Source organism: Triturus cristatus, chromosome 2_1 (genome assembly GCF_964204655.1).
Source record: "Triturus cristatus chromosome 2_1, aTriCri1.1, whole genome shotgun sequence".
NCBI classification, from domain to species: Eukaryota; Metazoa; Chordata; class Amphibia; order Caudata; family Salamandridae; genus Triturus; species Triturus cristatus.
The window spans coordinates 891,540,169-891,756,615 of NC_140581.1; the positions used below are offsets into that span (position 1 = coordinate 891,540,169).

General features: G+C 46.8%; 1 protein-coding gene across 3 annotated transcripts; it reads right to left on the bottom strand.

The window, feature by feature from the left end:
* Positions 1-63,917: 63,917 nt before the first annotated feature.
* Positions 63,918-206,251, bottom strand: CARNMT1 (carnosine N-methyltransferase 1). 3 transcript variants are annotated; one of them, XR_014970369.1, is made up of 9 exons: positions 205,907-206,242; positions 200,849-201,041; positions 196,927-197,090; positions 165,748-165,888; positions 127,101-127,279; positions 108,531-108,644; positions 107,535-107,598; positions 68,508-68,611; positions 63,918-64,927 (listed from the first exon to the last, which is right to left on the bottom strand). XR_014970369.1 is itself a non-coding variant. In XM_085633068.1 (8 exons), the coding sequence occupies exons 1-8, from the start codon at positions 206,113-206,115 to the stop codon at positions 64,826-64,828; spliced, it is 1,206 nt and encodes a 401-aa protein (XP_085489194.1). In that variant the 5' UTR covers positions 206,116-206,251; the 3' UTR covers positions 63,918-64,825. The 3 variants fall into 3 exon arrangements, 1 of the variants encoding a protein (XP_085489194.1); XR_014970370.1 differs by having other exon boundaries at positions 107,535-107,647; XM_085633068.1 differs by lacking the exon at positions 107,535-107,598 and having other exon boundaries at positions 205,907-206,251.
* Between the last annotated feature and the right edge of the window lie 10,196 nt (positions 206,252-216,447).

Consider the following 216,447-nt stretch of genomic DNA (forward strand, 5'->3'; position numbering starts at 1 on the left):
ATACAGAGGAGATTGAGGGGGAGGAAAACATCGAAAGTCCCCCCCAACAATGACAAAAAGTAACCATGTATAATTTACAACCAGAAGGGCAAAACCCTTAAGGAGCACAAGTAAATACGGAAAAACTGATAGAGTCTATGATACTAGAAATGAGGGTGAAATTTGCTACATCTGAAAAAATCAATTGAAAATACAGGGGGCTTGTAAAGCCTTGGACACCAAAATAAATGCCCTAACGGAATGAGTAACAACAGTGGAAGCCCCTATAACGACTAAGAAGTAGAATCAAACCAGAAAGAAATAAAACTCCTGAAGACAAACAAAGGGGATCTCAGAGATAAAATCGAATCCCTAGAAAATCAGGTGAGAAGAACCACTTAAGAGTTCTAAATGTACCTGAAGGTTTGGAAGGGGAGGAAATTAAGAAACTCATGATCAACCTACTGGAAGAAAGCTTACCCTGGCTGAAATTGACTGCCTTAGTGGAGGATTTACAGAGGATACATCAAGATCTCTTTGGAAAGGGAAAGCCGAGGAAAAATGTCAAGACTTATGTGTTAAAGGAAAAAATCCTAAGCAAAGCTTTCAAAACCGGTTCCTATACCAAGGACGAATGGGTACTTAGAATCCGGTCAGATATCTCTAAGGCAGAGAAGCTGAAAATAGAGTCAGAACTATTTTTTATTAGGCAGGGACCACTAAACAAATGGCATAGGATGCATATAAAGCTGTCATTAAGGGAAAACTCCTTAGTTTAGCGGCCTTCAAGCACAAGAGCACTATGAAAAACATTAGCCAACTGGAAAAAGAAATACAAAATTTAAGTATGGCAATAGGAAGGGGTGCGAATCTACAAGGAATCAGCAAATTAGAGAAAGAAATTAAGGGAAAAAAAGAGGCACTCACTGATGTCTTAGACTCCATAGTCAAAAGTAAATGGGAAGCATGTAAACTATCCCATTATGAGTACAGAGAGGGTTGCAGTAAGATGCTTGCCTGGAAAATTAAAACAGAACAATCCCCCGGAGTAGGATCCCAATTATAAAGGCGGAGAATCAAACTGCCCCTAGCATAGAAGAGTCAGAGATCGAGAAGGTCTTCACAAATTTCTTTAAAAATCTCTACACTGAAGACACAGGTTCATCAATAGGTAAATAAATTGCTACTTAGAGAGGGTAGTGCTCCCGACCTTGACGCAAGAGCAAGGGATGATCTCAATGCCGATATCACAATGGAAGAAGTGGCAGATACGATAGGAAAGCTAAAAAAGGGGAAAGCTGCAGGTCCCGATGCGCTACCTAATTAAATATATACTATATTAGATGAAACTTTGGTCCCTCTCCTGACAGTGTTGCTAAATGCCATCTTCTGAGAAGAAGCAACGTAGTTGTGTAATCTACAATTAATTTATCTAAATTCAGAATATAATCGTAGATGGGATTTATTCCAATTATTCGTGTCTAGAGTTTATACACAGTGAATTTATCATATGTATAAGTGTTCAGTCATCATAACTCGAGAGAGTGAAAAAAATGAAGCAATCAATTACCTCAAAATAAACTCAATATCAAAGTAATCAAACGAAGCAAAGGTGTGTAAAAGAGAAATAAATTTTATATCAATGAACGATATTCAGGGTACTTAAAAATAACAGCAGTTGTACTTATAATGGAAGGCAATAGTACATTCAATGGTTCCTTCACTTTAACAATAAATCAAACACTTTTTCAACACAGTATTCAATCGTTGTGGAAAAAAGTGAATCAGTCGACGTTTCGGTCTTTTGTTGTCATTTTACAAGACCATCCTCAGGACTACAAGGTTTTAAAAGATGACCCCTTATCATAACAAGTCAGATAGATGTAGCAAATCGTTTTGAAAGCGAGTTCTGATTCCATCCACCCACAGTCAGGATTTCTCAGTTAATGATTAAGTTGCTTATTTTTGAAAAAATGCCATTTTTCACTACTTGCCCGGACGACGCCAAACAAATGCCAGTATCAGTTTGAAAAAGAGATAACTAGCGTGAGGCTTAACTCCCTTGGCACTTTACTTCTCGAACTTCGAGCTATCTGCCAGTTCGGACTTTATGGTGAACAAAAATAAGCAACTTAATCATTAACTGAGAAATCCTGACTGTGGGTGGATGGAATCAGAACTCGCTTTCAAAACGATTTGCTACATCTATCTGACTTGTTATGATAAGGGGTCATCTTTTAAAACCTTGTAGTCCTGAGGATGGTCTTGTAAAATGACAACAAAAGACCGAAACGTCGACTGATTCACTTTTTTCCACAACGATTGAATACTGTGTTGAAAAAGTGTTTGATTTATTGTTAAAGTGAAGGAACCATTGAATGTACTATTGCCTTCCATTATAAGTACAACTGCTGTTATTTTTAAGTACCCTGAATATCGTTCATTGATATAAAATTTATTTCTCTTTTACACACCTTTGCTTCGTTTGATTACTTTGATATTGAGTTTATTTTGAGGTAATTGATTGCTTCATTTTTTTCACTCTCTCGAGTTATGATGACTGAACACTTATACATATGATAAATTCACTGTGTATAAACTCTAGACACGAATAATTGGAATAAATCCCATCTACGATTATATTCTGAATTTAGATAAATTAATTGTAGATTACACAACTACGTTGCTTCTTAAAAAGAATCCCTTGACGGCACTCTGCTACCAGATTATTTGAATTCACCCAAGCCTTCAAGGGTTTATTGGGTTATCCACTTTATATACTAATCTTCTGAGAAGGGCAGGAGTTTCCAGACTCGTGGAACAAAGCAACTATTAGTATATTATTAAAAACAGGGAAGGATCCAAAAGGATGCGATTCGTACAGACCCATATCGCTCCTAAACAGCTATTATAAAATATACACCCCAATCTTAGCTAAGAGGCTGGGACGAGTAGTTGAGCATTTAATACATCAAGACCAAAAAGTCTTCATAAAAGATAGACAGATACAAGAACTGATGCACAAGATGATTAGTGCTATCGACGTGGCAATACATGAGAAGTTACCCCTTTCACTTATCACCTTTGATGCAGCCAAAGCCTTCGATAGAGTTACCTGGACGTTTCTGCATGAAGTGTTGGGGAAATATGACCTGGGGGAAACCTTCCGGGGAGCCGTAAAGTCCTTATACAAAAATCCAACAGCTAGGGTCCTGGTAAATGGCAACCTCACTGAGAAAATAAACATTAAGAGAGGTATTAGGCAAGCGTGTCCCCTGTCCCCCTTGATTTTTAATCTATATATTGAACCGGTGGCGAGTGACTTTAGAGGCAACCGAAAGATTACTCCTTTCAAATATCAAGGGTGGGAGAAGAAAGCGGCCCTCTATGCTGATGATCTAATGATTTTTACCAACAACTTATTAGAGTCACTCCCGGCAATAGAGGATACACTGGACCAATTTGGGAAGGTGTCAGGTTATTTGGTTAATCAATCAAAAATAGAGATCATGGAATGGAACCATCAGAGCAACAATCCATTAGTAAAAGAAATATTATGATATCTGGGTGTGGAGATAGTGAATGATATAGATAAAATAACCCACATAGATTTTAACAAAATACTGTCAGAAGTTAGGAAGTTACTCAAAGTCTGGGGGGGCCTTCCGCTGTCATTTATGGGGCGCTCTAATATTATAAAAAATGACAATCCTCCCAAAATGTATGTACATTTTTAACTCCATACCACTGGAATTAAAAAAAGAATGGCTAAACAAGTTGCAAGGGGAACTGAGTAGCTTCATATGGGCCTCTAAAGGGATCAGGATAGCATGGTGGAAGCTTCGGAGAAAAAAAAGAACACAGGGGCTAGCTAGTCCAGACCTACTTTAGTACTGCAGAGCATTCCAATTTAAGAATATAAGAGCACTGTTAAAGGAACATCATAATCACCCCATCCATCTACAAGCAATGACCAATGTAGAAGGTAGCCACTTCTTATACAAATTTGGACATCCAAAATTCTTCAAACAAGTAAAATTGAAGGTATTATGGTCAGATTCCAAACTGTGGTATCAAATTAGGAAATCTCTGAAAATACCGTATTATAGTGACTATGCCCCAATATGGGCGTCTACAGGAACCCCAGAATGCTTAAAAGATACGCTCGCTATCCCAATGAGAAAAGAAGGCATAACAAAGTGGGGACAACTCATAGAAGAAAATGCTCTAATTGGATGGAACCAACTCACAACCATGACTAAAGGCTCAGTATCAAAATTCAAATAGTACCTGCTAGTGAGCTGGGTTAAGACCCTTGGGGAAGACGAGACAGGAAGTAGAGATATTGAGAAGAAAATACAAGGAAATGAGACACTAAAGAAGGAGGTATCAAGTTGGTACTGGCCATTTATATTGGCCGGACAGGAGGGGTTTACCCTACCTGGTGTAATCTGGGAGAAGGAGCTGCCGACGCTGGATGTACAAGATACAAGGCAAGTATCTATGTCTAAATGTTGGTACATTGTCAAATCTGCCTCTTTAAGAAAAACATTTGATCACTGTGAGAGGTTGGCCTGATATATGCTGTGCACTAGTTATAGTGGGCACCCTGAATCAGTCCAAACAACCCCTTATGGTGATAGGTTAAAGACAACCTTTATTGAAAGCTATCCTAGTGGTAGCTATGGAGAGCAGCCTTCAGGCTAAGTCTTGAAGGAATGTAAAGCAGCTTGTTTTACCAGTCTATAATCTCTTGAATGACCAAGTGAAAGGACAACCACACCAGGTATATATTTAAAATATATGTACTTAAGATAAAACACACCCCTCTAGTCTCTTTATGAGGCTGGAGTTCGAAGTACTTAAGTTACAAGTCAGTATTCAACAGTAAAAGCACAAATACACGTTTGGGCCCTAGGGGCGTACCAAACCATATACCAATAAAGTGGTATAAGAACCACGACTGAGCTAAACACAAGGCCTAGAGTCTGTAGAAGGGCTTGGACCACAAGGAACCACCCAAGGTAGTGACACTGGGAACCCACGGGGGACGTGTGCAGTGCGAGAACACAGCCGCGAATCGCCGTTAACTTCTATGGGGAATGTCGCGGTTGGAAATTAAGAGTTTAAGGACACTTAGAGGATGACTACAAGCGAACCCTTTTGGACTTAGAGGTGTCTCGGGCCAACACCCACGGGAGCACCAGAGTGCTCGAGTTACCTCACCCAGGGAAGCCGGGTGCATAGGTGTCTTTTGGTATCGGGTCGTGTCGCTGTTTTCAATGGAAGCTGGCAAAGAAGTGCTGCTGCCATGAAGGGGAGAAGTGTCCGAAGAGATCCAAGCCTGGATCGAGGATGGAAGGAACCTGAAAGCAGAGGAGACAGAGTCTGGGTCACTTACCAGTGACCAGGGGCACGATAGTCCAATGCCCACAGATGTCGGTGCTTCATTTGAGTTGACGGGTGTCTTGACTCTTCAGCCACGAGGTCCAGGAGGCGTCAACAATGACCAGGAACTGGATTCGAGCTGTCCCACAAAGTCTGTCGAGTGCTGCGGTGTCGGCGACCAGAATGGACCCAACAAGCCTTGGCAACGGCAAGTCAAGTGGAAATAGAAGAAGGACGTCGGTGCAGACCAGCAAGGTCTGGGGGACTCACCCAGCGAGGGTAAGTCGGGGCACGTCTGGAGCAACCAGGAAAGCCCAATCAGAAGAGGAGTTGCCTTCATGGGGACCCACTAGCCAATGGGCTAGCGATCGCGAAGGAGCCTCGAGCAGTGGCACTTGAAACTGGCCCACGGGTCACTCGTGGAGTGGAGGCCAGAGATCTTCGGTGCAGGAGGTGCTCAAGGCTGGGGCTACTCGGAGCCCAAAGCACAACTTCGAGGAAGACTAGGAAGATGATGGACCGGCAAAAGATCACGGTGTCCAGGGGTCACGGTTCCACGTCACCCACGATAGCCACGGGCCTCAGCTTTGCTGTGGACTCAGGGTAGCCTCGGGGAAGTCTGGAAATCCACCTCTGGTGATGCAAAGACTTTGGCGTCCGGCAGAAGCTTCAGAGTTGCAAACTGGACAGTTGTTTCTTTGGTGCCTGCCAAGCAGGGGAGTCACTTCTTGACCCCAAGGGAGATTTCTTCAGTCTTCTAGTTGAAATAGAACGTTGAAGGTCCAGGATATATGTTGCAGAGTTTCATCCAGGGTAATCTAAAGTCTTAAGGACTGGGTTCCCATACTTATATTAAGTTTGGGGGTTGGACATAATCTAGGGACCCACCTATGGGAGGGTTTGGAAAGAGGGGTGGTTACACCCATTTCCTTTGTCCAGTTTCGCGCCAGAGCAGGGGCAGGTAGTCCATGCAACCGGTTTGTACTGGGCTATGCACAGGGACACCAAGTGTGCCCCAAGTGCAGGACTTCAATGCACCAGAGGGTGCTCCCGCCCAGCCCCAATACACATCTGCCTGTCTGGGGAGGTGGTTACACCTCCCTGGGACTGGAAACCTATTGTCCAGGCCTCACCTGCCGGAGTTTCGGTCAGCAGCAGGAGGCCAGACCCGTGTCTGTGGCATCCATTTTGTGATGCCAGGGCTGTAGAAAGTCTTTACTGGGTAGACCAGTGTGAACATGTCTCTCCCTCTAGAAGGGTGGAAAGCTACCCCCGCCGCCAGAACTGGCGGGGGGGGGGGTGTAGTATTCCAAAGTGTTTGACACCAAACACGACATGTTTCTGTGCAGCCAGTCCAAAGTTAGCATTTACCGCGAGGTTATAATGCACTTAAGAGTATATGGTCAGGCTGCACCACAAACAGCATCAGAGGAGGTACTCCGAACGCTGCAGAGTGGCTCTGCTCATGCAGGTGCACCCTCTCACATAAAAACCAAGCACTCTGCCTTCAGGATTGGTAAAGCAAAAACCAAAGGAAATGATGGACAGAGTGTTGAACATTGCAAGCACTCACCCCCAGTCAACTGATCTGGCTTTAATCCAGCATCAGAGGAGGTACTCCGAACGCTGCAGAGTGGCTCTGCTCATGCAGGGGCACCCTCTCACATAAAAACCAAGCACTCTGCCTTCAGGATTGGTAAAGCAAAAACCAAAGGAAATGATGGACGGAGTCTTGAACATTGCAAGCACTCAACCCCAGTCAACTGATCTGGGTTTAGTCCATCACCGTTCTTTAGCCCACTCTGCCACCCCAGTTCAGACATGGCCATATGCAAATCAGTCTGACCCTGTGCCTCATGGGAACAGTCCAGCCCGAACTGCCAAGCCATGTCTTCCCTGGACCGGAAACAAGCTTCCTAGGACCGGTTTCTGGCATTTCAGCCGTCTTCAGCCAGGCTTGCTTGAATCCAGTGGCAAAGTGAGCAAGGGACTCATGTCTGAGCATATCCTGCCAACTTGTGGCGAACAAAGCAAAAACCAAAGGAAATGATGGACGGAGTGTTGAACATTGCAAGCACTCACCCCCAGTCAACTGATCTGGGTTTAATCCATCACCGTTCTTTAGCCCACCCTGCCACCCCAGTTCAGACATGGGCATATGCAAATCAGTCTGACCCTGTGCCTCATGGGAACAGTCCAGCCCGAACTGCCAAGCCATGTCTTCCCTGGACCCGAAACAAGCTTCCTAGGACCGGTTTCTGGCATTTCAGCCGTCTTCAGCCAGGCTTGCTTGAATCCAGTGGCAAAGTGAGCAAGGGACTCACGTCGGAGCATACCCTGCCAACTTATGGCGAACAAAGCAAAAACCAAAGGAAATGATGGACGGAGTGTTGAACATTGCAAGCACTCACCCCCAGTCAACTGATCTGGGTTTAATCCATCACCGTTCTTTAGCCCACTCTGCCACCCCAGTTCAGACATGGCCATATGCAAATCAGTCTGACCCTGTGCCTCATGGGAACAGTCCAGCCCGAACTGCCAAGCCATGTCTCCCTGGACCAGAAACAAGCTCCCTAGGACCGGTTTCTGGCATTTCAGCCGTCTTCAGCCGGGCTTGCTTGAATCCAGTGGCAAAGTGAGCAAGGGACTCACGTCTGAGCATACCCTGCCAACTTATGGCGAACAAAGCAAAAACCAAAGGAAATGATGGACGGAGTGTTGAACATTGCAAGCACTCACCCCCAGTCAACTGATCTGGGTTTAGTCCATCACCGTTCTTTAGCCCACTCTGCCACCCCAGTTCAGACATGGCCATATGCAAATCAGTCTGACCCTGTGCCTCATGGGAACAGTCCAGCCCGAACTGCCAAGCCATGTCTTCCCTGGACCGGAAACAAGCTTCCTAGGACCGGTTTCTGGCATTTCAGCCGTCTTCAGCCAGGCTTGCTTGAATCCAGTGGCAAAGTGAGCAAGGGACTCATGTCTGAGCATACCCTGCCAACTTATGGCGAACAAAGCAAAAACCAAAGGAAATGATGGACGGAGTGTTGAACATTGCAAGCACTCACCCCCAGTCAACTGATCTGGCTTTATTTCATCACCGTTCTTTAGCCCACTCTGCCCCCCCAGTTCAGACGTGGCCATATGCAAATCAGTCTGACCCTGTGCCTCATGGGAACAGTCCAGCCCGAACTGCCAAGCCATGTCTTCCTTGGACCGGAAACAAGCTTCCTAGGACCGGTTTCTGGCATTTCAGCCGTCTTCAGCCAGGCTTGCTTGAATCCAGTGGCAAAGTGAGCAAGGGACTCACGTCTGAGCATACCCTGCCAACTTATGGCGAACAAAGCAAGAACCAAAGGAAATGATGGACGGAGTGTTGAACATTGCAAGCACTCACCCCCAGTCAACTGATCTGGGTTTAATCCATCACCGTTCTTTAGCCCACCCTGCCACCCCAGTTCAGACATGGGCATATGCAAATCAGTCTGACCCTGTGCCTCATGGGAACAGTCCAGCCCGAACTGCCAAGCCATGTCTTCCCTGGACCCGAAACAAGCTTCCTAGGACCGGTTTCTGGCATTTCAGCCGTCTTCAGCCAGGCTTGCTTGAATCCAGTGGCAAAGTGAGCAAGGGACTCACGTCGGAGCATACCCTGCCAACTTATGGCGAACAAAGCAAAAACCAAAGGAAATGATGGACGGAGTGTTGAACATTGCAAGCACTCACCCCCAGTCAACTGATCTGGGTTTAATCCATCACCGTTCTTTAGCCCACTCTGCCACCCCAGTTCAGACATGGCCATATGCAAATCAGTCTGACCCTGTGCCTCATGGGAACAGTCCATCCCGAACTGCCAAGCCATGTCTTCCCTGGACCGGAAACAAGCTTCCTAGGACCGGTTTCTGGCATTTCAGCCATCTTCAGCCAGGCTTGCTTGAATCCAGTGGCAAAGTGAGCAAGGGACTCACGTCTGAGCATACCCTGCCAACTTATGGCGAACAAAGCAAAAACCAAAGGAAATGATGAACGGAGTGTTGAACATTGCAAGCACTCACCCCCAGTCAACTGATCTGGGTTTAATCCATCACCGTTCTTTAGCCCACTCTGCCACCCCAGTTCAGACATGGCCATATGCAAATCAGTCTGACCCTGTGCCTCATGGGAACAGTCCAGCCCGAACTGCCAAGCCGTGTCTTCCCTGGACCAGAAACAAGCTTCCTAGGACCGGTTTCTGGCATTTCAGCCGTTTTCAGCCAGGCTTGCTTGAATCCAGTGGCAAAGTGAGCAAGGGACTCACGTCTGAGCATACCCTGCCAACTTATGGCGAACAAAGCAAAAACCAAAGGAAATGATGGACGGAGTGTTGAACATTGCAAGCACTCACCCCCAGTCAACTGATCTGGGTTTAGTCCATCACCGTTCTTTAGCCCACTCTGCCACCCCAGTTCAGACATGGCCATATGCAAATCAGTCTGACCCTGTGCCTCATGGGAACAGTCCAGCCCGAACTGCCAAGCCATGTCTTCCCTGGACCGGAAACAAGCTTCCTAGGACTGGTTTCTGGCATTTCAGCCGTCTTCAGCCAGGCTTGCTTGAATCCAGTGGCAAAGTGAGCAAGGGACTCATGTCTGAGCATACCCTGCCAACTTATGGCGAACAAAGCAAAAACCAAAGGAAATGATGGACGGAGTGTTGAACATTGCAAGCACTCACCCCCAATCAACTGATCTGGGTTTAATCCATCACCGTTCTTTAGCCCACTCTGCCACCCCAGTTCAGACATGGCCATATGCAAATCAGTCTGATCCTGTGCCTCAAGGGAACAGTCCAGCCCGAACTGCCAAGCCATGTCTTCCCTGGACCGTAAACATGGGTGTGAGTGTTTGATTGGTTCTGATGCTCCGTCCATCACCACCCCCTTTTGTACCGCTTCAGGATTGTTAAGGCCTGCCATAGGAGTGACTTATAGGTTTTATATGTGTGTGCAATGGTAGTGATATAGGTAGCCTATACCACAGTAAGTGTTGCATGCACCACCTTACCCAGGCTGCAGTGGCAGACCTGTGGTGTCATTTTGGAGTGCTTCCCATGGGGTGCCATAATACATGCTTCAGCCCCTGGTAGGCCTCTGAGGTACCTATGCCCTGGGTACACAGTATACCATATACTAGGGACTCATAAGGCACTTCAGAATCCTATTAGAAATGTACCTAATGTACATGGGAACCATTTTAGAGAGGAAGCAGCTAGGCTGGGGTCCTGATTAGCAGGGCCACAGCCAGACTAAGGTCGAAAAACAGTGAAACACCAGCAAAAAGCAGGGGTACCCACGTGAAGCAGATCCTACTCTCCTGCACAACCCCCCCCCCCCCCCCAAATGCAGGGGCATTAAACTAACCTTGACCAGTTGAGTCTTCATGTTCTAAGTGGAAATACCTAGAGAGTCCATCTGCATTGGCATGGTTACTCCCAGATCTATGTTCCACTGTAAAGTCCATCTCCTGTAGGGAAATGGACCACCTAAGCAGTTTAGGGTTTTTACCCTTCATTTGTTTTAGCCATAAGAGGGGCTTATGGTCTGTCTGAACAAGGAAGTGAGTACCAAACAAGTATGGCCTCAACTTCTTCAGAGCCCAATCCACAGCAAAGGCCTCCCTCTCAATGGCTGACCAACGTTTCTCTCTAGGGGTCAGCCTTCTGCTTATGAAAGCTACTGGCTGATCCCGACCTTCATCATTCAATTGTGACAGTACAGCCCGACCCCCAATTCAGATGCATCTGTTTGGGCAATGAACTTCTTGGAGTAATCAGGACTCTGTAGAATGGGAGCAGTGCACATGGCCTGCTTCAGGTCATCAAATGCCTTTTGACAGCTAGCTGTCCACTGAACCTTTTTGGGCATTTTCTTAGAAGTTAAGTCATTCAGGGGTGTCACTATTGATCCATACCCCTTGACAAATCTCCTATAGTACCCAGTCAGGCCTAAGAAGGCTCTCTCCGGAGTCTGGGTGGTTGGAGCAACCCATTCCATGATGGTCTGGATTTTGCTCTGCAGTGGTTGAACCTGGCCTCCACCTACAAGGTGGCCCAGGTACACAACCTGACTCCACCCTATCTGGCACTTGGTGGCCTTGATAGTGAGGCCTGCCTTTTGCAGGGCCTCCAAAACATTCCTTAGGTGGACCAGGTGATCCTCCCATGTGGAGCTAAAGACCGCAATATCATCTAGATAAGCTGCACTGTAGGCTTTCAGACCTGTGAGAACTGTATTCACCAACCTTTGGAAAGTGGCAGGTGCATTTTTCAAACCAAAGGGCATCACCACAAATTGGTAGTGCCCACTTGGGGTTGAAAATGCGGTTTTTGGCTTTGCATCATCAGCTAGTCTGATCTGCCAGTAGCCAGCTGTCAGGTCAAATGTGCTAAGGTACTTGGCTGAGGCCAAAGCATCTATAAGCTCATCTTCCCTTGGAATTGGATGAGCATCAGTCCTAGCGACTGCATTGAGACCACTGTAGTCCACACACAACCTCACCTCTCTTTCCCACCACTGGTGTGAGAGTTTGGCACAAGGACCACTGGACTAGCCCAAGGGCTATCTGTGGGTTCAATAACTCCCAAATCCAACATTTTCTGGACTTCTGCCTGATACAGTCCCTGACATGGTCAGGTTGCCTATAAATCTTATTTTTAATAGGCAGACTGTCCCCAGTGTCCACTTCATGAGTGCACCAGGTAGTCTGACTTGGAGTCAGAGAAAACCTGTTTCTGAACTGATTGAGCACCTGTCTGCAATCAGTTTGTTGCTGGGCAGTGAGGCTGCCTGCCAAGGCCACACTATCAACTGACCCATCATCAGGGTTCTGTGAGAGGAGGTTAGGGAGTGGGTCACTCTCTTCCTCCTGTCCCTTATCAGTAGCCATGAGCAAGCCCATGTCAGCCCTGTCTACATATGGCTTTAGCCTGTTGACATGGAGAATCCTGTGGGGACTCCTGGGAGTTCCTAGGTCTACTAAGTAAGTAACCTCTCCCCTCTGTTCAACAATAGTGTGGGGTCCACTCCACTTGTCCTGGAGAGCTGCTGGGGCCACAGGTTTCAACACCCACACTTTCTGTCCTGGCTGATAAACAGTCAGTACAGCCTTTTGGTCATGCCAGGCTTTTTGCAGTTCCTGGCTAGCCTCAAGGTTTTTAGTTGCCTTTTTCATGTACTCAGCCATCCTGTAGCGGAGACCAAGTACATAGTCCACTATGTCTTGCTTTGGGGGCTTGAGAGGTAACTCCCATCCTTCCTTCACCAAACACAATGGACCCCTGACAGGGTGACCAAACAAAAGTTCAAAGGGGCTGTAGCCAACCCCCTTTTGTGGCACCTCCCTGTATGCAAACAAAAGGCAGGGCAGGAAAATGTCCCATCTTTGCCTAAGCTTTTCTGGGAGCCCTTTAATCATGCCCTTTAATGTTTTTGTTGAACCTTTCAACCAAACCATTACATTGTGGGTGATAGCGTGTGGTGAACTTGTAAGTCACTCCACACTCCTTCCACATTGCTCTTAAGTAACCAGACATGAAGTTGGTACCGCTGTCTGATACCACCTCCTTAGGAAAACCCACTCTTGAGAAAATTTCCAAGAGGGCCCTTGCCACCACAGGTGCTGTAGTGGTCCTAAGGGGAATAGCTTCTGGGTACCTGGTAGCATGATCCACTACCACCAGGATAAATCTGTGCCCAGATGCTGTTTGGGGATCCATGGGACCAACAATGTCAATCCCCACCCTTTCAAAGGGCACCCCCACCACAGGCAGTGGTATCAGGGGGGCCTTTGTAGTGCCACCTGCTTTGCCACTGGCTTGGCAGGTTACACAGGAGTGACAAAACTCCTTTGTGTCTTCAGACATGTGGGGCCAGTGAAAGTGAGGGACAAGCCTGTCCCCAGTCTTGTTCTGGCCCAGGTGACCTGCTAAAGGGATATCATGGGCTAGGGTCAATAGGAAGCCCCTGAACTTCAGAGGTATAACCAACCTCCTGATGGCACCAGGATTGGGGTCTCTACACTCGGAGTACAGGAGTCCATCATCCCAATACACCTTATGGGGACCACTAGCACTCCCAGCAGCCTCAGCAGCAGCTTGCTGTCTGAGGGGTACAAGAGAGGGTCAGCTCTGCTGCTCCTGGCTCAGATCTGCCCTGGAAGGGCCCCCTGTTCCCAAGAACTCAACCTGATCAGGCTCAAGCTCCTCTGGGACAGTTCCTTCTTCAGGACTGTGATCATCTCCCTCAAGAGACTGATCCTCCTTCTGAGTAAGGGGGGGAAGGCTCTGCCTTAACCCTTCTGCTCCTCCTCTTGGATGGCACTTTTTCCAGAATCCAAGGCCTGTTCAGTTTCAGACATTTTGGCCTGGGACCTGGTCACAGCAAACACATCTGCAGGGATGCCCAGCATTTCTGCATGAGTCCTGAGCTCTACTTCTGCCCAAGCTGAAGTCTCTAGATCATTGCCAAGCAAGCATTCGACTGGTAGGTCTGCACTCACCACAACCTTCTTAAGGCAAGTTACCCCTCCCCAGGAGAAGTTAACAACTGCCAGAGAATGGTCTGTTCTGACATTGCTAGCATTGGTCACTTGGTACATTTCACCAAGTAGAATCTGCCCAGGATCCACAAGATCTTTTGTCACCATAGTGACACTTGCTCCTGTGTCCCTGAATGCCAAAGCCTGTAATCCATTGATTAGGGGCTGTTGCCTGTACTTGCCCATGTTACTGGGACTCACAGAGGGGGTCATATCCATGCCCCCATCACATACAAGAACAGCCTGAGTTGTTTCTCTGACTAGGCCAGAGCCCAACTCAGTACCCAGGGTCAACCCTACTAAACCCTTGGCTTGTCTACTCCCACCACCAATTGTAACTGCACTAGGGGGAGCAGGTGCCTTAGGGGCATTGGTGGGGGCTGGAATATTCTCTTTGGACTTGGTGCAATCATTGGTCCAGTGTGTCTTTTGCTTACAGACTTGGCACCATGGTTTCTTTTGGCCGTTTCCCTTGTTAGACTGTGAATCCCCACCTGAAGAAGATTTTTGGGGCCCTTGTGAAGACTTCTGGTCTTTACCCTTGTCCCCACCCTTGTCAGAGTTCTTAGAATCTTGCTTCTTAGGGTCACCACCTTGGTTCTGTACCTTCTGCCTCACCCTGGTTCTGACCCATTTGTCTGCCTTCTTTCCCAATTCTTGGGGAGAGGTCAGATCAGAGTCTACCAGGTACTGGTGCAACAGCTGATTTTGACAGTTATTAAGAACCTGCTCCCTCATTATCAGATTGTACAATCCTATAAAGTCACACACTTTACTGCCCAATAACCAACCTTCCAGAACCTTAGCAGCACAGTCAACAAAGTCCACCAAGTCTTGATTTTGTGCCTTTTGGGTATCCCTTAACTTTAACCTGTATTGTTCAGTGGTTAGGCCAAACCCATCTATCAGTGCACTTTTCAAGACCTGGTAATCATCAGCATCCTCTTCTCTTACAGTGAGGAGCTTATCTCTACCTTTGTCTGCAAAGGAGAGCCATAAGATTGCTGCCCACTGCCCTTGGGGGACCCTCTGTACTTTACAGGCCCTCTCCAAGGCAGTTAACCATTTGTGGATGTCATCCCCACTCTGGTAGGGAGGGACAATCTTACTTAGGTTTCTATGGTCATAAGACCTCTCCCTATCTCTAGGGAAGTTGCTGCCACCAAGGGACTCTAGTCCCTCCTTATTTCTAGCTCTGTAGAGCTCTAGGGCCATCTGCTGCTTTCTGAGGTGAAGCTGAGCTTGCTCATACTTCAGCAGTCTCTCTCCTCTCCTGGGAGGTTTCCCTCCCTCTGTGAGAAGAAATAGAGGTCCCTACAGATGAAGTAGACAGGACAGACTCCCTTGAGAGAAATCTGTCCCATCTAACCCTACTTTCAACACTTCCTGGAGGGACAAAGAGGGGAGCATTGTGCTCATCCTCATCCAGGGGAGCTGGGTTTTCCAGATCCTGATCATTGTCATCAGTCTGGTCAACAGCAGAGGTTGGGCCAGGGGGAGTTCCACCCCCAGATCCACCCTCAACTGCTGCCCCACCCACTCTGGCTACCCCTTCAGGCCCACTAGGCCCTGCGAGATCATCCAGCCTGAGTATCTGCAAGAGATGCTGGGTGGTTGGGCTTTTGCCTGTCTTCAGCTTCCTAATGGAACATATGGCCCTAAGCTGAGTAAAGGTGAGATCCTCATATTTATAGGGGAGAAGCCCACTGGCTTCTGGCAGGGACCCACTGGTTCCTGGCTGATTAGACATTACTAGTGTGGTGTATTGCACTACCTACACTAGTGTGGCCTACTAAACACTCTTGAATTATAGAAAGGGTGTGTTATCCCTTCACACACAACTCTAAGTTCAGTAGAACTTACTGTATACTAAGCTTGATATTATATGTACCTAAGGTACCTTTAGTGGTTTTCAGTTCATCAATTCAATTGAGATTATCTGGTAAAACAATAGCAAGCTGTAATCCCACACGCTGCAGACCAATGTGAGAAGTTGGCCTGATATATGTTGTCCACTAGTTATAGTGGACACCCTGTATCAGTCCAAACAACCCCTTATGGTGATAGGTTAAAGACAACCTTTATTGAAAGCTATCCTAGTGGTAGCTATGGTGAGCAGCCTTCAGGCTAAGTCTTGAAGGAATGTAAAGCAGCTTGTTTTACCAGTCTATAATCTCTTGAATGACCAAATGAAAGGACTACCACACCAGGTATATATTTAAAATATATGTATTTAAGATAAAACACACCCTCTAGTCTCTTTATGAGGCTGGAGTTCGAAGTACTTAAGTTACAAGTCAGTATTCAACAGTAAAAGCACAAATACACATTCGGGCCCTAGGGGCGTACCAAACCATATACCAATAAAGTGGTATAAGAACCACGACTGAGCTAGACACAAGGCCTAGAGCCTGTAGAAGGGCTTGGACCACAAGGAACCACCCAAGGTAGTGACACAGGGGACCCATGGGGGACGCGTGCAGTGTGAGAACACAGCACAAATCGCAGTTAACTTCTATGGGGAATGTCGCGGTTGGAAATTAAAAGTTTAAGGACACTTAGAGGATGACTACAAGCGAACCCTTTTGGACTTAGAGGTGTCTCGGGCCAACACCCACGGGAGCACCAGAGTACTAGAGTTACCTCACCCAGGGAAGCCGGGTGCATAGGTGTCTTTTGGTGTCGGGTTGCGTTGCTGTTTTCAATGGAAGCTGGAAAAGAAGTGCTGCTGCCGTGAAGAAGAGAAGTGTCCGAAGAGATCCAAGTCTGGCTGGAGGATGGAAGGAACCTGAAAGCAGAGGGGACAGAGTCTGGGTCACTTACCAGTGACCAGGGGCACGATAGTCCAATGCCCACAGATGTCAGTGCTTCAGGTGAGTTGACGGGTGTCTTGACTCTTCAGCCACGAGGTCCAGGAGGCGTCGATGATGACCAGGAGCTGGATTCGAGCTGTCCCACGAAGTCTGTCGAGTGCCGTAGTGTCGGCGGCCAGAATAGACCCAACAAGCCTTGGCAACGGCAAGTCAAGTGGAAATAGAAGAAGGATGTCGGTGCAGACCAGCAAAGTCTGGGGAACTCACCCAGCGAAGGTAAGTCGGGGCACGTCTGGTGCAACCAGGAAAACCCAATCAGAAGAGGAGTTGCCTTTGTGGGGACCCACTAGTCAACGGGCTAGCGATCGCGAAGGAGCCTCGAGCAGTCGCACTTGAAACTGGCCCACGGGTCACTCGTGGAGTGGAGCCCAGAGATCTTTGGTGCAGGAGGTGCTCAAGGCTGGGGCTATTTGGAGCCCAAAGCACAACTTCGAGGAAGACCAGGAAGATGTTGGACCAGCAAAAGATCACGGTGTCCAGGGGGTCACGGGTCCATGTCACCCACAATAGCCACGGGCCTCAGCTTTGCTGTGGACTCAGGGTAGCCTCGGGGAAGTCTGGAAATCCACCTCTGGTGATGCAAAGACTTCGGCGTCCGGCGGGAGCGTCAGAGTTGCAGACCGGACAGTTGCTTCTTTGGTGCCTGCCAAGCAGGGGAGTCACTCCTTGACCCCAAGGGAGATTTCTTCAGTCTTCTAGTTGAAATAGAACGTTGAAGGTCCAGGATATATGTTGCAGAGTTTCGTCCAGGGTAATCTAAAGTCTCAAGGACTGGATTCCCATACTTATACTAAGTTTGGGGGTTGGACATACTCTAGGGACCCACCTATGGGAGGGTTTGGAAAGAGGGGTGGTTACACCCATTTCCTTTGTCCAGTTTCGCACCAGAGCAGGGGCAGGTAGCCCCTGCAACCGGTTTGTACTGGGCTATGCACAGGGACACCAAGTATGCCCCCAGTGCAGGACTTCAAAGCACCATAGAGTGCTCCCGCCCAGCCCCAATACACATCTGCCTGTCTGGGGAGGTGGTTACACCTCCCTGGGACAGGAAACCTATAGTCAGCAGCAGGAGGCCAGACCCGTGTCTGTGGCAGTGGCATCCATTTTGTGATGCCAGGGCTGTAGAAAGTCTTTACCGGGTAGACCAGTGTGAACATGTCTCGCCCTCTAGAAGGGTGGAATGCTACCCCCGCCGCCAGAACTGGCAGGGGGGTAGTATTCCAAAGTGTTTGACATCAAACACGACATGTTTCCGTGCAGCCAGTCCAAAGTTATCATTTACCTCAAGGTTATAATGCACTTAAGAGTATATGGTCAGGCTGCACCACAAACAGCATCAGAGGAGGTACTCCGAACACTGCAGAGGGGCTCTGCTCATGCAGGGGCACCCTCTCACATAAAGACCAAGCACTCTGCCTTCAGGATTGTTAAGGCCTGCCATAGGAGTGACTTATATGTTTTATATGTGTGTGCAATGGTAGTGATATAGGTAGCCTCTACCACAGTAAGGGGTGCATGCACCACCTTACCCAGGCTGCAGTGGCAGACCTGTGGTGTCATTTTGGAGTGCTTCCCAGGGGTGGCATAATACATGCTTCAGCCCCTGGTAGACCTCTGAGGTACCTATGCACTGGGTACATAGTATACCATATGCTAGGGAGTCATAAGACACTCCAGAATCCAATTCGAAATGTACCTAATGTACAAGGAAACCATTTTAGAGAGGCAGCAGCTAGGCTGGGGTCCTGATTAGCAGGGCCACAGCCAGACTAAGGTCGAAAAACAGTGAAACACCAGGAAAAAGTGGGGGTACCCATGTGAAGCAGATCCTACTCTCCTACAATCACTATACATAGAGCCTACTGGTCACCAAAGACGTTGTCCAAACTAAACAAACAGAAGGTGAAAAGTTGGACAAAATGTGGAGAAGAGATGGAGGATAACATGCACATGTTTCAGCAGTGCCACCAGCTCCAGAAATCTTGGAATGAAGTTGGTAACATCCTTACGGAATTTTTGGGCCAACAAATGGAGGTAAGCATAGATCTGGTTATATTTGAGGTTCAAACTCACACTGAAGGTTTCCCCAAGTTAGGTAAAAAACAAGAGAACCTCCTTTTTGTCTTAATCTTACTAGCTAGGCGCAAAATATGTATTAAATGGCTATTTTTTTTTTAAATGATTTTTATTAACGATTTTCACAAAATTATATAATATTTACATAAACCCCCCACCCTCCCCTTGCACCAAGGTGTTACTTCACAACATACCCATCCACAAGAGCGAAGAAAAACAATTCGGTAAATCTGCAAGATAATACAGCATATTTCATCAAAATCTGTCAAATTACAATGAATATTCTCCCAAATAAGACCATATTGAAGACCAAGCATTTTAGGTGTGCTCTAATTGCCAATGCAAGAGTGGACCCCAGATCTGCATCCCTATTCTCTTTTTTCTCCTCCCTTCAGTTTTATATATGGCTACTTCCAAGGTACAAATTGCTAGGAATCTAGTTCTCCATTGTGCAAAAGCCGGTGAAGTAGCATCCAGCCACGCTGAAGCTATACAGAGTCGGAGGACAGCCATGGCTACAAAAATAAGGCCCTGCATATGATTAGGTCTTTGATTATTAGATACTCCTAACACAATTTCCTCCCGAGTGATAAATATATTACCTTGGAGAATTTCTGAAAGAAAGTCAGAAATTTCTTTAATCAAACCTGATAGTTTGTCGCATGAGGCAAACACAATCCACCAACCGAGTGGGAATGGTTAGCATCTGTATAGAACAGTGTTTCCCAAACTGTGGTCTGCGGACCCCCAGGGGTCCCTGACACATTCCTAGGGGGTCCGCAGGCAGCAGTTTTGAAAGCACTGCAAAGTATCTTGTTTAATTAGCAGTTTTCAAAGAACAATAAAAGTGTCAAGATAACACCAGTGATTAATGTCCCTGCTGGAGAGAGATGAGAGTTTTGTCCAGTGGCAGCTTTGACTAATCTAATGCAGCGCAGAGGGTTAAAATACCTACTGCAAAGAACGTGTACCAAGCATTTTAAAAAACAATATTTTATATGCATAGGTCTGTGGGTTACTGCTTTTGTCAGAGAGATTCTTTTGTTACTGTGCAGTTCATATATACTATAAACTGTCATCAAACAGCTGCTTGCAAACTGCAAGGTACAAGTTAGTGACTTATGTCTTTTCCCGGTCTTTCATTATCCTGATGCTGCTAAAAAGGTTTATTTGGGTGGAAATACATTTTTATTGTTAACGTCAATGATAACCACTGTGTTATGTTCTGAATTCTGAGTTTGTGCTTCTCCAGACCAAGCACTCTTTAAAAATGCCTACCAGTATGAATGACGTGAATTCTACACCTTGTAGTCCCCTTTGCCTTATGTAACATTTTCTATACACTGATTTACATGTATGATTCACTGTCTCTATATGTGTGTGATGTAAAGTGCTCTAACATCCTACAATGGTATGAGAGATGCTATAAAAATGAAATACAGTTGACAGAGGGGCTATGGGGAGATGAGAAGCACTGTTGGAGGGTGATAGTGGGGGAATCATTGAAGACCCCCCAGAAAGATTGTCGTATTCTGGTGCATAGTCACGTCTTCATTTACGGTTCTTTAAAAGCTAATACAATTCAATATATAATGATAAACGTTGTAGACTGCACCATTGTTTCCTAAATGTTTTGGGGGGAGAGCCTCCCAAAGCCTCCTTTGTAGTGGTCAGGCTCACTCACTGCACTTGGTGTGCACCGTATGGGGACTGGTCTGAAATCATCTGCCAGGGCTGCTTTGGATTTCCAGTCTGGCCCTGGCAGGAGCAGGAGCCTTGTACTGCGAAATAAAACCAACAATTTAAAAGTTAGTCACGGAGATGCAGCACCAACCTTCCCATTAACCTTTTCGTTGTCTTGCAAATGCTTTCAATATAAATTACAACAGAAGTGGCGGAGAGTGTCGTTAGCCTCCTTGGCTTAACAACACACCCTGCCACTTCAGAAACGCAGGGCTGCACCATATTTACAAGAATATGGTGCAGCCCTGCATTTCCCCTGAGCTGGCGCTACACTTAACAGGGGAAGATTGTTTATGTCCCCCTTCCTGCACATAAAAAATCTTGAAATGTCGTTTTGTCACTTTTATGTGTGCTGCTTAATGCAGCACATATGGAAGTTACAAAATGTCTTTTTTTTAAAAAAAATGAGATTGCTGATGTGCAGGAAGGGTCACCTTCCTGAAAATAAATAATCCAAGGCGTTTTGCAAAAACGAGGAGAGTTGAAGCATTTCTCCTTGTTTCGCCAAGTTAAGACCAGGTTTACCCTGGTCTTAATTTTGGCGCTGCCTCCCATTTACGCTGCCCTTGTAAATAGGGGGCCGCATCAAAATCAATGGGTGTTGCAGGGGAAATGCCCACCGCAGCACCCACTGCCCACCCTTTTCACGCTAAGCATTGGGTGAAAGAGGGTCTTATTTACAAGGCAGCATTAAGCCACGTTAAGTGGCTTAACGCTGCCTTGTAAATAAGGCGAACCCCTATCGCCACAGGAACGTCTCAAAAAGTTATGTTCCCATGATGATAGGGGCTTGTAAATATGCACCTAAAATCCTTAGTAATTCGAGTATTTGTTTTGTGTGCACACGTTTGTTAATTTTTTTCAAATTACTTTTTAATGTTTGAAATTTAAATCCTACAAATTGCTTGGGAGTCCCCGGCTTTCAGTGGTGACTCGATGTGGGTCTTCAGGAGTCAAAAGATTGGGAAATAATAATAATAATACCACTGGTATAGAAGGTTAATAAGTAAGATCGAAGTGGGAGGCAAAGCAAGAGATTTGGATTCTGGGACACCTGGGAGCAGAAACAAATAGCACACAGCGGGCATGTTGAAGGGTCTTTGGATGACCAATGATTATGCAATAGCAATAACTTGCAAACAAGTTGCTTGTATGAGTAGCTAGAAAAGACTATCTCTCTCCACCAATGGAATGGAAAACAGGGGGTCCTGTCGGACGGCAAAAGATCTCCCCTACTGCCCCGTGTTCATAGTAGGCTGATCTAAGACATAATAGTTAGGACCAGGACCCCTGATACCTCGTACTCCAGTTAAAGAAACTACTTTGCAAACTTCAGACTGTCCAGAACGCCGCAGCCAGACTGATCCTAGACATCCCCCGTCATAACCACATCACCAAACGCCTCCGCGATCTCCCCTGGCTCCCCATCGAAAGAAGAATAACCTTCAAGCTCCTCACTTACACATACACGGCCCTCCACAACATCAAACAGCATACCTAAACAACCACCTCTCCTTCCACACACCCAAGAGACACCTCCGATCAGCTCACCTCTCTGGCCACCATGCCACGCATCTATAAGCTCAGAACGGGAGGAAAGTCCTTCTCCTATCTTGCAGCCTAAGCCTGGAACAACCTCCCCCCTACGGCAAGGTCCTACATTTCTCCAGTTCAGGAAGGACCTCAAGACCTGGCTCCTCAGATGACCCCAGCATTCAAAGGAGTCACCCCACCTCCCCCGTAGCGCCTTGAGACCCTCGCGGGTGAGTAGCTGCGCTTTAACAACCCTGACTGATTGATTGACTTGCAACTGGGTTAGTGAGGTTAGAACGAGCAAAAGGCTGGAAATATTTCAGCTTGTGTTTTTTTTCACCCATCTGTATGTTTTTGAAAATCGGGAACTGCGCGTTTGTCATCCACATGCACAGGTTTGAAAAATCCATAACCAGTATATTCTCGTTTCAGGCCAGCACTCGCCCCTGCAGCTCCGCATTCTCCGCCGCATCGCCCATTCCAGAGCACCTCCCCGGAGCAGGGTTCGCGCATGTAGCCCGCTCCCGCTCGGAGGTGAGCAGAGTTGCTCCCTCCCTAGCCCGCTAGCTGATTTCCTCCTGCTGCCCATTGTCTTTCTTCCTCTTGCTGCCCATTTACCTCTTTTTCCTCCTGCTGCCCATAGTTAAATTATTTCCCCTGTTCTTTTTAATTTTCTTCCCCCCCCTCCGGTTCCCGCCACTGCTGCCCCTGCGGCCCCTCCCCCGACACAGCCCCCACTCCCATCTCCCTACCTCCAGTCCCACCCCCCTCCCCTACTTAATGGCAGCCGCTGTGGGGGAGCGCGTGTGAAACCTTGACCTCTGTCCAGGCCAGCACTCACCCCTGCAGCTCCGCATTCTCCGCTGCATCGCCCAGTCCAGAGCGCCTCCCCGGAGCAGGGATTGTGCCTGCAGTTCGCTCCCGCTCGGAGGCGAGCAGAATTGCTCCCTCGCTAGCCCGCTAGCTGCTTTCCTCCTGCTGCCCATAGTTAAATTATTTCCCCTGTTCTTTTTAATTTTCTTCCCCCCGCCGGTTCCCGCCGCTGCTGCCCCTGCGGCCCCTCCCCCCGACACAGCCCCCACCTCCAGTCCTGCCCCCCTCCCCTTTTTAATGGTGGCCGCTGCGGATGCGCGCAACGGGCACGCCGAAGACACGCCTAAGGCAAGCCCGTCTGCGCCTGTCCGCGACCCGGCCAGCACCAGGAAACCCTGGATCTTCTACTGTCCATTGCTACGACACCACCACCGTCCTCGCAATCAACCCCGGAAGACACAGACTGCAAACTGGCCTCACCGAACACGACCCACGGCCAGTTCTGCCTCCGCTGCCACCGGACCTTCACCACCACTCCAACCACCAACACCACTAGCACCAACACCGAGAACACCCTCAGCTGCATCCTCCTCAACGTGCGCTCTGTACACAAGCACGCCATGGAAATCTGGAATCTACTCGACTCTCTTTCGCCCGACGTCGCCTTTTTCACAGAGACCTGGACTAACACCGCATCCGCCCCAACATCAACACCGCCATCCCGGACGGCTACAAGATTCAGAGGAAGGACCGCCCCAACACCCTGCGCCTCACTGTGAGAAGTTGGCCTGGTATATGCTGTCCACTAGTTATAGTGGGCACATTGTACCAGTCCAAACAACCCTTATTGATGATTAGGTTAAAGACAACCTTTATTGAAAGCTATCCTAGTGGTAGCTATGGAGAGCAGCCTCCAGGCTAAGTCTCAAAGGAATGTAAAGCAGCTTGGTTTACCAGATTATAACCTCTTGAATGACCAAATGAAAGGAGAACCACACAAGGTATATATAAAATAGATGTATATATTTCTAAACACTCTCTACTAACCTCTTTATGAGATTGGAGGACAAGGCACACAATATTTATACACTAGAACAACAGTAAATAGCACAAAACACAGTGGGCCCCAGGGGTAGACCAAACCATATATTAAGAAAGTGGTATAAGAACCACAACTTGACTAGACACAGAACCTAGAGCATGTAGAATCGCTGTGACCCCAAGGAATCACCCAAGGTAGTGGCACGGGGGACGCGTGCAGTGTGAGAAACACAGCCGCGAGCTCCGTACAATTCTATGGGAAAGTCACGGTTGGAATTTTAAAGATTAAGGACACTTAGGAGAGGACTTGGAGCAAACCCTTTCAAACTTAGAAGGTTCTAAGGCCAGTACCCATGTGAGCACCAGAGTACTCGTGTTACCTAACCCAGGGAAGCCGGGTGCATACGTGTCAAATGGTGTCGGGAATCTTCGTTGTTTTCTATGGCGAGATGCTGCAAAGTGCTGCTGCCGTGAAGAGGAAAAGTGTCCGGAATGATCCAAGCCTGGATCGGAAATGTGAAGAACCTGAAAGCAGAAGGGACAGAGTCTGGGTCACTACAGACTAGACCAGACCAATGCCCACCAATGTCGGGTGTTTCATGTGCGAAGAGGTGAAGCTTGACTCCACTACAACGGGGACCAGGAGACATCAACAATGACCAAAGTCCACAGGCGAGCTGTCCCACGAAGGATGTCGAGTGCTGGGGGGGGGGGGGGGGGGGGGGGGGGGGGGTCAGTGTCCGGACTGGAGACCAACAAGCCTTGGCAACGGCAACCCACGCGTTTAGAGTAAAGATGCTTCGGTGTGGACCAGCAAGGTCCTGGGGACTCCCCAAGCGATGGAGCATCAGGGCACGTCTGGAGCAACAAGGTAAGCCCACTGAAAGTTAGAGTACCCTTCTCAGGGACCCACAAGTCGACGGACAAGGGATCGCAAAGGGACCTCGAGAGGAATCACTAAATACCAGCCACGGGAGTGTAGGTCAGTAATCTTCGGTGGAATCACTGCTCGGGGTCGGGACTACAAGTAGCCCAAAGCATAGCCTCAGGGATCGCCAAAAAGCGTATGCTGCTGCAAATGTGCACGGTGTCCGGGAGTTCTGGTTGCACGGTCCCCACAAGGGCTTTGGACACCAGGTTTGCTGAGAGCACAGATTAGCCTTGGGGAACCTTGGAAACCCATCTCCTGTGTTGCAAAATCTCCGGAGTCCTTCAGGAGCTGCGTAGTTGCAAACCGGACAGATGCGTCTTTGGTGCCTGCCTTGCAGGGGAGTAACTCCTTTACTCCAAGGGAGATTCTTCGGTCATTCAACGTCGTGTAGTTAGTTGAAGTTCTGGGATTCTGTAGCAGAGTTTTGTCCAGGTAAATCTAAAGTCCTGTAGCCAGGGGTTCCTACTTTATACCCAAGGAAGAGGTGGGACAAACTCTGGGGACCCACTTATGGGAGGGTCAGGACAGAGGGGTGGCTACACCCATGTCCTTTGTCCAGTTTCGCGCCAGAGCAGGGCCTGATAGCCCCTGCAACCGGTTTGAGCTGGACTATGCACTGGGACACTAAATGTGCCCCCAGCGCAGACATCAAAGCACTCTCAGAGTGCACCCACCAAGTCCCAATACACTAAAGCCTGTCTGGGAGGTGGTCACACCTCCCTGTGACAGGAAGCCTATTGTCCAGATGTCCCCTACTGGAGTTTCTTCCAGCACCAGGAGGGCAGACTCGTGTCTGTGGCTGGCAGCATCCATTTTGTGACACTGCCTTACCCCTACTGCTCCTTTTCTTGGAGGGTGCCTGGTCCATTCTTCCAGGATCCAGGGCCTGTTCAGTGTTAGACATTTTTGCCTGTGGCCTGGTCATAGCAAACACATCTACAGGGATTCTCAACATTTCTGCATGAGTCCTGAGCTCCACTTCAGCCCAAGCTGAAGTTTCTAAATCATTGCCAAGCAAGCATTCAACAGGGAGGTCTGCACTTACCACAACCTTCTTAGGGCCAGTTACCCCTCCCCAGGTGACCCCCTGGCCCCGGACACCCTTCGCCACCACCATCACTGACTTAATCGCACCCCACGCCATCGCATCAACGAACTACATACTCATCGGGGACCTCGCCAACCCCAGCGACCCCAACTCCACCATCCTCCGCGACAACCTCGCCAACATCGGACTCAACCAACTAGTCAACACACCGACACACAGGGCAGGGCACACCCTCGAGCCCATCTTCACTGCAGGAAACAGCGTCCACTTCAGCCACACAATGCAACCACCTTGGGTCGACCACCACTGCGTCCACTTCACCGTTGAGAAACCCAAAACACCTAAACCAGCCCTGCACCCACCACGAAGGAACTGGAGCAAGATCACCGACAAGCAACTGAACTCCACCCTCTCCTGAGACAACCACACCTGGGCATCCGACACAAACACCGCAGCCAGAGAACTCCACACGTGGATCTCCAACTGTGCAGACGAGCTCACCCCGCTATATAACTACGGCAAACAAGGCCCCAGAAAAGCCGCCTCTTTCACCAGCAACCTCAAAGAAGCCAGACGCACCTGCATACGCCTGGAAAAGAACTGGAGGAATACCAAGACTACCGACAACTACTCCACCTACAAGAATGCCATGATGCCATTACGAACTACCACAACCAAATCATAACCAGAAGGCACTTCATCCACAATAAAATCCTCACCAACTCCACCAACTCCAAGGAACTCTTCAACGTCATCCAGGAATTCACCAACCCACGCAGCGAAGCCACAGACATCACCCTGTCCCAGGACCTCTGCGACAAGCTCAGAACCTTCTTCCACCTCAAGATCAGAACACTATGACAACGTCACAGACCACCCTCAAGAGACAGCAGCCAGCCCCTCACCCCCAAGACACCAGCCAGCCCACCATTTCCAACTGGACACCAATCACGACCATGGACACAGCCGCGGCCATGAAAGGCATCCACTCGGGGGTGCCCCCACCGACCCCTGTCCCCGCACATCTACCACAGAGCTGCGGACACCATCGCACCCAAACTGCAACACACCATCAACATCACCTTCAAAACAGGTACTTTCCCAGACGACTGGAAGCGCGCTGAAGTCAGGCCCCTGCTCAAGAAACCCACGGCGGACCCCACCCACCTCAAAAACTACAGGCTCATCTCACTTATCCCCTTCGCAGCCAAAGTGGCAGAAAAGCAGTCAACAGGGAATTGACACGATTCTTCGAAGAACACACCGTCCGCGGCCCGTCCCAATCCGGATTCCAAGCCAACCATAGCACCGAGACCGCCCTACGCGCTGCCACAGACAACATCCACACCCTCCTGGACCAGGGCCACTCTGCGGCCTTCATCCTCCTCGACCTGTCTGCAACCTTCGACACCGTCTCTCATCGCACACTAATCACCAGACTACGCGAGGCCGGCATACAAGGAACTGCCCTAGACTGGATTCGCTCGTTCCTCACCGGAAGAAGCCAAAGGATCAGACTACCGCCCTTCCTCTCCGCCCCCACCGACATCACCTGCGGAGTACCACAGGGGTCATTGCTGAGCCCGACCCTCTTCAACATCTACGTGGCCCCCCTCGCAGAGATCGTCCGACAACACGGCCTCAACATTGTATCCTACGCCAACGACACCCAGCTCATCCTTTCCCTCACCAAAGACCCCACCACCGCTAAACTCAACTTCCAGAGAGGAATGCAAGAAGTGGCAGTCTGGATGACCAACAGCTGCCTAAAACTCAACGCCGAGAAAACAGAAGTCCTCGTCCTTGGAACCACCCCTTCAGCATGGGACAACACCTGGTGGCCCACCGCCCTCGGAAGCCCACCTAGCCCCTCAGACCACACCAAGAACCTCAGCATCGTACTCGACTCATCACTCACCATGAACCGACAGGTCAACGCCGTCATCTACAGCTGTTTCAACACCCTTCGCATCCTCTGAAAGACTTTCAAATGGATCCCCCCGAATCGAGGAAAACAGTCACCCATGCACACATCACCAGCAAACTCGACAATGGCAACGCACTCTACGCCGGCATCAACAAGTCCCTACTCCGCAAACAATACAGAACACCGCTGCTAGACTCATCCTAGGCATCCCCCGGTGCGAACACATAAGCCAACACCTGCGGCGACTCCACTGGCTCTCCGTGGAGAAGAGAGTCACCTTCAAAATCCTCACTCATGCCTACAAGTGCCTGCACAACAACGGACCCAAATACCTCAACGACAGAATAAACTTCCACAACAGAAAACTGCGATCATTCAACTTCGTACTGGCTGAAACCTCGTGGATCCACAGAACCAGATCAGGCGGAAGATCATCTCCCACATCGCAGCCAAGACCTGGAACGAGCTACCAGAAGACATCAGACGCGCCCCTTCCCTGAACACCTTCAGGAAGACCCTCAAGACCTGGCTCTTCAGCTGAATGGAGCGGCATACCCCACCACAGCGCCTTGAGACCCTCACGGGTGAGTAGCGCGCTTACAATTCCCTGATTGATTGATAATTGGAATAAAACAGCTTAATCCTGCATTGATTATCGATTATATTCAAAAACACATTGCATGCGAAAGAATAGGACAAAGGAAGATGAAAGCATGTTGAACCATTTGCTCTAGAAGTAAGCAGATAAGAGCAGACAAAACAGTTTTTTACATGACGGTCCTTATATACTCATCTAACATTTGATATTCAACATTATAACCAAAAATACTTTCCGAATTCGCTTTCTAATGAAAATCTCCCTTCTGTCATTTCTCTATTATTTACTAGTGTTTGATTTACTCTGTCGTTAGGTGATGCATCTCCCTCGGGTCTAACAGCAGGCTAACTACCGAAATTACTATAGCAAACACCAAAGCTACAGGAGCAATTTTGCAGGACACTTGTGATTTCAATGCCATGTTAATCTCTTGTCAGCTCAAGGCATAAAAGAAAATAGCTGTCATGTCAACCTTGGGTATCAGTTTGACTTTCTCGTTTTAGTTATTTTGGTCCACACTCTACACTAGAGTCTCCACCCTACATCGAAATTTACAGTCACCGATGTCTTCCTCAACTGAATGTCTACTGGATCTACACTTTTCTAACCATTGGTCTCAGGGCACAACAGTCTCAAAATCGTTTCTCCATTTCAGTGTAGTTCTGCAAGCTTAAAAATGTTGTGTTTATTTTTTCTCTTCAATTACTGTCTCTTATTTTCAGGGAAGCTCATCAGTCTGAAAGTCATCTAGGTCAGCATCACTCTTCACAAAGTAAGTCCAGTCAGAGCCTGAGTACTTCTTGTTCGATTTTCTCAATCTTCTTGGTCTCTTGATTTCTGGCTGCTCAAAGTCGCTGTCAGTAAGCTCTGCTTGTTCTGTGTCTTCTTGTTCTTCCAACTCTCGTGCCTCCCTTATTTTGTCAGCACACTCATTTTCCTATTTTAATTCTTTGGCCATGTATCTTCGAGATGCAATCTTTCACTTGAGGTACCAGTAACTTCTGGCTCACGGACCACATGTTTGCCTTTGGAGTATGGCTTTACCCTTGTTGCATCTTCTCCCGACTGTGCACTGGTTACTTTTTGATAGTCCTCTGTTCGCCAAGACTCACCAGGGACTCATCAGATGTGGATTTTCAGTCCTGGCACCTGCCTTTATCTCTGAACTGGCGACTCTGGTGCTATGCTTGGGCTCTCTTCTGGCTGCTGCTCATGTAGGTAATGCCACGGACCCTCCGGTTGCACCTTTTCTCCTTCTTCCTCTAATGCATCAGAAACATCGAAAATTGTCTCAACAATGAAACTACCAAGAAGTAAATCTCCATCAAACAAGGGTCTTTCCTCTTAACTATATGAAGTAGGTGCTTCTTTATTTGGTGGAGATGTCCTCATATTCCTCGACATCAAGAACTCCTCACCAAAATCCATGGGAAATGCGCTGGGTGCTTGTTTAGCTATGCATCATCCTGGCAAAAAGCAAGAAGACCGTTGCATACTACTAAGGTGGGCAGGGACAAACAGCGAAGCTTTCAAGCAATTTAAAGGGAAAACCATGAACTCTGCTCTTTCCAGGACGGGACAACAAAGAACTAATTTGTCACAGTCACATACAGATTATTCCCCAATAGTTATACGGTGCATTCACCTCCATGAAGGATTTCAGATTGGTTTTCAATATGGAATTGGAGAGAAAATACATTTGCTTTGCCAGACCCAGAAGTTAGGAACATTTGTCCTTTACAGAAGTGGATCTTCCACAGGGGCACCAGCATTGTTTATATTTGTAAGTCTCCCATGTTAAGGTTTAGTTTCTGTGAAATGACCTTAAAGGCCAAAACAGCCTTGCAAAAACGTGAGGGGGGGGGGGAGGGGGAGGGTCATGGTTCCCCTCCCTAGGCTGATTTCAGCTCAGCGGGCCCTGTCCCCTGGGTCCTAGAACCCTCTTGTAATTTGGCAGTACCCACCTGCCCCTTACCTTTAACACTTTTTATCACCCCCCTCTTCTCTGCACCTGCCCCTCTTATAATTCGCAGGCTCTTTGTCGGGGCAAGCTGTACTGCTTGAGCATGACTTGGCCTATGCTTTGAGATAGGAGACCTTGAATTTAAACCCAAACTCCTTCCCTTTCTCACCATTAATTGACCCAACCACCAACTCACACCCATGATCCTGTCTCCTCACCAACACTGGTCTTTTGGATACATTTACTGACGGACAACCTTCTTCCCCTTGGCCTAAGGGCACATCGTTACTCACAGGTGGGGGGACTACATGTCTTACAGAGGGCATACAAGAATTAATTGCTTACTGCGCCCCCTTCATTCTTCGCCGAAGTATGCGGACCAGTGATTATTGATTATGCTACTTACCAGTATGCATCTGTTCTTGGCATGTAGGGCTGCTGACATTCATATCTGTGCATAGATCGCCGCCTAGTGTTGGGTCCGGATGATTGCACATTGTTGTCCTGGAAGAGTCTTCGAAGATAGGTGGCTCCTCCCCTGGACTACAGTGCGCATGGGCATCCTCTCCATCCTTAGATTGTTTTTCACCATTGTGGCAGTGATGGAGTAGATATAGTAAGTGATGACCATGCTATACAGAAAATACTGAGTGCTGCAGCCGCGACAGGCGCCGGGGAGGAGGGTGGGCGATATGAATGTCAGCAGCCCTACATGCCAAGAACAGATGCATACTGGTAAGTAGCATAATCAGTTCGAGGCATGTGGGCTGCTGAATTCAAATCTGTGCATAGAATATATAGCAGTATCTCCCCTAGCGGCGGCTACCTGTGCCAGCTGCAGCAGTCTGGAAAAGAGTTTTGAGAACAGCCTGTCCTACAGCTGCTTGCTGTCTTGAGTGTACATCTACGCAGTAGTGTTTGGTAAATGTATGTATAGTGGACCATGTGGCTGCTCTACAAATTTCGTGTAAAGGGATGTTTCCTAGGAAAGCCATGGATGCCCCTAACTTTCGTGTTGAGTGGGCTCGTGGGGGAACCGTTAATGTGCGTTTAGCTTTGTGATAGCAAATCTGAATGCATTTAACGATCCATCTGGCTATTCCTGCTTTGGAAATGGCGTTGCCTTTGTGTTGTGGAGAGAAGGCAACGAAGAGTTGTTTAGTTTTTCTAAAATCCTTTGTCCTGTCAATATAGTACATGAGAGCCCGCTTTACATCTAGTGTATGGAGCATTCTTTCCGCGACATTTTGCGGATTTTGGAAGAAAACGGGCAGTTCGATAGTTTGATTAATGTGGAACTGTGATATGACTTTGGGCATGAACTTGGGGTTGGTGCGTAGGACAACCCTGTTTGCGTGGACCTGAATGAATGGCTCCTGAATGGTTAGTGCCTGGAGTTCACTAACTCTCCTTAAGGAAGTGATGGCAACCAGGAAAGCCACTTTCCAGGTGAGGAATTGAATCTCACATGAATGGAGAGGTTCAAAGGGCAGACCCATCAGTCTGGTGAGGACCAAGTTGAGGTTCCACACCGGTGCTGGTGGGTGTCTTGGGGGAATTACTCGGTTAAGTCCTTCCAAGAAGGCTTTGATGGCAGGCACTCTGAATAAAGAGAGGTGCTGCCTGTTTTGTAGATAGGCTGCTATTGCTGTTAAATGGATACGTATTGAGGTGTATGCCAGATTGCATCGGTATAGGTGTAAGAGGTAGCAGATTATGTTTTGAATGGATGCGTCTAGCGGGTTAATGTCATTGTTGTTGCAGTAAATGACAAACCTCTTCCATTTAGCTGCATAGCAAGCTCTGGTAGTGGGTCTCCTGGCCTCCTTGATGATCTCCATACAGTCAGGTGGCAGGTTTAGGTAGCCAAACTCTAAGACTTCAGGAGCCAGATTGCCAGGTTCAGCTGTTGCGGATCTGGGTGCTGAATTTCGCCATGGTTCTGCGTTAAAAGTGCGGGTTTGATCCGCAGCCTTTGATGCGGCACCACGGAAAGTTCCAGAAAGGTGGTGTACCATGGCTGGCGCGCCCACGTTGGAGCAACTAGGATGAGTGTCAGTGAGTGCTGTCGCAGTTTGCGTGCCTCCAGTGGTATTAATGGCGCTGGGGGAAAAGCGTACGCAAATCTGCCGGACCAGTTCATCCATATCGCATTGCCCTGCGACTGTGGATGTGGGAACCTGGCGGCAAAGCTTTGGCATTTTGCGTTTTCGTTTGTGGCGAATAGGTCTATCTCTGGATGACCCCACTGCTGGAAGTACGGTTGGAGTACTGATGGGTGTAGCTCCCACTCGTGCATCTGATGGCTGTGTCTGCTGAGCAGATCCGCCATCTGGTTGTCCTTGCCGGGGAGGTGTTCCGCCATGAGGAATATGTTCCTTTGAATGGCCCACTTCCACATGCTCTGAGCCAGATGAGACAACTGTGGAGAGTGTGTTCCTCCCTGCTTCTGTATGTAGTACATGGCAGTCATGTTGTCCGTCCGGATCAACACGACTTTGTTGCACAGGTGTACTTTGAATGCCTTCATGGCTAGGAAGATTGCCATCAGTTCCAGAAGGTTGATGTGCATCTTCTTTTGCTGTGTCGTCCATAGTCCCTGCACTATGTAATTGAGTACATGAGCTCCCCATCCCTGGAGAGAGGCGTCCGCTGTCAGTACTATTTGTGGTTTATCAAGAAATAAGGGGAAAGTAGAGGTTTTGGTTAGGTTCACCCTCCACTAATATACCTATCAAAAAAACTACCTGAACAAGTCAAGTAGACAGGAACCTAACCGGGAGAGACAAAAGGTGTAGGAAACAATTTGATCCTTAAGACACCGTTTTTAGAAAGAAAGGGAAGGATTATCTCTTTCTATAGTCCCCTCACTCACCAGGGTTTTCCCCACGGTGACATGCTTCATCATAGGGGTCCTCCCAGTCCTCTACGGACTGAGGCGTGCTACGACTTGCGGTGTTACGTAGGAGCACTAGAAACTTGTGGACTATGTGTAGTGAAAGTGAAGTAGTGGTGGAGTGGGATAATTAAAATAATCAGCTAGTGGGCTACAAAATAAACTTTATTGGTGCTCTAAGCTGAAAAAATTAAAAACGGGGTAATATGACAAGAGACCCTAACTGTAATGGAAAGGTGTGCCTAGCATATATTCAGGTCAACTAGTTTCGAGCTTCCCCAGCTCTTCGTCAGGACTACACTGGGACCAGCCCAGTGTCGAGAAACTTGCCACTCCTAGTCAACCTTATTAAGGTGCAATAAGTGTGATGCCACAATAGTAAGGCATGCGTTTTAAAAAAAAAAAATACATACGTAATGTACGTCAGCACAATGGTCTGTAAGGTACAAAACAACAGTTAATTAGGAGGAAAAATATATATGTATAATGTAATACGTAATTGTCACTAAAATTTGTGAGCACACTACACCCAAGTGTGTGCACACTTTCATATCTGACGTGCCGCTAAGTGAAAGAGAGAAGAGATGCAATTATTCACTCCATGCCGGCGCGGTGCTGGAAAAAGTGTGCTGAAATTAATAAAATTATTAAGTCTGACTAAATACACACAAAAACATACAACATAGAACATGTAACATACTTAAGAAAAAGCAACACTGTGCCTCATGGTCACTGGAGGGGATGCGGCGATCTCGTACATCTAATGGAGGATAGGAATCGAGATCGTTAGGGAAAGAGGCGTGTTCCGTAATGACGGATCGCCCAGCGTGGTGAGAGGGAGACGGAGAAGGGTCTCCTCGCTCCGTACGGGTATGGAGAATGGTAGCACTTACTTGTACGTTGAACCCCGCATACTTCTGACACCTACTCGAAGCCAAACCTCTCGGACCGCATTCTGGCGTGTCCTCGTTGCTGCACTGTTTTTATGTGCCGGCGAGCGTGTCACAAGAATAGAGACAGAAGAGAGAAAGCTCCGATGCCGGTATGCGAGTGGAGCCGCCATCTTGGAAAGGGATGAGACTGTGGGTTTAGATACTGTTGAGTATTGTAATATATTTTTTAATGAGGTCATTGTACGTCTCATTGCTCCGGAGTGGGTAGGTAATCACTCGCAACTTAGAACAAGTTATGAGGGCGAGAGATGGTGAGATATGGAGCGATGTTGTTGTAAAGTTAATATAGTAAGGAAAAACTCGAACTTTATTGAGAAGGCAGGCTGGAGCTGCTCAGACATAGGTCAATGAGACCGGCTGTGATGGAAAGGGATGAGACTGTGGGTTTAGATACTGTTAAGTATTGTAATATATTTTTAAATGAGGTCATTGTACGTCTCATTGCTCCGGAGTGGGTAGGTAATCACTCGCAACTTAGAACAAGTTATGAGGGCGAGAGATGGTGAGATATGGAGCGATGTTGTTGTAAAGTTAATATAGTAAGGAAAAACTCGAACTTTATTGAGAAGGCAGGCTGGAGCTGCTCAGACATAGGTCAATGAGACCGGCTGTGATGGAAGCCGCCATCTTGGAGTGGGATGGGGAGGTAGTGAATACTGTTGAGAAATGAGATGCTTGTTTCTAGTAGCTATGGGGCTGTGGAGAGATAGTAATCACTCTCAACTTGGGTGACTCAGGATGCAGAAGTGAAATATGAAGGAGGGATATTGACTGATGGAATGATGTAAATATTACAATAATGGATAACACTGAGCGAGGTTATCGCAATGCCCAACCTGATAGATATTAATGGCTTATTCAGCAGGTATACCAGAGATGGTTGGTCAAGTAAACTGGCACCAGGGTATGTCATCGTTAAGACCCCTGTCGTCTGAGCGTAGCTTGAACACCCAACGTTGTTCCTTCTCATGTAGCTGTTTCTCCATGTTGGGGTGATTCTTGATATGTTCCAAGACAACCCAGTTAAAGTCATTGGGTGTGTGGCGTTTTTCCAGGAAATGGGTGGTCATCTTGGTATTATCACGTTTACACCTGAAATTACTACGGTGCTCAATCATTCGGGTGTTTACTTTCCTGGTAGTCATACCTACATAGTGGAAATTACAAACGCAGGTTATCAAGTAAACAACACCTGTTGTGTTGCAGTTTGTGAAAGACCGAAGATTCCAGGTTATCCCATTGTTGCATTTCACTGTCTTAGTCACTTTTGTGAGGTGACATACACTGCAGTTACCGCACGGGAAATGGCCCTCTGGTAGGGGTTGGAGCAGGCGTTGGGGACCTGCAGTTTTTGTCGTAGTGGGACGTGTATGGACAAGATGATCCCTCAGGTTGCGGGCTTTGCGATGGCTGAACATAGGTTTCTGTAGGTCTAAACCCCCACTGTTCAGGATGCGCCAGTGTTTCTTGATTATTTTACTAACCAAGTTAGATTCAATACTGTATGTAGTGATACAAATTTGTCTTCGTGGCTCATCCTGTATGGCTACGGTTTTTGTCTCTAAAAGGGCCTCCCTATTGTTATTGAAGGCTCTTTTTCTGGATCTGGACACAAGATGTTGCGGGTATTTCAGTTGTATCAATTTTTCTGATAGTTCTTTGGCTTGAATGTTGTAGTCTTGTCTCGTCGTGCAATTCCTTCTAAGGCGCAAGAATTGGCCAAATGGGAGGTTGTCTTTGAGGCTGCGAGGATGGAAGCTGTCATATACCAGTAGGCAGTTCCTTGCTGTGGGTTTGAAATGTGTGGTGCTGAAGAGACGTCCGTCTTGTGCTGATATATTAAGATCTAAAAAGACCATAGTGGATCGGCTCATCGAAAAGGTGAATTTCAGGAAGGGGTCTTGTTGGTTCAGCCAGACTAGGAAATTTTCCGCTTCTTGTTCATTACCTTCCCAGATCAACAGCACATCGTCTATGTACCTTTTCCATAGTTTAATGTTTGATGTGAGGATTGTGTTGGTGGAGAATATTCTGCTTCTCCAAATGATGCACATACAAACCCGCCACACTCGGCGCAAATGTGCTTCCCATGCTGGTACCGTGGGTTTGCTTGTACAGGACATCATTAAATTGGAAAAAATTCTCAGTCAAAGCCAGACGGCAACATTCCAGGACCACATGTCTGGGTGTGTGGTAACCCCAATCGTTTAGATAGAGTACCTCTTCCAGGATGTCTAAGGTATCCTTATGAGGGAGACTCGTGTACAGACTCTCTACATCCAAACTGATTAAAATGTTAGTTGTGGGGTTGAATTCAAGATCCTGGATTAAGCAAAGGACTGCTTTGGTGTCTTGTAGATAGGTTTCAGTAGCCTGAACCAAGGGTCTTAAAAAAGCATCAGCAAATTTAGACAAGGGTTCCAAAATTGAACCGATCCCTGATACTATGGGTCTTCCTGGGGGTGTTTCCATAGATTTATGTATTTTGGGAATCGTGTAGAAATAAGGAGTTATTGGTTTTTTGTTTTCTAGGAAATCTGCTTCTTTTTTGCTGATCCAGTCATTAGTCAAAGATTCTTCCACTAGGCTCGCGATCTCTCTCCGCAGGCGTTCAGTGGGATCCTGTTGTATTGTTAGGTAGTTACGTTCGTCACCTAGTAGTCGTAGGCATTCTCGTTGGTAGTCAGTCGTGTTCTGTAAAACAATAGCTCCGCCTTTGTCGGCTGGTTTAATAGTTAGGTCTTTGTTGTTAGATAGTTGGTAGATGGCCTCCAGCTCGATTTTGCTCGTGTTGTGAAAGACTTTAATTGTTCTTGGGTCTATCTCGGTCACCTCTTTTATAACCGCTTTCTCAAAAGCCAGTTATTCAACCGGAAGGTTATGTGGTGGAGGTGTAAAATTAGATTTTTTATGTAGTCCTGTGTCGGTGGTGACATTATCGTTAGGATCTTTGTCTTTGAAGTAGACTTCCAGTTTGATTTTACGAATAAACTCCTTTAATTCGCATATCAGCTTGAATTTGTCCAATGCTGCTGTGGGGACAAAACCTAATCCTTTTTCTAAAACACTTTTTTGTATAGGTGTAATGGTTGTGCTGGATAGGTTAACTGCTAGACTTGGTTGTGGCTTGTTGAGGGCAAGTTCGGTGGTCCCATACTCCGTGTATGGCTCCTCGTCACCTCTAGTGGTTGGGCCCACTGTACTTGTTGCCCTTGTCTGGTTTTTCCTCTTCTTGGGGTCTTGCCTCTTCCTAAAAAAGACTGATTTTGTCCTTGATTTTGTGGACCATCCCAATATGGGTATGGTTGGGGTGGGAAAGATTGATGAAAAGGTGGTGGTCCATAGAAAAACTGTGGGGGTGGGGCAAATGGTGGCATGTTTTGATAGGGGGGCCAACCAAATCCAGGTCCACCTCTGTTTCTCTGACGTCCTCCTCTTGATCGTCTGTTCCGATTATTGGGGTTATAATTTCTGCTAGTGTCGGATAGATCCGAGCCTGTGTCGGAGCCATCGCTGTCAGTATTATAACCTGGATTGCGATTAGTAGGGACGTAATCATCTCTGGTGTATGGGTAAACCTTTTCTAGAGAGAAAATCTGCTGATCTTTGCGCAGTTTTACATATTTTGTGTCCTTCAGACTTATTTCGAACTCGGTCATGGTTTTATTGAGTTCATCCAATCTTTTTTTCAGTTCAGCTGTACTCTGATATGTTTTGAGGCGTATCTCCAGATCATGAATGTTAATTTTCATTTCTTCAGAGAGGCGTGCTGCAGTTTTTATTATTAGCACAAGCCAATCTCTGGTACAGTGCCAGGATATTAGCGACCAATCTTTCTTAAAAAGTTTATCATTTTGGAAAATGAACGGTTCGTTTCTGACTATAAGGCCTCGTGGGGCCATATTTGCTCTAACATATTCAGTCATCATGATTCCATGTATTAAGGTCTTGATTTGCTCGCGTTTTAATTCAGTCAGTTCATCCCAACATTGACTAGCTTCATTGGAGTCCCTGGTACTGGTCCCAGCCAGGGGAAGCATGGATGCTATAATTCTGTCAACCTCATCCTGAGAATAGGTGAGGCCTGTTATCTCAGTCATGGTGGTATTGAAGTATGGATGTTGGTAGTGTGAAGGAAAGTCAGACTGTGATTAAAAATAAAAGGGGAAGGGATTTCCCACAGCTGTGCGCTGTAAATGTATTTATCAAGAAATAAGGGGAAAGTAGAGGTTTTGGTTAGGTTCACCCTCCACTAATATACCTATCAAAAAAACTACCTGAACAAGTCAAGTAGACAGGAACCTAACCGGGAGAGACAAAAGGTGTAGGAAACAATTTGATCCTTAAGACACCGTTTTTAGAAAGAAAGGGAAGGATTATCTCTTTCTATAGTCCCCTCACTCACCAGGGTTTTCCCCACGGTGACATGCTTCATCATAGGGGTCCTCCCAGTCCTCTACGGACTGAGGCGTGCTACGACTTGCGGTGTTACGTAGGAGCACTAGAAACTTGTGGACTATGTGTAGTGAAAGTGAAGTAGTGGTGGAGTGGGATAATTAAAATAATCAGCTAGTGGGCTACAAAATAAACTTTATTGGTGCTCTAAGCTGAAAAAATTAAAAACGGGGTAATATGACAAGGGACCCTAACTGTAATGGAAAGGTGTGCCTAGCATATATTCAGGTCAACTAGTTTCGAGCTTCCCCAGCTCTTCGTCAGGACTACACTGGGACCAGCCCAGTGTCGAGAAACTTGCCACTCCTAGTCAACCTTATTAAGGTGCAATAAGTGTGATGCCACAATAGTAAGGCATGCGTTTTAAAAAAAAAAAAAATACATACGTAATGTACGTCAGCACAATGGTCTGTAAGGTACAAAACAACAGTTAATTAGGAGGAAAAAATATATATGTATAATGTAATACGTAATTGTCACTAAAATTTGTGAGCACACTACACCCAAGTGTGTGCACACTTTCATATCTGACGTGCCGCTAAGTGAAAGAGAGAAGAGATGCAATTATTCACTCCATGCCGGCGCGGTGCTGGTACTATTTGTGGAACAGGCTCTTGGAACGGTCGGCCCTTGCAAAGGTTTTGTGGATTCCACCAATGCAGAGAGTTGTATGCCCGACCGCTCACCAACACTAGGTCTTTTAATTGCCCGTGAGCCTGATTCCATTGACTTGCCAAGCACTCCTGAAGCGGGCGCATCTGTAGTCTCGCGTGTGGGACTATGAAAATGCAGGAGGCCATCATGCCTATCAACTGCATGAATACTCGCGCAGGAAGGGAGTGCTGAGGTTGGAATTTGGAGATCAGCTGTTGCATGCTGTTGATTCTCACTAAAGTTGGCTGAGCTGTGCCAGCCAGAGTGTCGATCGTTGCGCCTAAGTACTGTTGTACGTGCGCAGGTTGGAGACTTGATTTTGGGTAATTTAGTGAGAATCCCAGACCGTGAAGAAGGTGAATGGTGTGGGACATTGTTGTGCTGACTTGGCCTGAACTAGCCAGTCGTCCAGATAAGGGAAGACATGAATGTTTTGTCTTCGCAGATGCGCGGCCACTGTTGCCAGGCACTTGGTAAAGACCCTGGGTGCTGTTGTTACTCCGAAGGGGAGAACTTTGAACTGATAGTGATTCCCTTGAATAGTGAATCTGAGGTATTTCCTGTGTGAAGGGTGTATTGGTATGTGGAAGTATGCATCCTTCAGGTCTAGCGTAGCTAGGAAATCCCCCTGACTGAGTAGTGGGAGAACCTGCTAGAGGGTGAGCATATGGAAATGCTCCGATAGTATATATAGGTTTAGGGGTCGCAGGTCTAGGATAGGTCTGAGCGAGCCGTCCTTTTTTGGGATTAAGAAGTACAGAGAGTACACCCCTGTGCCCTGCTGGTCGATGGGCACTACTTCTATTGCCCCTTTTGCGAGCATAGCAAGCACTTCTTGCCGGAGTAAATCTAAGTGTTCGGCTGACATAGGACGGTCCTTTGGTGGTATGTTGGGTGGAGTGGAAGTTAGTTCTAGACAGTACCCATGTTGGATGATGTCCCTGACCCACCTGTCCGTGGTGATGTTCTTCCATGCGGACAGGAACAGCTGGAGTCGTCCCCCGACAGGTGTTATGTGGTCGGGGGGTAAGGAGAGGGCGTCACTGTTTGTTTTTTGGAGAGGACCTGGTGTTGCCATAGCCACGTCCCCTGCCTTTGGTGCTGGATCCACAATATCCACCCCTGTTGTTTTTGTCATAGGTGCTTTGTGCGCCACTTTTAGTATACTGCTGTTGTGACCCCTGACCCCTTGTTGTGCCTCTATTTCCAGTGCGACGAAAGGAGCCACTACGAAATTGCTGCGTTTGCAGAGCCCCCATTGATTTCGCAGTGTCAGTGTCTTTCTTTATCTTTTCTAGGGTAGTGTCAACGTCTGGGCCGAATAAGAATTCTGTGTTAACTGGTAAGTTCAGAATATTGTTTTGGATCTCGGGTTTGAAGCCGGAGATTCTTAACCAGGCATGACGTCTTAGCATGACGCTTGTGTTTATTGCCCTAGCCGCTGTGTCAGCTGCGTCAAGGGCGCATTTTATGGATGCATTAGTGAGGAGTTGTCCTTCTCTAATGAGTAGCTCCGCGGACTCCTTATACTCATCTGGTAGATGTTGGAGCAGTGACTCCAGCGTGTCGTAATGTGACCTGTCATAACGTGCCAGGAGTGCCTGTGTATTGGCAATGCGCAGGATGTTCGCTGCTTGCGCTGCAATGCGTTTGCCCGATGTTTCTAGTACTTTTGACTCCTTGTCTGGGGGAGGAGCATCACCAGTTGTTTGTGAGTGGGCTCTCTTGCGAGTATTGGCAACCACCATGGAGTCTAACGGCAATTGACCCCTAATGTATTTAGGGTCACCGGGTGCAGGCTTGTATTTTTTTTCAATCCTAGGATTTAACACCCGGGCTCTTGTGGTGTCCTTGAAAATGTCTTTAGCAGGTTTGAGAACCCCTTTTAACATGGGCAGGGTTTTGACAGTTCTTTCTGAAGATGCGAAAGTGTCAAGCAGGAAGTCTTCCTCAATGGCATCAGAATGGAGTTCCACCCCATGATGAGCAGCAGCCCGCTCGATGAGGGCATTAAATGCAGTTGTGTCCTCGGTAGGAGACGTTTTTACGTTATAGAGTTGCGCATCTTGAGTATGTGGCGCGACACTTTGGTCTGTGGGGTCATCCCAAGCCTGATCCGGGTCTTGTAGGTGCTCATCAGGATCTACGTCCCCAGGGTAGATGGAATCTTCCCCGCCATAGTCCTGTATTGCATCCGATTCGGAGGGGGTAGGAGAAAAGGACTGCGGATCTGGATGGAAGTGTTGGAAGTGTTCTTGGAGCACTGGTTCCTGCTCCGCCGGCAGTTTGCGTTTAAGAGGAATTTTGTAGGGCTCCTCTTCCCTAACTGGCGTTATCTTGCGCTTGTGGAGCATTAACCTGCCAGTGTCGGCGTCGATAAATTGTGGCCCCGAAGACTCTAGTTCTGTAAGGCCAGAGGTGGTGGACTGTGTGTGGAGGACACGTGTCCGAATTTGAAATAGTTTCGGTGCCGATGCCGGTGGCAGCCCAAACGTAATGTTGGAGGGCTCCGAGTGCACTTTACAGGGTTTGGGTGTGTCGGGACCCGAGATAGAGTGGAGGGTTGCCCGGTTATGGATGCGTTGTAAAGATGCGGAGACCTGCTGCACAGTGAACGCAGATGGTGGTTTGATGGGCCCCTTAGTAGTAGACGTCGAGGCCAGCCCCGACTTTTTTGTAGGAAGGGTTCACTGGCCTGAAGGGATGTATCGACAGTCGACGTAGTCGAGGACTTAGTCGGCGCCGGTGCACTAGGTGTTGTCGTAGCCGGGGCGGCCATCTTGACTGCGGAGGTTATGGCCTTCGGTGTCGGCGCCGAAGGTCTCGGTGCCTTGCGGTGCCCGAGGGCGTGCTTTTTCTGGGTGTCAACCGTATCCGCTGCGGTGAGCTCGGCGCCGAAGTCTCTTTGTACGCGGTCGGAGCCTACGACTCTTTTCAGCGTCGGAGCAGTGGATGGTTTCGACGCCTTCGATCCGACCACCACCAGTTTCACTTTCGTTTTTGAAGGGACTGGAGCGATGGATGGTTTTGGGTTTAACAACCCGGTCGTCTTCGGTAATAGTGGCTCTTGCAGAGTGTTCGAGGCCGGACCGGAAGGTGGGGCCGAGGAACCATGTGTTTGATCTTGGGTAAGGCCCGAAGGCGATCCCTCGACCGGAGCCTGATGACGACGTACAGTTTCGGCCTCCGTTTCGACGGATTGGCCTAGCTCTTCGGGAGAGCTGTCTTCTTCGGCCCCGTAGGCCTCGTCGAAGTCTCCTACCTCATCGACGGTTTCTTCACGTCAAAAGATCACTTCGTCGTCGTCCGATCAGGAATCGTGTTCTGAAGCGGGGCTAGAGACTACTTCTTCCACGCTCTCGGCGTCCTCGTCCTCGGTGCTGAATATGTTGGTGGGAGCAGGCGCTGCTTGCTGCGCCTCCAGCCTCGCTGCCCGTCGGTTCCGCAGAGTCTTCTTAGTTCGGAACCGTGCACAGGCCATGCATTTCGATTCGTCGTGATCCGGCGAGAGACATTTATTACAGACGGGGTGGACGTCGATATGAGGGTACTTCGCGTGGCATAACGGACACCTCTTGAATGGAGTCCTCGATTCCATCGTCGATCGAACTTCAAAGTTCGGACCAAACTGGTCTGAAGTTGGAAGAAGGTGCGGAGCACTAAAGCTAGTAGTCGACACCGAACGGTAACTATACCGACAAAAACTAAAGGCCTTTTGGCCTAAAACTAAGTATTCCTAAATTGAGCTAAGATAGTCACATCCGAACCCAATGGCGGAAAAAAACAATCTAAGGATGGAGAGGATGCCCATGCGCACTGTAGTCCAGGGGAGGAGCCACCTATCTCGTGATACTTCGAAGACTCTTCCAGGACAACAATGTGCAATCATCCGGACCCAACACTAGGCGGCGATCTATGCACAGATATGAATTCAGCAGCCCACATGCCTCGAACACTGCGCTCAACGTCGGGAGATTAATATTTTCAATTTAATTAAATCGGAACAGCTTCCAGCTATCAGGCGCTACGTGAAACGTTAGGGTTAACACTCCTTGCGGCACACTCCGGGATGCCCATCAGGGGCGCTTACAACAGAGTAATGTCGTACAGCCAGCCCACAGCCGGGCAGGCATGCACACAGCACGTCGTCAAGGAGGAGGAGAAACATAGAAGTTGGGATTTTTATTGTTTGGTGTTTTAATTTTATTACTGTATTGATTTTTATTACTGTATTGATACTCTATAAATACTTTACACATTGCCGAATGTTAAGCCTGACTGCTGCAATAACTACCTGGAAGTTAAGCACAGGTTAATTTAGTGACTTTGAGGCTCACGCTCACAAGTTAGTGGTATTATTCCTTGAGCTATATATTACCACCTACCCCAAATGACAATCTGCTTCCTACATCGCTATTTAGCTGTGGGATCCAGGACTTGTGTTTTGCAGTCCCACGCATTGATTTAGTTTGAAATACATATTCCCTTTCTAAATTAAAAGCAAAAATTCGTGCACTCAGGTTTTTGCACCTGAAGCCTTTGGGGAACATGGTGGTCGATCTGGGTATACTGGCACTTATAGTGAACTCCAAGCAGTAGAGCACGGAAAAAAAGCTTGAGAGTGGGCTAGGTATTACTGTCTGTCACAACTCATAATCAGACGATAGTCACGGAAGGGGAAAGACACGAGTGCCCCTCCTTCACAGATGGGCAGCAACCCCTGCTAAGCGCTTGATGAACACTCTTAACAGGTGCGGTAACCCCATAAGGTAGTACTTTGAATTGGTATTGATATCTATCTATCACAAACCGGAGGCACTGATGATGGAAAGGGTAGAGAGGTATGTGGAAGTAGGCATCCTTGAAGTCAGGCACCATCATATAGTCACTTTGTCGGAGCAGTTGCATGCCACCCTTAAAGGTTGTCATGTGGAAATGTTTCCACAAGATGTATTTATTTAGAGGCCTGGGGAGCCATCCTTTTTGGGAAAGATGAAATATTCTTTATATTGCCCCTTTCTTGAGAAGCACAGGCACCTCTTCCTCATGAAAGGAGAGATGTTCTCTGCTTAGGGCGTGTGTGTGTGTGCTGGGAATATTGTGGTGAACCACCACTAGAACTCACTGATCTGATTCGATTTGCTCCCACTAAGAGATTAAATCCTGTATTCTCCACCTGGCAAGTGACATGTATTTGAGGGGAAAGGGATTCCTTTGAGGAACTACCTCGGCTCTTCCCTGTTTTTGTATGTATGCACCCTTGATGTAACACTGCTGATGGAAGGTGTGTTGCTTTGGGCTGGCGTTGGCTTATCCCCTGGGCTGTTGCTAACAAAAGGCACCTCTTGCAGATGTAGAATGCAGGCTACCCATAGACCTGGTAATCTTGGGTCCTTATCTTCTATAGCATCTCATCAGCTGGGGGAGAGCTGGCAATGAAATGCTTCTTTTGAATGGGAGATTGAGGAGATGATGCTGGAATTTGGGTTTCAACCCATAGTTGCAAAGCCAGACTTGTCCATCTGAGTAGGAGACTATTGTTGATGCCCCTGGGAGCTAGGTCCATGGTGTTGAGTGCACAATGAATGCTGGTGCTCAAGGTGGTCTTTTACTAGGACACTATCTCCTAGTTCTCTTCTAGTACTCGTTTGGCAGGTGCTTGATGAGTTACTGCATTTCATTCCACTGCGACATGTCGTATCTGGAGAATTCTGACAGAATTGGCTATTTGCCAGTGTGGCTGGCCCTACAGTTACCCCATTACCTGCAGCATCAAGCTTCTTACCCTCCTTTTTTTCTTCAGCATATTACTACCCTAGCATTTACCAGCTCCTTGAAGTTTCCAGGGCTTTTGAACACTGGCAAAAACTAGACTGTGCATTTGGATTTTGAAAGAGCCTCCATTAGGAAGTCATCTTTCTCCCGATTGATGCTTATGATCTGCAACAGTTCTCATGGCAGACTGTGGTAACAGCCCTAACAGCTTGGTGGTTCAAATCAGTATCACCCAGGGAGTCAACACTGTAGTCTTCCCAGGGGTTGTCGGTGGGCTTGCTGTCTAAGGCCTGGTCTTACAGGTCGAAGGAGTAATATGGACTACCTGGATTGGAACAGGTGTCTAGGAACCCTTCAGGTGAGACTAGTGGAGGCGAAACATATGATGCAGGGCCTGTGCCCCAGTCTCTGTGTTTCTTCAGTGCCAGCTCCGGAAGGCCCCCTAAGGATTTTATTTATTTAAAAAGTTTTGTATAGCGCGAACAAGACCCCGAAGGGTATCAGAACGCTTCACATTAATGGGAAGGGGAAACAAAGTAGGGGAACGTTGAGGTAAGGGAGGCTAACATGTTAAGCTAGTACGATTGTACATAAATGTGAGCAAAAAAAAATAAATGTAATACAAAATTATAAGGCACAACGTTACATAATAGGTAAGGCAATGAGTCAAAGACATTAATGATTGATGGTAAAAAAAAACCCGGACACTTCGAAAACAGATGAGCCATGGCCAAATTAAGGCAGGAACTTGTTCATTAGGATTGTTTTTCTTCCTTTTTGAACGCCACCGTGTAGGGATCAAGGGAGGTGTAAACATCTAGTACACACCACAACAGACTTTTTCTGATTAGAACATTTTGGCATTTCTATGTGCTAAGAACAGCTTTCGAAACTCTACTTGCAGTAATTCCACTCACCTCACGACTAAAGGATTATTGGGGGCCACTAATGGTTTATTTGCAGTCAAAACGTGGTAATGGCAGGTAATGTTAGTAGCAGAGAATAGAAATGGGGCTGCAGATACAACATACAAGTTGTCTGATAACCTTGACCGCATTGAACAAGCGTGGGGCCTAAGTGTATTCTCATTGATTTCTGTTTTGCTAGCTGGAGAAAGAAGGGCAACGGTAAGAAGTGAATGTAGACACACTATGTAATAGCAAGGATATGGGGAGGGTATATGTTTTATGTTAATTGTATGTATGCCTTTGTGCACCAAGTCATTTTGAGAGAAAAAAAATATTTTAAAAAAATGTATACAGTGCCAAAGGATGTGCCCAAGGTCTATGGCAGGATTTAGGCGGCAGCAAAGGTCAACTACTAAGTAGTTCAAGATATCTATGGAGTCTGAAATTGACCAACTAACAGTCTGGAGAACAACTAATCACAGACTAATCTATTGAAAATGAAAAAAGAGTAGGCAGGAACCAATAGCCAGCTGTCACTTCTTCCCATAGCTACATTTACTAACAAAACTGTAAACCTAGGTTATGGATGGTTCTTTGAAGGAAAGTCTTCTCTTGCAACAGAACGTCTCTGAGAATTTTTGCAGAGGTGGTTTCACTGAAAATGTCCAGGTAATGGAGTGAATAAAGACATGCTTCTGCCTGGCATTGAGTTCCTCTGGGAGCCATTGTAGAATTGATGCCTCCAATTCCTCAGACCCAGCAGTCGACTAAGCTTTCAGCATCAACTTGATCTTTGGAATCAGCTCAGGGTGTAAGCAAAGGTGCTCTGTGCCCATGGATGGAGTTGGGCTTAATGGCCGGCAAAGCTCAGCGCCCTTTGGCAGAGATTTGGTCAAGCTGAAGCCTTCTCTCTGTACAACCACAGCCCAAAGACAGCAGAGGGCCTGGAATTGGCAGCATTTTGTGTCTGTGTGCGATGCCCGACTCCCATGGGAGCAGTGCTCTTCCAAAGCATGGAACCTCTTGTGTGACCCTGGTTTGGGCACCTGGGTCTCAGATGCAGGTGTTGCACTTACAACCATAGTCATTCTTGGTTTAAGGTCCAGATGTTTTCTTAGCTAGCTTTAGTTGCTTTCCATCTTCATGCTCGGAGCCACCGTAGGAAATCCACTCTGGACTAGGTAAGGGTTGCAATGTCGTGATCCTAGATAGATGGAACTCCATACTCAGCTGCTACAGTGCCTGAAGAGGTGTTTGGCAAATTTGTTTGGAGTCTTAGATGATGTTTGGTGTATCTCTCTGCAGTACCTTAGAGACTTCTTGGAATGGAAGGCGAGGCAGAACTCACAGAAGGCTTTGGTGGAGGCACAGGTAGCAGACAACATGATGATCCACTCATGGATATTTCGGATAGCATTGGAGAACATTTTGGAAAGGCATCTCTTCAGTCACTCGCTTGCAGCCTGCATTGTCTAGTGTCAGTGAAAACGCATGGTCCCTGACTGGCACAGGGAGGCACCCAGGTGCAGAGGCATTGTGAAGTAGTCATCAGACCTCCAAAGGGGTCCGGTGAGGTAATGAGATAGGAAGTCGTCGAAACACGGCTTGTTCTTCCAAAACATCGATGTAAAAATGACAATATACGTTCTTGAAACGCAACTCGAAACACAAACTCTGAGCCATCACCGTATACATCCAAATCTGATGGCAGAAACAAACCAATCTAACAAGAGGTCAATGCCCATGCCTGGAAAAGTAACAATACATCTTGTGACTTGAAACAATTCTTCAAAGAAAACAAACCAGAAAAACAATGTGCACAAGTCTGAGCCCAACTCTAGATGGCAGGAGTATGCAGAGCATGTGTATCTTCAGCCACATATTCTTTAAACAGGATCTTTCAGGCAACCCTACTCAAATGTTCTTGACATTCTGGACACCCAAAAATGCATACTCACATCAAAGGAGAAAATCAGCTAGAAAAAATTATGGAGAATCTTGAACTCCCCTACTCTACACACAAAACGCAAAAGGAAATCTACAGGCATACCATTTCCATGGCCAGAGCCAATTTACAGTATTTAACAAATCTGGCCAAACTACTGTTCCAATTCGTACATACCAGCACCCATCTAGCCTCTGATCTTTCAAGTGCAATTAATTTGTAGACTGCTTTTAACAATAAAATCTTCACCACCAGTTCATCTTATGGTGCTAGCAGCAAATTGCGTCAGATAGCACCCTATCTCCCACTTTCTTTACTGGGCAAGACCAAGGAAAAATGGATTTCCATACTAAATCAATAATGCTGGAAATCTTGGGGGGGAAGGGGGGTTTGCTCTAACCGCGCTGCAAGATGGCCGCTTGGTGAGTGCGCTCTGCTGGCAGAGTTTTAATCCTCTACTTATCCGGGACTTAGGAGAGCCATCCTCACTTGAAAACTGTACCAGGGTATTGCCTGCGCGGAGGTGTGGCAGACGAGCCTGCTCTTGCTGCCATATCTGGGCTGGAGCGGCGGGGGGAGCCTGGCGGGCGTCTGCCTGCCTGTCACGCCTCGAGTCTCGCTCCATGAAGGCAACGCGGACAAGATCTGTGGTCGGAGGTCGAGCAGGGGACCCGCTGAGGTGACCCGGCATCTGCGGCACCGAGGGGCAGCTTGGGGTGGTGGTTCTGCACCGCTGAGTACATGCGGATTCCCGCACTGCTCAGTCAGTCCCCCCCGGACTGAGTCAGAGCTTGGTCACCATCTTGGGTAAGGACTATCTGTGTGCGGGGCCCCGCTTGGAGCGAGCGGAGGAGGTATCGCGGCCCATCGTCTTGCGGGACTGTGCAGAGGGTGGCGATCTCCGTCTTGATATGCATCCCTGGTGCACGTTGTCTGCTGCAGGCGCTGCGGCTGCAGGCGAGATCTGCAATCGCCTCGTCCCTGCGGAGGACGCAGCCGCGTGATTGCTGCCTGGCTGCAGGAGATCCTGTGCCTCATCCCTGGCCCACCGCGGTGCATCTGACGCGGACAAGAGGTGAGGAGCAGAGTGGTGATCTGTGTGGACCGGTCGGGGGTCTGGCGACTTGACATGGCCATGACTGGAGTGGTGGATGCTGGACCTCTCGCGGAGCAGCAGTAAAGGCAAAGATTATTGCTGGATGGGCCTGCCTGAGCCTTTGCTGTGATGATTCAGGATTCTTCCTACTAGAAGCTCAGAATATTCCTTTACTCATCAGCTACAACAGAGTGCACATAATTAAAATGTACTTCTGCTGTGACATGCACGCATCTCCAGTGTGTGTGGAAACGGGCAGTAACTCCATGGATCAATCTAGACTATAATATGTAATATTTACCATTTGTGGCCACAAATGACCTCCATAAACCTGCACAGCATGCAGATGTGTTGGTGAGATATCTCTAGGACCTCTGTTGCAGACTACTTAGTACATGGCAGCTGATAAGAACTGCACAGAGAACTGTTCACTTGGAGCAAGCAGTATCAGGGTTAAACCCCTTGCATGCGGAAGGCACCTGAAGAGAGTTTCTTCCTGCAAAACGTATCCTTCTCCACGCCAAGATTCCTTATGCCCTGTTAAACCCGGCTAAGCTGAAGGTGACCCACGATGGCACAGTGCACTACTTCACAGACGCCAAGTCCGCCATGAAGATCGCCAAACATATAGGAGGAAAGAAGAGTAGCGGAAAAACTGCAAATGGACATAACTCGGAGGCTGGGCTAAGCGACAACAATTGACTTCCTGATGAACCAACGACTAGGTGGATTTGATTCTACTGTGATCACCAATACCCTTCGTCTCCGGGGCGTGGGTGCTCCGGGGGAGCAGTCACTGCAGGCACTAACTCAACTGGTTTGCAGATAACATTTGTCATTTTGTTAACACTTGCTAATGGCTCTCCCACAATTGTCTGGGCCACCCCGTCCTCGGGCAGGGTAGTATGCCGGCAACCCCACGCCCCAGGGAGAGCTCCCAGATTACGCTTCTGTTCCATATCAGAAGCATATGTGGAGTTTGTTTTCTAGGGAGGGTAAGTGCACACAACCTGATTGGGTGGTTGGTGTGGGTGGGAGGAGGGTGGGGACGGGGAATGTTGTCGTTTCAGTCAGGGAGACATTGCGGTGCAGTGGTCATATTGGGAGTAATCATGGAACACGAGGGCCGCATACGGGTCCCACAGGGGACTGGAGGCAAAACTACAGATACCATGAAGCGGGTAGCGATTATGGGGGGGTGACACTTTAAACACTAAACACCGGCATCTATTAGGAGGCCACCTCAGCTCCCATGACATCCTTGAATCTAATAACTTTGAACAATCGGGGTCTGAACGACCATAGAAAAACCAGACTGGTTCAAGCATACCTACATAGATGTAGGTTTCTTACAGGAGACGCACTTGAATAGCACATAAGTTGCAACACAGACGCTGGGGACACATTTACTCATCCATCTACTCAAACTATGCACGAGGGGTTGCCATTTTGTTGCGGCAGGGGCTGGATTGGAAGATGTATGAATCTCACACAGACCCAGATGGTTGTAATGTGATTCCGCTTGGAGTGCTTGCTGGGGTGGCGGTAACGCTTGCCACCGTATATGGGCCTAACACAGACAGCCCAGAGTTCTTCCAGACGGTGTGGGCTAAGATTAACTCCACAGGGTGTGACACTATAATATGGGGGGGGGGGGGGATTTTTGGTTAGTATCACGTGGTGGTGTGGACATTAGAAGTTGCTCATCTTCCCAGAACATTTTCAGACCACGCTCCCTGCCTCTTAAACACCTCACAGAATGTTCAGTTGGAGACTTCCCCCCCCCAATGCCTTATTGGCTGAGGCTTTCAAGGAAGAAAAACGTGGGGACATTGAGGAATATTTTTCATTAAACACTGGCTCGGTTACATCTCAGGCTCCCCTGTGGGAAGCCTTTAAGGTGGTTATCAGAGGGAAATGTATAGCACGTCAAGCTGGGGTTCTGAAAGCAATAAGAGGTACACCGGCCTCCCTCAAGGCCCGCATAAGAGACCTCAAATCACAATACTTCGTTACGGATAATCCTGCACTCCTAGCTTCAATAAAAGAGGTACTCAGAGAATACTAGGAGGAAGAGCAACGGGAATTCATGGGCAAACACACACAAGCTAGACAGTATGGCGAGGGAGATAGGCCTGGTAGAACTCTTGAGAATATGCTCAGGATGCCTCGCTTCACCACGTGTTACTGAGGTTCTGGGTGTAGACAACAATCTGATTAGGGGCCCACAGGGTATTACTGATCGCTTCACACAATTTTATGCCAAGCTGTACAAGGCCACACACCAAATGGTACCAGAGGATCTTCAGCCATTTTTGGAGTCCCTAGAGCTTCACTGGCTTGGGAGGGGACACAGGGAGTACCTTGATGTACCGTTCTCACTAGAAGATATAGTCCAAATTATTTCTAGCCTACCGTTGGATAAGGCCCCAGGCCCCGACGGCCTAACCACAGCTTTTTACAAGACTTGCGTGACAGAATTGGCCTCACATTTATTAGCAGTGCATGAAGAGGCTCGGATCTCGGGCATCCTACCGCCCTCTATGCTTGGAGCCATGATAATTACGTTGCTGAATAATTACGTTGCTGAAACCAGGGAAACATAACTATGAAGTAGACTCTTACAGACCACTCTCATTAATAAATGTAGATGCCAAAATCCTTGCCAAGCTGATTGCAAGGAGAATACAGTCATTACTCCCATCGATTGCTCGACCAGATCAGTCTGGATTTATCCCAGGGAGATTAACCTCCCATAATCTCTGCGCCTTTTTTACAGCATTGCATTATCTACATCCCCTTTCGCAGGCGGAAGCTGTACTACTAGACGCCACAAAAGCGTCTGACAAGCGGGAGTGGACATATTGTTTCGCAAAACTGGAGAATGGGGTTCAGCCCTCTATTTCTGGGTCTCATAAGACTGCTATACACGAAGAGATCCGCAAGAATTCGCTTGAATGGCATGATCTCGCAGCATATCCCCATCACTCGGGGAACGAGGCAGGGTAGTCCCCTCGTGCCTCTCCTGTTCGCCATCACAATGGAACCACTGGCAGCAAGGTTGAGACAGCATCATGCCGCTAGAGGGTTGGGATTTAGTACAAGAGGTCTTTTGGTCTCGCTCTATGCGGACGACATTACCCTTCATAATATTAATCCAGCCGTGAATGCGGCCCCCATTCTCCGAGAATTGATTAAATTCAGGGGGCTATCCGGCATATCCATAAATTGGGCCAAATCCACACTATTCCCCACTTACAGACCACACAATCCCATTCCCTTTTGAGTACCCCCTCAAGTGGGCAGATGGCCCGGTTAAATATTTGGGCATTTGGCTGAGTAGGGATGAACAGGAGATTTGGAACATGAACTTTGGATGGGCCATCGCATGGTTGGAGGGAAAGTGAATGCCTGGGCTAAGTTTCCCCTGTCGCTAGCTGGCAGGATAGCGATTGCAAAGATGGTGGTCTTACCCAAATTCCTGTATCTATTTGTAAATATCCCGGTTCTCCTCACACAGGCTTTCTCAAAAAATAATTTGTACTTACTTTATTGATTTCCATGGTGTGGGCGGGGCGACAGGCACGGATATCGTGGGAACTTCTTACACTGCCGTTGACTCCGGGAGGGATGGCAGCCCCTGACATGCCACTATATGCTTACTGCGCTCACGCCCAATTCCTGCATTACTGGGTGCACCCCACCCTGTTCCAGCCACACATGGCGGTCGAGAATGATGTGGTGGCATAGGTCCCTCTACAGGTGGCGGTTTATAAACCCTATAAGCGGCCACGAGAGAGTATAGACAGTCGAAACTCTGCGCTGGACATGGGACAGGCTGTGAGACAGAGCCCAGTTGCAAATACTTGATGCCTCTTCCATCCCTCTAGCGCATAATCCCTTGATGTCTGCAATGGAGGAGGGAGCAAGTCGGTTGGTAGCCAAGACTCTGGGACTACACACATTCGCGGATCTTTACCCTGAGGGCGGATTTAGACCCCCGCCAACAACACCGGAGGGAGGGGCTGGGAGCGTCTCGGAACCCTATCTCCATTAGAAACTTCAGGCAACATGCAGGCAGATACACGCCACTTTTCCTGCCCCCCACCTACCCTAACGGCACTTGAAAATATACTCCAGACTGCCTCCCACGCAGGCTTATAATGCGCCTATATAGTAATATGCAGAACACTGCCCCCTTGATAAAGCTGAAGTCCCTTCAGAGCTGGAACTCGGAGCTGCAAACTCATAACGGATGGCCAATGGGCTTTCTGCTGCAACCAGCTCATTGCACCGTCTCCCATTTACAAATTGAGATTAATTCATTTTAAATACATACACCGCTTTTGCAGAACCTCAGTTCAGCTTCATCGCATGGGAATTAGAGCAGACGATTGCTGCTGGAGATGCGGCTTCACACCAGCTACCTTCCTATGCATGGCGTGGAGCTGCCCCCCTTTGGCCACTTACTGGTCCGACATCTTCAGTTAAATACATGACATAATTGGCGTACCGCCTGAGGCGCTTATTGGCCTACTGGGCTATGTGAAAGACTCGGATACAGCAACTCGCAAGTTGCATGCCATGTTGTTGTTGCTAGCTAAGCGCAGGGTAGCTATGTTCTGGGGGAAGAAGGGAGCACCTACAGCAGCAGCCTGGGTGCAAGACGTCACATTCAGTCCTACACAACTAACAATCTTCTGGGAGCGGATGCCATCTGCTTCCAGATCGAAGGACATTTGGGCTCAGTTTCTTGATTGGGCTCGCTCATTACAAGCTCTGGAAGGTGACTCCCGGGAGCAGTCTGTACCCGCAAGCTCATAATAAAGTGATGGGAGGTTAAAGATCAGCTTCATAGGGAAAGTACAGGGGATGTGCAACTGTTTGGGTGCTAGCTGTTCACTGCAAGATTACTGGTCTGGTCCCCCCCCCCCCCCCACTATATCATCCTAGCCCACCAGCTAGGCTTGGTCCCAGTTACTACATGCCTATAGTACTGTTATCCAAATGTGACATTGAGATGCCTCTCTGACTGTGTTGTAACGGTTTGTCGTTTTTGAAATGCCATCAAATACAACAAAAAAATAAAATAATGCTGGAAATCTTGCAACTGCTCATTAATCTGGGTTCAAAACAGGCAACGGTATAGAAACGGTCCCAACAAGACCTCTGGATGACATCCATTGGATGCTGGATGACAGCGACTCATGCCTCCTAGTTCTGCATTAGACAAAATAGACTACAAAGACTGACATCTTTACTTGAATAGTGCTTCAGGATTAGGGGTACTGTACTAAAATAGTTAATCTCATTTCTATTCTACAGACCCCAAATTGTTAAGATCAAAGGCAATGTCCCTAAGCTAGTTCACTTTATTTGTGGGGTCTCCCAAGGCTCTATCTTAGCAATTACACTGTTCAGTTAACACACTGAACCACTAAATGAAGCCTGTGAAGAAACAGGTCTTTCAATCCATCAACATGCAAATCTACTTCAAAACATCAGCTCTGCTTGATATCCATACGCTCTCTACGTTCAAGTAAACTTTCAGAATTGGGTTACTGAGAACGTCTTTACTGGCAATGCCCAAAATACTTAGTTTATCTTGCTGCCCCGAGAACAAAAAAGAGCTTTAACAGAGCTACTCAAACAACTAAGTCACCCGCCTTGACTTTGCTTGGGTAACACACTAGACATATATATATATATATATATATACCAAAATAGCAAACATTCCCCTCCGACACTTGAAGGTAAACCTTTTTTAGCCCCTTCTCTTTTAAAGATAGTTGCTCTCGCCTTAATTCGGTCATGTCTTGACCTTGGTAATGGGGTCTGATCACGAGTCCCCCAAATCCGCTCTAGTGCCACTCCAAACTGTCCTCAAACTACAGTTGAACTGCTTTTCATCAGGGAAGTTTGATCACATAACTCCAATCTTCATTAAGTTACACTGGCTCCTCACTGAGGGGAGAATACAATTTAAATTGGGATATACAGCCTACAAAGCTGTCCGCAACAACTCTTCACCATGCCTGTCCAAGCGCTTCAAACAATTAGGTGGCTTAAGAGGGCTCGGAAGTAAAAACAAAAAGAATCTCTTACTGAAAATCTCAAAATTCAAAACCATTCATGCACAACTATAATCCTCAGGAACGTCACTCTGCTTGGAACTCCCTCCATACTTCAGAACTAAATCATCTTCAATGTCATTCCACCAATACCGAAAGATGCAACAATTCGGACTATCTGATGCAAAAAAACTAAATATTTCAAATTGATTTGATCCTGCTGCTTCGAAGTCCAACTGTTCCTCGCTCTCTGCCCATTACTGTCCTCTCAGCTCTCACCTAGTCATTAGTTCTCCTATACTCCTTCTGGATTGTACTACTTCTACCACCTCTCTCTTGTCCCTCTCTCCCCTTCCCATCTAACCCTGCTGCTAGCACCTATTCCCTCTTCCTCTCCATTAGTTGCTATTCCTTAGTAGGTACTGCTATCTACCCATTCTCAAACTTCAATATCCTCCTGGTCACTACTCTCATTTTTGCCTACGTCAATCTGCCGAGGTGTCTCTCATTCATACCATAATTAGTCTATTTAACACATTGAATCATTGTTCACGTTATATGCAAAGTGCCCCTATAACCATCAGTGCTTCAGCGCTTATAAATCTCTGCCTTCTCAGCTACCTGCAAAAACTAACTACACACCACCAGGCAAGAAAAGCTAGGGGAAAATCCCAGCCTTCTACTGGGAATTCTAAAAGACAAATATGCTAACATAGGCGCTCCTCTGCTAAACTTCTAGAATACGGAAAAAGACTACCACAGAATCTAAAACTTAACCCTAACCTGTTCGCATTTTAGAAGGACGTTAAACAATCCACCTTTTCTGACAAACTACCGATATAAACACCCTTAAATATATAGTTCTAGTACTAGAAAACTGCCACTGACACTGTATTTTCTTTCCTGTACTAAAATACTGTAACAGATTATTACTGTACTTAATTCCTGTTATTTGTAAAGATCTATGTTTCTCTAGCAGCCAGGTTAGCACTGTATAAGGAAAATGCTACTTACCCAGTATGCATCTGTTCTTGGCATAGAGCTGTCGAGTCACATGCTGTGCATAGATTGCCATCTAGTGTTGGGTCCGGATGTTTGCACTTTGTTTTTGTTCGAAGAAGTCTTTCCAGTCACCAGGTAGGTGGCTCCTCCTTTCGGCGATAGTGCTCATGGGCATCGACTCCATAGTTAGATTGGTTTCCCGCAGAGGGTGATAATGGAGCTAGTAAGAGTAGTAAAGAGAGATGTCCATGAATGCATGTCTAAATAAGATGTCACTGCAACAGGTATAGGTACCCAGGGAGGCGGGTGGGCGCATGACTCTACAGCTCTACTCCAAGAACAGATGCATACTGGGTAAGTAGCATTTTCCATTCGAGGCATGTGAGCTGTAGATCACATGCTGTGCATAGACTACAGAGCAGTTATCTCCCAAAGCGATGGTTAACCTGTAGCTGCTGCAGTAGTTTGAAATAATGTAAGTAAAACCGCTTGGCACACACTGGCTTGTTGTCTTGCTAACACAACTACACAGTAGTGTTTTGTCAATGTGTGAGGTGTATACCATGTTGCAGCTTTACATATGTCACACCCCCAGTTTGCGTGTAGAGTGTGCTCTAGGGGGGGAACTGATAATGTTAGTTTTGCTTAGCATATTTGAATGCACTTGACTATCCACCTTGCAATACCTGATTTTGATATGGGATTGGCCTTTATGTGGTGGAGTTGATTTGTCTTACAGAAAGGTTTTATCCTTTCTATGTAGTAGAGTAATGCTTTTTTCACATCCAATGTGCGTAGGGCACGTTCTGCCACAGAATCTGGTTGAGGGAAGAACACAGGCAGCTCAACAGATTGATTGATATGAAAGGCAGAAATGACTGGGTAGAAATGTAGGGTTGGTCCGAACTACCTCCTTATTTTGATGTTTCTGGAAAAAGGGTTCTTCTCTAGTTAGTGCCTGAAGTTCACCCACTCTCCTCAGTGATGTGATAGCTATGAGGAAAGCTACCTTTCATGCGAGAAATTGGAGTTCACATCTGTGCAATGGCTCCCTCGGGTGGACCCATTAATCTGGTGAGAACAATATTGAGGTTCCACACTGGAGCAGGTGGATGTCTTGGGGGAATGACTCTTAAGTCCCTCCATAAACGCTTTGATAACAGGCACTCCGAAGAGAGATAGATGTGGTCTATTCTGGAGGTATTAACCTATTGCAGCCAGAAGTACACGTATGGAAGCGTACGCTAAATTTGTATGTTGCAGATGTAATAAATAACTATATAATGTCCTAAACAGAAGCATCAAGGGAGTTGATGTGATTGTTAGTACAGTACATTACATACCGATTCCACTTCGCTGCGTAGCAGGCTCTTGTGGTAGTACGTCTAGCTTCTTTGATAGATATTCATAGTCTGGCAGTAGATAAAGGTAGCCAAACTCTAGGACTGCAGGTGCCAGATTGACAGGTTCAGTTGACAGGGGTCTGAATGTCTTGTCTCCATGGCTCTGTGCGAGATTGGGTGCAAGATGTAGCTTTTGATGAGGAACTACTGATAGCTCCAACAGGGTTGTGAACCACGGTTGACGTGCCCATGTGGGAGGAACTAGGATTAGTGTCCGGGATGCCTGTCTAAGCTTAAGAACCACTAATGGAATGAGCGGGAGAGGCGGAAAAGCGTAGGCAAATACCCATGACCAGTTCATCCATAGTGCATTGCCTTTGTACAATGGGCGTGGATGCAAAGCTTGGGCATTTCGCGTTTAGGTGTGTGGCGAACAGATCTGTGTCTGGGAAGCCCCACATTTGAAAGAATGGGAGGAGAACTTGAGGGTGTATTTCCCATTCGTGGATTTGTTGTGTTTGATGACTTAACAAATCTGCTATCAGATTGTTTACTCCTGGAAGGTGTTCTGCTAGGAGATACATTTTGTGATGTGTGGCCCATTTCCAGATGGTCTGTGCTAACTTGAGAGTGTACCCCCCCCCGTTTTTGTATGTAGTACATTGCTGTCATGTTGTCTGTACAAATCAAGACAGTTTTGCCTACTAGATGAACTTGAAACGTTTTCAGCGCTAGAAAAATCGCTAGCAGCTCTAGACGATTTATGTGAAGCTGATTATGCTATAAGTTCCACATGCCCTGAATTGTGTGGGTTTGGAGATGAGCTCTCCAATCTGTCAGTGATGCGTCTGCTGTTAGCACCATCTGTGGAACGGGTCGCTGAAGGGCCGCCCATTTAAAAGGTTTTATGTGTTCCACCACTGCAGAGAGCGATGGGTGCGGCCGTCTACCAACACTAGATTGGATAACAGACCCTGAGCCTGGTTCCACTGACGTGCTAAGCACTACTGAAGTGGACGCATTTGCAGTTTTGTGTAAGGGACTATTAGTATGCAAGACGCCATCATCCCTAATAACTTCATGAATACTCGAGCTGGCAAGGAGTGTTAAGGCTGAAACTGGCAGAGCAGTCTGCATGTTGCGGATTCTGGTTGGATTGGGGTAGGCCAAAGCTTTTTGTGTATCTATTGTGGCTCCCAGATATGCCTGTGTGTTGGATGGCTGTAGATGGGAAATAGACAGGTTTACTGTGAATCCAAGATCATGGAGCAACTGCATTGTTTTCTGTGTGTGGTGTAGACAGCTGTTTTGCGAGCTGGCTTTTATGAGCCAGTGGTCCAAGCAAGGGAAGACACGAATGTGTTGCCTTCGTAGATGGGCTGCGACTCCTGCCAAGCATTTGGTGAAAACTCTGGGTGCTGTTACTCCGAATGGGAGCACCTTGAATTGATAATTCTGGCCTGCTACCACGAACCTGTAGTATTTGCCGTGCGCGGGGTGTATCGGAATATGAAAGTAGGCGTCCTTTAAATCTAGAGTGGAGAGAAAGTCGCCTTGCTGAAGGAGCGGAACCACTTGTTGGAGTGTTACTATATGAAAGTGGTCCAACTGAATGTACAGATTTAGTTCTTTGAAGTCCAATATAGGCCTGAGAGAGCTGTCTTTTTGGGAATTAGCAAGTAGAGAGAGTACACCCCTACCCCTTGGTATTGTAATGGGACTGGTTCTATAGCCTCTTTCTGCAACAGAGCGAACTCCTTGCTTTAGAAGGGTGAGATGTTATTGTGACAGGAGGTGTGATTTTGTAGGAATGTTCGGTGGAGTATTTATAAGCTAAAGGCAGTAACCAGATTGGATAATTTGTAAAACCCATGTCAGATGTAATTGCATTCAAAATGGGTAGAAATTGGGAAATACGCCCGCCCCCCCCCCCCCCCCCCGACAGGAGTGGGATGATCAAGGGGTAGGGAAAAGAAGTTACTGTTTGGTATTTGCAGGGAAAGTGCGTGTTGAGTTACCTCTGCCTCTTCCCCTTCCATTGTTTCCTCTATATCCACCTCTAAAGTAACCTCTTGAACAGGGCGATTGATGAGGAGAAGGGATTTTCTGTTGATGTATTTTTGGAGCCACCCCTGTAAAATGAGCGACAAAAGGATCCCCTAGTAGAAGGTGACTGTAAAGCCCCCATGGACTTTGCAACCTCTGTGCCCTTTTTACATTTTTCCAGCGAGGTGTCAACTGCTGGACCAAAGAGGTGTTTTTTGTCAAATGGTTGGTTGAGAATAGAAGCTTGCACTTCAGGTTTGAATCCCGAAAATTCTCAACCAAGCATGCCTACGGAGCAGTACGCTAGCGTTTACTGCTCGGGCTGCTGTGTCTGCTGCATTTAAGGCAGATCTGCTAGAGGCATTTGTTATGAGTTTACTCTCTTGAATAAGGTCATTCGCTCTAGATTTATGTTCATCAGGAAGAAATTGCATGAGCTTTGAGTTCATAATGAGCTCTATCATTTCTAGCTAATACAGCTTAAGCATTAGCAATGCGCCGATGATTAGCTGCTTGTGACGCTACTGTTTTGCCAGAGGCAGCAATTAATTTGGACTCTATCAGGAGGAGGTGCTTCACCTGTGGTCTGAGAGTTAGCTTTCTTACTAGCATTGGAAACCAGAAGAGAGTCCAAGAGTAACTGACCTCTAACATATACGGGGTCAGTAGGTGCAGGTTTATACTTTTTCTCCACCCTGGGAGTAATGATTCTTGCCCTTACATGATCGTTAAAGATGTCAGCTGTATGCTTAAGCATACCTTTTAGCATGGGCAGTGTTTGGGTAGCCCTCTGAAAGGAACTCGGGGTTTCAAACAAAAAATCCTCCTCTAAAGCCTCCTTATGTAGTTCTACCCCATGATATTGTGCAGCTCTGTTAAGTAGCTCAATATATCCAATATTGTTATCTGGAGGAGAAGGTCTGGACAGATATAAGTCAGGGTCATTATCCGGCTGAGGGTCGGTGTTGTATTGATCCCATAGGTCAGTATCCTGTGGTCGATAGTCATCCTCCTCCCCAACCCCTATATCCTGTGGGTCAGGTGATGGTGGTTGATGTGTGGGTGTGATGAGTAAGTTTGGATCAATAGGTTAAGGAGGCAAAATATAAGGTGGAGAAGGGTTAGTACCCACACTTCTTTAGAGGAGTGTGGTAATCGTCTTGTATGCCCATTTTCATTTTTTCAGGCAATTTGGCATGAATATGCCCAGTTTCTGGATTAAACACCAGTTCCTTGTTTCAGATCCGAAGGAGCAACATCGGACCGAGGCTCTTTGGTTAAACTGGTTTCTTTAGATGCCGGTTTTGTTGTCGAAAGGGTCGGCTCCAAACATTTACTCTTCCATAACAGTGGAACGGTTATCAGCCCATGTTTCGATTCAGACGCCGAAGGTTTCGGGTCAGCACCAACTTGGGGACGATTAGAGTCTGAGCCAGAAAGCTTTTCTTTGTGTCTCAGCCCCGAGGCGCTGGAAACTTTTTCTCAATGCCGACCTAGGCCCGAGGAGGGACCGGAGCCTTTTTGTGTAGGAGATGGTAAGGGAAGGAAGTCTCTGTACTCACTATCCATTGGCCCAGTGTGAGGTCTTCGGCATTGGGAGTCGGCTTCCGACATGGAGATGTGTTCTTCGTCCAATTCAGCTTCCTGCGCGTGGGATTCTTCATGTGCGGAGTTGTCTCAGACGAGATCCGATGCGGAGCCGCTTTGTTGGTGCATTTCGTGACGTCGAGCCCGACGGTTACGGAGCGTCTTCTTCGATCGAAACGACCGACACGCGTCACAGTCTCTCTGTGTGTTCCGGGGCTAGGCAAAGGTTGCACACTTCGTGGAAGTCGGTGCACGTAAACTTAGCGCGACACCCAGGACAGAGCTTGAATGGAGTCTGTTCCATCAACTGCTATAGACCCTGGCACTTGTAGGTCCCACAGCCTTCCACGATCTTCCGATCGCAGGAATTTAAGTGTAGACAATACACGGAGAATGGGAAACGCGATGGAGAAACAATATCGTCGAGGGAAGTGGATTGCGGGTTGAAGGGAGCCCGAAAACAGTGCCGAGCCGAACCGCAACAATTCACATTCGAACCCGATGGCGGAAAAAAAAGAAAAAAAACAATCTAACTATGAAGTCGATGCCCATGCGCACTATCACCGAAAGGAGTCGCCTACCTCGCGACTGGAAAGACTACTTCGAACAAAAACAATTTGCAGACATCCGGACCCAACAATAGATGGCGATCTATGCACAGCATGTGATCTACAGCTCACATGCTTCGAACAAACATTTTATATTTAAATAGGTTGTGCACTGTGGGCTTTGCTCAGAAGACTGTAGATGTCAAGCAGCGTGAGCAAAGGGCTTGACCAATAGCCAAAGTAGTACAAATTCACTTGAAAAAAACATAGGTTTCACACACGTTATAGTTAGGAATTAGCATTTAAAAAACCTTGCAAATTCACTTAAAAAACCATAGGTTTCACACATGTTATAGTTAGGTGGACATTTCACTCGTAAAAAAACCAATGAAATTCCCCCGTTCTAGTTAGGTCAGATAACTATAACTCGCGCAACCGCCACTCTATCACAAGGATGATGTCATCAGTGATGTCATGAGTGATGCCACTGACCATGTCATGAGTGATGTAATGTGACGTCATGAGCACAGAATTGCAGGTGCGCGAGTTATAGTTACCTGACCTAACTATAACGGGGGAATTTCATTGGTTTTTTACGAGTGAAATGTCCACCTAACTATAACGTGTGAAACCTATGGTTTTTTAAGTGAATTTGTACGGTTTTTTAAATGCTAAGTTATGTATTAATATATTTTTTTAAGGTTTTTCACCGTGCGCGCACCCCGCGAATTAAAAAAATTAAAAAAAAATGTTTTTCACCCTTCGGGGTCCTTTAGGGACCCCCTGACAAAGGCTAGGGGGTCAGGAACTCTCTACCATGCCCCCTTTTCACGTTCACCACCTCTCTTTTTCACTGTCGCACCCAAAACAAACAAAATGGCGGACGACACTTCCTGATTTCGACCGATTCGAACGTTGACTGACATGTAACCACCGATCAGAATTACGCTCGCGCACGTTCGGGTGCGCGGCTATAGATATTTATGTACTTTTAACTGCAATTTTCTCAGGAACTACTGAACAGATTGACACCATATATGCAAAAGGCACATGCCTGACCTGAGGACTACCTCTTTGCCAAATTTCAAGTAATTCTGTTCAGCCGTTCGGGCTGTACCTTCGACTAAAGGTCCTATGGGAAAATGCATGGGGAAAAAGCGTTTTGGGACCCCCCTGTTTTCTCAGCCCCCGCTTGACGAATCACCCCGAGACTTTCAGGGTAGGAGCGGAGCACCCCATTAGTTTTGAAAATTTGGCGAGGATTTGTCAACCGGCGCCAAAGTTATTCAAAATAGAATTTTCAGACTTCCTATGGAAACACGGTCCTAACTATAACTATCTACTGGCAACCGCCAGTAGATTATATATATATCTATACACATATCTATACACATATATATATATCTATACACATACACACACACAGACACACACACATATATATCTACATTTGAAATATGGTGGGCCACCCTCGGCAGGACACCCACTAAAACTCCCCGATTTTAACACGGTCTTTCAGAAGATCGGGAGTGCAGAGTTCATCTGGTGATATACCACCACATATCAATCTTTGGTGGACTGAGCTTCCAAGAGCTTGTGCTCATTTATTCAATAACAGATAGAATAGAATACTGAGACACCCAACTTCAATACAGAAAAAAGGCACCAAATCACTGCACGTTAAAGAACGTGGAGATTCCCATGAGAAAAACTCAAATGTGGAATTTGTAGAGTAAAACGTTCTAGAGAATCAGATTTGTTAAGGTATGAGTAACCAATTGCAGAGCATTTACTATCAACATATCCAATTTCCACCGATATGCAGATCGTTCTCTGACAAGCTTAACCATTCCTATGTGGTATTCATTTTCCTCCCACCTAACAAACATCCTTTAAGAGGGCAATGTGCACTCTTTCAGTAAGTCTGCAATGTTGGTTTATAAAAAGACAAACGTAGCTTTTGGCCTTTCGGGCAGCACATTAAACATTTTGATGAATAGCAGTCTAAATATATCAGTCTGGTAGTAACAACATATTTTTCTTCAGAACTACTTTCTTTATGCGTCAAGTGGTCTGGTTTATCCAGTATATTCGTTATGGGAAGATATTTTACAATTAATGCACATAAATGTAACTACACTTATAAGAAAAGTTTGTTGCTCCTCATTGTGGTACAAGTTTATTATACCTGATTTGAGTGATCTGGGATATCTGCGATTAAAACATTAAAATTACTATGCCGTTTTTCCTTTTTTCCATTTAATAAAAACACCTAGCAATGGTCATAACATTTTTACAGTACGAATGCTAGCTCCCTTGTACAATTCTATTTTTCAAGGGCAACCAGTGAGAATGAATCTCTTAAGAGGTACCACATTTCACATTCAGCACAAATGTCAACATTTTGTTAGCATTAGTATCTACCATGTTTTAAAAAGGCAAGAACCTAAGAATAAGGTAACTTTCAAGTCCTAGTCATAGCTATGATTATTTCTTCAAAAAATGTATAAAACATAGGAATGTGCAGAAACAATCCATCAGTGAAGACCAGAACAGAAAATGCTGCCAACTGCAGGAGACCGGACAGATCTAGTAGGGTAGATTAGTCAAACACTACTAGGATGACATAAATGACGTTGAACAGACAGGCTATGATGTCCTTGTAGATAGCCTCAATTTCATTTTGAAGATTTATTCCCTTTTAGATACTGCAAGAACTGAGCTAATCTGGCTCCAGAGCAGATTTGGTGGAGGTCAGCCAAAGGTCCACATGTTGAAGGAGCACTTTAAAATGAAGAAACTGTTTTTCTCCCAGAGTACTTCCGGTGGTGGCGATTTAAAGCAACTACCTTTCCACAAATCCTCCTGACAAAATATCAGCATCACAGGATGTATAGTGGTTAACAACAGGGAATTATTATAATAATAAACAGTGTATTTAAGTCCTGAATATGAAGGCACTGCTGAGCTGAGATTTTTATGAAGTTTGAGCCCACTGTGTCATCTTCAAACAATGTTTCACTAGCGCGATTTTCTCCAAGCAGCACTCTGTATGGGCATCTACTCCGGCTTTCGAGCAACAAAAAATACACTTTCGTAGATATATTTCATCATGGAAAGGTCGTTCGCAGTGTAAGTCGATAACACCGATTCATTCTCCACCTAAAATAGGAAAACAAACTTTAAAAAAAGATAACTTTTGAATAGTCTTTAAAAAATACAAGTCAAGCTAATTTAACCTGTAATCTTTGTACATTCCTTTGTGATAAACCCCACAGGTATACCTAATCAACAAATAAGGATAAGAAGGTGAGTAAACTACTCAGTGAGTTCGCTCCTCAAGCCCCTTTGCAACCTACAACTAATCACCAAGTTGGAATACTTCAAAAAGTAACCTTGATGTTACATCATTGTTAATTACATCTATCTCTCGGAAAGCAGCCTTGGGGAATGTTGAGGTAAGGGAGGCTAACATGTTAAGCTAATACGATTGTACATAAATGTGAGCAAAATAAATAAATAAATTTACATAAAAAAATCAACTATAAAACTATAAGGCATAACATTACATAATAAGTACGGCAATGAGTTAAAGACATTAATAACTGATAAAAAAAAAGCAAAAAAGGACACTTCGAAAACAGACAAGCCATGGACAAATTAAGGCAGGAACTTGTTCATTAGGATTGTTTTTACTTCCGTTTTGAACGCCACCGTGTAGGGATCAAGGGAGGTGTAAACAACTAGTACTCACAACAACAGAATTTTTCCGATTAGAACATTTTGGCATTTCTATGTGCTAAGAACAGCTTTTGAAACTGTACTTTCAGTAATTACACTCACCTCTCGACCGAAGGATTGTTGGGGGACACTAATAGTTTATTTCCAGTCAAAACGTGGTAATGGCAAGTAATGTTAGGAGCAGAGGATAGAAATGGGGCTGCAGATACAATATACAATTTGTCTGATAACCTTGACTGCATTGAACAAGCGTGGAGCCTAAGTGTATTCTCACTGATTTCTGTTTTGCTAGCTGGAAAAAGAAGGGGAACGGTAAGAAGTGAATGTAGACACACTATGTAATAGCAAGGATATGGTGCGGTTATATGTTTTATGTTAACTGTATGTATGCCTTTGTGCATTAAGTCATTTTGAAAAGAAAAGGAAACATTTATATAGTGCCTTAGGATGTGCCCAAGGTCTTTGGCAGGATTTAAGAGGCAGCAAAGGTGAACTGCTAAGTAGTTCAAGATATCTATGGAGTCTGAAATTGACCAACTAACAGTCTGGAGAACAACTAATCACAGACTAATCTATTGAAAATTAAGAAGAGAGTGTAGGCAGGAACCAATAGCCAGCTGTTACTTCTTCCCATAACTACATTTACTAACAAAACTGTAAACCTAGGTTATGGAATTACAGGATGGGTTTTCATCCCTGGTATACATTCAGATCACCCTTTAAAGTTGTAAAACAGCCCTCACCCACATTCTGTGGTATGCTTTATCATCAGGGCCATCTACAATTCAACATTAGGATGGGCTTAACCAAGAAGGATTGGGAGCTCTTGATATTATTAAGGGGATCAAATACTGCATGCTAATTAAAGTGAATAAAAAATTGTCCAGAGGAACATCTCCAATAGTTTGCCTCTTGGTGTTCTCAGACAAACTGTAAAATCAAGAAATAGATGAAACAGGAATAAAGTATCCTACCATGACAGATGCTTCAGCCAACCAAGCTGGCAGAGGTCAAGAGCCTTTCGTCAGGGCTATATAATAAGCCCTTTGAACTCCTAATACTAGGTGAGACACAAATGAGTTTAAACCAGAAACACTTGAAGACAAACATGAGAAAAGTACTTGTTTGTATTGAGATCTCAGGGTAATTGCCCTGAGATTATGAGCGAAAGGCCCTACAAGGGACAAGAGAGGACATCACCATGTAGTCAAACAATCTTCAAAAGTAGGACCTCGCTTCCCAAAAGGTGGCTCTTATTCTCCACACTGGCACCTGTTCGGAAGTGACACCCTACCAATAAAAAATGTTTGATTATAAGGGATGACCTTGAGTGATGAAAGCTAATCCTGTAATTCCATAACACAGCTTTACATGTTTGTAAATCACAGACTATAGCTTTCCTTTGTAGGAGTCAGAACATTTGATACGTGGAACGTCTCAATGAAATACAAAGGGTGTTGCAAATGTTCTGCACCTCATAATTGGAAACCGATGCGGTCATCGTAGTGAGTTTTTGCGGCGCGCCAATGTGCCAATACTTTTAATATGCATGCTGTGGTAGCTGGATACCGTGGGTTGGACTTTTGGTAAAGGAGTCATCCATGGCTGGCAGATGTGGTCTTATAATGGAATGAGAGGAATTAAACAGTCATGGCATGAGGGCCTGCTTGAATATACAGCACCACTTGCAAAAAAAAATCTAAAATCTTCTCTGATGTCTACTCCTTAGAGGGGTTGCGTTTCCTTGTGTGCTAGTGTGTTAACCTAATATCAAATAAATCAACCCAAAGGCTGTTTACTGGTCCCTTTTAGGTTTTCAGCAAGATGGCACAGTTTATGTTGCCAATGTTTCTGCTAATCGGTCATTTGTTTCTGGAAATCACTGCTAACACGTAAGGCCCATGGATGGGGTTCCATCATGAAGATGGTAACGCCGACAAACCTGAGCATTCTGCCCTATGTGCTCTTTCAAGATAGCCATAAACCAACTAAGGGGAGTAAAGAGGTGCTGTAGAGCATGGGCTAGTCCTCCTCCGACACAGAACTTTACACAAACTATAGAATCCAACTCAATTGGTTCAATCTAAGAACCCTCCCCTCGACCCAAGGAGAAAATAATCATTTTGCTTTAAAGAACTCTCACCCACCAGAGGTACCCCCTAGTGGCATGCTTCATCATAGAGTTCATTCCAATTCCATTGCGGAACAGGCGTGCTTAAGCCTGTGAGATGCAAGGGAGCAATATGTTGGAAAAGGAATAGGGCAGTGAGCGTAGGGTTGCTCTTGAAGAAAACCTTCCTGTTAACACTAACATTTTAATCTGGGCGCCAGCCGATATAATTAAAAAAGGGAAAAGTAAGGAAGTCCTGGGGCTCTAGTTACCCCAACTTCCTCTTAAGGTCAACATGTTTGTCACTTATGTTCACAAATGATCTTGGCATTAGTCAGGACCGAATATAAAACCACAATCGAAACCTATCCCTTAATGCGGACGTAACTGGTCAGAGTTGCTGCGTGACGCTCTTGATCAGCCAGTCATCTAGGTATGGGAATATCTGAATGCCGCTCCTTTCGAGATTAGCTGCCACTATCGCCAGACATTTGGTGAATTCCAGTGTTCGGCTTTAGGATCAGGCAGACATCAGGGTGACTTGAGCAGCAAGGTTGCAACTACATCATTCCATTTATATTCACCTTTAAAAAGGCAAGACTACATGTGTATATTCAGATGAAATACTCTTAGAGTTCGAACCATCCTGGTCTACTTTTCTAGTAAAAACACAGATGTATGAAAGAATGTGAGAGTACATGCTAAACAAGGCAAAGTCTCAGGTCATGCCATGTAACAGATTGCACATTTAAGTACATGTACACTCTTATAGTCTGAAACCAAAGGATGACATTCACCACTTAAGAGCTGAGTCTGCTCACACCGAAAAGTATCAAAGCAGGCTAAATTACATTCACAGAAAGTTAAGTATTTTCTGTTATGTACGCTTACCTCCAAGTGAAATCCATACTGCAATATAACATTTTTTATATCTTCATAACTCAGTTCTATTGAAAGTTCATTTGCCAAATTTTCAAAATGGTATAACAGAGGCCCTGTAACAGGGAACACAATGCATATCAGTTATCTGGTCAAATCTGATGTACAAAGAAAAGCACTTAACCTTTGTAATTCAAAATTCGCTAGATCTGCAGATACCTAGAGCCAAGTGCTTACAGCCATCCCCAGATAGTAACAACTGATTCCCTGAAGGATAAGTGTTAATTTGGATTTACAGTTAAGAAACTTTTACAATAAAGTGCAATTAAAAAAAACCAAAAAACCACCAAATTTCCCGACATTACTTCTTTCGGAGATTGTAGTTGCATTCTGACAAACCTTTGGTCAACATATGGCTCGTGTCCAACTTTAGAAAATTACAAATGAATAAATCTATTCAGTGAAAAAAACAAAAGTTACAGGGGTGTTTTGGTTTGCTTCAGATTTTACACACAGAAACCATAGAGATGCAGAAGTTACTGTTACCCGAGGAAACTATAACTTATGCCCCCGCCATGCACAGCTTATGACCTCACATATTACAGGACATGGTCAGTGACATCACTGATTACCTCTCTGATGATATAATCCAGCAAAGTATACATCATAAAATACCACACTTTTTTTTTTTTTAAATAAGACGACACAGGTTAGAAACATACAGCAGAGCTCACTGTAACCTTATCAACTACTACACTCACTTACCACATAAGAGGCAATTCTCAGCGGATAGTCCAGTCTCTTCTGAACCACTACTCTAAACACTAATGGTCAAAGTAAAACATCTAACCGTATAAGCTAGTCTACTGCAAACCATAACACCACCATTCGTGAACCTGGAAAGATGTTTTAGTCCAAATGTCAGATTTACACAAACCACTACAACATACAACCTGTATAGGAGGTCTTGGCAGACAGGCCACTGTGTCACAAACCACTAGTAAAATGATTCTTCAACCTGGAGAAAGGTGTGAGAAGATATGTCAGTCTGTAGCAAATGTCTACTACACTGAACCATCACCATAGAGAAAGGTCTTAGTGAACAGATACATTTATTGGTATCTACTACTACACTCATTCATCACAAAGGACAGAGATCTAAGGAAACTGGCCAGCATGTCATAAAAAAGAACTAGCCTCAGTCATCATTGTGGAGTGAAGTCCTAATGAACAGCTTAGACTGTCTCAGAGCACAACCATACACATACATCAGCAAGGGACATGTGCCAGTGTAGAGGCTAGTTTGCTGCTAAATAATACAACCGCTTTAAGAATGGAATTATAGATCAAATTACGTATGTTACAAATAGTATCACTCAGTAGTACAGAAAGAATAGTAATTTAACTTATGCAGAAGCTTAGTATATATCTGTAAGTCTCAGAAACATTTACGAAACACTTCTACTCAATGGATGAGGTCATGAGTGATAGCATCAGTGTTGTCACTGACCAGGTCGTGAATGATGTATAAAGTAAGGTCATAAGCAGAGCATTGCAGGGGCGCAAGTTATACTTCGCTCAGGTAAATAAAACGGCTGAATTTCTTTGGTTTTGTATTAGTGATATTTATACATACATTAAAATTCAGTAGCTATAATTACATGAGCTAACAATCTCATGCCCCCGTAATACACTGCTAGTGACCTTATATTACATCACTCATGAAATCATCTACAGAACCACTCACACCCTTATAAACCTCTCGTATACCGAAACACCCACACAATTCACATAGCCATTCACAGGCCCATATACATATCACAGACCCATACAAGTACTCAAATAACCACTCACTCCTTCATAGAGCCACTCATAACCCTTCACTCACCCATACAGCTACTCATAACTCACCCATACAGCTACTCATAACTAACCCATACAGCTACTCGGGAGACACAGACAGACAAACAGACAGACAGGACAGACAGACACTCTCAACAGCCACTCACCCAACCATGCAAGCACACACACACACCCCACCCACATACCCATTAATACATCCATACAAGCACTACCACATCCTCTCACTCACCAATACAGTCATTCGTAGACACTCCCTCTCCAATACAGCCACTCAAACACCAACTCACTTAACCAAACTCCCTCTCAGCCACTCACTTAGCCATACATCCACTAACACACCTAGTCACTCACTCATACACCCATTCACACACCCACTAACTCACCCATACAGTCACTCTCACAGCCAGTCACCCACAAAGCTACTCAAACACCCATACAGACACTCACATAACCATACAGACACTCACACATGGATACAGTCACACAACCACTCGGATCACATATGTTAGAAATAGTATCACCCAGTAGTACAGGAAGAATAGCACATTAACGTATGCAGTAACTCAGTATATAGCTTTAAGTCTCAGACCCTTTTACGAAATACTTACACTCACTCGATGTCTTCAGTGATGTAATTTGAGAGGTCAAGAGTGATGTCACTGACCAGGTCATGAGTGATTTAATAAGCGAGGTCATAAGCAGTGCATTGCGGGGCGTAAGTTATAGTTAATTCAGGTATCTAACTGCTGAATTTCAATGGTTTCGTACAAGTGGAATCTGAGCCTAACTATACCGTCCATGTAACATTTTTTATAGTGCATTTTAAAGTTTTTTTAAAAATTCCATTTCCCAAGTAGAAGTACCGGTAACCTTTTTTTTGTGCAGTGAATTTCGTTTTTTTGTTGGTTTTTTTAACGTCAAGTAAAATGCCCATCGCAATGAGGGGGTGGGGGAGTTGTATGCAGGGCCTGCCCTGGCATTGTGCTGCCCCGCCCAAGCTTACTGCTCCTGCCCCCCTCCCCCTTGCCTTCCCATGTCCAAGTCCATGCATTACAGTCATGTGGCTTTATTTCTACCAGTGATCTTCCCGCCTGTCATGAACACTTAGTTGCTGCCTCATCCACCTCCTCCCTACCATCTGCTGTCTATGCACCAACCCCCTCCCGCCTACCCTGCATGGTCCGATGTGCTGCCACAGCCCTCCATTTAGCTTGATGTCCCTGCCCACTCCTCCTGCCCCCTGTTATCCAATTATATGCCCAATCATCCTCCGGCTTAGCCTCTGTGCTTAGCTTTCTGCCCCCCGATGTCTTGCGCTTGCCCATGCTCCCACCTTTTGCTCACCATGTTCCATGGACCTGTCACTGCACCTCCTATCTAATCTGAGTGTTCTGTTGAACTGCCACTGCTCCTTCCACCTGCCTAGCATGGTCAGATGACTGCTGCCTGTTCCTGCCACCTTCACCCTGCCTGCCCGAGTTCCATTCTCCTATCCCCTCCCCGGTTTTAATTAATCATGCACATTAACATACTTATTTACTATCCCCTGCCCCCTGGTTCCTTTTGCTACCACTCCCTTCTGCCCTCTATGCTCTGTTGTGCTGCAACTTCTCATGCCTACTCCGCTTTGTATGTTGTGAAACGCCTTCCCCTGCCCTGCCTGTGTACAGCCCCTACCCATCACTTCTGTCCTCCATTGTCCTTAGTGCATGCCCCTGTCCCCTCACTCTTGCCCACCATGGCTGCTGTGCTGCCACTAACCCTCCCACCTGTCCTGTGCGGTCAACTTGCTGCCCCTGACCACCTCTCACCTTCCCTCCATTGACTGTGTGTATGCCATCATAGTCTCACTGTTGCCCAACATGGTGTGTTCTGCTTCCAGTGCCCATTCTGCCTTCATGGTCAGCTTGCTGCTCCAGCCCTGCCCCCGGACCTCCATTTTCCATGTGCATGCCCCTATCCCCTCCCTCCTTCCTTGTCTGGTTGGTTCTCGTGCCCCTGCCCCCTTCCTCCCTCCTGCCCTTCATGGCAGTTATACTGCAACTGTCCCTCCTGTCTGTCCGGTATGGTCAGCTTGCTGCCCTTGCCTCTTTCACCTCGCTCTCTGTTGTCCATGTGCATGGCAATGTCCCCTTCCTATTCATTTCCATGGTCTGTTGTGCTGCACTGCCGGTCCACTAGTCCAGTGTGGTGTGTTGTGCTGCTGCAACCCCCTACACCAGCCCTGTAAGGTCAGTTTGGTGCCCCTGCCCATCTCCTTCCTACCATCTGTTATCCAAATCCATGTCCCTAACCCATTACTCCTGTTCTCATTGATTTGATGTATCATACTTGCCAACATTTTGAAATTGGTAATAGTGTGATTTTTGAGGGGGGGGGGCGAAACCTGGGGAATTGATTTTCCCCACTGACTTGCATTGAGAAATACGAGATTTTAGGCATGAGACCGATTAAATAAATCTCTTTTGGGCTTCAAAACATCGGGAGTCTCCTGCCTGAATTGGGTCCGTTGTCATGTTTGGTGGTACTACCACTGCCTCTTCCTTCTGTCCTCAATGGTCTTTTATATTGCCACAGCCTCTCTTGGCTGTCCTGCATGGTTGGTTTGTTTGCCTCTGCCCTCCATGGTCTGTTCTGCTGCCACTGCCCCTCCTGCATGCAAGCCCAGCGTGGTCAATTTGTTGCCTCTTCCCTACCCTCAATTATTAGAAGTGTCCCTGACATCTGCCTCCCCACATTCTTCTAATTAACAACTAGATTGCTAACATTCTATATTTATTACAGAAGTGTGGCACGCCTGACATCTTGTGATCAAACCTAATACCTAAAGAATTTTCTATAGAAATTATAACAAGCATTGGAGAGTTAGAGCTATTGGCATTGAAAATGACAATGTCTTTTACCCAAGTTTTTTGGTTTGGAGAGGCTGTATTGTGGGTTGGAGTGGAATTGTGTGGGGGTGGAATTGTGAGGTGTGGAGTGGATTTGTGCAGTGGAATTCCATGGCAAGGTAGATAGATAGGGGTGAGAGCTGCACAGAAGAACAAGTTGCTTACCGTCGGTAACGCTTTTTCTGGTGGATACAGTATCTGCCTGTGGATTCCTCACCTTGTGAATATCCCCTGCGCCAGCATTCCACAGAACTGTTATTTTTCCCCTAGCTCTTTATGCCGACGTGGACGTCATAATACCTCGGCTCCGCTAGCGACTCCGTATGACGTCACCGGAGCCATAAGAGAGCCACGTCGGCATGAGAACGTCAGTTCCACCCATTTTTTCCATGCCTCCGAGGCAAACAGGTGGACCAACGACAGATTCAAAGTATACAACATTCGATCAAATATACATAGTACATATACAAAAGGAAAGCTAAAGAACATAAGCATTTCCCACCAATGTACCAGATAGAAAGAATCTACAAAGTATAACATCTCAAGCAAGACATCCTCTAAGGTATACAAAGGTGGACAACCGGGAGGCGGGTGGGCCAGTGAGGAATCCACAGGCAGATACTGTATCCACCAGAAAAAGCGTTACCGAAGGTAAGTAACTTGTTCTTCTGGTGGATACATCTGCCAGTGGATTCCTCACCTTGTGAATAGATTCCCACTGCAATCCCACTCCGGAGGAGTGTGTCCACATTCTTATACCAAAAAGTCTTGCAAGACAGAGCGCGCAAAGTGTCCCTCCCTCCTCATCCCAGAGTCTAAGCAATAATGTTTTGCGAAAGTATGGAGGGAGGCCCAACAGGAACACCCCTGGCTAAAGCCGAGGTAGAAGACTTAGCTCTAGTTGAATGAGCTCTAATCCCCTCAGGAGGAACCTTACCAGCAAGGGCGTAGCAGATCTTGATGGCTAGGATGATCCATCTGGACAGAGTGCGCTTGTGCACAGCTTTTCCTTAAGAATGTCCAACATAGCCCACGAAGAGCTGATCGTCCAAACAAAAGTCTTTCGTTCTGTCCAAGTAAAAGCTCACAGCTCTTTTTGGGTCCAGTCGATGAAGTCTTTCCTCCTCCTTGGAAGGATGAGGAGGCGGATTAAACACAGGGAGAGTAACAGACTGCCCCAGAAGAAAGGAAGTAACTACCTTAGGAAGGAAAGCAGCCCTGGTCCTAAGAACAATCCTTTCAGCATGCAAGGTTTAAAACGGGGGTTTAGAACTAAGAGCTTGAAGCTCGCTTACCCTCCTTGCCGAGGTTATGGCTACAAGAAAGACCGTCTTAAAAGACAACAGCCTTAAAGGACAACTATGAAGGGGCTCGAAAGGAGACCCCATCAAGAAAGTTAAGACAAGATTAAGGTCCCACTGTGGCATTACAAAAGGAGTAGGTGGAAACCTATTAGTAAGACCTTTGATAAATCTTAATACAATAGGAGATTTAAATAATGACGGCTGATCTGGAAGACACAGAAAAGCCGATAAGGCCGATAGATAGCCCTTGACCGTGGCCACAGCACAGCCCTGCTGAGCCAAGGAAAGAGCAAACTGAAGCACATTAGAAAGATGGGCTTTTAAAGGATCAACGGATCGCTCTCCACACCATTTAACAAACTTAGACCACCGGTATGAGTAAATTGACTTGGTGGAGTGTCGCCTGGCCGATAAAATAACATCCACCACACCAGGCGGGAGAGAGAAGGAACTCAGGTTGCCCCGTTCAATCTCCAGGCATGAAGGTGCAGGCTCTGGAGGTGGGGTGAAGAACCTGCCCCTCCGATTGCGAGAGAAGGTCTGCCCTGAGAGGGGGACGGAGCGGAGGGTGCGATGAGAGGTGAAGTAGATCTGTGTACCACACCCTTCTTGGCCAATCCGGGGCTACCAAAATAACTTGGGCCCGGTCTTGGCGAATTCTCCTCAGAACCCGAGGAATCAAGGGTATGGGAGGAAATGCATAAAGGAGTTGTGAGGCCCAACTGAACTGAAACGCGTCCCCCAACGTCCCCTGCAACGGAAACTGCAGAATGACGGGAAATGAGCGTTCTCGCGGGTGGCGAATAGGTCTATCGGAGGAGTCCCCCACGTCCGAAAAACGTTACAAACCACCTCCGGATGGAGCCTCCACTCGTGGTCGGCCGAGAACTGCCGACAGACTGTCCGCACGTACGTTCAGCACCCCGGCCAGATGATTTGCCATCAAGCAAATATGATGATCCTGAGCCCAGGACCAGCGCCTTAACGCCTCCCTGCAGAGACGACACGACCCTACTCCTCCCTGCTTGTTGACATACCACATCGCGGTAGTGTTGTCCGTTAGGACTTGCACCGACTGACCGCGAAGGGAAAGGAGAAAGGCCTTGAGCGCCAAACGTATAGCCCGTAATTCCAGAAGGTTGATGTGAAGCAACCTTTCCTCTGGAGACCAAAGACCCTTGATCTCCAGATCCCCCAGATGAGCACCCCACCCCAGGGTGGAGGCATCCGTTATCACTGTGGCCACCGATGGAGGAAAATGAAAGGGCTTTCCTTGAGACAGATTGCCCTCCACGCTCCACCAAGACAGATCCCCTGCAGCTTCTCCCGAGATCCTCACAGACTCCCTGAGATCTCCGTTGTGCTGATACCACTGCCTGCGGAGGCACCACTGGAGTGCCCTCATGTGCCAGCGTGCATGACCAACAGAATACAGGAGGCGAACAGACAGAGCAGTCGAAGGACCTCTAGAACTGGAACAACCGCTCCATTTTGGAATAAAGGGATCATCTCCTGAATGTCGAGAATTCTTTGAGGAGGAGGAAATGCTCGACACACAGTAGTGTCCAGTACCTCCCCTATGAACAGGTTGCGTTGAGAGGGCACCAGGTGAGATTTGGGCACATTGATTGAAAAACCCAAGTCGAATAACAGCTGAGATGTTACCTGCAGATGATGTAGCACCATCTCTTGGGACTCTGCTTTCAGAAGCCAGTCGTCCAGGTAGGGAAATACTGGAATCCCCGACCTCCTGAGATGAGCAGCCACCACTGCCATCACCTTCGTGAAGACTCGAGGTGCAGTAGTAAGACCAAACGAGAGGACCGCAAACTGGTAGTGTTGCGACCCAACCGTAAAACGGAGATACTTCCTGTGCGACTTCAGGATTGGGACGTGGAAACACGCATCCTGCAAGTCGATCGACACCATCCAGTCTCCTTGCTGAAACGCTTGAAGAACCTGTGCATGGGTCAGCATCTGAATTTCTCCTGTTTCAGGTAAAAATTCAATCTGCCGTCCTTCTTGGGAATCAGGAAATACCGGGAGTAGCATCCCTGACCCCTTTCCTGCTCCGGAACCACCTCTATCGCACCTTTTTGTAGTAGAGCAAGGACCTCCTTCTGCAGAAGAAGCAGATGGTCTTCCGAGCAGAAACTCGGGTAAGGGGGAGGAAACTCCCGAAAGGGAAGGGCGTACCCATTCTCCACGAGATTTAAAACCCAAAGGTCGGTCGTGACAGATTTCCAACCTCGCAAAAAGTGGGACACCCGACCCCCTACCGGTCTCACATGATCTAGGATGGGGGATCTAGGGCTGCTTCCCTGAAGCCTCATTGGGAGCAGAGGAGGCTGAAGATGAAGATGGGTTGCGGCCAGAACCTCTCCTATCCCTTTGTTTTCCTCTATACGACCTATAGAGGGGATTCTGCTGCTGCTGTTGCTGCTGCTGAGGTTGCCGGAAGGAACGAAATGAGGACCTCCCAAATCCTCCAAATTTCCTGAGTCCAAATCCCTTAGCAGGAGTCTGTAAACCCAAAGACTTCGCAGTAACCCTGCTATCTTTAAACCTTTGCAAGGCGGAATCAGCCTTCTCTCCAAACAGCTTCTCTCCATCAAAAGGCAAGTCGACCAAGGTGGCCTGAACATCCGTTGAAAAGCCGGAAGAACGAAGCCACGCTTGCCTCCTAGTGGCTATCGAAGACCCCATTTTTCTAGCCACAGAATCAGCCGTGTCTAGGCCCGACTGAATAACCTGCCTTGCAGCAGCCCGAGTGTCCGTGACAACCTCCATAAAAGAGGCTCTTCTGGCAGCTTAGTAGCCAATAATTTCATAGAGTCCATCAGAGCATGAACATAACGCCCCAATAAACAAGTGGCATTGGTTGATTTAAGCGCCATGCTTCCTGAAGGAAAGACTTTTTTGGCTGTCTGATCAGTCTTTTTAGAATCCCTATCCGCAGGTGTTTGAGGGAAGGCACCTGAAGAATGCTTCAAGCATGAAGCTTGCACCACAAGGCTTTCTGGAGAAGGGTGGGAAAAAAGAATGCTTGAATCCCCCGGAGCCACCCTATACCTCCTTGCCACGTGTCTGGAGACTGCAGGCGAAGAAAGTGGCTTGCGCCAAACGTCCATCACAGGCTCTAAAATAGCCTCATTAAAGGGCAACAAGGGCTCAACAATCGAAGATAGTGAATGCAGGACTTCAGTTAGGAGGTTAGGCTTATACTCTGCAGTGGGCAACTGTAAGTCCAGCAACTCTGCATCCTTCTTGATGACTGAATAAAAAGGGGCCACTTCTTGTGGTGGTGAAGACCTAGCAGAAGAATGCTCCCACTCCGGAGTAGTATCAAGACCACTAGCATCCTGAATGCCTTCAAAGTCATCAGAGGATCCATCAACCTCACCTTCTTCCACTTCCTCCCTATAATGCTCCTCTTCCAAAATCCTCTGGGCCTCTATTCTAGAACGGATCCGAGGAACCGGCCTCGGCGGCGCCCTACGCGGAGTCGGTGGAACCAAATGTGGAGTCGGCGCCGCCGGGCGTGGAGCCGAAGGAGTCGGCAATGGCGTCGAGAAAGGCTCCGAAGAAGGCCGATCCAGACGAAGCCGGGATGGATCACCAGACGGCGCCGGAAACTGCCACGAAGGAGCCATCGGCAAAAAGGGCATAAAGGGAGCCTGAGCGTAATGCTGCGGCACTCCCAAAGTGTATGCCATAGGACCCACGGGACCAGATGGTGCGCCGGATGGGAAGGCAGCCCTTTGAAAAATCCCATACATCGCATTGAGGAAATGCGTTGAATCTGCACCCGGAGTCGGGAACTGCAGATATGGGATTGGCCCTGGATCCGGTCGAGGAGTACCAGGAACCGGAGCCGAAGTGTCCTCAACTGGCGCCGCAGCCTCAGCTGGTGCTGGAGAAGGCTCTTCTTCCTGATCCGGTTCGGCGTCAGAAGCTAGAGACTCTGGCGCCGGTGACTGCGCCTGGGACCGCGCCGCAGTCCGCTTCGGCGAAGGTGACCTCTCTGGAGACATTCGAGGAGATAGAGATTGAGATATAACTTCCTTGCTTCGACGCCGAGGCAACGGCGACCTCGAAGCCTTACTCCTCGAAGACCGGCACTGAGAGCTATGCTTCCTCTTCTTATGATGTTTCTTCGACTTCGAAGAGTGCAAGTCGACAACTCCAGCCTCGATTTCTCCTTCTTCCTACCTCTTCTTTCCTTCTTCGCCTTGGCCATGAAGAGTTTCGCCTCCCTCTCCTTCAGGGCCCTGGGGTTCATCTTTCTGCAGATGGAGCAGTCATCCACATCATGGTCCGACGAAAGGCACCATAAACAATCCTCATGGGGGTCAGTCATAGACATGTGGCCCCCACATTCCCTACAAGGTTTAAAACCAGACTTCCTTGTCGAAGACATAGCTTATCCAAAAACAGTAACCCACTACAAGACTACGAAGTAGCAGGAGAGTGCTGGAAAACCGTTACGAGTTGACTGCGTGGAAAAAAGGGAACTGACGTCATCACGACGACGTGGCTCTCTTATGGCTCCGGTGACGTCATACAGCGTCGCGAGCGGAGCCGAGGTATTATGACGTCCACGTCAGCGTAGAGAGCTGGGGGGGAAAAAAAGTTCCGTGGAATGCTGGCGCAGGGGATATTCACAAGGTGAGGAATCCACTGGCAGATGTATCCATCAGAATAGACAAACAGGGAGACCGATGGATAAGTAGTTTGTGCACAAATAGGTGAATGAGCTCTAGACAGAGGTGCAGAAAGAATTTGTGAGAAAGAGAGAAAGAAGGGAAGTGTAGACGACAGACGCAAAAAGAGGAGGCACCTGTGTTTGCAGAAGACACCCCAAGAAGAGGTGTAGAGCATGGGATTGAGGGATGGAAGCCTTGAAAAGGCACAGGAAAGGACGAGAAAGGCGTCAAGACATGGCTCGCTAGACCTCCTGCAGCCCTCGGGCCCTAAAGCTCCCTAAAGCTTAGTTTTTTTACTCTAAACTAAACTTGGTGGTGTGAGTACACTCCCAGAGTCGAACGACTCCAATTGGGACACGATGGGTGTCCCTCATACCTACCAAACAGCTGACCAGCGGTCACCTCTGGTGTCATGTGGAGTGACGGCACCATCTTGCCCTGGCTGCTTCGAGGTGGCGTTCGCTGAAGGACAGCCGGAACTGACTTGAGGCCCCAGCGAAGTGGAGATCCATCGCTGCTGCTGGCGCACGCTCTGTGTCCCCTGCTCTTTGAGCAGCTGCGCTGCGGCCATCCCTGGAGCCACGCGGAGTGGCAGCTGTCTTGCCACGGGACACTCTGGCCCGGTGCTCCTCTGGGGGAGGGGCTCGAGGCGGATGGAGGCTGCCGGTGGGGTGGTGCCCCTCCTCTCCCACTCCTGCCTCTTGCTGAACAGACCCGTGCACTGGACCAGATCGGCCCTTGAGAGTGGTAGGACGCGGCTCCTGCTCCTGGCCTTGCCGGATCCCTGATCTTCGTGGGAGGCCTACACGACTGTGGCGGCTGCCCTGTGTGTGGTACGCCGTTGAGAATTGCACCACAACACCAACCACAGAATCTGCCCACCTGCTGGCCCTCTGAAGCTCCCCTGCCTGCAGTAGCGCTGGGGGAGCACTGACTACAGCTGCCTCAGCCGTTGCGGATTCCTGGGGGCAGCGAGTGGCCTTTTGGGCACTTGCTTATCCTGCCGGTGCCCACCCCACTGTGGATGTTCCTGGCCCACCCCCACCCTCCTTCCAGAATAGTTCTGTACTGTGGTTTCCAGTGCCTGGAGGGGCCACAGCACTGACTCCGCAAGCCAGAGCAGTCACTGGAGAGTGTTGGGGTACCTGGAGCTCGAGGGTCGATAAGACTCAGGACTTCTACTGCTGAGAGGGAGGATGCCCCAACTGCCTTCGGACTTGCAGGCCAACTGCACCCTGCCTGCGCACAGGGCCTTCCTTTCTAGTTGGGCTTGGCTCGGGGGTTAGGGCCTCTTTTGAGGGGGCCTCTGTGTGGTCCCTCTCCTGTCCCTTTCCTCTCTCCAGGGGGCGTGGTGAGCCGCTCCTCCATCCCCCCCCTCCCCTCGAGTGTTGCAGTGGGAGCGACTGTCCTCTGGGTGTTTGTGGCCCTCATGTGGCCTTACTGCCTTCCTGAACTCTGATGCTGGGGACACAGACACTGCCTGAAACTGCATGATCATGGGCCTTTGCTGAGACCATTTGCCCCCCACACCACTGACCTTGAGGCGCATGGACTGGAGGCCCTTCCCTTGGACCCATCCGTCCCACGCTGCTGCCACATTTTAGAGCCCCCCCCCCCCCATGAAATCACTGATCTCTGCACTACGTGGGCATTGCTCTCCTTATCCATTAGCTAACTACTCACACTCAACAGCGAACATCGCCTTGTGGTCTTCGGTTCAGCACCCTGGAAGTCAGCTGCAGCGCAGCCTGACCTACTATGCCCAGAGCGTGGTCTCCCTTTGGGCTAAAACAGCTTCCTCTGAAATGAGCAGCAAGAGGGACTCGTCCACGAAGACCCTCCCCATCACGCAGGACTACTAGGAGAAATTCCTAGCAGACATCTGTCAGAGGATTGACATTTTTTGCACATCTCCAAAAGCTGAAAACGAAGCATGCCCACTCCTCGGCTGAGGAAAATTAAAAACAAGCAGAGTATGTCCATGTCTCACCTGAACTGCTTTTAACACTCACTGGCCCACAGAACATCAGCCCACTTGGCAAGGCTGAGATTGCACTCCGAATGCTTGCCAGTTGCATTTTCCATTTTCTCTTTTCCATTACAGGCCTGACTCGCCGCGCAGTTTACTCACTTGAGTTGCTTCTGGGCCTCCCGCCCAGACACTGAGCTTTTCTCCGTAGAGGGCGACACCTCAAGAGGGTCTGGTTCTCTCCTCCTGACCCTTAATGCAGAGGTTTATAAGATTAGGCCTTGTCGGCCCCCGTAGTTACCCCCTGCAGATTCGTAAAACTAAGCCCTACCTGTTCAGTCTCTACACTACTTCCGTGGCCTTTACTGTATTTTGTCAGAGCAAAGGGACTTGCACTCCACAACACTACACATACAGGATGGGTGATTGCCTCTCTAGATGTACGCAGATAACCCCACCCCTTGCATGGGTGCCAAACATGATCTGAAAGTGCTCTTAATGTCTGGGGGCTTAACTCCTCTAGCAAACGGCGCTAGGTTTTGCACTCTCTCATACAACATGACCCAGACGATATTCTCTTCGAAGAGTCACCTGCTTTGAACTGACTGCAACTGCATGGTCACCCTACATACCCACTCCAACACTGGGCATACATGGACCCTTGGTATTGTTATTCTTTGTAAAAGGGGCTGTTATACCAAAGCTGTTAAAATCACTCGGGACCCAGCCAGGCGATTTATCACGCTAACCATGAAAAGGGGCAGAGGCACACTAACATTTCTTAATCTCCATGCTCCAAACCAACCACAAGATCAATTTATACAACACACCGTCTCAGAACAACTACAGCTTGTTAGAGGTGATAATGTGGTGTGGAGTGACTTCAATTTAGTCAGGGACTCTAACCTCGATAGAAACAGCACACATGAAGGGAGCAAGAACCATGTCTGGGATACTAAGTAAGGAGCTTTGGGATGCTAGTTTGGTTGAGGTCTGGCAATACTTACAACCTGCAACAAAGTATTACTCCTTTTATTCACTTGTACACTTATCGTACTCCCGCATCGACTACCTGTTTGTCACTTCTTTCCCCCTAAAAGCCCTCACATCTGCACAGATTTCTGATATCTCCATTTCTGATCACGCGCATGTTGAGCTTACATAGACACCGTGCCTCGGATCTCCTAGCGCTCCCCCGCGATCGCGGCTCTACCCTTAGCTCTTGAGACCCTGTTGATCGGGCAACCATAAAAGATGCTATCACTGAATATTTTATCAAATAACTCCTTGCCCATTCCCTCCCTCCACATCCTTTAGGATGATTTTAAAGCCACTATTCACAGAGTGATGTCCTCCATAGCCAGGGTTCGAGCTCCGCACAAATCTCTTGGCCCAAAGTACTGATATACACAGATGATCTTCTAGCCCAAACACAACAAGACATTTCCCTTCTCGCGGTAGTCCAGGTGTTACAGATCAATGAGCTCTTAGAGCAATAGTTAGTTACTTGAATCCTCTTACCTGTACTGCCACGTTTTTATTTGCTTGTAGGCACTGAGAGAGTTAGTCTCCCGGGGCCGGTTTTCCGGAGTTGCCTGGCTCCATCACTGCCCATGCCTGGTCCTTACTCCCAGGGAGAGCTCCATCTCGGAAGGGCTAATTAGCCCGTTTTAATAATTTTATGTGTTGTTTTCTCACATTTTAATTTGAGACCCTCTTCTTTCCCAGTACCTTTCCCACACAGGGGAGCCTGTGTTAGAGTAAGCAGGGTAGCTGGGCCCCAGGTTTGATCCCAGTTTACTTTGCCCTTTGTTTTTTAGGTCGCACTTAGCGCCGGCGTGTAGACACGCCCCCTAATTTGCAGGGCTATTTCAGGACGGCTACAGGGGAAGCATGCAGCAGGCAGGCTGCTGGTGAGCCAAAGGCAAGCCCGTCTGCGCCACACTCCAGAACCCCTGCCGATTTTAACCCAGATCCCAGACAGAGAATCACTTTCCAATTAAGGAACCTTTAGATCTTAAAGATATCCTCAACTGTAATCATTTGCATATGCCCGCTTTTTGCTTAGCAGGGCAGGAGAGCTGTACAACCTGCGGCTTTCAGCTGGTGGGCCCTGTCACCCGCCCTAGAATCTTCGATTCTCCTCCCAAAGCCAGCAGAAAAGAAAACCCTAATGCGTTCATTTGTACACTTCTAAACGCACGCTCCTTAGTAAAACACGCACTAGAAACCGCAGAGCTCACCTGCTTTCATAAATATGATATTATATTCATAACAGAAACCTGGGCAACCGATACATCCATTCCAGAACTCCTTTTGGCAATCCCTAGAGGATATCGTTTGCACAGACAAGATCGTCTGTTAAAAAAAAGGCAGGGGCTAGCCATCATTTACCGAGAACATCTCAGGGCCAAGTTTATGACCATATTGGTGGACGACTGAAGCCCTGTCGTTCAACACAGAGCTTACAAAAAAATTATACTTTCAGAGGTGCTCTTATATATCACCATCCTGGCCACAAATCTGTTTATTAGGCTCCATCAATTCTCTTCTTGAGGTAGATATTGTAATTCTGACTGTACTGTCCTTGGAGATTTTAATTTAGATCAGAAAGATGACAGGGATACTATCTCCTTAATTGAAATTATGGAGGCTCTTGATCTCCCACAATATACAACTGATCCTACACATAATGCGGGACCATCGACTTGACCTGCTCTTCTCTAATAATAGAAATATTTCTAGCATCAAAACACTCCCTCTCCTTGGTCTGATCACTCAGCTATTTATTTGACGTTTAACTGCCCTGCAGCTGACCCAGTTCCTAATAAGCAGCCCTCCGCAGGTCAGTACCGAGCAGGGACCAATATCGATCAGAGTCAACTGCAGCGACTGCTAACTTCATCCTTGCCTATATTAGTGGAAAAACCGGATTAAGCGGCAGTGAATTACTCTAACTGGCTTCATTCAGCCTTTTCCCAATTGGTGCCCATAAAAAAGGCTCGCCAAGGTAGGATCTGCCCTTCTGCCCCAGATTTTCAGAAGCTCTCAGGCTAGAACGCAAAGGCTGTAGACGCCTAGAGAGAAAATGGAGAGCGCAATATGACTCCTTGGAGAGAAAAAAAATGATAAAAACTCATTAACCAAATATAAATCACTCCTTGTAAAAGAAATGCAACATTTTTCAATGCAAATTGAAACAGCCAAAAATTATGCAAAATAACTATTAAATAATCAGCACTCTCTCCAAACAACCGGAGTACAAGAGGGACTGGGTCAACTAGTCTTTTTGCAATAAGATCGCAGCACACTTTCAGAATAAAATAGACTTAATTTTTGACTCTTAACCATTCAGGCTATCTCCTAACGTTCGACTGATGCCACTAAGTCAGATCCTTCTACCAGTAACCACATGATGGATGCTTTGAATACATTCTGTCCTATACAAACTGTACAAGTCAAAGAAGTCATTATCACTACTAAATCAGGTTCCCCAGATGATCCTTGACCCCCTTCAGTCCTTAAACAGGTCCCTGGCATTATTGCATCAAATTTTACTGATATCTTCAAGAATATGTTCAGAGCGGGCATTTTTCCTTATAGTTGAAAAAAAAGCCTCCATCTTGCCCTCACTCAAGAAATCAAATCTGGACCAAGAGGACCCAGCCACGCATCGACTGATTTAGAGACTCCCATTCCCATGCTAAAATAGCTGAAAAGGTGTTGAACATTCAACTGAATCAATTTATTAAAGACAACTGCTGCCTGGATCCCACTCAATTTGGGTTCAGATCGGAGCATAGTACCAACATTGCTCTGATCAAGGCTACTGATGAACTCAAGATCATTTTGGATGAGGCGGATCAGCGGCATTGATCTTGCTAGATCTATTTGCGGCTTTCGATACAGTGGATCATTCCATCTTGATCCGCCATTTGGAAGAAAAATAAAATATAAATCTGGTCTTAAAATACTCACCTCTTTTCTTTCAAAGAGGGAGAACACTATCAACATTGATGCCTTTTCATCCAATCCCTTTAGTTTCCCCTGTGGAGTTCCCCAGGGATCTTCGCTTAGCCCTACCCTTTTTAGTGTGCATGTTGCAGAACTGGCCCCATTGGTTCAATCTTTTGGCTTTGCTTTGACCTCTTATGCAGATGACACGCAAATAGTGTTCTCCACGCTGACACGCAAATAGTGTTCTCCACGCTGAACACTTCTATTGAAACATGTCACCGCATTAAACAATGTATGAGCCATATCAATACCTGGATGGATAAACACTGTCTCAAGCTTAATGCTGGGAAAACCGAGGTTATTCTGTTTGGGAACAATTCAAACTTCTGGTCAGCTTCTTGCTGGCCTGCCGAAATGGGAACCCTCCCTATTCCCACTAGCAAAGCCAAAAGTTTGTGAGTCCTCTTAGACGACCGCCTAAATTTAGGCAAACAAGTCAATGCGGTGATCTCGTCTTCTTATAATATGCTAAGAATCCTGAAGAAAATACTCATATTTCTCCCTACTGCAGTCAGTCAGTTATATCCACACTCAGATTATCGAGAATAGATTATTGCAATGGCCTTTACAATGGCCTGCAGGCCCAATATTTGGACAAACTAGAAGTACTACAAAACTCTGCAGCAAGATTATTATTGGGACTTCCTAGATACCAATCTCTTTCTCATGCATTGAAAGACATTCACTGGTTGAAGGTGAAACAGAGAATCACGTTTAAGGCACTTTGCCTCACAAAGCTCTTAACTCTGGACCCATGTTTCTGAAAAAAGCCTTAACCTGGTATACGCCTACTAGAAATTGAGGATCGTTAGGTGCTTTCAAAGTCAATTTTATCAGATTTAAAAAAGCTAAATGGGGAGGAAGCAGTTTTGTGGTGGTAGCATCCAAATCCTGGAACCTCCTCCCGCTCGCCCTAAGGGCAACTCCCTCCCTTCTCCAATTTAGAAAGCATTAAACGACATGGCTTTTTAATCAGCAGGTTTCTTCTTTTCACTCAGGCTCACTGTTGTTCGCCGGACTAGTGCCAAGACACCTCCGGGTAAATGCTGAGCTCTAGAAATTGGCTAACATAACCATGAGCAGGTATCTGGGTACAAGATTGACCTGGCCAAGTCGCAAGCACTCAACCTCATTCTCCTGCCCCGGCAACTCCACCACCTACAGGCGCTCACCCCCTTCCAGTGGCCCTCTCGCACTATTCAATATTTAGGCCTTACAATCCAGAACTACCTGGACGCGGGTTATCTGGCCACGCAAGGCGATATTAGAAGACCGTTCCAAATTGTGGGCAGACCGCACCAATTTGGTAAAAATGAATGTCCTGCCCCAGCTCTTATATCTATTTCAGTCATAGCCCAACCCCATCCCCGCTGACTATGTAAGGCAACCACAGGGGAACCTTCTAGAAGGAGACGCCCCCCATGTTTCTGCTGAGCTCCTCATGCTTCATTGCTGAGATCTCACCCAGGACACCTAGTGTGTCTGTGTGGTCTCAACCTCCCAGGGAGTGAGCGCTTCTAAGGAGATTTTCATTGGGATCTGTGGAAAGTTTAAAATTACCTTAAGTCTCCCAGTAAAAATGTATTAGGTTTATGGTTACTTGAGTAAGGTTAAAAACCGGAGGGACGTCAGATGGGGATAAATTACAGGTCCCTTACATCAACTACACAAGCATTTACGCGAGTTTCGGCTATTGGCATTGTAAATGACAACGCCTTTCATTTGTGTTTTAAACAAAAATAAAAGGCATTGTTATTTGCAATGTCAATAGCTCAAACTTGCGTAAATGCGAGACTAATTGCATATCAAATGCTTGTTATTTTTTTGGTAGGCACGGGTAGATTACGTGATTTGCCCCGCATCTCAGGATGTTGAGCTGACGCCAAGCTCTAACCTGGTTCCCCAGCTACAAAGTCGGTAGCTCTGACCGTTAGGCCACAGCCTCTGTCACATTAAGGGGGTTCACTAGACCCATTTCTGCCTTCCAGGTGGTGGGGGAGGTGTGTTTTCTATAGCAGAGCCCTACAGTCAGAAAGCAGCGATTTACACAGAACCAATTCCCAGTAGCCAGCACTGAATAGAAAATGAGCAGCTTATTATCGCCCATCTTTTAGTGGATTTAGTTGAACCTCGGATTACTTATTGAAAAAGAGTTTAGGAGAGAAAGGCAGGGGAGGTCTTTTGAAATGTTCACTCTGGAAGCAATAAATAAACGTAAAAATGGAGTTGAAACACTGTCCTGAGAAATGGCATGTAACCTTTTTAGGAGTTTTAAATATATATGGACACTTTCTTTATTACTTTCTGGAGCATGATGGCAACCAATGATGATAAGTGGGCAGAGCTGATGAGTACCAATCAGTAGGCTCAATTGGTGGTGCGCATGTGAGGTACCATCTCGTCCCTTTCACATTTTTTCACATTTTTTTCATAATTCTTTTACTATTTGTATTTGAAAAAACACCCGGTGTAGTCTGTGTATTCATGCACCTTGAGGTTTGTCAAGGGGATTGCCACAGGTAAAACTCTCATTTTAAAATTGAAGGTGGCTAGCTTAGTGGGTGACTACCCTTTTCCTAAAAAAAACGGGGAGTATCATATACCTAAAGTAATAGGATTTGAACCACAGCTAACAAGAAATTACCTTACCTTCTAAGCCCTAGGCCTTTGTTGATAGATCTTGATTGAGAGGAGGGCGGCCTAGGTTCTTTTTTTCCCTCTGTAGCTCCTTATTGCGTATATATAAAAGATAGGAACCCCTGGCTACAGCATTTTAGATTTACCTCGAAGAAACTGATACAAAATCCTGGAACTGCGACGATCTACAAGGCGCTAAATGACCGAAGAATCTCTCTTGGAGTAAAGGAGTTACTCCCCTGCAAGGCAGGCACCTAAGACGCATCTGACCGGTTTGCATCTCGGAAGCTCCCGCTGGACTCCGAAGAATTTGCAACACAGGAGGTGGGTTCCCAGACTTCCCAGAGGCCGACCCGAGCTCCCAGTAAAGCTGAGACCCGTAACCCTTGTGGGGACTGTGGAACCGGAACACCCGGACACATGCACATTTGCAAGTGCATATGCTTCTCGTCGATCCTTGAGGCTGTGCTTTGGGCTACTTGTAGTCCACAACCTGAGCAGCGTCTCCACCGAAGATTACTGGCCTACACTCACCGAGTGTCCCGTGGGCTGGTATGGTGCGATTCCTCTCGAGGTCCCTCTGCGATCCCTGGTCCGTCGACTGGTGGGTCCCTGTGAAGGCAACTAACTTTAATTGGGCTTACCTGGTGTCTCCAGACGTGCCCTGACTCTCCATTGCTTGGAGAGTCCCCAGGACCTTGCTGGTTCGCACCGAGGCATCTTTTCTCTTCCGACGTGGGTTGCTGTTGCCAAGGCTTGTTGGGTTCAATCCGAGCACCGACACCGCAGCACTCGATATCCTTTGTGGGACAGCTCGAATCTAGCTCCTGGTCGACGTTGACGCCTCCTGGCTGCAGAGTCAAGCTTCACCTCTTCGCACCTGAAACACCCGACATCGGTGGGCATTCGTCTATCGTGCCCCTGGTCACTGGCAAGTGACCCAGACTCTGTCCCCTCTGCTTTCAGGTTCGTCTGATCTTCGATCCAGGCTTGGATCACACAGGATACTTCTCTTCTACCCGGCAGCAGCACTTTGCAGCAGATCGCCATTGAAATCAACGGCGATTCCAGACACCATTTGACACCTATGAACCCAGCTTCCCTGGGTGAGGCAACTAGAGTACTCCGGTGCTCCTGAGGGTGTTGGCCCTAAAACCTCCCCCCCCCCCCCCTCCCCCATAGTCTAAAGGGGCTTGCTCAAAGTCCTCTCCTAAGTGTCCTTAACTTCTAAAATTCCAACCACGACTTTCCCATAGAATAGTACGGGGCTCTCGCCTGTATTCTCAAACTGAACGCGTCCCCCCATGGGTCCCCTGTGTCACTACCTTGGGTGGTTCCTTGGGGTCCCAGTGTTTCTACGTGTTCTAGGCACTGTGTCTAGTCAAGTCATGGTTCTTATACCACTCTTAGTACATGTTTGGTCCCCCACGGAGCCCATTGTATATTGTGCTATTTAATGTCGTTTTAGAACTGTATTATTGTGAATCCTCAAAGAGATTAGTAGGGAGTGTTTAGAAATAAATACATATATTTTATATATACCTAGTGTGGTTCTCCTTTCATTTAGTAATTCAAGAGGTTATATTCTGGTAAACCAAGCTGCTTTACACTCCTTCAAGACTTAGACTAAAGGCTGCTCTCCATAGCTACCACTAGGATAGCTTTCAATAAAGGTGGTCTTTAAACCCATCATCAATAAGGGTTGTTTGGACTGGTGCAAGGTGCCCACTATGACTAGTGGACAGCATATACCAAGTCAACTTCTCACAGTGATCATACAAGAAACAAATGCATCTACTTATGGTTTGTAATCACTTGCTCATTCTTGTATTCACCCACTTACACAACCACAATACAACACATACACAGATTCTACCATGTATACAAGATAAAAGTACAAAACATGTTATTGGCTAAAAATGGCAGATGTATGCTTGCAATAACATAGCAGCAGATGGACATCTTAAAATGGTATTGTAAATAGTGGTGGACATCTTGCAATGGTATTGTACATTGTGTATAGTTACAGCCGACTGTCCCGTTAGAATTCTGTAGACCATCTTGCAATGGTAAAACAATGATGCAGTGTGGATAATATCATTGCATGGAGGCAGCAGTTGGGCAAGTTGCAGTACACTGTAGATGAAGTAAGCAAGTAGTCAATAAGCTCCATCTTTGGAGCTGTAGCATGCTTTAAAAATGAAAATAAAAAGTAGTAAATGAAAGCACTTGTAAGCAGAAAAGGGAAAACTAAAAGACTGGCCTACTAGCTTTGACACCAAGGGCACTCCTTTTCAGATGGATGTGCACATGTGGTCAGACAAATGTCACTTATAGGGTAGGAGAAACAAGAACTGAAGTGGACTGACCGATTTCCCTAAGCTCTATGATGTCAATGACGGAAGGAAAGTGTAAATGATACCCATACAGACCAGTGGGAGAAGATGGCTAACCATAAGCCTCTCTGTATCTATATAGATAAGATCTTGTAATAAAAAAAAAAACCTATTATACAACTAAACCTGTCAGGCCTTCCAAGGAGATCCTAGCAAGAATTATTACAGTGAAAATTTTGCACCCCTAAGGTTTGTTGAAGGGAGTATTCAACACCAAACTCCTTGCCTAAAAACTAATCTGTGGGATTCCATGTAACCAAATACATCTGTCGGCTTTAAGAGGGTCCAGTAGGGATCCATCTATAAATGCCGATAGGCTTTAACAGATGTTTCATAGTGAATAAACCAGGTCTACTGCTTTTGTCTGAACTTTTCATATGAGACAGATCCAAACTATTGCACCAGAATTAACCTTCCCAGTAAACCAATCAGGTGTATAGCTTTTGTCATTGGCTTCTCACTGTAATCAAGTCAGGCCAAATGTATTGAGAATAATCTTTCCTACAAGGCAACCATCATGTATCCTGCGATAAAATGACAATTGTACAAAATGATAGTTCTCTAAAGAACTACCGTATTGCATTTTGCATAAATAAGCATTACCGTTGCATCATTTTCCCCAAATTTTCGGGGGGGCTCCATGAATTCTCTACACCCCTAAATCTTATTCTTTTATTGAATTATGTTTTAGTATGCCATGTTTTTGTATTTCGTTTTTGGGGTGGCTGGGGAATTTGCTGCAGAATGTATGAACCAAAAGTTCCCAATCGAACACATGGTGTCCAATAATGAGTAAAGGAACAGTATTTCTGGACAATTTTTTTTTATTCTTCTCCGAAGAATATGCTGCACCAGATTTCGTGGGGGGGGGGGGGGGGGGGGGGAGAGAGAGAGGTAAAGGCAATGTGGCTAACGGACTACCGAAAGCTTAGGCTCCTTCAGCAGAATGCTTTATTTTCACTCACTGATTGTATTAATGACTCGAAAACTTCTGCACTAACTCAATTCGCTTGCTCGCTGTCAAGCTAATTTTTTTCTGTCTAAATTCAAGAGAAGCTTCAAACTCTTGGTTGTCATTTGTTCGTTCAGTCACTTCATGGTTCACTCACTCAGTTGCTCATTCACTGACTTGTAAACTCACACTAAGTCACTATCATGTGCTCAGTCACTCACTCATTTGCACACTTCTTCACTCACCTCAATCACTTGCATTTATCAGTCACTTACTGACTTGCACACTTGTTCGCTTTCTCACTCACTTACTGCTCACTCTTTCACAGATTTTTCACTTGCTTATTCATTCACTAATTTGCACACTTGCAATCCAAACAATTACTGATTCATTCACATATGCACTCATTCCCACATTAAACTGTTCACTCACTCACTTGTACAATAACTTGGACATTCACTCCACTCACCGACTCACCCACTGTTTCACTTACCTACTCAGTTGTTCATTCTCCTACTTGCTTGGACAGTCACAAACTTATTCAAAAAACCACAATTCCCTTGCCCATTCATTTTTCTTTCTTTCATTCACTGTTTCCTTACATAATCACTAATCCATTCATTAAAATCAAGTTACTGCATAAAGTTATTATTTGAATTATTCTGATTTGCAAAGAAGGAATACAGTTTGCGTCTATCTTTAGCTCTTACTCTACATTTTAGACTTGCCTGAGAAAGTTGTAAGAGGGAGGGGACTCTGCAGCCGCCTGGTGGTACGCACTGTGGTGAGTCTGCTTTCTAGAAGGACTATTTGATCCCACGGTGGCTCATCTGAAAGGCCCCAAAGATGACAAGGTCTCTTGTCTAGAGTAAACTGGGAGAGGGCACACAGGGCTGGCTCGTCTGACATGCCCTTCAGGTTTTCAGGGTGATACTTGGAGCTGTCTGGAGGTGGGTGCGAGTCCTCAGGGACCTTGCTTGTGTGTAAGGGCCTGTGATTGGGACGACCTCCGCGAACCCTTGCTTTTTGTCTCACTAACCTTACGTAGTATGTGCAGTCTTGTTTTTATAACGAGATAAGTACAATCGTGCAATCACTCTGAATGCCCCTGAACGGTTTATGACCTTTCAAAGACTGAGATCCTGGACATGTATTTTCAGTAGTCTAAAAGGCACTCAGTCACCATCACTAGAAGCACCAGCTGCGGGAGAGGGTAATCAGCAACATGAAATTACCTGGATGCCCGAGCATTACAGACACAACAGCTGTGCTTAGCCTTGTCAACTTAGAAACTCAGAAAACTCCTGCCTCACTTTGTGACACAGGAGAATGTGGAAACTCATTTACAAGTAGCTTGTAAGGCTCTTCTGTAATGTCCCAAACTTGGACCTTAAACACCCTACACTCCCAGAAGAAGCATCCAGCAGGCAGGGCCCCAGGGAGGCGTTACATAAAGAATCTGAGGCGAGGATGAAACGGCCTAATTTCACCTCGTTGTTCTGAGGGTGGGCAGAGGGATATGTAGATTGGACTCAACTGCAGGGAATGCTTTAAGGTGCTCTCCTGCTGCTTCAGGGCACCCTGCAGGTATTTATATGCCCATTATTAGCATGCATAAAGACAAACTTTTTTAAAAAAAAAGCATTCAGCAGCGCAGCTTCATAACTATCAGCGCACTTCAAAGGCTCCAGTAAAGAGTTAAATGAATGACGTGGAATCCTTTGTAGTGTGCGCAGATTGTACATCTCTGCGCGGAGGGAAGCCAAGGTGTGCGCGCACACGCAGGCGCGCCGTTTAGAGGGAACTATGCTTACGACTATAATTTAGATAGTAGGAGAAATTAAGTGCCACTTACTTTCCATGCTTCTGGCCTTATTTCCCTAGTTAGTCAAGAAGACAGGTCTCCAGGACAGAAGTGGAAGTAAAGACAGGCCTTGAGTGGTTGCTATATTCTTTGCATGCCAGTAATGTCTCGCTACTGCCCCACTACCCAGTTGGGATCTAACCTACCTACAGGGACATTTGCCGTATTACAATACCACATTCCCTCCCAAGTATCTATAGATAAAGATTTCTTGGCAAAAGGATGACTCACAGAAGTGAGTTGTGCAACGCTTTAGCAAAAGGATGACTCAGAAGTGAGCCGTGCAACGCTTTACTTCTACAAATCCCTCCATTTTTGTTTGCACTATGAGGAAGAGGTCATCCTCACCAGTCCCAGTCCAGGGAGGACCCGATAATCTACCCATGGACCATCCACCTCCCTGGGAGCAACAGGATTGTAGTGTGAATCTCAAGGGTCATACGGGCTGCCTTGGTCCAAGTCAGTGTGTAATGAAAGTAAGAAGGCGTGAGGGCACGGATGTGTTGTTAGTGTGCAATGCCATGGAGGTGGTGGTGATGTGGGAAGGCATGGTGCTGTGGTGGGGAGACTACTAGCCATGTCCTTAATCTTCACTGAACCCTCATCCAAGAATGTCATCTGTGGCTCCTAGGGGAGAAGGTCATCAAAAGAGACCTTTCTTTTTTCCCCCAATTTTAGGAATCTGGGGACTATGTAGTTGTTCCTACAAAGGGGGTCTGGTAAGTATTTGCACTGTGGAGGAATCTATAAAGATTTTCTTCTGCCCCATATTAGGCATCTTGGGGAGCTGCAAGAGGATCAGAAGCCTTGCTCAAATCCGATCCCAGAGTCATGGGCTCTCTTGGCACAGACCTGCGAAAGGGTGTGGATGTCACCTTTGAAGCCAATTTCGGCCCGAGATAGGTTTACTGGGGCTTTCAAGTTGAGGTGGGGTTGGGTGGCACGACTATCTGGCCAGTCGCTCTCTCATGGCTGAAACTTGCTCTGGATTGAGAAATGTTGGTTGCGAGAGGTGGAACCAGAGGTCTGTTTTTTTAGGCTAGGCTCGGGTGCAATGCCAGACTCACTTGGGATGGGTGCTTGGCCTCCACCAGTGAGTGCTTCAGAGCTCAAACCCAGTGAGGATGGCTCTTTTGCACAGGAGGTGGAACAGAAGCCCTGGGTGTGGTCTCTGCCCTGGGGCATATCCTCTGGCATGTTTCCAGCTCCTCTTCCTTGAGCTCCTTCGCCAAGGCTTCACAAGAACGTGCTTCTGGGGTCTGCTCTGCGTATGCCGGCTATAAGCCCAATGGGCATGCCCCACAACATATATGGTGTTTCAGGTGACTAGGGGAATGCATTTTATGGCATGCCCGGTGTAGCCTGTGTCAGGGCCACTTTCCTTGCGCCAGAATGCATTGCACGGCAAGCAGATCTTCCCCAGAGCTGGCACTTGAATATCGGAAACCGATGGTCGGAAAAAACAATCTGAGGTGAAACCTTTGTACTGTTACACTGCAGGCTAAACGTAGAATCATAACAGGTCTTCGGACTAGAAAAAAATGCTACACAGAAAAACAACTTGCAAACCTCGGAGTCTAATACTAGATGGTAGGGGTATGCAGAGCCACCAATGCTACAGACGCATAATTTCAAGAAGGCAGCATTTTTTCTACGGATCCCTTCAAAATTAAGCGTGTGGAGTTTTATAGGTAACATTCAGAAATTTAATTCAGCCTAGTATTTAAGACTGAGTTATTCAGATCAACAGATTTACCAATAATTTAAGAATACCTGAAGCATGCAGTTCAACAGATTTTCTTTGATATCTATGACAGATAGACTGTAGATGTAGTGATGACAGTAAATACCTAAAGACAACTTATGACCATTGAACAGGTAAAGAGATCAGCGCGTTTCGTGCAAATCTTTGTATGGGACTGATTCCATGTTTTTTGTAAGACCCAGAGTGTGCAAAATTGTAAAAAGGGAGCTTCTTTGGGTTAATAAAATATTAAAGGAAGCTTCAATGTCCTTGTATACGCAGTTAAGATGAGCAAGCCTAAATATTTGTGGTCATGAGTTAACAAAAAATTAAATGGCATTTCTTAAAGGGGCAGATGTGACACTCTTGAAGATTTATGGCATACTTTCACAGACAATCATGTTAATTCAACACGGATGTTTTTTAGATAAAAGAATGCAACTTAATCCCTATGCTGATAAAAGCACTATTGCAAGTGGTATAAGCTTGGGGAGGTCCAAGAATCCTCGAAGTGACATTTTATCAACCTCTAGAAGACCCAATGAGACCTGGTCATTGTTTAACCTTTTAATGGTAGAGTACAACGGTTTCGAAAAATCAGATGGGTCATGTGGAGCAACAGCCTAAAGATAAAAAATAAGTCCAACTGGTTAACGTGGTTTCTGCCATAAATACGCCACTGCAGGTCAAGCTCCTATTCATTTGTGCTTGGTTAAAATGATACAAGACAACCCCTCACAAATTACTTTATATTTGCTTTGCCAACTACAGGTCTACCTTCAGATCCATTAAAACAGAGGTCCATTAGTATAGCAGGCGGATCGCCACCGCCCGTATGGCGGTAGCAATCCGCCCGCTAAAAACCTCCGCCAGCATTCAATTTCGCCCCCACCACATTACCATGGCCGGGGGGGGGGGGGGGGACCCCAGCGGACGGGAAGACCGTCCGTCGGTAGGTAATCCGCCCGATTCTGGTAGACACCGCCATCCATATTACTATGAAGGCGGGGACCTGCCGTTGCCGCCATGGAAAGGCAGGCGGCGTTTGACATTGGGGCCCGTAGCGGGCCTCCAGGGATTCGGAGGGTGCACATGGGGGTACCTGTGGTACCCCCCTGCATTTCAATGTACAATGTGGCAGGCACCGCGCAGTGCCTGTCACGTTGTGCATTGAAAGGCACAGGCTACCTTTGTGGCATTGCAGCAGGCGGTGCTCTCTGCACCGCCCGCCGCAATGTTGCATATGCGCCATGCACCCGCCAGTGTGGCGGGCGCATGCTAATCGGGAGTGCGGGACCGCCGCACCCTCAGCGGGCAGTCCTGTTTCCCGAGGGTATGGCGGGCGGACAAAGACCGCCCGCCGGACAAAGTCCGCCCGCCATACTAATGGTGCCCATTGTCTCTGGCTAAAGGTATGTCCACGTAGAGTGGGCCAAGTCCTCTGAGAAATGTTGCAGACACTTGGCACTGACCTGAATAGAGGTCAAAAATGCTGCTGCACATTCTCTAATCACATAAGATTTGAGATAAAATTGTCCAAGAGGGTGAAATGAGCTGCTGGTTTGTTTTATGTGCAGTTTGCCGAATTGCCTCTTTAGACCAAGAGGAAGCTGGTCATCAAAAGATTTCTAGTGCCATTTATCTAGACCAAATCTTCCAACTAAACTGCTGACATTTGACAGGAATAGGGTAAAAGCAGATTGGTTCTAGATCAAGTTATTAATTAACCCCTTCGATGCTCATGACGGAACGGTTCCATCATGAGCATCGGTTGCGCTGTGCGGATGACGGTACCGTTCCGTCATGGCCCCGCCCGCGCTCGAACCCTTCAGCACAGCGCGGGAATCCGCGCCGCGCTGAAGGGGTTAAAAGATATCCAGGATTAGGATGTACAGGGACTGGTCCTTGAAAACTCCCTGTGACAAGCAAAAAGAGCGAATTCACACCATCTGGCCTAAAACAAGTGCAAAAGTGGAATCTATACCCTTTTAAGAAACAGCGATGAGGGGAATATAGGGCCTGTTTCAGTCTTCCAGAATGTCTTGGGCCCATGCAATGGGCCACAATAAAATTACCCAACACAGCTGATTAGGCTGGAAGTGGGCAAGTCTAGCATTTATGGCAGTGTTACTGTGAAATTCATATATTACAGTCAGGGATGGAAAGGTGCCTCCCTTGCCTACTGTGCAATGGTATACAATTATGTTAGAAAACCCCGGGCAACCGGGTTAGCAGTCACCCGTTTTTTCCCAACACAAGGGGTAGCTTGGCTCGAGCGGTGGGGGGTCAGGCACCGTGTTAAGCGTACGTCACACCCTCACAATAACCATGCGTTCATCCGTTCCAAAAACGACTACACCGTACAAATTTATTAAAGAATCACTTTGTGTTTATCTTAGTTTTTCTCTTAGTTGCAGGGTTATGACACAAATACAATACAAAAGGATTTTCTTCAGAAATAGCAGGTCAATTAAATAATAACACTTTGCAGGTGCAATAAATAGGATTAGGTCATAAATACACAAGGAATAAATAGAGGTGCGATAAATACATAGGGCAAATAAATATGGTCAGACAATAAATACAAGGCAGGAATAAATACGGTCAGACAATAAATAAAACACCTTCAATAAATAATATAAGCCATCAAACAATTGCAAATCAGATCACATTTATGAGGTAGATTGATTTTACCTTGCCCAAGTACAGCTTATGGTCACTGGGGTGGCCTGGGGATGTCCCACCTAGAGTGGTCAAGGCTGGGGCCTAAGCTGAGGTAGAATGAGGGAAACCTAAGGTTCTGATTCTTCCAACTACACAGTCCCTCACACAGGTCCCTGCACCAGTCTCAGTTCACCCCCTAGCACTCTCAGGTTGGTCCTAACACCCCTCTAGCCCCAAGACTGGTCTTTTAGGGCTCCACAGGGCCTCAGATGCCCTTTCTACCACTTACTGCCCTTTTCACGAAGATCGGCTCCGCTCGGCGCCGGGTCGACGTCGCTGGGCGGCTCCGGTTCGATGTCGCGTCGATCTGTTCCACTTGACGCCGTGTCGATGCCGTCGGGCGGTTCCGATTCGATGTCGCTGGCCGGCCTCGGTTCGATGTTACGTCGATCTGCTTTACCTGACGCCGGGTCGATGCCGTGAGGCGGCTCCGGATGGATGTCGCTGGGCGGCCTCGGCTCGATGTCGTGTTCCGGCGTCACAGGGTCACGGTTCCCCCGCTTCCGGGCGACTCCGGAGTGCGACCTCCACTCCCGACCTCCGTCGGCTCCACTTCGGGTTCCGGCGACTCCGGAATGCGATCTCCACTCCCGACCTCCTGCGCGCTTCGCCTCGACCTCAGGCGACTCCGGAGTGCGACCTCCACTCCCGACCTCCTGCGCGCTTTACTTCAGCTTCCGGCGACTCCGGAGGGCGGACTTCACTCCCCCGTCGACGCCTCACCTCGACCTCAGGTGACTTCTACTCGACCTCCGGTGTCTCTCCACGACCTCCGTCGACGCCCTCACTCGACCTAGCGGCTCCGGGTACGACGTCTGCCTTCTGTCAGCGCCGCTTCTCCACCTCGGGCTCCAGGTCTCCAGGCTTCTCGACGTTGGGTCTCCAGGAGGATTCCACCAAACAGGTCAGGAACTTGCTGTTCTTCTCCTTTAAGGCTTGTTCAGGTCCTTAAGATGATTTTTCTGGTCTTTATCCCACACAGGGCTTTAGGCTGGGCTTGGTCAGTAGGGACTAGTATAAAGGGTGGGTTTCTGGACCCCACTCCAGGCACAAGTTTCCACCCCTGCTGCCTTACTCCTTCCTCCTTCTGTTTCTCTGTCCTCTCTCCTCTCCAGTCAGGTGCCAACTGCCTACTCCAACTGCCAACTCTGAGCTGGCTTCCCAACATTCTAAACCTGCCTCACACTGTCACAGGGTTCTAGAATGTTCTGGAAGGTACTAGTAGGTTCCAGCTATGTCTCAGGTGACAATGGGTGGCCACCATTTTGTGTTTCAGGCCCTCAGACAGAAGTTCCAGGGGTAGGGAAAATGGCTCCCTGACCCTGCATCAACACTAAAAGTCTGGTGGTTCCCAAAAAGGAAAAATACTAACAGGGTTTGAGGCAAAAGTGGGACAAAATAAATAATGATGAGGAGGGACCACCCAAAGGGCTGACAGGTCTAACACGCGTCCCCCCCAGCTGAAAGTGGGGAGAGCTACCCAACCCCTTGGGAGTTCTCATCACTAAGGCGGAAATACCTTGAGAGACCGTCTGCATTGGCGTGGTCCACTCCAGGCCGATGTTCCACCTGAAAGTCCATTCCCTGTAGGGAGATAGACCACCTTAGCAACTTGGGATTCTCCCCCTTCATCTGCATCAGCCAACGAAGGGGTCTGTGGTCGGTCTGAACTAGGAAGTGCGAGCCAAACAGGTATGGCCGCAGCTTCTTCAGAGCCCATACCACTGCAAAGGCTTCACGCTCTATTGCACTCCACTTCTGTTCCCTGGGAAGTAGTCTCCGGAATAGGAAGACCACGGGTTGATCCAGACCCTCTTCATTGAGTTGCGATAACACTGCCCCAATGCCATGTTCCGATGCATCCGTCTGGACAATGAACTCCTTGGAAAAGTCTGGGGCCCGTAGGACCGGGGCCTCGCACATGGCTTGCTTCAGTTTTACAAAGGCCTGCTGACAAGCCTCCGTCCAGACTACCCGTCGAGGTGGTTTCTTGGACGTAAGCTCCGTGAGGGGGGCCACAATGGTACCGTATCCCTTCACGAAGCGGCGGTAATATCCGGTGAGGCCCAGAAAGGCTCGGACCTCAGTCTGAGTCTTGGGGGGTTCCCAGGCCATGATGGCCTCGATCTTTGCCTGGAGGGGTTGCACCGCTCCCCTACCCACCAAGTGTCCAAGGTACACTACCGACCCCTGCCCGATCTGGCACTTGCTGGCCTTGATCGTCAATCCAGCTGGTCTCAGGGCCTGGAGAACAGCTTGCAGGTGACGCAAGTGATCCTCCCAGCTGTTACTGAAGACGGCTATGTCATCCAGATAAGCAGCAGAGAAATTCTCCATTCCAGTGAGGATCTGGTTCACCAGACGCTGAAACGTGGCAGGTGCGTTCTTGAGCCCAAAGGGCATCACACAGAACTGGTAGTGGCCTTTGGGCGTGGAGAAGGCTGACCTTTCCCTAGCTCCGTCAGAGAGATCTGCCAGTACCCAGAAGTAAGGTCAAAGGTACTTAGATATTGGGCAGCTCCCAGCCGGTCAATCAATTCATCCGCCCTTGGGATCGGATGAGCATCAGTCTTGGTTACTGAGTTCAGTCCCCGGTAGTCCACACAGAACCTCAGTTCCGGTTGGGCACCCGGTGGTGCGGCTTTTGGTACTAGCACCACCGGACTGGACCAGGGGCTGCTGGAAGGTTCGATCACTCCTAGCTCCAGCATCTTAGTGACTTCACTGTGAATGCTGGCCTTCACCTTGTCTGACATCCGGTAGATCTTGGACTTCACAGGTGGGCTGTCTCCTGTGTCCACATCATGGACGCACAGGTGAGTCCTACCCGGAACAAGGGAGAACAACGAAGAGTACTGTCCCAGGACCTGGCGGCAGTCCTCCTGCTGTTCAGGAGTTAGAGATGGGGAGAGAATCACTCCCTCCACCGACCCATCCTTCTCTTGAGACTCAAACAAATCGGGGAGAGGCTCGCTTTCCACGTCCTCTGCTCCGTCAGTCACCATCATCAAAATGACTTCGGGCCTCTCGTGGTGGGGTTTGAGGCGGTTGGCATGCAGCACCCGTAGGGGCTGACGAGGGGTCTTAAGATCCACCAAGTAGGTAGCCTTACCCTTCTTCTCCAATACCTCAAAGGGTCCTGACCAGCGATCCTGGAGGGCGCTAAGCTCTCCTGGTTCGATCACCCACACCTTCTGGCCAGGCTCCAATTCCACCGGGTGAGCGTTGTGGTCATACCACGCCTTCATTACTGCTTGGCTGGCCTCCAAGTTGTCAGAAGCTTGCTTCCACAACTTAGCCATTTGGCTCCGGAAGGCCAGCATGTAGCTCACCACGTCCTGGGGAAGCTTTCTGGGAGTTCTTTCCCATCCGTCTCTCACCAGGCTGAGAGGTCCACGCACAGGGTGCCCATACAAAAGCTCGAAGGGGCTGAAGCCCACTCCCTTCTGTGGCACTTCCCTGTAGGAAAACAATAGACAGGGTAGGAGGACGTCCCATTTCCTCCGCAGGCTTTCAGGCAGACTTCTAATCATGCCTTTCAAGGTTTTGTTAAACCTCTCCACCAGACCATTGGTCTGGGGGTGGTAAGGAGTTGTGAACCGGTAGGTCACTCCACACTCCTTCCACATGGCCCGCATGTATGCTGACATGAAGTTGGTCCCCCTGTCGGACACAACTTCCTTGGGAAAACCCACTCGGGTAAAGATTCCCATCAGGGCCCTAGCCACAACAGGTGCTGTAATGGTCCTTAAAGGTATAGCCTCTGGGTACCGTGTGGCATGATCCACCAGAACCAGGATACACCTGTGACCAGCTGTAGTAGGCGGATCTAATGGACCCACAATGTCGATGCCCACCCTTTCAAAGGGGGTGCTAACGACAGGAAGTGGTTCCAGGGGAGCTTTCAGCTTCACCCCTGTTTTCCCACTGGCTTGGCAAGACACACATGTCCGGCAGAAGGTGTCGGACGACACTTTCATTTGAGGCCAATAAAAGTGTGGGACAAGACGGGCGAAAGTCTTGTCTTGCCCCAGGTGTCCTGCCAAGGGGATCTCGTGAGCCAATTCCAGTAGGAAGGCTCGGTAACGTTGAGGGACTACTAAGGCTCGTGCCGATCCATGTAGGGGTGCCTTGGGTTCACTGTAGAGGAGGCCATCCTCCCAGTAAAGGTTGTAGTTCCCCTCAACGTTCCCTGCTGCCTGGGCTTCGGCCTGTCGCCTCAGTCCCTCAAGGGTAGGGCACTCCCTCTGGCCCTTGCAGAATTCCTCCCTGGTCGGCCCTCCCTCCACGTGCCACTCGGCCCGGATGGGTAGGTCCTCCAGTTTGGTAACATCCCCCACCGCGGACTCCTGGTCCACCACCTCCGGTGGCCTATCCGTCACACGGGGCGCGGATGCCGAGGCAGGCTCCTCCTGTCCTCGGTTCTTCCCTTGGTCGGCAGCCGGCTGTGCCTTTGTTCCAGGCTCCAGTCGAAACAAACTCCCTCTCCGGGTAGTCGCGGACCCTGTGCTAACAGGCCCAGTCAGGTGTACCCAGCATCTCAGCATGAGTCCGGTATTTTACCTCCTTCCAAGCATTGTGCTCCATGTCATTCCCCAGGAGACAATCGACCGGCACGGCAGGGCTTACGGCAACTCGAAGTGAACCTGCAACCCCCTCCCATTCAAAGGGAACCTCGGCCACCGGATAGTGGCCGGTTCTGCCGTCAGCCATCGCGGCTGGGTGGAGTACATCGGGAATTACCTGCTCTGGAGACACCAGTTGGCTACGTACCATAGTCATACTGGCTCCTGTGTCTCTCAGAGCCTCCCCTCTTTGGCCGTTGATGGTGACCCACTGCCCATACTTTATGGTATTTGCGGGCACCTGGATCTTAGGAACCATCTCCCGTTCTCCCAGGGACACTAAAGTGACACCCGCCCACTCCCTTCCCTTAGTTAAGGGCATCTCCTCCCCGAGCACTACACTAGCTACTCCGGGGGCCTTTCCTCCAATGGGAGGGGGTGGTCTTTTCGGGCACTTCACATCTCCCTTATAGTGTCCGACGCCACCGCACTCGAAGCAATGGACAACCCTTGGCTGCTGACTCTGGCCAGGATTAGGGTTTCTGGGTGGGTTAGCCCTAGGGGTGAATCCTGTTCCCTTTCCTTGGAAGTTATTTTGGGGGCCTTTAGAGAACTCCTTTTTCTTTTCCCCTCCCTCTTTCTTCTGGGGGGCGCCCTGTCCGGCCTTTTGAGTATCCCCTCCAGTCCCCCTTGTGGACACCCGGGTACTAGCCCAAATGTCCGCCTCCTCAGCAAGCTTCCGGGGATTGGTCAGCTTGCTATCCACCAGGTGTTGACGCAGTTCAGGGAAACATTTTTCGAGCAGGTGTTCCTTCAACATTAAATCAAACAACCCCTAGTAGTCCCTCACCTCATTGCCCTGAATCCAACCCTCTAATGCCTTCTTTGCATAGTCCAGGAAATCCACCCAATTCTGTGTGCCCAGTTTGTGGCTACCCCGGAACTTCTGTCTGTACTATTCGGGTGTTAGTCCAAACTTTCTTACGAGCGCCACTTTCATGGTGGGGTAGTGGGTCTGCTCATCCTGCTCTAGGGCCAATAATGCATCCCTAACAGCTGGAGGCATGTATTTGTACAATCCCCCTCCCCAGTACTTCTCTGGCACCCCATGGGCCCTTAAAGAGACCTCATAGGCCGCTAGCCACTTGGCAATATCATCCCCTGCACTATAGCTAGCTACTATGTCTTTTGGCAGATAGGGTTTGGGTTCCCTGGTGATTTGTCTTTGCTGCCACCATTAGAAACAGTGTGTGCCCCGACTTGTAGGATCTGGAGATCTATTTCCCTCAGCCTCAACTCGTGAGCCATCCTCTGTCCCTCCTTCTCTTTCTCCAGCTTTGCCAACTCCCATGTGAGCTGTCTTTTCTCCCTCCGGTCCGTTAACTCTGCTTCAGATAAGCCACCGCTAGAGACGGTGCTGCCCTTCCTGGAAAGTGTTCTGGGCCCCGCTAACAGGTTCCCCACCTCAGGTAGGTACAACCCAGCCCCCTCGCTAACAGGCTCTCCATCCCTGTCCTCCTGCTCAGCCTTACTTTCACGTCGTGCCTCCCCCTCAAGCTGGTCTGGAGTTCAGCCTTCTTGGCACCTGGGGGACAATACACCCCCTCTCGCTGACAAAACTCTGAGTTGGGCCACAGTGTAAGTTTCCACATCTTCCAACACAAACTCCATTTTGCCCACTCAGAATAGAAGACAGGTGTTTACAGAAGCTATGCAGGGGGGTACCTTTTGTAATACCTCCAACCACCACCAGAGTAAATTAGGAAAAAACAAAACTCAGAATTAGGAAGTCCGCTTTGAGAAAACTCCCGGTGTAGGCCTATGGACTACCCACAGTTATTGTCGAGTGGACGCAAGCCCAGCTCTATCCCACCGCTGAACACCAATTATGTTAGAAAACCCCGGGCAACCGGGTTAGCAGTCACCCGGTTTTTCCCAACACAAGGGGTAGCTTGGCTCGAGCGGTCGGGGGTCAGGCACCATGTTAAGCGTACGTCACACCCTCACAATAACCATGCGTTCATCCGTTCCAAAAACGACTCTACACCGTAAAAATTTATGAAAGAATCTCTTTGTGTTTATCTTAATTTTTCTCTTAGTTGCAGGGTTATGACACAAATACAATACAAAAGGATTTTCTTCAGAAATAGCAGGTCAATTAAATAATAACACTTTGCAGGTGCAATAAATAGGATTAGGTCATAAATACACAAGGAATAAATAGAGGTGCGATAAATACATAGGGCAAATAAATACGGTCAGACAATAAATACAAGGCAGGAATAAATACGGTCAGACAATAAATAAAACACCTTCAATAAATAATATAAGCCATCAAACAATTGCAAATCAGATCACATTTATGAGGTAGATTGATTTTACCTTGCCCAAGTACAGCTTATGGTCACTGGGGTGGCCTGGGGATGTCCCACCTAGAGTGGTCAAGGCTGGGGCCTAAGCTGAGGTAGAATGAGGGAAACCTAAGGTTCTGATTCTTCCAACTACACAGTCCCTCACACAGGTCCCTGCACCAGTCTCAGTTCACCCCCTAGCACTCTCAGGTTGGTCCTAACACCCCTCTAGCCCCAAGACTGGTCTTTTAGGGCTCCACAGGGCCTCAGATGCCCTTTCTACCACTTACTGCCCTTTTCACGAAGATCGGCTCCGCTCGGCGCCGGGTCGACGTCGCTGGGCGGCTCCAGTTAGATGTCGCGTCGATCTGTTCCACTTGACGCCGTGTCGATGCCGTTGGGCGGTTCCGATTCGATGTCGCTGGCCGGCCTCGGTTCGATGTTGCGTCGATCTGCTTTACCTGACGCCGGGTCGATGCCGTGAGGCGGCTCCGGATGGATGTCGCTGGGCGGCCTCGGCTCGATGTCGTGTTCCGGCGTCACAGGGTCACGGTTCCCCCGCTTCCGGGTGACTCCGGAGTGCGACCTCCACTCCCGACCTCCGTCGGCTCCACTTCGGGTTCCGGCGACTCCGGAGTGCGATCTCCACTCCCGACCTCCTGCGCGCTTCGCCTCGACCTCAGGCGACTCCGGAGTGCGACCTCCACTCCCGACCTCCTGCGCGCTTTACTTCAGCTTCCGGCGACTCTGGAGGGCGGACTTCACTCCCCCGTCGACGCCTCACCTCGACCTCCGGTGACTTTTACTCGACCTCCGGTGTCTCTCCACGACCTCCGTCGGCGCCCTCACTCGACCTCTAGCGGCTCCGGGTACGACGTCTGCCTTCTGTCAGCGCCGCTTCTCCACCTCGGGCTCCAGGTCTCCAGGCTTCTCGACGTTGGGTCTCCAGGAGGATTCCACCAAACAGGTCAGGAACTTGCTGTTCTTCTCCTTTAAGGCCTGTTCAGGTCCTTAAGATGATTTTTCTGGTCTTTATCCCACACAGGGCTTTAGGCTGGGCTTGGTCAGTAGGGACTAGTATCAAGGGTGGGTTTCTGGACCCCACTCCAGGCACAAGTTTCCACCCCTGCTGCCTTACTCCTTCCTCCTTCTGTTTCTCGGTCCTCTCTCCTCTCCAGTCAGGTGACAACTGCCTACTCCAACTGCCAACTCTGAGCTGGCTTCCCAACATTCTAAACCTGCCTCACACTGTCACAGGGTTCTAGAATGTTCTGGAAGGTACTAGTAGGTTCCAGCTATGTCTCAGGTGACAATGGGTGGCCACCATTTTGTGATTCAGGCCCTCAGACAGAAGTTCCAGGGGTTGGGAAAATGGCTCCCTGACCCTGCATCAACACTAAAAAGTCTGGTGGTTCCCAAAAAGGAAAAATACTAACAGGGTTTGAGGCAAAAGTGGGACAAAATAAATAATGATGAGGAGGGACCACCCAAAGGGCTGACAGGTCTAACAAATTAGAACTAGTATCCATTACTTAAATGGTACACTAATCTATCCTGAGGTCCTGATATTATTTTTGTCCATACTCACACTGACTTTTGAATATTGAAATTGGTTTAGTTTAGAACCCTTTATGGAGGAACATTAGCGGTGTAACCCTGTCTGTTTTTTTCTCATCTGCTTATATTAAATTGAATTTATGATTAACAGTCAAACAGAGTAAATAATCGCTGACCTACTATTCTGTGTTTGCAAGATGAGTCATACATGTATTTTTAACTCTTCCCTTTCCAATACTCAAGATTAGTTATTTTAGATGAGAAACACGAAGTTCCAATCTTCACAAGAATGAGGTGTGGATCTGGCCTTGGTTAGTTGCCAAATCATCACTTTAGAATAAATAGATGGATGTGTTTTATATACCAGACACCAGCTTTCTACTGGCATATGTTTCATGTCATTTATTAATCACTCAGCAATTAACCATGGCACATAACCGTTTAAAGAATTTTTAAGGATTATGAACAACTGTATATGTAGAAAAGTAGTAGCATTTTTGGAATGACATTTTCACTGTATTTCTTGGTCTTCTCATACATATTTTGTGTAAACAAACATGTAATGAAACATGATACTGAGTGAATCCTCTCCAACATAAAAGTCTGCTTTAAGCAAAGTTTATGTTATTAGCATCCAGAGCCTGCTTTACTGTGGCTCAATCAAAAGGTAGTCATAGAAAAGCATACTCAGGACAACACTTTTCACTTTAAGGGCAATGTCCCTAGGAATATTCCAGTCTTTTAGATTACCTTGTAGGTTGGGTTAACTTGTAATCCGTAACAAATCTAAATACACTTGGGGTGAAAGAGTGTAACAACTATTCCACAAAATGCATTTAAAATCCATCTAGTGACCTAAAAATGTTAATCACTTTGGAATTACATGTAGCTCAAGAAAAATGCATTGTTGCCCCACTTATTCATTATAGTCCTTTGTAAATTCACATTACACCGGAACAAATGAATGATTTAGAGGACAGATCCATATTCTCAGTTTACTTTGTCATCGATCAAACATTCGGGCATAGCAAGTTGAAACCTCTTTTCCCAATGTCACAATCATGTTCAATTAACAATGGTACGTAGGCATGCCCAATTTTTAGTTTACAGTGATTGTATAAAATATATTAAATAAAACACAGAGCATTGTGCCTGCAAATAAAGAATATACAAGTTGGTGATACAGACAACATGCAACAGACTATAAAAACTTCTTTGTGGTCCCTACAAGGGCACATCACAGCATTACTGCAAAAACACAGGAGGGGTGAAGGAAGGTCTTTCATTGTTCCACTGCAACATGGTTCTCTGATTGGTCAGACTGAATGTGTCAAAATGTGTGCAACCACCACCCTTAAGTTACATTGTCTCACATGCCTGCCTTATTGAGGTCAGCAGTGAGAATTTGAGTTTTGTAATGTTCTTGACCCCAGCAAGACCTGCACAGTGCAAAGAATTGATTAACCTGTACTGTTTAAGTCCAGTCAAGGGATACATACCTCTGTAAATTGTGCGGGTTTTATTTCTCAAAGTCTTGCTTCCGAGGAGAACATGCAGGAATAGCTTTTGAAGTAAAGTAACTCATGTCAGTTCTACTTTAGAATATTGATCTCTATGAGTATAAGAGAAGTTAGTCACCTTGCTACGTCTACTGCCTAATTCGACTTCAACATGTATCGAACACCAACAAAATATTTTCTCTAGCATTATAATCATACACTACACACACTAACAAATAATGGCACAAAGGGACAAATGCGCACACATCCCAACTCAAATTTCCACTTACACATCCTACGAACACACTTAAAAACAGCCAGACTTACTGGATTAGTCATTGCTTGTTCTTATTTAGGAAAACTATTAACAGTCACAAGGCTTAATGAAAGATGGTGAAATGGATTGTTCAAGTCATTAATACAACTCTCCTAAATACTCACAAATTCCATTTACCTAAACAACAATACAATAGTTTGCTTACAAAACATAATGTCTACAGGATTGCTATCATTTGAAAAGAGGCCCGACCCATGCTAGTGCCCATATCAGTACAATAACATTGCTAACTGAATCAACTGTTCATTTTTAAGAACTGGGTATTTTTCTAACAATGTATTTTCCATATTTACACACTTGTTCAGGTTTACCTATAATTTTTCTAAATGGTTTCCAGTAATTGAGGCAGCTCTGATAAAATAATCAATTTCTTTTTAAAATAAAATGGAGTACCTAAGCGTGTACAGCACACATGAAATGTGATCCGTGCATACAAATGGATAAGAATGTTCATTCAGCTGGCTGACCAGCACATTTTCATGGTGACACGGTCAAACCGCTTTCAATTTTTTTTTTTAAAGAGCAAGGAACATAATAGTAAAAGTCCTACTAGGTGAAAATCTAGCAATAACACACTTCTGCAATAAGGTAGATCATGTACTTGATGGTGTTGAATAAGGTTTGCCTATATAAAATATTACATTTCTATCAAGACTTACCCAAGTTTACCCATATTCCTCCTGGTTTCAGGATATTCCAGATTGTCTCAATGTAATCAATAATATTATGTGCGGTGTCTATAAAGAAGCAGGTTGCTATACAGTTCCAAGCATCTGTTGAAAAACAGGAGATGTTAGGTTCATGGGAACTGCTGTAATCTTCGCTCAAAGGCTGTCACTCACTATCATGTTTGGCAACTGTCACCACTTTGTGGTGGTAAAGGGTTCTTTGTACATTGCCACTGTATTGACAACAAAAATACAAAAACTAAAAATTAATATCACTACATTTATGCAAAGCTACCGAAATTATGCGATTATGGACTTGCTGCACTTGCCACATTATCCATCATCTGCAGATTTAACCAAAAACAATTTGTTTCCATCTCAAACTAGATTACTACAAACGTGGCAACAAGTGTTCCTGTGCAGTAGAAAGCTCTTTGCAAGGGTTGCCTGGTCATCTTACAATTGCTTATAGCTGTATTTAGGTGTTACACTGGTACTAATAAGGTGAAATCTTTGCCAGGGCAACAGGATCATGTGTAAAAATGACAAAATAGGGACAGTATTATAACTCAGAACAAAGGAAAGCAGTCCGTCGCATTAATTTACCTTTTCTTGCAGCATAATTTAGCGTACCCGGCTGTATAATTTATTCCTCCCACCGCATAATTCCAGTGACCCTGCACACATGTTGCATTCCACATGTCCAATACACAGTCTCCATCTTCATTTCTAGTCTCCATCCTATCACCGGGCAGGCTTTCAACTGTTTATGCAAGTTGAAATCCGATGTTTTGCACAGGGGTGTGGTTATATCAATTTCAAACTCTTGAGTCTAGCACTCCCATCGAGGAGAGAAAAAGTTTGCCAGGAGTTGATAGCATTGACTCCAGCCAAAAGTAAGTCTAATGAACATGCTGTGCCTTACTTTTTAACAGACTAATCCTTATAAAAACATGTAAAGTTCAATTTAGCTGCACTACTTATTTCACTGACAGGACAGGTATTTGGATAGCTTTGGACAGAGATTTAGATCAGGTGAAATGAACAAGGCTATAGGAGATTTATTGCCACAGTATTACGGTAATCCAACTCCTTCCCATTTGTCCCTTCACATCTGGATGAGAGTCGCCTGTGCCAGCAGGTAGGCATGGAAAACCTCAAGAATAAAGGAAAATGTGACTGCATTTGTTTCTAATGCTGCAGAGTCACTCATGCCATCTAGTGTTGGGCTCGGATGGCTTTAGGTCCTTTATCTGTGAAGAAGTCTTTTGAGGCACAAAATGCGCTAAGACTCCTCTCTTAGTGGGCAATGCGCATTGGCACTAATTCCATCTAAGACAGTTTTTTCGCACAGTGAGTGAGAATGTATATAGTGTGTAGAGAGAGTGTAGCATGATGCATTTTTAACTAGTTAACAGTAGAAGAGATCTGTAATCAATAGACTTCCCAGGAGAAGGGCAGGTGCATGCAAGTCTACAGCACTACACATTACAAATGGATGCTTACGGGGTAAGTATTTTCCATTCGTAGGAGTGTGGCTGTAGGTGCACTTGCTCTAGCTAACCTATGAAGCAGTTCCCTCGTAAAGCGGTAGTTAGTGTGCGCCTGATGTAGATGTCTGGATTTAAGTCCTTAAGACTGTTTGGCCACCTATTGCTTGTTGGTGGGCCAAGATGTTCACACATTAGTGCCTGGTAAACGCGTGAGAGACGGACCAGGTGACCGTTATCAGCTAGTGGAATATCATCCTGAAGGGTAGTCAAATCGACATGTTCCAACATAATGCGTTCATTGAGGGGCCTGGGGTTGCCATCTTTTTTGGGGATGAAAAAGTACAGCGAGTAGATACCTTGTCCCTGCTAGTGTGGAGGCACTCTATTGCGCCTTTCTGGAGACTATGAATGGTGGCACTGGAGATAGCCTTGCCCTTAGACACTATGTCCTCCTTACTTTTCCTGTACTTCTTTGGGAGATGTTTTAAAAGTTGCTACATCTTTTCCAAACTAGGATCTGTTGTAACAGCAAAGATGCCTGGGCTGCTGGAATTGCAGAAGGTCTGATTTCCTCCTCTTCTCCCGAGGAGAAAGGGTCCTAGAATTTGAAAATGTCCAGGATGTCTGTTGGAACATGTTGGCTTTCCTTTTTCGAGTGGATGGTGAAGTAAGATTCAAAAGAGGCATTGTCGTGGCCATGAAAGATGCATGCTGCAGAAGTCATGATGATCAGGCTACGGATATTTAGAGATGCACTGGGGTCAATATTGAACAGTGTCCATTCCATCATCCCTTTTGGCTCTACACTTGCTGAAGCCAAAGTCTTAAGGATAATATGCAGTTCCTGAAGGACAAAGGGAGTGTGGGGGAGTTGAACATCTGTCATCGATCCTCTGCAAGTCTCTGGTGACATAGCACGCTGAAAGGCCATCAAAGCAAGTTTTATTCAATAGGTCAGCATTAAAATGGGATTGTGTGGGCATGAAAAAAAGTTATGAAAAAAAAGTCCTGAGTCCTCTTGGTGTATGCCAAACTAGATGGTAGAAACAAAAGCACAATCAAAGATGGATTCAGAGCCCATAAGGGATGAGTCACTGCACATCTTGTGACTCTAAAGACTTCTTTGAAGTTAAACTCTAAAAAGTTCAAACCCAACATTTAGACTAAGAGTATGCAGAGCATGAGTATCTACAGCCTCAAATGCATGAACAAAATGTTACTGCATTGAAAGTTTCTCCTGTGAGCAATCTTCCACCCGCACCCCAAACCCTGCACCCCCCCCCCACCCCACCATCAATACAGCACTAGATACTATCACCCAATTCCTACAGGTCATTCCAAAAAAACAGACATTGAGGCATGGTACATGCTTAATAAGGAGATTGTCTCTGCACTGCTAAATCATCATGGTAATTTCTGTACAATGTTCTGCTCTTCCATCTTTATAACTGATTGGGAATCGGATTCAATAGCTTAAATGACTGAAGGGGATCACACATATGGCTGGCCAGTACATTGCATAGAACTTCCTGGCTGCATGCAACATCTCACTCTGTAAGCTTTACACACAGTAATGCATGCAAAAATCAAGCAGATTGTGCCATGCTGCAGCAGTAAAAAAATGCATGTGATGGGAACAGGCCTTTGGAAAGTCACTGATTTGGACTAGTCCAAAATGGAAAGTAAATGAGCATTAATTCTGGGACACAAGTCTCTTATCTTATGTCAAAATGGTTAAGACACTGGAGACTGTCTTCTTAGCAACATGTGACTTACATCTCCAAAAGTCTGTCAATTAAACTTTTTCTAAAGAATCCCTTGGGGTAGCAGCCTCTTGTACATCGGTGGTCATTAGGAGTTTGAAAGCTGAAACAGTCATTTATGAATTTTATAATAACCCACTGTAATGTAGTGTTGTACACTGCACTTCTGTCATTTCTAAGAGCTACAAATAATAGATGTTATTTTCACCCAACTTAATTTACAAACCTCAGAAGGAAGAATGTGACGTGCAAGAATTCAAATGTATGGGTTTCGATCCCTACGGAGACTGTAGAAAGCATTCAATCATGCAGCTACCATGAGTACGCTAAGCATAACAAAATGGTTACTTACCAGTAGGAACCCTGAAAAGTTGTTGGGGTATTCCCATGCAGTGCATCTATTCCGCATTCTAGTGGTTGGGTCTGGAATGGTCTCTTGTCCTTTTTGGTGTGTGGGCGTTATAGACCACCATTTGGTGATAAGTCCATTCCCTTTGTGATGTCAGACGGCCCCCTGAATGTTTCGGAGCATGGTCATCTTCAGATTCTTTTTTCTACTGGCGCCTGTGCTGATTGGAACTTTCCTTGCTTTGAAGGGTTGTTCACCTCACCTGCTTGCTTTCTTCCATTTACAAGAGAGGCGGGTAGGTTGCATGTGAACCCAGAAAACTCTTCATTCTGCATAACTACTACTGATAAGAAACCATTACTTTTTGCAGCAAGAATCCATGTCTGGATTCACATGCAGTGCATTTAATTACAAAGTGATATTTGGTTCCTTGGGACGGGTGGGTTGAAATGTAATTGAACTGGTACACAAGTGTGGTTCTAGCACAATCTATGCCAACTGTGCCTCTTTGTTTATCTGGATGTCTACACAGTAGTGTTTCATGTCGGTGTGCTTTTATGACCATGTCACAGCCATACAGATGACGCTTATCGGTACAATTGCCAGGAACGGTAGGCTTGCACCCTTCTTTCTGGTTAACTGTGCCCTGGGACTTGTGGGTAAAGTATTCCCTGATTTGGTGTAGCAGGTCTGGTCAGTTTCTACTATCCATCGCCAAACGGTTCCCTTAGTTACCAAAATACCTTTGCTCAATTCCCTTTTCAAATTTCTTTTCTCTCTTGTAGGTAGTACATTAGTACCCTTCGCACATCCAGGGTGCGAGAGCCCAATTTCTCGTGGTTGATGGAGATGCCAAGGTGTTGTAGAATGACTGTTTGCATGTCTTGGTGGCATCTTTGTTCTACGTTTGCCTTAACTAAACAATCATCCAGATATGGGTAGACGTGTAAACTCAGTTTTCTAAGGTAAGCTATCACTGGCGCTAGCATTTAATGAACACTCCTGATGTGGCTTTTTTGCCAAAGGGTAGCACACTGAACTCGTAGTGTACCTTGTCCAAGACCAATTAGAGTTACCTTTTGTGCCTCTGGTTCATTGGTATGTGTACGTAGGCGTCCTGCAGATCTAGGGTGGCCATAATGTCCCTTCCAAAGGAGTTGGATTACTTTTTGTAGTGTTGTAATTTTTAAGTGTTAGGTTTGCTTGAACTTTATTAGGTTCTCAGTGTTCAGCCTTGTTTTGGTACTAGGAAGTACACAGAGTAGACTCCACCGCTTGTCTCCCTTGTGGAAAGGACTCTCTCTAAGGCTGGTTTCCTGATAAGTTCATTGATTTCTTTTTACAACTATACGAGTTTCCTATCCTTGAAGGGCCTCTTCTTTGAAGGAACATGTGGTGGTAGTGTGAGGCATTCTAAGCAGTAACCATGTCTAATTAGGTTTAAGATCCAACTGTGAGAGATGACCAACCTGCACTCCTGGAGTAATCCTCACATTTACCCCCACCACTCGTGTTATGTGGTGGGGCTGTGGGCAAATGGAGTCACTTGCTTGGTGGTCCCCCTCTTGCGGGTTGTTGTTGGGCAGGATGGTGTATAGCTTATTGGCTGAAACCTTGCTGTTGTTGCTATGGGGCTGGTGAAAACACTGTCCTGCCTCCTGCTGGTCTCCTGTTGGAGATTTCTCCACTCCTTAAAAACACTGAGTCGCAAAGACCTCATGGCTTTGGAGGTCTCATTGTCTTTGATAGAGTGCCTTGTCTGCGGCAGTCCCAAAAAGGCATTACCCAGTGAATGCCATGTGGACGACGGATGGCTGAACTTTTGCTTTGAATTCAGACACCCTCAACTATGTGTGTCTCCAGAGGGTGGTCCAGTGGACATCTGTCTGCTGACAGTATCTGCCACGTCAAGTGCGGACTTAAGCCCTCCTGGATCATACTCTTTGCCGTCTTTTTGAATTCCTCTGGAAGGTTCTGCATGAGCCTTACCATTTCCACCCATTGCTGGTGGCCGTACTGGTTGAACAATGCACTGAAATTCGCAATTCTCCATTGCATCGTTGCTTCCCTTTCCATCTTCCTAATAACCAGGTCAATTCTCGTGCTCTCTCTAGTGGTGGCCCGGTTGATGTGGGTGCATTATTTCTCTTCCGGGCAGTTGCCACTATGATGGAGTCTGCTGGCACGTTCCCTTTAATGTACAGGGAATCTTGAGTGGAATATTTGTATTTCTTCTCCACTCATAAAAGGTTAACCTGAATGCTTCCTTTCCCTGGTCCATTATGCTGGGAAGCATGGATATGTACAAGTTTACCTTTCGTGATGGCATCAGACTTTTGAGGAGGTAGCACGATTCCTTCCTCTTTTCACGGCAGTCTAGCCTTGAGGCTGGCGTCCTTTTGGCCTTGAGCAACCACTCAGCATCAGTCATCGAAGACTGTTGCCACAAAAGACAAAAAAAATTTTTAAAAAAGAAAAGACAATTCCGGATTCAAACACTAAATAGTGAAATACATGCACAGCATGTGAATCCAGAAAATGATTCATGATACAACACTGTGGTTCACTATGCTCAAAAGACTCTTTACGCACATCAATGTGTGAAACAGAACAGAATGACAAACAAGGTTTTAGTTCACAACAGAGACTGAAACCAATCTATTGACTACAGAAAAAGCGTTGACTGATTCGTCCTATGGTGACAACTCTTAGTAAGAGCGGAAAAGCTAAGCACAGAGTAGTATGCATTACTGCTCATACACAAAGCCTTTGTGATGGCATTAGCTGGAATTGGTTTTGATGGACTCAAAATATTTGAGTGTTGTAAACCATACTAAGGTCTAGTGTGAGAAAGTGCCATCTTTCTTGCATGGTATGCCCCCACTTTTTGCTAAATTGCTGAATGTACTTCGATTGAGTGTACCCTGGGTTCCTGCCAATCAGGTGCCCAGGGCCTATGTTCCTTCCTTAAACCACACAAACTCCAAATTGGCAAACCCTAGCCACATGTCAGCCCCTAGTAAATGGTACCCTAGGTACCCAGGGCCTTGTGACCAGGGAAGGCCTCTAAGGGCTGCAGCACTCATTGTGCCACCCTCAGAGGCCCTGTACCCTTACACACACACACTGCCCTTGCAGGCTGAGTGTCTGGGTGCAGGACAAAACAAAGAGTCGACATGGCACACATCACTGTGTACCATGCCCATCACCTACACTGCCAAGGCATATGTCAGCCACCCCTCTAGCTGGGTGCATTACGCCTATGGTGTGGGCACAGGAGCAGGAGCCCTGTGCCCCTACAGTACCCGGGTCCATTCCTGGGCACTGCAAGTGCAGTGCTGTCATTTAAGAATACATGGTGCTGAGAGCTTGTCAAACACGAGCTCCACAGCACCATATTGGCAACACTGAAGCCTGGGAAGTTTGGTATCAAACTTCTCAGCACATTGAACCCACACTGATGCCAGTGTAGGATTTAATGTACTAAGCACCCCAGAGGGCATCTTAGAAGATGCCCCCTTACAGCTAACTTACAATCCACGTCTGCTCTGAGGCTGCCCAGGCTGCCACACAGCAGACACGTTGCTGAACCCCTGGGTGGGAGAGCCCCTGCTCTCCCGGGCCTGCAACAATGCACATCCTGGGTGAGGTGAGAAATCTCCTCCCCCAGGATGAGCAAAGGGAAGCTTCAAAGGCATGCCGCCAGTTGGAGTTTCCCCAGGCCACTGCAACCCCCCACTCTGGCGGGAAGCTTGGCCGGAAACCCCATACAAGGACAGGGGATGTGCCAGCCTGCCCACCCCACCCCTCAGGTGGGGGAGGCGAGGTGAAGCACATCTCCGGGCTCTCGCCATCTTGAAGATGGGAGGCCCTACCCTATCAGGATTAGGCTACTGCCTCCCTCCCACAGGAGAGAGGCAGGATAGGGGGTGTACCCACCCCAGGACAAGGACCCATTGGTCCCTGGCCTTCACCTACCTGTAACGCCCCTAAATCTAGTATTTAGGGGCCCCCTGAACCTTCCTTCCTCAGATTCCAGATAGAAAACGACAAGAAGAGCAAGAAGAACAAAGACCTGCCCTGCAGCTGCTAAAAAGAGAAGACACCAACTGCTTTGGCCCCAGCCCTACCGGCCTGTCGACTCTCGAACCTGCACCAGCGCGGCATCCCACGTGGCCAGCAACCTCACCAACCCCGGAGGACCTGGCTACCTTTTAGCTCTAAGCCCCTGGGACTCCCACGAGTAGAGGCTCTACTCAAGAAACCTATTTGCTATCCCTGGCACCAGCCCGGGACCGCGGACCCAACACACTCTGCACCAGCCAAGCCTGGCCAGTGCCGGAGTGGACAAAGACCCAGAGGACGACCCCACGGCGACTGTGACCCAGAGTCCGGCACCCAAGGCCCCCCTCGACATCCCGGAAGAAGCCTGCAGCCTCAGAACCAAGTGCCACCCCAGCCGCGATCAACCAGAGGGTAAGATTCCCGACGTCAAAAGGCACCCCTGCACCCGGCGCCCTGCGACCCCCTGTGCCCAATCCCGGGGTACCCACCTAACCTACAACTACCCAGCTTACCTCTCGAAGTGGTGGTGGCACCTGAAACATCCTCGTCCCCGAGCCTGCAGCCTCTTTCCAAACCGGAACATTCCCATTGATTTCCATTGAGCGCCCTAAGGCTCAAAAGCACCCTGCACCCAGCTGCCCGAGTGGCCCTGGCAGTGCCCTCTCTACACTAACCTACTTCCCCACTTGCCCTGAGTAAGTGACCAGGAGCCCAGCTCCCACAGCCGCGTGGCTTGCCAGACAGCAGCCACCAACCAAGGCCCCCCTATCCCTCATAGGATAACATTGGGCCCAACTCTCTCTGCACCCGGCCGTCCTGAAACCGCTGAGGGTGAACCAACTGTACCTACCTGACACTGGGGGACCCCCTGAGTCCATGCCCGGAATTTCAACACTACCAGTCGAGTACTTACCCTTAAACCGCTAACTTCATTTTCCTCATAGGGTAACATTGGCTGGCTTTTTCTTCAAAAATCTGTGTGAACTTTTCAAAACTGCAAAAATTCACCAAAAATCAGCCAAGTGACAAAAACGAATTTACTCACCTGCTCCTAGGTGAGCTCCCAGTGCTGGATCTTGGTGCCCAGCCCTGACTCTGAAAAGTGTTCACAACTATACTTACCTCTAACTCATTTTTCTCCCATAGGAAACCATTGTCTGCTTTTCTGTGAAATTTCTTCTAAGTGTCTACTTTTGCAAATTTGAAATATTCTTTTAAAATCGTACCATTTCTGCAAACGAAATTACTTACCTGCTTTTGATAAGGACCCCAGTCCTGGGTCTAGGCACCCAGTCCTGGATTACTAAAGTAACGATAAAGTACTCTACCTGCAATTTGAATTTCTTGCCATAGAGATCCATTGAATTTTTTCTGTGAAATATTTTCTAAGTGCTAACTTTTGAAATAGCTAAATATTGAATATGCTACTTACCAGTATACATCTGTTCTTGGCATGTAGGGCTGCTGACATTCATATCTGTGCATAGATCGCCGCCTAGTGTTGGGTCCGGATGTTTGCACGTTGTTGTCCTGGAAGAGTCTTCGAAGTATCCTTGGATAGGTGACTCCTCCCCTGGACTACAGTGCGCATGGGCATCCTCTCCATCCTCAGATTGTTTTTTGTGGCAGTGATGGAGTAGATACAGAAAGTGATGACCATGCTTGCAGTAATTCTGAGAGCTGCAGCTGCGACAGGCGCCGGGGAGGAGGGAGGGCGATATGAATGTCAGCAGCCCTACATGCCAAGAACAGATGCATACTGGTAAGTAGCATATTCAGTTCGAGGCATGTGGGCTGCTGAATTCATATCTGTGCATAGAATACATAGCAGTGCCCTCTATTGGCGGCGGCTACCCGTGCCAGCTGCAGCGGTCTGAAAAAGTGTTTTGAGAACAGCCTGTCCTACAGCTGCCTGCTGTTTTGACTGCACATCTACGCAATAGTGTTTTGTAAATGTGTGTGTAGTGGACCATGTGGCTGCTCTGCATATTTCATGCAGGGGAATATTTCCTAGGAAGGCCATGGAAGCCCCCAACTTACGTGTTGAGTGGGCTCGTGGTGGAATAGTTAATGTGCGTTTTGCTTTTTGATAACAGATTTGAATACACTTAACTATCCATCTGGCTATCCCTGCTTTGGAGATGGCGTTACCTTTGTGGTGTGGGGCAAAGGCAACGAACAGTTGTTTGGTCTTCTTGAAGGGTTTAGTCCTATCGATGTAGTACATGAGGGCCCTCCGTACATCTAGTGTATGTAGTGCCCTTTCTGCAACAGTTTGTGGGTTTTGGAAGAAAACTGGCAGTTCAATAGTCTGATTCATGTGGAACTGCGATATTACTTTGGGCATGAATTTGGGGTTGGTACGTAGTACGACCCTGTTGGTGTGAACCTGTATAAATGGCTCTTGAACGGTTAGTGCCTGGAGTTCACTAACTCTTCTTAGGGAAGTGATCGCTACAAGGAAGGCCACTTTCCAGGTAAGGAATTGAATCTCGCATGAGTGTAGAGGTTCAAAGGGTGGACCCATCAGGCGTGTGAGGACCAAGTTGAGGTTCCACATTGGAGCCCGTGGGTGGCTTGGTGGAATGACTCGTTTGAGTCCTTCCAAGAATGCTTTGATGGCAGGCACTCTGAATAGAGAGAGGTGCTGCCTGGTTTGCAGATAGGCTGAGATTGCGGTCAAATGGACACGTATAGAGGTGTACGCCAGATTGCATCGATATAGGTGTAAGAGATAACAGATGATGTTTTGGATGGATGCGTCCAGCGGGTTGATGTCATTATTACCGCAATAAATGACGAACCTTTTCCATTTGGCTGCATAGCAAGCTCTGGTAGTGGGTCTCCTGGCCTCCTTGATGATGTCCATACAGTCAGGCGGCAGGTTGAGATAGCCAAACTCTAGGACTTCAGGAGCCAGATCGCCAGATTCAGCTGTTGCGGATCTGGGTGCTGAACCTCTCCATGGTTCTGCGTCAAATGCGCGGGTTTGATCCGCAGCCTTTGATGCGGCACCACGGAAAGTTCGAGGAAGGTGGTGTACCACGGCTGGCGTGCCCACGTGGGAGCAACTAGGACGAGTGTCAGGGAGTGTTGTCGGAGTTTGCGGGCCACTAGCGGTATCAATGGCGCTGGGGGAAAAGCGTACGCAAATCTGCCGGACCAGTTCATCCATATCGCATTGCCCTGCGACTGCGGATGTGGGAATCTGGCGGCGAAGCTTTGGCATTTTGCGTTTTCGCTTGTCGCGAATAGGTCTATCTCCGGATGACCCCACTGCTGGAAGTACGGTTGGAGTACTGATGGGTGTAACTCCCACTCGTGCATCTGGTGGCTGTGTCTGCTGAGCAGATCCGCCGTCTGGTTGTCCTTGCCAGGGAGGTGTTCCGCCATGAGGAACATGTTCCTTTGAATGGCCCACTTCCACATGCTCTGAGCCAGATGAGACAACTGTGGAGAGTGTGTTCCTCCCTGTTTCTGTATGTAGTACATTGCGGTCATGTTGTCCGTCCGGATCAACACGACCTTGTTGCATAGATGTACTTTGAATGCCTTCATGGCTAGGAAGATTGCCATCAATTCCAGAAGGTTGATGTGCAACTTCTTTTGTTGTGTTGTCCATAGTCCTTGCACTGTGTAGTGGAGTACATGAGCTCCCCATCCCTGGAGAGACGCGTCCGCTGTCAGTACTATCTGTGGGACAGGCTCTTGGAATGGTCGGCCCTTGCAAAGGTTTTGTGGATTCCACCAATGCAGAGAGTTGTATGCCCGACCGCTCACCAACACTAGGTCCTTTAACTGTCCTTGAGCCTGATTCCACTGACGTGCTAGGCACTCCTGAAGTGGGCGCATATGTAATCTCGCGTGCGGGACTATGAAGATGCAGGAGGCCATCATGCCTATCAACTGCATAAACACTCGCGCTGGAAGTGAGTGATTGGGTTTGAACTTGGAGATCAGCAGTTGTATGCTGTTGATCCTCACTAAATTTGGCTGAGCTGTGGCCGCCAGAGTGTCTATAGTCGCACCTAGGTACTGTTGTACGTGTGCGGGCTGGAGATGGGACTTTGGATAATTTAGTGAGAATCCCAGACTGTGAAGAAGGTGAATGGTGCGGGACATGTGGCTTGCACATTGCTGGGCTGACTTCGCTTGAACGAGCCAGTCGTCTAGGTAGGGGTAGACGTGTATATGCTGCCTCCGTAGATGTGCTGCCACCGTAGCTAGGCACTTCGTGAAAACCCTGGGCGCTGTTGTCACGCCGAAGGGAAGGACTTTGAACTGATAGTGCTGCCCCTGAACAGTGAACCTGAGGTATTTTTTGTGTGAGGGGTGGATGGGTATGTGAAAGTACGCATCCTTGAGGTCCAGTGTGGCTAGGAAGTCTCCCTGCTTGAGAAGCGGAAGGACTTGCTGTAGAGTGAGCATGTGAAAGTGCTCTGAAAGAATGTACTGGTTCAGGGGTCTCAGGTCTAATATAGGTCTGAGCGACCCGTCCTTTTTTGGAATTAAGAAGTAGAGGGAGTACACTCCCGCACCCTGCTCGTGGATGGGTACGACCTCTATAGCGCCTTTTAGAAGCATACTTTGCACTTCTTGCTGTAAGAGCGTTAAGTGCTCTGAGGACATAGGACGGCTTCTTGGTGGTATTGTGGGTGGAGTGGAGGTTAACTCCAGACAGTAACCGTATTTTACAATATCTTTGACCCACCTGTCCGTGGTGATGGAATTCCACGTGGACAGGAACCTTTGTAGCCTTCCCCCGACAGGTGTTATGTGGTCGGGAGGAAGGGAGAGGGCGTCACTGCTTGTTCTTGGGGGAGGACCTGGTGTTGCCGTAGCCGCGTCCTCTGCCCTTTGTGCTGGAGCCACGATATCCACCTCGGGTGTTTTTATCATAGGTGGTCTGTGTATTGCCTTTGTTATATGTTTGTTGTGACCCCTGTCCTCTACCTGCTCCCTTGTTTCCGGGGCGACGAAAGGAGCCGCTCCGAAAGGACTGAGTTTGTAGGGCGCCCATGGACTTTGCAGTGTCCGTGTCCTTTTTTATCTTTGAGGGTGGTGTCAACCTCTGGCCCGAATAAGTAGTCGGGGTTGACGGGCTGGTTCAGTATATTGTTTTGTACCTCAGGCTTGAATCCTGAGATTCGTAGCCAGGCATGTCGTCGCAGCATGACGCTTGTGTTTATGGCTCTGGCAGCCGTGTCTGCAGCATCTAGTGCGCATTTGATGGAAGCGTTCGTTAGTAGCTGTCCTTCTCTGATGAGCATTTCTGCGCCTTCCTTTAACTGGTCAGGGAGATGTTGGAATATTTGCTCCAGTGTATCATAGTGCGCTCTATCATAGCGAGCAAGGAGCGCTTGAGTGTTGGCTATGCGCCATATGTTGGCAGCTTGGGCGGCAACTCGCTTGCCAGAGGTTTCTAACACCTTGGACTCTTTGTCCGGGGGAGGAGCGTCACCTGTCGTTTGCGAGTGTGCCCTCTTGCGTGCATTCGCTACAACGATGGAGTCGAGTGGTAATTGTCCTCTGATGTAAGTAGGATCCCCAGGTGCTGATCTGTATTTTTTATCAATCCTGGGGTTTATCACTCGTGCCCTGGTGGGTTCTTTGAAAATGTCCTTGGCTGGTTTGAGGACCCCCTTCAACATTGGCAGAGTCTTTACATGTCTTTCTGAGGATGCAAAGGTGTCCATTAGAAAGTCATCTTCGATGGTATCAGAGTGAAGCTGTACCCCATGGTTATTTGCAGCACGTTCGATAAGAGCGTTGAACGCTGCAGTATCCTCCGTAGGAGATGTTTTTGCCCCATAGAGTTGTTGGTCCTGTGCATCGAGAGGTGCACTGGGGTCTGCAGGGTCGCCCCAAGTTTGATCAGGGTCCTGCTGGTCATCAGGGTCCGTGTCTACATGGTAGGGGACTTGGTCATCCATGTAGTCCTCTAATGCATCCGTATCGGAGCGTGTGGGGGAGAACCGGTGTAGATCCTGGTAGGATGAATGGAAGGGTTCATAAAGGAGTGGTTCCGATTCTGCAGGCAACTTCCTTTTTAGTGGGATCCTGAAAGGGTCCAATGGCGGCTCCGAAGTTATCCTTCGGTCGTGGAGAATCATCCTGCCAGTGTCGGCGTCGATGATACGTGCCGGAGACGTCTCAGCAGGTGTGACCGTAGGTTGGGTGACCCGTGTCCTGAGTTGGAACATTTTTGGGATTGTCGACGGAGGCAAGCCGAAGGTAATATTGGCCGGCACCGAAGAGGCTGCTGGAGCTCCGATCAAACCGGAACCCGACGTGTCCTGGAGGACAGCTGTGGTTTTGCTGCCTTGCGTCGCACCAGGTCGTACTTGGGGCGCCGTCGAGGCTTTGGCACCGGCCAGGCTCGTAGAGGCGGACGTGGATTTTTTCGGCGCCGGCGGGTCATCGAGTCGAGGTGCAGAGATCACCGAAGTCTTCGATACCTGAGGCTTAGGTGTCGTCGAGGGAGTGATGCGAGACACAGCAGGCGGTACGGCCCTTGGTGTCGTTGGTGCCGGTAGCCGAGCAGGTTTGTCGGTGCCGATGGCTTTTTTCCGTTTGTCGACTCCAACGTCGCCCGCTTCAAGTTCGGCACCGAAGTCCCTCTTGGTGCGGTCGGTGCCGACGCGGTGCGCTGGCGTCGAAGGCCTCGATCCGACCAGCGCCACTTTCAGTTTCGGTTTCGGTGGAACCGGAGTAGCTTTCGGTTTTGTGGTAGGGAAACCAGCCTGTTTATGTAGTAATGGCTGCCGCTGAACATCCGAGGCCGGGCCCGAGGGCGGAGCCGAAGAACTGCGGGATGGGTCTCGGGTAAGGCCCGAAGGCGATCCCTCGACCGGAGCCATAGGCTGTGGCACTGGTGTTTCAACGGTTTGAACAGGTAGGCCTTGTTCATCATTGGAGCTACTCTCTTCGGCCCCTAAGGCCTCCTCGTCGTCTCCTACCTCGGTGTCGTCTTCACCTCTGTGGAAGAGTGACTCGTCTACCTCGTCCGATCCGGGTTCGTGTTCGGAAACGGGACTGGAGGGCAAGACTTCTAATTCCTCGACGTCTTCGGCCTCGTCGAAGATGTCTGTTGGGGCCGGTGCCGCGTGCTGCGCCTCGAGTCTCGCCGATTCCGCAGAGTCTTCTTGGAACGGAACCGGGCACAGGCCATGCATGTCGATTCGTCGTGGTCCGGTGAAAGGCATTTATTGCACACCGGGTGGACGTCGATGTGTGGGTACTTCGCATTGCATACCGGACACCTTTTGAATGGCGTCCTCGATTCCATCGTCGAAGTAGTCGATGGACAGGTAAATGCGAAAAAAGTCGGTGCTGAAAGTTAGTAAACTAACAGGATTGTATCGAAACCCGATCGATAAACAGTACCGACGCAAACTAAAGGCCTTTTGGCCTCGAAAAAATATTTTCCTAACTTGAGCTAAGATAGCACATCCGAACCCAATGGCGGAAAAAAACAATCTGAGGATGGAGAGGATGCCCATGCGCACTGTAGTCCAGGGGAGGAGTCACCTATCCAAGGATACTTCGAAGACTCTTCCAGGACAACAACGTGCAAACATCCGGACCCAACACTAGGCGGCGATCTATGCACAGATATGAATTCAGCAGCCCACATGCCTCGAACTATTTAAAAATCATTACAGTTATTAAGTCGACTTTCATCACTTGATTCTGAATACTGACCCCAGGCTGGTTCTAGGAGCCAGACCTGGAATTCCAAAAGTAATCTGAAAAGTAATTTATTACAAATAACCTGAATGTACCATTGAGCTCAATGCATTGTTATGTTTAGGAAATAGGATTGTTTATTGCAACCAACTGTGACTGTTTACACAAATTTATTGCTTAAAACAAAAGTATTTATATTCAACCTCTCCTTCTGAGAAAGTATATTTTTACCCCCTTTGTGGTTCTAAAAATAAAACAAGCATATATTTTATATATACAAATCATTGGCCTAGAGTTCAGTTATTGAGTGTGTGAAACCATTTGCTGACTGAGTGTGTACAATAAATGCTTTACACTGTCCTCTGGTACTGCCTTACTGCTCGACCAAGCTACCACTTTTGAGAGTAAGGTCATACCTAACTTTGACCTCTATCAGCCTCTGGGGGACTGTGGACTCTGTACACCCTGTACCCATTAGGGAACAGTATATACAGAGCCACTTTCTCACATCTAGCTTCTGCTATAATCTGCAAATCGTCCACGTTAGGCAAAAGGTGCATTCCTTGAAGGTATAGCATGGAGAGGTGGAAAGAGGTATGCTTAATCACACTAAAAGCAGACATTAGGTCAAAGGCTAGCCATCTGTATTGACAGTGGCGTCTTCCAACGGAAACCTCACAATTACTTTGCGTTTCCTTGGCTGGATTATGAAGCAGACCATCATTGGGATACACGAATTCCCTCTGGTCTTTCACCTCCATGGTCACCAAGATTTTAACCCTCATCACGTGTAAAACACAGCAGACACTGTTTCACGTCAAAAAACTAGGAACAGCCATTTTTCTTTTATTTTGAAATCAGTATGACAGCGCTAAAGAGATCCTTTTAAATTGCTGTTCTTGAGGTAACTTCTGAAATCTTAGAGAGCATGAAGGATAGATTGAAGGGAAGTTTGAAGCCTAGCCCTTTTGGGCTATGTTCAGCACCAATTGTTAATGAGGTATAACTGCCATTTGACTAAGAAAAAAAGGACTGTGTTCTCCCTACCAATGGGAATGCATATGTATATGCCTTGACGTACAAAGGAGCCTCCAGCCTGATTTGTTAGAGACTTTGGCTGCTGAAGCAGAAGACGAAGCTGGCGTTAAATCTTTAGAGTACTTGTAACTATTTACCCTTTGGATCGTTATGCATTCTTTTTTACTTCAACAGTTCGTGAAGCGGTATAAACAACTTGTTTCGTGGTAACCATACTCCAAGATTTTGCTGCATCAGCTTCAATTTTGCAACAATACAACCATCGGCATGGGAAAAACGGTTTTATCATCTAAATTTGAATCTACTTTTTTTATCCTAAATTTCAATGTGCAGTGACGGTGTATGGAAGCATGTGCAAAGAACGGTAAATGGCTTATGCTGCAGTGTCCACAATGCCCATTCTCAATGTTGAATGTAGGGCTGCTTCAATTCCCTCCAACAGCCAAACAAGGAATTCCTCACTCTTGCTCATTATAAATCTAACAGCAAAAACTGAAGTGATCTGTCACAAGTAGAAAGACAAGCTCTGCTAACCTAGTTTCTTTTCCGAGTTTTAACAAGAGCCTGTTCGTGGCTACCTCAGTGGGGAAATTGAAGAGATTGCAAGTCCATCTATCACCAAGTTATTGTTGGGTGTGTAATAAGGGCTTTTACTGGCAAGTAAGGTTTGGCCCCATTTGTGTTTTTTTAGTACTGTAGTGCATGTAATATTAGGCATATTTACTGGGATTTGAAACTACAACCCTGTGTACACTGCTAAAATAACTAACACATAATTACATTTTTGAAGAGCTGCCGGAGATATGAAGTAGACAGGTGCCTACACTGAAAATGATCAGCACACAGATGGTTGATGACAAAAGGTAAGTTGGACAGTTCGAGCTGGGCAGGTCCTTTTGAGACAAGGCCTATACCAATCTGCATTTGTTGTTTTTCTATACCAGCAAAGATAATATAAAACAATTGAATATATTTCTACCCATAGGACAGTTTGGTACAACAATTCCCTCAATAATAGTATAGACACACTAAGGGGGATGGAAATAAATACCACATAGCAAGCAGTCTGAAAAGCAGTAGAGAAAGCAGTCCATTTGTCATAGTAGCAGTAATGCAGACATTTCCTTTTTTTGTTTTTTAAACTGGATGTATATTCAGGATTAGATTTGAATTCCTGCTCATGCGCTTTCTTCATACAATGACAACAAATTAGGCTAATTCTGGCAGGCTTGCAGGGCCTATAGTTTCTGAAGCGGGGGAACTGGCTGATGGGTCAGCCATAGTTAGATGTGTTCTCGCACACAAAGCAGTCTGCAATGTACAGCCAGTCCACTTTAACAATCACAGAAATCTGATCCACCTCCAAATAAGGAAGTCAGATAACATATAAAGGGCTAACGAAAATGTTACTTTATAGTGAAATGGTTTAAGTACTTGTTTACTTTTGTCCAAATACATATTTACACGTATATGCCTAAACTTACGGATACTTTGATGTTTTCTATGAGGAAAGATGCTTTGTGATGCAATTTAAAATACATCGATTGAACAGCAAAAGTAGAAAACATATTATGCACAATCATTTGCAGGACGTGCTTCTTGTGTGCTGCTTATGAAAGAAGAGTTTAATCTTAAACATGACTCAAATTTAAAATGCGTGCAAAAGTTTACTTTAAACTGGAATACTGTTTTTTTTGCAAAACAAATATTAGCGGACTGTATTAAAATAAGATTTATTTTGAATAAAAAAATAGCCAACCGTGTCAAACAGCTGGACCACTTGGCAAACCTTATTCTAGGCTGGTTTGTGATTAATTTAACTCCGCGATGGCCCATAAGATGGAACTACTGATGGATGCAAAGTGACTGACTGCTTGAAAAGAGCTCCAATGACTGAAAAATGGGGTCAATGAAAAAAAGGTCAATAATTGGAAGGAGTATTAAATTGACATGAATACTTTAAATGTACTGGGTTTTCTCAGCCTAAGAGAATTTTCGACAAAGCATGCAAAGCGCAAAAAAACCAATTCTGAAGAAACACAGTGAGAGAGTCTGGTCAACTTGGCTGAAAACAGAAACCTGGTGATGATTTTAATATAATAAGTAGCACCTGAATAATGAGATTTAAGCATTTATACAGCGGCTCAAAAGTTATGCTACTTACTACATTCGGTGTAAATCTCTTGAAAATCTCCAGCGGTCATTGAGAAATTAGCATTTGAAGGAAGGCTATGTGGATTTACATCAGGAAAATATACTGGCCTTATTTGATCTGCAGACCTGCGATTGTTGCTGAACTGGTGTATCCATGGATAAAGCTTAAAACCATTGACTTGACAGCATCTGCAAAACAGAAATTGATTCTATTACTTGCCTATTTTTACTCATTGGGATGAGAATAGCTTTCTCCCCATAGTGGCACGAGTTCATAGCAAAATTTGCTAGGACAAGCCAAAAACAAAACATATCACTGTAAAGGTGTATACATAAATATGGCAGTAGCCACTGTAATCATAGTTAAGCTGCACTTTTCCCAGGAAATGCATTTTTGGTTTGAACTACAACTTTAGACCCCCCCCCCCCCCCCTCCCCCTGCCATGACGAACTTGCACTAAATTTGGCAATCGCTTGGCATACTCAGCAAGGTTCTGGCATGCAAATGTTACAGATAAGTGCAGGGGTAAAAAACTGTTAAAAGGGGAGAAGCACTTTGAGTGGGAGTTCTTTCCTCTCATTTTAGCGCTCCCGTATGAAATTTTGCTTGTGCCTACAGCCCAAACCATTTAACAGATTAATAGCAAACTTGACATGAGAGTAGAACTTTACTCAGAATAAGTGCTTTTGTGAGTTTGGTGTAAATCTGTTCAGCAGTTGTTGTTCGATATAAGCATTTTTAAAAGTTACACAGTAAGCTTGAAAGGGTTAACACTTTTGTAAATTATGGCCATTTGGAATTCGCAATTTAAGAAATTAAAAAAATTAAAGAATTCAGATTTAGGGAGGGAGCCTTTACTCCTGCTGTCCCTTTTGGATGTGGAGATCAAAAATTGGAACCACCGAGCACAGTGATTTTACTGGCTGGCCAAAAGAGAACCATTTCTCGTAACATTTTTGTAGGATGCAGGGACCATGCCCTGCATCCTGAAATATCTCTCAGTAAAAGGACTCCTCAAACTCTGCACTCCCTCGCCCATCTCCCAGGCCAAACTAGGTTGTCACTCAAGAACTCTCTCAAACTCTTTCTCCTTCACACAAAGAGCCCTAAGCTCCTCAGATCTTTTCCAGGAATTGCAGATCCCACACACTTAAAAGGAAACAGTGATCCACAGCACCATGCTAGGTACTGTGGAACCCCGCCGGCATAGGAGGTGTAGGGGATCCATGAATCCGGAAAAGGATCCACAAATCTATGGCAAGTGTCGTGCCTACATACTACAAACTCAGGGCAAGCTTCTCTGAATCCGGCACCGCTGATGGAGCAAGGTTTTGTATTTAAGAAACTTGCTTGTATGCAATCCTCTCAAATAACATGTAACCACATAACCCACAAGTCTTGTAATACTAATATTGCATTACATACAAACATACTGTATCTAGGGGACGCTTGCCTATGTGTATTACTAACAAGTAACCAGAGTGTCTAAAACGGCCGCCAAAAACACGGGAAAGTCTGAGCATGCGTCTACTGCATCTACGTAGTATGACGTCTTCTTTCGCTTGGTGGGAAAGCTGTGCAGCTGCGCAATAGCTTTAAGAATGGCCACTTGAAACTCACATGGTAATGCACATTCTTTCGCATAAACTAAACCTATAAGTGCTACTAAGCACTAATGCGAAAAGATTAAATAAGTAAATGGGGATAGAGTAGAGATAAGTGGTATACAGTGAAATCATTTATTGTCGCATTCTAACGTGTCATTTTGGGACTTTATTATTAGTTCATATTTGGGCCTCGGAGGGTGACTGAAATCCCTACCCCACCTGATCCACGCGCATGCGCATAGTAACTTGCCGGAAACCATGATGGCACACTTGAACCACAGCCAAGGCCACATTGGACGACGACGCCTGGGAAGAAAAACTATTGACCTGAACAAGCAACAATTTTGAATAATATGAATAAACTTGTATTGATCATAATGTGAAATGCGTGTGGGAATAAAGCTATGGGAAAGAAAATTAAGGGGCGGAAACATAGAACAATAGTCCAAAGAGAAATTATTACTTTTAACATGGTGTGATGAACTCACCTCCTGGCCCTGACCAATCAGAATATGGGAAAACAAGGATATTGAAACGTTTGGGGGTGGTACACAAATACAGAATAGTATAATTGAGGTAAGTTAGCTAGAGACTTTGTCAGACTTGTCAGATCCGTCATTCCCACTCGTCACCGACTCAACATGTATGCTGCTACAGATTCTGTCCGAGACGCTGTCTCAGACCCGGCTGATGCCAGAAACTCTGCTCGAGAAAATGAGATACTGATCTTGAGAGAAGGTGCTAAACTGTATTTGATTCTGACTCACAAAAATTATTGATTTAGATAAAGATTTTAAAACCTTTTGAGTTTGTGGTTATTTAGAGTTTAAAGTTAAATGTCATTTTCTACTTTGAACTATCTCAGCAACCTGATTCATTGAGTAAAGGAATTATTAAGGAGATCAAATTGGTAAGACTTGGTAAAGGTGAAAATCAAATTACAGGTAAAACTCAAAACTGATGACAGCAGGGTTTACTAGCTTATCTGTGTGAATTTTTTGGGCCCAGGTGAGTATTAGGTATGTGTGTGTACACTGAGCTGGTAACCCACGCTCCATCACCGCCTACTGTGACTATGGATTCAGAACCTCCGAAACAGGCAGCATTGATCAAAGATTTTGCGCTGGGTTCATGGTACCTGGCAACGGTGCTTGACCTGTATACGAAGTACGAAGCAGAGATCGGCAAAATCCAAACCCCCCCAAAATTAGGCCAGAACAGAAGGACAAGTTCTCATAGATAAACACTTCTGGCAGCACGATTCAGCTGCCCAGAAGGGTGGGTGCAAGCCTGGTTGTCAACCTCAGGGTTTACTGCCTGCTGTGAACTGGGCAGATGGTGCCATGCACAGCAGAGTTGATAGCCTGCAAGAGGTTGTTACCCGCCGGAACAGTCCATGAAGCCTACATCTGCTGCACGCTGGACTGCATATGTGGAGATAGGGGAGTTCAAGACCTTTCCGAAGGCAACGCCCTGGGGCCAATGCCCCCTGCTGCAGGGTTGAACACAGGCCCTCAGCCAACCCCTACTCCTTTCATCATTTTCACACACTCACTGTGCCCATCACTTTCACTCACAAATTTAAAAAAAAAATATTTTTCTCTTTTTAAACCATCAAAGTTGGTTCTGAAAAGAATCTTGCTTTTAAAAGTGTTTTTACTTTTTTGGACGGAAACATTAAAAATCGTTTAAAAAAGGATATATATTTTATTTTTATTACACGTTTTGGTGAAGAAGCATCATGCAATGCAAACCCAAAAAAATACAGCCGGTATCCAGCTCTTTTTGCTTCTCCTGCAGGACATCTTCTGGCAACCTCTCTCCAGCGTGCATGAGGTGCTTGTGCAATGAAGAAGCTCCAAAGCAGTATTCTGCTCAGCTTCTTTTAACATAAAGTACACGTCAATTAATTCACCCAGTAGAATGGAGAACATTTTTACCTATGAATTCTGGTGTAGAGAGCAGGGTAAGTGAAAACTTGTTCGCCTTCCCAACCAATAGCTAATATAACCAAAGAACAACAAGTTTGCTACCTATTTCAATGTCGCTCTAGAGACAAGTCCCTCATAATCTTTAAGGCTAAAGTGCCTTGGAATCCAGTGTGTTTTAAAAGAACCCTCACTCACCTAGTTGGTGACATGCTTCATCATTGAGATCCCACCCTGGTCGCCAAATGTATCAAGGGTGTGCTACAACGCCAAATTGCAATGGAGCTGTTTTTTTGTGTGAGCTGTGACTGTGTGTGATGGTGAAAAGTGTTAGTTTTAGAAACGGCTCAGGACCTCCCATCCCCAATTGTGAGTATTTTAAACAAAGTGCAGATACCAATTAATGGTTAAAACAATTGTGGATATTTGTGGGACATTAGTAGATCCCACTAGTGTGGTCAACGTGTTTCAGCCATCTGTGTTTATGCCCCAAAGGGTCAACGTGGCTTTCGGCAGAACCAAAAGACGAAATACGCATGCATGCTATGGCATGCAAGAATCTAGTTTGTACTTACAAACCCGATCAATACTGGAGATAATCACCTCTTGCAATTCATCTTAGTTTTGTAGTTTCAGGCAACATGGGATGCTTCGAGGGGGAGGACCCTGTTGTCACACTTTCTTCAAGGTGTCTCACCCTCCCATGTACCAGTCAGTCCTCGCAAGTCCTGCATTTTGATCTTTGATCATACGTCTCAACATCTTACAGTTCTTCATTTCATTCCTCTCCATGTCTCCTGCTTGTCAAAAAGCAACTGCAAAAATTGCAAAGGAGCAACATTTTTGGTTCCTCGAAAAAAAAAAAAAAACACGGCAAAAAAAATAAAAATGTATTCTCCCATACTACAGAGCTCTAAGGAGTGTACTGATCTGTGTACTAGAAAAATTTGAGTCTAGAACAATACATTCCCAGGAACCAATAGTTCACAAGGATTCATGGATGTGCTGCGAGTCCTTGGAAGTTGGCACTGTTTAATCGAGCATGCCCTGGATCTGAGGTTCTCATTACCAGGCAATTCAGAAGGCAAAAAACGCTGGACATTGAAATATAATCCTTCAGCTGCGACTTTTTAGTTGAATTTAGATAACTCATAACTTCAAATAATACATTACAATTCGTTTTCAACTTTTTAAAAAAAATTCAGGGTTCACAGAACTCCGTGTTTAATTTGAAGGATTTGCAGACTTGGAACTAAAGTCCTGCCTCTTTGCTCTAGCAAAAGTCACATCTAAAATAAATAAATAAATTTAAAAAATATTCCAGCTTCCACAGTAATCTTTCCAAAAAGAATACAGGTTTTGGCAAAGTCAAAAGGTCTGCCACAGGATGTTACCCTCTAGGCTTTATAAATGCTAGTTTATTTTCTCCTGTTTTTTTTTGCATAACTTATTTCTAGGGGAGCCGTTGTGCCCTTGCCAGTATAATAAAAAAAAAAAAGGCTAAAACCAAAACAACATTTTTACTGACATTCAAGTTCCTTGGACTAAAGAGAAACATTTTGTGTGAGGATGTGCTCCTTGTGAAAGGCAGACTGTTGTCACTCACAGTGAACCAACGCAATGGCTGAAGTGGGCAGTCTTGATGCTTCATAATATAGTAGGCAGGCGAAAAATGTGAATGAAAGCAAAAGACTAATGGATTAGGAGGATTGGCTGAAAGCCTCTGTAAGTAAAATATATATATTATCTACTGGCGGTCGCCAGTAGATAGCTATAGTTAGGACCGAGTTCCCATAGGAAATCTGAAAATTCTATTTTGAATAACTTTGGCGCCGGTTGACTTTTCTTCGTGAAACTTTCAAAACTAATGGGGTGCTCTGCTCAGCTCCTACCCTGAAAGTCTCGGGGTGATTCGTCAAGCCGGGGCTGAGAAAAAAGGGGGGTCCCAAAACGCGTTTTCCCCATGCATTTTCCTATAGGACCTTTAGTCGAAGGTACAGCCCGAACGGCTGAACAGAATTACTTGAAATTTGGCAAATAGGTAGCCCTCAGGTCAGGCATGTGCCTTTTGCTTAAATGGTGTAAATCCGTTCAGTAGTTCCTGAGAAAATCAAAAGTAAAATCACATATCTGGGCGGAGCCTAACCACACTACTCATCGTGAGATCTGATTGGCTGTCAGCACTTCATCCAAGAAGTGTTGGCAGCCATCTTGGGACCAATATACATAATAGCACCTCATTAAAAAGCATTGCAGTTAATAGAAGGTTTTAAGACTTTAGTTACATTATAAATCATTTGTTGATGGTACCATACTCATTTTAGGAATTCTGGTGTGTTCTAAGGTGATTTTACCATGTGAACAAGCTTTCTGCTGTGATATCATGAATCATGTTTGAGAGAAAACTATTTTCTCATGCTTTTCCCACAGAGGTTTGGAAGGTGATCTATAAGCTAAACTGAGAGCATATTTTCTGTAAATTCACATTATCTTTCTCAGTCATGCGAGAATGAAGTCTGACATTCTCAGTAAAACATGTACATCCAACAAGGGCAGTAAAACATGTACATCCAACAAGGGCAGAGACTGTCAGTGGATTCCTTTGTGTTCTACTGCAGCTTCCCAGAGTGTTCTAAAGAACAACTAGAGCGCTAACAGTCCGACTTATGACAAACGTACGGCACACCTGAAGCCATCTTGGTTGGAATAAAGTGGTAATTCTTAAAACATTTAATTTAGATAAGGAACAAAATGAGGGGGTTCATTTAGCCATAGAAAGTAGGATTAGTGCTGCAGAAAGAAAAATTAGGGCACATTTTGACTTCTCAAATCCTCTTCTATTTCATAAAAGAATTCTGACATGCAGACTGAAACATGCACTTTGAATACCAGCAGCAGACTTCCCTGGTGAGCAGTAGCTTTACTACAGTGATCTAATGAGCAACCAGAGTGCTAACATTCAGAATTTATGGCAAATGTGTGACATATCTGGATATCTTCTTGATGGAATCAAAGTAAAAAACTGAAAGCATTTCCTACTGAGGAGACTGCAGTAAATGAGGAAATTAGGAAACTTCATAACAAATAAATCTCCCAAGATGGCCACCAGACACAAAAGAGCCTAAATGCAGCACAAATATCACCCAGATGTAGCCCACATGTAGACCAATGACAGAAGTGTGCAAAACACTTATTTTCTGTGTATTTGCAGTTTTATATAGTGCAGACTTGTCAGGTATTGGAATGCTTTACATGAGCATTGGTTACATCACACAAGATCAAATTCCTTTTGGTTGTAGACATGGGGAGATGAAGTGATTTGACCACAATCACAGAATGTTGAGCTGAAGCAGAAACTCCAACCTGGTTCCCCAGTTGCAAAGTCTGCAGCTCTGGAAGTAACACCACATCCTCTCGCCAAGGTGCAACATTTAATCAAGTGGTCAACTGGATAAAAAAACAAAGATTACAAATAATTTAAAAGTTCTTTGTCGCCATTTGAAAACTCAGAATATGTCCTCATTTTAGTTTTTTAGAGCACTAACCATAATTTTGATGCAAATAAGACCCTCTCATATATGTAATTTCTAAAGGAAATACTCTAGGTATTACAGTTTTGATTACATCAAAATGACGTCAGGCGTGCCACACTTATAGAATGTTAGCATGTTAGCAATCTAGTTGTTCATTGGGATACTGTTGAGAGGCAGAGGCCAGGGGAACGACTCTGAAAATTGAAGGCAGGTAGGAGAGTGCAGAGGCAACAATTTGACCACACTGGGCAGGCAGGAAGGGCAGTGGCAGCACAACAGACTATGGAGGGCAGTGGAAAGGGGGGCAGGGGCAACAAACCAACAATACAGGACTGGCAAGAGAGGCGGTGGCAATATAATAGACCATTGTGGGCAGAAGGAAGAGGCAGTGGTAGTACAACCATACATGCCAACAGACCCGTTTCAGCCAGGAAACGTCCAATGTTTTTAAGCTCAAATGGGCTTTATTTGATCTGTCTCCTGTCTACAATCTCCTCTTTTTCAATGTAACTCAAAGGGGAAAATCAATACCCCAGTTTCTTTTCAAAATCTCCCTCTTACCAAGTTCAAAATGTTCGCAAGTATGGTACATTGAATCATGGTAGGCAGGAGGAATTGGGGTAGGGACATGGACTCAGATAACAGAGGACAGGAGGGACATGGAGAGGTGCACCAAACTGACCCTACAGGGCAGGCATCAGGGTTTGCAGCAGCACAATACACCACACAGCGCATGCGGGACGGGAGTGCAGCACAACAATCCATAGAAAGCAATAGGGAGGGGACAGGACCATGCACATGGACAACAGAGAACAGATGGGAAAGAGGCAATGGTAGCTAGCTGACCATAATGGACAGACAGGAGAGAAAGCTGCAGCATAACAGACCATAAAGGGCAGGAGGGACGGATCAGGGGCATTACAATGGAACAGACAAGCCAGGAGGGAGGGAATAGGGGTCTGCACATGGAAACAGAGGGCTGGGGGCAAGGGGGCAGGGCAGAAGCAGCAAGATGAACATGGAGGTCAGGCAGGATGGGCACTAGAAACAAGACACCATGGAGAGCAACAATGAGACTATGGTGGCATACACAGACCACGGAGGGAAGGTGGGAGGGGGTCAGGGGCAGCTAGCTGACCACACAGGGAAGGTGGGATGGGCCATGGCAGCACAGAAGACCATGCATGGCAAGCGGGAGGGTTAGTGGCAGCACAATGGCTATGATGGGCAAGAAGGAGGGTGCAGGGGCATGCTCAAAGGACCATGGAGGATAGAAGGGAGGGTCAGGACCTGGGCACAGACAAGAGAGTTCAGGGGAAGAGGCCTCACAACAGACCGTGCGGGGCAGGCAGGAGGAGCAGTTGCAGCACAACAGATCAGGGAGGGCAGAAGGGTGTGGCAGTAAAATGGACCATGGAGGACAGGAGGAAGGGGATAGGGGCATGGCATGTGGACAGGCAATGTGGAGGTGGCAGGGACAGGTTACAGTCATCTGACAATGCAAGGCAGGTGGGAGGGGAGTGGCAGCTCAACAGAACACTCAGAGTAGATAGGAGTGGCAGGTCCATGGAACATAGTGGGCAAAAAGGATGGAGCAGGTGCATGCACAAAGACATCGGATGTCAGGAGAATAGGGGCAGCAAGCTAAGCAAGGAGGCTAAGCAGGAGGTCAATGATGGGCCATAGAATTGGGCAATGGAGGGCAGGAGGAATGGACTGGTACATCATGCTAAATGGAGGGCAGTGGCAGCACATCAGACCATGCATGGCAGGAGGGAGGAGGCTAGTCCATGGATTCAGACAACAGAGGATAGGGAGGAGGTGGATGAGGCAGCAAGCTAACTGTTCAGAGAAGGTGGGTATTAGGAACTTTATTGTTTTTAAAATGGGTGTCTGTGCGAACTACTTAAAATATGAACAAGTATGCAGCATAATCTCACTTTTATTCAGGAAGAAGAGGACGTTTGTGACTGTGACTCCGGGCTCACTTGGCAGAAACACCCCCTGACCCTCCACCCCCATCGCAAAATGTAATGCCCGTTTAAAGGGTAGGTGGACGCAGTGTTATATAGAACATAGTCCTGAGAGCACGATTGAAAATGAAAACTAGATGTAGTATATGGTATAAACTATGCACCAAAAAGTGTGATACAAGATGAACCGGGGAGTGAAATAGAATATGCAATACATTGTGCGCAATGACAGATTCATTGGAGAACGCGAGATAGCACAGGCACTAGCGCGTGCTATGCGATATGCGCCTTGGAGTGTAATATGCACAGGGCAGTGTTGTGTAACATAACTAGTCTCTAAAGTTGTAATATAAAATATGTGCTGGGGAGTGTAACGTTGCATATGCACTGTGACAAAGATATGGATCCCAGATTGTAATATGTATGGCATACACATCGAGGAAGGCACGTTAGATGGGGCAATATAACCCGTGCGAAGGCAAGTGTGGCATGACATTCACGCGTGGTGTTACAGTGCACATGGGCTAGAGAGTGTCATAGCATACGCACTAGCTGGTGGAATACAACACAGAGGTGTGAGGCAATCGGCAGGCACTGGTGGGTGTAACACAGCATTGGGCTCAGCCAGGAGCACGCTGTGACTCTCAAGTGAGGTTCGTCTCCTTTCCAGAGAGTAAAATAAAAGGTATTACACATCCGGCGGTGGATGTGTTTTTTATTAACCGTGAGGGGGGTTTCTTGCATAGTTTGGTCGAATTTGTCGAATCCCCTTTGTATGGCTTGGTGTGCGTGTTTATTAAATGTGCCCGTCAATAGCTACCCATGTTTGTATAAATAAACGACAAGGGTGTCTACTTGGAGAGTACCCACCGGCGTGGGCACCGGGATTAGGCACGGTAGGGCGTCAGACACGTCAGAGCTTCACTAGCGGTGTAAATACATTCCATGTGGATTCATTCTATGCATAGTCGCCTTTTAATCAATATCACGCAAATCGTCATGGTGATAGGTACATACGATTTGTCCAGCATGTCCTAGGTGTTTCTATAAATATATATATATTTTTAAAATAAAAAAAACAAAGGCCGGCCCCGGGGGATGGGGTCCCCGGAGCCATAAGTGGCCTGAGGAGGGGGGCAACGCAGCCCCCTCCTAAAGAATTTAAAATAAAAAAAAAAAAAGGCCATGACCCGGGGGTTGGGGTCCCCGGGGCCGATTAACCCCTTCAGTGCCCATGACGAGATGGTCTCGTCATGGGCCGCGGTTGCGCTGTGCCCATGACGAGACCATCTCGTCATGAACTCCGCCCGCTAATAGAAAGCCCGGCACAGGGCAGGGAAAGGGCGGGGCACGCAAGAGGTTAAGGCCTTGGGAGGGCCAAATTAATTTTTTTTCAACAAAACAAATTAGGGCGCAGGCCCTGGGGGATGGGGTCCCCAGGGCCAGTAAATTAGAAAAAGAAGGGGGGGGCCACACAGCCCTTCTTAAAAAAATAAAATAAAAGACCGGCATCGCGCTGGAGGCCACGCCCCCTCCTTGCAGCACTCTGCAAACGCACCCCCTGGCCAGTTGTAAGTTGGGGAATTAATTCCCCTTCAATACTGAGGGTCCCTGAGGGCCAGCTAGCCCAACAGGTCTCCAGTGTGCGCCAGGGAGCTGCGTTGCGGACATGTGTTCTGAGGCCACACCCCTTTTTACACCTCTATGCAATGCAGCTCTGTGGCGCTTACTTGAGGTACCTAGTGGGCTAGTTTGACCCTAGGGACCCTTAGGATTCAAGGGGACTTAATCTCTCAACTTAGAACGGCCACAGGGCGTGTTTACACAGTGTGGAAGTGATGGGACGGGGCCTGAGGCGACGTGTGCAAACACGCCCTGTGGCGCGTTTTAAGAGGTAGTTTTAATCCCCTGCCCCATTATATACTAGGGGCTTACAGAGGAGGTCATGCTGATCACAGGGGGACCCCAACGCATAGTGTTCCCTAGTGTATGTAGGTGTTTTCACTGTATTCTGAGTGTCTTTTAACATAGCACTGGCTCTAGGACTGGTTAGTCAGACTCAGTTACCACCAGTATCCGTCTGAAAAAGTCGAGGGTACAGGATGATTTTGGAACAAGGCTTCTTTCTGCTCTTCTGTTTGTTCTTTCTGCACGTTATCCTTCTTCCTGCACTTTTCTTCGTCTTTGAGGACTTCTGTTGCTTCTTTTTGCATCTCTTTTTTTTCCTTTGTGCGTTTTTTCTTCTTTCTTCACATGTCCTATCTCTGTAGGCATAGTTCGAAATTAGCATTTAAAAAACCTTAGAAATTCACTGAAAAAACCATAGGTTTCAGGGGCGTTCTAGTTAGCTGGACTTTTCACTCGTACAAAACCATTGACATTCCCTGGTTATAGTTAGTTCAGCTAACTATAACTCGCGCGCCCGCAATGCACTGCTGATGACATCACATATTACATCACTCATGACATGGTCAGTGACGTCATCAGCTGTGCATTGCGGGCGCGCGAGTTATAGTTAGCTGAACTAACTATAACGGGGGAATTTCAATGGTTTTGTACGAGTGAAAAGTCCAGCTAACTAGAACGCCCCTGAAACCTATGGTTTTTTCAGTGAAATATATATATATATATATATATATATATATATATATATATATATATATATATATATATTATATATACACATACATATATATACACACACACATACATATATACTAGGGAAAGTTAGTTGGACATTTCTCTCGTACAAAACCCTAGAAATTCCCCTGTTATAGTTAGTTCAGCTAACTATAACTCGCGCCCCCGCAATGCACTGCTGATGACGTCACATATTACATCACTAATGACATGGGCAGTGACATCACCGATGACATCATCCATGTGATAATTTGATGCATCTTCTCACACCCTAATATAACCTTTGATACACCTGCTCTAAATTACAGACTGCCATTGAGTAACTACATATATGAAAGGCAGTATATGTGTGTGTTGGAGTATATAAATGGCTATAAGTGAGAGTGTGTGATTGTGAGAGTGGCTGTATGGAGGAGTGTGTGCTTGTATCATTGATTATATAAGAGCGTAAGAATGTGCTAGTATTTGTATGAGTAATTGAGCTGTTGTGTGTATAACTGTATAGGTGAGTAAATGGCAGTGTGATTAATTATTTGCATGACTGAGTAGGCGTGTGAGTACCTCTATGGATAAGTGGCGGTGTGTGTGTCTATATAGGTGTATGAATGCATATGATAGTTCTGTACTAAGTGACCATAAGTATGAGTGACTGTACGGGTGAGTGAGTGGATGGAGGTGTAGACGTAAGATTCAGTGAGTGGGTATGTAGTTATTGGTGTTGGAGTGTCTATGGTTTTGAGAATGGCAGTCTGTAATTTAGAGCGGGTGTATCAAAGGTTATATTAGGGTGTGAAGATGCATCAAATGATCACATGGATGTCATCAGTGAGGTCACTGACCATGTCATGAGTGATGTAATATGTGACGTCATCAGCAGTGCATTGCGGGGGCGCGAGTTATAGTTAACTGAACTAACAATAACCGGGGAATTTCTCTGGTTTTGTACGAGTGAAATGTCCAACTAACTATAACTTTCCCTAAAACCTATGGTTTTTTCAGTGAATTTCAAAGGTTTTTTAAATGCTAATTTCGAACTATGCCTACAGAGATAGGACATGTGAAGAAAGAAGAAAAAACGCACAAAGAAAAAAAAGAGATGCAAAAAGAAGCAACAGAAGTCCTCAAAGACTAAGAAAAGTGCAGGAAGAAGGATAACGTGCAGAAAGAACAAACAGAAGAGCAGAAAGAAGCCTTGTTGCAAAATCATCCTGTACCCTCAACTTTTTCAGACGGATACTGATGGTAACTGAGTCTGACTAACCAGTCCTAGAGCCAGTGCTATATTAAAAGACACTCCGAATACAGTGGAAACACCTACATACACTAGGGAACACTATGCGTTGGGGTCCCCCTGTGATTAGCAGGACCTCCTCTGTAAGCCCCTAGTATATAATAGGGCATGGGGATTAAAACTACCTCTTAAAACTTGCCACGGGTTGTGTTTGCACAATGGTGAAGGGAGGGGGGGCCTGAGATGAGACGTGTGCAAACACGACCTGTGGCCGTTTTAAGTTGGGAGATTAAGTCCCCTTGAATCCCGAGGGTCCCTAGGCTCCAACTAGCCCACTAGGTACCTCCAGTAAGCGCCACAGAGCTGCGTTGCAGAGGTGTAAAAAGGGGCGTGTCCTCAGAACACCATTTGCAACGCAGCTCCCTGGCGCATACTAGAGATACCTGTTGGGCTAGTTGGCCCTCAGGGACCCTCAGTATTGAAGGGGAATTCATTCCCCAACTTACAACTCGCCAGGGGGCGCGTTTGCACAATGGTGAAGGAAGGGGGCGTGTCCTCAGGGGACATGTCTGCAAACACGCCCTGCGTCACGTTTTAAGTTGGAGAATTAATTATTCCTCAATCTTGGGGGTCCCTGGGGGCCAACTAGCCCACCAGGTACCTCCAGTATGCGCCAGAGCTGCGTTGCACAGAGGTCTTCAGAGGCCACGCCCCTTTTTACAACACTCTTCAACGCAGCTCCGTGGCGCTTACTGGAGGTACCTGGTTGGCTAGTTGGTCCTTGTGGGAGCCGCTAAGTAGGCCTAGGGGGTCAGGGTGTTTCTACCCTGCCCCCTTTTCGCGTTTTGCGCACTTTTATCAAGGATTTCTTGTGCCTCGGTTCTACCGAGGCACAAAATGGCTGCCAAAACTTCCTGGTTTGGAGCTTTGACAGCAAGTTGGCAGCCAATTAACATGCAGCTCTTGATCGGGAGGGTGCGCGAATCCACCACGCCCATAGATCTATATAAATGGTTTTACTTTTGATTTTCTCAGGAACTACTGAACGGATTTACACCATTTAACCAAAAGGCACGACTCTGAACCAAGGGCTACCTTTTTGCCAAATTTGGTGAAATTCCGTTCAGCAGTTCGGGCTGTACCTGCGACTAAAGGTTCCTACGGAATATTGCATGGGGAAAACACGTTTGGGGACCCCCCTTTTTTCTCGGCTCCCGCTTGACGAATCACCCCGAGACTTTCAGGATAGGAGCGGACCAGAGCTGGCCAAAAGTTTTGAAAATGTTGCGAAGATTCGTCAACCGGCGTCAAAGTTATTGGGAATAGAATGTTGCAGATTTTCTATGGAAAATAGGTCCTAACTATAACTACCTACTGGAGACCATACATACACACACAACCAACACATTTCTTTATATTTAAAAAGACTTTTAAAAAAAAGTTTTTTAAAGACACCATTTCACAGCCAATTCTGCATTGACAAGATATACTGAAGAACCAGTTTTATCAGAAAGGAAAATGTCCTAACAGTAAAGCTAGCCACAGCATGCACTAGTTTGCAGACACCAACTTAGCTTGCCGATAAAGAAGAGGTTGAAATACCAACCGAATCAAGAAGTGAGCAAACACCTGGCATGCAAATTCTTCACTCACCTACAGGTTAAAAGAATGTGCATGTTCGCAAAGTCACCTGCAGTTCGTACGAACAAATTCTGCATCGGGGCCACAGTGGACTAAGCCCATTTGGAACCGCAGCTATGATCAGGAATCTCAGATCTATAAATCTAGATTACCCAGGCTGAAACGGAGTGTTGGGAGACAAGACAAGGGACAAGAGGGGGGGTGGGGGGGCGGTAGAAGAGTGCTTGTGTAGTATTGCAGGCACAGAAAGAGGAGACTGTTTCGATGCTCAAAAGGTTTAGAATTTACTGCATAGTGTATTTTTCATTCAGGAGAAGAAAATCCAATGTAATTCACAAATTACGGTATGAGACACATAACTCACACCATCAGCAGGGGTGGGCGGAACTTGTGGCGTTAAATAGAAAATGTACGAAATTCTGAGAAGTTCCGTCAACGAGCAGAAAATATGAACATTGCATTGCAATTTGGTGCCAGTAGTGCAGGCAGTGCTGAAAAAAATCAGTGTGAACTGCACTAGGTGGTGCTCAAGAGCGAGCGGACATTCAAGTTGATTTTGCTTCCGCTGGAGTAGAAAATCTACTTGAGTGGCAGCAGATTTACTCGAGAAGCAGCCCTCTGACCGAGATCGCCCATGTTACAAAATAGTGCTAGGGGGTGCCAAATATCTCTCGCATTGCTGGAGCCTTGCAGGAAAAAAAAGATTCCACCACACTACAATTGGTGAAATTTAGACGGAACTCCATGTTGCAAAAGTCCAAGAGATACCAAAGGGGATGATGGACGGAGCGTTAGAGCAAATCAAACACTCACCCCCAGTCAACTGATCTGGGTTTAATCCATCATCATTCTTCAGCTCACTCCACCACCCCAGTTCAGACATGGTCATATGCAAATCAGTCTGACCCTGTGCCTCATGGGAACAGTCCAGCCCGAACTGCCAAGCCATGTCTTCCCTGGATCGGAAACAAGCATCCTGGGACCGGTTTCGGGTTCATAACCCTCATCAGCCAGGCTATCTTGAATCCAGTGGCAAAGTGAGCAAGGGACCCACGTCTGGGCATACCCTGCCAACTTAGGCCGAACAAAGCAAAAGTCCAAGAAACATTTCGCCCATCCCCAATTATAACCGACAAAACACCAGTTTGCAAACATGGAGGGCATTGCAAGTTATGGTACGGGTTGTGTGTGGTACTTCGCCAAACTGGTGAATTTAATTGGCTTTGCGTGTCTCAGTCAGAATTATAACTCTGGTTTTACAGAGAGAACACACACACATATATATTTACACACAAAAAAAAACTTTTACCTCCCACTCTTAGACTCCTAATCCTCCTAATTCTGAAAGGTATCAGAGCACTTCATAGAGTTTGCATAGCAGCAATTACATAAGTTACATCTGGAGTAAATTAAAATATATAGTGAAAGTCTGTGAACGGAGTATATGGAAGACATCGGTATATGTTGACAAAGTTTTGAGGTAAATACAGTATAAGTGTATATAGCTCATTACAGAATTAGCAAGTCAGTAAGTGCATAAATTACATGTGGAGTAAATAAAAATATGATATATAAAGGAAATCTACGATGGACAAGTAGTATACATGGATAACATTTGCGATAGATACGGTATATAAATCTAGGGTATTTGCAGTAGATATATATATACATATATATATATATATACATACATATATATATATATATATATATATATATATATATAGTGGTTTACAGCAGCAAGGGCACAAGTTGCATGTGGAGTAAATAAAATACATAATGACAATATATAAAGGTAATTTACGACAGACAGCAGTATACATGGACAAAATACACTGATGTAGGGTGCTTTGAGGGCAGAGAGACTGAGAAAACTTAGACAAGGATGCAGACTCCAGCAAAGGAAATGGCGCAGTGAGCTTAAACCTGCCGAAAGATTTGCACAAACTTAGACGGCGAGAGTATGAAACTGCCATTACTGAGGAAAAAGGATTATTTTATTCAAGGATACTGGAATCCCTAAAGTCTCCTAGGGAACTTTTTACTGTGATCAATTCTCTTCTGGCCCCCTCAGCCATTGCTTGTACTGACGTTTCCCAAGGTCTTTGTGACAAAAAGGCGTGCTTTTTACAAGCTAAAAATCAAGGAAATACACTCCTCCCTGGAGATCCTCAATGCTAGAGGATCCAATGTAGATCCTCCACTGGATTCCCCGGTTGGGGATCACTGTGCAGCTCCTGGGGAAGAAGGTTATCTTTGGTCCTTCCCCCCTCTATTGCAAGAGGATACAGAGTGGATGTTAAATGGAATAAAGTCTGGTTCCCCGCTGGAGCCCTGCCGTTTAAAATTAAGAAGTTAGGAAGAGAGGCCATTGTTCCACACTTGACCACACTCCTTAATACTGTCATTGCATCTGGGCAGTACCCCATCGCGTGGAAAACTGCGGTGGTTAAACCCCTTCTAAAGAAGCCCTCTCTGGATCCAGCTGAACTAAAGAATTACCGTCCCATTTCCCCTACTACCTGTCCCAGCTAAAATCTTGGAAAAACATCTGAACCTCCATCTCAGCTCATTTTTGGAGGAACATCAGTAGCTTGATGGCTCGCAGCATGGTTTCAGGGGTGAGCACAGTACTGAGATGGCATTAACCTCTTTACTTAACATCCGAAGTCAGTAAAGTCAAAACCTGGGCACACGTAAAGTGGTATTTACAACATAGGTATAGTTCAATTAAAGTGGATAACGTAAGGACTGTCAATGTTCATCTTAGGTTCATTAGTTCTTTGTCTGCATTTATTCATAAAGTGAGCAAAAGAAAACCAGCCAACACATGTTTCATTGCTTATGGCAATTGATCCTGCAATCCTAAGATGAACATAGACAGTCCTTACATTATCCACTTTAATTGAATTATACCTTTGTTGTAAATACCACTTTACGTGTGCCCAGGTTTTCACTTTATATACGTAGTGCAGGGCGTTCCCTTCACACATTTAAGGGAATATCCCCTCGCCTGGTTGCACCGTACCCAATTAATCACAAGAAAGACAAACGTTTACATAGCAGTGCGCCATACTTCCTGAGTCACTGAAAACCCTTTAGCCAGAGTGAAACATCCGACATCAGGTTGATGCCGGTCACAGGGCTCTGCTTATCCTTCTGGACCTTACGGTGGCCTTCAATACTATCTCTCCCTTAAGATTGGTTGGGAGGCTTAGGGAAATAGGGATTAAGGGCATCGCCCTGAATCTGCTCACCTCATTTCTTATGGACCAGTCACAAAGGGTCAAGATGGGTCAATTCTACTCAGCTTCCAATCTATTGTTGTTCTGTGGAGTCCCTCAGGGGTCCTCATTGAGTCCTACCCTTTTTAATATTTATGTAGCCCCTCTCGCCAAGGTGGTAAGATCTTTTGGGTTATAAGTTTTATCCCATGCTGATGACACTCAAATATGGTCTCTATCACCGATGGAGTAGAAGCATCAGCGGCGAATTTTAAAAATTGTATGCAGGCAGTGGCTTCCTGGATGGTAGAGAACTATCGAAGACTCAATGGGGGGGGGAAAAAAATGAAGGTTTTAATTTTTGGAAACCATCAGGATATTTGGTCTGAAGCTTAGTGGCCAGACACGCTTGGTCCTAGCCCCCGCCCTGGCCTCCGTGCCAAAAAAGTGGGCATCATAATTGACAACTCCCTTTCTCTGGGCCCCCAAATCAATAGAACAGTTTCCACCTGCTTTGGGATAAGGATCCTTAGAAAGATCTCCCAATTTCTTTCCTTTTCCTCACGAAAACCGGCCGTTGTGGCCCTTGTGTTGTCTAGATGAGACTACTGTAATGCCCTTTATCTGGGAATTAATAAGGGGCTTGTGCATAGACTTCAGCTAGTGCCGAATGCTGCGGCCAGGCTGGTGATGAGTTTTCCCAAATATCACTCAGTCTCGGCCACTATCAGGAATCTGCACTGGGTTCCGCTTGGTCAGAGAATTGTACTCAAAGCCCTCTGCCTTGTTCATAAGGCTTTCTACAATACAGGGTCAGAAGGCATTAAGAAACTATTTCGGAGATGTGTCCCCACCAAGCAGTCAAGATCGGCTAGCAAGAACTTTCTGATAGTCCCAAGTTTTAGGAAAGCTACGTGGGGATGAAGTGCCTTCTCTGTTGGCACTAGAATCTCACTCTCTCTTCAGTACAGCCTTGAAGACCAGGCTTTTCACTCTTTCAACTCTAAGCCTCATACATATATGCACCTTGGTTCTTCGGACCTCTTTCTGCAGCACCTTGACGCCCCTGGGCTAAGTTCGGGCTTTTTAAAGCTTATATTAATTCATTCAGGGAGAGAAGTGGCACAGTTTCCCCGAGTTAGTGATGCTCACATTTGTTTAGAGGGTATGGTGGGAGCCAGCAAACCAGTCGGATAGTTTAAGGGCGATGGCTGATGTATTTGTTGAAGAGAAGAAGTTTCATTTTCTGTTTGAAGTAAGGCAATGACCGATTGTTCTAGATTCTAGGAGCGTTCCCAGAAAAGAACAGATTTTGAGGGAATCAACAGTAGACTCTTAGAGTTTTAAATAGTCCTCTTTTAACAGGCTTTTGATCATTTATTTGCCAGGTAGATTGGTTTTTCCGTTTAGAGAACTTTGTGGGTTATGCAAGCAGTTTTGAGTATCTATCGTGCCTGGATTGGTTGCCAGTTGAATGTCTTGCGAGTGGGAGTGATGTGGTTGGAACGACTCTCCCCCAACAGCAGTCTAGCTGCTGCATGGAGAGTGGCTTTCAAAGGGGGTAGGTTTTTCTAGGGGCACCGTAATCATGCAGTTGCATAGTTTAGCTTTGGGGGGGGGGGGGGGGGACAAAGACTACAGATTGCACCAAAGTATTTAGGCCTTTTATGTGGAGGATATGTTTGACTTTAAGGTGTTTCAGCGTGTAGAAGGTGCTTTTAGCAGAGGCATTAATGTGCTCTTTCATGCTCCGGTGTCCGTCAAGTGTATTCCACAGGGATTTAACAGAGTTGGAAATGCATAGTTTGCAGTCTAATGCAGTGAGATTGTCAAGCCAGATAGCTACGGGAAAGGACTTTTCTTTTGGTTGGAAGAGTTTGGTTTTGTTGGTGGTGAGCTTAAGATGGTTGCTAGCTAACCAGGATTGAACCTTAGAGAGAGTGTTACTGAAGTGCTGGAAGTCTTTGACTGCTGAGATTTTCATGTACAGATGGAGGTCATCTGCATAGAGATGATAGGCAGTGTTGGCTTGCTTCAGGCTTATTGCACGGGGTTCTATATAGATGTTGAATAGGGCAAGAGACAGATTGACCCTTAGGGTACTGATGTTGCTTTTGAGGTAGAGTTGTTTAGTTTCACGTTGGTTAAAGAAAGAAGCGAACCACTGAAGGACCTTTCCATTGATGCCTGCACTCTGCGGGAGGGTGTTTAAGAGGATGTCATGGTTGACAGTAATCGAAGGCAGCCGAGAGGTTCAGGAGAAAAAGGAGGCATATCTGGCCTTCTTCCAGAGAACTGTGTAGGTCATCTATGATGTCCAGTAGTGCAGTCTCTGTACTGCAGCCTTTCCTGAATATGAGAAGTTAATTCTTGGCTATAGTTGTATTTATCAACCACAATAAGGTCTCAAAGTTCCACAGAGAAGACTCCTGAACAAAACACTAGAATAGATTACATTACTTTTCTAAAAGGTTTCATGGGCCCATTACATGTACCGTTATAGCCCAATGTCCTAAACTCATGGTTCCAAGATCCAAAGGTGTGGAAGTACACCGGGAAAGGTGCTATCAAAGTTTGGGTGCTAATGTTGCAAAGGCCACTGACAAAGTGAAGTGGTTCCACGGGGCTGTTGCTAACTTCGAAAACTTTTTCCTTTGCTTTTCAGCCACACCTGTCCCATAGTGATACAGGCTTTATCCTAAGTAGGCTGGATTATGGTAAAGCATTATTCTTGGGCTCTCCCGATTTTGTCTGCAAACATCTTTACTGCATTCAACAGCTGTGGCTAGACTTTTCCAGGTCCCTCTTTTATCAGAGGTTTTGGATTCACTCCACTGGTTACCTGTACCCAAAATCATTTTGTTTAAATCCCGCTGTGTGGTTCATAAAGAGTTTTGTCAAGTTGGCCCCTTCCATCTTCAGAAGAAACTCCATCTGTACTATCCCAGGAACAGTGCGATCAGCTGATGCCAACTTGCTTGTTTTACCCAAGACAAAAAGGAGCAAAACTTGGTGGTAGAGCCTTCTCTATTCAAGCTGCTTGCCTTTGAAATAATCTTCCTTGTCCTTTTCGATCCATTGAAGAACTTCTTCCTGCTGTAAAGCCTTAAAAACCTGGCTTTATACCTTTCAATGGACCTCTAGGTCTAGTTCACTTTCTAATTAGCGGTTATCAACGACAAGACACCTTTTTGGGAATCAGCAGCACTTCTTAAGAATTTTAATAAATAAATAAACAAATAAATGAATGGTCTGAGGTACCCTCAAGAGGCTCTCAAGTCACATATCCTCAAACGTGCCGATTTTGGTTTCACATTTCTAAAGTGTGAATTTCTCTCCAACCTAAAAAGTACATCATCATGTGAATACTGTACTGACACTGCTTTGGTAAATCTCCGTTCTCTTAGGGTCCAGTGTGCAAAGAGGCAGGTCACAGACAGTAGATGCACATTACTAGCCTTTTTTTTAACCAGCTTGTAATTTTGCAGTATGATCTATGCATAGATAGGCTGCATTGTATAAAGTCAATTTGCAGAGGGGATTGCAAAGCAACCAGATTAATGAATATTAAAATAGGCAAGCCACAATTCACAACTCCCTGTTCTGGCTGCAAATGCAGGGATGAAGGCCTACACTGGACAGCAGACCTCCATCCCTGCATGTGCTTTGCCAAATGGAAAACATTTTCTTCGAGGTCTAGTTCTAAACAACATATTGTTCTCTTAACAAGAACTTACAATGGGTTTAAAGCCTGCCCATTGCTTACTTCATGGTCAATGATTTACTTGGTTCTTTTCGATGGCCTGCCTTGTCCATCTTGTGTTTGTCCATCCCCTGGAGCAAAACTTCTTCACTTGTGTACTTCCACTGATGAACTTTAGGGAACTACGTGTTTTTTTTTTATTTAAGCACTCTGAGTCCAGGTGTTTTCTAGTGGTCTGCCTCGTGCGCTTCTCTCCCTCCGTTGCCCTCCATTTTGCAGTCTCCGACTTGTGTACTTCTGCCCATCCCGAGTGCTCCTCTCCTTCAAGTGATGTTTTTCCTCTCTCCTGCACACTCCCTGTTGCATGCTTATCACACCCACTACTCTGTTGGATTGGTAAATTAGGATTCTTTTATTTTTTTAAATCACCTACATCATGCGCATACTTCGCGATGTATGCGTGCACCTACAAAATGACGTGTGGCCATGTTAATGTACCTTTATTTTTTTGTAAATATACTTTTGTTCATGCTGTACCGCAAGAACAATTGCTGTACCGCAAGAACAAAAAGGTATTACCTGAGCCAATAGAGCAGAGCATTGTAAAAAGCGGTTTTGCAGGCGCAAACCATGAATTTTGTCAAATTAAAGGCTTCGCAACTGCAAAACATTGTTGAGGCCCTGAACAATGAATAGTCAAAACGCTCCATTAAGGGAAACGCAGATGGACTTAAGAGCAGTATTGTTTTCCACACTCATTTCAGAAAACAAATGGTTAAGCCATCTATCATTTTACCTCCAGAAATATTACTGCTAGTCCTTGGGATTTTCCCCCAACATTTTGATACCATGTTACTTAGTGGCGGAACTGCAGGCTGCTACAGTTCCTTTATCCAAAAGTAGTCTACACACTGTATGACACTTTGAACAGCGCCAGATGAGATCATATCCCCTCCTTGCAGAGGTCATATTCCTTACTTTGAGCAGTTTCCTGGTAATTCTATGGCAGGAGCAGAGGCTTCCGATTAGGCTTTACTCTTTCCAATTTTATTACTCCAGCAGCACTTTACAACAACAGCATTCAATAACTGAACCACATTTCCCATGAACACCGGGGAAATGAAAGTGAAGATACCCCAAAACAACATCATCCAATCCCGTGTCAGGTTGCCTCATATCCTCCCCTGCGGGTGCTCTACCCTCCTCTTTCTTCGCTGCTCCAGCAGCATTCAGATGAGTGCTCTTTTATTTCTTTTTTGTGTTCATGTGCTAATGGTGTTTATGCCAGATGTGGGCTTTCTAGCCTTTGTTTACTAACCAGCAACTGTTTTGATGAGAATTTGCCCATTGTTCTCTTTGGTTATTGTACGGCACCGCGGGAACGTCTCATCGCTCCTTTCGCGGTGCCGAGGTTCTCTGTCAGGCTCTTGCGAGGTGCGGCCTCCCGCCGCTAGGGGACCGCGCGCCAGAGCGCTCTCGCTCTGCTGCGAGCTTACCCCCCGGGCGGCCGCAAGTCGTCTAGTTCTACTTTGAAGTTACCGGCGGTTTAGACGGTCTCGCGCGCCGCGGGGGACGACTCCTTTGATCGATTGCAGCGCTTGGGCTGAAGTTGTTTTTCAAGAGCCCCTGCCTGGAACACAAGCGCAGCGTGTAAGACCACAGTGCATATTGCACTGCTTTGAACACACGTGTTGCGTGTAGGAGTTGTATTGCCCTCAGGACCGGCCCAGGCAGGGTATGAGGTTTCCTTTCCCTCAGAATAGAGAGGGCGATTGGTCCTGCTTTTATTGTATTCCCACCCAGTGGGGGTTGAGTGCTTAGGGGTACTGCCCTTATTTATCCCCTGACTTGTGTTAGTATTCATCATACTCCATCGTGAGAGTATGATCCACCTCTATGAGGAGGAAGAGGAAGTAATGTACCTACCTGTGGATGACCACTTCTGCCAGGTTATGGATTCCTCTATTTTTAAAGCGGTTTCGCAGGTGGTTGCGCCTCTGGAGAAGCGGATAGACATGTTACAAACTCAATATCAACCCCTCGCACAGAGGGAAGGTCTCATGGGGTTCTCCGCCCCCTTACCTCAAGGCCAACCTGCCGCTAGTGTCATTCTGCCCAAACGGAAGCCTTCTGGGGCTGGGGGGAGTAGATTCAGACGCTTTCTCACGCCTTAAGAAGGCTTTCCTAGAAACCAAGGCCCCTGTAGCTCCTAGTATTCCGGCGGAAAGTCCGGCTGGTCCCTCTACGGTCCCTGAGGATGAGTCTACACTGGATCCGGGTGACTTCTCAGTCTACTGATGGCGAGGGGGAAGCGGATCGCCCATGGCGCCCCTCGCATCCTGAGCAGCCCACGCCTTCAGAGCTCAGTGCGGACATGCTCAACCCCGACGAACTCTTACATCCTCGTTCGTCGCAATGGGTCAAGGCTCCCAAGGTGGGGCCTACGCAAACCCCTAGATCAGGAAGTGCGCAGCTGTCTGCCAGCGGTGTGTCCGCGTCCTACCCAGGAGGGTAAGGTCGCGGTTACCCCGGAAATAGATAAGATGACCACTTACTTGTCGAAGTTTCAAAAGGATCCCAAGAAAGGGATCGATCACTCATGGAGAGCATGCCAAGATAAACTCTTGGATGTGGCTGGGCCTTTGGCTAAAATATTGGATATGGCCGAGGACGCGAAAGCCTCTGGGTCCTTAATTTCCCCGGACGTTCTCTCCGGAAGGGCTCAGAGAGCGATAATATTCCTAGGGAATGCGAATGTGGCCATCTCTACGGAACGCTGCAGATCCATTCTTATCAAAATTGATCCCAAGTTAGGGGAATTGGCCACTTCGGAGGCAGGACCAGTCGCGGAGGGTAATCTCTTTGGGGATCCCTTCGTCAAATAACTTGGCAAATTCGTAAATACTTTTAATTCATTGGACAAAGCCCAGTCCTCGATCAAACGGATTTTTTCCCCGCATGTTTTTGGCGCAGCCGGTCGTGGCAGGGGGCGCTCGGCCGGCAGACCTCATAATAGAGCCTTCTTCAGACAGGGCGAATCCCACAGGGGGCAGTTACAGGACCCTGACAAGTTCGGGAACTTCTACCCGACTCAGAGTTTTCCCCGTCGCCGAGGTGGCAGAGGCAGAGGAGACGGTGGCCACAACTATCCCAAAGGTGAGAGTTCAACCTTTGAGGGGCATGCGGTTGGGGGGCAGACTCCAATATTTTCTTCCCGGATGGTCTTCACTTACCTCAGACGCTTGTGTCTTACAAACCATAAGCGGTTTTCAAATCGAGTATTCCGACACTCCTGTTCAACCCCTCCGACCCAAACCTATAGCCTTTTCCCAGAATCAGAGTGTTGATAGACAACGAGATATCGGACCTACTAATGAAAGGTGCGATCGTCCCTTCCACTTTACACCCCCGGGGGTTTCTCAGCAACATTTTTCCTGGTGGAGAAACGGAATGGGGGCTATCGTCCCGTGATAAACCTAAAAGAATTCAACAGGTGGCTCACCTATCGCTATTTCAAGATGGAGGACATTCACCTCCTACGGGATTTGCTACAGGAAGGGAATTGGATGGTCCGCTTGGACCTGAAGGATGCATATCTTACAATCCCGATTTTTTCACCTCACAGACTGTTTCTTCAATTTCAGTGGGGCCCACAGAAATTCAAATTCACCTCCCTTCCTTTTGGTCTGTCTTCCGCTCCATGGTGTTTCACCAAGGTGATGAAGCCGGTGATGGAGCGTCTACGTTCGGAAGGTATCCGGTTGATAATTTACTCGACGACATACTCATTATGAGTCAATGTCTGCGGAGACTGAGTTCTCATCTCAGCCAGGCAGTGTCCCTCTTGGAGTCTCTGGGGTTCGTTATCAACGAGGCCAAATCGGATCTTCTACCTTCCCAAAGGATGCAATTTCTGGGATTCAAGATAGACTCTGTGGCGGCCACCTGGTCTCTGCCCTCCCGGAAACTCTCCAAGATCAGACACGAACTAAAGCGCACTCTGGCGAGGCCCACGATCCTGCTTCGACATCTGGCCAGGGTGGTGGGCCTTATTTCATCGTCAATTCAGGCGATTTTTCTGGGCCCCTTACATTACAGGGCCCTTCGGGGCCTCAAAGCCTTCCACTTGCGCAACAGCCTCTCCTACTCACAAGCGGTAGTTCTCACAGAGGATGCGTGGACGGAGTTGCAATGGTGGATAAACACTTAGAGGCTTGGAACGGCAGGGCGATTTTCGGTTCCAAACCGGATCTAGTCATCGAATCCGACGCCAGTGGCTCGGGATGGGGCGCTCGGTGCGGCGAGGTGTCTACCGGCGGACGATGGTCCTCGTCGTAAACGGCCCTCCACATCAACTGTTTGGAGTTGATGGCTGGTTCGTTTGCGGTCAAGTGCTGGACGAAGGACAGGATCCAAACGTGCGTTCTACTCAAGATGGACAATGTGGCGGCGGTGCGCTACATCAACCATCTCAGAGGGACTCGATCGACCGCGTTGTCCAATCTCGCCCGCCAACTATGAGAGTACTGTCCGACCAATCAGATTTCCCTGTCGGCGGAACATCTTCCGGGATCGTCCAACCAGGTGGCGGACTGGTACTCTCGCCACTGGATGGACACCAGCCTCTGGACACTCCATCCTGGGGTCTTCTGAGAGATCCAGTCCCGCTGTGGCCCATTCTCGGTGGACCTCTTTGCGTCTCGATTGGACACACAGCTACCAAGGTACTACAGTTGGCGACCGGATCCGCAGGCTTTGGCGGTGTATGCCTTTCTTCAGGATTGGAGCAAGGAGCAGGGCTATGCGTTTCCCCCCCTTTACAACGATCATGAGGGTATCCACCCAGGTGAGGAGACAACGGACGGACCGAGTACTGATTTCCCCGATATGGAGGTCTCAAGCCTGGTTTCCGGTTCTGATGGAACTTTCCTGGGATTTTCCAATCCCTCTACCCCTCGGTCCGTTTCTCCTCAGAGATCCCCAAGGGAATCCTCACCAGCTTCTGACCACGGGCAGTCTACGTCTGATGGCATGGCGGGTTACAGGCAATGTTGGCAAGTCCCAGGCCTTTCGCAAACATGCTGCCCTGTTGCTCGCAAAATCCTGGGCTGACAGCACCAATAAGAGATACCGTTCAGCCTTGTCTCGATGGAGCAATTGGTGTATGCAACAGGTGGATCTGGTGGGGGCGGATGTTGTCCACATCCTTAATTTCCTAGCCTCTCTCGCAAGAGAGGGATTGGCTTATCGGTCAGTTAACACCTTTCGCTCGGCAATCTCGGCGGGCCATGTTCCACTGGATAATCGACCGGTGGGGGGAGCACCCTTTAGTCTCCAAATTGTTACTAGGTTGTCAACTCCCCCAGAGCCTCGTTACTCGGAATTATGGGACGTGAACAAAGTTTTGTTCCTGTTCCGCTCGTGGCCCTCTAACAAATATCTATCCCGCAAACAGATGTCAGCCAAGCTGGCTATGTTATTGTGTTTGATTTCTTGTCGAAGGGTTTCAGATGTGAGCGCTCTAGACCTCTCCGGTTGGGTTTTTACTCCGGAAGGGGCTACCTTCTATATTTCTAGGCGAACTAAGTGCAATTCACGCTCTGTGTCCTATCCTGCATTTCCTGACGATCCCAAACTGTGTGTGGTGCAAGCTCTCAAAGCCTATGAGGTGGCAACGGTTGATGTTCGCCCTCAGGGTGTTAAACAACTGTTTATTGCTCTTACAAAGCCACACGGGCGGTGTCGTCCCCTACTATTGCACGATGGGTGCGCTGGGTTATGCAGGAGGCTGGTATCGATATCTCCCGATTTGGAGCACATTCTGTCAGGGGCGCAACGGCGTCAAAAGGCGTTTACCCTGGGAGCACGACTGGAGGATATTTTAAATGCCGCGGACTGGTCCTCAGATTCCACCTTCAAACGGTTCTACTTTAAACCTGTGGTGTCCCTGGGTTCTTTGGTGGTGGATAAGCTTTAAACTAGCCTAATCAGAAGCCTCCGCTCCTGCCATAGAATGCTAAATTTCCTAGCTAACGTGCAGGAAAGTTTCAATTCTATTAAGGAGGCGGAGGCGATGATTAGCCCACCCGATATTCAATCTAACCCCCACAGAAGTCCACGTTCCGAGAGTAAGTAAACTCTTTATGGGAATCTTTTGTTACAGGCTATGATAACTGTTAACGTTATTGTTTCGCTACTGTGCATCGATATTTTGCTATGTACTGTTGTATTGCGAGGGAACTTCCATACGCTTAATTAGTCTCTTCTTCCGTAGGTTCAGATTCTGGTAAACAGGAGTAAGTGGAGGACTACCATGGCTGAGTCGCAGGAAGAAAGAGGAGGGTAGAGCACCCGCAGGGGAGGATATGAGGCAACCTGACACGGGATTGGATGATGTTGTTTTGGGACATCTTCATTTTCTTTTCCCCGGTGTTCATGGGAAATGTGGTTCAGTTATTGAATGATGTTGTAAAGAGCAGCTGGAGTAATAAAATTGGAAAGAGTAAAGCCTAATCCCTGCCTCTGCCTCCTTAATAGAATTGAAACTTTCCTGCACGTTAGCTAGGAAATTTTGCATTAGCGGACAAGTTACTTATTTTCTGTAAAGCTCTTTCTGGTAGATACTATCTAAGTGCAGATTCCTCACCTTTTGGATATTGCCTAGGCATCAGACTGAATTTGGAAACTTTTCAGCAGCACCTCTGCGCACCAGAAGATGTCGTGTGGAGCCTCTATACGCGCCTGTTGGAAGCTGGCTCTTTATGTAGTGGATCAAAACGAGGTACACTGTGTTAAGAGTCCAGGCAACCCTTATTGGTTAACAGAGGCAAAAACACTAAATGCTATTTTGTGGTAGTGTGGACGATCAGTTTAGGCTTAGTGTCAACCATTGGTTGTACTCACAGAGGCAATAAATGAGACACATAGAATAAATCCGAGACCAATCTAGAAAAATAACTTGCGGTTTTTATATACATTTTAATACCAAGAACTTCATTATCAGGAGAGAAATGTTTTAAATATGATTTTTCTCAGCTAAGTCAACAATTTACTTAAGTGCTTCTTTACGCAGAAATGCTCCCCTATGGGAGAAAAGGCACATGTTGCATACAGTTACTTACAGTCAGTTTGCAGGGGTCTCCTTCAGGACTTAGTGTAGTAGGGGGCCTAGGTATCACCAGAGGTTACTCGCTACCTGCCCTAGGACGTGCGGGTGCAGAGGTGCTGGTCGGGTTGGTAGGTGTGTGTGCTACGCCGGTGAAAAGAAGGGGCCCACCTATAAACAGGCTGCGGAGGGGGACTTAGAGATAAATCCAGGAGCTCCCAATGGGCCACGCGGGTCCTGGGAACAAGAGGGAACAACCAGTTTGTCAGTACCCGGACTGGGGCGCTTGGTGCAGAGTGGAATGTTCGGCTGGGCTCTGTGCATCCTAGGGCCTTGCGATTGTCAGTCTTGCTGGCTGAGGGTGCAAAACTAGGACAGCTGAGCCACTATGGAGGTGGATCTCTGCAGTGCCGGCGTCTCTCGACAGCTGCTCAGTCTAGTGCGAGTCTGGATTAGACTCTCACAGGCTTGGTTTGCTGCAAGAGGTCAGGTATCCCGGGTATTGGTCCTGTGCAGCTTTGGTTGATCCTGGTGTCATCTCAATAAGTCGGTGGTGGGGGCAGATCTGACCTACAGGAGCCCAGGTTCCTCTTCCTGGGAGGGTGCTGCATTGGGCTGGTCTGCGAGTGGCAAATCGGTGAAACAGACTTTGCGTTTTCAGGGCTTGCGGACTGCAGGAGAGTAGCTACTCTACTTCAAGAGAGATTACTGAAAATTTGCAAAAGACTGGCAGTCTGCAGGGCAAGTCATTGGTCATGCTTGTTGAGACTGGTTCAAGCAGGCCGAGTTTGGCACCGTAAGTCCACAGCAAATCTTCAGTTCTCGCTTTTGTCATAGCTCTTCTTTGTCCTCTTCTTCTGGATCAGTCAAATCTGAGTTCCTGGTGTTAGGGGTGCCCCCTAAATACTCAATATAGGGGCATTAAGGGGAGTGACAGGTAGTCACTGGGCTACTTAACTTTAAGGTGGCCACACCCTCTATATGACCATTTCCTGTGGTAAGTGGGCATAACCCTGACTCAGAGAGCCTAATTCCGCTAAAACGAAGAAGATGGAATTCTAAAATTCGGGTCCACATCAGGTAGCCCATCTCACGGCTGAAACTAGCCTGAGTAAGGGAGAAACACCTGACTAGCTAATATTCTCATCTGTCCTGGTGCCAAATGGGCCCTGAGCAGGGGGTAGGATTTCCCCTGTCTGGGAGACATTGGGCGCATATCAAAGGCGGCAGAGGTCTCTGAAGCCTCCTGCCTGGATATGCTCGATATATATATTTGCTGGATATGCTTAGCCATTCTGCTTGGAGGAAGTGACAACACCTCCGGCGCAAGCAGACATTGTTTCTGCCCTCTGAGAGCTCAGGTTCGAATCTGCAGAGGGGTCAGAAACCGGTCGGTGGTGGCGGGCAGGTCTATAGCAGTCAGCCAGTACACTTGTAGTAGATAGTTTTGCAGGGGTGGGGGGGTTGGGGCACCTCTAAGGTGTCCTATGGGTGCAATCCATCACTGGATTCAGTGTGGGTTTATTAATACAAGATGTTTGATATCAAACATTTCTAGTTGGAGTGAAGCCATCATGTAGCTGGGGAACTCGTAAATACTAGTGTCTAGCACATGTACTCAAAATGGCGTCCCTGTTCACTGGTAATATCCAAGAATCGACTTGGGTATCACAAGGGCATATCTGCTCAAACAGATCTGCTGACATATGTTGTATAGTGCACCCTGCCATAAGGCTGCAAGGCGTGCTGTAGGGGTGACCTACCTATTCTGAATGCAGTGTCTGCAGCCGTGGTATACAAGGGGTGCCATGTTGGGTCTTTACTTTTCTCTGCACCATAGCACACAGCCTGCAATGTCACTTTGCATGTGGGTCCCTTAGGGTGGCACAATACAAGCTGCAGCCCTAGGGGGACCCCCCCCCCCTTTTAGCCTCCTTGCTGTAGATACGAAGGGTGCCATTCCTAGGGATTTATAGAGGGTGCTAAAGGTATTGGCAATTGGGAGAACAATTGCACAGTTTTAGGGAAAGAGATCTGGCACTGGGGACCTGAATAGCAGGAACCCAGTGCACTTCTGTCAAAATTGCATGAGATACTAGGCAAGTGTGGGGATGACCATGCCAAAAAGGGGCCCTTTCAAACATGATGGATGTATGTATGTATGTATGTATGTATGTATGTATGTATGGCTGCCTGAGCCAGAACTAACTTAAAACTATTACTACCATTCATCATGCCTCCAGATTTGCAATTCACCCCCTTGACTGGGACAGTTAACTCTAGAAAACAACAGCATGCCTCTAAATCCAGAAAGTGCAGATGAGTGTTAACCGCTGACTTGGAGATGCCAGTAGTGGCTTCTCCTATAAACTGACGAAACCCCAAGTTTCAGTCAGAGTAGGGGGGAGATAATCAGTTTATGCTGGATCACGTAGTAGAAGAGCTCATCGAAACAGAAAAGAGGCCAAGGAATGGTCAATAGAGCTGTCTCTTGGCAGAAAGCTCTGCCATATTGAAACAGAAATTACTGGGTAATTTCACAGTCAAAGAAAAGGTACTACAAAAGCTGATGTGGAGGGTTTATTAAAAAGTAGTTCAAGTTTTGTGGCATCATTTCTCCAATCACTGGCTTGTGCACAGTATAAATATAGGAAATCTCAAACACAGCCTTCTCATAACATTTTTGGGCATGGCAACACTCCCCCTGAAGAAGGCAGCCCTGCTCGACAAAAGACAACTGATGACTCCTGCTGGAAGATGAGGACTCACTCAAGGACTCCTGCTGGCCCCCAGGGACTGGAACGGTTTTCCACAGGTTGAGTGGCTGGTTTCTAGTTTACCTGATCCAGGTACACAGAAAGCAGAAGTGCTCCAAGATACCCCAGCAGACCAGAGGACTGGACCCAGTTGGACACCAGGTTACAGAGATCTGGTGCTCAAAGGCCTACCAGTAGAAGCTCTGGGATGCAGGACTGAACCAAAATAACTTTCCTTGTAGTTGGAAACCAATTCCGAAGGTACAAATCTTTAACGAAAAAAATCCACTTGTTATATCGGACCTCGCCTCCAATTAGGTCAGCCTGATATGGCACCTAGGTCCTGGTCCACCATGAACTGGGGCACTTTTCTTTTTCTAGGCACCATTTGCCTTAAAATGTCAACAAGTCATATTTTAGGTTCTCCTAATCCTATTTTAATGACCTTGGTGTATTTGTGTTAATTAAATCCCTCTTCACGTTTCTAAACTGCTTTGGAATTTTATTGTGTTGTGTTCTTCACTTTGAAATTGTTGGCACTGCTTCCACTTAACACTATTTTGGAGGATTGCCTGCTGATTGTGTCAAAGCTACTAGAGGTTGACCTCAGATTCTCTGAGAACTGTAACAAGAGTAGGTTTAGTGAGCTGGTAAGCTTACTCCTATCCCAAACTAAAAACTCCACTCCTGATCCAAGGTTTCTAAAATTCTCCCTCTGTGTCAAAAACAGCGCAAACAAGGTCACTGTTGATCAAACAAAGCTGTCAGATAGCTGGGCAGGTATAAAATCATCTGCTGTCAGGATGAACAGCAACTTACTTTACCATGAATTACTTCGCGGTTGAGCAGTACCATCAATGTTATCAAAGCATTTATAAAACTCCTGGTTTCCAGAGCTACTGCAAAAAGTACACACTTTTACTTAGAAATGCTTGCAATAAATCCTCAGACAATGGCTACAAATGAACGCCTTTGAAATGCCACCAATTTAATGCTAGCCTGCAATTGTTAACAGCAAAATGCTTCTTCCAATCAGACAAGAAAGGTGTTGAAGATAAACCTTTTTTCACTCTTTTATTTAATGTTAGTGTACGGGCGGTTGGGTCTCAATAGTGGAAAGCATCTTTTCCAATGAGTGCTCTTCAAATTAAATAACTCTAACAAATACCATAACTTAGCAAACACTCTATTCTTAGAATCCGGGACCATTGTTTTGACAGTTTTCATATTTGAATACTGGGCGAGACGAAGCATGCCACTTCACTTTTGTAGTCTTAGTTTATGTAGCGTTCTCTGCAACCTGTGCATATGTCTAAAAGCTCCTGAGGAACATTGATCAGAACCAACTTGAACCACACTGTAGTAAAGATAGACCTATCAGACTTTCTTTCCATTGTAGGCCTTGAGGTCATGTTATCACATCTTAAATGTTAATATGCCCACTTGTCGGTGTTTGCTTACCCTTTGGTTTGTTAACTTTTCTAGTACCTTTACTCAGTTACTCTGTCTAGAAGCAAAGCATTCAGGATTTCACCATCATGAAAAGACAACGTCTTGCTACTTCGCAACTTTCAACCACCCATGGCAATCTTCACATGAACTGTGCCTTTAAAGGAACTGAGAAGTCCTCAACACTAACAAAAAGCAAAAACAAAAAAAAAGTTCGGAAACATCCATTGCATTTAACCTAAATGGAAAGATGTGGTGTTGGGTGGCAAAAAGGTGTAGTTACAAGCCTCAGAGATATTGATTTGGTGAGAAATGTTCAAAGAGTGTTACGGAAGTCACCCATCACACTATGGGAAAACAACAAGTGAATTTCATTAGTAAAATTATTCACACAAGCCCAGAGTACATAACTAGTTAGAAGATTGCACGAGTAGTTGCTAGATGGCAGAATCCAAACATCTGAGCTGCTTTAGGTTAACTGGAGTGAGAAAAAATGAAGGAACTGCAATGAAAAAAAAAATTTGGGGTACAAAGAGGAGATGCCAAAATAAGCAACCCGGTTCGCAGATTCAATGCGATCCAGAACTAAGGTCACCAGTGTGGAGCAGGACAGGGGAGTTCAAGATGCTAAAACAATATGTTTAAGGCATTATGAACTGCACTGTACCCGCTGGCTAGTAATCTGATACAAACTGCTAAACACTATTACGAGGTTAAGGTTTTACGTATCCTTTACTGTGGTGTCACCCCATGGCAGGTTCAAAGACTAGAGACTTAGAAACTCTATTCAAGTGCCACCTCTGTTTAAAGCTATTCTTTACGCCAGTGAGAGGTACAGAAAAGGCTTGACTTTTACTTGGTGCAACCATTTACTGCAACTAGTTTATTAATATTAAGCTCAAGTTTTCTGTTAAGTTATCCACTCTGAATAATGGATCTTGAGGGCTTACTAAGAATCAATCAGTATCACCGTTGTCCAGCAGGGTTCGGATGTCGGTGGCGGCGATGAGGGCGGTCTCGGTGCTGTGGTTGCTGCGGAACCCTGACTGGGAAGGGTCCAGGATTCTGTTTTCTTTGAGGTATCGGGTTAGCTGTCTGTTGACAACCTTCTCGATGACCTTGGACGGGAACGGGAGCAGAGAGATGGGCCGGAAGTTCTTGAGGTCTCTAGGGTCTGCTTTGGGTATTTTGAGTAGGGCGTTGACCTCGGAGTGTTTCCAGCTCTCTGGGAAGGTCGCGGTCTCGAGGGAGAGACGGATGACGTTGCGCAGGTGGGGTGCAATGGAGCTGCTGGCTTGGTTGAAGATGTGGTGCGGGAATGGGTCCGACGAGGAGCCGGAGTGGATTGTGCTCATGATCTTGATGGTGTCATCGATGCTCACGCTGGCCCAGGCTAGCAGGGGGTCGTGGTCGATGGTGTGAGGAGAGAGTCTGTTGTGTTGCTGTCTGGGTTTTGAAGCGGTCGTGGATGTCTGCTATCTTGCGGTGGAAAAAAGTGGCGAAGGAGTCGCACAGGGCTTGCGACAGTGGGATGTCGTTGGAGAGTTCCTTCACGATGTTAAAGAGCTCCTTGCTATTGTGTGCGTTGTTGTCGAGGCAGCCTTTGAAGGAGGTCCTCTTGACAGTCCTGATGAGGCGATGGTGGTTGCGGGTGGCATCCTTGTGGGATGAGTGGCTGTCCGGAGTCTGCTCGCTGTGCCATATCTTCTCTAGTTTCCGGCAGGCTCGCCTGGAGTCTAGGAGTTCTGGGGTGAACCAGCTGGCCCTCTTGCTGGTGTCTGTTGGAGGGTTTGGTGGGTGGGCTGAGAGCGAGGTTTGCGTGTAGTTTGTTGTCGGTGATTTTTCGCCAACAGCGGCGGGGGATCGGTTTGTTGCGGTGGTGGGTTTCTGGAAGGTCAGGTGGATGCAGCGGTGGTCGGTCCAGAGGAGTTCGGTGGTGTGGCTGAAGGAGATATGGGGGCTTGAGGAGAAGACGGGGTCGAGCATGTGGCCGGCGGAGTGGGTAGGCGTTGTGACGAGTTGCCTCAGTCCGAGGTTGGCGAGGTTATCGATAATGGTTGTCGAGTTGCTGTCGTTGTTCTCAAGGTGAAAGTTCATGTCTCCGAGGAGGATATAGTCGGTGTAGGTCAGGGTGTGCGTGCTGATGAAGTTGGCGATGGAGTCGCTGAACTGGGGGTCTGTAGACGATGGTGCCTCTGAGGGTGGAGTTTGGGTCTGTGTGGATCTGGAAATGTATGTGTTCGGCGGTGCGGAGAGTGTCGTCTGCTGGTCGAGACCCTGATGCTGTTCTGGTGGACGATGGCGATTCCTCCTCCGACAGTTGGTGCTGTCTCTACGGGTGATCTTGTAGCCGTCTGGGATGGCTATGGCGATGTCGGGTGCGGAGGAGTCGTTCATCCTGGAAGGCGACGTCCGGGGATGATGTGTCAAACAGGTCCCAGAGCTCGACTGTGTATTTGCGTGCGGAACGGGTGTTCAGTAGGATGCATCGGAGGTGGTTGAGGTCTTTCTTGGCAGGTGATTCGACGGCTCTGAGGCTGGTGTCGCTGCAGTTCCGGCAGGTGAAGGGACCATGCGTGCGTTTCGGGGCGGCCTTGAAGAAGGTGTGGATCCGTCCGGAGTTGAGGGCGAAGGAAACAAAATTAATGATTTACCCTCTACAGAGCAACTATCCTTTGCTATTGCATCAAATAACATATGCATAATTCAGTGCCTGTGGAAGGGGCCAAGAGAAAGTTCTTGAAGATACAGTCCTCAATTAACCCACTATATTTTAAATATATATATTGATTAGATTTAACAAATAAATTAACATTTGACGAGTGGGAAAAGTAATAATTCTACAGTCAGTCAAGTGCAGTAGCAATGCAAGTGCACAGGTTTTAGAAAAAGCATTTGCAATGCAACAGGTCTCGCATTTGCGAAACTTTAAGCTTTTGGCATTGTAAATGACAATGCCTTTTATTTATCAGTTTTCAAAACCAACACAGGTAAAAGGTTTGCCATTTACAATGCCAGTAGCTCAAATTCTCCCAAATGCTAGACCTATTGCATTGCAAATGCTGGTTGTGAAATGTCCCGGTTTTTGGCTTTAAAATTCTGGTCACCCTAGCCATGACTCACTCGACTCCTGCTCGCTTTCTGTTCATTCGCCCCCAGCACACAAACCAAACCTTCTTAGTCTGTATCTTCTGTCGGCACTACCATCTACCACCTTACAATGCACTTAGCACTTTCTTTCTGCAAACTTGCACCATGATCCTTCTACAGCTTAGTGCGTTAGCAGAGATGGTAAGCGCTAATCACTTTCTCCTTGTAGACAGGCAATGATCGCCTGGCGACATGGGCGGATTCCGTTCCTTATAAAAGGATGTCGCAGGGGGCCATTTCTATAATGGGGGGGCGGGTGCAAACAGAATGGCTATATCTCCCTTTGTATATCGGCACGGCCGGCATGCGGACTCAGTTATTTTTCTCAGCCAAATGGAAGCTTTGTATTGTGTTGGGAAACTGCCTAGCAGAAATTCAGCAGCTTGAGTGTTCCCTTAACCCAATCCGTCTCCTAGACACTGTTGTGGCTTTAGGATGTCATATGTGCCTATTGTCATCCAAGCCTGTGATCTTTGGCAACAGGGCTCTGTCGTTCAGTGAGAGAGCTTCTTCACTGCTGAATTAATGGCTCTATTAAAGACCCGCAGCAATAAACAAGGTAAGCATTGGGAATTTAGTGACTGTATCAGTGTTTTTGACATTTGACAAACCCAGTTTGTTCACCGGAACCAGAGTCTTCCACTGCCCAATCGATTAGCCCGACCAGCAAGAGCGTGGCGGTGTATTTTGCCTCTCAGTCTAACCTAGCAGGATTCCCCCGAAATTGCTGGGATTAAGCGGGTGCCCACCCCGCGATTGCGGCATTCTGATTTTATTTTACAGAGTGGGAGCCCACCCCGCATTTCACTGCCGCGGCCCGAGTGAGTAATGGCCGCCGACCCGGAAGCCAGGCAAAGTTCACCTGCTTCTGGGCGGGGCCGGCGGCAGGACCAGAAATTGTGCCCATGTCGATGCAGGGCTCCCGTGAGGCGATGGGAGCCCCGGTGTACCAAGGGGGGAGGACGGGAGCCTACCCCGCCTCCCCGAGTAGTGATGACGAGTCCCGAGCCGGCGCGGACACAGGGTAGGATTCGAGGCGTCCCGTATTGAGGACAGATGACACTGCACTATTCAGTGACGGAATCCAGCGCCATCTCGTTGGAACCTGTAACATTGCACTTTAGGGCGTTTTTAACCTTATCCACATAAGTAACCACTTATTAGGGTGCTGTATTAGTGGTAAGTGCTTGAACAGTTGCTACCACTACCAATAAGTGTGTGAACCTTTTTGTCTATTCCTGGTCCTGATGAATTGCGGTTAATATCAGACTATGCAAGAAACATGTTAACCATTGACCATTATAGCGTAAACCAGACACCTTTACTGTAGGATTACGCACCTTTTTGTTTTTAATTAAGAGTGGGACCTCTTCTATTAAACTTAGTTATTTAGGATCTCCACTACTTATTTTAAACACACTTTTTTCAACACACACTTTACTTTAGGGCCCTCACCCGCATTACACCAACCGGCAGATTAAGGAATAAAGATCTCCATTAAAAGGCGCCACAAAGGTCGCCGATCGGGGATTGCAGCGCCGCCCCGATTCGGAGCAGACCTGATGATGAAACATGACATCCGGGCTATATGTTGACGAAGCATGACAGCTAGTCTGCTGGATGTGTGAGGGTCTTTTTCCTAAAGGAGGTAACTCCTCCTGACTTTACCGACTCATATTTCTCAAATATCATTATAAGCCTTTTTTTACATCACTCTTTGAGGAACAGCATACCTTTGTATTTCTAGATGAGTCCCGGGTCCCAGGAGGGGGCCCGGATGAAGAGGCGGCCAGAGCGAGCAGCAACCCCGCAGACCGCCGCAAGAGGAGTCTCGTAAGGAGAGCTGGTGCGGCGGGGGCACGAGGCACATTGTCGGTGCCTGCCCCTCCACGCTGGGTATGGGAAGTCCCCAAGCAGCCCGGTGAGTGGGGTCGAGTCTTACAGTACTTGCCATTATTGGCTTACCGAGCCCCGTGTGGCTCCAACGTCTGACATGTGTTTACAGAGCCTAGGAGGCTCCAACGATCGGCGCAAGACGCCATGAGCGTGCACATGGGCTGTCCAGGCGCCCTCGCTCGCGAAAGTGAAAGCGTGGGTGAGCGCGAGAAGAGACACAGCGGGTGCACATCGGCTGTCTGAAAGATGCCGTGAGCATGCACATGGGATGTCCGGGCACGCGTGCACTTATCCTGTCCCGCATGCAAAGCAAGACGGCGACAATAGATCTCGCTAAGTGAGCAGCTTCGCTGCATCGCTAGGCGAGACCAAAAACCAATGTCATGACTAGAGCAAAGCACTGCCTTATTGGTTCTCTCTTCTATAGTAGTGCGCATCCTAGTTTAAGGTGGGCATACAGAAGGAAAATGTGTTCATACTTCACTAACACACCCAAAGAAGCACAGTCTCTTTGATATTAAATACACTAAACATGTTTACGTCCAGGCTACAGAGAGCACAGAAAAAATTAAGTCTGTAAACATATTTTACAAAGAAAAAAACAAAAGAAAAAACAGGGCAGCATGAAAAAAGGTTTGTGGGTTTCTGGTCCAATCACCTGGCACAGTCTTTAAGAGGTTACACGTCAGTCTACTTACTTATTTAAGAGTACAGAGTCTAATGTAAACTACCATGTGGATGAGGCTTACTTGGGTAAGGGGAATTTCACCAATATAGCATAGATCACAAGTAGAGAAGGCATCTGAACTAATAAAAGTACCTGTTCAGCACAAAGTTGGAGGAAAAAAGCATAAAGAAACTCCATTCATTTCCTTGGCAAGCATAACCAAGATTGGCTATTTCCCACGCCAGTCTACCTAGGCCAGCTCCAGGTACCAGAACTTCCACTTTGGATACGTCACTGTAATGAAGTAACAATTATAACAAAAGTTAACACTACTTGCAATCATAATGCTACATCAGAAGTAAATTAAAAACAGGCTTTGGTGTACATATGTTTGAACAACCTTCACCTTGAAAATAAATTATTTTGATGTTAAGGTGCATCCCTAATTCTGCCTAACGACTCCAAACAAACTCTAGAAGCCAATGCAACATCTGTCACAAAAACAAGATTCTTGCACCTGAAAACCTTGCACTGGATGTTCCAATTTCTCAAATTTACCCAGAGACTGCATCAATGTGCTCATACATTCTAGATTGGATAACGCAGATGCAATATTTCTAAGGATATGTTGCACAATTTCACCAAACTACAACATTTTTAAAATGCTACTGCCAGATTCCTGCTCAGGCTAAATCAATGGAGTACATATCCGACATTCTGCACAAATTACACTGAAGACATATCAGGAAATCAGTCAAATTCAAAGCAGCATATATCACTTATGTACTCTATGTATTGGAAAATATCAAATATGAACCCTAGTCAGCTCCAACCCTCCTTTGCCATGCAGCTAGCCACTACAAAATTCAAAATGAAACAAGCACATGCAAAGCCAATAGGCCTCACTTTAAAATTTAAAAGCAGAGCTGTTGGCTTGGCCAATGTTAGTCTGTATAACTTTTTTTTTTTTAAAGTAAAAGAAAAAAACAATTCAAAATAATGGAGGAAAAGCAAAAACATATCTAATGGTATCTCAAAAAATACATTAAATTCAAGGTTTCCAACGTGTAGAATTGACTTGGTTTATTTTTCTAATTACTCTTCACTCCTGAAACTCTGAACAGACTTTAAAAAGAATAAGGAGGTGTCAGAATGTAAAGGGAAATGCTTCCCAAGGTTTACTTTACTTTCCACAGAAGTCAACCATTTGGTTCTCTGAGACCACCTTCTGCCTGACACGCCAGCTGAGTGTAGATGATGGCCCGACTACTGCACCATAAAACCCTTTGTGTGCCAAAGATTGTGCTTCATGCAATGTGTGGAATGCAAGAGATAAAACAAAAACAACTCAGTCTGTTCTTCAGCCATACCTCATCAAAAATATCTCTGTTGCTGTGCTGCTACAAATAAGATGGAAGGGGTGGGGATAAGCATAGAGCTAGGTGGGGAGGGCAGGCGTTTGAGAGGGGGAGCAGCACACAAGGGAGAGAGCTATAAAACACAGACACTTAGATTGATCAGTGATAAAGAAAACAGTAGCTCCCTTAATACAAGCAGTAGAAGCATACAAGTCAACCAATCAAACGGACCATACAGAGGCTATGCTCCATGCGAGAGACAAACCCAACAAGATAAAGAAAAAACTGAATAAGAATTATCTAAACAAGTGTCACTAAAGCAGAGCAATGCTAAGTTCACAATTGGTGTTTTGCAACCGGATAGCTTGCGCCGTCTGGCAGATGGGACCTACAAATGGGATAGTAGAACATTCATAGTTGCTACCTATTAACTGTTGAACAGCATCACTCTGGAAATTGGCAACTGCCCTCTTTACTAAGTTTGAAAAAACAAATCCCATAACATGGCTCTTCGAGCATAAATTTGTGTGTCTATCCATCTCAGTAGCAGTCGATTTCCCTATTTCGACAATGGTAAGAGAGGCATGAAGTCTGAGCTCTTAACACCAATAGTGTTTAATAAATTATAATAACGCAATAGTGCTCCCTCAAACAGGAAGATATCCTCAATTATTTACCTCGTTCTGATGTACAGTGCTGTTGAATGTAAATAAAACAATTTTATTAAGTTAATGGTTGCGGGGTTGTCTAGGTTGCCATCAGAAATTACCCAAATATTTCAAGCAGGATTTGTTACATACATAGCCCTATAACAATCTAAAACTAACAGCTCACCTTGTTGAAAAGGTCACCAAAAGAAAGGTACAAATGACATTATTGGTACTGAAAAAGTTTCCAGAGTAAGCTGGACATTTTTAAAGTTATGCTATCATTTGGATTGTGGGATACATGTATTAGTGGTATGGCATCCTGTACAGTTTCTGCCAGGACCACACCTACTAGTATTTGCTCTGATGATCTTTGGATACACAGAGGAACAAAAGCAGTGAGTGCCCAATGTCGGCTCTGCTTTTTGCAATGACGATAGAACCCTTGGCAATAGATTAGAGGTAATCAAGAGAAATAATGAAATTCATTTTAGTGGAAGTGAACGAAAGATATTGTCGTTTGCCAATGACATCATGTTAAATATTAGTAACCCAATAAAATTGGTAATACAACTTATTACATTGTTGAGAGAATTTGGCAAGACCTTGTCTTACAAAGTGAACACAGTGAAATTGGTGTTCAGGTGCCTAAACCTAGATAACAAAAGGTAAAACTTACTTGAAAGCAAAACACTTTAAAAAAGCTAAAAGAACCATAAAATACTCCAACGAGACATCTATGATTGCAGGTATCAAGGACGACTTGAGCAGACGGAAATATTTACTTATCTCTTGACTGGGTGGAACAACACACTATAAAAAAAATGTAATTTATACCTAGTCTCCACACATTTGTCAAGCTCTCCAGATGAGGATAGAAAAGCCCATTTTTGAAGGACTTCAAAAAGGTCACTGCTGGACATCATATATATATATATATATATTTTTTTTTTTAAACCACATCGGGAGACAACATCGTGGGAGTTATAGCAGGATTCTTAAATTGCAAGTAATTTTTCAGTCTATTGCTTGGCAGTTCAGTTACTGCCGAGGTAAGCATTATTTGAAGGTTCTTAACTAGAACAGTGCGTGTGCATTTATGTGCTTACATTTATATACAAATATATTGTTTAGGGTTTTTTTTTTTTTAAACACCAAGCCTAGTTTAAAATAAATGTAAATTGAATTCATTTTTAAATTAAAAACTTCATTTGGAATATTTAAATTTAAGGTAAGTGGTACTGAGTGAAAAAAATAAACAATTTCATATTTATTACAATCAATATTTTAAATGTTTGGAACATTTTATTTTTAGGGATTTTTATGGGTTGAGGGGTGGATAGTGTTTAGGGGTTTTGAAAGTCTTGAAGGGTTGAAGGATAGGTAGTCCAAAGGGGTAGTAAGGAGTTTTAAGGTTCACTGAAGAGTAACGTATAGGGGTAGTAAGGAGATTGTATGACTCCGGGAACAGTAGCGTATAGGGGAAGGAAGGACATTTTATGGCTCAGGGACGTTTAGGAGTATTTTTGGGGGGACTAGAGATGGGTAGTTACATTTACAAACTATTAAATAAAAACGTAATTTAATGTCAAGTAATATTTACTTTTGAATCGACAATATTAATGCAACATTAACAATTACTAAATCCTCAATTAGGATTATATTATTTTTAATTTGATGTAATGTTTTAAGTTATTTTAAATGTGTTTATTAAAATAAACATTTAATAACTATACAATTCAACTTTGAAATATATAAGGTTTATTCGTCCCTCAGGTACAGTCACGCACTGGAAAACAGACAAAGCGAACCCAATGGATGGTGCAATATTGTTTATTTAGTGCCCAACACCACCACGACGCGTTCCAGCCCACGTGGGGCCTTGATCACATGACACGGATGAGGAAGTGGAATGTTTTTAAAGTGCAAGTGCATGACGTACTGCCTGGCAATCACTGAAACATGGAAAACATACTTTGCCTGCGCCGTTGGTAGTTCCAGTCATGAGTGCTCCTAATACATGTAAAATACATAAATTCAAACATCAATCGAGCATCATGTGTTGAAATGTCACACCAGAAAAGCAGCATGTAGAATAAATATTTAAAAACACAAATACTTAAAAATATAAATAAATGTGTTTAGAAACATTCACAATATCATACTGGTATGCTAAAAGATGACTCATGACTTGGCAATTCTAAACACACACACACAAAAATTAGGTGATGAGTTGCCTACATTGCCACCCCCACAAGAGATATCTTGGACATATGGGACAAACTAGCTGTCAGCAGGGGTCTCGCCTCCTTACCCTCTCCCAACACCACACTGGCGGCCCAGAACCCACATTTCCTCCAGCTTTGCAACCTCACTCTTTGATCAGTGGCCTCTTCGAGGGGGACACTTTTTCCACCACTGGTTACATACACCTACTAATACACAAGGGGCCACTCGCCCACTTACTCCCTTCTAGACACTTGAGCGTTCCTTTGATGGCTCGGGGAGACTGATTTCACATACATATCAAGTCCTCCAACACCAACTCTCCCCCCCCCCCCCCCAACCCTTAACAGTGGCATACTGACATTCCAGGCGACATCCCTGCAGAGCAATGCATACAGTTATGGCGGGACACAGAAGTATTGCTTAACAGGAGATGTCCTATAAAGTTATGACCCGCTGATATTATACTCCTGTTAATATCCTGTCCGGCTGCAAAAGAGGTTTCCCACTTCCCCACCCCTGTGCTGGCATAACAACTCTGACACGGGACCTATCATCCACATCTAGTGGTCTGCCTATTCTCAACTCTATTCTCGAAGGAGGTGCTGAGCCACATCAAAGTAATGGTGGGGTTCCCTACCCCAAGCATACCGCAGATAATGATTGTGCGAGTTCGACCTCAAACTCTCAAAGCTATGACACTCAGAGTGGTGGGTAATCTTACGCATGCTGGGAACAGCCAAACTGGTCATTGCCCTGCACTGGAAGAAATCTTTGACCCCACCGGCTACGCTGTGGCTTATTAGTCTATGGCACACCATGGCAATGGAGCGTTTAACTTGTCGTACCATACAATCGGACAACAAATTCACAAACATATAGCAACCCCTGCTACTACACCAGTCTAAACTGGAACACTGCCGCCGCCCCCTGGCTTACGCACACTACAGCTCTTTCATAATGCTTTACTAACACGTGGGGCTGAGCACCCATAGTGAAGCTACACACACTAACATAAAAGTAAGAACTTCCTCCCCCCCCCCCCCCCCCTCCCTCCCTCAAGGTACTATCTTTACTCGTCCCGGCAACAATGCACACATCCATGACAACAACTGGTCAGGGCTAAGCCCTGTGTGACAACCTCTATGCCCCCCCTTCGCATAATCCCCTGGTTCTTGTAAGTTTATCTTGTTTGTTGGACACTGGTGAAATACGCTCTAGTGGCAAAGCCTCTTGCTCTAGTTGGGCTACCTAACTACCATAGATGCTACTCTGTGGATAATCTGAACGCTTTAAGGTAAATGCCCGGTAAATCTACTTTTCACTAATAACGCTGGGCCACGGCCCCACAGACTCATGTGTACCCAGAAGGGTACTTATAGCATTCACCAAGATGTTAGCTGTGTGTATGATCGTCAACAGCACTGCATGTATCATAAATGTAACCACAGTTATAAGGAAATAATAAAACAGATTTAAACAAAAAATTAGGCGATGCAATGATGATACAAAAACTGACTCAGGCTTTAAGCTTAGGCACTTGGATAAACAAGAATAATTGATCATAGGTGCGGGAAGGGCAAGAACTTTGTGGATACGCACATCAAAAAGTACTCCTGGGTCCCAACATGTGGGCGGAGCCAAAGCCCTTCTAAAAAGATGCTCATATAATTGTCTGGAGATAGATGTGCTGTCAAAAACAGACTATGAAAAGTACCTCCAGGAGTGGGCTGACAGGAGGCTGAACTTGGTCCATGCTCGATGAACCGAGAGAAATAGGAAGAGAAAGTGAAAGCAGGAGGCGCTGACTAATGAGAAGCAAGGAAATGAGTGACCTTGAAACCAAGCAATGGTAAGTAAGGGGCAGGCTCCATGCCCTTTAAGTTTTTTATTTTTTTAAAGAATAGACTTGAAAGTGACAGCGCATGCAGTCTCAATTGAGACCTAAAAAAGGGTAGATTAATTTACTTGCGCTTTTAATGTCAGACATCATAATCCAGATTCTCCCTACATACTCTTCCTCCTCCAAGCAAGAAATATTAAAGCATTTCAAGCCTAGGGGCAGTAGAACAATAGGATTCTATCAGACATTTATGAAAAGGGACAGATCTGTGGATTTGAGAACTGCAAACAAATGTTTCCCCTTGCGGAAAAGGTCAGATTTAGGCACAATCAGTTCAGACATTAAGCACTACATTCTGTTTTGGCAGCAACATGGGAGAGAAAGGAAACTGAGGAACAAGTTACTTACCTTCGGTAACTATGTATCTGTAAGAAACATTAGTTAGATTCCTCACCCTAGAATATCCCCAGGCGTCAGACTGGATCCGGAAGATTTTGTCAGCAATACCCCTTGTGCGTCGCTAGGCGTCGTCTGCGGCTCCGCGTCAGTCGTCGGCGTCAGAATGACGGAGTACTTAGACGCCGCCCTCGCGCGCTGACGTCAGTTCTTGTACATAGCTTTCCGCGCCAGGAACGCAGAGCCATGCAAGAGACCGACACTGGTGCCAAAAAATTCTAGGGCCCTGAAAGGGATAGCCTTAACCTAGATGTCAGTTCGCAGAACGGGGAGGATGGGTGGGTCGGTGAGGAATCTAACTAATGTTTCTTACAGATACATCGTTACCGAAGGTAAGTAGCTTGTTCATCTGAAAGAAACACGTTAGTTAGATTCCTCACCTTAGAATAGATACCCAAGCAATACCGACCCCGGTGGTGGGTCTGTGAACCAAGATCACACCAGAAAGTCCTGGAGGACAGAACGGCCAAAGAAGCCATCCCTCCGGACTTGGCTGTCTAGGCAATAGTGCCTGGCAAACGTGTGCAGCGAAGCCCACGTCGCCGCCTGACAGATGTCCTGCAATGGGACTCCCCGTCCCAAAGCAGTAGTAGCCGCTGTGGCCCAAGTAGAATGGGCTCGCAGCCCAACAGGAAGGTCCTTTTTCGCCAAGGAATAAGATTTTTATACACAAAACGACCCACCGGGAGATGGTCCGTTTGTGCACAGCTTTTCCCTTCTTTGCACCCACGTAGCCAACGAATAGCTGGTCGTCCACTCGGAACGGTTTTGTGCGGTCCAAATAAAAGGAGAGCGCACGTTTTGGGTCCAGACGGTGGAGCCGCTCTTCCTCTTTGGAAGGATGCGGAGGCGGAAAGAAGGTGGGCAAGGTGACAGATTGCCCAAGATGAAAGGGGGTCACCACTTTCGGTAGAAAGGAAGAACGAGGCCGAAGGACAACCTTGTCCGGATAAACAGATAGAAAAGGAGGCTTGGACGATAGAGCCTGGAGCTCACTCACCCGTCTAGCCGAGGTGATGGCTACCAGGAAAGCAGTCTTAAGAGTTAAAAGACGAAGAGGACAATTGTGAAGAGGCTCAAAGGGAGCGCACATCAGGAATGTTAAGACAAGATTCAAGTCCCACTGAGGCATTACGAAAGGGACAGGAGGAAACGTGTGAGTAATGCCTTTAAGAAAGCGAGACACTACAGGGGACTTTAAAAGAGAGGGCTGATCAGGAAGCCGTAAGAAGGCAGAGACGGCAGCAAGATAACCTTTCAAGGTGCCCAGGGCAGAGCCCTGCCGGGCCAAAGAAAGAAGAAAGAGGAGAACCTCAGAAAGAGGGGCGGAAAGGGGATCCACAGCCTTTGCTGTGCACCATGCCACAAATTTGTTCCACCGGCAGGTGTATACCGTCTTTGTGGAGGGACGCCTGGCTGCCAGAATGATATCACAGACTTTAGGAGGCAAGTCAAATGGCATCAACTGCCGCCGTTCAATCTCCACGCATGGAGGTGGAGGCTGGACAGGTTCGGGTGGAGGACCGTCCCCTGCTGCTGCGACAGAAGATCCTCCCGAAGGGGCAGACGTATCGGAGGATCGGTCAACATATACCGAGTAGCTCGGGATACCAGTACCTTCGTGCCCAATCCGGAGCCACCAAGATGACTTGGGCCCGGTCGCGCCTGATCTTCTTCAGCACTCTGGGCAGAAGTGGTATAGGCGTACAACAGACCGCAACTCCACTCGCGAAGAAAAGGGTCGCCGAGCGAGTGCCGCCTTGGAAATTCCAACGAGCAGAACTGCTGACATTGCGCGTTCTCGTCGGTGGCGAATAGATCTAACCAAGGCTCTCCCCACTGCTGAAAGAGACCTTGCGCCACCTCGGAGTTCAGACGCCATTCGTGATCCATCATGCACCGGCGGCTGAGTTCGTCTGCTCTGGCGTTCAGAGAGCCCGCCAGATGTTGAACCACCAGGGTGATGCCCTGGTGTTCCAGCCATGTCCAGAGGCGCAGAGCCTCCTGACAAAGGGTCCACGACCCCACCCCGCCCTGTTTGTTGCAATACCACATGGCGGTGGTGTTGTCCGTGAACACCTGCACGACACTTCCCCGGACAGAGGGAAGGAAGGCTTTCAGTGCAAGTCGGATCGCTCTCAGCTCCAACAAGTTGATGTGGAGGCGAGACTCCGCTGGAGACCAGAGGCCTCTGATCTCCGCCTCTCCCATATGGCCACCCCATCCCAGGAGGGACGCATCAGTCACTACGACATGCTCCGGTAGGGGTAGGGAGGGGCTCTTGCCCGTGACCCAATCGCGGTCCGTGAGCCACCACTGCAACTGCTGTGCAGTGCCCTCCGAGATCAAGACATGGTCGGACAGGTTGCCGTGATGCTGGGCCCACTGAAACTTCAGGTCCCATTGCAGAGCCCGCATGCGCCGCCTGGCGTGATGCACTAGTAGTATGCAGGAGGCCATCAGCCCCAGAAGCCGCAACACTAGCCTGACCGAACCCCAGGATAGAGGCCGAAAGATGGGAATCAGGGCCTGTATATCCCGGACCCGCTGCTCCGGTGGATGGACCTGGAACTTCGCCTAATCGAGAACTGCTCCGATGAAGAGGAGCTTCTGAGAGGGGCTCAGGTGTGACTTCGGCACGTTGATGGAAAACCCCAGCAAATGCAGGAGATCCGCCGTAGTCTGGAGGTGGGAGACGACTGCCTGGGGCGAGCCCGCCTTCAACAACCAGTCGTCGAGATAGGGGAAGACTGGAACCCCTGATCTGCTCAGATAAGGCGACCACCGCCATCACTGTCGTGAACACCCGAGGGGCACTGGTAAGGCCTAAGGGGAGCACGGTGAACTGAAAGTGCTCCTGACCCACCGTGAACCGCAGGTAACGCCGGTGGGCCGGCAGGACGGGGATGTGGAAATATGCGTCCTGCAAGTCCAACGCTACCATCCAGTCTCCAGGGTCGAGGGCAGCTAGAACCTGAGCCAAAGTTAACATTTTGAACCGTTCCTTCCGGAGGAAGGCATTGACGTTCCGGAGGTCCAAGATAGGGCGTAGGCCCCCTTTGCCCCCTTTGCCCTTCTTGGGAACCAGAAAGTAGTGGAAATAACCACGACCTACTTCTGGGCTCGGAACGCGCTCGACGGCCCCCTTGGCCAAGAGGGCCGTAACTTCCTCGTGGAGAAGATTCAAATGATCCCCGAGATACGGTGGTGCTGCGGTGGCATGGCTGGAGGGGTCGTCTCGAAGGGGAGGGAGTAGCCCCTTCGGACGATTTGCAGCACCCACCTGTCCGACGTGATGGAACGCTAGTGGAGCAGGTGATGGCGAACTCTGCTGCCCACTGTTGTGGAATGGGCCTGAAAGCTCGGACTAGGAAGGCTTTGAGGCGGATGCTGCCGGGGTGGATGTGGACTGACCGCGTCGTCCTCCAGTACCGCCTCGGCGGAAACCACGTCCGCGACCACGTTCAAGCTGGTTCTGCGGCCGGTGGCTAGGCGGACGTGAGGAGGTGCCCCTTCCTTGGCCACGAAAGGAGCGAAAAGCGGAAGTTGTGGCCGCGGGGCCGAGAGGCCCAAGGACATGGCCGTAGCCCGGGAGTCCTTGAAGCGAGCCAGCGCACTGTCCGCTTTCTCACCAAAAAGGCGAGCACCATCAAAAGGCATGTCCATGAGGGTGCTCTGGACATCCCCTGAAAAAAAGACGTGGACCGCAGCCAGGCGTGACGTCGAAGCGCCACCGTGGTAGAAATCGCCCTACCCAGCGAGTCCGTAGTGTCGAGTCCACATCGGATTGCATGGCGCGCTGCATCTCTCCCATCGGCCAGGGCAGAGGAAAGCCGCGCCCGGGCCTCCTCCGGGCACAGTGGCAGCACGTCCTCCACCGCATCCCACAGAGTGGGAATAACGGTCCAAGAGACAGGCGGTGTTCAAAGACCGCAGGCCCAAACTGAGCGAGGAGAACAGCTTCTTACCAAACTGTTCCAGTCTCTTGGAATCCCGGTCCGGAGGAGCGGACGGGAAGGAGGATTGGGAGGTAGAAGCCTGGATAACCAGACTCTCGGGGGTGGGGTGTTGGGACAGAAAACTGGGGTCGCCCGGAGCAGGGCGGTGGCGCCTGGCAACGTTCCTATCCACAGGAGGGACTGTGGAGGGCTTGGACCAGGTGCCCTGCAGAACGTCAGTGAGGGCCTCATTGAATGGCAGCAGAGGCTCAGTGGAGCATGCGGCAGACTGAAGCACCTCAGTGAGGATGTTAGTCCTCACAGCCACGGCAGGCAGCTCAAGCCCAAGGGCTTTGGCCGCCTTGCGCAGCACCACAGAAAAAGCTGCACCCTCCTCCGAAGCCACAGTCGGAGGAGAGATGAATCCAGTGTCCGGTGAGGTATCCAAACCACTGGCCTCCCCCAGTTCATCTGCCCAGTCCTGTGCAAGTTGGCCCTGAAAGGCCATAGGGTCGTCAGACCCCTCCCATTCGCCCCCGTCATCCGATTCCTGGTAAACAGGAGGAATGATCGGAGCCGGTCGATAAGACAATATGCGTCTCTAGCGGCGTCGGATGTGGCGCCGCATCGACGTCGGGACCGGACAGGGGCTGAACCGGGGATCGACGTCGACCGGAAGCGGCGTCGGGGGTGGCATCGGTGTCGGCGGAGGAGGCGTAACGAGGTCGACCGGCGTCGACGGGGGCCCAGGCTCGGGCCCCTCGGGGACCTGTGGCGTCAGGGCCGGAGCCGCCGGCACGTGAGGTCGCCCAGCCGAGTCCGCGGGGCCCGAAGGCGCGCCAGCGGGCGTCGGACGGCGGGGCCAGGCTCCTCATGGCCGAGAGGAAGGCACTGACCTCCGCCGGCGTCGCGTCAGTCCCAGGGACCATCGGGTATGGGGACGTGCCCGGCACCTGCGGCTCCTGCGGAGCCGCGGGGGTGGAACCAGCCGGACCCTCGGCCCAGCCGCGCGACAGGCAAGGGAAGTCCGAAGAGCGGTGTCGCCTCTTGGACTTCTTGGAGTGCCTCGACTTACCCGAAGACTTCGAGCCAGACGAGTGACGATGTCGAGTGCGGCTCCGCGACCGATCCTTGGACCTCCTCCTGGACCGGGATCGAGAGCGGCGCGGAGCCGAGTGGCGAAGCTCGAGAAGCTTGCTGGACCGCTCCCGCCTAGCTTTCGAGGTCAGGGCCATACAATCGGAGCACGACGCCGCGTCGTGGTCGAGGCCCAAGCAGTACAGGCACCGGCGGTGATGGTCGGTCACCGACATCAGTCGGTGATGGTCGGTCACCGACATCAGTCGGTGACAGTCGTCGCAGGCCTTGAAACCAGGCATCCTACCGGCACCAGAGTCGAGAAGTGACCAAAAAGAGTCGAAAAAGTTAGTAAAAAATTGACTAAAGGGGTAGCTCTCCCGGATCGGCGCTTACTGGCGCGGAAAAAAGAAGAACAGACGTCAGCGCGCGAGGGCGGCGTCCAAGTACACCGACGACGTCATTCCGGCGCACGACGCCGACAACGGACGCGGAGCCGCAGACGACGCCTAGCGACGCGCAAGGGGTATTGCGGACGAAAAATCTTCCGGATCCAGTCTGACGCCTGGGGATATTCTAAGGTGAGGAATCTAACTAACGTGTTTCTTTCAGATAAGTTCTGCACCATCGAATGTGGTACAAACCGCGTTGGGGCAGCTTATGATTTAGATAGGAAAGCCCTCGGTATGACTCAGATCAGGAGGGCTTTCCTAGCTAATTGCGCTCCGTGAGTTAGAGCGACCGATTCCGATGCACCCATATGGTGACGGACTAAGTTCGCTCGGACTCCCATTGAACTATGAGAACCTGTATACCGAAGGTGTACACAGGCTCCCATTGCAAAAAAGGGTGGGGAAAGCGTACACCCAGTGGCGGGCAACCTATGGTGCCCGCCACACTGTGCATGCATGGAAAGTGGGGACCCATGGGCACCCCGACGGGACTGATTCGGAGGGCCCCAGGTAAAGGGGGGCCTGCTACAGCCTCCCAAAGTCCGATTCCCACAGCAGTTTTGTCTTGCTGAGACGAAGTTGATAAAGCTGTCCGAATCGTGCATTGTACTCGCTCGCAAGCCGGCTCCAGTGCGCAGCACGATTCAGCTGCGAACGAGTCGGACTGACAGGATCGCGTTCGGAAATGAACCGGTCGACGCAGACAAGATCTTCGCATCGTACTTGGTCGTTCAGAACCCATCAACCCAACCACTTAACGTACCCACTCGTTTTTTTTCTTGAATTGTCCTCATTGCCATTAGGTAGGACATTTTTAAGATAATAAAATGATGTAGTTTGGCATTTGTTGTTGAATCTTAACTTCCCCCTGCAACTTCCTATCTGCCTTAAATACGTCCCGCCCAGACTGGCCTGTGGACCTGGAGGCAGTTGATAGTCTTTACTTTAGGGGCTGGATTAATAACTCACTTTACCAGTGCATCCCGATGAAACTGACAGGGACTAAGCACACGCATGGTACAATGAGTCCCTACGGGCGGATAAGAAAAAGTGCAAAATGCTGAACCGAGCCTGGAGACACACTTATGATGCCGTTGTTAAAAATACCTGTAGGATGGCCATAAAAGCTTCCAGAAATCTGTTCAAAAGGCTAAAGCCTTGTTCTATACCAACTTTCTCTCATCTAGCTCCAACCCCTCCAAAACCATCTTCTGCCTTATGAAAGACATGGCAACACCTCCCACAGGAACCAATAATGCCACATCTCCCAACACTCATTGTGACTCGCTGGCTAGGTACTTTATTAACAAAGTAGAATGCATATACAACACGCTAGAAATGAGGCGGAGTACCACTGAATCCATGGCGCCCCCCCCATCTCTATAGCACTCTCGCACAACTTACAAACTCTGCCACCCATAACTCTCGAAGACCTAGCCACCCTAGCGGCTAAAATCAAATTAGGTTCCCCTGGTGATTCCATAAAACCGGATATCTTCAGGAAATTCTAAAACTGCCTTATGACTGAGGGCCGGGAATTCATCAATGGCAGTGATTCCAAAGTCATGGAAGCACGCCAAAGTCGTCCCACTGCTGAAAAAACCTACACTAGACGCATCTTTGCCGGAGAACTTCTAACCTATCTCCCGGCTTCCCTACTTGGCCAAAATTATGGAGTCCCATGTCAACATCACTCTAACCAAACATCTGGAGGCCAATCAGATCCTAGATAGATCTCAGAATGGATTTCGTCCCAGTCACAGCACAGAATCTGCCCTTTTGGAGGTCACTGAGCAGCTGTGGGCGACACTAGACGAGGGCAATACCCCGGCAGTATTTTTACTTGATCTTAGTGCAGCCTTTGACACTGTCTCCCACAAGATTCTTCTTCAATGTCTTGAGGAGATCGGGGTCACAGGCAGGGCTCTGGCCTAGTTTGCTTCTGTTCTAGCAGAACGCTCTTTTCAGGTACATGCCCACGCTCCCCCTACAACCCCCCCCCGCACCAGTCTAGTAATTACCCTCTTAGCTGTGGTGTCCCACAGGGCTCCGCCTTGAGCCCCACGTTGTCAATGTGTATGTCCACCCTCTGGCCCTCCTGGCTAAAGAGCGCAACATCAAAATGGTATCCTACGCGGACGATACCCAGCTGGTATTCACCTTTACCAACAACCCTGCTCTGGACCAACTAATATTTCGGGCTGATGTTCTGGCCATTGCAGACTGGATGACTAACAACTATTTACAGCTCAATTCGGCAAAGACGGAGGTGCTCCTGATTGGCCGGGACACTCACAAGTGGGACTACCAATGGTGGCCTGCAACCCAGGCCACCCCTTCCACACCGAAAAACGCAGTTAAAGACTTGGGGGTCCAGACTGACACCACCCTCTCTTTTGAGACTCATGCATAAAAAGTGGCTGGTACCTGCTTCGGTCTTCTGTGCGGCTTAAAAGCCATTTTAGGATTCTTTGACGCTGCCACCCGCCAACTGATAGTCCAATCGGCTGTCCAGTCGTATCTGAACTACTGTAATGGTCTTCTGCTTGGCGTAAATAAAACAGTTAATGCAAGACTCCAACGGGTACAGAATGCAGCTGCATTACTTTGTTTGCCCTCCCTAGGAAATGCCATACCTCCAATCTCCTTCACCGTCTACACTGACTGCCAATCAAACAGTGAGTCCAGTTTAAAACCCTCTGCACCACACACACGATTGTACATGGCAAGGGCCCCCAAATCCTGCAGGGACTTTGCACCCCTTATGTTCCTCTGCGTCCATAGCGTTCCTCTGATCAACATCTGCTGTGCATCTCACGGGTCCGCCGGGGCAGAGCAGGGGGTCGCTCCTTTAAATCTCAGGCCCCTGCACTATGGAACTCCATCCCACTGGCCGCCTGCAGCTGCCAGGATTACTGGGCTTTCAGGAAAACTGATCAAAACTTGGCTTTTCGCTTCCATCTAGCCACTTCTCCCCTGGTCACGTGTCCGCAAGCCCTGGGACGCCCTGTTGCTGGGGCAGCTATGCGCTTTATAAATCCCCCTAACATAACAAACTCTGTTTCGCATGTACAGATTTAAAGGTGTAGCATGGATCATATAATATCGGGACTCCATGTTTCACCTCACACCGATTTGCCAACATTCAGAAATAAACTTGCTGTTCGGCTAAACCTAACTAAGCAACATCCGTAAGCAGGGCACAAAATATTGCAATAAATTCAGCAGACTGATACGGAAGTGATGTGCAGTTCATTGCGAGGCACATGAAATAGATGTTTACATTATTTCTGTCGAACTGCAACATTTTGGCAGTTAAAATATCATGTCTACAAAATTTTAGTGTACCATAAACAAATATTTTAAAATCTAGAAAAATGAACCTTTTTTTTTTACTATTTTGTTTTAGTTTATTATTTTACTGTAAAATAATGTTAAAAAATATATTATTTATATTTTTTGGGATGTTCAGGTTGATGGGGAGATTGGGTACTATATTGTACCACAACACTTGTATAGCACTTACCAGCCCTATGTGGTTGCTGAAGCACTGGCCTACATGAGTGGCACGCTACACCGTGTAGGATGTGTGGTTGGAAGGATGTTGCCTTTGTTTAGATCCTATTTGGGAAGTGTTTCCATGAGTGTGAGGACCACCGAAGTACGGTTATCCCGTTATGGGACGCAGCGCTCAGCAGGGTGATGGATAAAGTAGTGCAATGATAGGTGCGTAGTGCGTGGTTTTTGGTAAGCTGGCAGCTATGAAGGTACCTTATGGTGTTTCTTTTGTTCAGTCAACTGGTTATTGCCCTGGGTTGTCTATTGTGAGGCATTTTGTTTAACGTTTATAGACCTTTGCAGGTTTAGTTGAGAGAGAGAAGTGGTGGAGCGATCTGCTGAAATGGACTTTGTTAATATCATCCTAAATCAGACTGTCATTGTGAGATGCCAAGAAAAGACTGTAGCATGTTGCTAGTCAGGACCTGCAGTACGTGACTAAATTAGACTCCTCATTGGCCAGCGTTATGTGGCACCTGTCCAGATGGTAATGGGTGGTTTACTGCTGTGAACTAGAACAATTCTAGGTTGCAGATAGGACTCATAATAGTTTCGTCTTATGAGGGCTTAAGTGTCAAGAAGTAAAGTGAATTAGGCAGCCAGTAAGAACTACAAATCGACAGTCTAACTACTGAATGTTAGGATATTCTTTTTAGTGTAGGTTATATATTGTATTGTGATTGCATTATATATCATTTACTACCCCTGACGAGTATTGTTATACTTTACACTGGGTAGTGCGCTGCTCCAGGTACCAGGGGTAAATTTTTTTTTGGGTAGTTCTTGTGATTAGTTTTATGCTCTACCAAAGCCATTCTACGCCTTCACTCCAGTTTCTAAGTGGTAGACTACATTATTAGGAAATTAGGTGTGATATTTAGTAGGAAACAGAGGTATGGGAATTTCATGCATTAGTTGACAGTATTAAAAGACGAGCTACAGACTAGGTATTGCTGGGGTATGAGTTTGTAAAGGAGAGGTTGTGATCTTTGAAATAAGGTGTGGGCAATTTGCAGAGGTAGTATAATAGGGATTAAGACAAACATGCATGTGACTTAAGAATGGGCTGTGCACAGAGGCATGCTGAGGAAGGAAGGGAAGGACCGGATCATTTGAAGATGGGGTCTCAACATCAAAAGTTTTAAGTCAAGTTGGCTGGTTTTTCATGCAGGGTTTTTAGGAATATTGTGGAGGCTTTCTAAAACAGCATGCAAAAAACTGTAAAAGGAAACATTATCTGCAGGTTACAATACCACTATTTGCCATGAGAGCCCCAGCACTATCATTACCCACCAGATAAATACAGTTAAATAAATATGGTTTAATTTCCCTTAAAACTGAATACAGGGAACCACAAAATAGGAATGTTGTATTTGAAATGTTTGTGCTTGAAATGCTCTTCATCTTTCCATCTGGTGATCAGGGTGGGATGAAGGATAACAGTGTGGTCAATGAATCTGTGTAACAGTAATGTATTTACAACGTAGGCACAATGAAGTGTGAAATCCTGCATCTGGAGGTCATTCAGCCTTCCGGTAGCAGCAATCAGACATGCATAAAGAAAATCTTCACCTTAGCAATTGAAAAGCAACCCCCCCCCCTTCACATTTCGCGTCGCACACACCTTTAGTGCTTGGGAAAAGCAAGTAAACAGCAGCGCCTCCCCAAAGAGGCCCTGTATGAATTTCAAAAGGAGAGCTCTGTCTCTGTTCATTCCAAACCCACCGGCTGGTAAGCCACAGCTTAATATTAGTAGGTTCTTCTCTCACTGAGCTAATAGGTGCCTTGAAGTCAACCTGTAGAGACAGTGTAGTTCTGTGTTGTTAGCGCATGTATATTTTGTATGCGTCACCTTCCTGTACAGTTAAGGCATCTGGTTATGATGATCTCAAACGTATTTGTTATATAGTCTCAAGTGACTCAAGGTCCAGGGAGAACCACCACGCCAAATGCCAGGTTCTACATTGTTTTCCCAACCCCAATTGTACCTGAATTCACACTATAACCAGATTTAAAAGGAGTTTTGCTCAATGAAATTACAAACCTAACCTGTAACAAAACATAATTTTTGTTGCTAGTAATACACCACAGGCAGGTTGTGCGGGGGGCATTTCTCACGTGGCAGCTGTCTGGCACGTCCACAGGTGCAGCCCCCAAAGGGACATTCCTTGGGATCCTGGTGCCTTCCATGGCAGAGAAAGGGCAGAGGATTAAGGGCCACACCCATCCACTTTCTCTGCCTCGGTTTCTCTGTTTTTATATAACACACACAGTACTGCACCTCGCTCTCTAAGCTGTGTACCAATCCGTCTATCTCTCAAGTTGCCCTGTGCAGGTCTATTTTTAGGTTCGCAACAAGTGAACAAACCAACACTGTGTACTTTACATTATACATTTGTTAATTAATTTTTGGATTTTATATTTCATCTTTTTTAGTTATTAGTATAAAAGGTGGAATATATCTTTTTTTAATAGCATGACATTTTTTGAGGGATTGTGTGGGTAAAGATTTTTAATGATATATTACTGTTACCAGATTCATTTGTTTTTTAATTATGTATTAATTTAGGTAAATGTATAATTGTTAATTTTTTTAAAGTTTAAATTATTATTTAAATGTTATAGTTTGAGGTATTAAGTTTTAAATTCGGAGTGTGGGATTTATTGGGGGACTGGGTGGGTAGGTTAATAAAATTTTTAAAATAGACTGATCCTGAATCTATTTATTATTTAAAATGCGGAGACTGGCATGTAATTAATGGTTTGTTAAATTTAAAGTCAAAAGAACATGAATTTTAAAAATATTTTATCATTTAACAGGTTGCGTGGTATTTTGTAGGTTTTACTGTTTGTTATAATTTATTAAAGTAAATAATATCATCTTTGTATCTGAGTTTTAGGTCTCGCCTGACCCAGCGCATGCGCTGGTCTGTCGAGACTTATTGAGAGGGCTCCAAAAAGTGCTACCAGGCCAGCCTAGAGCTACAGTGCATGTGCGCGGGCGCGCCGCGCTGTACCGCCATCACTTTCACTTTCGCGGCCGCAGGGCCGCTTTTCATAGCCAATAGGTCTCGCTTTTGGGACCTTATAAGTATTTAGTTATGCAACTGTTGCATGGCTAAACACTTATAAGGTCCCAAAGGCGTGGCCTATTAGCTATGCCAATGCTTGTTTAAAAGAACTAATAGTTCCGTACATAATTTTATATATAGAGATCTTTTATGGGTGGGTTTGAGGTATTGCAAACAAGGGGGGTTTGACAGCATGCACACCGTTTTGTCGTCTTTTTTTCGGAACTCTTATTCCATTCTGGATTTGAATTGCGTGCAAGCCCGGTAACCGTGGTCCGCCCTAGGCCACGTGAGTAATACAATCTGTCGAGAAAGGGGCATGTGACACCCCAGACGGACGCACAGCATACATTAAGCATGATTCTGATGCCAAAATATCAATTTTCATCTTTTTATTCGAATTTCCTCCAATTTAAACGTTTTCATCCATAGTTTTTATTGACACAAGAGAGACGACTTATGTTCTTTAAATCCTTAACAACTGCTGACATGCCAATCCAGGCCTTATACTGTGGCGCGGTACATAAGTATTATCCATTCAATGATCCAAATAACCCAATGCATTTCGGACCCGTTTTCGGTCCTTTGTCAGGGGTACTCTACAATTTAAAACCATTGTTGTCAAAACGTGCATTTTAAATCACTCCAACGCGTCAATATTTACACTGAATTGTACTACTTTTAACTTGTATGCATTAACGTTTTCCCGCTAGAAAACACCTTAGAGTTATCCCTAGGTTGATGCTCAAAACCACCTCCCCAGTTCTCATTTTTCAAACCTTTTATAATTATGGCCCAATTCGATACCATGACACCCCTTCAAAAACACGTTATTGCCCAACACCTAAGTCACCCCGAACCTTTACCTTCTAGATCAGCTTTCAAAAACGCCTCACGATAAAGCGCAGGCCTCCGTCTCCTGAATGTTTTCCTAAATCTGTGCTTTCAACACCTGTACTCTATTTACGCCCTCCTCCTTTTCGTACCTTCCTCTGTTAACCCTATGTCTCCCTTACCATTGGGCAGTCACCTGCTCTTACGTGTTTCTCAACAATCTTTTGTGATGAATTTCGAACGTCGACGTTTTTAACAATAACCTCCACTTTATCTTGCCCTAGTAATCTTATTACGTTCGAAATAAACTCACCATTCCAAATCTGTGGCTTGTAGTAGATCAGGTTTTTGGTAAACATGACAAGCCACAGATTTGGAATGGTGAGTTTATTTCGAACGTTATTTGGATCATTGAATGGATAATACTTATGTACCGCGCTACAGTATAAGGCCTGGATTGGCATGTCTGCAGTTGTTAAGGATTTAAAGAACATAAGTCGTCTCTCGTGTCAATAAAAACTATGGATGAAAACGTTTAAATTGGAAGAAATTCGAATCAAAAGATGAAAATGGATATTTTGGCATCAGAATCATGCTTAATGTATGCTGTGCGTCCGTCTGGGGTGTCACATCGCCCCTTTCTCGACAGATTGGGTTTGAGGTATACCATTCATGTTAAAATTGTATTAATTGAGATCAATAACAATATTTTTATCATTTACATTTTAATGATCTTTTACAAGACTGGAGTTAGAACAGTATAGTTGACCCCCCCCGCCCCCCCTGTAAGTTTTTTTCCTTGTCCATTAGATTGGATTTAGAATAACAAGTTACTTACCTTCGGGAATGCATTTTCTAGTAGAGACTATCTAGCTGCAGATTCCTCAGCATTTTAATATTTCGGAGGCGTCAAGACTGGATTCGGAATTTTTTTCAATCAGTACTTCTGCACACCGCAAGGTGGCGCCTTGCGGCTCCGCACGGACCCCATTCCACTACAGAAATGAAGTGCGGGGGCTATATAAGCTCCACTACCAGGTACGGATATCAGTTGCTGCAACAGCAGGTCCTACCGGAAGGGTAGTCTGGTCAGAGGACATATGCTCAAGACAAGAAGTTCTATATACCATACTCTCCGTGCCCAATCCGGACCACACTAGCTCGGTCTGTTCTGATCTTCTTGAGAACTCAGGTCAGGAGTTGTATTGGCGAAAAGGCATACAAGAGCCCCGAGCTCCACTCAAGGCAAAATGAGTCTGAGCAAGAGACGCCTTGTAAGCTTCGACACGCAAAAGCGCTGACATTGTGCTTTCTCTGCAGTGGCAAATGGATCGAGCCAAGGATCTCCCCACTCACAGAAGAGACCTTGCACCACCTCCAGATGTAATTGCTACTAGAGAACCACTATTTGCAGATGGCTGAGATCGTCCGCCCTGGCATTGAAGAATCTTGCCAGGTGGTTCACAATCAGGAAAATTCCTTGCCAGTCCAGCCACTTCAGGAAGAGCATGGACACCTGGCACAGGGCCCATGACCCCACACTCCCCTGCTTGTTGCAATACCACATTGCAGCATTGTCCATCAGCACCTGTACCAGCCTTCCCTTGATGGACAGAAGAAAGGCAACACCAAGGGGATGGCCGTCTGCTCCAGAAGGGTGAAGTGCATCAGGCACTTTGCCGGAAACCAGAAACCTCAGAAATCCACCTCTCCCAGATGGCCGCCCAAATTCAGAAGCGATGCATCAGTCACCACTGTCAGCTCTGGGTGAGGAAGGGAAAGGGATCTGCCACTGACCCAATTGCAGTCCAGTATCCACCACTAGAGCTTTGGCAGCCTTCTTCGAAATGTAAACACTGTTGGGGAGGTCCCCTTGATATTGAATCCACTGAGACTTCAGATCCCACTGCAGAGCCAGCATCTGCCACCAGGCATACTGGACCAGCAGGATACCGGAGGTCCAATAGCCTCAGAGTCGACCTCGCTGAAATCTAGTACAGAGGCTGAAAGATCAGGATCATAACCTGAATATCATGGACTATTTCCAGGCAAACATAGTAGCATTAAAATAGGTAACAGTAACAGCGGTTCTTTACAGCTTTCTGAAAAGACTGTAGTGCTGTATCAAGTGCTACATAAATAATTATTTTTCAAACGAGGGCTTGGCCCAGTGGCTGGCAGCAAGTTAATTTCATTCGAAGTAGACCATGCAGTCCCCTTCGTCATTTTCTTGTCTCAAAAAGTCAAGCAATTGTGGCCCAGGGGCGGGTTGGGGGATAAATACATCTATGATGTGCATGCAAACCCTTCACCTTCAACCCCCATCAACCTACACAGGATAAGCATGGTCAAACTGTACTGTTTGGCCTTGGCTTCCTAGTTTGGAAGCATCAAAGTCCCATGTGGCTTCTCCAGCTCTGCATCAAGCAAAAACCTACGCCTTAACATGCTGTGTGTGGTCCTACCATGGGCCCCAAATTAAACAAATTAAATCTCTAATTGAAGCTCCCTCCTCACAGCCCCGCACCAAGCCCTAGGATTAGCTCAGACAACGTCCTGCACATAATCCATATTCAGCCACGGGTTGTTTATGTGGGACTCTCCGAGCCATTCCAGTGCAGCAGGGAGCTTCTTCTGAATTCAGGCAATCCATTTTGCATAATTCAATTGTTCATGTGTCAAGAAATGCTGTCAATATGCCCTAACAAACGTCTGTAAATGGGCATTGAGGGAAGAGGAGGTAGGAAGCAAGCTGGAGTGTGTAGCACACATTGCTTTATTTTACTGCTAGTCACAGCCTTATGCAAATGGCTGAATATGTGCTTGAAGTTGTTTTTTTACTACATAAAAAAAATGCCTGTCTACCCACAAACGCATGCCTGTGCTTCGGCTTGCGCCATAAACATGGTGAAAAGAAACATTCATCTAAAAGCATAGATTCATAGGCTCTCTCTATCCACAGACTATTTAAGAAATGGCCACAGCTCATGCTCTCCATTTTCACAGAATGTTGGGAGCGACCCTTGACCCCGTTTACAGGCAGGTCCCTCCCCGCGCTGCACAGCATCACCTGTGTGTTCCGTGTCCCTGAGCCTGCTGCTGCCGCTTGTAGTAAGTTCGAGGCCCTCCTCCACCCGCAGGCTACCACCTGCACCTCATCCCTGGTGGCCAGTGGTAGGTCATTAGCTCCTGCGCTCACACTGCCCCTTTTGCCCCTGTCGTGACAGTCTTCTGCCCGCGTACTGGTAGTTGTATTTCGCCTTGTTTTCCTTTTTTACTGTTATTGTGCCCTTTTTTTGCCTTCTGTATCCTCCGCCCGCTCTACCCCCTCGCTTTCCCGCCGCTACGTCCCCGCCCCCCTGCTCGCCCATTCGCCGCCCCGCTCCCACCTCCCAGCTGTTCCTCCCTCCCACCTCCCCTTATATTGCGGTGGCTGCACCGAAAGCGCACCTAAGACAAGCCCGTCCGCGCCTGGACCACGCCCAGCGCCAGACTCCCGCGAACACCAAAACGCCCGACACCGCTACGATGCCAGCACCCTCCACGCACTCAACATCTGACGATCACAAACCTGCTTCCTGGCCGCCCCGGAGCACACCAAAGCCCACCTAGCGATTCCTGAGGCGGAAGCCGGGAATCATTTAAAGTACTTTGCCAGCATTTAGCGCTTGGTTTTAACTTGCACCTTACTATTTTTTTAATTGTGCTTTGTTTGGTCTCACGCACTCACAGTCTCAGCCGATTAGGCGCTGACTGGGGAGAGTCTCGGAAACTTTGAAGGCCGCCATCTTCGGGGTAACCACAGCTTGCGGGCCAGTTGTTTTTGCCTTGACAGTTTAAATGATAGTGCTAGCGTGCACACACCGCTGGTCCACCAAAGGCAAGCCCATCTGCGCCCAAACGAGCACAGAGGCAGGAAATGCTGCCCAAAGTAGGACTCCTATTTAGATTACGAATCGCCTGACGTATTCTGGAAAAGCCTTACGCGATATTGGCATGAGAGGATTAATTAATTATTCTCCCAATATATGTTGCTTAACAAAGTTCCCTACTGTCCTTGAAGGACCGGTAGTTTGTAGAACTTGTCTCTTTCAGAGCAACTTGGTCACTACATGCTCACATGACTTATCAAACAAACTGGACTACGACTCTACCAGTCCCAAGTACATTTTATGCAATGTATAATCCCTAGCCAAACATGCAATAGAATGGGATATGATCTCCTCCCACTGCCCAGAGCTTTGCTTTATTACAGAAACCTGGTTAACACCAACTAACCATCCATCAATCAATTTGGCCATTGCGGAGGGCTACACATTTATCCATCTAGATAGAGTGGGCAAAACCGGGGGAGGCATTGCAATAGCCTTTAAAAACCATCTAACAGGTGCAATGGATTTCCACCATGGGCAACGATAGCTTGGAATTGGGAATTTTTAAAATTCACCATGTCCCCCATGGACTGCTGGAACGGAGCGCTAATTTATCAGCCTCCAGGTCCGAGAGCCAATTTCCCCAACTATCTGATCGAACAAATAGCCATGCAGAAATTTATTCTGTTGGGAGACTTTAACGGTGAAGATCTCGCCAATCCAGAAGTAAACAAGCGTATAACTAGTCATAACTTAATTGGTCTCTCCCAAAGGGTTCTTGGCTCCACTCACCATGCTGGTCACGCCCTGGATTTAATTTTCACTAATATTGATTATCTTAGTAGTTATCCCCCATATCCTTTAACATGGACTGACCATTTTATGGACATGTTTACTTATCAACACCCGTCTATACTGACTCCAATTGGAAATTTGGAACGGAAGAAGGAATCACGTAGGCCTTGGCATAAACTCATGCTGGAATCCTTTAATGAGGTTTTCCATCGGTTTTCGTGGGAATGTGGTTCCAACGACTCCGATGTTTCTGGTTTGCTGGAAGGTTTTAACTCTGAGTTAGTGACAGCACTGGACCTAGTTACTCCCCAAATAAAACCTAGGCCAGCCCAGCGGCAGCAATCCGCCCCCTGGTATACAGCCGAGTTGAAAACTGATAAATCCAACTGCAAGACTCTGGAGAGACGTTGGAGAAGTAGCAAAGACTTACTGGACAGACAAGCTTTTAAACTAGCTTTATCCAGCTACCACCAGAATATAGAAACGACCAGACGAATTTAAATCATGAATCAAATTGATTAATCCAATAATTCATCCAAAGTCCTATTCAACGTAGTTAAAGACTTGGTTTCACCTCAAGCCTGTAGACAATCGACGGCCGAATCTCAAGTACTTTGTGATTCAATAGCAAGTTATTTTCAGGAAGAAAAAAAACAAAAAAAAAAAAAAAAAAGAAATCGCTGATTTGCGCTAACTTTCCAACCATTAAATCTCAGAAACCGGCATTCTCCACTGGGCGGGATGAATTGGATACATCAGCTAGTTTTCTTGACCAGTTTGAAACAATCACACTCGACGAGATTTCTAACTCTATCGTCAGCAAAATCTGGTGCGCCTGGCGATTTATGTCCACCAAAAATCATGGCCCTCCTCTTTCCCAGCTGCGCTCCGAAAATTCTCAAAATTTTTAACTGTTTGATTCAATCGGGTATTATTCCTTCCGTCTGGAAAGAAGCTTATGTACGACCTATCCTGAAAAACTTAAAGCCGACCCTCAGATGCTTAGCAACTACAGACCTATATCTTTGCTACCCCTGTTGGGTAAGCAATTGGAAACCATAATAAATAGGCAACTAAGCTCCTATAAAATCTTACACCCCTCACAATCTGGATTTCGTCCATGTTCCAGTACTGAGACCGCTATCCCGGCAGTTACTGACTCCGTGAGGCAGGTGATGGATGCTGCGGAGGGGGGGGGGGGGGGGGGGGGGGGGGGGTTTGGGGAAATCAGTGGTTCGGATCCTCCTAGATCTCTCTGCGGCATTCGATATCAGATAGATGGCAAACCATAATGTTAGGACCGTACCCGTCTCAGAAATCATGTTTAGACAAGGGCGTACCTCAGGGCTCCTGTCTAAGTCCTACACTTTATGTTTATATGGCCCCTCTGGCCAAAACTGTCGAACCGTTTGGCTTCGAAATAATTTCTTCCGCTGACAATACTCAGCTGATGTTCCCAATCGGTTCTAATCTAGAAGATGAGAAAATTCGATTCCGGCAGGTATGCTCGCCATCTCAAGTTGGATGACGGTAAACTGCCTCCAGGTGAATCCTAGCAAAACCGAGCTTATGCTTATGGGTAAAGCCTCAACCATCTGGACGGACCACTGGTGGCCCCCATTCCAACTCAATCCGTAAACAATCTTGGACTAAAGTTGGACCAGACCCTTACTATGAAGGATCACATGGTGACTACTATCAGCTCCGGTTATTACAGTCTACGCAAGATACTCCCTTATCTGCCTATAAAACATCGGAGAACCGTGGTCCAGGCTATGGTAATGAGTTGCCTGGACTACGGGAATGCGTTGTTGGCGGAAGTGGGTGAGACATTGCTCGCCAAGTTACAGGTGATTCAAAACACCGCGGCAAAGATGATTTTAAATCGCCCCCCAGGCTCTTCCTCAGCCCCTTTATTGAGAGAGCTTCACTGGTTACCAGTGAAGAAACAATCCTTTTTTTAAGAGCTGCTGCCTTACCTTTAATGCTTTGAATGGTAAGGGCCCTCTCTACTTGCAAGAGAAATTTACAAAACAGATCTTGGGTTATAATCTTAGATCCAACTCGTAAGCTCTTCTAAAGGTTCACCGAATCTGTCTGGGGGTAAAGCCTTCTCGTACCTTGTCCCCTGGTACTGGAATCAGTTTCCCACGGTCCTTCGAAAATGCACTTCGTACATTGTTTTTAGGAAACAACTAAAAACCTTTGTTTTAAATACACTCATTAAATTACACTGATTTCTTCCTTGTTTTTCACTAGGTAAGCGCCGAGATGCCCCCGGGTGAGTCGTGCGCTATTGAAGTGTGCTTAACATAACATAACAAAGGACCCTTCTCCTGTCGGAGCTGCAGCTTCACCAGCCTCCGAGCCACCAAACAGCCCACTGCGACAGGACGCAACCACCTCAGATGCATACTACTGAAAACCCGCTCCGCACGCAAACACGCCGAACTCTGGGACCTGCTTGACACATCCTCCCCGGACGTCGCCTTCCTGACAGAGACCTAGATGAACGCCTCCTCTGCACCGGACATCGCCATAGCCATCCCGGACGGCTACAAGATCACCCGCAGGGGACGCACCAACGGAATAGGAGGTGGAATCACCATCATCCACAAGAACACCCTCAGGGTCTCGACCAGGACCGACGACACCTTCAGCACTTCCAGATCCACACTGATCCCAACACGACCCTCCGAAGAACTCTTGTCTACAGATCCCCCCCGGACCCGACCTCAGTTCAGCGACTCCATTGCCAACTTACTCAACACGCACGCCCTTGCCTGCACAGACTACATCCTCCTCGGAGACCTGAACTTCCAAATCGAGAACAACAACAACACTAACCCCACAACCCCGATTGACAACCTCGGTCTCAGACAGCTCGTCACAACACCCACCCACTCCGCCGGCCACACACTTGACCCCCATCTTCTCCGCAAGTTCCCACATCACCTTCAGCCAAACCACCAAGCTCCACTGGACCGACCATCGCTGCATCCACTTCACCTTCCGGAAACCCACAACGCACCACCGCACTCAACAGATCCCCCGCTGCAGAAGGAGCAAAATCACAAATACCACCCTTTTCCAAAGCCCACCCGCCGAACCCACTGCCGCCCGCAGCCTCAGGCGCTGGATCGACGACTGCACCAACACTCTCGCCACGATCAAGAAACCCTCCAACAGACACACTAACAAGAAAGCCAGCTGGTTCACCTCAGATCTCCAGACCTCCAAGCAAACCGGTCGAAAAATAGGTAAGAAATGGCACTGCAAACAGAGACCGGACAGCCACGCAGCCCACAAGTACGCCATCATCACATCAGATCTGCCAAAAGGGCATCCTTCAAGGACCGCCTTGACAACAACGCAAACAGGAAAGAGTTCTTCAACATTGTGAAGGAACTCTCCAACCCTAGCTCCAACACCTACGACATCCGACCATCGCAAGACCTGTGCGACTCCCTTGCCACCTTCTTCCATCGCAAGATCGCAGACATCCACGACAGCTTCAACAACCTGACCGCCTCGACAGCCACCGACACTTCAGACCCCACGGCCACCACCCACATCAACCCCCTGCTCACCTGGACCAACATAAACGACGATGACACCATCAAAATCATGAACACCGTCCACTCCGGCTCTCCGTCAGACCCATGCCCGCACCACATCTTCAAAGCTAGCGCCACCATCGCACCCCATCCCCGCAAGGCCATCAACACCTCCTTCGAGACCGCGACCTTCCCGGAGAGAGAGCTGGAAGCACGCCGAGATCAACGCCTTACTCAAGATGCCCAAGGCGGATTCAAGGGACCTCAAGAAATTCCAGCACATCTCCTTGCTCCCGTTCCCGGCGAAGGTCATCGAGAAAACAGTCAGATAGCTGAACCACTACCTCGAGGAGAACGACATCCTGGACCCGTCCTAGTCCAGATTCCGCAGCAACCACAGTACCGAAACTGCCCTCATCGTCGCCACCGATGACATCAGGGCCCTGCTGGACAACGGCGAAACCGCGGCCCTCGTCCTCCTGGACTTATCAGCCGCCTTCGACACCGTCTGCCACCGCACCCTACGCACACGCCTCCACAACGCAGGGATCCGAGACAAGGCTCTGGAATGGACCACCTGCTTCCTCTCCAGCAGAACCCAGAGCGTCCGCCTCCCCCTTTCCGTTCCAAAGAATCCGAAATCATCTGCAGCGTACCCCAAGGATCATCCCTCAGCCCAACATTGTTCAAAATCTACATTGCACCACATCGCCTGACCTCAACATCATCTCTTACGCCGACAACACCCAGTTGATCTTCTCCCCCACCAAGGACCCCCTCACCGCCAAAAACCAACCTCCACGAAGGAATGAAAGCAGTCGCCGAATGGATGAAGAACAGTCGTCTGAAGCTGAACTCTGACAATACAAAGGTCCTCATGCTCGGCCCCACCCCCTCAGCCTGGGACAACTCCTGGTGGCCGACCGCACTGGGAGCAGTACCAACACCCACCGACCACACACGCAACCTGGAGTTTATCCACTCCATGACCAAGCAAGTCAACGCCGTCTCATTATCCTGCTTCAACACCCTCAGCATGCTCCGCAAGATCTACAGGTGGATCCCCACCGAAACAACAAGAACAGTCACCCAGGCCCTCGTTAGCAGCAGGCTGGACTACGGAACGCCCTCTACACAGGAGCCTCGGCCAAACTCCTGAAACTACTACAACACATACAGAACAGAACGCCTCTGCATGCCTGATCCTCAACATCCCTCGCCACAGCCACATTACACCCCACCTGAGAGACCTGCACTGGCTTTCAGTCAACAAGAGAATCACCTTCAAGCTCCTCACCCACGCACACAAGGCACTCCACAACACCAGACCAGCATACCTCAACAGACGACTCACCTTCTACACGGCCAGCTCCGCTCTGCCGACCTCGCCCTCGCCACTGTCCAACGCATCCGAAGACCGACCACCGGCAGCAGATTGTTCTCCCACCTCGCCCCAAAGACCTGGAACACCCTCCCCATAATCCTACGACAGACCCAGGACCTACTAACCTTCAGGAGGCTACTCAAGACCTGGCTAGTCGAGCAGTAGCAGCACCCCTCCACCCCCCCCCCCCCCCCAGCGCCTTGAGACCCTCACGGGCGAGTAGCGCGCTCTACAGATTTCTTGATTGATTGAAGGGATGCATGGCCATAAGCGAACAACAGCACAGTAAGGCCATGCTAATGGTAAACAGTGTGATGTGAAAAAAGGCCATTACTATAACCAATACATTTTCGCCATATAAACCAGAACAATATCCATAATATTTACTCCAAAAAAAAAAAACCTGTTAAGTTGAAATTTAAGTTGAAAGTATCACCACTCTGGTCTAGTAGTATGAAAACCTTTGGGGCGGAAAAAAAGGGAATTTATGCAATACGCTCTACCCACCTCAAAACATCATACATCACCACATTACAAATCACAACACCATTGATTCTCGTATAAAAGAGCTCAATTGACATCACCAATTACATTACAGGACATAATTAAGTGCATTACATAAGGATGTTTCTGAAATTTGGTAAATATGTGCAGGTCCATTATATTTACACTCAGGTTAGATCACTTTGGATTGCAATAGCAGCAGTAATAGGAAGCGGAAATCTATTTCACAAGAATGAACAGGATAGGAAATTATAACTCAGTGCCATCGACAATGAAATATTCCCCTACCCTTTCTTCATGCTCAAGCAAAACACCAGACAACTGTGGCACTGATGCAGCAGTCTCAAGGTATCAAATTCTGTTAGAATACCAGGACATCAGTGCCACCCATTTTGGAGCTGGCTACGCTGGTGTCTTTACAGGACCATACAAAGAGAGCACTTGACGGCAGCAGTTTAGTGGTCCCAGTTATTAGACCAGTTTGGTTAATGGCAACCATTGATAAATACTCAGTTTTGCACACTCAGCTCTCCATCAATGTCCTTAAATGGTTTCACCCTTTTCAAACAAACACTGCCCAATTTCATTGGCTTCGTTTTTTTTACTATTATGGCAATGACAAATATTCTCCTTCGAGGGATGGAAATCGGTGCACAACTGCTCACGGTTTGCATCTAGGTTTGTAAGCTAATGAAAATGGATTCGCATTAAGTGGCTTTAGAACAGTGGAGAGAAGACTGAAGCCATGTTATCTGAACAATCCCTTTTGTTCTCGTCAGAACTCCTGGATTGGAGTGTTTGACTTGGTTTTTACATCTCAAAAAGAAAACACAGACACTCCTCCCACTCAAAGATCTGTTATCACATGTATGATTTCTTTACTTCAGTCTGCCTGAATATTTCCTGCACCGACAGAAGCAGATTAAAAAGCAGCTACATAAGAACATGAGTGAGTTTTGGGGCAACATCAGTTGTGCTCTGCTGGTTTTTATTTTCAAGATTGTGGCAGTAAAATCTTCCGCTGTGCCATCCCACTGGACCCAAACTCTTAACTTTGGCACTATTTTCTCATTAAGCCCATAGGCAACAGAGCCAATCTGGGGGTGATTTTGAGTCTGGTGCGCTTGCATTTTGGCTTCTAATTTGTGGGACATAAAGGGTCAGAAAATGCTAATTTAATAACATATTAACCTCCTTCTGTATACTCGGGAAGCCTAAGAGACAGAGACCAGAAATTGTGGGTGTGCACTCTAGATAACCAAAGACTTATTAAAAGTGAGTTATGTAATAGCTACAAAAGGGGGAATTGTTGGAAGATTTTTTGGGGCAGATAGAAAAAAAAATAACGTAAGCAGATCCTGTATAATCACTTTTCAGTAGTTATTGGTGAAGCAGAGGATCTCATATTTCGTTATAGTGTGCTACCTGGAGCTAAACTTTTATAATTCAACGTTCAAAAAGTTGCAAATAGCAACACCAAGGCTTAGCTTCCAGAACTTTACAATTAATCTTTGTAAACAAGAACACAGCTATATGAATACACAGCTCCTGAAAACAATTAAATTTAAAAAAAGACATGCATCAGACAAAAGAAAAAACTGATAGAGATTTTCCACCAAAACACGAAAGCAAAATCGGTGTTATACAATTTCTGCGGTACGCGTAGAATACCAGACTACAAAGAATAATATTTTCTCTATACAGTTTTAAAAGTATTAGAATGGGAAAAAGTGGTTAAAAGGTGCAAGTTATTATTTTACCATTTGTCTCTGGGAAAGTACTTCACAATTTCATTAATGATTGGCTGATAGCAGGCTTCTCGTTCTGTCCTCCCATCTTCACTCCAATCTCTAATAAATTGTTTAATTGTGGATTTTAATTTGTCCATATCAAACGTGGATGCAGGATAAACTTTTCTGTTTCCCTGTATCAAACATACACAAATGTCAGAAAAATTCAACAGTGTTGAAAAGTTTGTCAGCAGGTACAATATCAGACTCAGAACAAGTTGAGGGACATTTTTACAATGTTACTCTTTGTACTGAACAATAAATTGACATGTAAAATTAACATTTCTTAAAATACATGTTTCAGTAAGCCTTAGACATAAAAAATGCAATTATACTTTGATATTTACTTTTGAGGAAGCAAAGGGGCATGGTTTGCACAACTTTCCGCATTCTATAACAAGGCACCTTTGGGCATATTGCTTCAAATAATCATCTGCACTAAAAACAAAAACACTGACTCAATGTTCATTCTAAAATAACGTTGACAAAGAGGAGCCTTTAAGGGATACTATGTATGCATTTTGTATTTACATAGCATAAACATATCCGAAAGTTGGCGAAGCACTGTACAAGTGCAAAGACGCTTTCACCTTGAAAGGAGGAGTAGCTGGTTCATTGATTATTTAGTGCCTAATTGTGCAGTGTTCTTTTCAGAGGAGATTGTTCAACTCTTTCTGAAATTGTAACAGATTTGAGCAACCCTGATTAATATAGGGCTATTGTTCGAGATCCTAGGTGCATAAATAGAGAATGCTTGTTGCTTTGGTTTTCCATTTGTGAGACTATGAGGCCTTCAAACAGCAGTGCTAAAGTCACTTTTTTTTTTTAACGAGCAGTAGTTTTACATGTAGAGAAAGCTGGTACCCGGTCATTTTGGTTTCAGTGGTGATGTATATCCTGAAGATCAGAATTGAATCTGGGTTTAATCTGAGTGACCAGGAATTGGGTGAAAGTGGGGTTTAAATGAGTCTAGGTTCAGGGTATTAAGCCAAGTTTAGACTAACTGTTGCTAGTTGTTAATGACTAATATCAGGTATTCTGTTTTGGTGGGGTTAAGCTTGGGGTAGGTGTTTGACATGGGGGTCTGGATTAAGGGATTGTAAAGTTTAAGGTTTTGGGTGTCTGGAGCAGAGGAGACTTTCAAATATAGTTAGTGTATTGGTGAATTTTGATGTTGCTAACCAAGTCGTTCTTCAAAAATGAAAATACACTTCTAGGAAAAGCAAAAGATTATCACATTAGTCAGTAACACCAATATAGGGCCTTAAAGAATGGTAGAAAATCAGGCCTGCATTATACCACAGTTCTACCCAAGTGTGTCCTTACATTATGTACAACTTAATTTTTCAATCCATCTTCAGAATCTACGCCTGCTGATCTTCAGGAATGCTTTAAATTACAATGGGGTTGGGAAAGGGAGACTCGGCATAACAGTATCATACAATGTGTTCCAAATAATAAAGAAAATGCATTCATCTACACCTTACCCAATGACAAACACTAGCACAACACTTTAGATGTTACCTCCAGACCTGGACATCACTCAAGTCTTTTTTTCTAGAAGTGGTAGCAATATTCCTGATGAGGTATTGGAAGCTGAACAATATGCTATGTGCTTCTTTCAGGAACTGCCAACAGTCCAGTTTGCAGATAAGGACATACTACTTCAGATGACTCCCTACCACTGATCTGCAGACGATTCAGTGGTAACACAAAGCCCTTTTCCTGAGGTTCTCTCACTGCATCACAACCGTTTGGCATATTCCTTGAAGATTGACATGTTTCCTACCTACTTTGGGAGTATCTGCTATTCAGTCTTCAATGTGCTCAAAGGCATGTGCAGTGTGAACAGCTAACTGTGACTATGTTGTACAGGGTGTGAGTCCTGGTGTGAGGCTTGCACAGCTGCTACACATTCTGAACTTAGTCTGTATGGGTGAAGGAAGCTTGCACAACTCTGAGTGTGCGTTTCTTAGGGAAATTATACCAGAACCATTTATTTCACTACATAAAAAAACAAACCAATTGAGTGCAAAAAAATATATATATTTTTTTTTAAACAATGCAGGTTGCATTTTCTTAAGAAAACATTTTACATTAAGAAAAAATATGTTTCTAGCAAAAACTAATTCAGAGAATGTAAATGCTTTCATGAACAAGACAGGATCTACACTTACTGTAAAACTAGGGATAAGGGAAATATATGGGTGTTAAATAGCAAGAGCAAAGAAGTAAATGAGACAAACGAGTTACAAGTAGCTATTACTTGTCCCTCCTACACAAGTTAGGTATCACATATATATTAACATGAACTAAACAATTGCAATAGTTTAGGTATAACATTCAACTATATTGGGTACTCTCTCTAGTCTTGCTAGGTTTTAAAGATTGGTTAAATATGCCGCAAAACATACCAATGCTCACTGCAAGATATTTTGTGAAAAACCCCTCATGGATTTTTCTAAAATCGCATTATAAAGGGGCAACATCCATATTTAACAGAGGAATTTCATCAATTTTGAAAAAAACTAATGTAAATGACACTAAGTATAATGTAGAGTGCTAGGGAATCAACCTTTTTCTTATGCTGGACCTATAGTTTGAAAAGTAGTTGGCCCCAATTGTTTTCTGGCTTTAGGTCTAAATTAGAGCAGTTTATTAGAAGAAAAAATGTCTCCCCCCAAAAATATTTTTACATGACCAAATAAAACTTGCCCCCAAACTGTGCCGAAATGAAAAAGTTGAATGGGCTTTACAAGAGGTGTGATCTAGGAACCATAATTAAAGAGTGTTTTTGAAGTGTGGCTATGCAACAAAGGACACGGCCCAAACCACATGGGCTATAAACCCATGTATGACAAATTCATAAACTGAGACTTCCTTAACAGAGAACAACTGAAATCAGCGAGCAAATATTGGAGTACCCATATCCTCACCAATTATCACAATACAATTTAAGTACAATTACGGTATACCACGAGAAAAAGCAGATTGCTAAATTTGAAGAGATTTGCACCCCTCATTATATCAGACATGTTGGGGTAGCAATGGTTTTGCTATACACATGAAGTGACTTAGATAGAGAGAAGCTTCGATGGGTACAAATATGATATAGTAGCATTTTTAGGTTAAAGAGAGGGCTGAGCTCTGCAAATCAATCAACATGCCAAAATTCAATGGTGCGAACTTGGGTTAAAGTGTGCAAAAGAAAAGTAGAAATGAAAAAACAGAAGTGGTGTGCAAGGTCCCTGTGGCTATCTCAAAGTAGCTACTAATGAAGGGAACAAAGTTTTGTCAGGATAGGCGTGCCAATCACTCAAAGAGGCTTCAGGTAAGCAGTTGATCAACACATCATTCAAAGACCAAACAATTAAGTAATAATATCTACTATACCAGGAATGTGGGCAGAGGTAAAGGCAGGGGATTGGTCTTCATAGCCTTGGTGTTAGCTTGTTCTATTGTATGTGCATGTGTCCGGTCTGGCAGGGAAGTGGAATGAATACAACTGCAAGGAAGACTTAGGAAAGCATAGAAACCAAAAACAAATGTCCTAGGAACATCCCCTACAGTCCAAGTAATAATGAATATGCAGTTCAGTTTAGGGGAGATAATGGCAGTCAGAGTGGAGATAGGCCAGGCAGTGCCTGTTAAATTGTAACTATGGAGTTTCATTCATTTTTGCTTGTGGGATGAGGAAAGAACTTTAGGGGCTTGGTAGTGAACCAGCCCTATGCTTGCTAAATAGTGGAACCTAGCAATTTTGTTCCACAATGTTATAACAAACTGAATTTTAGGCCGTAGTGGTAAACAAGAATAATTGTTACACAAGGAGCTCAACGAGTAACAAGGTATTCATTTTGCTATAGAAAACAGACATGCAAGTTGTACATACTTCGCCATACTCTTTATTTTCAAACATGTGTATACAGTCCTCCACAATGGCCTCCAGGATCTCCCGATTGTGATCTATACATTGTCGAATCCGATCCAAATGAGGAAAGAAGTCTGGAAGAAGATTCTGTTGATTGTCAGGGAGGGATCGGAACTGCCTTTCTGTTCGGTTAACTCGCTCATGAATACCAGTTCTGAAAATTCAAACAAAATTACGTACCACTGAAAATAGCATTGTGCAAACAAAAGCACACCACCCATCCACTTTTAAAGACCAATGGATGCAAGTTGGTCATGTTAATAAGTACTGCATATTTAACAGCCAACATTTCTAGCTTACATACTGTACTTCTGTTCTTTGAGAAATTAGCCAAACCCAACTAGACAGTACTCTAGAGAAGCAACGCAAGTTCGGGTAGCTGAATGGACTCATCACCACTCAACAGTAATATTAGTGGAAAATTAAAAATAAGAAAAAACACTGATCTCTTTTTAGGCAGGAACAACCATTAAAGCAGTTCAAGACAGTGATGAAGTTTCGGTTTACATTTACCACACCTTTTAATTCATGTTGCATGGTATGCGTTTGTGGAAGTTGCAATTTTTTACATAAATGTTAACCTCATAATATAGGAATGTGCTTTACCGGTAACATAGAAAATACGTGTCAATATAGTGGTAATGGAAAATGTGCCTTTTAAACGTGCCAAAAGAAAATGTTGCTCATTTATGCAGAAAGCTCCCATTTTTAGGTCTCGCGAGCCAAAGGCTCGAAGAGACATTTTATATCTGGGCTTTTCAAAGTGCTGCCGTGGCCTAAAGCTACAGTGCACGTGAACGTGCACGCGCGCAGCGCCATGTGTCTTAACTCCGTAGCGATCGTAATCACGATCACTTTCACTTTCGCGGGCTCCTCTGTTGCTGGCATTCCCCCCTCCCTTCTCGTTTCCCTTTCAGATGAGACCAGACAGCTGCTAAAGACCTGGAAGCCTCTCCCTAGAAAAGAAAACACACTGCACACCCATCTACCCGATCCCACCATTGGCTCTGGTTCCCTACATCCCCGCTTCTAAAAATCCTTATACCAGCAGGTCAACACAAGTGCACATTACCTCTCTGTTTTCACTGTCTACCTTTTCTCACTATAGCTTCTCTACAGTTCGTCTTTCCTGTATGTTGCTGTTTCCTAGTTTATATCTTCTTCCTTGTTTTTTTTATGCGTTCCCTCCATTTCTAGCATCTACGGGATGGTTTGAAAATGGGGATTCTCTGCAGCTCAGTGATATTTGGAGTGCAGGGTGGCCTTGTGTGGTAACGAAACCGGATAAAATAAGATAAGGGGGACTGTTGTGATGCACTCGCTGCACAGTGTAAACCCGACTGCATATGTTCCTTAGTTATGACTGAAATGCGCTTTGTCCATTCACCACGCTGCAGCTGGCCGTTATTCAACTTTTGCAACACGTCGAAACAATTCGTTTTTCCCCTACCATTCTACTCCCATTTTTTGTTATTTTGGTACCTGCTGAAATCATTAATCTGGTAGGTGACTTAAAAAAATTGTATGCCGCTTCCACCAAGAGTCCTGCTCCTGCGGCTTCTGACCTCTACGAACAATATGTCTGATTACTACAAATTCAATGTTATTCGATTTCTAGACCACAGAATAGTGAAAGCTGAGTCAACTCCGAACCTGTGATATGCACGTTACACCCATATGTCTGCACCGCATGCAAAAATCCAATTAATTATTTTACCACATAAAAGCCATTAGTGTGTTTCCGCGTTAGAAGGTAAAAGGTGAGCATTTCCCCAGATAAGCGGTGAAAGCGATGTGGACAACAATGTTATTTAAGATGGACGGAGCTCAAATGCAGGACAATGACATTTAACTCAGTCAGTCAGTCACTGCCATAGAAAGCCTGCCGGGAAGGGATTTCACTTGGTCGAGTACTAGTAGCCGCTACTAGCCAGAGATGTCAAGTAACCACATCAGGTGTGAATATTTCCAACGTGAGGCGGCATCCTGGCGCTAGCAGTTAATCGCATACAAAGGTGAAAACACCCATAGCAGAATGTATATAATTATCCAGACGTGGACAAGCTGCTTACACCCGATATAGGAACATTTAAAATCAGTTGTAGCTGGGAGGTTAAAATTCAACTGGGCCGACTCAGCTGTTCATCATGTTGAAGCACCTTAGACACATGAAATAACACCTATAAATGGCGTTAACCACGTACATGAGCACAGCAGGTGGTCTATATGTGCCAACTAAGGCTGTTTGGCGTAACTGGACAGATTTGCAAAGTGTCTTACCTGATGTGGAGGGCTCGGAGTAACAGGTGGGACTCACACGGAGTAGACACAAGAAGCCTCGCAGGCGCTGCTGCCTGCTGGGCTCAACCTAAAAAGGATGGGGTTCGACTGCACGGTACTAAACTGTTGTAGATTTTACCTGAGGCAGGACAGTCACAGAGAGCCCCAGACGCCGCACTTACTGGAGGCCCTGCACTCTGTTACAATCAGAGGTGTGCAATATTCTCATAATTTGCTCTTGCATAATTATGTGAAATATCAGGAAATTACGCCAGTGTTCGCAACATGCTTGTCCTTCATTTTACTCAATATTTTAACATTGTCTCAGTTTTTGGCACGACAAAGCATTCACAGATTAAAAAACAAGCATTTGCAATGCAATAGGTCTCGCATTTATAGGAGTTTGAGCTATTGGCATTGTAAATGACAATGCTTTTTATTTAAGTTTGGGTTTTTTAAAACATAAATAAAAGGCACAGTCATTTATAATGCCAATAGCTCAAACTCGTATAACTGCGAGACCTATTGCATTGCAAATGCTTGTTATAGTTCTTTAACTGCTAGGTCTCAAAATAATCTCATGCTTTACTATCCCTTTAATAAAATGCATCCTTTTTGTAAATTCTGAAAATGTTACAATTGAACTGCATAACTTGACATCTAGAAAGGTCTTTGCAGCAAAATGCATTTTTTTACACCTCACACCATACGATTTCATCATATTTGGATATTTTTTTCCGCTAATTCCATATAAGGAATAAGTAAGTATATCAATGAAAGAAAATGGTTGCTATAGTTTTGATATCCAGGCTCTAACCAGGACATGCTGGGTAATAATGTTTCCTTTCATAGGGCAGACTATTGTTACACAATGGGACACTGAACAGCTAACAGTGTAGGCTCAAAGGGTTTCATGAGAACATTCCTAGATGTATCATTATGTAATTTGTTGTAGCCGCATTCAAATAAGGTTGATATGGACGTTCACCGTGGGAATTGAGGAAGACAACGACAGACCATCGGAAGATCCTTTCCCATTGGCCAGGACTGATTCAACATTTTGAGTTTGCAACATGTCTTGTGCTTTCTATACAGTACGTGTTCCTAGCTAGAGTGTTAATGCGTTCTATACATTCCTTCCCTGCTATACCCCTCAGCACTGGACTGTGCTACTCCTGCGTGAGATTCCTGTAAGCTACTGCCAACAGTGATTTTCTTGTTCTCCTTATCCTTTGTGAGGAGACTTTCTATCTTTATGATGATCATAGATACTGCTGTGATTATTCGCTCCTATCGGATTGATGGTTAATTCTGCAGCTGTTAGAGAACTCGGTGAGTTACAAGAACTACTCTTTATGGGGAGTTCGACCCTTTTATAGCCATTAGCTTTTTGCTCCAAACTTTTACCATTTTCCCAAAAACATTTTTATGGGGCCTAGATTATGTCCTTTAGATTAAGATAAGGACTAATTCCTTCACATAACACTGTCATTTTGTATGCTGGTGCTAACTAAAATTCTCTCAAAATTTCAACAGACTTATCTGGCTAACTTGAATAAAAAGAACAAAAATACAAACTAATCTCTTAATGAGAAATAAAGCTTTTTATAAAACGTCTTCAAACCTCTCATAAATGACTGAACATTAAATGCTATAAGCTGATGATTATTTTAGAAATGTATTCAGGTTGTGATCCATTCTACAGTGGCAAAGATTGTCCACCTGGAGAAGAAATTGGAGGCTGATTTAGTAAGTTTTAAAGTGGAACTGGTCATAAAATATTTATGGGATTTCCACGCTTGCATGTGTCCCCATTCCCAGGTGTGGTTCTGTAGTTGCAACAAGAGTCCTGTATAGCACATACTGGGAATTTATCGAGTTGATGTTCTGAATGCTCGTTCATAACGAAGAGCAATTGAGAGATCTGTAGTGGACACTATTCAGGGAAAGATTGCCTTGACTTTGTTAGAAAAGTTGTCTCTGGTGTATTGGAAGGGCTGCAATGTGAAAGTGGTCACAACGGGCTGTGCATGAAACGGGAAGTCTGACTTTGCTAAGCGGCGTTTCAGCTAGTGCTCGTCTGTTTAGCTGTTCCACAGCACCGCTCCCCTACTTCTAGGTGGGAGCAGGGCTTTAAGTAGTGCTGGGACCTGCCGGTGCTCAGCACCAGCAGTTCTAAAAAGCAGGTGCTGACACTGATCCCTATCGGGTTCTTAGTTTTTGCCCTCCCCTTCAGGGTGGAAAGCAAATCTCAACTCTGCAGCAGTGCCACCCTTCACAGCCTTTGATGTAATTTCAAAGAGACTCTTTATAATGCTTTAACTCTTGTAATTTCAGAAAATATTATAAACAACGAAGCCATAGTTGTTGCTTATTTACCTTAAGCAACTAATAGCCATTGATAAAGGAAATAGTCCTTGGCTTGTTGTAGGTGTAATGTTACTTGTTGTATTATATGTCTGGGGCAATGACAGAAGTAGGAAAATACCAGTGGGGCGGCACATAGTGGTAAGCACAGATCTTTTTTTCGTGGATGTTTTTAAGCCAAGCCCTCAATTATATCGACCACGCCACTTTGAGACAACCCCCCCCCCCCCCCCCCCAACTCCAAAGTATTTTCAGCCCTCCTAAAGCCCTGGGTGGGAGGATTACGAAACATAGACACACTAAAACAGCTTTCGTGTGGAGTTGTGTTACTCACACCTTTACAGAGAGGCTGACCTGTGTGCTTTACCTTACCCATAGTATCGGTATGTGTTTATAATCTTCCAAAAATGCTCGCGCTCCAGCCGCTCCTCCTCCTGTGGGCTCTGCTGTAGCCGCCGCTTGGTGGAGAAGAATATCTCCACTTCCTCCTCTTCCTGGCCACAACCCCCACCTGTGGAGGTGCACAGTTCCGCCTCCTCTTCCCGGGGTCGGCGGATTCCATGCTGAATTGCCTCCGCCATCCCTCGCCTCCAGCACTGACCCTTCTCCAACCGTTTCCGCTAGGACCAACCAGGGAACAGCGTCAATCCAGATAGCATATCATGCAGGGTCAGAGAGCTACGTCAACGCGCTGCCTCGGCGCCATTGGACCGGGCGACAGGAAGGAAAGATCAGATGACGTCACGACGGCAGGAAGACAACACAAAAGGGACACAAAAGCACACGCGGTTTTTTTGGCTGGCTTTAGACGGACACCTGAAACACTAGACTGAGAACTAATTTTCTTCATGGCATCGGGCAGACGACTACGTTTTGCAGAACGCCTCAAAATCTTAGTAAAAATAAAAGTACTTTATAGAATGAAAGTAGAGCCCTCGTAGGACCTCGGCTTCAGTGCTAGAATTGGACAAAATGTTTCGAAATCCTAGAAATTGGAGCCACGGTGTGACAGCATAAAATAAAGGGTGCGCAGTCTGACAGTCAGCTTTGGTTTTTAGGTCTCGCCTACTGTTGCTGCGCACATGCGCAGCTCGCTCCGCGAGATTTATTGTAAATGAGGAGTTTGAGATAAGGACTTGAAGCCCCGCCCCTCATTTCCATTGGCTGGTGTCACCGTTTATGGTAAACAGTGGCCTGCCATTGGAAATTAGGTGTTTGGGTTGGCTCCCTTTCCAGGGGCGGCTGGTGACATTTGAAAGTGGTGAGGCGTAATTACTGCACTGTGGCGAGCGAGCGAGCCCAAACCACCTACAGCGGTTTGAGGAGCGGAAATTAAATATCCCGGGAGACAGAGCAGCCACATTGTCATGGCGCCGGCGCAATATAACAAAAGCATGTTGACTGCTGTAGAGCCAGGGGTCTGGCTTGGCTCTCAGAGCCCGGCGCACACGAGCCGAGCCATGATTCTGGTTGATATAAATTATACTAAACAAACATCATGTAAAAATAATATAAAATCTCTTCAAAATTAAATGTTTTTTTAACATTGGGAAGCAGCACACACAGTGGGCCTCCACTATTTACGGCAGCCCCTACTTCCGACTAAACCCTGTTGATTATCTATGAACTGCTGGGAGTGTCACATGCCCCTCACCACACCCTGCAGAGGCCCCCCATCATGTTGTCTCACAACGCTGAGCATTTCACCACAGCACACCAGTTTATAGCGCTGCACTGAGAGGCATCTGTTAACAGGGATAGTGTAAACTGAGCTTAGAAGCATCCATGTGTCGCCACAGACACAATGCTAACTCGGAGACAAGTCATTGCCTCGTGTAGTCTATAAGGGTCTAGATTTATATTAAACTCGGAGCAACGTCATAGTCTAATATCCTAAACACAAGAGGTCTCTGAACAACGCACATGCTGAAGTCACCATTTCAAGGCGCTCAATTATGCAATAATAAACAACACGTAGGCAGGTTAAATACTCACTGGCCATTTGAGGATGATGTCTGCACATAGTGCTGTGTGTCTGATCAGGTGCAGTGTGACATGTAGCGCTCTGGTGCGGCAGAGTACCGGGCCCGACCCGTTCTGCTCTAGTGCCCCCTGGCATGTCCCTAATGGCGGTGTGGTACCCATGCCCCGTGCTTCCGGTATGCTGTGATCAATGACGTGTACATGACAGCTTGCTCCTCTCACACTGGTGGTTTCTCAAACCCTGTACAGCCCCGTTCCCTGGGGTCATGCCCGGTGGTGCCCTAGTGCTACTGAGCCCCACGCCCTATCGAGTGTGTTGTGCCCAATGGTAAGGGCATGCCATCTCCCCAATTCACTACTCCAGTCATGTGTGTACTCCCTTCCTGAGTATCTAAAGCCCAGCGGGGTGGCTGTGCCCATCCAGGTGTCACTCCCGCTTTCAACACCTAATCCCTCACCTACTGCTCGTCACTGCCCCTCCCACCACCCGGTATATAGTGCGCGCCGCTGGGGAGGGCTGCTAGTGCACAGGTGACAGGCGCTGCTGCCGCAACTCGGAGCCACCACCCTAACCTGCCACGTGAGCCCCTCGCCTGCACTCAGTTCCGCGCCTTCAACCTACGACCCCCTCAAGGCTTTTCAGCTGCGTCTGAGCCAGCACCCCCTTCACCCGGTCTGCCTATCCGCTCACCTCCTGCTCTGGACGTCTCCTCATAGCGCTGTACATAAGCAGGTGGGATTGGGAGCACAGCAGAGCGCGGCAAGTCCAGCCAGTGGGATACGAGACACGAGTGATTGCGCACAATCGACGTTTGAGCTTCCTGCCGCCTGCCTGCAGCTTCTCTACCCCACCCCTTCATAACTCATCATAGGGCAGGAACCGCCCCCTGTGACTAATTGGGAAAGGGATTGGATAGAATGCAGAGATGCCCCCCGCCCATTAGAAGACGGGGCCGGGGCTGCTGCAATGAAGCATGCAATCCTCGGTCCCTTGCTCTCCTAAGGGGAAGGCAGCGGCTAGTAGTAGTGCGCATGTTCGGTCTGGTCATAAAAATGACCATGCACAAAACCGAACATGTGCACTATTACTGCGCTCACAGACAACAACTGCTTCTTGTTGTTTGACTAGTGTCAGTCATCACCAAGTGGGCGTACCCCGGGGTCAGGTGCCGGCCCGGAACAGCAGCGCGACTCGAGTTTCACTTTCTTTCAACACAACAATCAGATTAGATTGAACAAACGAGATTGAACTTCAATCTCGTTCGTCACATTGAACGAATAATGAATGGGCCATGGGGGCATCGTGGCAGGTGGAGCAACGCCCCAGCTCCCAAATTTACGCACTGCCACTGTCCCTTTCGCTTTTTGTGCCGGCCCACCCGGACTGGCTTGCCTGCTTTGCGTCCGTCGCAAAGCACTTTCTTATCTTTATGGGGCCATGTGTTTCTAATTAGAAACACATGGCCCCATAAAGACAAGAGATCCCCATGCTCCGGCTGCAGCGCGGTCCTCTTTCACTTTCGGGGCCGCGCTTGTTTTAATTGGCAGGGCATTGGCGCGCAGTGTGCCAGATGGTGGGCTGGCTGCATTCCAGCTTCAGGTTACTTGTTTCATCGGCTTGGAATGCGCCTCTTTATCACCTCATGCGCACTCTGTTTAAGTTGCAGCATGACATGGGAGTTTATTTAAGCCTGGGAATGTGGAATAAAAGGGATCTGTGCCTTTTTAAGCTGCGGGGAGATATCGGCTTTCCACGTGCTTATAATGGTCGCCTTTGCCTCTTATGTTCACACTGCCTATAGCATCCGCTCTCTGGCGATGCCGCCGTGTGTGTGCCCTCTCCCAGCTCCCACAGCCGCATGCCCACTGTTCTCACAGCTTGTACCCCTCACTGTGCACATGCTCTCGAATGCACACGTACCCATTGCCCCTCACTGTCTGTGTCCCTCTGTTTGTCATTGCCCTCTTTTCCCCCTGCATGCACCAGTGGTTGCGCCCCATGACCCCTCTGTGTGCAGCTCCACCCAGACCACAGTCCGTTTCTACCTGAACCTCCCAATGCCAACGTTCTGCCCAAACCTCTCACTGTCCCCTTTCTGCCTGACCCTCTCACAGTCTCCGTTCTGCCCGTACCTCTCACTGCCCCATTTCTGCCTGAACCTCCCATTGCCCCCCGCTCTGCCCGAATCTCACACTGTCACTTTTCTGCCTGAACCTGTCCCTTTCCCCTTTCTGCTTGAACCTCTCACAGTCCCCGCTCTGCCCAAATCTCTCACTGTCCTATTTCTACTCGAACCTCTCATTGCCCCCGTTCTGCCCGAATCTCACACTGTCACTTTTCTGCCTGAACCTGTCACTTTCTCCTTTCTGTTTGAACCTCTCATTGTCCCGGCTGTCCCCTAACCTGTCACTGTCCTATTTCTGCCCGAACCTCTGATTCCCCCGTTCTGCCCAAACCTATCACTGTCCCTTGTCTGCCCGAACCTGTCACTCCCTCCTTTCGGCCTGAACTTGTTCCTGTCTCTGCTCTGCCCGAACCTGTCACTGTCCTGTTGCATACAATTCTACCTGCATCATTTGTGCACCTGTTAACTCACATTGCCTCGCCTCATAGTGTTTGGAAGCCTCTCTTTGCCCATGCCCGCCTGTGCCTCTCCCTGCCCCTCCACGTGCTTATAATGGTCGCCTTTGTCTCTTATGTTCACACTGCCTATTACATCCACTCTCTAGCTATGCCGCCGTGTGTGTGCCCTGTCCCAGCTCCCACGGCCGCATGCCCACTGTTCTCACGGCTTGTACCCCTCACTGTGCATGCGCTCTGGAATGCCCACGTGCCCATTGCCCCTCACTGTCTGTGTCCCTCTGTTTGTCTTTGCCCTCTGAATGAATGAATGAATGAATGATTTGGGACTTGAAGCGCACAGCTACTCCATAGAGTGTCCCAGCTGTGAGCTTTCAGACATCAGTGATGTGCAGTGAGATCACCTAGCCCTGCTGGAAGAGCCACAGCTTCCAGCTTTTCTTAAGGCAGTAGCCGCTATAGAGAGCAGCTCCAAATGAAGTTTATTCCAAGCCACTGGACGAGGAAGGAGAAGGTCCTTATGTGTTAAGTGTTGCAAACCCATAACCAAACAAGCATTGGCATAGCCAATAGGTCTCGCCTTTAGGACCTTATAACTGTTTAGCCATGCAACAATTAATGTTGTTGCACCGAGGATATTGTGCTGCATAACTAAATACTTATAAGGTCCCAAAAGCGAGACCTTTTGGCTATGTCAATGCTTGTTTTTTTGTAGGCACGGTGATTAAGTGATTTTCCCAGAATCACATGATGCTGAGCAACGCCGAGACTCAAACCTAGTTCCTCAGTAGCAAAGTCGGCAGCCCTTACCGCAAGGCCACATCCTCTCTCTTCTAATCCAGCACAGTCCTTCCAAGTGAGCTATGGACTGTTGTGTCCTGTTGGACACAGTCTAGTGTTTTACCATCCACTCCCACGAGAGCAGGCTCATACACCCACCCCACATCTATCCCTCATAGGCGTCACCGGTCAGGTGACCCTGCCAATAAAAAAACCTGAGTGCACGTGATCGTGGCCAGTTCTAAGCACCATACACCCAGTGTCTGCATCCATCATTTACAAAGTATTTGGGCCTAGAGCCCACAACTTTACATTGCCGACGAGTTTCGTCTGACCTCATGCCGTGCCGCTTCGCAGTTTTCCATGACTGAGCGGGACATCAAGATCTGTGTTGTCGCTCCAGCCTGCCTGTGGAATTGGGCACATCACCCCTAGAAGGGGTGCCCCGTTGGCCTTGCCGTGAAGAGAAGAGAACGGAGACTCCTCATGTCCTATGATTCGCTGAAGCAACAAGGCCCGCAGCATAGGGAGAGCTACCGCGGCCTAAGAGAAGGGGTGACTGCAGTGCCACCTAGCGGTTATTGAGCTGCACCTCATCCATAGCTGCAGCCACCTGACCCATACCCACACACATTGCCAGTGCCCAGCAGCAGCTTAACATTAGTGGTGGCCAGAACGCCACCTAGAGGTCACCTCACCCTGGCCTTGGTAACTACCATTGATGCGCGTCACTCGAGAAGAAGCCCCGAGGATTGAGAGGAATGCAGAAAGCCAAAGAGCTGTCCCTCAAAGAGGAAGGGAGAGCTTTTAATCTCAGCTACCATGGCACTGAAAAGAGTAGCTGCAGTGCCACAGACCAGCCAACTGTGGTACTGCACCTTAGCACAACACAGTCTGCATTGAATTACATAACACTTCAAGTCGTCCTGATTACCAATGTGCCTGTAGGGTCCCATTACCTCATAGGCAGCAAACACTAACAATATAAGAGGCTCACTGAAACACAAAGAGTGTAAGAGATAAGGAATGAATAGCACTACATGCTTCTGGTGGCTACTTGTTGCTACTGCAGGAAGGAAGGAAAACTCACTGGTTTGCCTCCCACCCTGGTGTTAGAGAGCTAGCATTGCTCACAGCATTGAGAAGGTGAGGAACAGCCCAGACTGCTGCTGAGTGCAACATGTGACCCCTTCTGGCAGTAGGCCACCACCACATATGAAAGGACATGTAGAGCAGACACTGCTGTGAGAGTGTTCCATGCTCCCTGGGAATCATCTGATATCACTGCATGCTGCCAGGTAGCTGCCTGACATGGTAGACACTGAAAAGGACTGGAACTGATGACCTGCGCGGGGAGATACTGGCAGGCATCGGATTGATTGAAAACCAAAAGGAAGCTGGTTTCAAACACGAGAGGTGAGAAGTCCCACCATTGCACAAAGGGACACTAGCTCCCCAGGGCACGCCCTTCTAAAGAAAGAAAGGAAAGCGGTTGCTTTGGCAACAGAGGATAAAAGTCTGCAGTTCAAAGTGAAGGAGACCAGCAGGAGCAAAGAGCCACCAAGAAGCTCACAGGTTCTCAGCCAAGAAAGTTGCCAAGAGTCCAGCAAAAGCCAGGCCCAAAGCAGAAAAGTCAACAGAGCAGTATGCTCTGCAACCGCAAAGTCAAGCACGAACCAGAGGAGCCACTATGTACTTTTGCATGAACTGAGAAGCTTCACTAGTGGCAACAGGCCACTGCTGCTTTGCCACCAGTGCAAGAGAGGAGGATGTAGAGCCAGAAACACTGGCCCAGACAAAAGACAGCACCTGTCCCCATAGCAGCCCAAGTACCCGCAAGAACAGCTCCCTGTCTCCCATGCACCAGTGGCTACTGCGGCTGCCAAGGAGCACCAAGACCCCTGTGCGCTGAGCCAGGCAGAGGCTGACCAGGGGCACTGAACGTGCATGGTTGTGCCAGGCACGTGGTACAACAGCGCCCCCCACAATGACTGCCTGAAGAGACTGTGTGTTTCTAACAGCAGCCATGCTGCATTGGCCAGCACCATTACATTCACCACTGCACAAGCCTCGGCACAGACTGGAGCCATTACATTCAAAACAGAGTGGCGGAGGAGCAACTTTTCTGATCATCCGTGGCATGAAGCTCAAGAGAGGAGCAGCCACCATTTGCAAGGTATGAGACAGACTGAGCATTTACTCACTTGGGTGCATAGACAATGAATGGCTGAACGAAGGAGTCTGTGCCAGCCATCTGCCCCAGCACTGAATGGTCACTGTTGGCTCATCAAGGATAGTGTCACACGAAGTGACCAACCCTGTCAAACACATATGAACCTGGGCAGGATGCAGTACCCTGACAGTGCAGTCTCAAGGAGCAAGCACTGTGTCCTCAAGCGGAGAGGAGGCGGAAGGGATGTTACCCACCATCAATAAAGCAAAGAACCTAGGAAATCCCACAGAAGGAGTTCTCAGAGAAGCCACGTGTGGCTTGAATGCAGGGAGGAAATTGTTTTCACCCTAACTACACTAGCACCACCCTGCTGTGGGCCAGAGACTATTCAGTAAGTACCCCCAACACTGCAAGACTGTGTCATGCTTAGGCCCATTAAAGGCACAAAAGGAGTCACACGTCCCCTAGTGGAATGCTGCCACCACTATAAAAGAAAGAAGACTCTCACCTCCCACAGCAAATCTGAATTGCACCCGGAATACCTTGACAAGGAAAAGAAAGGTATGGAAGGGATTGCAGACCACATTCATCAAAGCAATGGCAGACACACTTGAGAAGATGCCCAGTCCTACAGACAGTACCGGACATGTGAGTGGCCCATGACGGGAGAATATGCGCAGTCGAATGGACACGACGGAGGTTGCAGGAGGTCCCTGTGAGAAGAGCTGACAACACGTCGCTACTTGGCACCATGTGCAGAAAAGACATGTGGCTGGACGCCACATAGCGTGGCATGCTGCCACATTTTGAAGAAGAAAAGGAGTGTGACAATCCTGTCACACAAAAGAACAGACAACCACAGGTGCACAGGAGAAATTAACAAGGGGCCAAGAATGAGGACTTGTACCACTATCTGAGTGCACATACTAACACAAGCCAGCCACCGGGGTGAGGTGACGTCACAGAGACAGATCCGCGGGAGTAGTAGGCAGTGGCTCCAAGGTGGTCTTGGGCTGTCCATATGCAGACACGTATGCAGCCCACAGGCAGTCTCATGGCAACTCAACCAAGGGGCTCCACTGAGCCAAAAGATCGGCTTGACTTTGCCCCAACGATGGATTTCAGGAGGTAGCCAGGACAAGTAACAGATACTTCAACAGGTCACAGTATATTATGACTGCCTTCAGTAGATCAAGCAACAACATCATCAATCATTCACAATGGACTCCACCGATGCTCCAGATGCACCCAGTTTGAACTGTTAATTACCAAATGCATCACAATGAGAGCCCGCTGGACTGATCAACATCACATAGGTGGACTGTTACCCAACTGATGTGATGCTGAAGGGTACAGACTTCGTCGGCACCATGTTCATTTGCAGAGGTATCTGGTTAAAGTATGGATGCGTACCAAGATGCCCAGGTGCTCACAGCTACACCTGTACACCGCTGTTCTGCGGACTGCCTCTCAATGCTGTGAGACTTGATTTGTTTTACTTGTTTTTCATTCCTTTTCCACAGGTTGGACTTTCGTTTTTTTTGTTTTTGTTTTTAATAAAATTTGTGACGAATGTTGTATCTTGCTGGACACAGTCTAGTGTTATACCAGCCACTCCCACGTGGGCGAGCCCATGCAAACACCCCACACCCATCCAACACAGGCGTCACCGGTCAGGTGTCCCTGCCAATAAAAAAGCTCAAGTGCATGTGCTCGTGAACAGTGCTATGCATTACATACACCCAGTGGCTGTGTCCATCATTTACAAAGTATGTGGACCTAGAGCTCACGACTTTACATGGACCAGCATCAAAGAGCTGCATGCAAACTGTTCGGCATGGGTTTTGAACTATATTGTTTTTTTGTTGTTGCTCAAACCGTTTCTATTCCAAAGTTGCTAAAAGGGATTCCTTTGGGTAGTAATGAATTCTTCTTAGTATATAAACCTCCATAACTATATTATGCTTTAAATCTTGACTTTGAGTTTCTCCCTATCGTGCACTCTTAAGCAGTGGCGACCAGCACAGGTAAGAGCGCAAGGTAAGTGTTTTTATTCTTTTTAAATTGAATTTAACTTATCCTATCATATGTCGACTTCCCCGCGCCCCCGGCCCGCCCACTGCTCTTACCTGTGCCGGCCTCCACTGCTCTTAACAAAAATTATGCCTACCAATAAGGATATGTGACTCCTACACCTTGTAACCCTCAAAGTCTTATGTAACATTTCCTGTACTTTGATTTACACACTTGTATAATTTCTGCGTGTGATGTCAAGCGCTCTGACACCCTACACTGGGAAGAGTGGAGCCATATATACAGCACCGAAACAGCCCTCATCGCCGCAACCGATGACATCAGAGCCATGATGGACAACGAAAAAAACGCAGCCCTCATCCTCCTGGACCTCTCGGCCGCCTTCGACACCGTCTGCCACCACACCCTCTGCACACGCCTCCACAATGCAGGGATCCGCGACAAAGCCCTGGACTGGACCACCTCCTTCCTCACCAGCAGAACCCAGAGTGTCCGCCTACCCCATTCCGCTCTAAAGACACCAAGATCATCTGCGGCGTACCCCAAGGATTGTTCCTCAGCCCGACACTTTTCAACATCTACATGGCACAGCTCGCCAACATCGCCAGATCGCACGACCTCAACATCGCCTCATACTCCGATGACACCCAGCTGATCCTCTCCCTCACCAAGGCCCCCCCCACCGCCAAATCCAACCTCCACGAAGGAATGAAGGCCATTGCCGAATGGATGATGATCAGCCGCCTGAAACCGAACTCGGACAAGACGGAGGTCCGCATCATCGGATCCACCCCCTCCGCCTGGGATGACACCTGGTGGCCGGCTGCACAGGGAGCTGCACCGACGCCCACTAACCACGCACACAACCTGGGAGTCATCCTGGAGTCCGCATTGTCAATGACCCAGCAAGTGAACGCCGTCTCCGCCTCCTGCTTCCACACCCTCCGCATGCTCCGCAAGATCTACAGATGGATCTCCACTGGTACCAGAAGGACAGTCACCCAGGCCCTTGTCACCAGCAGACTGGACAACGGTAACGCTCTCTACGCAGGAACATCAGCCAAACTCCAGAAACGCCTGCAATGCATACAGAACGCCTCCGCACGCTTCATCCTTGACATCCCCTGCCACAGCCACATCACAGCCCACCTGAAAGACCTACACTGGCTCCCCGTCAACAAGAGGATAACCTTCAAGCTCCTCACCCACGCTCAAAAAGCTCTCCACAAAACCGGACCAGCGTACCTAAACGAACGACTCACCTTCTACACCCCGAACCGCCAGCTTCGCTCCGCTGACCTCGCCCTCGCCACCGTCCCCCGCATGAGCGACCGCCGGCAGCAGATCGTTCTCCCACCTCGC

Coding starts and splice junctions, on each gene's coding strand:
- CARNMT1 (XM_085633068.1), bottom strand. CDS start 206,115: ATGGCGGAGGCAATTCAGCATGGAATCCGCCGACCCCGGGAAGAGGAG. Junction 165,889..196,926: donor TACTTTCCCAGAGACAAATG/GTAAAATAATAA, acceptor ACTTCATTACAG/TGACGTATCCAAAGTGGAAG. Junction 68,612..108,530: donor AGGAATATGGGTAAACTTGG/GTAAGTCTTGAT, acceptor TCCCTGTTACAG/GGCCTCTGTTATACCATTTT.